Raw genomic sequence first — 288358 nt, forward strand, 5'->3', positions numbered from 1 at the left:
ACCACTCAGGTATCTACAGTAATTTTGCAAGGCTCAGAATTGGGGCATTATTAAAATCTTATATCAATACCCAGACATGAATTTGAAATAAATGTTGATCAAATTTGAGAACGTGGAAATACAATTAATTACAAGGAAGAGACAGACAGATGTGTCAGATTTGGCTTATTCAAACAAACAAACAAAAAACCCTGTTTTAAAACAGCCACAATTAGAACTCTCTATAGAAAGATCACAGTTTCAAATGGAGCATCATGAATTTGGAATCATTACTCTGAAAAAACATTTAAGAACCATAAAGGGAAGAAAATCAAAATTATGTTAGGATGTTTTTTATGGGCCAGAAAGTGTGAACCTTTGCAGAATTTTTAAATGAGAAATAATAGTACAAAATAATGGTTCCCAAACTGACAGAAAATACTACAAAGTATTTTCTACTACTACCAAGAAAGATGATCATGAATTTCATGTCTTCATCTTAACTTCCTATCATTTGCCTAACAGCAAAGAAAAAAAAAATACTGACAAAGGCATTAATTTTTAAGGTGTCTAAACTAGTGTTATCACCAAGTTAGCATACCTGAATGTGGAAATGCTTTATAGGTGACACATACATCCAGGAGACAAAACAACAATCTTTTAAATAAGTAACACAGGACTAGATTGGCTTCAACTGACTCATATATTCTAAGCCATGCAAAACATTTGTCTGCTGTTCAGAGACACTGACTGGAAGACAAAAGGCTGTGTTGAACAGCTGCGTAGAATAAGAGTTCATGTGAAATCGGGTGAGAGTAAAACCTCTCTCAGTAATTAGGATTTGCTTCAGTGTGTAGTTGTTTTAAATTTTTTTCCTAAGCAAAGCTGCTTGTCGCTGATAGAGATCTGTGAAGAGGAAAATGAGACAGATTGAATGGATATCTAAATCAACACCTTTATTCACATCAGCTGCAACATTAACTTTATTGGCTCGGCAAAAGCAGGAGTTGCCTGTGGTTTAAAGCGTGGCCTTCCACCTCACATCTAAAGATCCAGCAGGTCCATGAGGCTAGGTGACACCATGACAGGGGACCACAGTGCTGTGCAAGAGTCCATGGCAGAATCATCAGGATTCTAGCATCAAAATGGCAGTCTGTGCCAAAGGACTCCAAGTCTGTGCCCGAAAGACTTTTCCATTGCAAAAACAGATGGAGTATCTGGGGATATGGAACTCTTGCACACATTAAGCATGTTTTCCTGGATGCTGTCAGCATCTGCGCAGAGAGTACTGCCAGCTTCTCCTCAGAGAACAGATAGGTTACCTCAGAACTAGTTTTGAAGATGCTCCCACTGCAAGACAGCATGGATGGATGGCTATTTCAGTGACAGTGTCATTCTGGCAGTTATTCCGTACAGTGCCTCAATACACCAGACAAGATCATTGGTGCTTAGACATCCATTGACAAGGGATGTCCTCAAGCAGAAGCAGTAAGTTAGATGCCAAGAATGCTTTTCCAGTATCGATGCTTTGGATATCTCAAGAAATCTGATGACTTTGGAGATCTCAATTTTAAGTAAAGTGAGGGACTGTAGCAATCATGATGGGAAAAAGGATAAAAGGCTAAATGAGGGATACACATTTTAATTTCAGCTGGGGTGAATCTCCACAGTTGAGATTTGTCACACAGAAATTTAGTAATGTTCAGTCTAGTCATTTATTTTTCAAAGACCAGTGCCTTTATAATCAAGAGTGAGATGTATGTAGTCACTCCTTGTGATCTATTTGGGCTATCTATTCCAGGACAAGATGATTCTTGTCAAAGACTTTTATATTTCTTGCAGCATGTGAACATTCATGAAACCTAGAATATATTTAAAGCTAAGACCTGCTACCACTCTACTGCCCACTAGCCATACCAGCATACTAATGGATATTCTGTTTACTGAAGGTGTAAATTGCAATTCTGTAGTCACAAGAATACCCATACGACAAATACAGTTTACTCTGAGAATCTAAGTTGTTTAAATGCCTTCTTCTAATCCATTCCAGAAAGATTAATTTCATTTCCAGTGAAAAGAAGGGATTATTTTTTCAGAATCATACATAATCATGGAACAGTCGAAGTTGGAAGGGACCTCTGGAGATTGTCTAGCCCAACCCTCCTGCTCAAGCAGGAGGTCTATAAAGACAGCTAAGCCAGCTAGCTCAGATGTAGGTGCTGGCACAGCAGGTATCTGCACTGGCCCAGTAAACACCATTCTCCGAATACAGCACTGGCACTGCACTTGTGTCCCCTTGGGCTGGTGAGCAGCTGCAATGCAAAAGCTAACACAGAGAGTGAATCCTTGAGCCACAAAACTGACCAGAGAGAGCATATAATTATTGTTTCTTTCCTCCTGGTGTTGGATCATTAGCACTGTAATTCTCCGACCCCTTCCAAGCTTCTGGGTGCATTTCAAGAAAATGATTTTATGCATGCTGTCATTCAGGGTAAGCAGTGGTGTTGTTTAACCAATTTTTTTTCAGCATATCACATGGCTTGAGTTCACTGTCCATGTTCCTGGGGGAAGGAATGGTTGGGACATACGGCATACAGATATTATTGTTCCTTAAAAACACAGAGTCAGCAAAGGTTACAGAAAGAGTGTATAAGGCACTCTTAGTGTACAAGACACTCTTAGTGTATAAGGGACATCCTTTACTGAGGACATCATCCAAATTCTTTAGAAATAAAAAAGGAGAATGGAAAATTAACAACTTCTGCCTTCTCTTTATTTTATTTGAGAAAATTCTTACTCAGTTAGAGGAGTCTAGCTTCAATATTTGCTTCTGGGATCTGTTGAATTTCTACTCAACACAGAGGTGTTTCAGTGTTTTTTTGTGGAGGCATGGGGTCTGGTTCAGCGTCTACATGTCCTAGTATAATTTCTCAATTCAGAACTGTGGAAGTATTTTATATCACTGCTTACATTCCAGGAAATCTTTTCCAAATATGTATCCATCATCATGACAATACTGAAATAAAATGTTGTTAAGTTCCTCAACCCTCCAGTGGAGACAAAGGAATTTCAGTGGGGGGAAAAAAAGAAATGAAACAAGAAAACACAATTAAAAGACAGTCATATTATCTGTCTTTCTGCTTTAACAATTTACCATTGCTCCAGAGAATAGTGCCATACAACTGTTTCAAGCATCTAACAGAGCAATAGTGACTAATACTTGCAGATCTTCTCCTTAGAGAGAGCATGTAATTCTAACAGTAGTTTTTCTTTTTTTTCTGAACTGTTAACAAAAATATATATACTATTGCTTAGCCTGATGTGATATATAACCACGTCCAATACAATTTTACGTATTAATTTCATTCTTGGACACATTAGTGATATAATGCTCTTGAACAGAGATGAAATGATGCCGCCTAGTTCAATGACAGCATCACCTTTCCCTTCAGTTTTAAATGGTCTCCCCAGCTATTTTTAGCTTCTGGTAACATGAAACTGGGATGGTGTAAGGGCTAGTTGGCATGGCCTTCCTACTCAGCAAGTGTTTGAACAGTTGCTGGTGGCTTTTGTCAGACCAGCAACTGGTTCTGCTGGGTGTTTTCCTTCCCATGGCCTTGGAGATATACCTAGCTACTAGGAGATTTCTGTTTCTTTCTCAGCTACCATTTGTTTGTCATTCCCATCTAATAGCTGTCTTTGATGCTGAAATTGGCAACTAGATTTTCTGGAAAGTCATCAGAAGGGTAGCAAAACAAAGTTATCACTTGCTTTTCCAGTTCCAGACCCTTCTGCTAATAGGTGGTAGCCTCCTCTGTCTCTTGGATTATGCAGATAGGCAGTTATTTCTGATATATCTTCTAAATTTGTCACGACAACATACAGTCTGAAAATTTTGGCTCAATGCCTTTACTCCTCTTTGTAACTGAAATTTCCTGCTTTGCTATGACTAAATTTCATAGCTACAGAACATTTATTAAAATGTTAACTAGGAACTGTTTTCCCTCAAAGTCAGCATTGAAATTTAGTACAAATGTTTAGAGAGCAGCAGTACCACTAATGCTTTTACTGTTATTTAAAGCTATGGTATAAATTAAGACACCAAGTTGCTTGAGATTTCTTGGTGGAAGAGGACAGGGATATAAAATACATGCTTTTAGTCATAAGTGTTTGCTGTCAAAGAAAAAAAAAACAAAAACAAAAACAAAAATACAGAGAAAGATGAGACCAGATAAAGAAGCTGGAGCTATCTAACAGATTGAAAAAGTATCTTAGAAATCTACCATATCAGAAAATCTGCTATTCCAGCATCCCAGAAGAATGAGATACATGGGAGCTGATGTTTACAGACTACCTATTAACCAAGCATAATAGTGAACATGCAGGGTTGATTCCAGCTTCCACGTATTTCCACACCAGTTTAAATTCCAGTTCCATATGTAGGTTCCAAATTTAGATTCAAATTCCCAAACTGCCAGAAGATTAAGAATTTCTAGTAAGTTCCAAGTCATATCTACCAACACATTACAGATGTCTCAAATACTTTTTGTTATTTAATTAAAAAGGAAATCTAAGTCTCAGGCTCATTCATATATAGCTTCTATTAACCTTAATAAAGTTTTATGTGGTTTTAAAAATTAATAACAGTCAAATTGGAAATGACTGGTGATTTTTGGTGTCTCTATATTTAGGTATTCACCTTGAGATCCCTCTAGGGGACATGGAAATGCTGAATACCTGCTTCTGATGATAGCCTTGTATGAAAAAATTTACCCTCCTGAGGAGGCCAAGATTCTCCCTCCATTTTCAGCAAACCTTTTCCTGCTGTTGAAACTATGCACTACATTTGAGACACACATATTTTTCAGTAATACTTTATACATCAGTTTCATAGTTTCTTTTGCTGGCTCCACATACCAAGATTTGTTACTTTGGTGTTAGCATCCTCCAAATTATCATGATACTTTACTGAGCCTATTTAAGTAGTCTAGATATATCAGGATACTTTTTCTCCTAGGGGAAATGAATTCAGCATCTTTGATCTATATTGGTTTGAAGTCCAAAATCACTAAATTTGACATCTACTGCTCTTTCACTATTTACAGTGTCTCCATAAGTTTCTTTGCAGAAGGAAAGTAGATAGATAGCTTGACACAAGTCATTCTTGATAAATCTCAATTATCTGCTGCTCATCTCCTTGTTACCTTCCAGCTGCTTGCAAATAATTATATTACCTATTTTTTTCCTTTATATTGAATTTAAGATATTAGTCCATAATTCCATGCTGCTTTAAGAAGAATAGTATGCACAATTTGCTGTTGCACCAAATCAGAAAGATAATCACTAATTATATTCACACTATATAAAACATTTCTTTAAATAGCTGTGAATTAAATTCATCATCCCAAGATAATTTTAAAATGTTCTTTCCCTAACCTGTTCTTTCCCTAATTCAAATTAGATATCTGTGTTTTTCACTGAGTATTGCTAGTGCTCATTGCCTCCTACTATTGGCATTTTAGTGAAGACTAGTACAAACTATGAAAATAGTGACCCTTAAACTATTCTTAGCATCATTTGCTAATAGCTTTCCTTCAGCTGAGAAATGATCGAGAACTTTTCATAAGCACATAATAATATTTTTTAACCTTACTTTCTTTCAAAAATTACTTCAGACTCTTCTTCAGTCTTTGTAATTTTGTCTTTGAAAGCTCACCCTATTCTTTCCTGTGGTTGAAGTCAGCTCATGAGTTAACCACATTGGGCTCTTACTACACTTCTCATCCCAAGTCTCTTCTGGGATAGTTTGCATTGTTATAATGTCGTTTCTCAGAGAAACTGCCAGCTCTCCTCATTGCTTTTTCATTCCAGTTGCATCCCAGGAGATCTTACCTATCACTTCTCTGAGTTTATACAGAGGACATGCACATTAGCATCAGCTTCACAACTGAGAAAAATGCTGCTAGTAATAGATGATGCAGAGGGGCTATATAGCACAAAGTAGTCTGAGAGATGCTTAAGGGAAAAGCCAATGAAAAAAGGGAAAAAAGACAACTCAGCTTAGTACACACTCCAATCCATATATGATATGTGTTCCACTTATATTTGAGAGGCATGTGCCAGAATTAGATTTTATGAGTTTTGACAAAAGTGACCATATGTATCTGGAATATATCTGCATAGCTCTTGTGCTGATACCTTTCACATGACAGAAGCCTACTCACAACTTGTGGCCCATTTCATTTTTTAAAATCTATTTTAGGACTTCTGTTAACAGTTCTAGTTCCATTATTCAAAATCTCTAATGCTCTTGGTCTTTATAGTCTGCCAACAGATCCACAAAGTCATTGAAAATCTTTTTTTTTCCAATTTCAAACTTTATTTTGCTTAGTACCTTTAGCTGTCACCAAATGCTGAGATGCTCAGTTGTCAACAACTGTTACACCATAATTAACAGGCTTTAACAGCTGTTAAATCATAATTTTGCTTAACAAAACAATGGGCTGTATCATGTTCTTGTAAACTTCAAAAAGAGCAGGTTTCAATTCAGTGTATGCAAGGTCACATACAGAGGGTGTCTTCAGGCAGGGGAAGATTAGGTTGACAGATGATCTGGGTATGTATCAGCTGCTTTTGTATTATCTTTTGTTCAATATGTGAAACAATCAATTGCAACAGAACCCAGTGAAGCCAGGTAGATATTTATAAGCTTCTTTTGTCATTGCAGGACTTTCTCATTATTATACATTTCTGACTACTGTATGACCATTGCAGTATCATACCAGCAAAGGGAACTTGCTCTCCTGCTATGTGCCAGACTCTTCATACCCAACCTATCACACATCCAAGGATTGTAGGAAGTGCCTTTGCAATAGCATCATCCTGACCAGACACATTAACTTGTGGCAGCAGTTGGAAACGGACAGATTCCCCTACTGTGTACCCTTAAAATTACATATAAAGAAAGCTTAAAGTTCCACAAGTTGTTCTGGATAGGGAACATGTGAATTATTTATGATTTATGTGTGCACTTTCAAAAAGCATATAACTACCCAAAATGTTTAAAAGCAAAACTCGTTCATTTTATTCAACTCCTCATCTTGAGGCTTTGCAAAGGAAAAATAAAAAGGAAATATCTTTCTACCACAAGGAACCTGCAGAACATGCTTGAAAGTAAATCTTAGCCCTTCCTTAAACTATATATTCTGTTGATTTAGATCAAGAGGTGCCCCACCAGCAGGTTCAGTACAACTTTATGGCACAAAGCAGGTAAAGCAGAGATTGTGCCCAGTGATGTAATGTGCAATGATTAAATGGGATGAAGACAAAGTCATTCCTCCTTCCAGCATCAACCATGGGAACCTTCCTGAGAAACAAGGCATCCTCTCGTTTCATCCTAGGGTCATGTGTGGAAGTAAACTTCTGCTCAAACAAGTGGTTACACAGTGGGAAAGAGTGTTGATGCTTACTGGTGCAATGAATAGTAACAGTGCTCAGATGTCAGGATTTGGACACCAGTCTCACATTCTGCCTTTCCAGATCTCCTCTAACATCATCATCATCTAATCACTGCAGCATTTGTAGCTTCTTAGTTCCTCTTCTGGCTTGCTCTTTTAACCTGCTGTCATCTCTTTTCATCTGAGAAAAAGATTTTTCAGCACTAAAACTTTGTTTTTTCCATCGTGTGCGTGCCCACTGTTCATTCCACTGAGCCATTTTTCCTGGGTTGGACACGACAATCTTCTGCAGCCGGGATCATGAACAATTCATCACTTCTTATGGGCATGCCACATTTGCTAACACTTCCCTCTTCCATAAAGACTAAAGGACCAACCCACCAGACTCTCAAATTAGGTAGGAACAATTACTGAAAGTTGTTATAGGAGGTCACAGGGTGAGCATAGCAGACAGAGAGGCATGTTTACACTCTCTACATGCTTCCTAGCTTGGTTAACATCCAACATGATGCATGAACAAAACATTCAAAAAAAACATCTTCTCTGGAGATCTTCGAAACCCGCTTGGATGCAGTCCTGTGCCACATGCTCTAGGTGACCCTGCGTGTGCAGGGGGGTTGGACTAGATGATCTCTAGAGGCCCCTTCCAACCTTATGATTCCATGATTCTATGATTCATTTATGCTTAGTATAATTGTACAGTTAGTACTATGCTGCTATTCCTATGCTTGATTTTCAGGAAGCTTACTAGTCTAATCGTAATTTATACACCAAATGTTCCAACTTAACAAAAATATTAGCTCTTTATTTTTCCTTCTCCTAACAAATAAAGTCAATTTACACTTTCTGAGTAATAAGGTAACTTCCAACATCAGCATATTTTCAGTTCTTTTACAAATACTTAGCATGAATTTTAGGCCTAAATTCTTCTCCTACCTACCTGCTTTTCTGCAAAGGTAGAAGTCTCAGCACGATATCTGCATTGTGCTCATGCTGCAACATCAAAAATAATTTCTTTGCTTAAAATTCTACTTTAACACTCTTGGACTGGAGGCTCAGAACTGACAAGTGTAATTAAAGCTTTGCTTTAAAATACTTCTCAGAGCTTATTGGTAGTGAGAAGTACTTCTCCTGCAGTCTGAATGTTCTGACAGCTGTGCTCAGTGAAATCAGGTTAGTTTTCTCTAAACAAGAGCAAAATAAAGATTTCTATTTTTGTTGGAGGTGTAACAAGATGGTGAAAATGCTATTGGGCACCAAACCAAACTACTGAGAAAAGCATACACAACACATTAACTTACTGGGTGACTGGTCTTGTATTTCTACTATTCCACTTTCCTCAGTACATATATATACATATATACAAAATACACATTACTGGGAGTGCTGCAGTAATCTGTACCAAGAAAGGCCTTGGTACGTGTTTTTTAGCATACTGCAGTACTCTCAGTAATGTGTATTTTGTATATATGTATATATGAAGTAACTGTTTTGGGAGGAGAAAGAAGATGTGCAAGCTGAATCTACTTAGGCTACCTAAAAATATTAAATCAATGTCAGATGAAAAATATACTAATGAATGGGGATAGAGATAATAAAAGAAGCCATAAAAATAAAGAAAATTTTGCAACAATGTTGTTGCAAATGGAGCACTGGTGGAGCTCCTTGAGGAATAGTCTTGGGACTTATTAAGTGTTTTCATTAATGATCTTTGTCACTAAAAGTTGAAATTTGTCACTGAAGCAAATCTGGGAGGCATTATCAATACCAAAGAAGATTAAGATAAACACAGAGGAAGAGATGGATGACCTTCAGGAGTGTAGACATACAACATGAATGAAATTCAGCAGTAGAAAGGAAACAAGACTAAATCAAAAGATTTCTGCTCTAAAATCAGCCTGAAATACAGAAGGATAGTCAGACTCAGGGCTTGTCAGTTACAGCATGGCTGGTCTTTAATGAGCCTACAAAAAGTCAAAGAAGATGAAATATTGCAGTAAAGATGATAGCTAAAAACTAAGGCATGGTATTTGTAAACACTACAGGGAATACTCCATAGCACTTACTTAGCTAAAGAGAAGAGGGAAGGAAGGATGGAAGGGAGAAAGGAAAGGAAAGGAAAGGAAAGGAAAGGAAAGGAAAGGAAAGGAAAGGAAAGGAAAGGAAAGGAAAGGAAAGGAAAGGAAAGGAAAGGAAAGGAAAGGAAAGGGAAAGGGAAAGGGAAAGGGAAAGGGAAAGGGAAAGGGAAAGGGAAAGGGAAAGGGAAAGGGAAAACGAAAGGGAAAGGGAAAGGGAAAGGGAAGGAAAGGAAAAAAAAAGAAAAGGAGGGCTGCTAGTGTCGGGCAAATAGCCAACCTGTTTGGAGAAAAAAAGGCTCGATATGTTGAGCCACAACTGCTCCCTAGAAACACCAAAAGAAAATAAAAATAATAATAATAAAAAAAAAACCCAAAGATTAGAAAGACTGATGTATTGTACTGGACAGTGGAAAACACAAAGTGATGAACAGTTTGAAATTCATCCCATAAATACCTTTTGGTTGAATCCTTAAGAGGGAGATTATGGAACAAATCTCCTAAGGAACAGGGGAAAGAACATAAAGTATCCATTTTAGAATGTGACATGATAAATTTACAAGTAGGATCATCTATTGTATCTACCTAGTATAACAGGGAAATTACATGCAGTGACCCTGTGCTGCTCTTTCTCCCAATGAATTCTTGCAGCACCTTCTTCCTAAGAAGGCATCTATTGCTGAGGCTTATCTACACACACTTGTCTAAACGGTCCTGAAAAGGAACAGAAGTCCCATCTTAGGCAAAAAGCACAAGTATCATTACTGTGGATGGGACTCTCCGACACTGGACATTCTCTTCATCATGGCCTCATACAATCATTTAAAACCAGTTGTTGTTCAATGGTCATATCCAAGGATGATGTAATATTCTCCTGTGCATGCACATGGATACTCTACATATTAAGGAAACTAATTCACTTACTTAGAATCTCAGTATGATAGAATAATTTAGGTTATAAGGGACATCAGTAGGTCAGTAGTTGAGCCTCTGCTCAGAGCAGGTCTGTTCAGGGCCTTGTCAAATCCTGAGCATCTCCAAGAGCAGAGATTCTGCTACCTCACTGGACTCCTGTTTCTGCCTTTGACCAGGAATATTTTTTCCTAATATCCAAGCAGAATTTTCTTTGATGAAATTCGTACCTATTTCTCTTTGTCTATACTGTACACATCTGAAATTAATTTTTTTACATCTTCTCTATTCCTGGTAACCGAAGGGTCTTAGAGGCATAAGCAAGATTTAAGTATTACCAGTCCTGGAGCATTACCTTTATTATATTAAAAAATAAATAAATCTTGGTAAGCTCCCCTTTAGCTTTCTACAAGTGGTGTAAGCTCAGCAACCATCTAGTCATAACATCCTTCAGTATTATTATACACAGATCAATATAAAAGAAATTTCTGATTTTGGACTTGCCTTAATTCCTCAAAGGGGTCTTTAGGTTTGTTTAGCACTGATCAAGTAGTACAATGTAAGTGTTTATACTTATTCTGCTAGATCAAGCTTTTATGCATAAAACTTGATGTATGAGAAAAAATATTTTTTTTCAAAATGAATCTTGAGTTGGGCTTTTTCATAATTGTTATGAAAAAAATCTAATTAGCTATATTTTTATCCTTGTGATTCTTAATTTTAGGGTCCAAAATCTATGGGACTAGTACGGGAAAGTGAAAGATTTGATTTATTGGAACACCACAATATTTCATTTTATTTGAAGAATAATTCAAACGTTCAACCCAGAACAAAGCCTAAATACTAGCATTCACAGAAAATGAGATTGTCCAATCACTAGAAGGCCACTTAGAACAACTGCTGCAGGCCACTTACATTTTTCAGTCTGTGAATCAGAAAGCATTTATATTCTCCTGATACAATTTTCTCATGACACTGCTGACATTTACAAGTTGTGAACTTCTGTCGGGGAACTTTGAGTTGCTCCATAAATGATACTATGTAATTTTCATAATTCCTTCAACTCACAGTTATTAGCTTGTTCTCAATGTGCATATAAAAATTCCTTTAGGTAGCATTCATTTTCATTTGAAGATCACAGTATAAACTTACTTAAAAAAGAAGATGGTGTAGAGAGGAATGAATTTTCTCTTTTTAAATGCACAGGAAAATGAAAATTGAATCAAAAGTAAATTTGTAATCTGTCTGCTGCAGTAAAAATAAGAAAAGAGTAGAACAAGCAGAAAAAAAAGATGGGAGAGATTAACAGCTCTCATAGGTCAAATTTGGGCCCTCTTTGAATAAGTTAGCCCACTTCCTGCATAACTTCAGTTAATGGAAAGGAAAAAAAAAAAGGTTGATTTGAAAAAAAAAAAATGTAATAAGTGTCAAATCTCTGCAGTCAGGGACACTATGAGGAGCACTGTGAGGAGATTGATAAAACCTAAAAATGTTTTTCGCCATTCCTCAGAGCTCTTCAAGACTTTTCATAGAATCATAGAATCATAGAATGCTTAAGGTTGGAAGGGATCTCTAGAGATCATCTAGTCCCTGCACACCCCTGCACACGCAGGGTCACCTAGAGCACGTGGCACAGGACTGCATCCAAGCGGGTTTTGAAGATCTCCAGAGAAGGAGACTCCACAACCTCTCTGGGCAGCCTGTTCCAGTGCTCTGTCACCCTCACTGTTAAAAAATTTTTCCTTAAGTTCCTGTGGAACTTTTAATGCTTCAGTTTGTGGCCATTTCCTCTAGTTCTGTCAGTGGCCACCACTGAAAAGAGACCATCACCGTCCTCTGCACTCCCTCCCTTGAGGTACTTCTAGACACTGATCAGATCCCCTCTCAGCCTTCTCTTCTCCAGGCTGAACAGGCCCAGCTCCCTCAGCCTCTTCTCATAGGGCAGATGTTCCAGGCCCCTGATCATCCTTGTGGCCCTGCACTGGACTCTCTCCATGTTGATGCTGAGTCGTGATAGTTCATGGGCAATAGTGCAGAACTATGCTCAGGACACCACACCCACTGTTCGCCGTACCAAGAATGGTTCTGATGTTCCAACATGTGAGTCATGTCATTCTGAACACACCTTTGGAGGCAGGTGTATGCCTTTGTCTCTTTGTCATTGTTCAACCACATCAGAAAATTTCCCTTGGCTGTGGCTGGCCAACCGGGTGGAGGGGGGAGATTAGCTTTGGTTAGGCCACCTTTTCTACGCCCCTCTCCATGTGGAGCAAGCCGTGCTCTCCTTGAAAAAGGCTGCTTGGTCACTCAGGATGTTGCCAAACAAGACTGTCATCTCCGGGGTCAATCTCGAGCGACCAATGTCCTGAACCACCTGCATGCAGGGCTGGGTCTGCGGCTTCCAGTGCACCTTCTCACCTGCTGTTTCATCCCTCGCCTGTCACTACAGGGCTTTACAAATGTGGGTGTATCCTTCGAGCCTGCACAGTGGATTTTTTAGGTGAGGCTCAGCATGCGCGGAACTGGCCCCACCCTTTGCTCCTAAGGTTCATCTGCCAGGGCCTAGCAAGCTCGGATGGTGGCAGCAAAGTCCTCAGGATGTAGGTTTAGTTAGAGTATCCTTCTCTGAGATGGATGGCCTTACAGGGCTAAGCGAGCTCCATCCACCCGGATTTGGGGTTAGAGCTCTCCTTCTCCTAGTGTGGTTGCTGGGAGGCTAGCAAGCCCATCCTGCCCGTGGATGCACTTTGTCTGACCCTTCGGTTGAGACCTGTCTGGCATGGGACACCCTACCAGAGGCATATGCCACCGCCAGCATATCTCACAACCTCACAAGGGCACGTAAGCTTCTCTCCCGCAACAAGGGGGTGTCCGCAGAGAAGAACATGCATAATAATTACATAAAATAAATACACATGAAGAATGTTTTGTCAATCCAGCTCTCTTTGTTTTAGAAAACAAGAGATTTTGCCCTCCCGCACACAAACAGAGAAGATATCTTGTGAAGCCAAGAACCTTTCATGAAGCATACCTTGGTTGCAGCTATTTCTCATTTAGAACCTTAAGGAATCTTGCCTGAAGGATCCCAGTGATGCAAAAATATTTCACTCAGACTGAAATGCAGTAGTTTCCTATTTATTTACTTACTTATTTATTTATTCTTCCCCCCACCACTCTTTGGAGAATGCTGAGCTGTTTAAAAAACAAGCACAAAGCAATCCCCACCTCAACTCTGGACCTGAGATTAAAAAAGCCTTTTGTTATGGTGGAAGATGATAATTACTGTTGTCAATCACTGGCTTTGATAAAACAAATAGATGTGATAGAGCTCTTTAATTCATGCTAATAACTAAGCAGTGAAAAGCTTTTCATGTCATAATAATTGGGAACAATAGGACGCCGATGCCCAAAGCAGTAGTTTGCATGCAAAAGCTGAGGGCTTGCCCATGGGGGTTGGACTATGTTTCTTTTAAGGTGCTTGTCCTAGTGCCAAGCTGCCGAGTGTCCATCTCTGTATTCACAAACATGTGCTCAGGTAAAGGCTTGTTCCAAACATCAGTGTTGGGGCAAAGATTAGTCAGGTTGAGCACAACTGGAACAAATTCAGTTTGACCTTGATGGGAAGAGTCAGGGGAGGAGCAGAACTGGAGGCCGTCCACTAGCGTATGTTTTACTTACTTCCTTAGCATTAAACGTGGGAATCATCTGAACACATATACAACTCTGATCTGATTGTTTAAATTGTTTTTATAGTCAATAGAGAAAGGCACACATTTTCACAGAGTGTTTCTTCTCATTCTGAAGTAAATATGTGCAATAAATCCAAAGAATTGTCATCTAAAAGTACCTGTTTCCCTCTGTAAATTATGAGAGTCTCAGTGGACTAACTTGGATGAATCCTCACAGCTGCACTGAAAGGTGCTGAAGCCTTTCTCTACCCTACTACATAATACAAAATACTATGCTAAAAAAAAAAAAAAAAAGGGGGGGAGGAAAAATCCTAAGGGCCTTTGTTCAACCCAAATTACTGAACAATAACCTCCCTTCATGCATCCATGCAGGTACTGTGGGAATAAATTAATTCATGTTTCTGAAGCCCATGGATACCATAACAGAGATGACTGCAGTAGCCAGAATGATGAGAGGATTAATATTCCTGTATTCATAGAAGAATTTGAGGAATTGGCTAAGACAGGAGCGCTCTTGGTGTGGGGAAAATGCACACATATATGGAATTCAGAGCACAATTTTAATTCAGGCATTTTCTAGCTTTCAAGTGCTTGCTTCACAGTCTTGAAAACATTTTCTTTTGTTGTTGGGTTTTGTCTGTAACAAATATACAAAGAGACAGAGGTTAAAATGTAGATCATTTATCTAAAAGCTGTCTTTGTGTTCCTTCCCCTTTGTCTCTGGAGTGAGGTCCCTAAAGCTTATGTAAAGCTAATAAAAGGAAGAGGAAGCTTGGGTCCTTTATCATTCACTGCAGAAAACACAATTGTGTATTTATATGGCACAAAATATGAATTATTTACCTGATGGACCCCAGTGGCCTCCGAAGAACAAAGCTATCTGTCTTGCTAATACATTTTGAATGCATGCATAGGAGAAAACAACAAAAATTGTGCAAATCTTAATCCGCAGCATGTAGATTAACATGAGCAAATCTTTCCTTTTTCTTTAAAATATCCAAAATTATTAGGTTTTCCTATATACAATTTTACACGTCAAGTACTTGTTGACACTTAAGTTTCAAACTTGCTTGAAATCCTTCTTTCCAGGATACTTTTTCCCCACCAATATTATTCAAACAGTTTCAGCACAAATATTTCTACTCAAAAAGTGTGAATTTTTATTCTCCTGCATAATACATGCAGTTCACTACCAGTTTCCACCAATTCTAGTATTATCCAAAACAGAAAAGATATGATTAAATCAATTTAATCTAACTCGTGGTAGTTCAGTGTATTTGTAGTTTTTTGTCGTATGATTACAAGAGATTCAACAGCACCTTTGCTTCAGTGTATGCTTTTCATCTATATAAACACAGACAATTCAGCTTATTAATTAGTTCATGCTTACTGGTAGGATACAGTATATTTTGAAAACACAGGCTCTTAAGACAGCACTTACTAACCTGATGAATTAGAAAGATTAGATTAGAATTGTGTAACTGCCTACTTGAAAGGAAACTTTGACTTTGCATAAAGATACTTTTAATGGTTAAAATGAGAAAACAGTGAAATGGTAAATCCTTCTGCTCGAAAAAGTCTTGAATTATATATTTTTTTTCTTTTATCCATATTGTTTTTACAATACCTCTGCTTGAAGACTAACTCCAATCTGAAATTCATTTACCAATAAATCAACTGGGTTGCCAGGAGATTAAGAGGTAAATAAAGATAACAGGGACAATTATTACTCAGGAGAAACAACAAAATAAAGCATGAAGAAAATCATAGTTAACAACAGGGCTCAGAGGCTGAAATACATACTTTTTAAAAGAGTTTTCAGGTTTAATAAGTTTTTATATTTTCATTTTATAAAATCCTGAGGTTTTGACAAAAGAGAATTGGGCTGTGGAGTATTAGGAAATTAGTAGATTAATGTGATGACTGATTTGGATAATAAAATCAGGTGTCAGAAATGAAGCCAAGATCAGATTTCTGATAAAATGTTTTCGATTTGCAGCAGACTAAAATGGCCATTCACAGAAAGTATAAATGACACCTGAAAATTCAAGTACTCCCAGATAGTATCCCCAAAATTGTTATGCATCCTCTTGAACAAATCTTGTTTTAAATACATTATCTCTTATATACATATTAAAAAAGGCGAGAAAAGAACAAGGAGATAAGGTCCTGATAATTAGTTTCAAAAAATGGTACCTCTTGTAAAATAATGCAGTACATAAATAAAAGATAAAATACATAAGAGCACTAAACACTTTTCTGTACTCGTGCTCTCATTTGTGTTAATCCCTCATTTCCTGCTAATCGGCTGACTCACCATAGGCAAATCATTTTAGTTTTCTTCACATCAGTAAAACAGGACTAGCGCTTAAACTATTTTGTAAAGTGTTCTATAAACTTATGACTAAGTTCAGACCTGATATCTTAGCATTACAGTAACCATAAGATCTTGCCATACAAAAATGATTGCAATTTTAATGGAATTGTAAAAGTATAATTAACCCCTCAAGCTCGCTATTATATAAGTGATCAAAATGTGTGACAAATTATCTTTCTTTTTTGTATTAGTGTCTCACATAATCATTGTGCTTTTTTAAGTATGTTATAGAGCTCAAGGATGCTTTTCTTACTGCTGATATGATAAACACATTGGAGTTTTTTTTTTTAAATTTGCTATTTTTTAAATTTGTTTTTAAGCCAAGAAAATAAATTCTATTTTGAAAGGTCCTAGGACCTTTTGGAGTGGTTGTCAATATGGAGAGCTGTGGAGCACTAAACGGTTGATGGCAACAAAGTGTGATTGAGTAAATGTTAATGATGTTAAATTATATTTATAATTTATATTTAATCAGTACTAATTTGGCTATGTCACTCATACTTTTAGTCATGGGATGTTCTTTGTCAAACTTTAGTCATGAAAAATTAAAGTTAAGCAAAATAGTCTCAGCGCAGGTACAAACATAACTGTTCTACTAAATAGCGTCTATCATTAAGAAAAGAACAGAAGGCAATATATGCATAATAAATACTGGTTATCTCACTTAAAATCTCTTCTCCATTTCTTTCTATAGAAGATCTCTTAAGAGTGGATAGTAGTCTAAGCTCGAGATAACTAAAAAGCAAAGCTCACATCCTCATATCACCAATGCAAGAAACTGTCATAGAATCATAGAATGCTTAGGATTGGAAGGGACCTCTAGGGACCATCTAGTCCAACCCCCCTGCACACGCAGGGTCACCTAAAGCACGTGGCACAGGACTGCATCCAAGCGGGTTTGGAAGATCTCCAGAGAAGGAGACTCCACAACCTCTCTGGGCAGCCTGTTCCAGTGCTCTGTCACTCTCACTGTTAAAATTTTTTTCCTTAAGTTCCTGTGCAACTTTTGGTGTTTCAGTTTGTGGCCATTTCCTCTAGTTCTGTCAGTGGCCACCACTGAAAAGAGACCATCACCGTCCTCTGCACTCCCTCCCTTGAGGTACTTACTTATAGACACTGATTAGATCCCCTCTCAGCCTTCTCTTCTCCAGGCTGAACAGGCCCAGCTCCCTCAGCCTCTCCTAATAGGGCAGATGTTCCAGGCCCCTGATCATCCTTGTAGCCCTGTGCTGGACTCTCTCCAGCAGCTCCACATCCCTCTTATACTGTGGAGCCCAGAACTGGACACAATACTCCAGATGTGGCCTCACCAGGGCAGAGTAGAGGGGCAGGATCACCTCCCTCAACCTGCTGGAGACGCTCTTTTTAATGCACCCCAGGATCCCATTGGCCTTCTTGGCCACGAGGGCACACTGCTGCCTCATGGTCAGCTTGTCATCCACCATGACACCCAGGTCTTTCTCCGCAGAGCTGCTCTCCAGAAGGTCAGTCCACAGCCTGTACTGGTGTCTAGGGTTATTCCTCCCCAGGTGCAGAACCTTGCACTTGGCCTTGTTGAATTGCATGAGGTTTTTCACCGCCCAGTTGTCCAGTCTGTTCAGGTCCCTCTGGATGGCAGCGCAGCCCTCTGGGGTATCGGCTACTCCTCCCAGTTTCGTGTCATCAGCAAACTTGCTGAGGGAGCACTCTGTGCCTTCATCCAGGTCACTGATGAATAAAATGAACAGGACTGGACCAAGGACTGACCCCTGGGGGACCTCGCTATCTACAGGCCTCCAACTAGACTCTGCACCACTGATCACCACTCTCTGAGCCCTGCCATCCAGCCAATTCCTAATCCACCTCACTGTCCACTCTTCTATCCCACACTTCCAGATCTTGCCCAGGAGGATGTTGTGAGGGACGGTGTCAAAAGCCTTGGTGAAGTCAAGATAGACAACATCCACCGCTCTCCCCTCGTCTATCCAGCCGATCATTTCATCATAGAAGGCTATCAGGTTAGTCAGGCAAGATTTCCCCTTGGTGAATCCATGCTGACTACTCTTGAGCACCTTCTTTTCCTCCATGTGCCTGGAGACAACGGCCAGTATGAGCCGTTCCATCACTTTCCCGAGGACGGAGGTGAGGCTCACTGGCCTGTAGTTGCCTGGGTCAATGCCTATTGTCCATTCTAAAAGCAACTTACCAACTCTATGGTAGAAAATTTCCTGCTTCATTCAGGAAGTCCTTAAGCTGCAAGTTTCTGAAGACTAGAAAGTTCTTCAGGGGAAATATCACTATATTATTCTTAAGATTTCTTCAGATATCACTTTTTGACCTCTATTTTCATATGAATTTGAAAATATCAAAATAAATAGTTATTGCTCATATCTCAGTAGATGGTTAGACAGCTGCCCACTTGTTTTAGAGAAAATGCACTAGCATAACCATGTTTTGTATAGCAGGCTTAAAACATCAAGTAATTCAACGGTAGTGAAAACTACCAACCTCAGCCAAATAATTTTTAGTCAGGGTTTTAATATCCCCAATTATAAAGGCACCTCAGCCTCTCTGGGCACTTGGTACAGTGTTTTACTACTCTTATGGTGGAACTTCTGACTGTTGTCTTGTCTTTTCTCTATGCATCTCTAAGAAGTGTTTGCCTCTTCTCTGTATCCACTCAGCAGAAGCAGGCAGCTGAAGACAGGAATCAGATCTCTCCTATCCTTATCCTTTCATGACTAAACAAACCCAGATTCTTCAGCCTCTCATACGTCATGTGCTGCAATATCCTGATGATCTTTGCACTCTTTTGAACTGCGTCTCCTTGGACACAGTACTCCTGGACACCAGTGGCCTCAAAAGTGCAATGGAGCAAAAAAAGCAAATGGAGGGTAATTCCCCTTGACCTGCTGGCTATACTCTTGCTGACACAACACAATACAAGACTCAGTGACACAAGAATCACAGAATCACAGAATGGTTGAGGTTGGAAGGGGCAACACTCGGTGTTGCCAGCAGGGTGAACACATGGGTGAACTGCTATGAGGCAGATCCTTTTCTATAAAACCACTCCTGGGTCAGCACCCAGCCCAGCATAACTTTATTTATGAGTTATTAGAAGAGCAGAATTTTGTGTTTGTGATTTTCTTGCCTGCTCATTTCTCTCATGGGTCAAGTTCATATAAATGGTAACTCTACTCTCCCATATATCAGCTACAGCCCCGCAGTGTTAAGAAGTCTTTAACCCAGTATTGACCCTGAAAACTCTCTGTAACCAGCTTCCATTTGCACTTTGAGCCACCGTCAGTCTTTGACATGGTCAATACAGACAGTTTATAATCTGTGACCATTTTATAATCTACCCATTCATAGACCCCCAATTTGACCATAGGGATGCTATGGAGGACTGCGTTACAAGCCTTGCCCTTTGCTCTTCATAATAGCACTAAGCTCTGAACAAGCTGTTTCAAAGTTCTTAAAGTCCAGAGCCTTTAGTTTGCTACTCACCTTCTTCACTTCCCTCATGATTTGAAACCCCACCAAGGGGTCATGACTCCAGAGCCACTGATCCTAGCAGTCCTAGTTCATATTTGTGAATAGAACCTCCCTGAGTCAGTCAGTCTTGTGATCAGGAGGCCTGTAGCAGATATCCACCATTATGTCTTCTTGGTTGGCCTCCCCTTTGAACACGACACACAAGCTCCATGCATATAAACTGCTCTGTTTTGAAAGTACAAGACCTTTCCTTCTTTAGTTCTTTTTTGTTTTTTGTAAAAAGCTTTCTCCACTTATCATTGCACTCCAGTTGTGCAAACTACTCCACAAAAGCTCTAAATCCATGTAATATCATTGCTATGCAAATGCTTATGGACTTCTAATTCCTCCCTTCTTTCACATGCTACATTCGTGTACTTAAGGTGGCTTTCTCCTCACTTCACTTTTTGGGAGGGAATGTGAGTGATTACTACACTCTGAAATACATTCTACAAACCTTACTACTGAACGTCATCATTTGCAGAGGAAAATAGACTACCTCCCATCTGTCCTTACCACAGGGATGAATATACTTGAACACTCCTACTGTTCAAAAAAATGCATTTCACCACTTGTCCTGTCTTTGCCCTTACCTTATATAATTTCATGAACTATTCATCACTTTACTGCAAAAGTGATGGTATCAGTTTTTGCCGATTCCATCAAATAAACAACTTTCTAGGAGTTAAATCTATTTAATGAGAACAACTGCCAGCCTTCTGTCTCTATCTAGTATTTAAGGATAATCCTTGTGTTTCGGTCCAATCTATTGCCCCCTTTCATCATTGAAGCTAGTTTCTAAATCACATTTCTATCTTCTCTGCATTTACTCAAAAGAATATCCTTTATCCTCAGCAAATAAGAAATAGGATCTTAGCTAACCTTTGCCTTGCAGAACTGTAACTTCATTTCTTTATTCATTTTTAGCTCAATTACACTAATTCTCAGAAAAGGCTAGGCAAATCCTAAATTCTCAGTTAATGTATTTTACTTTAAAATAGGAATTATTAATCATTTAGTGTTCAGTCCCACAAGGCAATGGATGAACATCTGCCGATACCATCGCTGAGCAATTCAGCTGCTGCTGATTATGCTGCTGATTATTATCATGCTCAGAGCCTGATAAACTAAAGCAGATTATTTAGATTCCCAAGTCTGTGAAGAGGGGATTATGTCTGCTTTCTCCTGCATCTACTGCAGCAGAGAGATGGCTGTTAGCATTTAATGAATTGTAAGTAAAAGGAAAGGACCAGCTTCTTAAGGCAAGGGTCATACTGGTTCCAGTCTACTACCAACCATAGCAACACTGACTGTGAGAGATGCTGATCTACAAAGATTGTCCCTAGTAGGGGCTATCTGGCCAAATGAGAAGCATGGTTACCTTTCCCTTGGGAAGCATGTAGGACAAAGTGTCCCCTTAGGTAGCTCAGATAGTTCTTGCAATTACAAAACAAATAACCCATTTTCTCCTTCTCATGAGATTAATCTCAGCTCACCTTCAAAGGAAAAAGAGGGAAAATAGAAGAAAAGAAAAGCCAGTACCAACAGAAAGCTTCTCTCCTTCTCAGGACCATGTGTAATTTTTTTAGGCACTAACATCCTCTGGCTGAAGATAGCAAAATCAACAATGCATGAGTTTCTTCAGTCTCCTTTCTGTGTTCTGTTGCTGGCGCCACAGCCCATCCTCTCTTCATCCTTGACATATTTGCTTTGAAACAGATACAGGATTTGTCCTGCCTGCATAAATGCAGCAAGTTGGGAACACACCAGATTATGGTCAATAGCTTATCGCCCCACTGTCCTTTCCCAAAATGGTATCTTGGGCACAACTCTGAGCTAATGCGGCTATGGCACAAAGCCACATTTTGTCAGTCTGTTGTCATCTGGGTAGATGTGCCCTGAGAGAGCTTCTGACTGCACAAGCCTCTCTTATGGGAGAAAAAGTAACAGGACTGTGCAAGATCTCAAATTTTGATTGTGTGGAAAGAGTCAGAACAGTGAAAGATGCATCCATTTTTTTCCCTAATGTGAACAAAGGTACTCATGCATTTCTCCCCAAAACGAAAAAATGTTGGAAAAAAAATGTTGAATCACTCAAAAGCCTGCATTCAGACACAGCTGATATATGAACTTGTATGCTACAATATAATATTCATACATATATACATACATACACAAATATTTTTATATATATATAAAAATGTTCTGAGCATTTTTTTTTCTTAAGATCAGAATTTCATCTGAATGAACAAGGTCTCCCCCAAAAAGTTGGTTTTGCTCAGAAAGGCAATTTTCTTATGAAATCCTTAGTGCAAATCTACTAAGATCCTTTCAATGGTTGCCACATACATCAGCTATATTCAGCGGACTGTGCCAAACATCCAGAGCTCGATCTCTATTAGTGTGGATTGATTTAGTTCTAGTGGCTTCTGATACATTTCTATTACTCTAGAGAAAGCCTGCTTATGAGCTCTTACACTGGCTTTCATCCTGTGATTAGCGGTGCTCTGCTAACAGGGCATAAAAGTTTGCCCTAGATGTTTGCTATAGGCAATGAAAAGGAAAAGGTATTTCCAGCATGTGATTTTCTTCTGGGCTTAATCATCCTGTAAAAGCCCTACCACTCTCCTTGGGGTGTAGGCAGGTAGGGTGACGCTGTTCTTAAGCTGAAGGCATGAATCTGCTCACAGTGCTTTCCCAGCACTTTTCCCACTGAAATACTCACTGCCAGCCTCAGAAAGACTTTGTTTTACCAGCCGTTGCAACATGAAGTATGTTAGTGAAAAGGAAGAAGGCAAGGCAAAATTATTACAGCTGGGTAACCCTTCCCTAGGACAAAGCTAGCTCTAGTGCACAGTTGCTGACTGAGCAGGAGGAAAGGGGCTAGAATCATAGAATCATTACAGTTGGAAAAGGCCTTCAAGATCATCAAGTCCAATTGTAAACCCATCACTACCATGCCTGCTAAACCATGTCCTTAAGTGCCTCATCTACATGCTGCTTGACCAGTCAGGGACGGTGACTCCACCACCTCCCTGGGCAGCCTTTTCCAATGCTTCAGCACTCTTTCCATGTAGAGCTCCACTGCAAGATTTCTGCAGTATTTGCGCCATAAGGCATTTTACACAGGAGTGCCTTCACAAGTCCCCTTTCATCCAGTGTATATTTGACTGCACTTGACTTTTCTTCCTGCTTAAATTCAATGGTACAATTTTTAATTTATTTATATAACAGTCCCAAGTGGATCACAGATACATGTTCATACAAATGGAAAGATAAGGCACCTTCTCCACAGAGCTTTAGGGCCCTGTTTTGGATAAATAACAATCACAGCCCAATTCACCTTGTATCCAAAGCATTTTTCAAAGCATCCCATCAATTTAAATCCTCTAGGTGTAGAATTAATAAGGATTAGATAAACTTAATAAACTATATAATCTTCAGAAGTGATAACATTGTTTAGCTCTCTGTCTCTTTATAATAATAATCTCTTTATCCATACTAATAAGAACTGTAAAAGTTTCTATTACCACATTTCTCAATCTAAAGCCCTTACAAAGGCAAAACTACGCCTGGAAAGAAGTACTAGAAACCACTGAATTAATCTTCTCACTAAAGAAAATATACACCACATATACCAAAGGTTTCCTAAACAGTATATAAATATTGCATAAGATTTATGCTAGTTCTCTGTAAGGGAATACAGGAAAAAAAATCTCAGAACATCTGAAGACAGTGACATAGGAACTGTGAAGATTAAGAACCTTCAAATGTTTCTAAAGATATAATATCTTTATTAGTTTTTGCTTTCTCTCTGGAGAAGAATTTGACAGTTGTCCCCAATTAGCAAAGTCCAAAATTAATTTGCTTCAATCAAGAGAGCTAAAAACCTTAACGTGTTCATTCAGAACACAACTAAAGACCTCCTCTAAAGAGATTTTTTCAAGAACTGGAAGAGAACGTTAATTGTATCAAAGTCTAAAGAAATACTCTCTGCTGATACTGAAATGTATAATTCCACGAACACTACTCGATTGATTACAATAAATAAAATGCCTGTAGCTACATAATTTTGACTAGAATAGTCCATATTGCCCCATAACATTGGCCTGGGCTATATTTTGAACTTTCTCTCATTTTATCCATTTCACCATAATCTCACATCTCCTATCAAATACTTAATGAACATAAAGAAAGTGCTACTAATTAGGATGATCCAGCACTCAAGCAACTCAGTAAGATTTAACACAGGCAAAGAGCAGTTAAAACCAAAAGAGTGCACCTTCAAATCAAGCCCTTCTAAAGATAACTTCGATGCCTTGATTTTGCAAACATTTAGCTAAGTATGTTAATAAACTATGTAATGCACATGAAAAACTCTGTTGAGGGCAATAAAACCAGTCAGAGGTGAAATGATGGAGCTGTAAGCATTGCCAAGGAGTTGAGCAGCAGATCTCTTCGCAGCAAGGGAGCTCTTTAGGAGCTGAAGACGTTGTTGGAAAGTGGCCAAACAGCAGTACATATGTGTCTTACTAGGCACTGGATGCATATCCATGTACACGCCTGGGCAGTCTTATAGAACCAGCAATTTAGAATCCGTTTCTAGGAGGTTTCCTCATGTTCTGGTTATATCAGCCTTGTTACTTAATTCCCTCACTTCCATCTGCCACATACACATTTAAAAATAATAATGGACATTTTTCTCTGCAGTTGTTTTAAAGGTAATCAGAGGAAACTAAATCAGATGTTGAAAAACTGCAAATTGTTCCAAGGAGAGGGGAAACACCTGTTTGTTTTCCTCTTTTTTAAGGTTGCTTCTTGAAACGAATTTTGGTAACAACAATACTATTGGGTATTCTGCAGGCCTGTTTCTAATACAGGTCAAACAAGCTGTCACTCTTTCTTTCCAAACTAGACCACCACCACAATGCAAACAAGAATAAAATCTTACTTAAACACTGAAACTAATAGAAATGTTCAGTTCAAAAGACAATGCCTTCCTTCTTACATTTGTTCCTTTTTGGACTGCACTGGCCTCTTTTTAGACTGATTGCGTTTTGCTTGGGGAAATTCATAAACTTTTCTGCATGCTGCTGTTATTCACTGCAGAAAATTGTTCCTGTAGCTCAAATATTCATATTTTCTTTCCTGATTTGCACATCTGTGGTTGAAAGCACCACCTTCTGGTGAGTGTGTACTGCAATTTAAGCAGCAAGCAGCTGCGGTTTTTACAGCTATCGACCAAAGCTCCTCATATATCTTTACTTAATGCACACTACAGAAAATGACAGGTTTCTGTTAATGCAAGAGCAATAGCTCAATGTATGCACTTGCAATACAGCAATTAGTATGAAATAGGCTAATCCAAGAGCATAAGGATTTGATGTTTCCATGTCAGCATAATATTAAAATACATATTTTAAATAAGTGAAAGAATAGGAATGAAAGCTCTCAGTGACATATCTTTGAAAATGTTGATCTTCCTACTTTTTGGAAAAGAAAGCCTATCTCACGAAATATAAATGCATTTGCATATCTTTATGGCTGGTACGTATCATTGAAATTAATGAGATTATCTTCAAGTGTAAAGTTAAGCAAACAGGCAAACATCTAATGTGAACAGACCTAGCAACGAACATGTTAAATTTGCAGCTTCTGCATTAGCAGTGGCTGTGGATCCTGCCACATTTCCTACTGCTAGCATACGATCTGAAAATATAGACTAACAATTAAAAAAAACAGACTAGCAATTTAAAACCTGTCATAGTATTGTCCAAAAGAAAATAAGGAGTTATTTAGCAGAAACACATGCTGGAGATTAAGAAAATCATTCTGCACTGCTCTGTGACTCATACAGCTTCTTCCAGTTCGTCTCCCTTTATTGTCTTTTTCTGTGCGTGTTTGATCTCTCTGTAGACCCAATCAAATCCTCTCACTTATGATTCTGCTAAAAGAAGATAGATCACACCTCTTCATTCATTTCCTACAGAAAAAGAAGAAAAATCCTGCCAACTTAGGTTTAACAAATGTATCCTTATGATTTGTGATTCCGGCAGAGGATATTAAACATCCTTACTTAATGATGAGAGACTGATTAGCAGAAAAAAAATGAGTACTTTTTTGCACTCAAAACTTACTACTCATTTAATTATAGCTTTTATCTGCTATCTCTCATATTTATCTCACAAAATTTAAAACTAGGTATATGAAACAGGAACTTAAGGAAAAAATTCTCAGCAGTGAGGGTGACAGAGCACTAGAACAGGCTGCCCAGGGAGGTTGTGGAGTCTCCTTCTCTGGAGATCTCCCAAACCCGCCTGGATGCCACCCTGTGCCCCGTGCTCTGGGTGTCCCTGCTGGAGCAGGGGGGGTTGGACTAGATGATCTCTAGAGGTCCCTTCCAACCTCAGCCATTCTGGGATTCTGGGAACATCTTAGGTGTGCAAGACATTTTGTCATCTGTTGTTAATGACCGGCACTCAAGTCTTGAGAAATGTAAATTCTGCAGTCTGTTTTTCAAACATTTAGCACAATATTGTGGCCCCAGAAATCTACAGCAAAAATTCTCAGTGATTTTAATTAGGACAGATTTCCATCCATGTGTTTCAAATGAAGAAGCTGACTTGGTACACAGAATTATTATGGAAATAATTAGACTTCTTTTTCTTAGGTTGTAAATATGTTATGAGTTTTGTGTAGGATTTTTCTCTCCAACTTGCTTACTTTCTGAAGACGAACATAGAATGATAAAAATCAAAGCAGTAGCCAGAGATCATTAGCAGGGGAAATAAATACAAGAAATATCTCAGTGAACCATCATTCTTTTTAACCATTTCTATCAAATCGGGCAGGCTTTGGCCACTCAGCACCTGATGACTTGTCAATACTTTCTGTTTGCCACCCTATAGTCCCATCTTATGCCAATCTGGTGATATTTGCACCTAATTTATTCTAAGCACTATTATGGACGGAGATGGCTGGATATGAGGGAGAGACCAGAAACTGAGAATGAATCTGACAGACTGTGGATCCAGGGAAGCCCAGGTGAGTATATTAGCTGCAGGAGTGCAAGGGCGGCAATCCTTATTTACAATGGTCCATCTGAAAGCGGGTGCAGTGAGAAAGACACAAATGGAAAACCAGCAGTAGTGCATCATACTTCCCCTAATTTCAATTCTGGGTGTACAGAGGAGCATGACCAGGTAGGTCCATGGTGCAAGAAACCCATTTATGTCCCAGGATCACACGACATTATGATCCTGACATTATGAACAGGCTGTTCCTGTTCAAGTGCATATTTCAAAGCCATCTGCTTTAAATTTGCTCTTCTGCCTTTCATAATGATTGAGTCCAAGCTCAACAGTGTGCTGTGAAGTGTGTGGAAAGGGTAGCCCATCATTTCTTCCACAATCTAATCACCTTTGCTGTCTGAAGTGTTCCTCTTCTAAAATCGTAATGGTCTAGTACAGAAAACACTAAACAAAAGCAGCTTATTCCGTTACCAATATCCATACCAGTGATTTCTAATGAGTGCTAATCTCCCAGAAAAACTAAGTGTTCCTATAAAAGTATGTAATAGAACTGGGCCCTGGAGAGCTGTTGTGCAACACATCTTCACTAAAATGGTGCTTAATTTACAGTAATTTACAACGTGTTATTGGGGTACATCTTTCACAATAGTGTGATTAAAATCTTGGCTTCAGGTTTCTTTTCTGTTTTATTATTATTATTATTATTTCATTTAATGCCTGATTTTGCTTTTATGTCTTTTTTTTTCCTATTGTTTTTCAGATAGATAAATCTGAAACTGTGATGGAATATTTGGTTGTGCCTTCTTCTTCCACGTACATTCTTGGCACAACAGCATGAAATTCTGTGCATATCTCTGCTCCCTTCCAGGCATCAGCAAGACTCACCTTTGTTTCATGATCTTTCTCCAGCAAAGTAACTAAGTCAAATAATTTTTAATTTTTGCAAGAGAAATTTATAGGACCAAGCACAGTTCAGTTTATGCTACAACTGCCTCCTCTTTAGTTATTTATATGGCAATACAGCACAGCAAAGCAAGAACAGGGAAGCCATACTGACAGAAAATGAAGATAACATAAACAATACAGATTACAGTAGTAAAAGAAAAGCCTCATATAAACCGCTATAAGTGGAAACAAGAAGTAAGGAAGCCACATGAAATATCAGATTGCTGGGAGGGAATTAAGCAATGCAGTTGTGGCTAGGAACTAGAAACTAGCAGCAGTATCTAAAATTTGTTGCCTTTTTCTCTCTCTATTACTGTTTTTAATGTTTAGATCATGGTTTCTCTGAAACCAGGTATTTACTTATTTGTTTAAGATGCACTTAACCCAACAAGGCCCTGACTTTGTAAAAGTTCCTAAGCAGAATAACATTAAAATTAGCCGTTAAAATTAAAACTAAAAATTCCAGAAAAAAAACATGTCATAAATTCATTTTCCTCTCTCAGAGAATGGGAGAACAAGATACACAATGTGCATAATCCCAATTATCATTGGCACTTGACTGAAAAGCATTTATACATTTGTAGGAAGCACCAAAGAACAAAAATGTATAGCTTTTTTTTATTTTTAAGCATTTAATCAAGTTCTCTTTGCTTAAAAATAAAGATGTTTTGGCCATTTAAAGTATCAACCATCTGCTTTTTTGTCACACTGAGAGTTTAGGCTAGAAAGAAGCCCAGGCTGATTTCACTTTGCTGGGCAAATGGGCTGATTCTGACAGAAGCTGAAAGCAAAATCATTCCCAAACTTTTAGCTGGCACATGTTCATCTCTGTAATCACCAGCGCTTGCTCAGTCTGCCACTTTCTCACCTGCTAAAGGCTGGGATACAAAGATGAGCTCCCCATACCCCTTTACATTCACAGACACTTAGCCCAAGCAACCAGGATCCAGGCACCAGGAACTTGGTATCTTCTGCCATTGTTGCTCTTATCTAAAATCCAGAAGTACTTTAAGCTACATTCCTCCTTCTCCTTGCCTCACAGTGTGGTGTAGATCATATAAATAAGCATCAGTGCTTATTGACAGGATGTGTTACTATTTAAAAAAATTATCAGAGGACTGTGCCCTACTGCTTATGATCATCACTAACAAACTTAATCAGCTGGTCATACTCGTATCTTGACTGCTCTGTTTGTGCTAACCAGAGCAATGAACCGCATCCACTATCTGAGCAAGCAAATAACACAGCCTGGGACAAAAGCCAGACAAGAAGCCAAAATCCCAGCTGATGATCCCATCATATCTGATGTCATTCTTTTGGATGGACCATCCCAAGATCAGCAGCTGCTCTCTCTGAACATCTCTGAAGCATAACTGACATAGGAATTAAAATTATTAAAAGTTGAATAAAATAGAGTTCTTTACTACCAATATGTTTATTATTAATATGTTAAATTATTAGAACAATCCTTTCAATGTAGTTTTTCCCTAGGTTGGGGCCAAAATCTCTGTCAGGGTAAAAGGATAGATTACTTACAACAAATTTATAACATTTTTTTTTCTCCCTTTAAGTCCACAGCCAGGAGTTGTTCAAGCATGAGAAATGCCTTTGTCAGGGGACTAGCAGTGTCAGCTCCTCTTTGTGTCTCAAAATTTAGGGAAATGGATACTTAACCAAACAGGTATTGAGGGAGAACAGAGGGGACTTTACGGAAAGAAAGGGGAAAAAATAAAAAAGAAAAGAAAGAAAAATACAAAGAGCAGAAGAACGACAAAATAACAGAAGCAACTTTATCTAGTGTTGTAATCATGAGAGAAAAAGGAAAGGAAAGGAAAGGAAAGGAAAGGAAAGGAGAGGAGAGGAGAGGAGAGGAGAGGAGAGGAGAGGAGAGGAGAGGAGAGGAGAGGAGAGGAGAGGAGAGGAGAGGAGAGGAGAGGAGAGGAGAGGAAAGGAAAGGAAAGGAAAGGAAAGGAAAGGAAAGGAAAGGAAAGGAAAGGAAAGGAAAGGAAAGGAAAGGAAAGGAAAGGAAGGAAAATGTCTTTATTCAGGATCTGCAGTTCTGTTTCCTTAGCATCCAGCACTGTAGCAACCACCCTTTGCCAATTATTTACTCCTGCTCAGAGCTAATCAGACATCAGGCAGTCAAAGCTCAGTTTTATGAAAAAAGGACTATAAAACCAGCTTGTGCATTCACCTTTTCTCAATGCAAGTGACAAAGAAATGAAGAAAATGTTAACTTGTACCTGCTTTCTCTTTTTTTTTTTTTTCTTTTTTTCTTGGTTTATCTTAGACTTCTTATTACTGGCATTAAATTTTTGTTCTCCTGAGCATACAGGTTAGAGGAAAGGTGGTGCCCATGGCAGGAGCCTGGGGAGCAGAGGAGCCTGCAGCAGTTCACCTTTCTGCTGTGTTTCCCTGCAAGGATGCCAACTACGAGGGGCTGAAGTGTCTGCTGCCTTAGAAGACACCAGGCCTGTACAAAGGTGTAGCAATATAGCGAGGTAAATACAGTGTTCCTGTAACAAGCTGCAGGCTCCGTGTTAACAACAGGGGTGTCAAGGACTGTCAGACTTTGTCTTGGCCTGCCTGAGGCTTTGTATTAGCTTTTTTAATGTAGCAGCAAAGGTCTAATGGTCACATGGTTATTACCTTTGCTTTAGCTTTCCTTTTGGGTTTGCACAGTTGTGCAGTGTAATGTATATTGTTGTACAAGTTTTGTTGTTGTTGTTGTTTCTAGATAGCAATAACAAGTAATTATTCCGTGTAGAATGAACTATTCCTGACCCTAGAATCAGGCAGCTCAGAAAAGCACAGGCATGAGGTGATGACAGAGGACCTGGAAGTATAAGCAGGGGATGATACCGGAGGTCCCAGGACTGTAAACAATACAACACAGGCTCCAGGCAAAAAACAATTTTAGGTGTAACAAAGATAGCATAGGAAAAATATTTAATATATGTAAGGCACCACAAAAGGCAACTTCAGATGCGATGGACTCACTGATCATCAAAGAAAGAGCAACATGTGTAGCTTGTTAAAAGCAGCTTCAAGAAGATCCTAGAAGGGAAGAGGAAGAAACCATCACCACCAGCACGGCAGCCCTGCCAGCCAAGGACTGGTGATGCTGGTGGCCCAGTGAGTCCTCACCCAGATTGAAGGATCCGGAGGGACAGTGGGAGGGTGAGGATAACATCAGAGAACAGGGTAGATGACCGAAAATTTGTGTATAGATCATTTTAGCTGTATATACTTTGAATTATAGATGTAAGTACTGTAACAGGACTAATTAATTTAGGCTTTTAAGAGTTTAATCAGCCTAATAGTAAATCTTTGAATTTGAATTAAAAATGTGTTTCTTTAGCCTATAACAAGATTTGAGTATTGGTGAGAATTCAAGCAATCTATTCTGAACTTGGCCCCAATAAATTAGTATTGAAGGGAGGAGGTGAGGGGTGCTCCCTGAGCAGGTGGTTTTACTCATGTTCTCACCTTACCTGGACTGATTAAAAGCCACATACGGATGGAGAAGGGAGTACACAAGGAAGAATGTCAGCTGAGGTCACTTCATAGAGCTTTTTATTCGTCAGCAAACAAGACAGAGGTTTGTTCCTTCACAGCAGTTCCAGTCTCCTGATCCATACCCAGGAGGAGGACTTTGTGTTATCTGGGTCTCTACATGTAAATCTCTCTATGGCTTCTAAGAAAAGAATGCACAAGCCTTAAAATCATAGGTATAATGTGTCTTTATGTGTCTGACATCATAATAACAGAAATAGGTGCCTTTTTTGATAGGCTTCCCTGGTCCATTGTGTCCTTCAATTTGCTAGGCCAGGATGCCGTTCCCAATGGCCTAGACTCAAGTTTCCCCCTTTCCTCCTCCGCCGGGATAGCTAAACTGCTCCAGGCCACACAAGCAGGAGGGTAATGTCCAATTTGCCATAACCCCTCAGAGCAGCTTTCCACAGAAACCTGCTTGCTATTTACCAAAGAATTGACATTGCAAAGTCAACAGTAATACAGAATTACTCTGCAAGCTAAAAAATCAGTGGAGAGCTAGTCTTTAAATACTTTGAGTTCAAACAGTAGAAGAAACTTTTCCCAGACATTTTTTAAACTGTGTCTCTCCCACTTGGTTTCCCTTGTCGAAACAGTTTGTCCCTTACAGCTTTTCTCCTACACTTGTTTTCACCCAAAATACTTTATTTTTCCCCAAATTTACAAATGTTTCCTTTAGCAAGGCTGCTCCAAAACATCCCACAACCCACCTGTTTAGAGCATTTCTGAGCAGTTCATATGCATGTGCTCATGCCACAGTGGCAATCTGGCTTCCTTGTAGACCATAATGAGATTGCTAAACTCAGGTTGTCTTTTAAACATTCCCAGACCAGAGAGCTGTTTCTCCATGAGCAGGTTCTATTCATTTGTTTCACTGAAACTTATTTTTAAAATATGATTGGTAATCCTCTGAAATATATCTTTTCTCATCTCAGAAAACTGGAGAGGATTTTTTTTTGTAATCTAAAAGAACTGCAAAAGATATGCAATTCAGCATAAGGAATAAATTCAACACAAGATTTCTCCACGAAGATCTGTTTGCCCCATGCAGTAAATGAGCATTAGCAGATCGTGAATGCTATGTCCCCAAACAGTGCTGGTTCAGCTTTCATACAGATTCTGTTGGGGTTGCTGATCCCTGACACTCCACATTTCCTATTCCAAATAGAGGTACGTAACTGGTTCTACTCCTTGTTTTCAAGTCCTCCTGCCAGATTGACTAGCTCCAGAGAAATTTCAGCTTATATCTAACACAACAATATCATTAGAGAAGCTACTTCCAATTGGCAGAGTATATTTCCCTATCAATACTTTATCAGAAAGTATTTCACATATGTATTCAAACTATTCAGGGTTTAGCACTGAATAGCTGACTAATCTAGCAAGTTGCTGAGTATTTTTCACTCTAAATGCTATCAGTGTGAATTTGATGAGTAAAATTGCATAAGACATAGACAAATGACAGCAAGTGATTTCCTGTGTGCTGAAATCTTTGCCCGCTGCTTTGGCACTATACACAGTATCAAATAAATAATTCTAAATATGCAGTGCTAATAACAGTAAGAATATCCATATTGCTAGAGGAAAAAGTGAAAAGCACTCAATCCCACAAGTGAAAAGCAGCAATCAGCCTGTTCTAAAGAAAGAATTATTATTTTGTCAATCAAGCAAGATCTCATTAATAAAATACAGATTTTGCTCAAAAGATTCCTCATCATTAAAATGTAACTCAGATGAGAGAGATCACACTGAGGAAAGGGCTGATAAAAATAAGTTTTAGAAGATGAAGCTTTGCTGCCAGTCAAATCTTACATCAATTATACATTACATGTGAAAGACCTTGCAAGCTGTAGCTTCCTCCTGAATTACCCAAACCTTATACCCGGGCAGCACGGGGAGAATTCTTTCATTGAAGAACAATGCAGATCACTGTGTCCTTTATTGCCTCCCAGTGAAGATGGTGCCACAGTGCTGCTAAGATAAAAGGGATGTAGAAACAGGTCAAACTCATTGTGTGGAATTCCTTTGTACAAGCTGATGCAGTCTGTCTTATGTATCAATATACCCTCTTTTCCTTTTAGAGAAGAAGCTGCAACAGTGTTCTGCCTCCAAGGATGCACTGCATAATTTAAACAACAGGAATTCCACGCCATTTTCCTGAAAAGAATTGGTTGGTAGTACCTCATGGAGCTCGAGGGGCAGGGGATACAAAAAGCCATGTTTGTCCTTTTTTCTGCTTTTGAGAAAGAAAAAGTCCCTTTTTAGCACTAAAAAAAAAAGACTTAAAAGATTTTCTGTTCTGAATTTAAAATAAAACTATGGAGAAAGTTCTGATTTCACCCGGGCAAACCCATAATAACTACAGGAATGGAAATGAAGTTGCTCCAAATTTACTCTGCAGGCATTGTGTTCTGAATGTGTAATTTCAAGTGTCCCTACATAGAAGTAATACACCATAATCTATCTGGAACAAAGTATTGAAAAATACAGCACATTAAAGTAGATAAATTGCATATGGCATTTCTACTTTATATATAATTAGATAAGGCAGTTTGTTGTCAGAAAGAAAAAAGTGAAGATTTCCAAAAGAGAGAACATCAGTGATTATGTTCACATCAATTAATCTATCAATCAATATTTTATGGACAGACCTGCCTTGCTACTCAGGCTATATTTTGATCTTCCTTCAATTCATCAAAAACACCAATTCTTTTCTGTTTTCCCACTACGTAGCTTCCACTTGTATTTAAAACAAACTGTGCCAACTCAAGTCACCTCTAATAAATTAACCGGAGCAGAGGCCTGAATTGCAGTTTCCCACATCCTCAAGGGAATATGTCACACTGGGGGGACTGCAGAATCAGTCACTTGTCATCCTTCTCACTGGCTAAAGGAATATCTGATTTTAATATTTGTATAAAATGTTGTAGCTCCCAGGCTTTTCTCTCTAAATATGGGACAAAAATGCTCAAGTCTACGGCATGAATTGAGCCTTAAGGAATTTGAACCAAAGCTTCCTTCTTTTTGAATGATCCAAACATAGAGATACTTGGGAAGATCCAATTTAACAAGTTTAGCCTAAATTCTAGCACAGACATATGGGAGGTATGGTAAGCACAGATTTGTGCAGTGCACTAGCTCTCTAAGTTCCTAACATAGTAAGCAAAGTTTCAGGACAATTTTTTTTTGGACCATATGTCAGTATCTAATATCATTTCACACACACTATGGTATCTAACCTGTCCCTCACACGCTACCAGCAAAGTCTGATGGGCCTTCTGTAGATCCTGCTTCAGATCCACCAGTTTCAAGTGGACTCAAGTGCTCTAGGGCATCTCAGCGGGCTCTAGATGACTGTGTCAGCAGCTGAATTGAGTCTCTTGTTACTCAAGTCAAGGAAGCCTGGAGAACCATCTATGCCATCCACCCTCGGTATCTACTGTATCATCATTCAGACAAACCTCTGGGCTCTACTGACTATAAAGCAAATGACTCACTTTCATATTAAACACAAAATATAGATTTTTTTTTCTAGAGCTGAATCTCAGCCAATGGTTGTTCTGAAGCTGATATTTCTTGCTTTTTGGTGAACTACTATTTCAGCTCTCCAGTTTTGCTTATTCCTCAGTCACTACCAACAAACTGTCAACTTGTCATACATTTCTCCTTTGGAAATGGCACCTTCAAGGGAGCTTCCTAGGAATCTCCCAATAGCATGTTGCACAAAGATTCACAGCCTCAAAATACTTACTCCATAGCTCCAGTCAGAAAGAGATAGGAAAGCCTAATGCTGACCCAAAGCCCTAAATCTTCTCTTGTCAATTAATATCAAGATTAATATCAAGATAAACTCAAAGCCCCACATCAAGGACAGTAAGAAAGTCTCAGAAGTAGAGGCATATGATTTATGCCAAAGCAGAGGAACACAGTTCATGTAAAAATACTTCCCATTATAAAACTTACTCAAATATGTTATTCAGAGCCTACTAATATATTCTTATTAACTCCTCCAGGATACAATGGAGGTAGATTCGTTGACCAATAGAGCATGGCTGCAGAGGAAAAAAAAAAAAAAGAGTTTGTTGGCTTGATTGGCTTGTTTCAACAAAGAATTAAGAAGAGGACATTGCAGGCTTGTAATAAAACTCAGAAAGTTCTTGCACTATGATCCTCATGAGCTTTGATTTGCTCATTACTTAAATGTATTCCAGAAGAGAGACTGCCATCCTAAATTGATATTCCAGTAAAGCATTTGTACAGGACGTTTACTACAAATGATAACAAAATCTGTAAACATCAGCTGCTAAGCGACATAATTTAAAATTGTTATTTGCCAAACCCTAAAAAAAAAGGAGGAGGCATAACGGCAGACTTTAGAGTCCATTGACAAGTACACAGTTCTTTCATTGGTTTGTATTTTAATTTTACATATCTAACACTTTTCAAATTTTTATTTAAAAACATAAACTTTTTCTTCCATTTCTTTGTCATGTGTGGTATTCATTCAGAGAGATGGTTAATTCAAAGATTTTTGGAATCTTTGTTCTACCTCCATTGGTGTTAGCTTTACAGAGATTTAATTCAGCATATGACACAGAATTAATATGAATAGAAAGCTACCACACCACAAAGTCACCATAGGATTCCCACTATGTATGGCATATGTTTTACATCTATTGCATAACTTCAGATTCATTGGGAAAAAAGCCATAGCACTGTGGGCAACATGAGAGTGTGCTTGCAGTTCACCAGGATACATTGAGTGTCCACTTCGCTGCTGATCTAATCAATGACTTTGTTTCAGAGTTAAACCAATCAAATTTAGTCCTAAATATTTCTATGAGAAGAAAGATACTTATTTTAGATATTTCTTGCGTTCAGTGCTACAAAGAAAGAATTAAACCATCTGATCACTGAAGTAAATTTTCATTGGCTACTGCACTGACTCCATTCTACTGAAGTCTTGGAATCTTAGGCAGAAACAATAATTTTTGGAGTAATTATAGAGGAATTTTAACCTATTTTGACCTAATTGTAAGTATTCCCTCTAATCTGAGAAGTCATAATAACTTTAATCTAGTTAGATCATAGTTCTTGCAATACCTGAAGTATTCATCTTCTAATACAAGTATAGCATTTGGTTCCACTTTCTGAGGACAGCTTTGGTTATCTTTCATCAGACTCCCAATATTTTCCTACGTGCACTAATAGCAAACAATTTTTACTGTACTTGCCACAACGTCTGAGTCCATTCCACTCCTGTCATTGAACCTGAGAACAGTCTTCAGTGAAAGCAGGTCAGAGAACCCAGCTTGCAGACTACTGTCAGGGGTAAGGAGCAAGAGAAAGGCTTAGCTTTTCTGTCTTGACACCGTGCTGTTTCTATAATAGGTTAAGATTCTGATGGATAGTTGCCTCGCTTATATGTGTCTCTAAATGTCTTTTTGAAAGCACTGGGCACAAACCAAAGCACAGGAAGTTCCACCTGTCCATAAAGAAAAATCTTTCTATTGTGAGGGTGACTGAGCAGCAGAACAGATTGCTCAGAAAGCTGGTGGAGCCTCCATCCTTTGAGATACACAAAAGTCATTTGGACAGGGTCCTGGGCAACCTCGGTAGGTGACCTTGCTTGAGCAGGAGGGATTGGAGTAGGCAATTTCCGGAGGTCCCCTTTAACACCAACCATTTTGCGATTATATGTGTGATATGATGATGGTTCCCTTTCAGAAAAAAAAGTACTTGCTTCTCACAATACTACCGTTTGTGAAAGCTTTTGTACTTTTTCCAGTATTAACTGTGTGTTTATACTTTAGTGTGATCTATGGCTGAAAAAACACTCCTTGTATTTTCATTGACTCTAGTATATTCAGGGAGATGGCTGTTCATCTTGCTCACTGAAACAGGAAACCTCAGCCAATGTTTCACCCAGTACAATCCCAACAGTAAACAATTCATTGACTTTCCTTTTTTTGTCCCTCTTCTTAGCGTTATCATTCCTCTCTAGTCTCTTCATAATCTTTTTTTTTTGTTGTTGTTCTATTTTCTCTTTGTTTTATTTCTCTGTCATACAACACTACTGCTGCTGCTTTTTAAAAAGCAATGGCATTTTTAATGCTTTTCCTTTCTCAGCTAATTTTCTAACATTCTTATTTATCTCAGTGGTGGAAGACTGAAATGCAGACTCATTACCATTCCTTAGAACAAAAGGTCTAAGCCTGATAGCTTCTTCATGCTGTTTACAGTGTATAGAAGACTTTGCCTGATTATGTAGGTGCTTTGTAAAAGATTTTATATTTTTTTTTAAAAAAGCAGAAGGAGCTTCTTAATTCAACCTTACCCATACATGGTCCCTATTTCAAATTTATGTACCAAGTTCAGCATAAAAAACAGCCTGTCAGCGGTACTTTCAGTATTTTCTTCCAGAACTTCTCCAAAATCTGGTTTACAAACAGAGCATCAGTAATTCAAACAGTAGAAGGAAGAACAACATCTGCTTTGCTTTACAGAGCACACACAGAGTTTGCTTTCTGCAACACAGAAGCCACATTGGGTCTTTCCTGCATGGAAAGGAATATGAAAGAGAAAGTTCTGATCCATATCCAACCTTTCTATACACTTCACAGGAGGTGGCGGGCATGGCCATATATAACATCTGCAAAGGTAGAAAAGACAGAAAGGAGCCATAGAAAAGAAAATTGGGAAAATAAATATATGCCTAAATATATGCCGTAAAGCCTGTGGTCATTCAAAGAGGAAGGTAAGTACAGCTCTTATCTTTCTCATGAAACTTCATCTATAATGGATACCTCTAGGCAAGCTTGAGAAAGGGAGACGTCTTCCAATTCAACTGAGGTTCTACTGCCAGGAAGCAATGAGAACATTGGTGATAGAGACAGGGCCAAAATAGAAACTCCAGTCCTCTGTGAAGGTGGCCCTGTCCTTCATGGAGTTCCTGTGACAGCCCATCAGTGTGGAGCAAGCCCCATCTAACTACTGGATGCCAAAGGAACAGGCAAGAACATCAGCTGAGCTTTTTCCTCTGATACTGGATGCTCCAGGTGAGAATCTATGTATTATGGAGGGTATTCCTAATATTGTTTTTGCTCTCAGTTTCTGATATGCATTGTCAAAGGAATACTGTAGTATTAAATGTGTCAGAATTGTGTCAGTTATAGTTAGATACTACTAGAAGTTTTTTCCCATTTGTAGGTAAATTACCCTGTAATACTATTACTATTTCTTTGAATTTATTATTTTTATTTAGATGTGATGTAGGCTCAGCATGTATGAGATGCTCTGCAGATACTTTACTGTCGCAGATCAAAAAGACAATTCTTCCCAAAGATCTTCCAGCCTGATTTCCTCTTGCCAAAGAGTTTATAATGTAAGAACCATAGTGAGAGACAAGCCATAACTGTAAAAAATCCCATCTCAGCCTGACAAAGGGCATAATCTAAATCCAAATATGCCTCTGACTCACAGCCAAACATGTAGTCTGTTCTAAAGGCAAACCAATAAATAAAACATTGCTTCCATTGTACACTCATGGCTCTACTACAGCCACATATTTGCTCAGACTTGTGAGATACAACATTCTGATTTTACAGAGGTTCTACAGGATAGTGTGCAGATAAGCAAACAGCACCAGAAACAATATACACACAAAATGCAGCACCTGACAAACATGCAGTAATGGGAAAAGAAGATGAAGCTGGGAAAGTTAGGCACAATGTCAAACCTTATTATAAATGCTGCACAACATTTACTTTTGGAACCTTCCAAGTCAATCTGGTAGCTGCTCTTGAAGAGCATGTAGAGATCAAATGCTGGTTGCTAACTCTTTTAAAGGGATGATCCAAAGCCTTCTGAAGTCAATGGAAAACTCCCTACTGACTTTAAAGGCTTTGGATCAGATGCTTGAATTTGGTTTCATCTCTGCTAACATCATTCATCAAAAACTTAGTCTGAGATAGTCATCACCATGCTCTAAATTGTAAGTGGAGACAGAAAGACACCTCCAGAGAGTCATGCATTTATTACAGACATGTATTTTTTGGATAGGGACGAAGTGCTCTGGAAACGTCTCTATGAACTATAAAGGGAGCCTAGAAGTCTGGTTAGATGGCTCAAATGATATGACATAAATCTCATCCTCACTTTACAGAGTCATAAAAGACAATGTAAGGCTATAATTCTAGAAATAAGGGCTATACTTTAAATCTGAGCTTAACTTTAACTACACTCAAATATCTTCTTGAAAATCCTGCATTATGACTTGAGAGCAGAAGCAGAGACTGCAAACTTGAAATCATGGCAAGAAAAAGATGAGCTCTAAAACTGACAGACAGGTACAAGACTTTAGGAGATACAACTTTGAAGGAAACCCATCCTCATGTTAAAAAAAAAAAAATGCAAGATGGTAAGACCACTATTCACTACTGTTGGATTAGTTATCAGTCTCTAGCCTACATGTATTTGCATATATTCTTAAACCAACTGTTGTGTACCTCATCACAACAAATTCCTGACATTTGGGAACAGGACTTTTACACAGCATCCTGAATTCCCCTATACCAGCTACATTGGTCATTGTTTGTGTGCAGTGTTTATTGCAGACTCTTGTATGAGGTCCCCTAAAACCGGTTTTATGAAAGCTAACTTTTTTCACAACACATGTAAAAAACACATAGCCGAGGTCAGCTCACATGTAAAGTCCAGAATGAGAATTATTAGTCATGAAACATTTTATTCATTAGTGAAGCTTCAGTTCTATATCTTTTTCTCTCTTTACTGTTCAGTTCATACACATAGCTTGTGATGATATTTAACAAGCTCTTAAGACCTATGCAATCTTCCAAACCCATCTTGCCAATAGCAACAGTAAATAGATGAGAGCATCAATCCTCTACCACACTGCTCTGAATCACTGAATGGTGAAAAAAAATATTCTGATCTCTTGCACATACTTTGCAATGCTGTAAACAAGTCTATCAGATGCAGAACAATAAGGAAATCAGAGGTACAGTAGATATCAGAAAAGCATATCTCAGCATCCATGATAGTATCAATATTAGTCACAGGGATTAATTTGAATATTTTAATATTGCTCATGAAGTTACAATCCTTCATTGCCTTCATGAGAACTATCAAGTAAATAAGATGGATGTATTGTAACAAGACCTAGGAAAAACAAATAAAAAGCAGGCAAGGCTTGACCCACCCATTTGTAAAGTTTATAGCTTTGTATATCACAGATCGCTGAAAGTGTAAATGGTGCCCAGTCAGAACTTACTGACCTGGAAAGAAAGGGTGGGAAATAAACACCCACACTGTTAATAAAACTGGGAGTAGAGACAACCTTTTCTGCCAGTTACTTGAACCATTTTACAGTGGTTCAGTACAACCTTATGGTCCTGCGTCGTATAATTAAATTAATTGTCAGTCAAAATTTTCTGGGTAGTGGAGACCAGGAGTAAAGGCTGCATTTGTGTAGCACCTTTGTGTAGCATTTGTGTAGTGGGAGAGTAAAATCTATCTCATCATGTGAGAGTGACAGTATAGGATGCAGAAAGGTCTTTTTTTTTCCTGCAGAGCAGATAAATGAGGAAGCACACTGTGGATAGCATAGGTGAAGTAAATAGGGAGAGTCTGCATGTTCAGAAGGAAGCTAAGGAGATCAGATGTTCTGTTTATCCTGGAGTGGCTATGATTTTTTTTTTTCAGTATCAGTGCTCATAACACTTTCCACATATTGCTTTTAATATAAAAAAATGAAATAAACATTCTAAGAATGTGTATTCCCAAATATGTATTTCAAAATCACATTGAGAGAGATCAAGGGCCTCAGTAAACCCTAGGTCCCAGGAGTAGCAGACATTTGGGAAGGTAAAAATGTTCAGAAAACCCTGTAAGTGGATCACATCTGGCGCATTAAAAGAAAGTTAAGCGAATAAACAAAAGCAAAACCAATGGTGCTTGTAAATTTGACTGCAATCTGTCCAGAGGTTTAATCTCACGTGCATGAGCAGACATCGTGGGTTTCTCAGTTCTACTGAGGAGTCTCACACCTCTTTCAAAATACTGAGCTCTGTTCACTGTGAAATCTTCGCCTTTCATCAGCAGAGGAAAATTCCTAAAGATGCCCATACTATATCTCTTAGGATGCCTGAAAACTCTTCTTTAATCTTGGATCCTAAATACTCCCAAATATGTCCTTCTCATTATGGCACTTACGCTTTCTGCATAGCCCTCCTTCCCCTCCTCCCATTGCAGTTTCTTTGCTTGCTGGCAAGCATCCTCAACATATGTCAGGCCTTTCTGTCAGTCACACAGGAGGGAAAGTTTGAAGAGAAATCAGTGTGAAAGTACAGTTTCCTCGTTTCCTTCATAAGCAACACATGTGCAGCTGTTTCAGTATAGAAAGGCTAACAACTGTTCTATAGAAGTTGAGCTAAATTTTCAAAAAAAAAAGAAAAAAAAGTTTCCTCTCCAGAAAATGGAATCTCAATAAATAAATTAAAAATAAATAAATATTTGGCTTTTGGTAAAAAAGAAGAAAGCTAAAAATTAATGTGTTTTTCAATCACTTTCAGTAGAAATTGTTAATAATATAAAATTTATATTCCCTTTACATTTAAAGATCTTGATGGAGAAAACTTCCTTCTGCTAGGTGAAATGTGTGCTAAGATAGCCTCTTCTTACAGAAGAAATACAGTTCAGAGAGGTCAAACACGGAGGCTGGAGCAGAGTTGAACCCGTATTTTCTATAGGAAGTTCACTGCCTCAATAACAAGACTATCTTGCTGAAAAGCACTAACTAAAAATCAATCCAACATTAAATCTAACTTTACAAAGCTCACCACAGAATCATAGAATCATTAAGGTTGGAAGGGACCTCTGGAAATCATCTAGTCCCATCTCCCTGCTCACACAGGGTCACCTGTGTTACACAGGATTGCATCCAAGTAGGTTTTGAAGATCTCCAGAGAAGGAGACTCCACAACCTCTCTGGGCAGCCTGTTCCAGGGCTCTGTCACCCTTGCTCTCAAGATTTTTTTCCTTCAGTCCCTGTGGAACCTTTGGTGCTTCAGTTTGTAGCCATTTCCTCTTGTCCTATCACTGGCCACCACTGAAAAGAAGCTGGCCACATCCTCCTCACTGCCTCCCTCAAAGTATTTATACACACTGCTCTGGTCCCCTCTCAGCCTTCTCCAAGCTGAACAGGCCCAGCTCTCTCAGTCTTTCCTCATAGGGCAGATGTTCCAGGCCTTTGTAAAATGTTGCAGTTTGAAATCTGTAGTGGTGGTGGGGCCGGGGGCCGGGGGCGTGGGGGGGGAAGAAGGAGATATCGAATCAATATCAGATTCACAAACAGCCCGTGGACCGTAGGTGTGGTTGTCTTCCTAGGAGTGAATTGAGTTCCCAAATAGTGTGATCAACTATAAGCTCAACTCTGGAAGTATCGGATTAACGAACAGTCTGTCAACCGTAGGTCCAATCGCCCGCTCAAACAAGTAGTCGACTTCACAAACAGCATGATTTATTCAAATGCAACATTTACAAAGCAGGTTTTGGATGTCAGTACAGGAAATTGTCTACTACAGCGTGGGGTTTTTCACTAGCTCTACAAATGTACAATCATCACTCACTCCAGACAATGGGAGAGGGCTCTCAGTCTTGAGTCTCCTCAGGGGTGTCCCAACCTGAGGGGAGGAAAGGAAGATCAGCCCATCGACTGACCCAAGAGTTACGATGGTGTCTTTCCTCCTCACTTCTTAGTCTCCTCGGGCAGTGTCCCGACCTGAGGGGAGGAAAGGGCCATCAGCCTGTCGACTAACCCAAGAGTTATGATGGATTCTTCCCCCCTCTTTTTCCTCCTGAGTTCATCTTTTATATTTTTCTTTACACTCAGGTGGAGCTTTAGTGACTATATTCATACTTAATATTGTTATTGATTGGTGAAAAAGTTTCTCGATTTCATTTAAATGTACAATCGAAAATCCAGAGCGCATGCTCAATGAGGAGTGGTCATACCTCAGAGTCGGGTAACTTTTGGAATGGCGGAATGTTTTGACATTTTAATGAGCTTATAATGAGCAAAGTTCAAGCAAAGTTCATTTTAAAGGAGTTCATCCTTTAGGGCTGAGTAGAGGGCAAGGATCACCTCCCTCAACCTGCTGGAGACGCTCTTCTTAATGTACCAGAGGATCCCATTGGCCTTCTTGGCCACGAGGGCACACTGCTGCCTCACGGTCAACTTGTTGTCCACCATGACGCCCAGGTCCTTCTCTGCAGAGCAGTTCTCCAGAAGGTCAGTCCCCAGCCTGTACTGGTGTCTGGGGTTATTCCTCCCCAGGTGCAGGACCTTGCATTTGCCCTTGTTGAACTTCATGAGGTTTCTCACTGCCTAGTTGTCCAGTCTGTCCAGGTCCCTCTGGATGGCAGCACAGCCCTCTGGGGTATCAGCTACTCCTCCCAGTTTGGTATCATCAGCAAACTTGCTGAGGGAGCACTCTGTGCCTTCATCCAGGTCATTGATGAATAAATTGAACAGGACTGGACATACTTTAGTTCATAATCTGTGAATACATTTTGTGTCCATTAGATCGAAGGGCAGACAGCTAAAAAACTTTCCACATTATGCACCTTGATAAAAGCATTTAATAATTCAGTCTTTTCATGTAATAGAAAGACTGCTAATTATTTTTCAATTAAAATGTCACATTCTTCAGAGTGTTTATGTTATTTGCATAAACCTCACTTATTTCCCTTTAACTTAAACTTCCCACCTATTGCTATTCATGCAGTGTCATGAATTATTTCTAAAACTACCCTTCTGGAGAGGGGAAATTTAATATAATTGCCTTAAATATTTCTTTGCATGACTAAGTACACCTTTGATAATGTAGTTTACAGGGCATGTATTATGCAGCTAAAGTGATATAAAACAGCAAATTTAGGGCATTTGTTAAACATAGATGAGATTCCATGCTATGTCTGAGGCTAAACAAGGAAGCTTTCAGTTTGGTGAACCATATTTAATCTTGAATATGACAGCCCGTCCACTGACTGATACATTCATACCATAGTCTTTCTCATGCTTTAAAGTAGCATAAAGATTTATCTAACAAATAGGGTAATATAGCAACTTACTCAGCTTGTCAACAAGCTACCACAGTAATAGTTCTCTGTTTTAGAGAATACACAGTATATAATACATTCAGCATCAGCAGATGCCACTTTTCTCTCACATAATTTATGCATAGATAAGCTTAATAAATTATCAGTAGCACCAAGTGATACTGATGGCACATTCTCTAACACTGTATTAGAGGTCTGATCCAGCTATGGCAAAAGGAGAGATCTGCATTTCTGACATTCGCCTGAAGAGGAGAGGTCTCTCTTTACAATTATCAGAAAAGTTCACAAGAATTTTCAATTCCCAGTGAATTACAGAGCTGTTTCTATTGCTGATTTCTTGACACACCTAGTCTAACTCACATATTAAAAAAAATGCAAGGGGCAAATTCATCCCTCCTCATTTCTGTGGCACTTGAGTAGCTGGAGTCCTTCATCTCCTTTTCTGGCAGTACTGTCCCCTTCGGTAGACCTTTAGGCAATGCACACCCAGCTTATGATTAGCCAGGTCCAGTAGTCAGTAAAATGACTGAGTTCATGAAACTGTCTCCTCACTGGTTTGGGACAGTTCACTTGTTCTTAGGGGATTGAATTATAGCTCCCTAGAGTCAAAAACCATGGCTGACTATAGTCTGAATTAAGGCTTTACAGCTGCAGGAAGTTTCAGTTCATAAATTTCCTACAGCGGTCACTGTCAGACTCGCAACACTACCTCCCATCCGGGAAGGAAGAGGAAAGAGACGTCTTTGAGCTCAGGGGAAGGGGGGAAAGAATAAAATTCATGTGAGGTTTCAAGAGAGGTCACGGTTGGGGACTTGATCAGGGCAGTAATCAGCTTTTCTGCTCTTCTTGCTGAATCAAGTCAGATCTTCTCTGTGGATCATGAGGAAAAAAAGCTTTAAACTTAATTCCTTTTATTCTAACATACTGCCTTGGATAGGTGTTTTCAGTCACGGAAATCAAGTGCAAAATGCTGTCATTATTAGATGGCATTTTGCCAACTATTTTTCAAAGATATAGGTGACTGCTGGCTTGTAATGTGAATGATCCCCCATAAAACATTTCATTTGAAAATTATTTTTTGTGTGTGTTTGTTAAGACCAAGAACCCTGAAAAGACTGGGTCTCCTACCTGAAGATTAGAAGAGATGATAGATGATGGTATAAGAGAGGTTACTTGGGAAGAGAGTTGGTTTGCTAGACAGCCACAGTGGTGAGTCTCTCATTGGGACATCATGCAAATCAGGTTTTACCTTGAAGACTCAGGCAGCCTAAGATATATTAGCATTGCTAACTTAGGAATCCCACACAGCAACATTTCTTTAATTTCTTTTATACACTTTTATCTTTCCCCCAAGCCTCCCCAGCAAAATCAGGAACTGTTTAAATGAAAAAAAAAAAAAAAAGTATTTTGAATTATTTTTGTCCCTTCAAATGATATCAGCCACAGAAGTGATTATTACACAGTTCGAAACCACAGTTCACTGAAAATTTTCAAAACAGGATGAAAGTGAGAAGAAGAAAAAAAAAAGAAGAACAAGAAAAAAAAAGGACAGCACTCCAAATGACAAACGTAAACCAATAATTAAAGAATTGAGTTGATATCTGAAATCTGAGAGAAAGGAGCAAAGATCAAAAGCTAAACAGGAAAGAAACCTCTCTTTGTGAGGGCATAAGGAAAAGGTAATATAAGGTGAAAGTAGAAGAATAAATACATAATTTTAAAAAAAGACTTATATGTGTAAGGCACTGAGATAGGTGAGGGGATACAAAGGCAGCTCTGGCAGCTCCAACACTGAAAATGAGTAAAAAGAGCTGGAGGAACGGGATCAAATGTGCAAGACATGGCCACCAGACAGGTCCAAAAAGAGACGAGGCCTTTCCCACACCCCAGCACCCACTAACTCATTCAGGCAGGACCTCACACCACCTGCCAGCAGCTGGTGAGGTGCCAGGTGGATCTGGCGAGGCTTCTTCATGGTGGGCAGGCCACCCTTGTGCGCTCGTGTAGGTGGCCCTCCTGGCCGCCCACCACTGTGGCAGCAGGAAAAGGGTCGCATGCAGCAGCCGCCTCAGTGAGCAGGGCTGGTGGGGAGGACTGACAGACTGTGCGTGACAGGGCACCGCATGGTTAGATGCTCCTAATGGCCACACACGAGGTGATGGGCTCACTCGATGCTAATGACCAGCTTGTGAGGAGGATATTTTACCTTGAGGAAGAAAAAAAGTGTCCTTTAAAAGCCAGCTTTCTTTAATGTTTAATAATAAAAGTTTCCTCTAGTGCACCAGGAAGGCTGCTGCCACACTCGCCCTGCAGCTGTGAAGCTGGCACCGTGCTCAGCAGGTTCAAGACAGTCTTTTTCCTTCAGAATAAGAGAAAATGGCTCTGTGAGAAGCTTTTGGAAAGGCAGGAGCCCCAGAGAGGACATGTGAGGGGTTATTGCACAGCGGCAGTTGCTGCTGTCACTGCCTACACTGCTTTGAAGCTGCGGGCTATTTAATCCATGTCACAGTGTTTCTTTTTCTCATAATACGACTGTTTCATGATACGATTGCTGGACAAGATTTTCCTACATCACCTCTCGCCTTGTCTGTGCTCGATCGCTGCTGAAGCTGATGATACATTATAAAGTCCTCTTGCTGGAAAACAGACTGAGGCTTATGGAACAGACAAGCTTTGCAGGTTTGGTATAGGGCTATATCAGAGACTGAGGGAAAAGAAAAAATTATCCACGTCCCACTACATGTACCAGGGACATATAAGTATAAATGTGCTTCTGTGTGTTGGGGACCATATCTTCAACAAGGGGAGAGCTAGCCAAAAACAAAATTCAGGCTGAAAGCTTGGGGAAATTTGGAACATGATTTCTTGAGTATAGACTGTTGTCTGAAATATCCAAGAGTGCAAATTCTGCCATTCCGGCACTGGTGGTGCTGATTTTTCTCATGCATAAATCAGGCTGCAGCCCACCTTGTATACCTACAAATAATTCCTGTAAGTAAACAAGGTGTTTCTACCCTCTGCAGACCGGAGTTTCAGCACAAAGCCCACATAACTTGGGGATACATTTCCCATCAGTATATCGGCAGCAGGCTCTGTGCTACTCTCTGCAGAACAAATACTGTTGATTGACCATAGTATTGCGCCTTCAACCATATCACTTCATCTGCCCCTCATACAATCAACACATATTCAGTAGAAAGACTTGTCTAAAGCAAACATTAGATGGGAACTATGAAATGAAATAGAAAGCGGTTTGAGGAAAGAGGGTCATAATAAAATCCAGAGCAATGCATTTCCTTTTTTTTTTTTTTTTTCCACAGGGGAAGGGATGCCCAGGCCTGCTACATCATGCTCATGGGGAGGAGAAGCCTCCTGCTACATCAGGCACAAACAGTGCAGCTCCCAGGAGAGACGGAAGCTGGAGAAAAGTTTTCTGGAGGGGTTTTCTAAATGCTGTTACTGCTGTTACTGCTGTTACACCTCAGATAAAGATATCTATACAATAGATGTCTAAATTTGGTCAGATGACTCCCATCCTACCTATCTATACCAAACCACAAGCTCTATCTTCGTCATGAAAGAGTTGCCTGTTTTATTTCAGCTTCTGCCTTAAACTCATAATTCAAGACATGTAATATGAAAGGAAAATATTGGAGAAAAATCACAAAGAGGTGATCAAGCAGAGAATTTAAATGTGTGAGAATTTAAACTGTGTGTTTGCAGAGAACAACATGGTCTGGATCCTGCTTAGACCCAGTAAAGAAGCACTGAGGGGCTGCAGACTTGATCTAGAATATCAGCAGTGAGCTCCCTGTTGTGGTAAGTTCATTAGGCAGCAATAACGGCGTACGCAGTAAGATACAATATCTTAAGTTGATCTGCCATAAACTCAGCCTTACTTACATTCATTACAGTTACAGTTGTCCAGTCTATCACCTGCCCACAAAAAAAAAATATGGTACATGCTGATCCTCTTGCAGAATAGACATAAAATAGCTTCTAACATCTAGAGATGTATGTTTCAGTATTTGTTAAAGTTAGACAAACATAAAAAAATTACAAATTTTGGACAATATTTTCTGTGTTGGTCATAGGAAATTGTTATGGAATTTGTTATTTAGTAGATTCAGATCAATAAATGGTTTTCCTGACATTTCATTGGTAATGCGCTGTAACGCACAGTTTTGCAAAATAGAGCACCCTTTCAGTGTACCCAGTCTGTCACATCACTTCATTTTTTTCAAAATATTTTGGCTACTTCTTTGCTAGACATTGTGATATAGCTTGATATCCTCTCTGACTGATTAGAGGGTTTATTTCTTGGCTGTCAGTCTTGTTTAAAATAGAAAAGAAAGAAAAAACCCTCACAATCCACATTGAAAATGATGTCTTTTTGTTGCACATATTCCCAGCCATTATCAGGAACAATACAAAACACTTTGTTGGACTTCAAAAGATGAGACAGCTACTTCAATTTCAGACCTCATGGAGGACTGGCTCATGGAACGTGTCTGGAATTCTTCATAAAGAGTATTCCATGTTGCTCACAAACTGGTATAACTATTTTCTGGTCTGGTTCCTTCCAATAACAAATATTAGCAAGCTCACAACCTTCTAGGCAAGGACAAAGACTTCTATTCCAATTGGTAGAGCAAGTCCTTCTTTTTTTTTTTTTTATCTAATGCATGTGTGAGTATTCCGGACTATAATTTTTACACTTAGAAAATTCAGCTCACATTTAAATAACTAGCAGAGATGGGTCACAATTCTCCTGTTTTTGAGGACATCCAACAGAGTAAGAAAAGCTCATCAATTTTTATATGTACGAGTAAGACATTTGTTGACAGTGCAGTGGCTTTTATCTATCAATATAGTCCCCATGGCAATATATGTCAGTGCATCTTGAGATTTTATGGATTTATCCTTGTAAGGATTTTGACATGACTTAGAGCAGTTTTACCCTTAGTATAGAGACAGCAGAGATGAGGTATTTGTCCAGAGTCATCAAGAAGTTAAATCTAGGGATTTTTTTTGAAACCCATTCTAACACCTTAAACACAATGCACCATTATTCCAATCTTATGTCTTTGGGACATCTTCTAAAGACATTTACAATCAATGGAGGTCACTTTGGCGATTTCAGTGGAGTCTGAAAAGAGTCTTCAGAACAGGAGAGAAGTAGTTTGTGCCAGATCTTTCTTACTGGATTGGAGAAAATCACTAGACCAAAGAATCCAAGCCTACAGGGAAGCATCCGATTTCTTCCCCTTCTGTACATAGTATAGGAAAAAAATATTTCTAATGTTACAGGACATGTAGATGCTACATTCTCCCTTCCAATATTTTCTTTCTTCAGATGAAAATTTAGTCTTCTCCTGGTAGCAATTCATGGGCATCCTAAGTAACATCCAAATGGCCCACAACTGTTTTCTGCATGGCACAGCCATAAGCATGACAGCCCTATCCTCAGGGTAGTGAGGCAAGAACATTACCCCAGGATGTGAAGGCCAGGAACCTGGACTAACCTTCCCGCTGTGAATGCACATGCTTGAAGCAAGGACCACAGACAGGCTGATATGAACACGTGCACTCATTCCTATTTGTGCCCCCTCAATTACACTTTTCCTGTTTTCTGGAGACTGCCTGAAGAGCCTCATTCTAATCAAATTGAGAAAGGAGTGATAAATGAGTTAGATGATAAAAATGATTAATGACTGCAGTGGAAAGAGAAAGGCTGTAAACATCTACACTGTGTTCAATGGTGAAATTAAAATGCAAGCAGCCCAAGAACAATAAAAAACATGCAACAATATGGATTTTGACATGGATTCGCCAACATTTCTGACATTCTGAATCCTGTTTATCTGCTTAGATGCTTAAGACAACTTCTGTCATACCTTTGCTGTGACTAAGACCCATAAGAAGATCTCAAGTGTCCTTATCCTACAGTGCAGACACACAGCAATTAGCACCTCTCCAGAACAGTCCCTGTTGCCCAGCCAGGACAAGAAGAGTATGTTCGTTTCTCCTAGCCTTTTGTATGTAAGTGCAATATAGTCTCACAATATGAAAAAAAATACACAAAATCCACGGCCAAGAAAGATTCCCCTGTTCACAAGCCAGCTCTATCCTTTGAGATCAACTACGTACTTGTTTTGCATTATTTGTAGCTTCTTCTTTAATCCTTTAAAACACAGTCCCAGTATATGACTTTCTAAGACACTTGTAATGTTTTGCTTCACATCCAAAACCAGGATGTCGTAGATCAGTGCTAGGCTTGATGTTTCTCACTGAATTAGTTTCTAGATAGTACTACATTGCTGAAAAGTATTTTTGTGTTTTCTAATCATATCTAAGAATACAAGTCCTTGGGAAATGATGGGAGAACATCAGGGGAAATCTTGCATGATGTTTTTTTCTCTCAGCATAGCTTATAGCACGAGTGTTTCACAACCAGTTTTTTAATAAGATTATTTGTGGTAGATCTGGATCAAAGGTTATGCTTTTGTCATCTTTAGCTTTTATATTGTCCCAGTTTGAATTTATTATTACATTTTGTAAAATAGGTATAACGAGCAGCTTGTGCTGTTATACTATGAGAAAAAAAAATGCTTTTAAATAATAACTGTCAGAATAACACATTTTGTGGTTAAATAGTTTGTCTGATTGGCAAATTTTTAACAATATTGTCTTGAGAAATAGCAAGATATATACAACTTGATCACAAGCAGTTCTCAACTCCAGTCTGCAAGTAACCTCTCTCCTATCGAATGATTAAATGGCAAGGGGCAGCTGTGAACATTGACACCTCTCCTATTCTGCGTAGGTTCTCGCACTTACGACTTGCAGTGTGTGGACTAATGAATATCAAGTACCTGATTTCTCTTTCCCTTCCTAGGAGATGCAGTATCAAAAATGTAATAGTGTTCTGAAAGCAACCAACACTAAGCATTATATTAAATGCTCTACTTGTATTAAGCATAGGTAGTTCCATGTTAAATAAATGTCTTGCACTTCAGCCTTCACTCTGAGGACATGTTGAGACCCAGTTAGGGCTATGCCTTCAATATTTGCTAAACCATCAGAAGCATGTAAATATCCCAGCTGGAAGTACCCATCAAGCCACATCACAGCTAACTCAGAGGATAGAACAGGATGTGAGTAGTCTAGGCTGAATTTCTACCTGGTTAGTCATGCTTACTAGATGATGCAATAGCATATATTATATTGTTTCAGCAGAGCATAGCATTTGACAGAAGCAGTCAGGCAAAATGTCTGCTAAATGCTTTGGACAGCAAGAAGGCAGAATATCGAGATTAGTGTAAAAAAAAAATTGGGAAACTAAAACTGAAAGGTACTCCCCCAAGTTTGTAAGTAAAATTCAGATTAGAGATATCTTCACGGATGACACAAATTAATCCCCAATAAGTTCTGTGGATGTAGTTCCTAGTAAAAAAAAAAAAAAAAAAGTCACTTAAAATTAATTATAAGCATCAAAAATACATTTAAATAATGCATTAGAAATAAGCAACTACATTAAGTTAATAATCTTGAGTTTGAATAAGTCTCTCATTCCACATCCTCAGACAACGGTCTCCAGGGTCTCTTCTGTAAATGGCAATAATTCCCAACAGAAAACAAATGTATTCCAAACTTGTGAGGCTAAAAGAAAAAAAAAAATTCATCACTGTGTTATGCATCAATTAGCATTACTGCTGGCAGGTTTGTGCAGCTTTTCTTAAAATTCTCTTCCTGCAACCTACAAAGTGACTAGAAATACAACATCTCTGCAACAGTTAGAGTCTCTATCACACTGCATACCTGGTAAATAAGATTTAGCTTTTAAGGATTTATTTTAAAGTATTACATAGTATAAGATATGTCTTATTCTAAGGTAATTCCCCATTGGCTAAAGACTACAAATCCAAAAATATATTTCAGAGAAGGTGGTGGAATCAGAGCAGTGGTATAGCATCACTGAATGCCAGAATCACTGCTGGATCCAGCAGCTTGGCTCACTAATATGTATTAGGGAAACATTTTGCAATTATCTCTTCAGTGATACGGTGTTTTACCAAAAAAACAAAAAAACAAACAAAAGCAACAACTACAGCAAAAACCTCAGTTTCCTCATATATATTTCCATTAACAGATTTTTATGTTGGACACTGACAGATCTTCTGTGATAGGGTATTATGGGTTTCAATTAGGCAAGAAATATATGGAGTTGACTGACTTCATTATCTGGCTGTTGGCATGGAGTTTCTTTAAACTAATTCTAATTCTAATCTCGCCTCCTATTGGGAGGTCATGAATATAAATCATTTGCAACCTATGGAAATAATTTATGTTCCCATTAGGAAGGGGACACGAGAATCAAACTCGATGACCCATGAGCATTTATTGTGGTCTAGATCTCAGAGCTTGTTAAAACAAAGGTAGTGAGCCATACATACATTACTAATCAAAAGCACAGGATACTTTTTCAGAAGGTATCAATGTCTACCAACATCATTAATTTCAATATGTACTAGAAGCGTAGCATTCCTTCCCAGACTGATGCAAGGATATGTAAGTTCTATACCTTTCCAGCAGGTTTTTTTCAGATATGCTAAGTAAATCTGGAGATACTCCATTAATTTCCCTAGAATTGTTCCAAATTCATACACTTAAATCTCAGATAGAATCTTGTTCTCACTCTTTTTTCTTTTCCTCTTTTTTTTTTTTTCCCTTGATCATGAACTGGGAGTTAAGAGCATTAAGCCATGCTGGACCTGGAAAGAAGCCATCCTCTCAAAAAAATGTCATTAAACAGAGCATGTTTCAAGGATGAGTTTTTATATAGTTAGGCTATATGGTCATAAAAAGTCATGTTTTGTAGGAAAAAAAAAATCCTTATCATTATTACTTCCCCAAGAATGTAATGCAGTAAAAGGTAAAGAAAACTGTTCAGTGGCCATATATTTCAGAATGCTTCTCTTCTGAATGTAATCATTTTTTTTTCTTATAAAGATATAAAAATAGATAAGGAAAAGCTTTGATAGAAACTATACATTGAACTATATGAAGAATAGTAGTGAATGGAACAAATAATTTTCTTTTGCAGCAAAGCAGGAAAAGGAATAAAACTGAATGCTTTCTTTTTTAATAAAAAGAATAATCAGAACACACTGCAGTCTTGAAAACAACCACATTAAAACAGATTTCTGATTTCTTTGGGGTAACAGATGCTTGGCTAATTCAAGATATCAACAAGGATGAGAAAACAGTAGGATACAAAGTCACCCCATGATGTGTCAAAGCTGGGGAATTTTTAAAAGATGCAATTCACTGAGTCACCAGCTTAATTGTGTGAACTGCTGTTACTTTCAAACTTGATGTTAAAAACTTCATTTCATCACCATGTTCTGTCCCACACTCACATCAATAGAAGCAGCAACTCTTGTCACCCTTCAGTGCTCCCAGTGTCTTCATTATTTCAACATCTGAATGTCTAAAACTTCTAGAATTTTGTTCAGAAAGAAATAAAAATATGTCAAAGCTGAATTTGCTTATTATATAGCTTTGTTCAGTCTTTGTATTTCTTGATCACTGATGACCTGATTTGGAAAAGACTCTTACATATGTATCTTGCTTATAAAAAAGTTCACATTATTATTCTCATAATCAACTCTGTAGTATGTGACAGCTTTATTTTTGAATTAAAGAAATAGAAGCACAGGAAAAAAAAAAAAAAACTATGCAAGATGTCCACATTCACTTTGGGAGTCAGGGGCAGAGGAAGGATTTGCATCTAAACCTATTTCGTGTTTAGTTTCTTCTCTAAATACTTGAGCTCTTTAGCTGATGGCACAGTCAGAATACAAATGCTGAGTATTTTTTAGAACTTCATTATGCCAGTGAGCAATGGGAAGATGGCTAACTACAAGTGTGGGGTAAGACAAGCAATGTGAATTTTCTGTTAACCTTCAGTACTTGCAAGGGTGACATAATGTCCCTTATCACAATACACATTTCAACACTAATGGCTCAGCATGGCATGATGTATTACAGCACATAGCACAAAGACATACACACCTGCTGTCTCAGACTACTGCAGAAAGGAGCTTTTCAAAAACTCATTTTGAAATGCTCATTTCAAAACTGGGTTTCAAGAAGGGGTTTGTGGATGGCCTATTGGTCAGTGCCAATAGAACTGTGTCCTGGATTCTTTTGGATTCTGCGGTTAGTCCCACCGAACTCGGGAGAACGTCATTTGTCAAGTATAACAATTTATTAGAGCTAAGCAGTTCTACAGACACATGTGACAGGCACTGGACGACACTAAACAATTAACAGCAGGCAGTCTACAAAGATAAAACCTATAGTTAAGTACTAAAAGTAGAATAAGCATTTCAGAGTTTTATGGTTAAACCACGGGTGCACAGTACAGTGACTGTTCTTAGACACACCGTACAATGACCCTGCTTGCCGTTTCCTTTTCCTCCGCGGCCACCCTCCACTCTAGTTTTCTCCACACAGTTCTCATCACATTAAAACTCTGCCAAGATGAAGGAAGTCCCCACTTGATTGTCAGGGCCTCAGGCCAGATGACGTCCAAGCCCATACAGAGGTGTGTGGCTTGCTTTCCTATATCTTTCATTCATCCTTTCATTTCTTTTATCCTTCTTTCTTACCTTTTATCTTTATTTCCTATCTTTCTTTTCTTTTATCCTTCCCAGACTTAGTTCACTATCCAGTCAACCAGTGCCAAACTGCAGTTACACAACAGAACAGATGGCATCAGTTGATAACAGTATGGATACCAACAGGATGCCCCACAGGATGCTCCACTGCATGGTCAATATATAACAGTACACATATCAAAGGATGTTCAACAGGTAATGGTACACATGTTCAACATCACCCAGTGCAAAGTTTCACAGTACCTAATACTGTACCTAGTGTGAGTCTGTGGTGTCACCCTTTGCTGAGTAGGTTTGCTCAGCATTCGTGGGTTCATTGGAGGACTACAGCAAACCCACAGATTCTGGCCATGGTGCACCCATGGTTCCTTAACTCTTGAGCAGCACCCTAGAATAAACCCCTCTTCTCTCGGTTGCACCATCCTGAGTCCCTTGCTTGCCTCTGTGGTGCTGATCACATATGCAGAATGTGAATATTGTACAGGAACCTGGACCCATGGACCCATGATGCACAGATAAATGTCAGGACAAATCCCACAAAAGTTACTGGACATCAAAAGAGCCCACAGTGCTGTACAATATCTTAATATATTAATATCTTCAAAATGCCAATGTGTTTAAACAGGCCATTTATTTTAATAAATAGCTACAGAAGTGCAACAATTGCAAAGTGCAAACTTAGTTTGCAAACTGCCAACTAAGCCTTCAGTTCCTTTACCAAACTTTTATGACCAGGAATTGTTGTCTTTTGGACACTTTTATGCTGATTCCTGTAGTCAGAAAACATTTTGTGAGAAGAGCATTAAGGAGAAGGAAGCAACAAAGATTTGGATATCAAAGAACAATCAAGGGCTCCCACTTGAAGTCCAGAGTGGCAAGTAGAATGTGGTTACACAAGGAATGGAGGAAAGCAGAAAAACATCAGAGGCCAGGTGACATCATGGTGCATCTTCTCTAAAGTACCTTGGTGAAAGCGGTGAACTGGGGCCTGCTGCACATTCCCTGTGATGGATCACATCCATTTTCTATGGTTAACTGTTTCCATCACAGGAATAAAAGAAAGGGGAAGCAAAATACCTTGTGAACCCCAGCTTTCAGTTAATCTCTCAGAATATCTCAGCCATTTGCCCAAGCCCAGTTTTGAGGACAGAGTAAGAGCACACACAGCTAGAGGACTTTCACCGTGCACAGTGAAATCAGAGTGTAACAGAGCATACAACGTTACAACGAAATGGGCTAAGGTGTGTGCTTGGCAGGAAACAAGCATGAGGAAAACAATCCTGTCCAGGTTGTTGATGAGACTATCTGAGGAAAGGCTCAGATAGTCTCATCATATTCTGTGTCTCTACACAGAATAACAAATATTCATAGCGGAAGAGAGGAGGAGACAGATGCAGAATTCAGGCTTTGAAATATCAGAGAAGGAAAAGCATTTAAAAAAAAAGAAAAGCAACAGTTTGTTCAAAGAGAAAGGAATGAGCTAATCCTTAATATTATTTAACCTTGAGCAATAAGTATATGGCAGTAGAGGCTTTGTGCGGTCCTGGGTTCTTAGGTTTCTTCAAACCAATTTTCTGTCTCATTATGCTTCACTCTTATGTCATTTAAATATTTCTGTTCCATAGCTTTGGTGAGTCAGATAATCAAATTCTATTATCTCCAAAATCTTGATCCTTACAAATTAATACTTTTTCACTTGTCAATCACAGTACAATCCTCCAGTATGACAAGACTGATGGCATGTAAATGCATGTGATTTACCACCGTTATCACTTTCTGCCATTAATTTCTTCATCTCCAATTTCAAATCCTGGCTTATAACCAGCTTCCTCTAACTAAATTGTGATAAGATGAATATCTTATTTCTAGTTTCTCATTATTTCTTAAAGCTGTTTCCTACCTCTAAACCTTTACTTGATGAATATAGCTGTCAAAAACCTGGGCATGATCCCAAAACTGAAGTTTTCTTAAAGTATTTTTATTAGCTATGTTGCCAGCACCTCTTTACAGTCACAGTTGCTATTGTGAAGGACATTATAAGCTGTTTGAAATACATCATCAATTAAAGAGACATTATGACACAGCATATTAGATAACATGCTATTTGCCAAACATTTGACCTTATAAATTAACCTATAGCTACCATTAGAGACAAATTAGATTTCTCTTTAAGATAATTTTCCTTTCCTTTCTATCTTATATGTGCTTAGACAAAAATTGTTTTGGTGAAGATATACTGCTTTTTAAAATAATAGCAGTGATAACAATAATAATACCACATTATAATTACAACATTTTGTAAGCAAAGCAACATGTTAGGCATAGAATAGGTGCCTTTTTTTGAAGAGGCCTTTATTTCAGAAAGATGGTCTTTCCCTATGCGTTACAATAGCCCAGAGAAATATCTTAATAATGAGATTAAATAATGGTGAGATGGCCCATGGAACTCACTAAAAGTCATGGAATAAGTGGAAATACAAGAAATAAATTAAATACATGGGATGAAAAGAATTACACATATAGATCAAGATTAAAGGCCCATTTGCTAAAATACCTTGTCTGTCACAGAAACAAGAAATAAAGATAGTGGTAAAGAACATAAAAGGAATGAAACCCTCTACAGGAATGAAACCCTCTACTGGTCTGTCTTGGCCCACTTCCCTTTGCCTAATTGAAAAAGGGGAATATATATAGAAAAGGTATGAGGCCTTGTAGTGGAAAAAGGTATGTTTTAGGTCTTGTAAAGAAAGCCCACATTGTGGAAAGTTAAATTAAGAAAAAAAAAAAAAAAACTGCCAAGCAATTCAAGAACTCAATAAAAAGGAAAAAAAAAAAGATGAAATCAATGCAGGAACACCTTGCTGCTATAAAAACTTGCATGGACAAGTAGAGCAGTTTTAAAGTAAAAGGATTAAAGTGTATGCTAGTTCTGATAAATGACTGCATAAACCTAATGTCTTCTCTGTCAATAAGCTTAGAATGTTATTCTGGTAAAACCAGAGCAAGGAGGAGCTGAATAGAAAACACGTTCTTTTGCATACTTTGCCTACTAGTATCCGTCCCAAAATGAAGCTGAGTATAGACAAAAGTCTAGTTGTTGCATTAGGGTTTTTTTTTTCTCTCCTCTGCTACCATACAAGAAAATCCATGAGACTGTGTGTTCTGAAATTGTAATCTGAATGAATGGAATGACGTTAAATTAAAGAGGGCTTTTAGAAATTTAGGATGTAATTTCTCTCTTCCAAATGAAGTAACCAGCTATGAACTTACAACTGCCAGAAATCTAACATGCACACTTTCCTACAGGGATATATTTCACTTACTTATCTTAAATGTCCTTTGTAAGGTGAAATGACCGACTTTCCGAAGGCACCTAAGTCTTTCTATTGATTATATAGACTGTCTAGAGGATGAATATAAAAATTATGACTTATTTTTATGTGGCTAAAAGTAGACAAGATAAATGTCCCCTTTGTAAATGGTGCTGCTTAAGACAAGAGGGACTCAAAAAGAAATCAGGCTGAATTCCAGAACTGTCAGGGAAAAAAAGGGATATGATTGTTCATTGAGCATATTTTACAGGGGAAAAAAAAAAGATATTTGTAATACTTTTTTTTTTTCCGATAAATTCTTCTGATTCTGAAAGAAAATGTCATTTTCATGATAATTGTTAACAGAAAAGTGACCTAATATCATTATGTTAGACAAGGACTCAGCAGGATTTCCAGGGACCTGTAGTTGAAACTGTTCCACTCTTCAACAATCCACTGCTTCCAGTCAGCAGTGGACTTCCACAGAGAATCACAGGATGGATGAGGTCGGAAGGGCTCTCTAGAGATCGTCTAGTCCAACCCCCCTGCTCCAGCAGGGACACCTAGAGAACATGGCACAGGGTATTCCCCATGGTGTGATCTGCTGCATCATGCAGTATTGGCGTAGAGCTGTTCCTTTTCTTTTTGTGTATTTATTGAAATATGACCCTACCCCCAACCCTTTCGCACCCGTTTTCCTACCTGGACCCAAGGGCTCCATACTAGTCTGATAGTTTGTTTTGTTCCAGCACACAGGCAGAAGGGAGAAAAGGTAGAACTGCCCCAAAAGACAAGGATATGGGGGAATCAGAGAAAAGGCTGTTAAAGCATAGGAGTGGGAAAGAGCAAACGGAGAGCGCAAGATAAATTCTATAAACATCACAGAAAGAGAAGGAATATGCAGAGAAGGAGAGGGAGGTGAAAGGGAATGTGCCAGGAAAATCCAGAGAGACAGTGAAGAAAATGATTTTCCTTAGAACAACAAGCTCCGTGTACCTGCATTTGGAAAAGCATTAGAGGTCTGCAAATAGACAAAGGCTGAATGAAATGTGTTGCTTTTTTGGTGCACTATGTATCAAATATGAGGGAGAGTCATAAACAGGTTACATGACTAGAAATAGAAACAGACATTTGGAAGAAAACATGATTACAAGGAAAAATACCCTGTCCAATTTATTTCTAACCATTTGCTAAGGCTCTGCCTGCCCTGTTTTGAAGCTATCAGACATCAGTGCTGATAAGTCCCAAGGATTAGGGGGTTTCTTATGCCTGAAACACAGCAGCAGAGCAACCAAGTCAATGCAATGTTAACATAGTTATAAGAATGTAAACATCCAATAAAGGGATGTTTACACTAGTTTAAGCTTCACTTTTATCTGGTTAGTTGAAGCGGGTAACTTACCCTTTGAAATCAGTCAATATAAATGTCATTTTAAACTGGTTTGCAAGTGTCCAAGGATTTGCACTATGTAACTCAATTGCTTTAGTTACACAAGGCCAACTTGTCTAATAAACAGAGTGAGTTAGAAGTGCATCCAGACGAACATAGCTCTACCTTGCGGGGGAAAATAGTGCCATGTCTCAGTGAGCAGCCACTGATCTATAATTCTGTCGACATTTAGGGAAGAAGTCTGAAAAGGCAATTGAATTCCAGTGGGTCAGGGAATGCTTTCTCATTTTTATTTAATCATCAGGGCCCAAGAGCTTTCCAAACCGTGTTTCTCGGGAGGGAAACCCTCCCTCTCTTCCTCCTTCTATCTGCAATCTCTGAAGTTTGCAGCTGCTCTTGGGACCAGATGTCTCACCTCCATTTGATCTGGAGGTACCTGCAGGTCTCCTGCAACAGCCCCAAGTGGCCTGGGGGACTACTGGGCCTGAGGGGGCATTTCCTTCCTGTTTCTTCAGGTTATTGAAATTTTGCACAAGCAAAAATACTAATTAATATTTTAATTAATATTTTTAGGAAGCATGGTCCCTGGTTAGACTGAAGCAGTCTTGGCAGCATTTACTGTTCACATGTGTAATCACTGAGCTCTTGTTTAAGCTTTATAGCTAAGCAGTGGGAATTTTAACCAAGGAAATTGATAGTTATGCACTCTGTTAATCAGGATTGCTTGATTCTCCAGGAGTGGCTGTCTAGCAGCAAGACATGCTCTACCACTTCTGCCCCTACAGAGGTGAGCCGAGGGCCATGCCTATCCCAGAGGCAGTGTCCGATATGTTTTCCTACATATGCAGAGTCAATGGGAGTGAGGGGTGACATGGACCCTCCTGCACAAAACAGATGTTGCACTGTCAAGACCACAGATGACGCAGGACACCGGAGCTGGTAGGGCAAGAGGGCATAGCAAGCCACAGACATGAAGGGGGCAGGGATAATTATGAGAAATGGCATGTGCCACCAGCCTCAACTCACTCCCTGCATGTGGGGTACCCCGTTGCTGACTGGCCAGCACTTATGAGAGCAGCTGTGGCAGAATACAGACCTAAATGGAAAGGCAGAATAGCCCTGCCAGCATCCTTGGCATCCTGCCCGCATGCCAAAAGCTGTCTGCAGGCCTCATGCTTTCTAGACCGTCAGTGTCTCTGCCACGTTGGGATGGTAGCCACCCAACCAAGAGCAATTGCTCACCCACCTATTTCACTCTCTGCCACTACAGCCACTGCCAGAGCATTGGCACAGAAGGGAGCACATCCCTTTGAGCCCTTTTTGTTGTTGTCCAAAAATGTTCCTGAAACTGTAATGAGATTGTTGGTTATTTTTACAAGGACAGCTGCAATGGTCAACATCAAGTGGGAAGAAAAATGACTGTCATCAGCATGCAGCATCTGTCAGTAAGGCTTTCACACCAGCAAAACATAATCAAGTTTTTAAGGCGGGACCAAAAAAAGCAAGCTCAGCACTTTTGCCATTATTGGAGCTACTAATAGCAATCACTCTCCCGGTGGCAGGGACAGGAGTCTGTCTTTCCCTTTGGATTTTGACCTTTGCAAATCTTTTGGCATAGACAGAGCAATTACTGCTGAAACCCACCACAGGCATGGAGGTGGAGTTATGATCAATCATTGCTGTTTGCAGTCCTGAACCAGCATCCTGTTGTGCTGCATCCTGCCTGACCACAGAGCAAAAGGCTGAGCCAAAAATTCGCTCTTTTCTTCTTTAATACTCAAAGGGAAATCAGCTGTCTGGGAATCGGACCAACATATTAAACCTAAAGAAACATGATTCCCAGTTCAATGGGGCTTTCCAGCATCTAGTCTCTTGTTTATTTACAGCTTATACCACTATGTAGCTTTATAACTGCAGTAGGAGACCAAAAATAGGAGGATGGGCAGGGATTTTTTCAGTAGTTATTTAATGGTCTAGCAGCAACAAATGTAGTGTCCAGACAGCAGTTTCCCTGTACCTGCTTCCATTTACAACATTTTAACTCCTTCTTGAAAATGTACGAGGGAGCGGATAGAGGCACAGACTTTTCATTGTTTCAGTTATGGATCAGGAGTTCTTACACACAAAGTCAAGGATATATTAGTGTAACTTGCAACAAACTGCTGTGCACACATGGAGCAGCAACTGCTGCCAACCAGGTGCCAGAGTTACTACACAAGCCTCCTGCAACGAGCAGCAAACCCAGTTAAACATCTAAAGCCTAGGTGAAAACAGCCCAATAGACTTCTCAAGAGCATTGTCAATCAAGCCAGATGCTGCGAGGAATCAGGTCGCTTGTTAGGCTTTCTGATTGGAAACGTTACTGGAAACTATGGACCGCAAAATCTAGAACACAAAAACAGAACACCAAAATCAAGTTGCTTCTAGCTGTGAACCATTAAGACTCTGCAGGAATGACAGCACACCATGATAATGCAAAACTCAGTTTTAAGGTATAAATGACACTCTTGTCTGAGATGATTGTGCAAGGCTCCAGACATTGCCAAGAAGGTCTCAGCTGTACAGCACAAGTTTTATTATCCTTCACTTGAAATACACTGGTACTCTAGCATCGGCACCTCAACTATTGCAGAAATATGTGCAGCAAAAGTGAATTTAAATTTTATTTTTAATTTCTGGAAAGTAGCTGATTAGTTTTAAGAAGGTGTTCTTGGGAAAGGGTCAAAAATTGCTTACTTATATTTATAAAATAAATCTGGAACTGTACAGGATGTACTGATGTCTCTGATGAAACCTGATAATCAGGAAATCAGGTCACACACACATACACATGGATATTAATCTTTTGATAAGTGGCTCTCAGGGATATCACTATGCTAGTATACTAGAATCCATTACATTCAAAGGGTTATTTAGAAGTGGGAGCTTTATTATTATTTTTATATATAAGCAATTGTATTTTGTATAATTTATAAGTGTGCTTATATATATATATGCATAATAAAGCATACCTGTATATAATCTTATACACATGCAGACATATGTCTGTGTATGTGTAGCCCCATAAATAAATACCTTTAAAGGAGATTATTTTTTGAGAATATTCTACGCAGTTTTCCTCTCCTCTCCTCTCCTCTCCTCTCCTCTCCTCTCCTCTCCTCTCCTCTCCTCTCCTCTCCTCTCCTCTCCTCTCCTCTCCTCTCCTCTCCTCTCCTCTCCTCTCCTCCCCTCCCCTCCCCTCCCCTTTCCCCTTTCCCTTTTCCCCTTTCCTTTCCCCTTTCCTTTCTTTTTCTTCATTTTGCTTTTCTTCTTTTTGAGGGGGTCTGTCTAACTAAATTTCTAGTCACCGAGAAAAATAAAAATTGTACTTCTAAAGATGACATTTCTTGTTGAAGGGATTCTTAATAGACATAGTTCTTATCATAGTAGTGACCTACTATGGTCACATATAGTGCAGAAGTCCAGCATGTAGGGTCAATAGAAATAACAGAAAGTGAAAAGTGGGTCAGTTGAGGAGAGAGATTTACAGAGGTGAGAAAGATTACTTTCTAACACTCATCATCTGAAGTCCGCTGGCTCAAAAATTACAGAAGCAGGGAGAGACAGAGACCCTCCACTGCTGTTTGTGTCCTGAGGGCTGGACGCACATGTACTTAACTGTGTCTGTGCTCATGCACTGACAGTGGTAACTCCCGCACTGCGGGCTGAGGCTGGCAGCATGTGAAGGCTCAAATGCCAGTCCTCTGCAAGAGATGTCTGCGTCTCGGGTTTGAAGCTTGCGCAAAGTAGATTTCTGAAAATTTGGGGAGAAGAAAGGATGGTCATTTATTGGCTGATTTTTGGGAGGTATTCAGGGAAAACAAAACAGATGTCTACAACACCAAAATTTGTATGCAATACTAGGAGCCAAGGAGTTATAAAGAGTAGTGTGGGAGAGGAAAGACACCATCTGACTTTGTGTTCATTAAGAAGGAGCTCTAGCTCTTTCTGACAGCAATTGTGAAGGTGTTCAGCATTAAAACAGAGCCACCATAATAAAATCTTGGGCACTGAGATAGCTATCAAGAGTGCAGGTGATTCAGCTGTGACAGAGGCGCATAGATGTCCAGATCAGGATAAATAAAAAGGCAGAAATAAGAACTGGAAGCGAAATCAGAATGGGTGCTCCTTTTCATGCCTTCTAACAAAGATATTGCCAAGTTCTCCCACTGGTCTAGGGCCAAATACTCTGACCTGAGAGTGTCAATACTCAGCTGTTCTCCATATAAATTCAACTTTAGAATTAAGATTCTAGTCATTGATGATCCCCACCTTGTTCCCCAATTTTCACATTCTCAGTGGAGTCTACAAGTTAATGCATCTGAAACTGTTGAAATAGTCAGTTTTTCCTGCTTCATAATTAAGTGGATATTGAAAAATGCCCTATGGAGGGCAGCTGGCAAAATTTGTAACCCCAGCTGGAAGTTTTTGCAACTACTGAACTGAACGCAATTCTAATACAGGACTCTTCTAAAATATCCAAAGGCAAGAGAAGAACTAATCTGGGAGGGAAGATCTTCTGAACTACCTGTAAGCAGTGACAGCTCAATAATATTTGATTCATCCCCTGAAGCATATTTGTCACAAAGAAGCATCTCTGGTGATAGATAGGATAGATAAGACTTCCAAGAGTACTGGACATGAGGAATGATCATCATAAATAAAGGCAGTCAGAGCTGCAGAAGTGGTAATGTGTACATGCATTATGGCTCTGTCTGTCTCTTTCTAACACTTCAAAAAGAAAAGAAAAAGCAAAAAGTAGAACCTATTGTTCAGTGTGCTGCTGACTTTGGAGCCTCAACTTTTTTTTTTACTTTTTTTTTTAACAGGAGCATTAAAGGTCTTAATGAAACCATTTGTCTGTTTCCCACTCCCTTTTAGAATTCAGATTATGAGATGCTACAGCTGTAAAATGTCTGCAGAAATTAGCACAGCAAAACCAATACTCTCTGATGGCAATTGTGTTAAATGACATAAACATCAGGCTCAAGGAGGCTTGCTTGCTGTGCTTGCTGCCGTATTATCTTCCTCCATTCCACAGAGTTAGCAGTGCAGTTCAGCTCAGAGTAAATTGGAGCAGCCCTTGCAACACCTGTACCTGTCCCATCCAACAGTGACCACAACTGTGCGAGCAGGACTGCTGAAATGGAGCAATGCTTGTTTCCCAGGTGGGCTTCCAGCACACTTCCCTGCTGCAGCATCCCAGAGGGACTGATGCAGTCAGCTCCTTCAGGTCTTCACAAACTCCGCTTAGGTCTCCTGGTAGAAGGGGGATCTTCAGGTGTCTCATTCAGGAATGCAATGGGTTGTGAAAGCTGGCCCAAATGTAATGACACTTGGTAAAATGTAACCAAGGATATGAACGCAGAGCATCCAAAACCAAATGATGGCAACTTGTGTCACATGACCCAGCATGGACACACAAGAAATGACCTGATGATGCTGACAGCAGCAAAATTTAACTCATTCCTTCAGAAGGGGCAGTGCAATGTCTAGGCTTACACTGCTGAAAGCAGCAGTTAGCCAGATTCACCAGAAAGATGTATGATTTTCTCTACGTCTTTTTTAATCCATCTGCACGCAATGATTCAGACAACACAAAGTAAATTAAGTTGGCTAGTATCTATCAGTTATAATCTTTTGCCTCAGTCTGTCTCCAAAAAATGTTTTTTAAAGGACAAACTTCTGTAAATGGGAATTTATCAACAGTAACAGGGGATTAGCAGCATTTCTCCATTCACTCAGTCTGAGTGATGTAGTCAAAGACATTCCACTGCTAATTGAATAAATCCATGAGTTAGTTACCCAAATGTTTCACTCTGTCTGAACCATAGCCCAGTTCCAATACAGACAAATGCTATTTATTATGCAATGACCTGCTCTCTTTTTTCCCTCATATGCCCTTGATCACTCAGTTAAAGCTAATTATTTTTAAACTGATTTTAAAACTTTTTAATCATTTTAATCATTTTTAAAATCATCATGATTCTCTTTTTCTTTTTGTCAGTCAAATATGTGGATTGATTTTCACAAGTAGTTGGTTTTGCTAATTTTTGAATAATGAAAAATGTAATGTGAAGATATTAAGTTTTACTTTGCTGTAATGTAAATGCCCAAACAAGAGGCAGAGAGATAGAGAAATTGTCCCTATGCTCTCTATAAGGACAAATAGTCTATGTCTCTGTAGGTCTCTATATTCTCTATATCAGATTTTCTCATCTTCTGATCTAAAGAACCAATTTGGAACCATAAATCTGGTAGAGCAAGCTGTCTCAATAGGATTACATGGTCACACTGTAATTACGAAGGAACTACATTCACCCCACCTAGTTTAAAAGCCTTTATGGGGACCTTAGGGATCTAGATGACTCTCTATATAGTCAAAAGCAAAGGGCAGACAGCACCACAGCACCACAGGTTTCAACCCTTCTAAAATGTGGGTAAGAAGTTATTACCTGCAAATAAGACTACTTGGAAGACTCTGCAGAGAGAGTAGTTACCAGTTGTTCACTGATCCTGAGTCCTGCAAGAATGTGTTCTGGGTTTTTTTCATCCATCCACTCATTCATGACCTCAATGACAGGACACAGGTTTATTAAGTTTGCAGAGGTCACCAAACTGTGGGTGTCAGGGCATGAAGGACAGATTTCTTGGTAACCTGAAAAATGGACTAGAAAAATATGATGTAATTTAATAGGGCCAAAAAACAGATATTACAGGTAGCAAGAGCAAGAAATAATAATCTGGATTTAATTTAGAAAGGGAAAAACAAGCTGAGTAGTGGTTTTGCTGCTAATCCTTGAAAGGACTGGGAGTTAATGTCAGTCATAAGCTGAGCACATATCCATAATGTCATGCTGTTGTGAAAACAAAAAAAAAGTGAACACTGCATTGGGTCATAGAATCAAAATATAGCCCACAGCCATCTTGCTTAGCCCTGTAGGGTCTAACCTGGGGTGTTTGGTTTGTAGGACTATATTCAAGAAGGACATTTACCACCTGGAAACACTTCAAACAAAAGCAGGAGGCATGGAGTGATATCAAAAATTTCCATGATGTCTAAAAAAAAATCCATGAAGAATGATCAATATATTCAGGGATAGAGAATGTAAAGATGTCAAATATAAAGCAGACAGGGACAGGCTTCATCATGTTTGTGACAGACATGACAAAAAGTAATGGGCTTAAATAACATCGAGAAAGACCCCAGTATTAGGAAAAAGAAATTTTTTTCGTAGTAAAGATAGTAAAGAGCTGTAATATATCACCTGGGGAGGTTGTAGAGGTCTTTAAAAACAAATTATATGAGCATCTGTCAGGAATAACAAAGATAATGTTCATCTTGCCTTTAAGCAAGAGGATGGATTAGATGACACCTAGAAATCTTTTCTAAACTGTGTGTATATTTAAGAGCCTCATATGTGCACCTTCTTTATATATCTAAAACTAAGATAAATAATTCCAGGCTACTGTATATTCACTCTGTTAATAATTCTTCTTGTCATATGCCTGGTCACTGTTCTTCTAATGATTTTATAAGTAAGAAGCTGTTCATCTTAAGATATCAGTCACTCAAGGCCATGAATTTCCTTTCTTTAATGCACAATAATGAATTGCGGAGAGCTGAAATATTTCAGTACTTATCCCTATTCTTGCCAAATGAATTTTAGAATCTGGACTTGAGACAGTAGGAATTACACAGGTAACTGGTAGCTATCAAACACCACAGCTACAGAAGACAAAGGATCCTGTTTATGTTCCACACACTGACCGGCAAAGAGGAAGGATTGTATTGCGCACAAGAAAGAAAGTGTATGGGTAAACCTGTAAGACACTTGAGCTCTTCTGGGAGTATATAGCGCTGCACTGTCCCTGACCATATGGAATATCAGCATAGAATTAAGGTGAAGGAATGAGGAGGGAGTGCAATACTTACAGAAAATATTACTTCAGCAAGACATAACCAGTACATAAAACCAGTACATAAAACCACAGGAAGATTTGCAAAGGCAAATGATTAATGAAAAACTTTGTGTCATATGCTGTCCTTGACCTTTCTTTCCTCACTGCTGGGTATTATTCAGCTGTGCTTAGTCATAATCTTGTTTCCTGGACCTCATTCCTCCAAAACGTGTCAAACAATCAGAGAGAGCTTCTCCAAGTTTACCGAGCTTAAAGCATTCATTCAGATGATTTTTTTTTTCATTTGTTCTAACTTTTGACTATATAATATCTATTTACATCTTTAAAAACCTACTTCTTAGTCATCACCATTAACTTTCTTTTTTGTATTTCTGAATGACTATTGCTAGACAGATGAGAGTTTTGCTATACAAAAGAAATACGTTCTTATTTGTGATGTGAGCACAGTCATGTTTCCACTGCTCAAGAATGCTTTGCCAGTACTGCCACTTATTCCTGATCTTAGTAGACATTCATTGTAAAAAAAATTTCCTCTTATGCCTTCTAAACTGCAGTGATAAAGTCCAGAAAACAGGTGATGCAGCTATGCTGGTTGTTTAGAGATATGGGATTGAGTTTAATTAGGTATTTACCTACCAGTATCCTACTCTTTTACTGCTCTGTTATGGTGCTTCCAGCAGCATCTTCCAAAAGCCAATTTTGTCAAGTGCATAAATCAAACCATCCATTTAGTTCTCCTTAAGAAGGCAGGATAACTCAACACTGCTTGTTTTTCCTCTCTAGGAGGAAAATCTTCCATAGGAATCTGAAATTTAAATTCTTTCTATCAATCCTAAATACAGTGAATATTTTTTTTTCTGTGCAGAGTGAGCATTATATCAAAGTCCTGAATCTTAATACTCCTCTTGAACCACAAGAAGCATTTTCAAATTTTTAAAAGATGTTGAATTAACTACCAATTGCCTATTTCCTCTTCCAATGAGAAGCTCTATCATCCTGAAGCCATATTCAGACCACCTCCCACAGTGTCTAAATTCAGCATTGTTATGAGCAGCCCAGTCGCTATTCTTTAGAGCTGTCAGACTCTGGCTCCACACAGGAACATGCCAAGAGAGGTAGATGTCATATTGCTACCGCCTGTTACAGGTTTCTAATAAAAGTAGTGCTCACCACCTCCTGGTGACTACACAACAAGGCAAGGGCAAAATGCAGAAGATGAATAGGAGGAGTCAGAATCACTCATGGCTTTCCTAAAGACAGAGAGATATCTAGGTCAATGCTAGATCCTAAAGGAGGTCATGACATGCAAAAGGATGTCGTTTTGACTGGTGGAGGTAACAAAATCCCTGAAAGTACTGTGCATCCTTGAACAGTGAACCACAACAGAATTAGCTTTCCCATCTCACACACACAGTGCCACATGCTGGTGGCAGGAGAGCAACACCATTCCTTATCTTGGAGCAAATGTGACATTGCTTAATGCAATACGCCGGAACTGTGTATGCATCAAAAATCTGAGCCAGAAGAGTCAGAAGAGACTTTCCTAAGAATGCTCTTGCTCTCGGATAGGATGGGGGCTGTTTGAATTCTTCATCTAGACATTTCTAGACACATGTTTTCATTGAACAGAATGAACACTGAGAGGGATAAAAGAAATTATTCTAACTTAAAAGTAACAAATTTTAAGTAAAGCTTGCTAAAAGGTAAAGATCTATATGCTTCAAATAAGAGCTCTCTGTCACACAAGATGATTGAAGAGCAAGGTTTCTGAGTAACTAGCAATTTGAGGTGTTTCCATTTTGTGATACCCAACTTGAAGAAGTAGAATCTGTACTTCTTCAAGATGAACAGTGATTTGAGTAGCATAACCGAATGATCCTTCCCCTGGAAATCACTGAAGTATTTTGAACACTGATACCTTTGGCTTTATCTTCTAATTTGGAGAGACTATCAGCCAATCATAATTAAAACAGAGAAAGAAAAATTGCTGATGAAAAATTAAATAATTATAAAAAGTTCTGCCATGAGTCAGAAAAGATTTTGAGAAGAAGAAAAAGGGCAGTGTTTACGGCTAGTCCTGGGAAACGTGTGAGCTTATAGGTAGTTCAGCAGTTTTGTGAATGTTTACGCTCCATAACATCTTCCCATCCACGGTCCCATTAAGACCCTTCTAGTGTCCATCACTTCTGAATCTGTCAGCTATCAGTTGGCGCACTGTAAAAAGACCTTCATTTGTATCCTTGCTTTGGCACTATCCTGTTCCTGTGATGAATATCTACACTGACATTCCTTCTCAGCAAATAGATTTTGTTACAAACGATCCCATTATTGATTTTGTAGTAAGTTGAGTAAATCCTAAACCTCAAATACGGTGTGGTGGTTATGTTTCATAGCTCTCAGTACCTTATTGGCATTCAGGTTGTGCTATCCCCTACTAAAATCATTTTGTTGCAGCATGAAGCACAAATACATTTTACTGTTACACTTGCTGCAGTGCTGCCAATTATTTTAGTGCTGCCATACGAGGAATAAATGAATGCTTAGATGTTTGTTTCAGCAGCTGATTTTTAAGCAAAATTATCCTCTGCATTCTTTGCAAAATGTACTTTGATCGTGACAAATTCTGGATCATGGAAACTGGCCAATTCCTTGCGAGAAAGGCAGGTTCACCAGTTATAGGCTTACACAATATAAGCGCTTCTTTTTATGAATCTTATTATGTTTGCTACATTATAATTAGCAAGGTGTGCAATGGCAGATTGCAAAACAGATCTGATCACTTTTAACTCCTTTCACTGCTGTTCTGCTCATCAGTAATGAATACTAGGACTAGGTCTTTTTAAATCACACACACAAAATCCCTCCCCCACTATATATATATTTAATTTTCTTCCAGTCCCAAAGGACAACTTCATTTGAATGGCAGACCTCTGGTCAGTGCTTGCCAACAGATGAAGTCTCCCATGTTCAAGTGTAATAAGCTCTGTAACACAACACGTCACTGAAAAAATGCTAAACATAAATGGCAGGATGTACCTAAGAAAGTCTAGAGGTCTGGGGGGAAGATTAGAAAGACCTGCTGCACATCCATTGAAACTCAGAGCTGTATCTAATATTTTCTATTGCCTGACTTATAACCTGCTGCAGTTAAGCTTTGCTGAAGACAGTGAAAAGCAGCAGCTGCTTGCAAAGACACACTAATGCACTTACTCATAGACTCACTCAAAAGCAAGAAGTTTTCCTGTGTTGTTGTACCTCCAGAAGGTGGATGGGAGCTGGGCAACCAGAGCAGAAGCTTTGTGCCTCTGCCAGCTCTTTGGAGCCTAAGGTGCTTTCTAGCAAATTACTGCTCACAGAGCAGAGATTAGTAAGGGGGGCTGGAGTGTCTCTCATGGGCTTCCTCAGGCACAGCATCATGTGAAGCTGCTCATAAAGCTGTTCTGTAGGTTACACAACTAACAGATCAGATACCAGGGACAGGGTTCATCTCATCATTCTTAAACATCTACAATGTCTACAGCTGAAATAATTGCCCCGGGCTCACTTTATGGCCAGTGTAGGCCTCCTTGGGAACAATTTGCCTGACCTATTTAAAAAATCTCAGTGTGGTGTCTTAGATGTACCTATTTCCCTCCAACTGCTATGAAGGAAACCTGAGTGCCTGCCACAGATTTATAAATCTACACTGCAGATCTCCACATTTATCAGATGAATCTAATCTCAATTACTTGTGTAACATGCTAACTGATAATGAAAGATGGAGTGTTTTATGTCTCATTAACCATCAGGCAGTGTAGGGAAAAACAACGCGAAAATGTAGTAATGCACCCACAGGTACTAATTCTGGGTATTTCACTGACATCACTTCCTGCTTTTATGCAGAAGAAATGCATGGACTTCCAACATTGCTGCTAAACATCGCTTGTTTTTTGACATAACCATCCAGTTCTGTCAATATTCTGCCAAGGTAGGGTAGCTGAAATGTGCATTCTGCAGTGAAACTCCTGATTTAGAAAAGCCGAAGGGAAAAAATGGAAAGAAGGAAAGAAAAGAAAGAGAAAGGGAGCAAGAAAGGTGGAGAGAAAAAGTTTAGATAGATTGTATAGATTGTGCAGATAGACTGACATATGCTTCAGAAAAGACAGCAGATATACTGCTAAGAAACATTTTTACAAAACTTACTCCAGGCTCTTTAATATTTTTTCTAAGAAAGTTGTTCCTTTTTTTGGTATGAAGCTGGGTTCTGGGTGGGATCGGATTGTTCTTATGTTGCAAGAGAAGTCATGACTAAGTCAGAAACGCTGAGGTGGGGAGATGATAGGATGCTCCAGAGGAACTAAGTTTGTTGCTCCTGCTGGAGTGACAGGATTACAGTTGCTGCTTCTGGGAAGGGTTCTCTCTTTCCCCAAAAAGCATTCCTCATCCCACACATGCTCCATGCATGATAGTGGAAGCCTTGCTTTTGTGGAACGGTCCTCCCAAGGCCACAACAGATTTCGCTCCCTCAGCTGCCTACTTTGCAGTGGGTGTCTGGAGACCATCTGAATAGTTTATTATCTATTAGAGAGTGAAAATTTGAAGACTTAGTTCTGAGAGAAATCCTTAGCCAGAGAAACAGAAAAATCTGGAGGTGGTCCTGGTATAGCAGACCTTCAGCAGGATTCAGACCTTTTGAAGGAAATCCCTTGCCCTTAGGCATTCAGTGACTGGCACAAGCACATCATTTTTGTGTGTGTGAAGGGAGTTGTCTGACTGCTGACAATTCCAAAGGGTCACCCTTGCATCCCAGTTGGATTTTTAAGGGCAGAAAGCATAGCGGAGAGAAAAATGTTCCTTACGAAGTTTTGTCTGAGGCATTTTCCACTGCTTCCTAGGACAGTCTCAGAAAGAATTGCCTTTGCTAAGAGCCTTTGCTTTCATGTTTGTTACAGGTCCCCTGCCTTTTTAAATGTTTTCCCTGTATTATGAATTTTTGTTCATGATTGAAGTTGAATTTCTTTTTAGATAACTAGGAAAAGGGAATAAAAAGTTATTTATAATCTGCAGAAGCTAAGGAAGGTTCTATGAGGGGAAGAAACAGAAAAGCTGTTTGGCACAAAATCATCCTGTGCTTGTCTATGTGCCCATAGAGCCTGATTCTTAGTGTATGCTGCTTAAGCATACTTGCTTCAAAGACCTACTTTGTTTTAGCATAAATTTACCCCTGTCAGGGTAAAAAATCACTAACAAACAGACACATTGTATATACTTTTATAACATACATTTTTCTTAGATGTTACAGTTCCTCCCTAGCATTATTATTAAATGACAATGGAAATTTGAAGAAGAGCTTACAACACAATCATTGAAAAAAAAAAATCTGTTAGATAAATTAGAATTAGTTAGTTATGCACCACAATATTTCTAATTTGACTACTCTGCTTTTCATCTGAAGAATTAAAAAAGTCAGTTAGAATTACGCTGAATCCCCTAAAAGGTAACAGAATCTATTGATAATCACCTTTTCAGAGTACATGCTCCATGACAATATGTTTTTCCCTGGATTACACAAACTGGTCCTTATAAACCGAATTAGAGAAAAACTGACACAGCTCAAAAACAATCATTACAATAGAACTATAAAACAATTCCATTGTTGGCCCAAGGGGAATGGTATTATTTAAACAGGCATTTTCATGATCATTTTTTTTCTTTAAGATAGTCATAGATAACTTCTCACAGAAATTAATATCAAAAGACAAATGGCCATTTGGAAAGATGTTTAGCCCACAGCTTAATATTTTAGGGGCTGCTTTGCTAAGCAGCCAAGATATGAGCTATTTATCAAGGCAATGAAGTTTAGCTTAATAGTGACAGCAGGCATCACCTTGGAATGGATGGCAAATGTATGCATTTCCATCAAAATGACATTTGCTGCTAAAAACCTGAGCCTTTGTGAATACACATCTTGAAAACAAACACAAACTGGTGAATAATTAAGCAACAAACTTTCACAGATGTAACTTTAAAGATCATCTGAAAAAAATGCAATGCTAGGGGCAAATGTAATACTAAGCAGCTAAATGGAGGGAGCAGAAGTCTCCTAAAAGCTTTCTAAAGAGCTAAATTTCTAAGCTACTGTTTTAATACTATGATGCTTTGGTGACAATAACAGCTTAATAGTTTTATCACCTCTCTAACCTCTTCCCAAGTCAGGACACTGTGTCCTTGGCTGTCCTAGCACAGCCATTCAAAGAGTTGTGTGGTCAAACCAATCTATCTCTATGAAAAGATCATTAACAGTTTTTCCAACCAGAAAAAATTGGTGTTTCTCACAGCATTACCCCTCAAACAAGAATGCAATTCTTGGCTTCATCTTGAGAGCAGGAAGTGGAAGGGACAAATATAAATTAGTCTAATACTGCTACCAAAGTCTTAATAGCATATAATCACAGCCTTTTATGGAGTGACTCCTGCAGATTCATTGCAGATAGGATACCTTCATTCTGACCTGCCAAGCTTGCTTACAGAAGAATTTTAGAAAATGCTTTTATCTGACCCAAAGTAGACAAATTCATTCCTGCATCTGAGTTCATCACCCTTTTGAGTCAGCAAAGAGATAGTTATATTCAGAATGAGATTCATATAACCTATTTTTTATGCCTACTTTAGGATTAGGTGAATTAAGCAATATAATGGGCTAGCTATCTTCACTGCCTACAAAAGGATCCTGGTGTAATTAGCTCAGATAAAGACTGGAGATACCTACTCTTGCTCAAAGCAAGAGGATCTGCTGCTAAGGTCCTCTGTACCTGCAGCTGCCCCTGTTGCTGTTTACAGACTGCTAATTGAATTCAGAGAGTCTGATCAGTTATTATGCTTAGTATGTATGTTTATATACAGCGCAGTTGGTAGAAGGGAAAACTTGTTGACATTATACGGAGTATAAGAGAAGACAGTTATGCATGGGTTTTTACTGACAGGTCTCTGTTTAGTGTTCTTAGTTTTCTCCATCAATCAGCCAAGTGTTAAATTTCATTGCTTTTAGATAGTCAAGGTAGGTTAATTTTCAGCTACTACTAATGAGCAGCTATTTGAAGCTATGAAGTGTGTGTCAGTGTGCGTGTGTGTTTGGGTCTGATATCCCACCTAACTGGACAGACATTTGACAGCTTGTGAAGTGGGAGACGAGTTTTTGTAAGCATGCAAAAATCCCACAGCAGCAGCTGGGAAGCAAAGATAACTCAGAAGAATCCTGTAATTCCTCAAGAACAAGAATTTCTCAAAACAATCTGTCTGTAGACTTGTCCATTCCAGGATATTTGCAGGGTGGGTGGATGCAAGATAGAATTTCATTGTCCTATTGACAGCAAAGTTTGACTCTACATTAGCTGGTAGGTTTATGAATATCAGAAAAGAGGTCACGGTTTAAAGATGTAATGTAAATAATAAGGGAAATATAGTCATAACCTAGGGACAAGACCAAGAGTTATGGTCCATTATAAATGTATCTATCTTCTTAATTGTTTTAGGATGGACCAAATTGCCATTTATAGAGCAAGTCTCTCTCCATTAATGAATGAGGTAATTTCCCTGAATATATTAGATTGGATGATTACTTTCACACAGAAAAGTTAGATTCAGATGAATCCCACCATTAAATGAATTCTACCATTAATTTATCACAAGTTAGAAGGAAAACTGTTCAAAGATACAAGATGGATTTTTTTTCTGCTTTAATATGGCACCTCTAGACTACTACAAGGAATACTTTGAAATCAGCAGTTTTCATGCCTTTAACTAATAGGTTATTCCTGAATTTGAAATGCTTTTATGATTGAATTTACAGGGAAAAAAATAGACTCCTACTTACACTAGAAAAGAAGATATCAAATTAATCAAATCATAATTTTCTTCTCCCAAAGATGAAATCAAATTCTTATAACCAACAAGCTCTTATTTGATCACGAATTAATTTCATTAGTGTTTCATTACTGAAACTGAGAAGAAAAGAAACACTGTTCATACCTTCTCTATTAAACCAACCATAAAATTAACTAATGACTCTATAGTTGCCTTTTACTTTAACCTCTGGTTTTGTTTTTAAATGAAAGACAAAATTTGACTTGGCTGTTTTCGTTGTTGAAGAAATGCAAACAAAGATTCCATTTATCTAAAGAACAAAAAGGAATACTTTTTTTCAAGATAACTCAAAACTCAGCTTAACATTGCTTCTTTTGTTGATGACTATTTCTGAGGGAAAAAAAAAGATTGAGCTCTTAAGTTATAAGTACTTTGGAACCAAGTCTTGTGCTTTCTGAAATATAAGTGAAATGTAAATCTGGCTAATACTTTGCTGATTTAGACTATTTAGACTATAATTTTTTCTAGAAAAAAAATCTCTTTTTGATAGCATTTATTCCTAATAACTATCTTTAGCTAAAGTTAGTAAATGCTGTAGACAGGATCAAGCTTCATGCCAGCCTTCAACCTAACTATTGCCTAAGTCTGCAGAGCAGAAAAGCCAGTTGAGTAAAAGCCCTCGTGTGCAATGGCTCCTACACTTGCCTAATCCTTTTAACTACTTTCATAGTACTACTAATCATTATAACTACTTTCCTCAGAGCTAGGTTAAGCAGCATGAAAAGAAGGCAGAATTCATCTCTCACAACTATAGAAATCTAAAGATTAAACAGCTAGTCAAAGTTAATCTTCTGGTCTTCCTGTACAGTGACTGGTTTGAGGCTCAGTCAGTGTTATAGAGGCCTAGGGAAAAAACAAGAACAAAACCTATCATCATGACTATGCAAGAGAAACAGTGAGGAGTTTGGGAATGAGATTCATCTTGTTAATACATAGATGAGCAAACAGAATACCTGTAGTCCATCAAGGAACTAACAAAGGTCTTTAAGATAATATTTTAAGATGTGCAATCTAGGAACAATCCAAGCATTTAAAAATGAAACTATAACATGAGTTAAATACAGTATTTTTCATTTTATTGGAGCTTGAACATATGTGCCTGGAATATGAAAAATAAACTAAGAACTGAATAATGATTGTGTAACAGAAAAATGATAACCACTAGGTTGTATACAAAGGGGAATTTTGGCTTGGATCCTTTGGGCACAGGCTGATGGCTGGCTGAATGCTTCTGTTACCTCATGACATGCACACAGTGTTACGCTTGTTACTTACAAAATGATCCTCATACAGAAATATGTGTGAAAATCCAGCCTTGAAACAAACCTCTGGTTGAGTGACTCATGGTGATGGAAAGGAGGCAAGCTCTGGGCTCTGGAGAAGTCAACATTTCTACTGACTAGAAGATTAATGGCCAGTCCTGAACAAGACTTTTGGAGTGCCAGGGAAGCAAACCCTAGATCAAAGAGAAAGCTAATAAATGGATAGTTGTATCTGGAGGGTGACACTGGCTCCAGAGGGAACCTACTCACAGAAATTAAGCTATATGCTTTATTTTTGCACAGATGAATTCCACTCCACATAAGTCTCTACAATAAATTCATAAAGGAAATTTTCCCTCTCTTCTTGGAGAGCAAGGCAGTTTTCACACAATGCTGGTACATGGTCTGTCTTTGGGGAACAATGGATGCAGATGTAGGGAAGGCTTTCACAACCAAAGCATCTTATATTGGAAGAGGATTATATTCCCATTAACAATCTGTTATCACATTGCAAAATCATATTTCCAAGGGTAGCACAATACTCTGTATATGAAATTTTAACTCAAAATGAATATTTACTGCAACTGAAAAAATTCCTGGAAGTAGGGTAAAAAAAAAAAAAAAAGGAAATACAGAAGCAGCTTTTCCTATATCAGCATGAATGGTGCTGCTTTAATGTTGTTTAGAATTTTGGCTGGAGGCACTGAGAACATCAACTTTTTAATGAAAACTCAAAGAGTCCATAGCAGTGTGAAAATTCTAACATCGCTGTATTCCCATATCACTTTTTAACAGCTTGAAGGGAGAAAAACTTTCATTTTAAATGATTCTCGGTTAATTTACAAAGAAATTAGTAGAAGAAAACTTCTAGAAGGTAATCGAATAGCTTACTTGTGCATGTCGCACAACATCAAGCCTAGAAAAGTAGCCATAAGCTACATTTTCTTGTGCTAAAATTATCCTGATATCAGAGATCCATGCATGGTACAAACTGATGTAACTCCTCTTACTTTGCTTGCAGAAGCTGTGGACAATATTTATATTCCTAAAGGGAATGAGCCACATAAATTAATCACCTGCTCTAAACTGGAGTGATTCTGTTAAACAAGAGACTGATCCCCTGAATTCCCTTTAGATAAATAAAATAGAGTAAGAATTGCACTACTGAGCTGTTTATAAATATTTTGGAAGTAGAGAAAGTTAATAGAAAGAAATAAGGCCTTGCCTATTCGATTTAAAAAAGTGCAATGCAGAAATTCCCAAGCTTGAACATACCAAAAATCTAATGCTGGTAACCAAGGCATTAAGTCCATCCTGTTCAGCAGGGCATCTGGATGTATTATCCTTAATCCAGAAATTGTGTAGCCAGCCTTGCACAAAAGCTTATTATTTCAGATGGCAGGTGGTATGAACGTGATTTCTTGACTGATTTTGGGTGTTCTTATCCCACATTCCTCCCATGCAGGTGTTATTTTAGCCCAGGCATGCCTGGATACACCCTCTCCATGCCCATCAGTTTTGTCACACAATGAAAAGCTTAGAAGGGTGTAGGAGGTGTTCAGTACCCAGGAGCAGAGAGCTGGCACCTTGCAGGAGCAGAGAGTTGGCACCTAGCAGGAGTAGTTCCCTAAATCAATGTCACTGTAAGGCTTAGAGAAAGCGTGCTATCCTTCATCTTTCTGCTGATTTTATTGTTGCTGCAGCTGATCTAGCACTCCTCAGATAAATCTTCTTGATGGTTGAAGCAATGTACCACTTCAGAAAGATTACATTCTTTTCTTACCAACCATTCTCCTCCATCCCTCAGCAAAGTGTAAAATGCAATTTTACCTTGTGTCAAGTAAACATCATCCCAACACACCTGAAATGGTAAAACGATACCCCTAAAGATGGGAAATGGGACTGACGAGAATATGAACATGAAAAACTTCTGCATGAACTTTGCAATTGGATGTAGTGCTGAGGAGACCCAGAGAGAGATGCAACTACTACTCCAGGGGGCAGATATTCCTTAGGAGGAAAGTCTTGCCTGCACAGTCTCAGAGAAGAAGGGGGGATGAAAAATAGAAAGCCATAGAGAGAAATTTGCACATAGAGCAGGCAGCCCAATCGCAAAAGTCTTTTTTTTTTTAATCTGATTTCCCAAGGAAGTGACATTTATACAGTCACTATGTGTGTATATCCCTGTGGTCTTCAGCCATGCAGCCTCATATAACTTGAAAAAAAATGTAAAGATTTTGCAGAAAGGTTGAACTACCAAAGATAGAATGTTCCTTCCAGTTTCATAGAAGTGTGTATCCAGGTGAAGGAGAGAGAAAACATTTTCTTCCCTCACCAGAAAGCATAATAGTGCAACAGAGCTCTTTTTTGAGGATCTGAAGTTCCCCATGGGAGGTCAGCCTTGACACTCAAGGGCAGGCTTAATTCTTTCCATTGTTCCCAGATCGTCTTGTTGAAATAAGGAACCGATTTTGAGCTGGACTCACATGGGCAGAAGTTTATTCCAGGATGAGCTAACTCTGACTGAGCTTTTCTGTGCACAAAATCCATATGTTTTAAAGCCAAGGGAACTGATAAAATTTTGCCTGACTTATACATAAGCCTGTATAACAGGGGGCAACAAACCTGCCTTTCCCTGGAAAAGTGATGGAGAAGCTCATCCTAGAGACCATCTCTAGGCATATCAAGGAAAAGAAGGTGATCAGGAGTATTCAGCATCTATTCACCAAGGGGAAATCGTGTTTGACAAACCTGATAGCCTACTATGATGGGATGACTGGCTGACTGGATGATAGGAGAGCCATGGATGTTCCTTGAATTCAGCAAGTCTTTTGAAAAGATCTCCATAACATACTCATGGGGAAGCTCCGTAAGTGTGGATTGGATGAGTGGACAGTGAGGTGGACTGAAGACTGGCTGGATAGTAGAGCTCAGAGAGCCATGGTAAACGGGGCCAAATCTAGTTGGAAGCCTGTGGCCAGTGGTATCCCTGAGGGGTCAGAACTGGGCCCAGTGCAGTTCAACTTTTTCATCAGTGACTTGGATGAGGGGACAAAGGGCACACTCAGAAAGTTCACAGACGATACCAAACTGGGTGGAATGGCTGACTGTCCAGAGGGCTGTGCTGCCATTCAGAGGGACCTAGACAGGTTGGAGAGTTGGGCAGAGAGAAACCTCATGAGGTTCAACAAGAAGTGCAGGGTTCTGCACCCGGGGAGGAAGATCCCCAGGTGCCAGTACAGATTAGGGGTTGACCTGCTGGAAAGCAGCTCCGAGGAGAGGGATTTGGGAGTCCTGGTTGACAACAGGTTAACCATGAGGCAGCAATGTGCCCTTGTTGCCAAGAAGGCCAATGTGATCCTGGCCTGCATCAGGAGGAGCATTGCCAGCAGGTCGAGGGAGGTGATCCTGACTCAGCTCTGGTGAAGCTGCACCTGCAGTATTGTGTGCTGTTTTGGCTCCCCAGTACCAAAGGGATATGAAGCTTCTAGAGAGGGTCCAGCGGAGAGCCACAAAAATGATTAAGGGACTGGAGCATCTATCTTATGAGGAAAGACTAAGTGACCTAGGCTTGTTTAGCCTGGAGAAGAGAAGTTTGAGAGATCTGGTCAACGTATTCAAGTACCTAAGGGGAGAATGTAGGGTTGATGGGGCCAAACTGTTCCAGTGACAGGACAAGGGGTAATGGGTACAAATTGAAACATAGAAAGTTCCATCTCCATGTGAGGAAGAACTTCTTTCCTGTGAGGGCCACAGAGCCCTGGAACAGGCTGCCCAGAGAGGTTGTGGAGTCTCCTTCTCTGGAGATCTTCCAAACTCCCCTGGACACCACCCTGTGCCCGGTGCTCTAGGTGTCCCTGCTGGAGCAGGGGGGTTGGACTAGATGATCTCTAGAGGTCCCTTCCAACCTCAACCATTCTGTCATTCTGTGATTCTGTGATTCTTATCTTTATCATTTCCTCACCAAAAGCAGATAGCTCAGCACAGAACAGTCTCAGGAAAGCAGGGAATTATGAAATTCTTGCTGTTTGCAGGGAATACTGAAACTGAGAGGACTTTTCATGGTGAATTTACAGTAAAAATTGTGGATCTGGCCATGACAAATTATTCATATGATTAGTTGAATTTACCAAGTATTTTCAGCTTTTATTCTAGGTTCAGCTCATTTCTCTGCCTAAGAAAGAATAAATTCATTTCTAACAAGTAAGAGATTATTTTTAACAAGAAATGTATGGTGAAAAAATAAGGAATGAGTCAACTTTTCCACGATATGGCTATATTTTGTTATAATGCTGCTATATTTTTAGAAATAATCAAACATTCCCTGGACCACAATCTAAACTGTAGGATATTACTTCCAAGGCAAAGATCCACTCTCTCCTTTACACTCTTTGCAACTTGGCTAATGGTCGTGATACCCAGAATAATCCTGAGGTCCTATGAGCAAAGGCAGGAGTATGGTAAAGAAATATACCCTTCAGTGAATGACTTAGGCCTCAACTTTGTGCCTGATTTTCAAGTAATACAAACTAACAGAACCTCCTACTCACTGTCACATGTGATACATGAATAGAAAGTACAGTAAAAAGGACTTTTCTCAAACTCATTCATGTCTTTTATAAATGTATTTCCCTACTTCCATTTCTGTCTACACAAACAGGGACCTCCCCTCATCTCACTTTAATAAGGTTTTGCTAATTTATCCAGAGTCAAAACATGCCACTTTAATCTCTGCATTAAAGGGGCTCAAAAAGTATGTGTCTTCAGAGGCATGCTATTTTTTGTGGCACAGAGCTGTTCTGTTAAAGATAAACCAGCCCTACTTGAACATTATCCTTCAAGCTCACCACATTTTCAGAAAAAAAGAAATAATTAAAAAAAAAAATCGCAACAGTGCTGCTCTCCCTTTTCTTTTTTATTGTAGTGGTTTCTTATTCAATCATCTTCATGAAAGTGCCAAGCATTTCAGCAGTCCAGCCTCTCTCAAGACTTCCAAGAGGACTGGAACAAGCCTCATGGGGAAGGTTAGAAGCAAGCTAGAATGCTGAATTTTGGCAGTCTCATAAAGGAGAGCAAGAAATATGTACCTACTTGGGGGTAATTTGGAGTTAAGAATAATTTGGGGCCTTTGTAAACAATGGCATCCTAAATTGGTTTCCACAAAGCTCTTTCATTTTTCACTAAAAACTTTCTGGCATCTGATCATTTCAGTGCCGAATGCACTACAATTCCCCTTTTCTCCACCTTCCTTGATCTCTTAGCAACTTGTTCACCAAATGTATTTTTTTTTTTACTTCATTGTATATTTCAGAAATTGTTCTTTTTCTCTCTCAAACTCTGTCTTTTTTGATTTTGCTCCCCATGGTGTAAGCATGATCAGAATTTACTATTATGTCTCACAGGTCTACTTAGGTAGAATTAAACCTCTCATTTAAGCAATTATTTAAAATAGAATTATAATTCTCGTCTTCTATGTGCTTGATTAAAAATTCCAAATAGTTTTATTGCAAAGTTAATTTTCTGAATGTAAATTGAACACTGCAGAAACAATACCAGAAACAGATTTGTCATTACATGTCAAGATGGCTCTCCGATCTCCGACCTTCCAAATAAGCATACACCCACCAAGATGTGGATGGGGAGAGAAACCCCAGGTTAATTTTTCAGAGCTATATTCAGATGCATACGTTAACATTGCCCCAATATGTTCAAAAGCATAATGAATAACATATCATCATGAATTGCTAGTCACCCACATCAAATCAAAAAAGAGAAGTAGAAATCATACTGAGATTTCCTTCTGTAGATTACTGATTGAAGTTTCACAGTTAATCTGCCTGTTAGCCAGTGTTTGTCAGCCTTAGACACCCAAGATCTTGATCTATACATTGTCTAAGTGTGTTTTCACAACCTGAAGCACCCAGTGTGGAAAAACTGCATACATTCCCAAAACATAGCTGTAAATATTAGACTGATGTCCACAGGTTTTAGTAAGAGTTAGAGGTCCAAATCTTTTGATAATTTGTGCTTAGACACCTCAGAGAGCCTGCTGTGAACCCAGCCACTAACATAGTTTCTCATAAGTTTTAAAACCTGCTGTTAAGTATTAAAAACTGCTTGGGATGAAAATGTAAACACTGTAGAAAACAAATCAGAGCAGAATGGAGGTGAAGCAGACAAATATATGATAGCTTACAGAGTCGTAGGATAAAATAAATGCTGACATAGATATTAACTGCTGTTGACACTCTATCCCCCACCCTCAGAAAAAAAAAATAAGCAGGCAGGTCACAACAGTAAATAATGTAAATTACCAAAAACTGAATGCACTGAAGGACCAATTTCCGTCTGGGAATAAAACTAAAAATGTTTATTTTTGCACAATCCTTTCTTGTGCAAGAGCATGAGCGGCTGCAGTGGGTTTAACCATTTGAGTTGGCCATTTCAGTTTGCAAAAAGGCATGTTCTGTCATATTTACTTTGTGAGATATACTTTTTTCTCTCTTTAACCTTTTCTCCTTGATTTTGAAGTTGGCAATGAGAACATTTTCAAAGACAGAAAGCATTTAGATATTATTTTCTTGTGCAGTTTACAATTAACAAAGATATTTGGTGATAGAGAAGAGCAGATCAGGATCATTCCTCTTCCTGTGAGTGTTTTGTGATGCCTACTTTTAAATATGCTCAAGCAACAAACTTCAACTGTTTCCCTTGGGACATTATTCCACAGCCCAATGCATCTCACTGTCAGGAAAATTTCACTGAGATTCAGTGTAAAAAATCTTCTTGCAATTTTATCCCATTACTCCTAGTTATAACCCTGTCTGCCGCACTACATAATTCCTCTCCCCTATCTCTTGTCAACACCTCGTGCAACGTTATCCTGTCCTCTCTTATTCATTACTTCACCAAGCTGAACTCATTTAGCCACTTTAATCTTTCCTCATAAGTCAATCCCTCCCGACTCCCTTGATCATTTTTGTTGCTCTTCTCTGAACTATCTTCAATTTATCAGCCCATTTTCAAAGCACTGGTGCTTGGAAGTGAATGAACCAAAGACAACAATCTCCTGCTACACTAGCCACAATGAGGTAAATCGCAATGATTACAACATGCTGAATAGCTGAAATAGGGAAAAAGATGGAACTTGTAGGAACAAACATTTTGTTATTACTGAGCATGTTGAAAAAAATCTACTGATATTTTGTTTCATTGAAACTTTCTTCAATGTATGTACATAAAACCTCTAAGTATACAGAAGTAATATAGAGGTCTGCATTTCCTTAAAATGCTGGCAAAGCTATCTGCTTTCTGCCAGGTATTCAACAAGATCTTCACCACCACCTACCTGACTAATAAGCTAAAAAGACCCTGGAAATACTCTTTATAGACACATTTCAAATTTAGAGCTTTTATTGCTAATTGAAATTCAATTAAATTTGGAAATGCATATGTAAAACAGATTGGTCTTTTTCTTCATGTTTCAAATTGTAAGTAAAATAGTAAATATGCATACAGAAGCTCTTCTTACAGAGATTAAAAAACAGTTTGGTTCTTATCCAGCAAAGACTTCAGAGGAGGCTATTCACATGCTTCCAATTAAATGTATACTCAAAGACTGTTGGATCTTAGTTTCAGAACTGGGCTTACATTAGGTCTGATATATCTGAAAATTACTCATTAACATGAAAGTCCTTTGCTAACACTCTATGAAAAATGCCATATTCATTGTAACAGCTAGTAAGTGACAGCTGCTTAGATTGGCAGCTCCTCACCTTCCAGTTTAACTCTGTGAAGAGAAATACAGAAGAGCTACATGAAAAAGCCTGGAAAGTCTGAGTGCTCTAAGGGAAAACTGTACTTCTCTAATCCTCCAGAGCTGTTTGAGCATATCCATATCATGACAGATGAAGGAAAATCAGTTTAAGCACTTTATTTTACCTGATATTGTAACAATTTCCATTGGACTTTGAGGGAGAAAAGCAATCATGAAAAAAAACAGGTTGAGAGATGTTGGGCTGCTGGTCTCCATACATGTGTCTAGAAAACTGGAGACAGAAACATAACTTTGACTGTACTAATAGTTGTTCCTTTTCTAAAACACCAAAACAAGCACTGAGAGTGGAGGATAGATAAGAAAAAAACATGTTTTCTTGAATCAGAAAGTCGTAAAAAAGTACATGGTGAGGCCAATTTTTGTTGGTGAGACTGAGGCCAAATCTGTACCGATCTGTATTGATCTGTATCCCTTTTGCCCAGTGCTTTTCCAAAACAGAAACAAAAAAAAAAAAAAAAAAAAACAAAGCACAAAACAAAAATTTCTTATTGAGGCTAGAAGTCTTCAAGTCTGATTTCACTGGGTTTGTGCAAGAAACAATCTTCCTCTGCCAGCAGGCTACAGACAAAATGACATAGTAGGTCTCTTTCAGCTCTCATCTCAGATTCATTTATCTTTTGGGCATGTCATAAGCTTTTCATCATCATCTCTGAATTACCCAGTGATCAGCATTAGTTCCAAACAACCTCACATGGTCCCCAGTACATTTCTGTTCAGGCTAAATTTCTGCTTCGCGTCACTAACTGTTTCTGTTGATTGAGGAAGACAGGCACAGCACAAGCGCTTGCCCTCTCAATGCAGATCTCCAGTGAAGCCCTGTGAAGTGTCTCCGTGACTGGCAGACATGAAAGCATTTGTCCCCATCTCATGACAGGTACACTTCTGAGGAAAGGCACTGTTGCATATTCATTCACCAGAGGTCAGTGTGAAAGATATAAACAGAGTGTATTGATATGTATAATGTCTCGGCTTTCTAAAGCATTATTTAATCTATTTTCTTTATGAGTATGTACTGTATTGAATATGGATGCATCTCTATAAAGCATTTCTAGAGCCTTCTCCTCTAAGAGTTCAGGGTAGCAACCTTGTGCATGCAAAAAACAGCAATAACAACCACCACAGTTTATTAGTATATATTTTCTAGCTCGAAAACCATAAAAGAAAAAGCGAGGATACTATGAAGGGGTCTGCAGAGCAGAAAGGGTGGTGTTGGACCAGGACTCCACAGTCAGCACTACGCTTCTGTGGGCTTCTGTGAGAAGATGACAGCAGCCACCAAGTTTTGATTATTGACTAGAGATAGAAACAGTCTGGGGGCACAAGCTTTGTGCAATTCTTCTTAGGCTGAATTATCCTCTACTCAGAACCTCTGAAAACTGAGCAAAACATATCTAAAATCTGGCACACATAGGAACAGATTATAAAAATAGCCAGCTGAAAATCTGGACACTCTTATTTAGCATGCTCTTTTCCCACATGTAAAATAAATGAGTGAACTTTACAAAAGATACCCCATAAAGTCCACTGGCGATGGAAAACAGCTTTTTACAATGAACCATTATTTGCAGAAGATTTGTTTTGTAATTTTCTACTTCAGAAGGGGCTATTTTCAGCACAGCCCTTTGGCTATGTACTTTTCCCCAACAGCCAGCCTATGTTGTCACATAGAACCCGAGGTCAACAATACCCAGGGCAGCAGTAAAATCCATCTGGATCACTTCCCTTCGCAAGACTGATCTCTTGGGGAGCAATGTAAATAAGACATGCCTGTTCTGAGTGAAAGCCTAATAACATCTGAAAAATACTTCCCTATAAGAGGAAGCAGTATTATTCTTCTTAATTTATAGATTTTCTAAAATTTCCTCATTCTGAGGAAAATATTCTGAGAATTCAGAATTGCCAGGTCTTAAAAATATTGCAAATGATTGTTTGGTTTGTGGAAGAGTTAATTCTAAGAACAGAAGAAAGCATGGAGATAAGTCTGTGAGGGCACAAGAAAACAAAGGTGGAATAACAGGATTTACAGGATATGCCCCAGAGTGGGTATAATCCAAGAAAGTATAATATATTACAAATGTACTACAAGTTGACGACAATATGGTAGCACCTGCCTCTTTAATTGCCCAATTTGCCTGGTTGTGGTGGTGTTTATTGAGGAGATGAGGACATATTGCCTCTGGTAGGAACTTTTTTTGTGACTCAAGACACTGCATGGTTTCAGATAAAAGAAGATTTCTGATTCTGAACTGCATTGAAAGAGTCGCCTGTCGCATGTTCCTTCTAAATCTCTTTGTTCTTTTTCTCAGTTGAGACTGAGCAGGAAGAATTTTTTAAAAGAATGCTCGTTTGGATTTATTACGAGCACAAATATCAGCTAAAATTATTTTGTGATGGTGTTTTTTTGTTTGTTTTCAAGTTATCTCTGAAAGATATTTGTACCATTTTCCAACACACTCGGTTCTTGTACAGCAATGAGACCTTCCATCAGCAGTCTGAATGGACTTGGGGGGCTGACATTACGGAGTTGGAGGCCACCCAAATAGTCACTACAGGCAGTAATATTGGAGGTGATGAAACTGCAAAAGCTGAGGAAAAACAAGAAATCAAGAACATAATAGTGATCAAGGGTGTTAAGCCACCTGGTTAGGTCACAGGCATTGGATATACCAGAGTATCCCAGTGCAGCTGAGAAGAAATAATTAGAAATGTCACTACAAACAAATCAGTTGTGAAGAATCCTGTTAAAGTATGTCAAGTGAAAGCTTATAGTAGCCAATACGCAGCAAGCAGCCCCTGAAATTCTAATTTCCTTATAGCAGATATCCTGTCCTGCAGTATACTTCCTATAGGCTTAAGCATAGAATCATAGAATCATAGAATCATAGAATGCTTAGGGTTGGAAGGGACCTCTAGAGATCATCTAGTCCAACCCCCCTGCATACGCAGGGACACCTAAAGCACGTGGCACAGGACTGCATCCAAGCGGGTTTTGAAGATCTCCATAGAAGGAGACTCCACAACCTCTCTGGGCAGCCTGTTCCAGCATGCTGGTGTGCAGAAAATAATAAAATAACATATACATGTGTACAAATATATATAGAGAGAGGTTAATGTAAAAGAGTAATATTTATGGATCTCTATACTTGTATACCACTGTGTTATATTATCACATATGCAGCAGTGAAACTAGTCACATCTACGCTTCCATTTTCTGAATCAAGTTATATATATATATTTTAAATATAAATATATTTAGATGTGAAATATATGAATATTATATATAATACATCAAAATATACGTATGTGTATATATACATATATATGCATATACATATATTGTTTGTCAGCTTATCCTCTTCACCTCTATACACTGGAAAATGTTATGTCTAAAAGTCTATGTTCATAGTTATTGTTTGATCTGATCACGAGAATTACAATGTGTTAACAGAAAAAAAGTCAATACTAATAACAGAAGAGTTAGTAAAGGGTACTACTCCAGCACTGGGAACTGAGTTAGTAGAAACTCCTGGATTTTGCTATTGTACAAATAGACCACTTTTACTGACTTTAATTTAAGCAAAAGAATATTATCGCAGAGAAGATGGATCCAGAGACTGGTATGTGTCTTCTTCCCTATTACATGAGAGTTTATGCTCCTTCCAGATAAAATGATAATCCTTTAGAAATAATGTGCTTAGAACAACACCATTTGAAAGTAGTTTTAATGAAAGTCTATTTTCCTGCACTACAAAATGCAGCCTTACTTTCACGCACAGTAAAAACAACACATAAATGGGATAAGTATAAGCTCCTCAGTACCACTATTATAGAGAATGCTGGCATTGGTTTATTCTTTTTTTATATACTGCAGAAGCAGAGGAACATTTTAACCTGATTATAGCAGCCTATGTTTGAAATTATGCTTATCTTTCACAATGATATATTTATAAGTGCATTATTTGCAATAGTGTAAAGTCTAGAACTGATAGGACCCCAGAACAAAGATGGCTGCTGATGTCTTTGGCATCATATCAAAGATGTCAGAGTTCATTTAAAAGACAACAGAAATCAGACAGATAGAGACAGATAGGAATACACAGAAATTATGAGAATGTATAAGCATGACAGAAAGCGTCTTTTACAAAATTGCAGCAGTACCATAGGAAATTAGATTTGTGTGTGTGTGTGTATGCGGAGGGGTACGAAGGAAACAGAAAAATGTTTTTTAGACATTTACAGAAAGTTCCTCCCCAGCACAAGTAGTAGCAAAATGCCTGTTTGGCTCTGTAATACCTGAGTCAACAATCAATAGGACTGTGACAATAGACACCACCAGCTGGAGGCAAGAATCAAATTGTTACTAGAAAATAAGAAAAAATGAAAAAGTGTTTTCTTATATTCAGATGTAATTTTCTGTGCTTCAGTTTGCGCTCCTTGCCTCTCATCCTGTTCCTGGGCATCAATGAAAACATGCTCTTCCCATCTTCTTTATTCCCCACCAGCTATTTCATACACATACACGCATTGATCAGAATCCCACCGAGCTTTGTCTTCTTTTGACTGAACAATGCCAGCACTCTCGCTGTCTCATCATATTAGAGAAGCTCTGTTCTTTCTGGCCCTTCAATGGACTTCACATCTCTTATCACAGCTCCCTGAGCCCAGTGGTTCAGCCAGTTCTCAGTGCACTTCACTGAATACTTACCTAACTCATACTTTGTCAGCTTGTCTATGAGAATGTTACGGGAAACAGTGCCAAAAGCCTTTCTAAAACAAAGGTAAACAGCATCCACCACTCTCCCCTCACTCATCAAGGCAGTCATCTCATCATAGAAAGCTATCAGGTTGGTTAAGCATGACTTCCCCTTCATAAATCTATGCTGACTACTCCCAATCATCTTCTCATCTTTCATCTGTCAGAAGGAGTATCCAAGATAATTTGCTTCATCACCTTCTCTGGGGCTGATGTAAGGCTGACCCGCCTGTACTTCCTTCAATCCTGAGATGTCAAGACAGAAGACCAGTAGGAAGATCCTGGGGACGTGAATTAAGAGTTCTCTTCTGGCCATTATGAAATTGCCATTAGACATCAGCACAGCGAGTGCCCCACCTTTCGCAATTGGTTAGGGACAGACTGGTCAGGTAAGTAGACCAGTCTCCACAGAGACTGTGTGTAGACTTCTGCTGTCAGATGCCCAAAACCAAAATACATAGAGAGGGATTTCTTCAAAAAAGGAGAAGCAGAATTTGGCAAAACTACAACTGAAGTTAGATAATATTTAGAGTTTTATCGTGAAATTCAATTAATTTAACACTGAAGTACATGTTAAAAAAGAGCTTCCCTGGATGGAAAGCAAAATACTTCACATTTTGCAGGTTGCAGACATTAGTTAAAATGATGTTTCAAAAGTAGTATAAAATAAAAGAGTAAAGTGACAAAGTTCCTTGGAAACAAATGCAAATTAAATTGCTATAGCCTGGACAAATATAGCATATAGTAAAGTTCTTAGCCACTGCAGCCTGCAAAGCACATTTTCTTGTTATCTAAGATTCTGAATCTTGAACTATGATGAGGAGCTGACAGAGCAGAAGTTGACATTTTAAGCCAAACTAACACAATGCAATTTCCCTCTCCTTCGGCCTTTTTCTTTCCTGCTTGTTGGTTTTGTTTATATTCTAAAATGAAATTGTTGCCTTCCTTAAATTGGCACTTTGCTTGAAGTTTTCCTTTCAAAATAAATCTTGGCTGACTGAGAATTATTCTGCAGATTGCTGCACATTTTTGTTAACCCCAGACTTGTTATTTTTGTACTACTTTGGATGTTTCTGATTTTTTTAAGTGTCAAACCACATAAATTTCAAATGTCCCTTTAAACTATTTAGACACTTTTCTCATTATTGATGATGAGCTAAAATCATTTTTGGAGGGAACACTATATGGGTTTATCTATCTCATTTACCCTGGATATGAGTTTGTTACATTCCCAATTTTATAGGCAATAATGCAGCTGTGCTAGGCATTTGCCAATTGTTACTGTTTTTTTTTTTTTTTTTTTTTTTAACTTGCATGCTAAAGGCTGTGAGGATTTAACATTCCAACTACTCAATGAAATGATACCTCTTGTCAAAATAGGTACAACACTATCTAGAGGAGATCAGAATTTCCAAAATATTATATAAAGCATAAACTATCAGATCAGTTCTGTTGCTTCTCTTTGCTACTTGTGCTTATAAGCAGTTCTGGGAATTGCCTTGCTTTTTTTTTCCCTAAAATGAAAATTAACCTTTTTTTTTTTTTTTCTCCTCTGTAATTTTCCTGAAGAGGGGTGGAAAATGCCCTCATAAAATGAAATTTATCAGGAAAATGTGGAAGGAACACAGAGTCCTCCTGCTGACAGCAGGAACTTGAAAGATTACCGCAGCTCAGACCAGTGCCTTAACCTCCAGATTATAAAGATAGCTCTTTCCACATTTCCTGTCTGGGGTGCTCTCAATTTGCATAAACATTTCAGTAATTAACAGGACAGTAGAAGAAAATTAGGCAGTGCAGAAACATTCATCAGAGTCTAAGCTCTGCTGTTATTTTCCTCATTCAGAACTACACTCTAAGGCTTTCATTTCCTTCTAGGGAGAATTTAAATAAGTGTTAAGATGTTGTGAAATATTTGAAGGTTTTAACAGTATCATCAAAAGGTACAAACGCAGAAGTATGGACCACATTCAGGAGCATACTTAAATACTTAAATCAAATTTGGACTTGTGTCAAAGGAATACAGGCCAAAAGAACATAGGCCCATATATAAATGTTTTCTAAATTTTCACGTCAGTTAAATCTTAAAACTAGAATCTCTCTGAGATCCAAATAGAAGAAGCAATATCCTTATATTCCCACATATCATTAATTAGGCAGAAAAAAAAAAAAAAAAAAGGATTTACTAAATAATACAAACTGAGATTTCTGTGACCTGCATAGGTTGCAACAGTAAGGTATAACTGGCGTTTTCCATATTGAAACATTGTTTCCATATTGGACAATTACAATATGGGTGTAGGAATATTTAAATAATGCATCTAAGAGTCAAGAGAGCATTTTCCGTTTATGGTAAATGAAACAGCATCTCCAGATGGTCACTTCAATCCAAGATTTAAAGTGAAACTGCTTCTCTCTCTCCAGTGACTGGAGAGGGAGATGAGACTCCTGAGGCAGATAGATGGAAGTTGTTAGTTTAGGCATTTTTACAAGGTGCCTACCTTCGCATCTTGTGAAGGTACAACATCTTAGAATATTAAAACAAATAATAAATATATTTTACTCAAAGGCCCTTCGTAAAGTGAATTCAAATATGATATTTTAGCTAATAATTGATCCTCTTTCTGAAGACCTAAATGGGAAAATCTTCCAGTGACTTCAACAAATTGTGCCTCTAATGAGCCATATCTAGATAACAGAGCATCCAAAGCCAATTAATACTGACTTATCCCAGCAGAAACAAGAAAAAGAGTACTGTTTCCAAAAAGATTGCATGCTTGGACTCCCTTTGACAAACTTGATTTCGTACAACTTTTCCTAATACCTATAGAAAGTTTATAGTTAAGTCAACAGACTTCACATTGAGTGAAATTGCATATGTTAAAACCCTATAATCCAGACTGAACTAATTGATTATCTTCACCAGGGCAAATCAAGCAGCTGTAAAGCTGTAAAGCCAAAGAAAATATGGGTCAGCATGAGAAACTGGTATTTGCATAATCAATGTTTCCAGTACTAGTAGGTTTCTCTGAATGTTTAGACAACAACAGTAGGTTATCAAGATGTCTTTTATATCCCCACAACGTGGAAATTCTACTACATTGTTTTTTAATTCCTGTCTGAAATAAGACTAAATAAATAAAAGTAAAGATAAAAAAATTACTATCTGATAATTTAGGATTGTAAAAAGGAATTACTTGACAAAAACAGACTAACCTAACATACTGTCATTTTTACTTCTCAGCAAGATTAAAGATGTTTTCCCAATGACACATATGTAAGGAGGGTTGGGTTTTTTTTAGTTTTTTTTTTAATCTCTCAATAAAGTGTCAATGCAGATGTTCTTCTACAGTAGTAATCATTTACATTATTTTATACTCACCAAACATTGGTTCACTAACCATAACTGCATTAATAATAAAAGTCCCTGTTCCAAATATAGTAAAACATCTTCTGTTTTACCTTAGTAGACTAGACTATTTTTCATTCATTTAGAGGTTTTCCCATTTGCAACCACTGAGAGAAATTTTGATAACTTAATTATCATGAATTATTCTAAGTCAGAAATGGAAAAATACCTGGCTTACATCTCTGGTGACCAGACACTAACACTAAAACAAAAAAGACCTCTGTTTTCCTATTGTTTTTGTTTGGGTATTCTTTTCTTTGGATCAGTTTATTTTTTCTGAAAGTAAAGCCTTTCCAAAAGCAAGCACAGGAACATTTCCACAGAAATCTGTGAACAAATATATAGCTTTGATAATTTGTTCTACTCCTAAATCACAAAATGGAAATACTAAGGAAAAAATGGTCCTTGGCTGTGTGAGATCAAGACCAGAGTGTTCCACCAGAATACACCATATACACCATGTAGTATACATAGTTAAGGCCTAAAGCATCTGTGTCTAGAACAAACTAGTTCTTGAGCCTCCCACACTAGTCATAAAGGCGAATAGACACATCTGAGAAGCATTTATCAAGCCTACTTTATACAGCCATGGAAGGATGTGGGAAACTATCCTCTGGAGATGCTTCACTCACCCTATTTATTGGAGAAGGAGCATAGACAACTCTGAAAAAATAAGTTAGGTATGATGTATCCCACTCTAAACTTTCAAACTGCTAAGTTCATATGAGAAGACAGAGTAATATGAGGAAAAATATGCTGAAGGTACTGAGTCAGACAATATAGTACATGGTATATAAGTACGCAGGCTGTAACAGTCCCCAAAGAGTTAGAAATTAGTAAGTATTCCAGCCCAAGTTTAAAGCTGGTTTTTCGTTTAGGAAGCTGCAATAGCTTTCATTGGAGGCTATTTCTTGAATTCGTGCTTCATCATAGTTCGTCATCTTCTTAGGATCTGTACAGATAGCAGCATTTAGGGTAGCAGCTATATTGGTGTGTCTGTTTACTTTTAAAATTTGTAGACTGAAGATTTTGTCATATGTCATACTCCCAAACTAAACACAGGTTCAAAATTCTGTAAGTATAATAATGCATTAACAATGTGCTTGAAACTCTATAAAAATACACACAAGATTCTTCTGCCTCCATTTTCTCTAGGAAGGAATTGCAGGTTTGTTTGCTTTTCAGGATTCACAATTCATTTACTGCATCTGTATCTTTCTTGGATTGCATCTTCATGCAAGCAAGATTTAGATAAACAAAGTTAGTATCAACTGTCATCACAAGGAAATAACACCTGTATGCTTTTGGGACATAATTATCGCATCAGTCATCATTTTAAATGCAGAAAGACTATCAAACACTTGAAATATTGTGTCATTTCTCAATCATGAGATAGTCTTTCAGAGAAAATAAATCTCTTCTCAGCCTTTAAATATTATCTCTCATCAATACCATGAGTTAAGCAGCAGTCCCGAAATACATAAGCTTTCATGGATTTCATTTTTGGAGAGAAAATAATTACAATAAGAAGGAACTGGTCAGTAGAATGGAAAAATATTTATAACTGATGAATTTTTTGTAATCCTCCTTGCCCTTTGACTTAGAGGAGAAAAGTGCAAATAGGTACTTACTGCTATGTGGGCTGATGAGAAAAGGATGTTATCTCAAAGATAGCATGTATAAACCATAAAACAGTTTCCAAGGAAACTATTTTTCAAACAACTCTCCTGCTAGAGATTCATTGTTTTTATTGGCATCAATCTCTCTTACGCTGTCCTCCTTTAACTAAACAATAAAATCCAAATGTTTCCAGATTCTGTATTTTAGATTTGGCTCTCACACTGTCTTTAATGACTGACTGCATATACTATGCACAGAAAAAAAAAATAATAATCCAAAATAATAATAATAATAATGCTTACTTTCTTGCTACGAACAGTTCCACTTCCCTGATTCAAACAACTTGGATCTACAAGTCAGTACCACTTTTCTAAGTACCCTGGCAAAATCCACCTCTACACTGGGTACCAATCCATTTGGAAGTGCAAAAGATTCTAAAGCAGACATGCTCCAGATAGATAGATTTTCTCTCATTTCCAGCCAGTTCAGGAAAAAAAATCTAACAGCAGTAATGGATATATATTTCTGGTTAGGTAATGGCCAATTAGAGCACTAATGACCTGAGGCAAAACAATGGGCTTTTACTTTTTCAAAATCAGGTATAATCTGACTTGCAAAGATCAGCAGTTTGAAAGCTATTTGGAATGATTACATGACTAAATGTACTTCACGGCCATCCATGGAGAAAAAGCTTAAGAACTTAGCTCTTAGATTGAGAGGCACCTGTCATCAGCTAAGCAATTACTGCTACATCAAGGTCTGCATTAAATACCTTCCTGAATGCTGGCAAGACAACCACATTATAGCCATGTGAATAAGCTTGGCTTCCCACCCAGCAGAAGTCAATGACTCAACCTCATATTCTGGAGCACCTAGGTGAAGTAATTTAATTCTGTATTTAAATAAGACCCTTAACCTTGCAAGTAAAGCACTTAAACACATGCTTAACTTCATGGGCTGACTTGTATGTAGCTTTCAACAGTATAACAATTGATTAAAGCCAAACAGATGGTTCTGCGTATTGTTGGATTGAGGCCTCGATGCTTAAAAGGATGCTGGCAAAGTGGTTAATGGTTATCCTTAAGTTATTTTTCTCTTCTCATTTTTGTTTGGCTTCTAATATAGGAAATGTTTTTTTTTCTTTAATCAAGTGTTTCCCTTCACTGTCAGCAGCATTGCTTCATTTTTATTGTCTAAAGTTCACTGCTTCGTAACATTACCAAAAAAAAGTGTATTAGTTTAATAGTAGTATTTTTTATATTATCAAATAAAATTTAGCATTATTAATCAGAACTCATCCTGCCAAAAGAAAAGATTGAAAAAAATACTCACCATCTCTGAATAAGAGGCAAGAGAAAACTTTTAGAAAACTCTTCTACAGCAGAACTTCTAGAAAGTCCCAGAAATTTCTGTATAGCTTCATGCAGCTATTCAGCACAGTCCACAATTCCATTTCCAGAGCACTCTATCTTTTGTCATAAGGATCTATGTAATTTAACTGCCCAGCACAATAGCATCTAGAGAGGGGAAGAAGCATCTACCATTCCAGGGGCTGGTGAGCAAGCTAGAGAAATCACTGTGCAAACTTCTTATATTTTGGACTTCAGCAGAGCAAAATGAAACTCAGGTTCAATGTCATTATGGATAAATAGAGGATATTATAAAATAAATCTGCTTTTTAATCAGTATATTTTAATGAGTTGGAAGTATTTTTAAATTACCCCATAATTTATATGTTATTTGCCTAATGAGGTATTTCCTTATGGCTGGTTAATGACTATTGTCAGGAAGATGTCTAAACTGCAGACTCATCTTATCTTGCAGCATTTCTCTATAGGCTTACCTTAATGAAAACAGACCATGCCTCCTGCATCTACAACTGAAGATACCCAAAACTTTCTAAACATTTTGTGAAGGTCTTATTTCTTTCATGCTCTTGTTAATCAACGTTTAAAAATAAATAAAAATAAATCAGTCAAGGAGATCTTAAACATTATTTTGGCAATTATGGATATTATTTTGGAAAATATTGAATAAAGACTAAATCCATGGTATTTTGACTTGTTTCTGGCAATCCCTACTGAAATCCTTTTGCAAAATTTGGTGTGTTCAGACAAGTCCTGCCTATGATCTGAGAACTTGCTCTTTATGTGAGAGAGCAACTGGAATGCATGGAGCTCAACCTGGGAGTGGATGATGAGCGAGTTGAGAGCTTGTGGGTAAGGGTTAAACGGCAGGCTAATATGGGAGACACTGTGGTGGGTGTCTGCTACAGGCCACCTGACAAGGATGAGGAAGTTGATGAGGCCTTCTATAGTCAGCTGGATGTTGCCTCACAATCACAGGCCCTGGTTCTCATGGCGGCCTTCAGCTACCCCGACATCAACTGGAAGGACAACACAGCCAGGCACAAACAGTCCTGGGGATTCCTGCAGTGCGTTGATGATAACTTTTTGACGCAGGTTGTGGAGGAGCCAACGAGGAGAGGTGGGCTACTGGACGTCGTGCCAAGAAATAGAGAAGGACTTGTAGGAGATGTGAAGATTGGGGGTAGCCTTGGCTGCAGTGACCATGAGTTGGTGGAGTTCAGGATCCAGTGAGGAGGAAGCAGGGCTGTAGGTAGCGTTGCAACCATAGACTTCAGGAGGGCCGACTTTAGCCTCTTCAGAGACCTCCTCGGAAGAATCTCATGGGCTAGAGCTCTAGAACGTAGGCGGACCCAAGAGAGCTGGTTAGTTTTCAAGCAGCCCTTCCTCCACGCCAGGCAACAGTGCATCCCAAGAGAGCTGCTGGAGAGAGTCCAGCGCAGGGCTACAAGGATGATCAGGGGCCTGGAACATCTGCCCTATGAGGAGAGGCTGAGGGAGCTGGGCCTGTTCAGCCTGGAGAAGAGAAGGCTGAGAGGGGATCTAATCAGTGTCTACAAGTACCTCAAGGGAGGCAATGAGGAGGATGGTGCTGGCCTCTTTTCAGTGGTGGCCACCGACAGAGCTAAGGGAAACGGCCGGAAACTGAAGCATTAAAAGTTCCACAGGAACTTAAGGAAAAATTTCTTAACGGTGAGGGTGACAGAGCACTGGAACAGTTTGCCAAGAGAGGTTGTGGAGTCTCCTTCTCTGGAGATCTTCAAAACCCGCTTGGACGCAGTCCTGTGCCATGTGCTCTAGGTGTCCCTGCGTGTGCAGAGGGGTTGGACTAGATGACCTCTAGAGGTCCCTTCCAACCTTAGCATTCTATGATTCCATGAACATTACTAGGACAACTGCACATAGGGAACAAAAGAACCAGTTACAGAAATGTTTTACTTTGTCTGTTCCAGCTCCTTTTTATTCCCCTAATATTACCTTTGCTCTCCTTGGACATCCACTGTCATTGTTTGGCGATTTTTGTTCATTCCTTTTTTTTTTTTTTTTTTTTTTTTTTTTTAATCCAAGTAAGTAGATGTTTCTGCAGGTTCTGCTCTCAGCTCAGCAGGTTGAGCTGCAATAGGGAAGCGGATTCACGATGTGTCTGTCAGTGTTGTTGAGCTTTGCAATGAACTCTTCAATGAACTATAGGACTCTGCCATGCTCTTTACCTGATGACTTATTGTGTTTGAGAAGTGCAAGTCGCAATTAGCCACATGCAAATCTTACCTGGAAATTCCCCCCTCAAGTTTTGGGAAAGCATTCCCTTTGGCAATTCACTTTTTGCTTCTCTGCTAAGAAGGCTTTGAGCATAATACTGGCTAATTCTGTTGATGTGCATTTATCTTGGAGAGCAAAAATATTGCAGAGGAATAAACAGAAAAAATGCATGGGGATAAACTTTTTCCTTTTTAAAGGAAGTATGTATTTATTTTTAATTTGCTTCTGCTGTTCCTTACCTCTTCATAATCACTGAAACAAAAGATTTGTCTGTCTGTACAACCAATATTATTTGACAGAGAAATCCTACCTGCTGTGATCAGCCATGGTTCTGCACATAAGTCTAATGCCGTCCTCAGCTCAATCTTTTGTTTCTACCTTATTTTTTAACAAGTTTTCTAATATTTTATCCTCCATCTAGCTTGGTCATTTTCTCAAAATCCATACCTTGAAGGATCTAGCCTTTGGCAAGGCAGTGGTGGTCTCCACATTATCTCACATCATCTGGAGGAAGGATCACAATTCCTCAGCCACTCTGCAACCTGCCCTCTGCCCTTGTTCAGGAAAAGGGGGACATATGGACAATTAAGGGTTCATAAGCAACAGACAAGGCACAACTATGTCAAAAGCAGGTCAGCTACTTCCAAATAAGTGGTACCTGCATCCATTGCAACTCACCACTGGAATCAGCATAGCCCCTTCTATGTAGCAGAGTTAACCGCTCTGGTCTCAACTTCTGCAACCACACAGTGAAAACCTTTAGTTGTGTAGCAGATGAAGGCAGCTGTATGCCATAACTCTTCCACTTGGGACAACCTGCTCGCTGATCAGGGGTACCAGCTGATATATTCCTGACCATCCTTCCATGCTTCTCTGAATTGCCCCAGAGAAAGAGTACCATTCTCACCCCAGAGAGGTGAATATCATTGTCCCATATCCTCCTCCTGAAAAGTCCTTAAAGAAGATGGCAGTAAGGAGAGAAGCAAGAGCCCAGGTCCCACATAAGAGGGACATCCATCTTAGACTGCTGACAATAAATCAGTTAAATGAAAGCATTGCACATTTTTCTTCCTCCCTTCTTCACGAGGTCCTCTTCTTTTCAGCCCAGAACACTCTTAAAAAATCACAAATCCCTTCTCTTCTAGGAACTGAAATCATCTTTCCTTGCAAATATTGTCACAGCCGTATTTGGGCAGTCAGGCTATTACTACAAGGTGTGTAAACAGATAAATATGGAACTGAGGTACTTTATTTCTGAGGATGCTAGTCCCACTTCCAATAATTATTGATGGCTTCTACCAGTTACACCAAGTCTATGGAAATACATCCAAGTTCAAGTGTTGATAAAATTAAATGTCATGTTTTTCACATTTCTCTGCATTTCAGGGTGGAAAAAAAAAAATCTAGTGAACATTAACCAAAAGCCTAAAACCATAAACACTGAGAATCACAGAAGGATGTGATTCAGCAGTTTAGCAATAGGTGTGTTTTTGCTGTAATACATTGTATTGGGATTCGATGAAAATTACCTATTTTCAGATACAGATATTTTTCAGGTCTTTAGAGTGACTGGATTAAATTTGGAACAGTTATCTCTTTATTTCATGCCTACAATATATCAATTTATGCTTTGTGGAATTTGTTTCAGTTAATTTTATTTTTAACCTTACCAAAGCACAAAAGCACAAAAACTCTGAAGAAATTTCTTCCTGAATCCCATGACAGTACAACTACATAAAAAGGAGGATATTTATTGCAATATGGAGGAGAAAAAAATAAATAAAAGTTGGGGAAGGGAGATTGAATTATGACTTCTCTAAAATGTCTGTAAAACTCTTCTGTGCAGCCCACTACTAAAATACACCCATTTTCAAATAATGGTCATACAACAGACAGTGCAAGGACATAGAAGATAGCTACCATGTATACAGACCTGCAGTAAGAGTCAGAAAGATCTCGCAGAGCAGTTGCACCTTACGACTGACTGATGGGGTGTTTACAAACCACGGAAAGTTTGAGAAGAGCTAAAAAATGAGAGGACTCAAACTTTAGCAGAAATCTCTGAGGTTTTCTGAAGTTTGAAAGTTATCAAGTGACTTAAAAGAGAAGTATGTTCATGGATACCAATGTCTTTCCTATTTCTAGTTACAGCCAAAGCACAAGTGACAGACCATGAAAAAGCTGCTCTTACAGTGCAACCAGCCAGATATGAGACAGCTAGAGCAGAAAACTGGCAAGAAAGTACGTATATCTTCCTCTGCTCCTTCCTCTCTCCCCATTATAGTGACAGCAAAGTAGAGATGGTTTAGTGAGCACACACACTGCTGCATTGCAGCCAAAGAACATAAACAGAAGAAAGAAAGACCTTCTGTCTCCAACGTGGCTGAAAAATAGATAGCTAGGGAAGAATATAAGAACAAGGTAGCTATATACTGATAATTTCCCAGAATACTTTCCTAGCATGGAACAATTTATGGCTCAGGATTTCCTTAGCTTCTATGTGAGCCAGCACACAGGAGGTTGCCTCCTTCTCTGCTGTGCAGAAGACATGGTAGGCACTGTCCCCATCTCCGGACAGCTCCTCCTTCTGCAGTAGCCCATGCTTTGGCTCTACTCTTGACTCAACATTCACTCACATCATTCTCTCCCTAATTACATGGGTAGCCTTCCCTACACACTTCAGAAAGTCCTATGCAGTATTTCTTGCTTAGGACTGACAGTTTTCCATAGTCTGAGAGCTTGATAATGATAAATGCATTTGCCCAGTCTCAGAGCTTTTTTGGAGGAGAGTCACAGAACACACATAAGGTTACAAACTATGTCATATATGCTATAAATGTATATAGACACATGGAGCCGCAGAATTATATGCAGACTGATCCATGAATATGGCAGATGATTTTCAGAACTTTCACACATTGTTATTTTGGGGTTATTTCAGCCCAAAGAGCTATAGTCAAATCAATAATTTTGCAAAGGTCATTCAGAATTGGGGCTGTGATCAATAGTTCCACAAAAAAATCAGCTCGGCACTGAGGGCATTTTAGGCAGCATAGAAAGAAAATCAGTGTTTGAAGCAGCACAGAACAAAATAGAAAGTGTCATGCCAGATTACACCTACATCTTGATACTGTTGCTTCCCATATTTTAAAAGCAATCACACTAACCAAAAAAAAAAAAAAACCCATGATAACATTGTAAAAGTATCAGAGAATGGTAACACAGATAGTCCAAGCTACAAAATTCCTTCTATCCAAAGGAAAGCTTGGGCCCTCCAGCTGGCAAAGAGATGACCTGCAAGGAGATACACCCAAGCTTTCCAAAGTCCAGAATGTCTCAGAAAGGGTGGTTAAGGATTGAACTTTCTCTGTTTCCTCCAGTACAATAGGACAGTAGGAACATAGGACAAAACTAATAGGAGACAGGTAAAAATAAATGAAAAGACACATATTTTTTTGTTCAAGACATTATGATTGATATATGAAACTCCTTGCCAAAGGATGTTATGGATGCAAAAAGCAAGGAGAAAGAGTGATCTGCTGACCACTACCAGATAGATCAAGTTTAGCAAACTCGTGGACTCCTAGAAGATGGAAACAGATGAAGGCTAGGAAGGTCTGGATGAAGGACACTTGTCATTTCCTGTTCTTCCCCACACATGCTCTTGAAGATAGATAGGCTACGAGGAAGATGAATTGCTGCTCCAAAGAAGATGACCATTCACATAATTTTAGCTACATTATGACAACTTTGTACTCTTGCATGAGCTCATGGACAGGCAGCATAAAAGAGAAAAGGAACAAAAGAGGGAGAAAAACCTCTTCTACTTCACAGGATCATACAGTTGGTAGGGGCAGAAGTAAGGTTATGTCAGTGCTTTGCTAGTGGACTTGCTGAAAGGATGTTAGCACATTGGGATGCTGCATGGCGCTGATAGCAGCCTCTTCTCACTGTTGAGAGCCGTGGCTACTCCACTTCCAGCGCTCAGCCCGGGCGCCTTCCACGGCTCCCAGCAAGGAAATGAAGTCAGCATATGCTATGGCCAAAGCTATTGACACTGTTCACACTGACAGAGTGCTAAAAAGAGCCCTACTAATGATATAGTTGTTTGGATGCTCCCAATGGAAAGGAATGTCAATATGCATGGAAGCTGCTGCGAACAACCTTGCTGAAGCAGCAGCTTTCAGAAATTAGGAACGATGTTCAAAGGAAACACAGCAGAAGTGTGCGCCAGTTTGATAGCAATTCCTTTAGGCAAAGGTGTCCTAAAATAAAACAAACAAACAAAAAAAAGACAACAACAAACAGTAGGTGTTGTACCTAGTGATAAATGTGTTCATAAAGTCAGAGAAGAAAAACAAAACACCATTAACAATTGGAGGGAGGAAATGGTGGCTGCTGCACACTTTTACAGCTACATCACAGAATACAGGAACATTATAGCGAGCAGCACAGAAAAGGGGGCTGTAGGTTTCATCATACTCTTTTCTCCTCCCCACTGCATGTAATTGCAACTTGTGAGTGACTTACTGCCATAATCCGAACCAAGGCTATGGATCTTTCCTCAGTAGAATCCTTCAGAAAAAAAATAAAAGAAAGTCTAATAACCAGAAAAAAATCCCACTAGGATGTCAAAAAATATGTGGCTATACATATCCTTTGTGGCACTGTTCTGCGGCTGACATAAAGAGTATCTTGAATAAAACTCTTCACTGACCCCGTAGAAAACACTGGCATTATTTAGAAGGCCTGTTTTGTGTCTCAGCATCTTAAAAGAAAAATGTGTGAAGCAGAATGAAATCCTGGTCTGCCACATAGAGAGAGGCGAGACTCTCTCAGTGAACCTAAGCAGATTAATCAGGAGCAGATCAAAATGAGAAAAAAATACCAGAGTAGTGTCCTAGGCATGCTTTTTGAGTCAGCAAATGTAGTATTATTTGTACCAGAGCATTATTATTTTTAATGGGAAAGAAATACCCTCTGAAAAACTATTGTCTTAATCTGTATACTTGCATGATACGAAATGATTTCTAGCTATATAAATATGCATAATACTTATTGTCCTAACTACTTACCTATACACTGCCTCAATTATTACTCAATACTTGAAAAAATTCAAAAGGTTGTCCTGTACAGACATATACCACGAGTATCACTTGAAAATACCACTTGAACAAACAAACAAACACTGATTTATTTCATGCTTCTGTGTAATGCATAAAGACAGCTTAAAGAAGGCTTTTTTTTCTTTAATCTTGAATAATCAGATCAGACATTGGCTGCTGCTTTCATGCCTTCAATGGCTAATTAATTACCCTATTTTTATTTTTTTTGTATTCCATTTTTTGCATCCCTCAAAGGTTAAGTACAGATTATTTTTAGCCACAATTAAAATATAGGATTGGTGAAGATTTAGCAAAGAAAGCTTTTCTCTCAACTGTTCTATTTAAGCAGATATTAATCAACTGCATACCTTTTATGCCTGACTTTAAATTTTTCTAAGAGCCATTAAAAAGTAACTGTGAAATTCCACTATATTTTTAATATGGAAAATTAAAATAAGAAGAATCTGAAGTATGAATTTTTAGCTGTCTACATTAATCATAAAGAAATGGATAAAAAGTGTTATTCTTTTATATCTGCTTTTTGTGAACATAAAAGAATACTGGTTTTCTCCAGTTTTGAACTCTGCTAGGGACTGTGACATAATTGCAGATCTTTCCAAGGAGACACAGAGAAAAGTAAAACTCTGAGATGAATTTGATGATGTCTTGATTCCAGTCCAGGAGCTGACACCTTCCTTTCAGCATTCACTTTTTGTTTTATTTCAGGCTCTCCCATTCTTTGATATCCTCCATCCCCAGCACTGCAGTCTTAAGGCTGGCTAGGTCTGCACCTCATTGATTTGCTTTCCTATGGCCACCTGTGCTTTTCAAAAAGCCTCCTCAAAACTACTGACTTTAGTATAAACCATCTCTGAAACAGACGCAACTTCACTGCAGAGGCAAAGTAACCAAAAAAACCCAACTTCTCTTTATCTAAGACCATTGAACAATGAATGTACGCCCCAGTATATATTACTTGTGCGTATGCTGCATGAGTCAGTAAGAGATCGCTATATTTATTGCTCGTCATAAAACATTTAGGAAACTGCTAAACTCTATTCTGATGTTTTCTGCTGTCAGAAGAGCATTTCTCGTTGTTCTGCTTCACCTGGAAACTCTGATTATTTGAAGATTTATTTTGAAAGGTTGAAATAGTCTTAAGGTTGATCAATTTTTTTAAAGTTATTCAACTATTTATTTTAAAAGTTAGAAGGGTACCAGGAATAATTGAAAGTTACAAAGTGAATTCCTTCAATGTGAAATAGAAGGGAAACAACTTGAAACAGAAAGGAAAAGTATTAAACAAAATATGCATCTTTATTTACATTTTCTAGTCTTCTCCAATGCCTAATCCATCATAGTCTAATTTGCCTGGTCCTTTCACCTCCTATATAATCTAAAATGAGCGCCACGAAATACCAAAATATTAGTTTACTGTTGCTGAAAATGGCTGAGTTAAGGTGAAACTAGATTTTTCCTCTTAGTGCTACAGAAAACTAACTTGACAGTACATCTTGAAAAGAATAGGTATTGGCTGCAATTTGCGCATTTATACATACTTATATCATGCGTATGTGCTAGCGTATTTGCTGATAATTTGAGAAAGTTCTGTTTTCCTTGAAAACTACTGCAATTTGGGTGTGGATAAAAAGACTAGGCTCCAGAGCAAGGATATATCATTAAAACAGATGAAAAATACTTTTTAATCTGCCCGTTTAAAAATTCTCAGTTTGACCATATTTTTTTTTATCAGAAGTACACTATAGAACAAATGAAAGTTTTTTGCTGATATACCTAAAGTGAAATATCACCGGGACTCTCTTCATACTCAAGAAAGGTGGAAGAAGCAGAGAATGGAAATGTAAGCTGAATTCAGACTCAAAATATAGGTTATCCTAACTCTCCTTGTTTAAAATGTGATTGTTTTTAATCCTACCTATATCAGTTAAATAACAGTTCACCTCTTTGCATTCTCTACCTCCCATCCTCAGAGACACTACACAAAGATTGCTATGTTTGGTGGTAAGAGGACACTCGTCTCAATTATTTGTCTTTTATTCAAGAAAGAAAGACTTAAGGCTCAACAAACACAGGATAAGATTTCGAGGGACATTGCAGGATGTCTTCAACTAGAGAGTAGACAAACCAGACTAAGTAAGTCAGACAGACCTCTTCCAGGAAGACTTTAGATTAGCCCTGCAGGACAGGGATGGACTCCCAGACTTGAAACTGAAGCTTCAGTTCCTGATGAGAAGTCACCACGTACCATATACCACCCACATGTGTCAGTAGGTGATTGTGCTTAGTAGTCCTGCTTTAACTCCAGTAAATTGATAGATAAGGTTGCAGAGTTTACACACACATGAACGATGTTGAAACCTGGAACAGATTTTCAATGGTGACATCTCCCATGGCATCCCATACCAAGGCTTAGTATACAGAGATTCATCTATACATTCATGTAAACTAATTCCTTAACCAAGCACTCCATGCTCATCTGTGGTTTCCTGGTCAACCTCAAAGGGAAAATGTTATTAGCTATATAGATGGATGGATCTAGGTTTAGATGTATTCATCTAACTTACTGTTTTCCAATTATCATTGGAAATGGGGTATTCTCACCTTCCATCTCATAGGCTGAACCCCGTCATGAACCGCCAATAGTCATGGGGAACTGACTAGAAACAGTTCTGTGCTATCAGAACTTGCCCATGCTGGAAAGTTTTACTAATTCAGCTACCTCATATCTGAACAAAGCATGTTTATTAGACCAATAAACTGTATTTGCAGCAGACAACCCGAGACTGTTATGCATATATATGGGGGAATGGGAGAGGAGGAACAGGAAGAGTTTTCTGTATGGTTTCCATCCCCAGCCCGTCCCACAGGTGTTTCTATACTGTGATAAGTGACATTTGAAATAAGCCAGTTCCCCTCTGAGCTTGTATGAGACCCTAATTGTGACCTCTTACCATGGCTTCACCTTCCTTAAGTGATCCTATGCTAGGGAGAATGCTGTGATTTTGATGCATCAAGGGTTAGTATAAAGCTCTCTCCCAGGCAAACAAAGTTCAAAGACAAGGTTAGACACACATGAGGTTAACAAGGTGAGAGCAGTTCCTAGTTCCAGTGGAGTATCAGACTGTGATAAAGAAAGCATCACATAGGTTGTCCTTTTCTATTCTTCCCAAATGACCAGGGACTTGCTTAAAGATCAGTCAACTGCAAAGTTCAAGTCTCAGTAAGACTTGAACTCAACTCTGCCGCTGCATCCCAAAAACATGGAAAGCAAAGTTAACCCCAAGTCCTAAAAAAAAAAAAAAGAATATATTTTTGTTCCACCAGGTTATGATTCTCTGACAGATGACTTTTTCAGTCCTATTTCCATCCTAATGTCAAGGCAATCTCATATTCTAATGATACAGAACTTGAACTGTTAATGCTTCCATCCTCTCTGATCTCACCACATTAATGATACATCCTCCTCTTGTTTTTTGTCTCCGGATGCAAGGGTGTCTCTCCATCCACATTTAAAAATAAAGAATTTCCTCCTACTGCAGAATTCCCTATGAAAAACCCATCCTAAATTCCAAGCTTAGAATCTCTAAGCATTTTTGTCTACAACTTTTTTTCTTCATTTGCAGAACCATATAATTCTATCTCAAAGCTATTTCAGAGACCCTTTTCCAAACCTTCCTTGGTCTTGAGGGAACTCTCTCACTAGTAGGCAGGGAAAAAAGGAGGTTGTATTTAATATTCCCTGACAACAAGAACAGTATTTCTAGAAGCAGGCAGCAAGAGATCCCAGGACCTCTCTGAAGACTACATCATCCAAAGTTCCCTTTTGCTTGGCAAAGCAGTTTAAGGCTATGTCATTTCCAAATTTTTAAAAAATCTGGGGCAATTAGAACAATTTAAGTGCCTTTATAAGAAATTGTCATAGTCCCTATGGAAAATGCCTTTGTCAGACTGTTGGGAGAAATTGTTACCTATCACTCTCATTTCTGTCACTGTCTGCAAAGAAGTGAATTAGAGAGAATGATCTGTCTCCCAATGTTATTTCCAAGTTTGATGCACAGAACTTGAGTCAGGATTCTGAGGGAATGTTTTGCTACTTAATGAATTTAAGTGAATTCCAGTGAATTTAATATCACTTTACATTCTGAGATTCAGTGGGCATAAGGTACATCACCTTCCATGTGATTAACTGACAAACCTCTTACCTGAATGGCATAAATCCACCATAATCTCTGCTGCCTATTAGACAATTTTATTCCAGAATCTCATTTTTTATGTCTGAACCATGAATGTAATCAGTCCAGTCCAGCTGCTGGATTCAAGTGAAAAACAACTGTCAAAGCTACTAGCCGTTTTTCTTCCCATTTGATGAATTAGCAGTGATGCCAGTTCATAAAGACTTCTATCTTGTTCTACTGCTAAGTACTTGTCAAATGTATAGCATATCTAAAAACACAACAGAGAGGCTTTGTAGTTGTTAGGTTTTTGTTGTTTCTTTCCTTCTAACATGCTGATCCTGTCCGATCTTTGCTACAGATGCCATACTTGACTAAACCTTTGTCAGCCTGGCTTCTTTGAGCTATCTCATGGGAATGATTTTTATTCATACTGGAGCTGAGATAATTAATCAGCCGTGAGGATTTAAGGGTTATGATACTTTCCTGTTCTCTTAACCTTAGTGTTCTGGATGCTCTAAGATGTGATGGACATAGTAACCATAACTATTTCCTCAAGGTTAGACAAGACAACAATGGAAACATTTATATTCTTCAAATTAACCAGAGTTCTTCCATCTATCTACTGTTTCTCCACAGAGCCTGGGCCTATGGTATTATTTGACATGCTGAATTAGGACAAACATGTAAGAAAGAAGAACTGAATAAAATTAACAGGAAGATTTAGAAAAAGAGGCAATGACTTCAAGATAGATTTTTTTTTTTAAGTCAGATTATCAGAACTGCAGTATCAAATATCCAGACTATCTTTCAAAGGAAAGTCGATGGATCTCTAACTGCTTGGTGATGGCTGTTTGCTATGGAGAGCACTCAAATGTGTCACTTTTTGTTATGACAAAGCCCGTTTAACTCCTCAGTATATGCAGGTCACAGGAGACAGTGAAATACACATCAGCAAGGAAGCAGTTCAGACAGAGCATAAGCCTGAGAGTAGAGGAGATGGGAGCCACAAATGCCTCTCTAGCAGTACAATTCCTGCAGCAATAACCATCTCAGCGCAGCTGGTGACCCAGATTCTCATGGGGAAAAAGCTTCCTTTCCTTTCGTTTCTTCATGGAAGAATGGATTGAACATGGAAGATTATTTACTCTGCACAAACACCAGGGTCATGTTTTAGCATTAATAGATTATGAGAGATTGGTGTCTAGGTGTTTTTCTCCATCCCAATGACAGTTAGGGATGGGATAAAATAATGAATTAAGGAACTAGTAAAGTCCTACATTGCCACACATTCCAACTCTGAAACCAACATATAGCAAAGGAACTTAGAATAGGGAAGGTAGGTGAAAGGTAGTTTAAATACTCTTAAATAAGTCATCAAAACTTTCCATCATATTTTTTTCTTGGAATTTTTACCTCCACCTTACATAAACTCATTAGTTTGAACATGCTGTTTACTGAGATGCTTGCTCAAGACAGTCCGATTTTCCCCATGCTTTCACAGTTCTGGGAAACTTACAGTGCCTTTGCGAATTACTGCATTATATAAGATATATTGTACATGTTATGATTTGCTTAGTACACTCTGAGCATACTTAATATGAGTAATAAAAGTATGCACTGTCTTCTCTGTGTAACCTATCAAATAATTCTGAATAAATAAATCATATAAAAGCCAGTACAATTTTTCAAACTGTCATTAAATGGTTTATATTTAAAACAAATGCTGAGAAAAAAATATTAAAAACTTAGCTCTAGAAATTGAAGAGGCACCATGAAAATGAAAATTACATTTCTCCCTGAAAATCTGGTGCCTCTTATAGTTACAAGCAATACCTAAAATTACTATAGTGAAAGAAAAATGTCCTCTGTTTCCTGCAGTTTGTTATATTGCGCATTTGACAATATTTTGTGAGTAGTTGTTTATTAAGTCAATCTCTCGTCTACTGAGAAGACTCATATCAATATTAAGAAGGGAGCAAAACAAACAAACAGGAGCTTATATTTTTATAAAGGAACTTTGCTGTTCATTTCTAAGACATTAGCTACCTTTAATACACTGAAATCAATACATTTATATTGATTATACCCTCAAATCTAGTTTTTAATAAATAGAATTTATTAAAATCTTTTAACATTAAAATCGATATTTTCAATACACTAACATGCCATTAATGTTTCCTTGCTGTTTGGCAAGCTTAGGAGTGCAGGCAAAATATAACCAGGAGAGCATGCAGATGGACCATGCCTGCATAGTGGTTTTATGTCTTTTTAGTCATCACCTTGGTTCTGTTCAAGGCCCATTTCTGGAGGAGCCCTGCCTGTCTATTGCACTGCAATCAGCCTCGTTACAGTAATACGGGAAGTGGCATTCAGTTTAAGGTTAAGACACCAAAATTTACACATTCAAACATCAGTGCACAAGTGTACTAGGTGTTTAAGCTCTTTCTGTAGTCAGCAGAGATCCAGTCAGTACATTCTGCCAAGATTGAGGAGCATCTCAGCTCATGCTGGCGTAGGCACTTAGGGTCTAGCTTCCACAGATTGCCTTGTAAATATCCTGTTGTAACAGGAAAATAGATTGGAATGGATTCAGGTGCTTCAGCATAAAAGACATTTTATGCCTCCTGTTATTTGAGAGATTTTATGGTGTGTCTTCTTGTCTCTCCAGTTGATCCATGGGGGAAAGGGTCCCATAGACATGGGGTCATATCCACCAGACATATCCACCATGTCAGTTAATGCAGAATATTTCAGGACAAGTATGATTATCTGGGAGAAGTCTGTAAACTGAGGTGTCTTCTTCTGGAGATGAATCTCATGAGAAGTTTTAAATAAAGCTGACTAAAAAGCATTTCACAGAGCAAGATTCAAACTTGCTCAAAGTAGAAAAATCTCATGAAGGAGTCTGTGACAGTCACCATACCACAACACCACCAGGATACCACACTGTCTTCCAGGAATAATTTCTTCCTCATTTACTTATTTTTCTTCCTCCTTTTTAACTGTCCTATATCTTTTGTCAAAGTTTTGCACCTTCTGTGCACCTTCTGCACTTTCTGTGCAAAACACCTTCTGTGTTTTAAGGTGGCAATTATTCCTGCAGCTAGGTTACAGTATATGAGGAATGTTTTGTCATTCCTAGAAGCTTATCTTAATGGTGTTCCTCGTAAAGTTCAGCAGTTTCCATATTACAGCAGACCCTCACTGTTCCACAAGTGATTTGAAACAAACAAACAAACAAACAAAACACTCAATAGTGAGAAAATAAACCTTATCGAGAGAATACTATTTCAATGTGACACTGTATCTGCAGAAACATATATTCTAGCCTGCTATTGAAATTCTATAACCTGAATAGGAGAGGTACAAATGACTTAGAAGGAAAAACAAATCTTCTGAATTGCACTTCATTTTCCACTTCAAAATTATAATGTTTGACTGTGATCCATAGCAAATATATCATTATCCCAAACTGTAATAAATTTTCAACTCTCATGTCAAAGCACTTACGAAATAGAAGAACAAGTAAAAGCCCTGTTTCAGGGACACTTCAGATTATTCAGGATATGTTGGATCTCAATATAATGCAATAGCATATATCTATACAAAGATATGACCATGGCCATGGCCACCAGGCACAAAAAATCCAGTGTAATGTGTTTTGTACATTCCAAATGTGTGTAAGGACTTGGACTTCCTGGCTGAACACCGTCTGACAGGTCTGAAGTCAAGTCTGATCACCAAACTACCTTCACTTCCCATAGCTACAAGCAACTTCCTGTGAACCAATTCTGTATTCATGCAAGATGAATCTTACTAAGCCCTGGTTTTATGGGTTTTATATTTCTGACTAGAATATTAAATTTCCTGAGTAGAATTTCAGCACTTTCTGCCAGTATTTTATTTGACAGATCTCTGATACAAAACAACATTGCTCGAAGGCCTGGTCTGAGAATAATATCTCTGCAGGCTGATTGCACATATCTCTTGCTTACTCCAAGGCACATAATTCTGTGTGGGTGAGTGGTCTCGCATGGAGAGAGGCCTCCACCTTCTTTGCCAGGAAATTTGCATTAATGACCTCTATAAAGAGATCCATGAACCAAAAGATGTATAGGAGGTCAACTACCTACTATGCAGATGGCCTGTGACCTTGAAGAGAAAGCCGTGGTCACCCCCATCCACTAATTTTCACAATATGGATCTGAAACCTCCAGTTTTGTTATGAAAAGAAACTTTAGGAAACTTTTAACTTTGACTGATACCAGTGTGCTTACAGTTCGCTTTTTTATTATTTGTGCATTTTTGTATAGAAAGACTTATCTTTCATAACCACATATTATTCACAATTATTTTATATACAGATACTTTGCAAGATTAAATAATTGAGCAACTCAGAAAAAAATTTGTAACTAATAAGTATCACTTTTCTACTGTGAGGTTTCATACCCCCAGGCAAGTAACCTCGGTTGCTTAGAGAAATGACGACGATTCAGAGTTTGGCTTTTTACCTTAGGTATATAGAGTATCAGTTTAGCCCAAGGAATATAATTTTTGACATTATTAGTAAAAAAAACACAGGTTCTGCATTAACCTAGAAGAAGAGGTCTTGTGCGAGCTTGCCTTAGTCTGGGCTGATTTTAGCTGTGATTTTTAGTAGTTGGTTGAATATTGCCTTAATTTGTTTCAATTTAGTTTATAGCACTAACAAGTAATTATTCTGTGTATCTTGAACTGTGACTAGAATAAAACATGGTGTGACGGAGTGCAAGAGCAGGGTGATATCAGAGGTCCCAGAATGTAAATGTCAATCAATCACAAGCTTCAATCAGTACTCACTGCAGGATCACAGCCTTGTGTACAGGGTAAAGCCAGTATTATAGAAAGCAGAGAATAGAAAACCAGAATAACTGGAGTACCCATGAGCTCTAGGAAGGGCAGGGGCTGCCCAGATTTTTCCAGCAGCAAAAGATCAGAAAGACAGGGTACAGAAGAGATGGGGTTTGGTCATGGCTTCTCTTTGCAACACCTACTGCACTAAACCAAAAGAGCTCTGATAAAAGGTCTTCTGGAACATGATCCCTGCCACCACCCCTCTGCGAAGCTGCTCTGCCTACGGAGCGGGCTGTAATCAGAATGCTTCCATCACTGTTCTGCAAGCACTTTCCTCTTTCTTTTTCAACATTTTCTCCCAGAGTAAACTTTCAGCTGCTGACATATAAACCAAAAGAGGGGAGATTAGTCGCATCTTTATAAGGAACAATTTACTGTGACCTGTTTGGCTGAAACTTCAGTGCACAATAGTTTGTTGTCTGTCGCTGTGCAAATGATATGGTAAATTACCCATCCCGACGGTGAGAGATTTCTGAGCACTTACTACTTTACCTGGGTAGGAACAGGGATTTTTTGTTCCCAATATCATTTTCAGCCCTTTCTAGAGAGTGTGCAAAATGAACACCTGACCTTGCACCTGCAACGAATTCTGCTGAACTCAGCTTGGTGCCGGCTGTGCTGTGATAGGGACAAATGGCTCTGCTGTGTAAGGACGTAAGGGCCTAGCACATGGCCAAAAAATTAAGCTTTTTCCAGTCAGGGGGGCACTACCTTCACAGACTTATCTTGTGGCCATCTACCTCCATCTTTGCCACACAAAAGCTTCTTTCTTTCTTCTCACATTTATTGGATGCTCCTCCAGCAACTTTGACAACATAACATTTGAACGCAAGAAAAAATAGCCTTGAGGACTCCAGCAGTGTGTTTCATGCCAGCTCTGCATTACTCCAGAGGTTTAAATAAATAAACAAGATCTACATGGGCCTGAGTCTGGGAAACATTTGTCTTAAGCTTATATGCTTGATACAAGGGAAAGAGGTGAAGGATTACAGTAGAGTACAGTTAGAGAGGGAGATCTGTTGCTATCATGCTCATTAATAAAAAGTCAAATAACTGCTGTAAAATACAGCAGACTTCAATTATTTTTTAAGGGTCTATTGCAGGGACGGTTGCACTTTTTTTTTTTTTTCTACAACACAGGTATTTTAAACAGCACCAAAGGAAAGAGCTCCATCTATAACTATGCACTTGACTGGTCTATTGACTTGAAAGAAGCATATATGTTTCACTTTGCCAAATTACCCAGACTCATCCTATCATTGCCTTCAGCAGCCAGCTCTATTGCTCCCCCAGTCAGCATAAAGTTTCCAGCCTTTCTTTTTTTTTCCCCTGGAACTATATTATTTCTAGAAGGTGTGTTCTGTATTTCGCTGCAATCTCACCTCTCCTCATCACAACAGAGATTAATTTTGTAATGAAATACCAAATGTTTACTTTCCCTCTTAATGTAGCACTCACTCTACAGTGTGCTTTAAACTTTCTTGTATAATGTTATTTTAAGACCTCATGAAAAGCCTCTGCATGCAAAAACAACATGATTAAATCTTCACATTGTGGATGCTGTAAGCTTTTAAAGTGCCTACTAAAGTCTAAGGACAGACTAGAATGGTGGAGAAAGGAACTGCATAAGAAATGCTTATTGGAGTTACTCTAGGTATCCGTCTTACAGGCTCTGGTTGGTTTATCAGTTGGTTTATCATATGACATAATTGCAACACTAGATATAACTGGAAGCAAACTCAGTATGGCTGCTTGCTAGATACCAATCTATGTTTTAAATTGTACTAACAAACATCATGATACATATATTATTCTTTTCCCACATTTTCAATACTAGATCATATTGGGAAGTGGAAAGGAGAAAAATAGCAGCAGAAAAGCATTCAGAGGAATAAGCAAAGACAACACATCAGTAAAGTATAGAAATCTAAATCTGGAAAAACTGTCCAATCATTTACATCTTTTGAGTAGATATAGGACCATGTTTGTTCTTCAGCAGATATCTTCAGTATCTCGGTGATATTCTCTCAGGAGATAATGGTGGTCTCTGTCAGGTACCCAGATTTCCCCATTTCCTAAACAACATACAACATACCTCTTTAACAGCCAGTTTATTGGAATATCACAGTAAGTAACATTTTCAGTTAGTCAGCTAAACTGATGTCACAAATAGTTCTACTTAGCAATCTCCCAGGACCAACAGATACCCCATTTCTGTAATGTGCCATGCTCCATAATGAAAGAACAAGCTTGTGTCACAGGATTTCAAGATCCAACACTAACCTTTTGCAAAAGCTTAAACAAAATAGCTGCCTGTATTAAGTTAACAGCAGCCTTCTATTAACCTAACTATTCAAATCTGGATACATGTACATTCCTGGATACATCTAGACCCAATGGAACCTATCTAGATGTCCACAGCTACAGAACTACATCCTAATGGAAGTTAATTACACATCAGATTTGATGTGCAATTATTCTCATCCACAAGATTCTTTTCAGGAACACTGGATCTAGACTCATTTCCATGGCTAAGCAACCAAGCAGCAGCTCAGACTTAACTGAGATGTACATTCCTCTGCTCATAGTGATAATCCATGCCAATCATGATTAGCTCTTGCACAGGATCAGATTCAACTCACCATTAAGATAAGCCCTCAACATACCAAACCAAAAACAGCATAACATCGAGTCAGCAAAAGGTATTGTCATCAATGACAACAAACAAGTTCCTCATCACTGATCCTGTCTCCTTCCCTCCTGTTTTTGACTTTTTATGCTGCCAGACACTACTCTTGGACTGACCCATGACAGCACACTGTCCATCTTCAAAGACTCCAACATGACAATCCAAACTACATAAGTACAAGTGGCAAACACTGTCAATGCATCAGCTGCTATTTGGCTTGGCAAGACTTACTGAACGATAAAGGTACTTGTATGACAAATATCCATTGAGTTCAGTGGGACTTGAGGGGTCTGAATAATTGCATGGACTTACACCTTAGTGTTTTACCCTGCTGAGTTTTATATGTCTCATTAGGCTTTCTTTTGGTTCCTGCTCTGCCTATCTACTCTTCATCTTCGTTCCCTCATAATGCCAATATTTGTTGTCAGTCCTTCAGATTTATGCTTGTTCAAAACTTGCAGTCAGCCATAGCCTCCACCTGCTAGCTGAAATATCTGACTCCTTCAGTATTTTGTTAAAAAGCCTTTCAGTTCTCTAATCATTTTGGGTTTTCATCTAAGAACATGCCACAGTTTGTCAGGATCTATCTGGCAGTTATGCACTCAGAACCGAACACAATGTGCTAGCTGAGGTTGCACCACAGTGATAGAAAGAAGAAATATAACAATTCTGCTCTCAGACATGCCACCTCTAAACAAGAAACACTGTATCACTCTGGCCTTTTCCTTGGCTTATTATATTGCAAAATTACCTGCAGATTCTTTTAAGCATGATCTCTTTCTCAGGCTTTATCCTGACTAAGCTAATGCACTTCCAATAATTCTTCTTGCAGTTTTCTCTTGCACATTTTCAAATTATAATTAGTAACCTGTTTTCTGATCCTAAAGTTATATATAAAGACATGTAAAGTTGTTGCATACTGTCACAGCCCTATTGGTTTAAAAGTGGCGCTATTCAAACTGGCTGACAATGTATTCTAAAATATATCAGTATACATTATTGATGCTAATCAAAATGAAGATAGCTAAGGGGATAAATCATTTTTTCATGTGTTTTATTAAAAAAAAAAAAAACTTCAGTCCGTTAGCAGAAATTTCTTATACTAGCAAAGTATTTAGAGTGAGCGTTCTTCTTAGTCATCTTAACTTGCTCAGTTATAAGAACATTCTTCTTCCATACCTAGAGATTCACTAAAGTCCATGTTAATAGGAGAGCTACTAGAAGAAAATCAGACCAATGAAAAATACATTAGTTGTTATCTGCTAAGCCAGTTTGTCAAACTGGCCACCATGTAGTGAAAAAAGTTCAAGGCCCAGTGCAGATAAGCAGATCAGGAAAAAGACAAGAAACCGGTTTTACATCAGCTTATCTGGCCCATGTAATTGCATCCTAAATGTCTATTAAGTCAGGCTATATAAGATATCAACTGATAGCATTTTATGGAGCCTCTTTCCCTCAACTGAGCTTCCATAATTTGATTATGTGCCCAAACCTTGAAGACTAGTAGCAAGCAGGAACAGCTTTTTCTGAGTCTTTTTGTATCAATAAAGACACTGTTAGGCTCATCAGAAGTCCTGCCCCTTTGAGGGATGCTACTGGGAAAAAGGCAAGGGTAGAAAAACACTGTGGCCATGTCTTTCTCCAAGACACAAGTGTGAAATTCAGAGTTCGAAGAGTCAAGTAGGAATCTACTCTGTGTGTTCCAAGTGCTCATTGTTTATCAGTGCACGTCCAAGTGCAAACCACTAGGTATCAGTGATTACATCTAATCTTTGATACTAATATAATCATATTCCCAGATAAACAAAACATGTAGAAAATTAATTATGTTATCTGTTAGCCTATCCTCAGCTCAAATGTTCTCCCAAGTGAATGGATTTCTACTACTGTGTACCACTCATTGATTCACTTTTTTTTCTTTAGGAGCAAATATTACACAAATCAAAAGTAAATAATCACAGAGGTTTAATCCCCTGTCCTTTTCTGATTCAAAATTCTCAACCTAATAAGCTTCGGAAAACTCTCTGATTTTCAGCTAGGTTGCTCTGAATTATCATAGCCCTGTTCTGGAATGATATCAGGGATTCCCTTCAGCAATATTAACCACTGATAAAATGAATCCTGCAAACACTTCCTCCCTATAGTACTTCTAGAACACAGGAAACTGGATCTCTTGCTTATTTTGGTCAAAATAAAGTTCACAAAGGGCATCTACAATTGATTGCATAAAACTTTCCTCCAGGCAGCCTTGAGCAATCCTAGTTTTTCCTCATGCATGATATTTTGCTGATGAATAAGAGACTTCCAAAGTCTCTTCTTCCAAAGCGCTTGTAATAATGCAGATATTGGAATTAAAAAAAATCATTTAGGTGAAAGAGCAGCATTGAAGGATATGCTCAAGGTGCTGAATACCACCTGCAGAATAGCTGCAAACCTTTTCTTCCCTGAAAACTGTTTGGTTTCTTAAACACCTCATAGGCTACTGCAATATCCTTATCCTTCACTGTAAAAGTTGTGGGTTGCAGAACACTTCAACAGAGAGGTCACCATTTAATGAAAAGACAGCATGGCCTACAAAAGATCCCATTAGGTTTAGACTCCTGATTAATCATTTTCCATTTTTCCTTGAACTAGTGCAAAAGCCACTTTGCTTATCTGTAGCCCAGTTTCTTTGCAATAAAAAGGAAGCAATGGGCTAAAATCTATTCAAAAAATTCATTTTCAGTACTGCAGTTCACACTGCACTGTTTTACACTGATTTGAAAACACTATGGGATTTTAAGATGCTGTAAATGCAGACTTCAAGTTATGTCAGTCTTGATGAGAATAACACACTGGCCAAGATTCTCTTCCTACAGCGTATTAAGTGTCCCCAGTGGCAGCAGTGAAAGGAGACGAGCTGTACAATCAATGAAGTCAAATTGCTATATAGGTACAGTTTCTTAAAGTAGGCACAGGGAAAGTCAGTCCCCTTCATCCTTTCTCTGTTTAATGTCCATGATAAAACTACACATCTTCAAGAAGCCCTTTCACATTCAGCCTAATAGGAAGGCAATTTTAGCCCACTCAAAAGTAAAATGAAAACTAAAATCATAATTCATTAGCATTCTGTGTGGTCCAAAGCACAGAATTCATGCTTCTTACAGCATGCCGTAGAGCAGCTTAAGAAAAATACAGGAAATAAGATCGATATCTAGGTAATTTTATTGGGTATTTTTAAGAACCCTGGACCCTCAATGATAATTCATGTAGGAACATGGCTAACTAACTTTTACTGTTATAATTCATGGTAGTGACTCTCAGAAGTACCTTAATCCTATAGATAGACTAGCTGAGTTCAGTGAGATGTTAATCAGTCTGTGTAAAAGTACTACAATCTGAGCAGTGCTCTAATGTCACTGGGGTACACTTCAGTGTACGTTATTTTATTAGCTTCAGAAACCATATCCATTTTTAAATCAATTTCATTTCCCCAATGAGGTGCATATTGAAGTTCAGAAAAAAATAATGTACAAATAGCATTAAAAGAATATTAGTTCAAGAAACTAAATTCTGGACAATTTTTAACTTAAAAAAAGAATCTATAAACTTAAATTTCTAAAGCAGTCAGAGTAAAGATTAATGAAATATTAAAAGTACTCAAAACATCTTCCATTTTGAAGCTATGACCATTTGATTCTAAGAAAAATATCCCTCAATCAATACAACCTTCATGAATATATTAAACAGCTGTTCCAATCCAATTTAATAAGCTTCCAAAATATTTTGCTCAAGATACTGAAGTCATTTCAGCAATAGCTCCACAGGAGTTTATCACAGTCAGTCTCCATCCAAAGTGTAGAAGATGGGTTTAAAATGTCTACAGGAGTCATGTTCCTATAAATGCAAGCTACTGGAAACATAAAATAACTTTGATTCTCATTTTCAAAGATAAATTATGATTCCCAGGCTGCATACAGCCCATTCAAGAGCTTTCTTCTGAGTCATCAGGTTAGTGACTCTATTACACAGCTGCATGCATCTTTCATGGCAGGGGGAGGAAAAGGAGATAGCCATCATTGTGTCCCACTTGTGCTCTGCTCCTGATAGTACCTCCTTGAGTAGTTCTCCAGGCTGTACAGTTGGAACCTTTTAGCTTTCAGGCATATGACAACTCTTGTATGCGTCTTGTGGCTCAAGATTGTGCTTCTCACACCTGCTGTTTGTAGAAGAATTAAGTAGCCATTTTATTGTAATTGTATATAGGTAACTTTTTGGAATTATACATGCCCCATAAAACTATCTCAGGCCATCTGAGCAAAATCTGAGGTTACTAGGACAGCCAGAGTTGACTTTCTCATATCCTGCCATGCCAACTATGACACTGGGCAGTGTCAGTATGCGCTACAATCAATATATTTACTTAAGTCTAATCTAAGACAGTCTATTACAGTTTTCCTCTGTTCCTCTGCACAGACATTTTTTATTTCCTCCATCTACATCCTGTTTGGCATCAGGAATACATACATGAAAGACTGGAAGTCTGAAAGAGCTCTTAGACACCCAGGCATCTTCACCAGGCTCAATGGAGAGCTGAAACAAGCGATGAACTTTGTCACTTTTTGAAATTGCACTATATTTATCATAAAGTGTTCAATGCATCCTGACAATTATCTAAGTATGGTTTATTTGACCTTTCCTCTCTGCTTAGCAATATTATAATGAATGCTACTGCCAGTTTCCCTCTATCTATTTTTCCTTATGATGTGTGCTATTTTGCTTTAAGGGTAGAAATAGCACAGTAAACTAATAATGTGGCTGTTTATGCCACAAGGGATTAATGTCTGCTTACACTGAAGTACCAGGCTCTTCCAGTCCAAACTGTCTAACCACCAAAGACTTAATGAATGCTCTAACATTGGATGAGAATGTAGTTCTAATAAATCTGCAAACTCTTCACTGTATAAATCAGTGGCAGTACTTTCTTCAAAGCACAATAATATATAATTTTTAGACAGAATAATTGTTTAAGAGCTTTTACTAGAACACAAACCCCAATTACCTTATATGTTATCTAATCTTTTGCCTGTCAGTTTTAAAATGTAGCTTTATATTTGTCTTTTATTGTTATTAGTCTTTTATGAATTGGGTGACAAATAACCTCTCAAGCAATCTTATTGAGCACAGATTTATGTAATTCGTTTTTTGATACATATTAAATGTTTTCTTGTATGTTGTATAGTGTTTTCTTTATAAATAGATTATATATATTTTTTTAAAGGGACAGCTATCACACTACTTTTAGTGAATGCTCCATTATATATAGAAAAAGAAAAGACCAAGGTTTGTGTTTATTAGGCTCTGCACTCTGTATATTTCTTTGCTGGATTTTTAAAATAGCATTTAAACCCTTGGGAGGATATATTCAGGTAATCTGATTAACTTTAGTATCTGTATTTTTACTGACACCTGAAGCACCAAATGCACCTGGCAGCTGGAGACATATTGAGGAGAGCACACTGAGAATATCTGTGCTCCTAAGGTGGAGAGGCACCATGTGACTGCTTGTGCTGGCAAGGAAGGGCAGGTGAGGCGAGGAGTGAAGGCCCCACAGCTCCAGTGCTCCTGTCCCAGCTTATTTCCCTTTGAGATGCTGAGATACACCTGAGGAGTCACCTCAGCATATAAGTTTTTCTTGCTGGCCTGCTCTTGCTCACAAGCTGAGACGGAACTCCAAATTTTTGCTCTGTCCCACTGTGAAAATCGGTCAGAGCTTAAGCCTTAAGAGAATGCCTTCTCGTGCAGAGTACTGTAAACCTAGCACAGACTCACACTAAATGAGCTATCTCAGGCACCAGCAGCAGCCTCTTTCACCACAGAGTGCCTCACAGAATAATTTAACCTCTGCTTTGGCCTGCTGCTAGCCTTTGCATCTCTAATTTAAAGCAAGTCAGTTTGCATGTTTCTACTCTGCAAGATAATTTCTTCTGTAACTCTGAGACAAAAATCCTTTAAGCAATAGATCTACCAAGGATCAAGAACTTTCTCAGCCTGTGTATGGCTATGCATGCACTAATCCTTCTCTCATTGGAGAAATGTTATGTGTCATCTGTAGAGTAGAAAAAATTATTTTTAATGACTCATTTTGACAGTTTCAAAATCCAGTGTTTTATATTGCCATTGAAAAGGAAAAAAAAAATTATTACAAGCATCCATCATTATCATCTGTTTACTGAGAACAATCATGACTGTAACCTCTTCTTAATATAGCCAGAATAGCTCTTCTCCATATCAGTTTCTTACATATATTTATTTACTTATTTATTTATGTATTTATTTATTTTTCATATTCCTGTGCCAAGTAAGAGATCACCATATCATCATTTTGCAATCCCAGTTACAGTTTCCCCAGGCAATAACCCTGGTGGGAGAAGAGTGACACCCAGAACTAGAAAGGTCATCAGTTCTGGTCTCTGCAATCACAGGCAGGGATGTAAATCCCCTACATGATGGATTCCCCTTCCTAACTCAAATAAGATGTTCTGGTTTTTTGGAAAGCCAAAGCGTTCAGGTGACACTAAGTCACCATGCTGCAGCACTACATGTATTTGAGATGCATGAACCGCAGGAAAATCTCACATAAATAAATAAATAAAACTTATTTTATAGAAGAACAAAGAAGACTGAAGATAGTAATTTGTTATTCTCACACGAGTTAGATGCCATATCCAATGACAGCCATTGGTTATGCAACACAAATTTGAATTCAGGATGGTCCTATTATCTCTTCCTGTATAAAGATCTATAGAAATCAATATAAATTCAAATAGTTTGGAAGATGCAGGTGTTCTTCAATCCCAGCTCTTAGGTGTACTGCATACTCTGTCAGTGGTGTTTTTCAGAAATGATGTGGAATTCAGTGACTCACCAGGTTTGGGACATTCAGATCCTCTGCAAAGCTCATGTCATTTACCATGACAAGGTATGTCATGAACCTTATATAAGGATATCAGGAGCCCTGATATCCTTACAGCCCTGGCTACACCCGCTACACAAAATACAAACAAACAAATAAACAATAACAACAACAACAAAACTCAAAAGATGTTAATACCAAAAAAAGTTGAAATGAATTCCTATTAATATTTTGTAACTCTTTTTTTCCTACCTCAGATGACTCCTGGGGAACTCTAACTTCTTCCTGCACAATTCTGTTGAAAATACATGGATGAAATGTATATATACATATACATATGCATATATATATAATTCTGAGAGCACTCTGGTATCTCCGATAGTTGCCCTCACATTTACATGTCCCTTTTCAACAGATAAACGTCCAAGCCTAACTTCATGGTGCCTTCCAATCTTTTTTACCATAGTGAAGAGGTGAGTCTAAAGGAAAGATTTTATCCCATCCTGTCCTCTTAGTCTCAGTCTCATATGATAGAATATCTGGAAGACCAGATGGAGAGGACCACTGCCCATCCCCACGGCACTCAAAGCCTTCCTCTCCTCCCAAGAGAATGTACTGAACTACCATTGAGCAGTTTCAAAGATGCTATGATAAGTTGCATTAAAATAGCCAACCTCGATGCTGTTGCTGTTCAAGATGTAACTATGAAGTTCCTGGTTAGGAGAGGTTAATGTACTACCACAGGTTCAGGAAAGTAACTAATAACAATATATTCCACTCCATATCCCTCCTTCAGCAAGTACTGGCCATTGGAGTACATTTCCTAACCATTTCTCACCTCCATGTCTCAGAGCAGGGAGTTTCTGATCCATCTAGGAGCTGTCGAGATGGTCAGAAGTAACTACTGAATCCTTTCCAAAATGCCCATAATGCTTTAGACAATTTCTCTTTAGTGGATGCTTACTTGGCAGGTTTGTCTAAGCCTCTTCCATTAACACTTGTCACTATTTGGAGAATCTCTGCTACACCATCACAAAATTTTCACTTAGATGCTAAAAACACACATACAGGTTCCTTTCCTCAGGAAAATGCCTCTGAGACCAAACCTGTCTGCTTCCAACTGCCCTCTCACAGGTGCTTATATCTTTGCTTAGGTGTGATGCTCAGCATTGTTCATAATACTCTAGGCACAGCCTAACTACTTCATATACAATAATGCTGTATTCTCTGATGTATATTGTATTTCTGGCACTTCACAGTGGGTTGAAGGCCATGGGGAATATCTCCATAATAACACCCCAGATTTATTTTGAACTTCTGGTAATATGCTGCAGTGTCATTCTATTTGTTACCTTGTTGGGCTTTTTGTTATTCTACACTGTCTCTTAGAAAAAAGCATTTAAATGATTTAGGTCCTCTGTGTCAAGCTTCATTGTTCTTCATTATTTGTTGCATTTCCTGCATTAGTATCATATCCACACCTGAAAATTCAACTCTCAGTAGCATTAGGTAAGCCATTAAAAATAACAGAAAGCTTAGGTGGGTACATTGATTCTAGTGATCCTTTGTGCTTTCTATTTACAGTAAATCAGTCCCATCCTTTCCTTACAGAGGACTTTTATTTTGTTGAGCAAATATTCTTTCTTCTTCTGAGGCTTAGACATTACAGGAATCTCTTCTGTTCTTGCCCCTGGCTATATTATTTTCTCTATAGCAGTGTTTTTTTTCTTTGCAGGAAGATAGAGACAATGGCTTAAGCACTATTCATCAAAATATGTATTTGGAACATGTAAGAACAACTGACTGATATAGAAACAGAGATGTTTTTAACCCATCTTTCTAAATGCAGTTTTAAAAGATATGCTATAATGACTGAATATTTTGCATGCTATTATTAGTTATTTTAAATAATTTATGCCCCAAAATTACTGAAGAGTATTAACCAGAGCTGAAAAAGTAGATGCAAAAAGCAGACTTCAAACTTTTTTTTTTTCTATTGCTAGCAAATGAGTGAAACAGCGATGTGTTTGGAGGCAAGGAGATGTTCATCTAGCTGCAACCATAAAAGATCAACTTGTTAGCGAGGGAAAAGATTTTTTTTAATATTGCTCAGTAGAAACAGGAGTCAATGAATTGATCACCAAGATTCCCACTTCTCAAAAAAAGCAGTTTTGAAGATCCAGATACTGAGTCTTCCCATGGTAGACCCATAAAAAAGGCACTTGCTAACCTCTGGCTTTCTGTAAGATATTCCCCCTTGTCTGTATGCATCCAGGGTGTGCAGACTGTGACTCAGCATCCCAGAGACAAAGCAAAGAGGACTCCATTTGTGAGTGCAGTTGCCCATCTTCCCTGTGGGTGAGCCACCAGGAGCAAGCATGTTCAAGACAGCCTACTCATCATTCACTTCTGATGCCAAAGGCATTTGCCTTAATCTTCAAGTCCAATTATACTAAAAAATAGTATTTTCACCACATATCTGGTGATTATTTGCATCATATTTGCAGCATTTTCAGTCCCTGGAAAAAGATGTGCAGGTCACTTCCCATGAGGAGAGCTGCAGTGGAGCTGAAGGGAGGCCTGCACTGGCCACGCTCACACTGATGGGGTTCAGTTCCACAGGGTCTAAACAGAGTGGGCAGAGCTGGGAGCTGCTAATGGGGGTTTTGCCAACCCCAGACACAGAGAGTGAATGTACCAGGACCAGAGTCCTTTAGTGTAGTCCAGGCAGGAGCAAAAGGAGACAGGGCAGGAGACAGGTCTATAGACAAGGATACAGTCCTGGGGAGGGGGGTAGGACCATCACAGCCTGTTGATGCTCTCAGGACCCAGACACGAGTTTCACAAGTCTTTCATCTCTTTTTTGGTGATGTTCCTTCACTTGTGGAAACCATTAGCATTGGCTGAGTGACCTAAGCAAAGTGGAGTTTTGCTGACGAGTAGATCTGGACTGTGTGACCTCCCATTGCACACAGGGAAGCCAAGAGACAGGTCCTCCACAGCATGAGGCTTTCTACAGGTCATCTCCTCAGAGGCTTATGCATTTTCTGATCAGAAATAATAGAGACAAATCGAAATTAAATTACCAGGAGATATTTTCAGCACAGCAAGGGCTTTAATCCAGACTTCCTGAGGCCCACGCCTAAGCCCTAACCATGAGCTAAATTTTCTTCTGCTCTTAGAGTAATTTGAGCTTACTCCCCATATACATGTAGCTACCATTTCATTTCCTAAATGAAAGCATAAAAAAGAGTCCACAAGACTCCTTTATTATAATGTCTTTTCAATGAATGCATCATAGCAGGATCCAAAAAGTTCAACTTTGTTTAATTCTTGATTTAAGTCAGGGGAATATTTCATACATGTTCAGATATTTGCAGCTGCAATTAAAAAAGGTCTTAATTTTGAACCAAACTGTTTTGACACTAATAGAGTGAAAGACTTCATAATTTATTATTTAAGCATGAGCTTACTTCAGTGTAAGAAAAGCTTCAGTTCTGAGTCAGTCTCAGATTGGTGGTGGTAGTGGGATTTTAGTACATATCAGAGCATGGACAAAATAAAATGGAAGTTAAAGTGAGAGTCAAACAATGAGAAAAAAAAATGAAAAAAAGAATCCATCATATGTAGTCCAAAACAAGCAGCACATAAAAAAAAAGCTGCTGGGCGGAACTAAAATGAGATCTCTTTTTGGTTATTTGAGAGGAAAAATGTTCAAATTGTTTTACGGTTCGGTGTTTCCAAAGACAAACAATGTAAAACTTATCAAAAGATAATGCTTATCTTTTATTTTAAAAAATGCAACATCCACTTAATCTCATCATATCTAGCACAAGCTTCCCCCCAGTGGGAGAACAGCTGTCTTGGACAGGTTACCTTGGAGATTTCTAGGAGATTTCCATCAGTGCCTGTGGGAGAACAGGTCCCCGTGACTTTGGACAAAGGCACAGGCTGCAGAGTATTACTTCTAACCCCGTAGCACTGGTATTTATCATAGGGAAAATATTTGGGATTTATTCTTTCCCTGCTCAAAAATAGCCAGGCATCTGTCTGCGCTCTCTCTCCTGAATTCATATCCAAACAGAGACCAAGCCTGAGAGCATAGTTTCAGCTTCAGTAATCAAAGATGTAAAGTGTGGATGAAATCAGAATCAGGATTTCCTCTAACAAGGCCATAGTAGTGATTTCTATTTTATTTCAACCACTGCAAACCACTATGAATATCTAGGGCTTAGTTTCATCCAGTTCAAATCCTATTACAAAGTCCCAGTGCTTAACTCGCCTCTTAGCTGGCTCTATGTGTACGACAGTTTAGCAAGAAAGTGCAAAGTAAAGGAGTGCAAATGATATTTCATCCTGGTGATCTAGACCAGTTTATTATAAGGGCCTTGATATGACTATAGTCCCACTAGCCCTGTTAATGTAAGCTTTGTTTGGGAAATGTTGCTAAAAATGTAGTCCATCTAGCACTTCACAAGGCTAAGTTCTGTTCCATTTTTCTTTTTATGGAACTAATAGTTCATTCTATTATTTTAAAAGGACTTATTCAGGAAAATGAATGTCATTAACAGTGAAAGGTAGATAGGTAGTACTATTAGTGATAAGTCAAATGCTATATACAATGCTTGGAGAAAAGCCAACTTAGAGAGTTGACATTTATAAACACTGGGGAAAAAGTTTAGCACAGGAATAAAATATGTGAAAAAATATATCCTGCCAAACTGACACGAAAAGTAACTTATCACAAAACGTTCACTAACAGAAATATAGAAGGCAAAGTGCTGTTTTCTTCTTTATCATTTTTAATAGCCTCCCTCCTTACATATTTATTGACATATGTATGGAGAGAGCTAGATTTTTAGGAGATTATTTTGAAAGATGTCGATATCTCTTGCTTAGGCTACAGGAGTTGTCCCACTTTGCACCAGATGGATGAAAAAAACAAGATACTAATCCAGTAGTAACTGAATCCACTAGAAGGTCTCTGCTGGAGTTAATACAGAACATAATCTGCTTGAGTTTTGGAAGCAGACAGCAAACTACTTCTGAAAGACAGGTCTCACAACTCATATCTCTGCTGACCAGTGCAAGGAACTCTGGAGCTGTGGAGCTCCTGCAAGGCAAGGAGAGATTATATCCTGTGTTTCTGAGGAAAACTGGATGGGCAGCTGACTTTCAGTTCTGCAAAAACAGAGACACAAGGTATTTTTTTTTCTTTTCCTTCTCTAATCTCACCAAAAGACAATACTTTTGAAGCCTTGAGAAGTGTCTTTTCTTAAATGATGGAGCAAGTGGACTTCAGCAGACCAGCAAAGCCAAAAGAACCAAATGTCTTTGACTAAAAACTCTACAATTGTCACCAATTTCGCTGTTTCTAGCCCCTAATTCTTGCTGAGGAAATTGCCCAGGCTCACATTACACTGGCAGCTCCGAAGCCTTGGCTGAATCTGCTGTCTCAGTAATAGAGGCTATCCTGGACTGTGCTTCTGCCTGTTTTCTACAGACTAACGCACCTGGAAGTCTAACTCTGGCTTTGCCTACATTTGAAACACCATACATCAGAGCAGACATTTCAGTAGGATGTTTTCCAAAAGGCTTTACTGCCTTCATAGCTTCACAATGCTCCTGAAGTCTTGGGTAAATATTTGACACACTGCTTACACCTTTCTGCCCATTCTGCATAAGATCCAGACGAAGTTGGGCCTTATTACTTTTCCATAATTCATATTCAACTGCTGCCACTGTGATTTTGCCTCAACAGATGCTGTATGAAGATTTCAACCCCTGGCTTTGTATGCAAATCATTTTATGTAGCAGGGCAAGAATAGCCAGATGACTTCATCTCTATGTCTTTCTACTTGATACTACAACTCCGAAATCAGGTGTAGTCTTTGGCATATAAGGAGGAATATAGTGAAGAAAAATAAAAAGAGATTATTACTATGGCATACAGAATTAATGAGACCCTTTCTAGAAACCTTTGTCGACACTTATATTTTGTAAAAGGAGGCAGAAAAATTGGAAAGATTTTAGGAAAAAAAAAACTAAGAAGGGAATCTCCATTTCTAAAACCACATTTGAGTTCAAGAAAGTAAAGACTTTCAATTTATTAAATTTCTAAAAGCACAGATAACACCATCTCTTGATCATGGCCTGTAAGTAGTGCACAGGAAAATATTTCAAAGAACAGGGGAATCCTGCTAATAGCTAAAGGTATATAGAAATCAGCTATCTGAAAGCTGAACCTAGACAAATTGGAGGAGAGAAATAAAATGTCGGTCTTTAAATAACAATAACTGTCTAGAGAAACAATTTAACTACTGACACAATGGATTTTCCATCATCTGAATTTAGTATATTACAACTGGATGAAAATAGTGTTACTGAATGTATCCAGCTATGATTGCTTGACGAAGGACGTTAGCTGACAGACCATATTGACGTCTTTTTTAACACTCGATTGATACATCTGATTCTGAATCTGAGAGGCTGGTTCTTGAGTAGTGGCAATTATCCTACCATTAATTAATGTACCATCAATAAGCCACTGATGGCTCAAGATGTTCAGCTTGAGTAGTTAGTTGTATCACTAATAAATAAATCACCTTCTCTGATAATGCATATAATAATGTAAACTCTTTCATTTTCTCAAGCAGAGAAGGTTTTCCTTTTTTTCTTTTTTTCTTCCTTTCTCCTCTTGTCATTACATTGTGCCTAAGAAATAGAGATAAAGCTAATCCTTCAGTTTGTAATGTTCAAACATACCATTGACAAAGTCCAAATAATAATAAGACAAATTCAAAATCTTGCCCTGCATAAATTATATATTCAAATTAACAAAGACTTTGGACAACACTTAGCAACGCATCATATTCAAATGGCTGCGAGCTGTTAAACACAGGCATGATGAAAGGAAGGATAGTCAAAGAGGAAAGAAACCTGCCAAAGTGGACTGCATTGTTAGGTCAATACAGCAAATTCAAAAGCCCTACAGCCAAATGACTTTTAATCACTGCTTTCAGAAGATAACAGCAGCTTGGTAATATGCCCATATTTTCATCTTGGAAGGCTTTGGATATCAAGACATGTCCCTGATAAATGGGGAAAGATTAAAAGTTGTGTCCATGTCCAAAAAAGGTCTAAACGATGAACCAAGCAATTACAGATTGATGAGATGAACTTCACATCCTAACAAAATTATGAAGCAGGTGCCCTGGGAGCATTTTTCTTGGTACATAAAGGAGAAAAGGGTGAATGGCGAGAGGCAGCATGGATTTATCACTGGCAAATTGTGCCTGGCCGTCATGGTTGCTCTCTAAGCTAGAACTGGGTTTGTGGAATAGGGGATATTTCACTTGCTCAACTTCAGCAAAGCTTTCAACATCATCTTCCATGATATTCTTACAGAGAAGCTGGAATGTTATGGTGTGAATGTGAGGATCAGCAAGATGGAAAAAGAATACCTGATCATGCTCAGAGGGTAGTGGTTAATAGTTCGTTCTTTGGCTAGTAGGCAGTAACAAGTGAAGTATGAAAAGCATCAGTCCTGGGACCTATCCTGTTCACCATCTTCGTCAGTGACCTGAAGGAGATGACAGAATGTACTCTCATCAAGTTTGCAGGTAACACTAGGGCTGGGAGAATACTTGAGAGCAGGGCTGCCTTCCAGAAGGATCTGGAAGAGTGGCTGGAAGAACAAGCCAACAGGAACCTGCTCAAATTCAACAGGAGAGAATGCAAAATCCTGCGAAGGAAGAGCCCCATGCAAAACGCTGACTGAGGACTTCCTGTCTGTATCCCAGCTCTACGGAAAAGTCCCAGTTGTCCTATTGGACAGCAGATTGAGCACTAACCTGCAGCACGCCCTGATAGCAAAGAGGTCAGTGGCACCTGGTCTGTATAATAGGACTACAGACACAAGACTGATCAAGGTGATTTACCCTTTTTGTTTTTCACTTGTTAGACCATATCTAACTACTACATTCAAATTCGGACCTTCCAGCCGAGAGGAATTGGATGACTGGAGTGAGTTCAGAGAAGAGCCATCAAGATGTTTGGGGCTGAAGCATTTCCCTGTGAGGAGAGGTAGAAGGTGCTGGACTTGTTCATCCTGGTGCAGGGATGACTTTGGGGGCATTTAACAGCAGCCTGATGGGCCTGCAGGTCAATCAGTAAGGATACCCAGACTTGGACCACGGCAGGATAATGAATTACAATGGGTACAAGTTGAAACATGTTCACATTGGATATTGGAGAACCTTTTTCTATTGAGGACAGTCAAATCATGGTATAGGTTGCCCATAGGTGTTGTACAGTCTCTGTGCTTGGATATTTTCAAGATTCAGAGGGATAAAAATGGTCAGACCTTATTTCTTATTGTGCTTTGAGGTGACTCTTTGGTGTCCCTTCCAACCTGAATTATCTTATGTTTCTGTGATTCTAAGCGTAGGTCCATACCTGATATGTTAGAAATATGACTAAAGGATGTATCCCCATAGTCTAAAACAGGAGATCAAGCAAAGTAAATTTGGCAATAAAATGATAATTGGCAATAAAATGATATTAGTGTTAAATAGTCTTGTTGGAAGGCATTAGTCATAATTAATCAGAGAGGAAATGCTTGTAGCAAGTATGAGGAGCATAGAGAGAATTGTGTTATTAGTAAAATCTTGGAAAATGTTTTCTGCTGGAACATCCTGTATGGCTGGCACAGTGAAAGGCTAGTTTTGTCTGAATCATAGGAAATGAATAAAGCAATGTGAGATCCACCATTATATTAAACACATTTGCTAGCTGATCCTTTCCCAGTTATCAAAGTCATTGCAAAAACACCAGGATATCTGTAAACATTTCCCTTCCTTCTCTCCACCACCAACGGTATTTACAAAGTGCCATCTTTTCCCAGTACTGTATTTTCAAGCTCAACAAGAGCCTACTGGCTCAGAAGCATGTCCACAGAGGTGTTGCCAGATAGACATCTATGACTAAAGAAGATTTATTCTAAAATGGAGATGTCTGCATCTGAGCTTCTTGTCTTGGCTCTTTACAGGTCTGATTTTCAATGTCATTTAGGATGGGATTAACTGCACCCTAAATGTGGCTTCATGATAGCTAAGCCATTCAGCTGTGAATACCTATCTTTTAGATGATTATACATGGTCAGATAAATCTCACTCAGAGTGTTTCTTTAGCCTGCTGGAATGCTTTGTAAAGAGTGCATGGTCGGATGGAGATGGGAGGATATGAAATGGCAATAAGCCTCTAAACAGAGGCCAAAGCCAAGAGTGTTTTGCTTGTCTCACACGTGATGTTCAGTCTCGAAGTTACTTCCTCCAGTGCTGATTTGGGATGGCTCCTTGGAAGCTTGGAAACAACTTCAAATTCCCCCCAAAAGATTGTGCAGACCCTGTCCCCAGTGTGTTTCCTATCTACATGCTGAATTTCCTTATTTTAAGAAACACAGGAAAATATAATATTAAACTACCTCTTTCCCAACAGGTGAAACCTTAAAACAGAAAGATCCTGAACAGCTTGAAAGAATTGCTCACAGTAGTAGTGCCCAAATGACTTGACTGGAGGCCAGGCAGTGAGGTACAAAGACCACAGAAGGGCTCTAGGTGATACAGTTTGAACTGGGAAGCAGGGCTGTAAACCTTGTACAAGGCAAACACAGCAACAAGGTTTGTGGGTACAAATCAGTAACCCCAGATGCCACAAAGCTGTGCCATTAGAGCTCACAGGTCCAGGCAAAGCCAGTCCACAACCTGTACCAAAGCTCCCTTACATAGCACAAACAAGACTTTTGCTTTCCCACTCCTTCCTGTGGAAACAAATGAGGGGGTCTTCCATAGCATCTCATATTGTGCATTTGTGTGGAGACAGTGGATTTTCAGGGTTAAAGGACACTTCTATACAGTTTGTACACCATATGAAAGGAACTGATTATTGTTTGCAGAAAAAGAAGAACATAAAGAAGCATCTCCAGCCCCTGAAACTGACCCTTACAATAGCGTTTAAATTCACAACTTAATGCCAAATGGCACACACTTCAGAAGCATCCCACTCTACCGGTAAGTTGCTCTGCCACACAATCCAAACCATCCATAAGCCCCTTGCAATACATCCAAGTTCTCTTCTTTAAGATATGCAGATCCAGATGTGGCAGCAGAGCACTATGATACTTTTCCATCCACAAACCTCATTTTTCTTCCCAAGGAAATGAGCACTGAGGGGAGACATGGCATTTACCCAAGTCTCATCTTAGCATGGAGGCTGAGTATGGCTGGAGGTGAATATGTGCAGCTGCACTTGGGAGCTGGCAAGTGTTCCAAGGTCTCACAGGGCAGGCACAAGCAGGGCAAATTTGAGCAGTCAGCATTGCATGTTTTTCACGCAAAGAGAAAAGGCAAAAGCCAAATTTTATTCATTCTAGCAAGGATAAGGACAAATGCTGAAGTTTTGATAATTTTGAAGCAAGACTACAAGACTACAAAAACAAAATTAAAAAATATCTAGTACAAGAAACACTTGACTCACTAGCTCTTTAAGTTTCTTTTCAAGCTATCCCTCAGTAATGTGAATGTAGGAATGATTCTCACCTCTGATAGTTCTCCTGTTATCAGTTTGCTAGAATCAAGCAATATCATGTAACTCAGCAGGTGGCCATGGGCTCAATCCACAAAGCCTAATCCACTTCTCTAAGGAAGGGTATTGAATATCCCTATTCTAACAGTCTCAGGGAAGCTTGGTATAGCAGGGGGCTTTGGTATGAAGCAAATCCTTTCAACTTTTCCTCACTTTACCAATTAGCTTTAGAAGAACTCACTGTAAGACCCATGTGTACAGCTGAGAGAGAGCAGAGAGATCCACATGGGAGTGCTTTTCAAATGGGCTATGGAAAAGGCAACCTCCTTTTCAGGATAGCCCTTTGATTTAAATAAAGCAGACATTAAAGCACTGACTGGCTTGCCTACGGGCTCAGCTGTTGGCTGGCTCTGGTGTTAGTGTAGAACCTAATATTTCTGCAAGCATGTAAGCTTTTAACTAATTCACTGGTTCAGCCTACAGTATGCAGCACTGTATTTAGGAAGCAAGTATATTAAAAATATTCTTCACGTGCATGCCTTCAGAATATCATTTTGTCCTTGATCTACAGAGAGTAACTACCCAAATAATAGAAAACAAACTGACTGCGCCCCACGGGCAGCTTCAGACCTTTCTGTCACTTGCAACACTGTTGTTTGATAGAGGAAATCTCCAGAAAATGCGGAATTTTAATTGATTGCGTCTTACAGAGAAGGCTTTCTTTGTACAATATATTGCACAACAAAACCATAAACCTTGCTTTTATGAAGTCGGCAGATGTATCCTATTAGGATGATTTCTTTATTCAGTTCTTACATTAATCTAGAACATAGGTAATGCTGAGAATATATAATATATTGAAAGTCAACAAGAAGGAATTGTGCAAATGAGTTCTACTTTGGGTTTTGAGAAAATGTGCTTTAGAAACTGTTTAAAAATCAGGAAGAAGGATGTAATTAAGGAACAAACAAAATGAGTGTCACTGAATTTAATCTTACCGATATCAAGCTAGATGAAAGGGCATTATGCATTATTGTTGTTCAGAGCTGTAAAGTGAGGCTTTTTATAAGCTAAAGGGAAGACTGTTGAAAAAAAATCCTATGTAGAAGGCAGATTTCTTTTTTTTTAAAAAAAGTATGGAATAAGAATCCAGTTGAAAGAATAATTAAAGTAGAAAATCAAAATACTGAATGCTGAATTTCAAATATTTTTCTTCCTACAGTAAAGTGATCTTTTAAATACATTCTTTGCAGAGTTATTCAGAAGAAACTGACCCTTTAAAAATGCTGAGGAATTGGAGGCAAAATGAAGAAGTGATATATTTGTTCTAAATTGCTGCTTTGGTTTTACCTTAGTATATATGAAGGTAAAAGAGAGGGAGAGAAAGGGAGAGTCAGTCAGAACATCCTGGGGAGGGAAAGGAGCAAAAAAGATCACTCCAGCAAGCATCAGGCCAGCCTCCTTGGGTGAGGCTGCATAGAGTGCATACTACATATTATTTTAATGCAAAGTCCCGAAGCACTTTTGTAGAAGAGTTTATTAACCTTTCACAGTCCCATAGGCAAAGTGATATATCAGCAACTCAAAATAAAATAAACAAGCTCCAAGTTTGCGCTGTTTTTCATCTTCTATCTTCAGGCTATAGAGAAAAGGAACTTTACAATCACACAGATAAATTAAATAAGAATGAAAACACATCGTAGCAACAACCTCTGGTCAACATTTTTTCTGTTTGCGTTGGGGTGGCAACCATACATTCTTCCCCTTAGTTCATGGCCTCAGTGCCTCAGTTTGGCTATCCCTGCAGCTCTGCAAGAGTCAGGATTTATGCCACTGAGACTCCCACTCTTTTCTACTGACTGCTGTGGAAACTTAAAATAACTAGTACTAAAGAACCCTTCTTTCCTGTTGCAAGTATGAACTGTTATTAGGAAAAAAAAATCCAAAATTTAAATTGAATTTCTTCCATAAAGTCTATAAATGTTCACTAACAGACATTCAAATTACACTAGTCCCACTTATTTTTACCCTAATCCCATACCTTCCTCATTGCTATGTTATTTTCTCTATTATCACCATTAAAATCAAAAACAATATCCCCATTCATGGAAAAGACTGACCACCCTTACCATAGAAGTCTCACCTTTGGGAGGAACCTCATAAACTTTTGTTCTTTGGGGGACTGTGATCGGCCTAGAAGAAGTAAAGAACAGAATAGAGCTTAGAAAAGTCTTCCCACCTCACTAACTACCTCCCCAAACATGTGTATTACCCACTTTTCTGGGTGTATTTGTAGTGCAAACATGCAACCAGGTTCAGAATACCACCAGACAGTGAGAATGGTCATCTTATTTCTAGATAGGTGCAAATTATTCCGAGTTTCTTTCATCCTGAATTGATCACTGCAATGGATCAGTCCAAGGCATCTTCAGGGCAGTGACATTGACTCAAAGATTTTCTGGGGATGATCTAGTTTAATTAGCTGCCTGGCAAAAGAGAATAATTTCATCATTATAAACTGATGGGCAAGTCGCATGAGAAATCCTGTCAAACCAAACTCTATATTGATCCAAACAAATCTGATACTAAATTATCGCATTGATGAAATGGTAGTGCTGCGAATCCAAGCACAGATGGTGAAGATTTCTATAGATAAGCTATATTTTTCTGATTCAGGATATTAATTTTCCCCCAACTCTGCAATGTCTGGCTATATAAGGAAACTAATATCTGCTGAAAAGTTTCCTAGATGACTGCCAGATTGCATACATGTATTAGGGTTGTAGGATCTAAATCTGTATTATCTGTTGATGAAGATGTTTTCAGCATGGGAAAAAGTTGATGCAATATTTAAACAACAAAGCAGAAATAGATTGTCATTAAAAAGGCAGCTTTTACCAAGACGACTATGGAGTGGCTTCTGAAAGATGTTCTTATTTTCTGTGTGGATACCTGCAGCATTTTTGATATCTCTACATCAGGACAATGAAGGATTACAGGAAATGTCTACACAGATGTGTGCTGAATCTATGTTATACACTGTTCTGAAAGTCATAAAACAGGAGTCTCTGGGGAGTGTAGGTATATACGCGTTAATGTATGCTTGTAGTAATGTAGCTTGTTCAGGCAAAACATGAAACTTTAACTACTCAGACTTTTTTTTTTTTTAGTTGTTTGGTTTTAATAATGTCTATTCCTTCTCATTGAAGATTTCAGAAAAAAAAATCCAAAAGGCTTTTTATAAAGGAATTTATATTCACTGTAGTTAAGAAGGTATAGTCTCCTTATTTTTATGTACATATGTACATATGCTACATGCTTATTCATAAAGAGAAATATAGTAACTTGAAAATTGTTCTGAACTTTGTATTACTAGAAAAGATGTTTGCCTTACCAGAGTTTAGAGGAGATCGGGACTAGATTTACTCTCTTATCCAGACAGAAGCATAGGTTTTGGCTTCTTTATTATTTGGGAGTTTTTTGGGTTGTTTTCTTGAGAGGGAGGAAGGGGATGTTGAGATCTTTCCAACACAGCTTTTTTGTTGTTCTTGCAAAGAAGAAATTAAGGCAAAATAAGGCAAAAATAAAGTTGATAACAATATGTAAAAATTATATATGATAAAATATGAAAAAAATTTAATAAGTAACAAACTCCTGAAATAACCTGAAGGGATGCTGTCACCTACATTTGTCTTAAAACTGGTCCTACAACGCTACCTTTGCTGACCTTTATGTAAATTCATAATATTCAGAAGTGATTAATAGAATTAGTTTGGAGTTTATTTTATCTCATTTTAACTATGTCAAAGTGCAAAGGGTCACCACAGGGGTTTCTAGGCTTGCTATACTCAATAGAGACTTTCTGCAGATAGATCTCAGCATCTTCAACAGCTTCCTTACAAAAGGCTGTATCACCTTGCAGGGATGCCTACCTGTCTGTAAAAGCAGAAGCAAGGAACTATAGCAGGTTGAACTATAGAGAGGTGCCTCAATGCTAATGAATGGATCAGTTCATTCTTCTAATCCAAAAAAAACTCCATTTTTCTTGTTGGCTCTGGGTACACTGAAGGGGGAATTCTTCTTTCTCAGCTGTTGAAGATATCAAACAGGATACCCTTTATTACCAGTGTGTTGTGGCATTCAGAGCAGACACAGTATTAAGCTGGGTAAGTGGATCGTTTAAACCAAGAAGAAGCACACACTTCACCCACAAAGAAAACATGCCTGTGATCCTGTGTCTGTTGCCTCTCTGACCAGCAATACTGGCCAAAAGGCACAAGACCTGCATCCTGCATGCGGGCTTCTGTCTGTGATGAGCCAAAGCCCTGCATGCTGGGGCACGCTCAGCCCGAGGACATTGCTGTGCAGTCACTCTGTGCCAGCTCAGCTGCACTGCAGCCTCGTGGATGCTCCGTGATTGTCCGCCCTGCGCAGCAGCTGCGTTTACAGCTGCACCTGCGTCCCCACATTACTCCAGCTTCCCAAGACATCACTGCAAATGTGGGGGGAAAAAAAGTCATTATGGGCTGAAGCTTCTATTGATCTTTTCAGTTTATTGTTAGCCCAATACACTTTCCTCTCCCTTTTGAAAAAAAAAATACAGGAAATGAATTAAAAAAAAGGAAAAAAAAGAAAAAAGTTGTCCCGTTTCACTTTTAACAAAAATATATATATATATATACTTGGAGGTGAAACTTATTCCAGTTTCATAAAATCTGATGAAAAATGTAAAATATTTACATATCTCGATTACTGTTAAGTGCAAAGAATGTCCTGAAGATTCTCAGCAGTAAAAGTCTCAGAAAACTATCTTGTAAGGCAAGGGCAGATCCTGACTCCTATGTCAGCAGTAACATACTGTTACCAAGGCAGCCGTAGGCAAGTTGCTGTACCTTCTGCACCAAAACTGCCCAGACTCTTGGGGAGCCCTTCACAGATAACGATCGGTTCTCCATTACGCGAAGATGAATAAAATATGCTTTTATAAATAAAATAAAAACAACAAGGCTGAAAGAATCAGGGTAAAATTTGTCAGATATGTCCCAGGTTCTTCTGCATTATCACATATGTTGTCTGTCAACCCAGAAGTGGAGGCAGACGGATGGTACAGCTCTAAACAAAGCAGCAAACAGAAGCCCTGTCAAATCCATACTGCAGCTCCAGGGCCAGGAATTCAATGAGGCTTTTACATAAATTGTTTTCTCTGGGGTCAGTGCATGACATGTTTCTCTGTTTGTGAGGACTTGGGATAAGACTCTTACGCTCTATTGTCTTGGCCTCTTCCGAAGAATCTCATTACTAACCTGAAGAGCTCGCCTAATGGAGTTTAAAGTGACAGAGTCTTTTATAGTGCAATAAAACCTTTTAAGATGTACTTCAGGGGCTTCGTATTCTCTCAGCAACACAGTAAATATAATGAACATAAAAATTATCCTTGCAGATGTTGTGGTGTCAGTAACAATAACAAAATCTCAGCACGGCACGGGACTAAAATAGCATCTGGGATTTTGATTCACTCAATTTAATCATACAGTGTTTGAACATTTATGGTTTTACAGTTTTTGTTTACTGATTTACAGTATTTTAATAAGATTACTGCAAAAACATATATGCTGAATTGGTACTTATATGGGACATATACTAATGCCCATCACTTCACTCATTGCTCTCTGCAGCAGGCTAATTTGTAGCCCGATGGAGCTCACAGGAAGATTTAGCATTAAACAGTCTGCTGCCTAGTATGAGGGAAAGGAGATGACTAATAACCATTTCCCAAGCCCATCAAAAGATCATGAAGACTTCTAAGACTTTTCAATAAGGGAAAATGAAAATTACAGAATGAAGACATTTATAATTCTACTGATTTAAAACCAAGGAGAGAAATATTAACAAAGCAACACGCTGATCTATTGGTCACCACTCAGGCAATTTCTGAAGCATTTTGATCATAAAGGTCATTTGTTGGTTAATAGTTTTGACTTTGTGGGCAAGAAGAAACAGGAAAGCAACTCTTCCCATGTGGACATTGGCCATCTAAAAGTTAGGTATCTAAGTTAAGCAGCTGTCCATGTTTAGAAAATGATTCATTCATCATGGAGTGACTTTCATGTCAGATAGTAATTCATATAATTGCGTTGTAGGCTACCCAAATATTATGTGAAGGTATTCCTGCCTCTCTTTCACTCGCTCTCTCCCCTTACTGCCTCCACTGACTCTAGCAGAAGTTTGCTCCTTTGTCTTAAGCTGGTTTTCATTTTTGGAAGGCTAAAGTTGAGGGAAATGAATCTCACATTTAAGTAGGAAAAAGACCAGAAGCTGAGCAGATGTGAATATTAACCTACCTTTTCAACCCTTCTGTAAATATAGTGCTTTCATGCAGTGAGCAAGATACCCTGAGAAAGCCATGCAGATATCCATTTTCTTCAGATGAACAGATTTTGCCTTGAGAGCCATCATGCTGCCACCTCTCCTGAGAGCCACTTCCAGTTATCAGGGTTTCCTATGAGGATCGCCTGTAGGCATTCACCAGGTAGGACACCACTGCCAATTCTATGATCGCCACCAGTATCATTGCTGGTTTTGGCCTCTGTCAGAAAAAAACTTCTCTGAATGATTTTATTCAGCATAGGGGGAAAAAAGTCCAGTGGAAAAATTAACTTGTTTCCACACAAATCAGCATCACTCTTGGAGTGAATTCTTCACTGGCATTCTCAGGGGTTTCCCATTATATATTTTCAGATTTGCCAGCCCACACACCACTTTTCTCCCCAGTGTCTCCCATCACACACAGGGCATGCAATCATTAGGAAGAATCCCAGCTGCTGTAAATCAGTGCAACTCCATGGCAAATGCATTGATTCCTGATACTTTGACAAATGGTCAAATTTAACACTCTGCGCAATGAAGACAGGGAAAGCACTGGACAAAAGAAAGGTTTCAGCACTAATTGCTGAGTGTCATTTTAATTAGAGTGAAGGATCATTCCGTATATTACTGGAAATATCCACTTTCTCCTTTCCTGTGCTCTTGGTTGGAGAGGTTCTGACTCAAAGTTTTTTAGTTATATTTTGCCATCCTTTAGATCTTTAAGCTGAAACAGAACTTATTATCATAGCAGGCTGAAATCCCATTGCCACTGTTTGACCAGGTACTCCATCAGCTGTGCACAAGGCACATGTCATCACCTCTCTCCTCTTGCAGCAGTTAATGTTCCCTTTATACTCCAACATGCCAGGCAAGATATCTGGCCTCTGGGTTTGATGTATGTGGTCAGAGATATCTGATGAATCAAATTTCCTCTCTTTACAGTGAATACATATTTCGAGTAGTTTTTTTTTTTTCCTTGTGCTGTTTGAGACTAAGGTCAATAACAGTAGTAAAGTTTTTCTTTTTTAATTATGATATTTAATCCCTCATGGATTATATCCATATTCTTTAATTAGTTTCCACTTTCTAAGAAAGGTATGTTAGCAATATCAGCTGACCACATCTGGCACCTCTTAATCAAGAAAATTATCATTAATATCCTAACTGCCATAATAGCTGAACGTAACATTATAAGCCCTCGTTCGGGGGTTTAATACAATTAGCTAGTAAATCTTTAGTTGATTCAGTGGCATCAGACATTGCACTTTAAAAACAGGGATTCACTCTCAAAACTTTCTGTGTATCTTCCATTTCATTTCTTTCCATCAAGTAAAAAATGACAGTTCATTTGTATATTACTCTGTGTAGGTAACAACAAAAAATAAGCACATCATTGGTGAAAGCAGAAAGCAGGGATGTCAAGAAAGACAAAAAATCAGGGATCATTTAGATTTTTTTATCATTTTTCTTTTTAATAATGTCAATCCTTGTATCGTAAAAAGGAAAACAAAAAACAAATGTCAGCTATTACCATGAACTAAGCATAATCTACTTTAAACATAAGTTTCGCTGTTGTTTCTCAGTCAGAACATCCCATGAACAATAAATTTTGGTATCTACCAACATTAGCAATAAAGACGACCTCAGGCAGAGCATTTATTTCAGTCAAGCATTATGTATTCCTACGCTGTCATACATGAGATGTCAGAAACGGCAGCTGGGACACTAATGACAGCTACATACTGATATACCTCAGTAAGCTGCTGGAGAAAATAATTTAAATATATTTCAAAATAATTGAAATCATTATTATGCTGAGTGGGCCTTGCATTTTGCTATAACATTTCTATATTGAAAACTCTTACAGTTCAGCAAAAGAAATGGGTTGCTGGATGCAAACAGCTGGGTCCTTTTTATTAAAATAGTATTCCTGAGGGGTTTGATCCCTGAAAGAGAATGACTTTTCATGATTAAAAAAAATGCTGCTTTTTCTTTGTCTTGTCATTTCATAAACAAATATTTAGCCTTTTGCTAAATTTCCAAATACATACGTGATTTGCTATCTTAGTGCTGGGACCCAAATTCTTTGCTGTTTCATACCCTGTCAAATCAATGCATGTAACCTATTTTATTTCAAAGCTTCGTCTCTCCCAGCCTTGCAAACTCAGCTCTATGCTATTGTAAGAAAAATATATTGCATCCTGAACAGTCTCTTATTTACTCTAAAGTGTCTATCCCATGATCTCCAAGGCTAGAGAACATGTCCCAAGTCACAAATGTGATTTGTCCATGGGGTAGAATTCTGATCTGGAAAGCCCCTTTGAAAGCATTACCATGGGAATTTTCTTCTCTCTCATGTTTCTTTTTAGCTGATAGCCTCAGTTTTCAAGGTAAAAAGCTTGGAGGAACCAGAGCAGAGTTTTGGGAGGGTTAATCTAGCAATCTACAAAAAATGGAATATGAGAGTTAAACCACATGCTTTCTGCATTTCCCCATAGTAGCAACAGAACAGGTGAGTGAGCCATGATCTTCAGCCAATTTCGTGCAAAACTCTTGTGTCCAGTGTCTCCATGAAGAGATGTTTTGTGTCTGTGAAACACGGGCCTTCACAGTGTTGCACAGGGAAAACGGGGAGGGTTTGCTGAGGAACTCATGCAGCCCTGCATAACTCAGCAAAGGGCAATCTGTAGGATATTGGGCAACATCAATGCAAAGAGAAGAAATACCAACAGGACAGTTATCTCAGGAAGAAGTACCACATCTAGCTTTTCAAGCCTCTTGGAAAGTTAAAGAAGTGTCATTTGACACCAAAAATGACCTTCTGATAAGGTAGAAGAGTTCATACTCATTTCACTTTGATTGAGGAAAATAATCATCCCTTTTTGATACTATATTTCTTTGAAAATCCATTAACATCTCAAAGGACACGAGGCAGAAGTTCAGTATAATACCTAGAGCTGGTCAGGATTTCCTCATAAGATGGGAAGAAAGTGCTGATTCTTCAAAACCAGCATTTAGCACAAGAATCAGCTCTGATTGAATTTCACTGGCAGAGGTTTCTTAGCTCCAGGAGAATACTCTTTCCTTCTGTTAGAGCTGCTGTAGCCTGTATATATAATTAAATATTCATTAGGTGAGAGACAGGAATACAGTGATAGACAGAAAGGGAGAGAGACTGTCTCCATGGCTCGGTGGCTAGAGCACTCATCTAGGAGGCTGAAGGCCTTAATCACAGAGGCAGCCCCAACTCTGCCAGAGAGTAAAAGCAGAAGCTGCATGTAAAGCAAACGTATGTGATATATACAGCAAACTGCATTTCAGAAGAGTGTGTTTCCTCCTTTAGCATGTCATTCCACTATGCTATCACCAACATCCAGTCCAAAGCCACCCATCTCTTTTAACTGCGTGTGGCACTTTGGGGGCAGTTAGTTTAAAAGTAGAATAAAATGATAACTATGTAGGACTTCTGTAAAGATAAAATATACCATGTACTTATGTTTTTGCCAAAACAGAAGTGATTGGTTCTCCTGTTTAATCATGATGAGGGTAGATTTTGCAGTCGTAAAATACTGATATGGAAACAGAGGTGGCCATTGTGAAAGGTTTCATTTACTCTATAAAAAACTTCTGCATATTTCCAGGGACTTTTTGACAAGTTTATAAATAGCTGCCATTTAAAAATACCAGGTAAAAAAACACTATTGCTATTTTTATACACTTTTATAATGCTTCTGGGGAGCGTAATTGGCCCATCAGGATAATTATGACTCTCATTTTTCCTTTCTCCCAGCTGGCTGCAGTCAGAGCTGTATTGTTTTCCTTCTTTCTCCCCAGCAACCACACAGTCAAATGCCAGCGCTGGACCCAGCAGGAAGCAGAAATAGTTTTGAAAGACATCACTCCTGCTATCTGGAGGATGAAGGCAGAGAGAGGGACCAGCCACGTCCTGTTAAGTGACAGCAACAGAAGGAAAGGCAGGGCCCCTTCCACTCCTTCTGGAAACTGAGGTCTGTCCAGCCACATACCCATAGAGGATGGGAATTGGATGGAAATGGGACTGCTAGTATAGGAGAGTCACTCACATGGCAAAGGGCTTGGATTTGAGCTCTGGTGCCAACATCTCTCAGGATCAGACGACCCCAAACTGCCTTCTCCAGGTTACCCAAGTGGTACCTTCAGCTTGTCACCCAAACGGTTAACTTCGTTTATTTGAAGAACTGCTCCATTCTAATTAGTTCAACCTTTTTTATATTTATAAAACTCATCCGTTAACACATATGCACCCACTCTTATGCAAAGACATGTATATACACACACATGTATATATTCACACATATTTAAATACATACAGAATTAAAATACATTCACACAGACATAAGTCCATACTATCAGCTGAAAGAGGGAGCGAGAAAAGAGAGAAAAGAAAGAAAAAAGGAAAGAGAGAATGAGAAAGCAGAAAGAGAAAAGGAGATAAACAGAGAAAAAGAAATAGAGGGGGAGAGAGAGAAAAAAAAAAAACAGAAAAAGAGGGAGAAGGAAAATAGGATTTCATTTCTACAGAGCTTGAATAGATAGGCTTTAATATGTCTGGCTGTTTGTAGTATACCAACTCTATATAGCCATAGCATGATTATAAATCAAAAATACCTGTTTTTTTCAGGACAAAGGAATGACATGGGTAGAAATCTTAGCATATGAAACATTGTAAATTATTGTGCTCTACTGATCTCAAAAAAAAGGGTTGAAGCACAAAGTAAAAACAGCATTTTATATATTATATAAATAAAAGTGATGTCTTGAATGGTAGTGTCTGTAAAGGTTTCATATAGTTTGTATAGGACATACCTTCCAGTCTGGGTATCTCAAGGGAATTGAATCATATTCCATTTCCATGAAATAGTACATGAAATTGCTGGTAAGATCATTATTATATCAGTTATGAATCTTTTCTTTGGAGTATTCACAAAGCTACCAACACTGAGCAACGTGGGTTTCTTCTTCTGGCAATGAAGATACCAAAATTGACATGATCATAGATTAAAAATAAAAATAAGTTTATATAAAAAAGGAAACCATTCTAAAGCAACTAGAGTTCATATGCACATAACATAAAGAAGATTTAAAATAGACAACTGCATTACAGACCATTTTCCTTTTAGAAAATCATGAATAGAAGTGAAAATATCGTGGAAAATTCTGGGGTTTCACACACTGAAACTATAAAGAAACAGAAATCCTGCCCTATTTTAAATACTTTTTGACCCTGCAGCAGAGAGGTATCAATAGCTTGTATCTCCTATAGTAGAAAAGATATGTTGCAAACGAAAATTATAGCTTTAACTGTTATTTTTCCTTATAATGAAATACAACCATTTCTAGGGTGTAAGGTGGAGGATACAAAACCTGTCTTACAATTCTATATGTTATCTAAGGAGAAGAAGTGAAGAAGAATCCCTTGAGAGCTGCTTAAGAATTTTCTGAAGTCTTTACCCTTCCAGTCTAAGATGTGTGGATTTTTTCTGGACTGAAAATCTTCTTGCATGTTTGTTCCAATAAAACCCATCCAAGATCTTGACAGTACTGGAGAACAGTTGAATTTTGACTTAAGGGACTAGCAGAAAGCTAGATGGAATCCAGAGGAGAGAAAATGCTACTGCGATTTCATAGAATCTCATCAAAAAGAGGCTTTTATTTTTCCTCTAGACAGGATTTGGTTTGAGTAAGAAGAATGTTGTGCCATCTCTCCTACTCTCAGATAATAATAGCACAGTATTAAAATGTTAAATATTTTTTAGGAAAAAAAGAGATAAAGAATGGGTTGTTTGTTCTTATCGTGAAAAATCATTGGAAGAAAAAAGGTGTGAGATATCACTTACTACCTTGGCCTAGATGGCTACCTTTCAAGTGATTCAGTGTAGGATAGGTGAAATGAACCCAGAGTTACTTGTCCAAGGTCAGGAAGGAAACTTGCATAAGAATGGGACACTGATCCAGGATTGTGGATGTAGTGATCTAAAGCTCTGTCTTAACTGTTTCATAAAAGCTCCATATTTTCTGTGGAGCTCAGGATGAATTGGTTTATTCCTGAAATTTTACTTTTCTTATATAGCTTTCTGGCTTTCTGAGAGCACCAGAGTAACAGTAATTTAACTCTAGGGGCAATACTGGATATTTTACTACTGCATAATAAGTTGATGCTAAATAATCTCTGTGCCAGCTATCAACTTGTTGCCAAATTTCAGGTATAGGAAGAAAAACAGCTCTTGGTATTCTGATTCTGGACCACATTCATGAGTATTGAAATTCCAATATTTCTATGGTCTTTGTGATTTCCGGCAAGCCAGTCAATCCCTCTGTATTTCAGCCATTCATCTGCTAAATGGAAATCATGAAATTTGTCTGATCTGTTGAAAGTTTACTTATCTAAGGATGTAGACCATCTTTTCTCCAGAGATGGCCTAAATTTCACATGTGCCCTTCAGGCCTGTGGTTTTTTTTGGCTGGTGGCAAGAAGTTCGTGGGAAACATTAGACTCAGGCCAGAAGTAAGGTGGTCTGCAGTGAGCTATATGCTTGTATACTATCTGACACAATGGACTTACATGTATATCTTGCACTGCTTCTCATCTATTTCATTTCATACAAAAAATATCATTTCACTACGGCATTGCATGTGCATTTTAGTACAGATAAATAAGACAGTTGCCTAGAAAAGCAACCATTTTCTCCTCACTGAAAAGTGTTCTTTTTAAAAATAAAAAAATGTTCTGCATCAAATGTCCCTTCCCAAAAGTAAGAACATCCCAGTTGTATTTTCTTGAGCTGCCCTCTGTTCCCTCAGTCTTATTTCTATAACAATGATCCAAATTTTCTGCCAGAGTAATTAGAATAACCTTGTTAGTGGTCAGCATTTTCTGTTCAATCATTCTGCAAGTTGCAAAATGCACAATTTGTCAAAATTCAGAAAACTTCATATTCAGGTGGCAAAGGAAGCCAAGTCTAAATATTCCATGTACATTTAAATATGCACTCAAGCAGTGACATGGAAATCAGTAAAGCAGCTACTAATGATCTGGTTCCATTAACAAATGCTCATTTGGATGGTAAGTGACCTGAGACAGAGAGAAAATGCAATTTTGGCTGCCAATATAATAAAAATGGCTGCTATTACTGCTCTATAGAGGTTATAATCAATTATACTTTTTATTGGTTCAATTCAGATAGACTGCAACCAATTAAACCTCTGTTTTGAATAAAGAAAGGAATAAAGTGGGTTTTACTAAGCCACCTCAGGTACAATTGCTTTAGCTTATGCTATTAGTATCACCTTGGTTACTAGCTTGATTGAAGTTCAGCCTGACATAATGTATTTAGCTTTTGTATTATTTGCCTAAAAGTATTCCAAAATGCTTTTTCCAAGACAGGAAGTGTCTCTCTTCTGGACATCAAATTAAACCTAATTTATATAACAGAGCAATCACTCTAGCCAATGACTATAGCATAACCTGATTCTGCCATTCTGCTTCATACTGAGTAGCAATTTATTCCTTCAACAGTAATCTGCTGTTAAATACAGATGCTTACAAATATGTGTTATGACATTTATTATGATATAAACTGTATTTTTCCAGCATCTTCTATTAACCAAAAAAGTTTATGCCTATTGAGTTACATGCTGCACAAATTAAAAGAAAATTATCCTTTTCCCAAGGCTTTGATCTTTGAGTCTTAAAGTGACCACACTGAAGCTTAATTTCTTTAACGTAACAGTACTAAATTTCCTTTTCAAATATCCATCTTAGATGGGACAGATCATGCCCACTGACTAATCCCCTTAAAATGAGATGAATGACTGCATCTTGAAGATAGAAAATTTTAGACCCCAAATTTCACTAAGCAATATCTAAAAATAACATTTAATTCACAACCCTGATCTTATTGAAATCTCACTGATAGATTTAAACAGAATTTGATTTTCAGCAAAGACTGAATTCTTTGTTTCTACCTGCCTGTGGGACTGGGTTGCTCCCTCTCCCTTCATCTTCTAGTCACTTACAGAGATGCAGCTATTATATTTCTAAGTATCTTTTTTGGCATCAAGTCTTTTTTATAAATGGAACCCAAAGGAATCAAGGGAATTATAATTAGAAAATAATGTGGGTAGCTGAGTGCGATGATGATGGGATAGACAGCTGAAGAGAAGGTGGTTGAAGCAGAGCATGTGTTGGCAGGATCTGAGTGTACTTGTAGACAAACCAGAGGACCCTTCCTGTCCATGAACTCCTCACTAGAATTTTTGACAAATTAAGTAGGCTAGAAGCATAGGCTAGTGAGGTGAAAGCTTTAGGAGGAAGCTGGACTAAGACCAGGTCCCCTCAAGGGCCAGTCCTTGTCAGAGAAACCACCTTAAGAAGAATGCTAATGCTGATGCAGCACTTCTTTTTTTTCTCTTCACTCATACTAAATCGTAGCATAATTTACCAGATCACATTGAAAGAAGTCAAAGGAAAAAGACCCCAAAGTCAGTACATGTCAAGTTTAATAATGACTTGGGAGACTTGGGAAGACTGGGAAGAAAAAGCAAAACAGTCTTGTCTGCAAAGGAAGCACAGGCTGGACCATCACCTGCAGTCATGTAACAAAAATCAGAAGGTCTTTAGGCTTCAGTCTTCCTTAAAACAAATGGATACTCAGCCCAGTATCAAATAATCTTTATTGTGATTTTAGCCAAAAAGTATTGCATTGGAAACAAGTGTTCACTCTGGCTAGGGAGAGATTTTCTTTCATCCCCAATGACAAGTTGTTAGAGTGACAAAACTGGACAATTTGTGCAGCTACTAACAGAGAGGAAGTGTCAAGGGGTTATAAGAAAAATGCTCCACAGAATTTTAGCATCACTCCGTTTCTTATCAGATAAGTATAAAAGCATGCAGTTGTAAAGACTCTAATGTGTGCCTCAACATAACAGATTCAAGGATTAACAAGAGGAGACGATAGTTCTGCATCACCAGTGCCCATTCATTAGCCTCAGCAGGCTTTGGATCCAACCTTTGTGAAAAGCCATTGTTTGTCCTTACTGTCATCAACTAGCGTGCACACTTGTCTGTTTTCACTTCTCTTTTTTAGTAGTAAAGGCACCTTCGTATTAAATACTTTATTCAGGACTGATTTTTGGAAGGATCCCAAACATGAGCACTTTAGCAGATTAGCATCTGAGAGACTTGCTAGAGTCCCAGGATGAAGAATGCCAAAAAGCTGTGCATTCAGTGTTACCCTCACCAGAGTACATTTTCAGCTTCAGTGTTATTCCCCAATGCATGACATCTTCCCATTACTTTTATGTATTGAGTCAGTCACTTGAGAATAAGATGCCCATTTAAATATTTTCCAATACTGCAATTTTTTCTAGCTAAATGAACACAACCTAAAGGAGTCAAGCTACATTTTCATCCTGAGCTCAGTTTGATTTTCAGTGCTCACTGATAATAAAATACCTAAAAGTGATTTGTTGGAACATACCAGGCATATTTAAACAGCCACCAAAACAATTGCATTTTGCAAAAATTAAGGTCAAAAGAACTCAACAAACTGATGTGACACAGACATCAGACATCAACTTTGTATAGATATTATCTTTATTGGTTATCAGTTATGTCTAGTAAACACAAGTGTGTTCACACACAAGCATGTACACAAGTAGGCAATTCTCAATGAAACCAGTTCAGGCAAGCAAGCAAGTGCTGTGCTTGAAAGTTTTGTCACTTTCTCTGGATTTCAAATCACACTGCACACTGTGCTGTGCTTCCTATTCTTAGCCTACTCAAGTAATTTATTCTTTTTCCTTGAGGAAAAAGTATTCTGCCAGAATCTCTCATTGGAGAGTAAGAAAAAATGTAAAATTGGGGGTGAGGGGAAGGGTATTATTTTTTACTTTGTTGTTTTATCTCTTTACCTTGAAAGCACAGAAAGTTTTCTTGTCACAGGCCCTAGGCTAATCAGGGTGTGAGTGATATTGAGGCTAATCAGGTTGTGAAAGGCATTGGGCATCTCCTGCATCACTGTATATCAGCAGGCTTGGAAGCAGGGTTTGCTATAAAATGGCAAGTGCCTTAGTCTTTTCTGCAGCAAGATTATACAACTATGATTTCCTCTGTTTATTTTAAGCGTAAGCCATTGCTTATAAAGGTATGCTTTAAAACTGTGCACTTTCACCCTGTGTACTTATTTAAAAGGACAAATACCTCAAGGCTTGACAGCAATTTTCCTCCAAACTCTTTGATGACAAGAATAAAGGATATTTTCTAAATAAAACATTGCTCAGAGACCCTGGCAACGGGGATTATTACTTCCAAAATTCTTTTGAGTCCCTCAGGCCTTGAGCTTCTGTTTTTGAAGTCAGCATGGTTATCTGGCCGTGGTATAAATGGATTCAGGATCTGGCCTTCAGTCTCTCTGGATCTTTTGTCTCCTAGTTATGAAAATAACTGTAAAAATATTGTTGAAAAAAATTTTTCCTGCAGCCTCCTACAATCTGTGATAGCCCTTTTCCATAGATGGGGACAGTAAGTACGTCAACATCAGGCAACTCCACAAGCACGACAGAGACCCTTAAGCTAGTATATGTTGCTTCATGTGCATCTGCACAGTACAGTAAACGTTACATAGAAATACTAGCCGATAAGCCCAAACCAGTGTAGTCTCTCTACTGAAACTCACTCTCCATCTACCTACTTCCCAGAAAAACTTCCAGTCTGGGTGCAGCCATTCTCATTTAGATTTCCTGCTTTCAAGGGGCACTGGAGGGTGCTGGCTCAGGGATCTCAGTGTTGCCAACAGATATCTGTACAGCTCCAGTCCAGTGGGTTTCTAATCTCTCTGAGCTCTCTTAATGATGGCTCAATCTAAATAGCAATTTGGCAATTTCTATTTTGAAGCATTAGACATTTAGTGATGCTGTATGAGGCTCAAACACAGACGGAAAACCAAGACTGTGCCATAGAGGGACAGGATGCCTCTATGGATGGAGGGATGGCTTATCCCTTTGGTACATTCATGGAAATTATACATCTTTGTGGGTATGTCAGACCCAATCTGAATATAAAACAGAAAGCGCTAGCATAGCAGCTGGGGCTACTGACAGCCAAGTTAAAGCAGGACAAGGTCACCACTGAGGGTGTTGAAAATCAGACGTAGTGACCATGGAGAGGGAAGTCACAAATAGGGCAGAAAAGGGAAGGCAGGAAGAAAATCACCCATGACTGAGGAGCGACAGAGGTGGGAAAGGGGCATCCTTACTGTGCTGGTGATTTTCTAACTCTTCCTGTAACAAAAAATCTACTGGAAGACTAAGTGGGTTGCACAAAAGCAGTGGCCATCACTGACCAGCAATGAAATGCCTGAGAGAAGCACGATCATGGAATTAGTCCACACCCAGTGTCAGAATTCCTCCAGCTTTTCAGCTGAAACTGTTTTGTTCTTCCTCTGGAGATGGAAAAAAAAGCTGAACATCATAGCAGGCAGAACGTGAGTTGACCTGACAGTCCTTCAGGATACTTTGTGTGCTTCCATGTAGCTCTCACAAGGGTCAAAGATGGCAATGAGTATTATATGGGACAAGAGTATGTTATACAGACTCTGGAGAAGTGGGATTTGGACTAGAGCTCTCATTCCAGCAGACTGACTTGACCCAATCCTCCAAGTTACTATTTACAGAGTTCCAGAAAAATTCTGCTGGTGCTCAAGTATTCAAGGAATTAAAGATCAGAGAAAAATTGGAAGCAATCTTCAGAGACCACCCACTCAACCCTTGTCCAAAGCAGGGCCAACTTCAGCGTTGTAGGAAAATGTCCAGCTGGGTTTCAGACACACCTAGGACGAAGCTTCCAAGGCCTCTCCAGGCCCCTGCTGCAGCATTTGACCTCCCTCTTTAGGAAATATGTTTTCTTTATACCCAAGCAAGTTTCCTTTGTTGCAGATTGTGCTTGTTGCCTCTCATCTCATCGCTGCATATCTCTAAGGAGAACCTCCAGACCCTCCAATTAAACTCTAGAAGCCCTCTCCAGGCTGGACAAGCCCAGCTACCCCAGCCTCTTCTCATAGAGAAGTGCTCCAGTACCATTCATCTCACTGGCCCTCTCCTGAACTCCCTCCAGTTTATCCATTTCTTTCTTGTACAGAAAAGGTCTCAAAACTGCACGGGGATGTGATATTACAAGAACCAAGAAAAGGGGAATAATTGTTTGCCTTGACCTAGTATGTATGTTCTTACTAGTGATAGAACTTGCCAGTTTGACAAGAAAGGATATGACTGAGATTTATTAAATCATGAAGACAGTGGGTAAGGTGAACACAGAACTGTTGTTTATCAAAACCTGTGGTAGGAGTAGGGGGCACTTGCTGGAACTAGTTTAAAAACACCAGTTTAAACGGATAAAAGAAAGTGCTTCTACACACAGCAGGTAGTGAGCTTCTAAAACTTACTGCCTCGGGAGGCTGAGGAGACAGACAGGATCAACAAGTTCAAAAAAGGATAAGACAAATTCGTGGACATAAGATACTACTGCACTAGGCAGGAATGCACACACTACCGCATTGTGGATGCTGGGAAGGATGAAGGGATCAAGGAGAGCGATCAGTTTGCATCTGTTGTGGACTGGCCTCTCCTTTGGTCGCTGTTGGAGGCAGATGGACCATTGGTCTGACTTACTTAGTCACATTTTGACAGCTGGGTCCTACGAGAGGTCACTGAGCCAGCTCTTATTGAAGAGACACTGAGACAATAACTGGCATCCCTTACATGAGTAATTGACTTTGTCTTGTTAAGAATGAACAGATATTAAGATAAACCATATCCAAAACTGTTGCCCTATAAAGATTAAATAGAAATCACCCAGGCTCAGATTCACAAAAGATTTTAGTGCTACAGATTTCCGTGGATTTCGAGGATCTTATTGACTACTGGCAGGATATGTGCCTACTGGTAGTGATGTTAAATCAAGTATACCCAATCTTCTGTTTCCACAAAAACAAACAAGAATTGTTAACACAAGAATTGATATCTGAGTGAAACAGCTCATGGTGTTAAGCCAGGAGAGGTACCTCTGAATGTGTAGGTTGGATGAATTTAACACTGGAAGATTTTATTAACACATTTCACTTTTAGTTATGTCTTCCTCTTTTTTTTTTTTTTCTCTTGAAAAGAATTCCAATATCTTTTTAATCAAAATCATTGAAATGTAGGGCATGCCATTGAATTGTATGTATGAATTGTATGTTTTCATTCATTTTTCTTAAGAAAAAGAAAAAAAAAGAAAATTTCTCAAAAAGTTCTAAGAAAAAAAAATGAAAAATGTGTTTTGTGTTCCTGAGGCCAAAAAAATAATATTTTTAAAAAATTATTTGTTATTGTTAAAGTAATTGCTTATTAATTGATTAGATAAATAATCAAGTGTGTTTACCCTCTTTTATAAAGCTAGTGTATGTTTGAGTCTATATATATAAGGAGGTAGAATTGAAATAATGAAAAACTCTGTACTGGAGAGAAGAATCTAATGGTTTCTTTTTAATAATAATCATCCCAACAGAAAGAAACATGGCAAATAGGTATAAATACGGAATTGTTTTCAGTAAGTCGAATCTGAAAATGCTCTGGGGAAATTTTACACTAATAGCCATGCACTTCCATAATGTATCACCTAGCCGAGGAGCTTTCTTTTACAAATTAAAAATGTTGAAATATGCCAAGGAGAAGAAAAGGAAATCTTCAATATGGCAATGATTTGGAGAATGTAAGCTGAAGTTTCCCTTTGAGAAAGATACTACGTAAATAAATGTAAATGCTCTGATTCTTCTTCACCATGAGACAGTGAATGCATTTCAGCCTAGCTGTAAAATATCTGACTGAAAGCAAAATTTTATTTATATAGGTCCAGTATAATCCAGAAATTTGCCAACAACAATACAGAAGGAATTTCCTGATTTAACAACTTCTACTAATGATACTATGCTTTCAGGTATGGCCCAAAGCAAGCTCAAAAGTAACAAGAGCAAGATCATACTTTAAACGTTAGGTTTGGTTAGTTTATTCTTTGCACATAGCTAAGACATTTTTCCTTCAAATGAAAAGAAAAAGAAGAAAGTAAAGGAAAAGAAGAAAAAAGAAAAAGAAAGAGAAAAAGAAAAAGAAAAAGGGAAAGAAAAAGAAAAAGAAAAAGAAGAAAAAGAAAAAGAGAAAAAAGAAAAATAAGCAAATCAAAGAGACCAGCATGTACGCATCTCCTTCCTGGCGCAGGATGACAGTTAAGGTGATCACTATAGTAATGTGATCGAGTATTAAGAAATTACTGCTTGTGCTGCAGGAGGCAACCATTGTTCTACGTTTCAGTTCATTTTCACTCTGACGGTAAAAGGCCTAACTTAAAATACCTATTTAGATTCTCATTTGTGCTGACCACTGCAGAAATGATTTAAACTTACTCATTTTATTTAACAGCCAAAGCAAGCTAGGAGCATTGAATGCTTGCCATGAATCAGCCAGCAGCTTGAGAAATACTGTCTCAACTGCTTGCACTTTTGCAAACAGAAGTAAAAAGGTAGAATTGAAATTAAGGTGGAATTACAATACACAAAGATGAGAAATTAAAACTTAACATAAAGTTTCCAATATTACATAGCAGAGTGGATGGCCTGTAAAAACTTCTATGCTGTTGTGTGATGCCCTTACCATCTTATATCTATTGACTAGATATAAGATGATGGCTCTGTCTTTGGAGACAGAGCCATCAGTTTGAGAAATTTTCCAAGTTATAACTGTGCCAGCCTGCAAAAAACTGACCTTTAGAGGATCCGCATGAGAATAAAGGACAGCTTATCATTGAGTATGCATTTTTGTTAGGCCAAATCAGGAATTGTCGATCTCAGAAAAAAGATCTCCTTCTAAGAGAATCTCTGAGGAGCTGCAATTAATCATGCTCTTGAGTAGTTCATAAGCTGACAGCAGAAAATACTTTGGGGAAAATTAATCCCTGAGGCAACTCTACAATAGCATAAAATTTGACCCATTGCAGTATATCTCTACCTGCCAGATTAGGATATGTATGTATGGGGACTGTGAGGGAGGAAAGAGTAATTGAGTGTATAGAGTCTTTTGTTCTTATGTAAAAAATGAATTGTTGTGTACATAGACCAAATATTCACAACACATGGGTTGTTTTAACAGAAAATTTGTAATATCAAAACAATATTAGCATGTCTTTTATTCTGTAATTTCAATGTCATTTTTCTTAGCATAATATGCCAAATCATAATAGCTACATGAAGAAAATTAATACCATATATTCCCAGTTTGCATACAGGGGAAGTTGAAACAAATAACATTACATAACATGCTCTATATTCTGTACATACGAAATTCAGAGGTTCAGACTCCCACTTTGGAAACTCAAGTTTTCCATCCTGCAGGAAGGGGATAAAAAAAGTGACAGCGGTTATCAGTAGTGATTTTCACTACTGACCTCCATTCACTGTGTGACCTCCTGAAAAAAAAAATGACTTTGACTTACTGAAGATGTAAGGACATCATTCAGCTCATGCAATTTTGCTAATTTGGAAAAAAAAATCCTTTCAAACTGATTTTAACTAATGGCAGAGCCACATAAGTCAAAGAATGACTACGAAAGTGGCATGTGAAGTGATCGGGGGCATTCAAGTATTATATTGTGAATAGCTCCAATGCAATTTTTATTTCAGAGCACAGGAATGATGAACGGGAAGGGAGAGAAGGAGACAAGGAAGACCATATCCTTGGCTATGCCTCCAGCACTGATTTCTTCTGACACTCACTTCAGTGAACAATTATTTTGTCAGGTACTTGCCATTTTCAGGTTGAAAAGGGGAAACTGATATTTGGCACTTTTAATTTTATATTTTGTCCTAAAATCAGGAAGGGAGAATAAAATGAGGAGGGGATTATGCAGCAGAGGAAGGGCAGAACAAGATAACTGCCGCGTTGTTCCAGTAGCTACACGGAGGGCATGTACAGCACATCAGCCTTCTTTTGATGGGAGGAAGAATTCTTTGTACGTTATTCTTGTAATAAGCAGTAATGCATAATAATCAGATGATGGGAGTCTTCTCTCTATACTGCACCATTACAGGGATGAGTGGTTAAACAGATTCTGACCGAGATAGTCCCTAGTAAATCAGGGCTCTTTTTTTCCCTTTGCCCTCTGGAAAGGCTTCACAATGTGTTTTACCCTCACCATATCATTTTGAAGTTTCTTATCTTTCATACTTATTACCTGAGTGATTTTGAAAACCAAGAGATTGCTAAATACTTCTATGTCAGAAACAGTTTCAAGGACCTTCAAATTCACCAATGGAAGATGGAAAGGAATGAGGAGGATTTTGTTTGATTTCATGCTTCAGTTTCAACAATGACCTATATACTAATAGGAAAACTGATGCCATTACTAAAGGAGGAAATGTTCTGGAAAACTTTATGTCAGTTACAAACCAGTCATACAAAGTGTGGCTTGCTCTCGCTTCCAGGCTTGAGGAGACTCACATTTTCCGGATCAGGCCTTAGGGGAGACAAGTATTTTAATACTCTCTTTCCAGCAGCTGAGATGTTAGGTCACAGGGCAAAACATAAGGAGAGCAAAAGAGGTGGATTGCTTCACAAAAGCTGATGACCCCAAAGGAAAGCAGAGAAATCCCTCAGATTCCTGGAAATGCACGATAATGTCTGAAATAGATGCTTTGAAACATGTGGCATGGTGGCTGTCTGTCAGGAGGTATCCCTGAGTTTGGGCAACCAATGGGTTGTGCTGGTTTCGTGTAATAAGGAAGGCTTGCCATTTAGGAATATGTTTTCTAGCAATTAATTCCCTGGTTCTATTCCAGCACTGCTTCTTTACTTCTCCATGGGACATCACTTGCTAACCTGCAAATGCATGAGTTCCTTATTTTAGATGCAGCCTGCAAGATCCAGTTGCTGATGTGCAGTCATGTAGAGCCATTTAAAGTGTCCTAAAACCCAAGACATGTAGAGCAAGACTGGCAGGTAGGACAGAAGAGTTGCAGGAGATGTTTTGAAGAGGTGGGAGAGGCAGGTAACACACAAGCATTGAAGGAGATGTTTTGCAGAGGTAGGAGAGGCAGGATGTCCCAGGGCATCTCCTCCTTTGTGTAAGCAGCTGAATTCCACCTTCAGCTTCCTCGTGAACAAGGTTTATCTTTATCATTTTTGTTTGCACTGCAGTTATAGCAAGTAATATATTACAAGGTCAATAAAAATCACGATGTCAAACCCTATTCCTTCCCTATAAGCCATTAGAGTAAGAAGGGATACACGTGCATTCTCATAAGCAGGAATGGGAGCCAGCTATGACCCAGAAAGCACAAGGGGAGAGTTATCCCCTTCTATAAGCAGGAGGCTTCTTCCTCATTTACGTCTGCAATCCTACAGATTGCTGAAAGGAAGTGAGATGAAGGCAATTCTATATGTCCACACTATATAATGAAGTGCAAAATCACCCGAGCAAACTTGAAATGAGAAAACTTAAACTGAGAGAAAGCTACATAGCTAGATGCATCAACAGGAAGAAAAAAAAAAAAAGGATAAACTGGGTAAACTGGTCCTTACAAAGTACCAAGGTTCCAAGGTAAAAGTTTCCTGTACCTGAACCAAGTAAAGGTGTCTTTACATGCAGAATACAGTAAAGATATACCCTTAAATGACAGTTCTCTCCTGCCTTGCTACTAGGACAATGCAGCAATACACTACCTTTAATATGTGGCAGCACAAGAACACAAAGGACAGTCCAGAGAAAACCAGGAAAACATCAAACTTGTCAGACATTCAGTATAACTTAATTGAGAAAAAGTATAAAAGAAAAATACTGAGCTGGTTATTACCTGTGACCTGACCCTGTTCAAGCACAGCTGAATGAATATCGTTCAGCATCAGGTCCACTTTGAATGAGGAAGTTGGAGACTGATCGTTTCTACTTCTAATGATATATTCACTTAAATACAAAGGTTTCATCAGCAGAATCACATCTCAGAATGTGATGAGTCAGCTGAAAATTGCAATTTAACCTCTACTGCTTGTTCAGATGTATTTCAAATGCAGTCTGATGATTCTTAAAAGAAGAAAAAGACAGTGATGAGCTGATTATTAGATTTCTTGTGATGTCTGTGCATTCAAAAGGAGTAGACTTTCTCAAAAATTTAGGGTGTGATTCATCTAACCAAATGTAAAAGTCAGTAATGCGCATAGATGCCACGTAGTCATCTGGATGCCCTTTGTAGTCAGAAAAGAAAAATAAGTTCTTTTAAGTAACTGTCATCTCACTTGAAACAGATATTTAAGGCAGATGACCAAACAACACCGATTTCTTTCCACTGATTACACAAGCAGTCTGGAATGGCTCCATGGTAGATGTCTAAAATTAGGCAGGACTAATTTTGCCCTTTCTCAGCAAATACCTAAAAGAAGTGAATGGTAACTGAGCTCTAGCCACATGAGAATCTCCAGCCCCCGTGGTCTGAAATGTTGTCTCCTGCCCAGATGCCCCCATAGCCAGTCTCTGTCAGCATCAAACCACTGACATGAACAGCATCCTGCAACAACTGCTTGCAAGGGATGACACTAAATGGGGCTATCCTACAGGACCCTAGCACACTATCCACAGCTACATCATTTACTAACCAACAGCTTGTTTCAATGCCAAAATGAATAAGTGACCTATAGATCCTTGAGACGTAAGAATATGTTGTGGGCTGTATTTTTGTGCTAAGGAGCTGTTGTTTCGCCAGAAAGCTTTTCACAACCAACCATAGCCTATCACTCCCTACCGAATGGAGCAAGTGACCCAAGTGAGGAAAAGGCTGTGACCTTAATATATAACTGCACATAAAACAAGACAGGAGCTTGTTTAAAGTCCCCTGAGTTCAGAAGCACATTCACGTCAGTGGGGATTGCAATATAATTTATAAACACTGTGCAGAATAGTGGGGTCTACTAATGGTTGCAATTGATACTAGAGACTGCAAAAACCTTGCCTCTCAGGCACACAGTTCTCTGACAAGCATAAATAGGACTTATTCTTTTGATTTAACTTTATCAAAATATAAGGAAATGCCTCCATTTTCCTCTCATTCCCCTGTCCTCTCGCGATCTTCCTATCACCTTGAGCTCATCACCCTATAGCCATTCAGTTTTATCTAAGGCAGCACAGTTTCTACATAGAATTAGGGTGATCACTGAATGCATGAAAATGACCTGCTAAGCATTATATTTTTTCAGAACATTATTCCTTTTTTTTTTTTGAGGAGAGAGAGAAGGGAAATAATAGTGTCTCTTTCGTGTCCTCCTCATAGTCTTCAGATAAGCAAATCTAGTGTTTTTGTAACTTCTGTTTTGTATATAAAAAAACATTCTAGCAGATGGCCTTCAATTCCTTGATTAAAATAAATGAGGATGGACATGCTCCTTGAAAATATACGGAATAATTGAAAAAGAGTTGTTTGGAATCAAGCTTAACATCTGAAATTCCCTCATATTGCCATGCAAAAGTCAGCTGATTATTCTGAGTAATGCATGCTGTCTGATTTCTAACAAGGGCATTGTTCAGCCTTAAAAAAGTTCACTATATCAACAAAATTTAATTGGAGCCTTTCAGTATACCGGCATTTTCTAGTGGAAGATAGTTAAAATGAGTACAGAGGCTGCTATTCACAAGGATTAAAGTGTATATTTTTCACCTTGAGCAGAGAAATTCCAAGAAATCACTCATTTTACAATGACATGCTGTGATTCTGCTTCCTTCTCTTATCTCCAGCAATCATTAGCTGAAGAGAACAAAAAGTCTGATATACTTTATCATATGTCACTTTGGGATTGCTTAATGTAACTAACCAGGACACTGGGCTTTACTCTAACAAGGGTAGTTTAAAAAAGAACAAAAGAAACAAAAAGAAATTTGAAAAAAGAAATCTGTGGCCACTTTGTCCAAACTTAATTTCATTGGACTGGATCAATCAAACGGTCTAGCAATGTCAATGACATCTGCATTAAAATGTTTCCTAATGAACAGATGTGCTTTTTTACAACAAAAAGATAATAGTTGTATATTAAAGAATCCCTCCCTCCCTAGGGATTAATTCATTAGGGAGATGCCTAAAATACACTGACATTAAAAACACCAAAAGGCAACAAAACGGGGCATGTTTCAAAAGTTGCATATGAAAGCATTTATTAAAATGCTGAACTTTACTTTCTCTCATTAGGTTCGCTGAGTAGGTGAGAAAGGAATAACTTTTGTCAAGCGCTGATTGCTGTGTGAGCCTCCACATCATACATATCTATCATACAGCACCTTTAAGCAAACATGAGCACTCGGCCTCATGTTTCAGAGCTTGTCTCCTTCCTCCCATGACCTGCTGATATTATTGTCTCCTCCACCATAGTGATTTAGCGAAACCACTGCCTCCTGCCAGAACTGTTGCAAGCACAGACTTCGTGAAAGTTAAGAAAGTTAAAGCTTCTTGAAGGACCAGACTCATATGCCATCATATACAACAGAAATCCCCTGGACTTTGAGACTGCCAATGTGTTCAAAAGAATATTTTTTACCAGAAACCCTCTGAGGGGAAGTATGAATCAGGACCTAAATCTCCTTATCGTGATTATTTCTCAGATAGGCTTATTTCAGAAAAGGATACTTGGCATTAATTAGTCCAAGGCAGAGGTGGTAGTGTCCTTTTACTTGAATAGGATGAGCTGCGGGTCAGGGGACTATTGATTTTTTTGATTAATATACTGCACCGGTAAATGACAATTGTGTAAGGGCCACACTCTGCTGTGCGTTCATGGGCAGAATTCCCCACTGAAATCAGCATCTCAAAGAAAAAAGAGAATCAATGGTCCTAGGCATTAGTGAAGGTCAGAGTACAAGATATATGGGGCAAAGCATTGGCTGGTGTAAATCATTGCCACTCTCTTAACTCAGTAGATCTATAGCACTTGAAACAGGGGGTTGACCCTAAGAGTAATCATCTGATTTGTCTTCATATCTATCTTTTCATCATACGATTTTGGTTGGTTTTGTTTTTACAGTCATATTCTATTAAAAACAGATTTGAGTTAGCATTCTGTTCATGTTGAATATTCACAAATACTTTGATAACAAATGTTTGATGTTTTTTTCTATGCCCTCAAACTAATCTTTTTATGCCACATTGGTATATATTCCCTACCTTTCACCACTCAAAGAACAGCTCTGATCTAGAAACATGCTGAGAATGTAAAAGAAGGTGCTGAGTATTTTAATTCCTTATTGAAATGCTGAGAATATTCAGCATCTTGTAAACATTAATTTCCCACCTTTACTCCTCTGTAATTCTTTTTATATACGTATGTATTTATTTCTTTTTTTTAAAAAAAAGTCTTCTGCATTTTCCTAATTATCTGAATTCTGCTCTTCAGAATGCAGACTGTCCTTTAAACTGTAATAAAGATTCATCTTTGCGATAGATCAGGGGAAAAAAAAAAGTATTCTTAAATATTTCTCCGAGGAAGGAAATGCTCCTAAATAAATATACTTCAGAATTTTTTTTAAGAATTATGTACACTTAAATATACCTTGGACTAGAACTTAAGTATCAGTATCAGAAACACAGAAGTTTTGCCTGATTTTTCATCCCAGATCTACAGAGAACACAGCCATAATTTGTAGCAATTTTATTGGTAATTGAAATGACTTCTGATAATTAGAGATTCACTTTTGAAGCAATTTTTTTTTTAAGGTAGTTCCACTACTGCCTTCTACATTAAGAATTGAAGAAGTCTCACTTAGATTTTTCTCAGAAACAAATTTATATTTGTGGATTGCAATTTTAAAAGTGATGTAAAATATTTGATCACTTATCCTCCACTAAAAGTCAGTCTATGGTCACAAGAAATGATTATAGATGCCTTCAGAAATCCTACCAAAAACTTGCCTGCTTCGTTATCCATTAGTCCTGTATAAGGTATGGGGTAGAGAATGAAATACAAATAGATGTGGATGGATGAGAGTCTAATTTAATAACTGCTCAATATAACTGCCCACTGTCTAATGCATTGCTGCATAATGTGCTATTGATTTGGGGAAAAAAAAAGATTATATAATAGCTGGGAGCAAATGCCTGACTTCTCCTCAGAAGTTTTATTGTTTCTGACAATGAGTAAATATATTTTATACATGAAGAGTTAGTGAGGATTTTCTAACTGTCTTAATTCTGTCAGCTCCAAGGCCAAGACCCCTTATAACTTCATGGACACTGCACATAAAAAATCTGCATATACTGCAATCAGCTAATGAAGGCTTCTACAAAGTGCAACTAACTCCAGTAGATAAGAAAGACTGACAGAGGATCCTTTCACAAACTTTCTTTCCCATAAAGAAGCATAGAGGGCATCACACTTATCTTGGAGTCAGTGTTAAATGCCGTGGTTAAAAAAGATATTATAATTTTATGGCTAGGCTAGGTAGGAGGTATTTCTGGGATAGGTATTCCTCTAAGGAAGGTATGCCCTATTTCAGGACATTTAGCCAGAGGTTATGAACAAAATCTTTTATCAGTTCAGCCCTCTGAAGCTGTCTGAAGCAAAAGTTTCACTTATGTCAACATGGCGTGTCTCAGATCTAGAGAGTGTTTAGGGCTGCCAAAACACTTGACCTTCAGATGCGAGTGCTCGAGATTCCTCACCATCTCTGCTGACAATCTTCCTGAGTACCTTCATAAGCCATGGCTAAATCGTAGAATTGCTTCCAACTTTTGAGGCAATTCTGAAATAAGCTGTCTGACAAAGGAGTCATTAATTCATTTTTTTTTTCCTAGCAAAGATTCCCTTGGGATAGTCCTACCAGATGAAGACCTTATTCTTTCATTCCCTTGCTATTAAAGTACTTCTCCCTCTTAGTTCGTCTTCCTCTTGTTCACCTATACATTGTGAGTTTAGCTGCTTGAATCTGAAAGATACTTAGTTAATAATTTTATCTGCCACAGCATTGGACTGGACAGATTTTGAACCATATATCACTGTATTAGCATATTTCTATCACTGATTCCAACATATTTTAACTGGATTGAGATGGGTAGGAAGAGGGAAAAAAACTGAGATTTATTCTCTATCCCCATGATGTTCCAGACACCCATATGTATAAATATAATAATACCTTGAAAAAAAAAATGTTAAGATTTATGTTAAAATTATATCAACAATAATTAGGGAAGTGCGCCCACTGCTGGGACAATGAAAAGACGCTTCAACTCTTAGGCAATTTTTTTTTGTTTTTTTTTTTTTCTGGTTTTTTTTGTGTCACAATTTAGCTTTTCTCCCTCTCTCTGTCTCTCTTTAAATATATATATATATATAACACATATATATGTATATATTAAGAACTGAAATAGGATGAGTCCCTAATTTTGCAAAGCTCAATATTTTTATAAAATATATCCACTTGAGGTTCACTTAAATTTGAAAGCCTGTTGAAATTCATGAGGGTAAAGCAACCTGAAAGGCACTAGTAATTATTCTGGAAAGCTCGCAGGGAACAAATGAAGTTGTTAAAGAAAAAGGAATAAGAATGACTCTTTAAAAACAGAGAAAATAAGAAAATATGATACTCGCAGATGGTCACTTTAATGTCAAATCCTAGAAAAAAAAGAAATATATACAATGTGCAACATCTGCTCTGTCTGACATAGAGCAGCAAGCCTAGAGAATAGGGACAAAGAGCGGATATTCTGTCCTGACTTCAGTAAGGTTTTTGCTACTCTTTCACACTGATACTCTCTTAAATCACCTAGAGAAACTTGGACAGATAAAAATGCTAGAGAAATAAAAAACTGCTTGGATATGATAGTCAGATGTTGTTCGCCATCAAAATGGAAAGAGTGGAATAACTGGAGGTTTGTGACCAATATTATTAAATATTTTCACTATGAAAATACCTATGTGGGGAGGATCTCACAGACCAGATTAGGAAGAATGGCGACCTTGAGGTTTTGGAAGTACGGTCTATGTCAAATAAGAGGCAATTCAATGCAAATATACAACTAAGAATAAATATCTTCACAAATATGGAATAATGCTCAAACTAGGTAGCAGTAGTACAAAAAGAAACCCCCCCGATGAAGAGAAGCTTTCTGTGCTACCTTGTTAAATATATATATATATATATATATATATATATGTATATATACATACATACATATCCAAGGTTTAGGAATGAGAAATATCTTCTGAAACACATGAAGGAAACACATGAAGTAGTGGAAGTAATCTTTCCATTCTGTTTATCTGTCACTTCTCAACTAAATTAGTATACCCAGTTTGGGCACTACTCTCCAAGAAAGCAAGCAATGAGAACGGCAGGAAGGTGAGAAAACAGGCCCTATGGGGAAAAACTAAAAGCATAGAGGTTAATTTAGCTGAAGAACAGGAGACTGGAAGGACACACAATATAGCAGTCAGCACCTGCTTAGCAACAAAGATGAAAGAAATAGACTATGAATAGGTTATGAAGTAGTAGGCTTAAAGTCATCAAGAACGATTTAAGCTAATTATTGGAAAAACTTTGCAAGTGGAACAGATTGCTGGGGGTGGAAAGATGGAAGATGTTTATGAAATCCCCACCACAGAAGGTTTTTAAGAGCAGGATAGACAAGTACCTGTCAAGTTTAGCTATAGCTTGCCATAGTTTGAGACATGGGAATGAATTCGAGGAGTATTTTAGCCCTGATTTCTATTATTAACTTTTGCTCTTTCCTTACTAATAAAACTAAACATCAGTTGTACTTTATTTTTACTGTCATAAAATTTGTAACAACTATTTGCAGAAGGAGTTAGAATCATTTCACTGAGGTTTACTTAGAATTGCTAGAATTGCCCCATTGTTTAGCACTTTTCAGTAAAGACACAGTAATCCTTGTTTCTTTTCTGTCATTCTGTCATTGTTACACGCTTAAGTTGATCCACCTCAGTGTGAATATGACATGAATTACCTCAGCAACAACTTAATGTTGCTCTGCACGTAGAAAGATCTAGGCAAATATCAGCTTTCATTTAGTGCCTGGAGCCTGCTGTCCAGTAATCTCCTGCTTTTCTGGCAGGCAAGACACCACCAATGAGGTAGGTCTTCTTGGTAGGCACGACCTTGCAAGAGGCAGTTTTCAGACTAAAAGGTTGTCCCCATGGCAGTTACCTTAAGCTGTCTTACTCAGAAAAGTAACATAATGCATGTGTTTTTTCTGCAGGAAAGGCTTTACCTTATGTCCTGACACGCAAACATTGTTGTCTTTCAGAATCAAATCATACATTACCAGGACTTGCATAAATTCCATTTAATACTGACTGCAGTTCAGGTTTGCTACTTTTTGTGCTGTTTTTTTTTTTAGAAAAAAAAAAAAAGCCTATTTGTTGCTGCCAAACTCTCTTTAATATAACACCGATTATTTCAGAAATTGTGTGGTTTAGTTCCATGTATCAAATAATTCACTTGTTTTTATTGTCTGAGACACATGCAGTTTCAACCTGTCTTCATGCCAACAGCATTTTCATGACACCATCCAGCACCTCTTCAAAATCATGTCCACTTCTCACTAAGTTATAAGGCTTATGAATCATTATTAATCTGAGCATAGAAAACATTTAAAAGGATGATGTTCTGCAGCTGATGCACGCTCTGACAGTTTTGACTGCATAATGGCTTTAGTAAACTAAGAGCTATTTCTAATTTTAAATGAATGAAAATCAATATATATTTCTCTGGATTTAATGTGTATAATGGTTATATTCTCATAAGCATTTCGTCAATGATCGGTTTAGGTCAGCCTGAATGTATTCCTAATAGGAAAACTGGTTTGATTTCATCCATCACACTGTCCCAGGCAGAACTGCCCTTATCAGCATGAGGTAGGCCAGTGAAACTTGTGTTTATTTGTTTTCCTTGCGTATGATACACAGTAGTTCACCATTCCACCAATCCTTAACAATACCACAGGTGTCCTTTTGTCCTGCACTCTGTCCAGTGATGAACAGCAGCATCACCCATTGTGATTCTCAACAGCATTACAGCTGTCACATCCAGAAGCCTGGATGTGTAGGACTACAAAGTTATTTCCAGAGTATGTGCGCACGTATGCCATCCACAGGTCCAACTCTGGACCACAGTTAAGGTGTTCATGTGATGATGTTAGCAGACTTGCATACTCTCTTGCAGAGAGACTTGCAAGAGACTTGCATTGCCTCTTTAGATGGGAATACTGTAATTAGAATACCACATTGATTCACATAAACATTTCTCCATTGAAACCTGAGGCCAAATGCTATGTAATAACTTCTGACCTTCCAATCACAATTACCAGTTAAGTAGATTCATGAGAGATGTGATATAATTTTAAGAAGTAAGAAGCTGCTGCCAGCAGGACTGGTACAACATGCTGAAAGAGCACAGTCTAGTGCTGAATGTGCTCTTCAAGGACAGGCAATGAAAGGGAGCTTGGAGTGGGGTTCATCTCTTAGGATTACACTCACTGCTCTCTGTGACATCAGTCTTCGCTGTTGAAATTGCTCTGGAGTTGTCTGTTGTGGGCCTTAATGCATTCCAGTTACCTCTCCTAGTTACAGCTTTGGTGCAATAGTGTTATAACAGTCAGGGTATATGAAAATGAGGGTTGCAGGGACACTTGGTACAGACAGAAAAAGCACAAACAATCAATCAAACAAACAAAAATATAGATTTGAGTCTCAGATTTGCGCATCACCTCAAAGATATTTCCTGCATTTTCCTGTCTCTCATCCAGAGGTATTTTATATATTCTGCTTAACCTAGGTAGCTCTTGGGCTCCTGACACAACCTTTTTTTTTGAAAAGTCTCTTATTCCTATAGCATATTTATATTTCCTTTTCATCATCACTTGAACTTCTTCGCTCTGAGTGCCTCAGAGATTGATAGAAATGTGACAAGCACCTTTTCTTAGATGCGGCAAAACAGACACAAACACTAATCACATATCTCATTAATTTTTAGCTATGTATTTTCCTGTCTATCATACCCACATTTGCTTGATTTAACTTTGGAGAAATGGCTTTCACTCCTGTGTGGTGACACAAAATGCACTCTGTTCTGCCAGATCACTTGAAATAACAACTAAAACACTAATAATTAATCCTCACTCCTTGAAATTACCCTGTATATGCCTATTTTTAAAAATCACTTATTAAATCTGGTGATACAGTCGTAAAGATCCACACCTTGCAACTAGATCAGGTTAATTGCACTGCTGTCGTCATTGTCCTAAGATTAATTTTCTTTTTTGTCATATTGGGAAATAGTTTTCAAAAGCCCAGAAGACAGAACTAGAACCACTTTTTTTTTTCTGGATTATCTTTCACATTTGGCTAAAAGGGAAAGAGAAATTGAAGAAAGTAGATTCACTATTTCTTTAACGGCAAAATAAAACGTATTGCAGTGTGGTTATTTTCCAGAAGGGAAACTTTGTGAAAATAATTTCAGGGTCACACAGTATTTTATGGACCTAGAGGGAATGCTGATAAGAAAAAATTTTGTCATTCTTAACAGATAAAAGACTATGAAAAACAGATTATGCATTCACTAGTTATCTTTAATTGAGAATCTGCCTTAGTGAAGAGCAGACGCAGAACTCAACGGTATGAAGATGTGCTGATCCTCTAGGCAATACAGTTAAATCTTTCTGAAAACAAAAGTACCGTGGGTAAATGGGAAACTCATTGACAACAACAAATCAGTTGCACTGTATGCTGAATTTGTATGCCCTTGATGGTAACTAAGATTTTCTTGATGAGTTAGAGCGACTTGCCTGTCAGACCTTTCTTTCTGCTGCCAATTTGGGCATAAGCTGAGAACTGCAGCCATCATCTTTGCTTGTGTTTTGTTCTTTGACGCCTTCCCTTGCTTATCTTTACATTTCATTTTGTAGGTGTGAAGACAAGCCTGAGAGGTGAAGGTTAGGCCAAGATTTTTGTATACTTTATTATGTTATGAAGATTAATTTGTTTATTTAGATATATATATAGTAGCACTTCCAAGCTTTAGGATATATAAAATCATTGCAAGTCAGGATATAAGTATACATGAAAAAGTAGAAAATAGATACCATCTAGAGCTATACATTCTCCACTAATCATTCTGGGAAAATCATAAATCCTCCCAATGTTATTAGACTCAGACAAGTCCCTATATTGACAATAAAACAAGAAGAGAGAGAGAGAGAACCTTTCCTTCATGACTGCTATTATAGCGCTTAACTTCTTTTAATCAGATGCCAACCTGGTTGATGTTTCAGAAGTACTAAGAAAGAGCTTCAGGATTAAACTACATCTACGCAGATTTCTTTATCCCTCAGCACTGGATCCTTTCAAAGAAATTCTGCCAGCAGATTAGGACTTCTACAGCTTTAAAAATAACAAAAGGCAGCTCAGAAGAAAACATTTAAGTGTGTGACTGAAATACACTTTTTTTTTTCTCTCTCTACTTCTTACTCCTCTGCACAGAGTAACAAAGGTGGCATTTGAGAAGACTATCGTCTTCTGGAATAGTGGTATCAATGGCGGAAAAGAGGTATTTAGCAGCAATGTTTTACAGGTTGGATATGGCTCTCTAGCCACTGACACAGTAGATAAAGTAGAAGTGGTGGTGGTGCTTCTTGTCTTTGTGTGAATCACAAAATGCTAGGTGTTCTTCAAGAATATGAACCAGGTCAACCCATATAAGTGGGACAAGCAGAGGAATACTGCATTTTTTTTTTAATTTTAACAGAAGAATAACCTTAAACATTTAATGAGATCTACCAGCAAAAACCACTCACCTTCATCAGTAAATATGCATTGTAAGAATCTAAATGTTTAACATTAAGGTGTTACACCAGAGTTCAGGAATCTAAATCAGTTCATGGACACCATCTTACGATACAGAGTCTATTTTTAGAAATAAGTTCTTCAGTGCCTATGTCAAATGGAAAATGTATTTGAGTCTTCAGAATGATGCAGGCCTTAGAGAACAGAAGGCCAAAGTAATTTTACAATAGCTGGACTCTGCATAACTTTCTTCTCCCTGCAACAACCTACATAGCTTCCCCAGCACAGAGCGACACTGAGAGGATACTGAGTTTGTAACATGATCAGTAAGGAAAGCTATGAAAATATCTTAGATTGCTAAAATGTCATCTATTAAAAATAAAATGAAATAAAATAAAAGCAAATGCTCTATATGTTATAATTCATGACAATTAACCTAGACACAGGATGTATTTGCAATTGTAAGGTAGTATAACATTCCTTCAAAGAACTGTCAAAAACAATCATAAGCTAATGAGATTTTACATGAACCACCTGCTGGTTGCTTTCAATTAGATAAAACACCTTTGACAGAAATGAGGAAACCCTTTTCATTATCTGCAAATGAGTTGCACAACAAAAAGCAGTAACAGGAAAAGAAATAAGAAACAAATAGAACAGTGTGAACTGTTCTCAGCTCTACTCTCCATTCCTATAATTCCTCAAAAAAAAAAAAAAAAAAAAAAAAGCATTCAAAAGCATTATTGGTGTCCAAAGACACCAGGGAAAGGACATAAAGGAAAGCTTCATGAAAGAAAAGCTACCCAATCTTTTCATTCACTGGTAACCCTAGAAAAATATTCATAGAATCATAGACTCATAGAATGCTTAAGGTTGGAAGAGACCTCTAGAGGTCATCTAGTCCAACCCCCCTGCACACACAGGGTCACCTAGAGCACGTGGCACAGGACTGCGTCCAAGCGGGTTTTGAAGATCTCCAGAGAAGGAGACTCCACAACCTCTCTGGGCAGCCTGTTCCAGTGCTCTGTCACCCTCACTGTCAAGAAATTTTCCTTAAGTTCATGTGGAACTTTTGGTGGTTCAGTTTGTGGCCATTACCTCTAGTTCTGTCGGTGGCCACCAGTGAAAAGAGGCCAGCACCATCCTCCTCACTCCCTCCCTTGAGGTACTTATAGCAATGATTAGATCCCCTCTCAGCCTTCTCTTCTCCAGGCTGAACAGGCCCAGCTCCCTCAGCCTCTCCTCAGAGGGCAGATGTTCCAGGACCCTGATCATCCCTGTAGCCCTGCGCTGGACTCTCTCCATTACATATTACATATATCATGCTGGATCAGATCAAGTGTTTTGTTTAATTCAAGAGGAAAAATTTTTTTAATTTCCAGTGGTCAATTATTTCAGAAGAAAATGTAGAAGGAACATGAATATATATTTCAATGTTTTTGGAGTTTGGAATCTCTTAGGAAGAATGGGATGATTGGGAAGGAATTGTACTTAGCATACAACTGAAGCAAATCATAACGTGTCATATCCAAGACAGATGCTTTAGGCTGGGAGAGGATGAGGAAGGGGGGTTAATTTCCTTCTCCTTTTATGTTTATTTTACAGACCTTTCATACTTTCAAATTCCGAAGAAAAATCAGACAGCATAGGACTAAGGTCTTGCTTACTCTCATTACCTTGCCAACTACAACATATCAGTATGTAATGGAGATAGAATTTGTGACATTAAAATGCTGCTTATATGAATGCAAGACTTCTTTCTGTTCATCAGGAAATCTTCAAATTATATTTTTTGCTCACATTATACATAATTTGTAATATCAGAGCACTAGACTTTCTAAAGCAGGTGTGGGGGTTAAATAGCAACCTGGAGTACCATGGAAGATGTATCCCACAAACTGATTTGGAAGCCTGTACAGGGAGGTATGCATTTTCAGGGAGCTGGATATTGCTGTACTTACTTTGAGTCTATTAATAATGTCATAGTTGAGTAGTGTGACTCTATAAAATCTTCTTCCAAGTTCTTCTTGTCATTTAAATTATGACCTTTCTCTTTTTCCCCAACACATATTTTCTTTCTTGAAAAGTATCTAAAACAATTTCTTTAGTCTCAGCCTCTATGAATAAATGAGGTTTTGCAAAAAAAAAAAAAAAAAACACAAAAAAGCAAACAAACAAAAAAACAGTGGGTATCCAGCTCTATGAATGAGCTAAATTCCTTTCAGGGGAAGAAACAAAACGAACAAAAACCATCTCCACCAGCTAACATTTGGGATGGGAGAGGGACAAGCAAGGTGGAAAGGAAAAGAAAAAAAAATACTGCTTCCTCAAATGCTACATCAGGGAAAGACCTTCATTTCAGGAACAAGAAAAAAAAAGAAGAAAAAAAAAAGAGAGAAAACGAGAAAACCAGCCTTTGCTTTATAGGTATTTGTGATAAATTGCTTTAGTTGAAGCAAAGTTTGAAGGGTCTCTGATTCCACTGAAAGCTAAAGAGCCTTGCAGCGGGAAGAAACCTTACCACCAGAGATGTGCAAAAGTGCTTACAAAGGCTTTGTACTTCAGTCAACCAAAAAAGGTCAGATCCATTGGTGATTGATAGAGGATGAATGTACTGTCACACTTCTTGAAGTTTCAGTGGCTGTGTACCATGAAGATATTATTCAAAAAGATGCATTTGGAACCTGAGTCGCAGACAGAATATAATTTGAGAATCTCCTGTAGCATTAACAAAAAAAAAGTTCACACTTCAGAGGGTTCGTCATCCAGAACCATGGCTTTTATACAAACTGCTGTGGCAACCAATCCTTCTCTGCAGAAGGTGACAGGGATGAGAGAGAGATAAGGTATCATTCAAAGGCTGAAAGCTGCATGTATTTCCAAGTTAATTCAAGCAAGCCAAGCAGACAACAGATATGTTTGTATAAAAGCAAGTTCAAAACCAGAGGATGATTAAACTTACTTTTTAATAATGCATCATGTGCAAATTACTTTAAAAATTAAGGAAATTAGGTTGTGGCTGACTTTGATTTCTTTATTTTTAAAAGAGAGAAACAGGATTAATCTTAAATATTGGGCAGTAGAAGAATCTGTTTATCATCATCTGTGCTTAGTTAGTCAGTAAAGGTCAGACTACATCCCAAAGGCTCAAGCCTACTGAGGGTCATGGTAGTCCAAATTTAATCCACAGAGAGAATGTGGTGCATTAAAACTCAGTTCCCCATTGCTTTGTAGGATAATAATTTTCTCCAGTCTCAGCACAATAGCAAAAAACGGTCCTCTCCCTTAATGTTCCCTAGCTCCCCAGACTGGCAGGAAGGCTGGGATACTACTCTAGTTCTGATCCCTACTTATTGCTGAGTCTCCCCTAGGGTAAAACCAAATAATATATATGCATACATGCATGTATGCATATACATATGTACCTGTACATATGCAGATGTGTGGGTGTTTGTATATATATATATTTATGTATATATCCATATATATATATGGATATATATTTTAAAAAATTCTTTCCTGTAGCACCAAATGTCTTTGCCTGGGCATAGACAGTTATGCTAAAACAAACTGCTGCATTCACTTTAAACCCAAGTCATTCGGAATATAGGCTTTCTTCTCAGGGGGAAGGAAACTTGTACAACTTCTCCCCCTTGTCCTTTTTGTCCATTCATGCCCAAAATAAAATTAAGGAGGTCAAATCAAATCTTATTCCCATTTCCACTTCCGCAGAGATACTTAATCCAAGCTACAGCATAGCCCTAAAAAAAAAAAGAATGCTATTTTATTTGTGACAAGGCAGGCCAACATGCCTAGCTGTTAAATCACATATTCTCTATCACACATAGAGAGTTATTTCTCTATGAAGTTTTCCTAATGAATCGTATTATTGGCATGTTGCCTTCCTACACTGCTTCCTAGGACATGACCAGGTAACGTGTCTAACTCCACTACAGCAGACAGGTTGAGAATCATTAGCAAGACAAAAGGGCAGATGACAGACATTAATATGAGGAAAGAAAAAAATATCTCATGCCAGACTCCAAAAGAGTTATTACTGAGTTGTTTCGAAATGAAAAAAAAAAAAAAAAAAAAAGAGGAACAGCTTGCAGAAGGGAAGACAACTGATAGCTCCATATTCACCACAACTAAGGCGGTGACAAATAGTAACAAAGGACTGGAACACCATTTTGCAACTTTACACCGAGACAATTGTTTTGCAGTTTTGCCTCTCGAATGACCTGATCATGACATGTGTTTGACTTTGTGTCCCCAGGATCTGAATAAAAGTCTCTCATTGCACAGCCAGGGTCCCCTCTCTGGAGAGAGAGCTTTGGAGACGAGTTATACAGAAGAGATTCCTTTGACCTGACAGGATGCAAAGAGCTTGGAAAACTGGACCAGGCCTGGACACAGATAGAATCATGGAATCACAAAATCACAGAATGGTTAAGGTTGGAAGGGACCTCTAGAGATCATCTAGTCCAACCCCCTTGCTCCAGCAGGGACACCTAGAGCAAGGGGGAAAAGGGTGGCATCCAGGTGGGTTTGGAAGATCTCCAGAGAAGGAGATTCCACAACCTCTCTGGGCAGCCTGTTCCAGGGCTCTGTCACCCTCACAGCAAAGAAGTTCTTCCTCACATGCAGGTGGAACTTCCTGTGGTTTAACTTGTACCCATTACCCATTGATCAGATCTCCTCTCAGTCTTCTCTTCTCCATACTAAACAGGCCCAGCTCACTTAGTCTTTCCTCACAAGATAGATGCTTCAGTCCCTTAATCATCTTTGTTGCTCAACAAAGATGACCCCTCTCTAGAAGCTTCACATCCCTATTGCGCTGTGGAGCCCAGAACAACTCCAGGTGCAGTCTCACCAGAACTGAATAAAGGGGCAGGATCACCTCTCTCGACCTGCTGGAAATGCTCCTCCTGGTGCAGGTCAGGATCCCATTGGCCTTCTTGGCCACTAGGGCACATTGCTGACTCATGGTTAACCTATTGTCAACCAGGACTTCCAAATCCCACTCCAGCCCATAAACCCCTAATCTGTCCTGGTGCCTGGGGCTATTCCTCTCCAGGTGCAGGACCCTGCACTTGTCCTTGTTGAATCACATGAGGTTTCTCTCTGTCCAACTCTCCAATCTGTCTAGGACCCTCTGAATGACAGGTATTCCCAAGTCTTTTTTTTTTTTTTTTTTGTCACCTATGAATGCACCTGCAAAATAAAGAGACAAAAGAGTGAATACAACTGTAAACAGTAATATCATAATGTATCTCTGAAATACTCTATGGATTGCAGCACAAAGTGAGAGTGCTGTCATTGCTCCTGTATGATCCAAAACTGTGCTTGATGAGTGACCAGAACTGGAGATGCTGTTCTTCAGACATGACAGTGCAGAAAAATCTGAATGCATTGATGAGAAGCTGTAGGAAAAGAAATCCTTTCCTTGTCCTTCCAACGAGTGCACTTACTACTTTGTGCAGCCTTGTTGAGCGTGTGCCAGATTCTGACTTACTGATCCACAGAGTATTTCTCTTACTACTCTCAAGCAACCCATCTCTGCACACCATGGTGCGATCCCTTCTTCACCAAAAGTCATCACTGTTGATAAGGATTTGCATGCTTGTTTTTGCCATTACTTGTATTTTATTTCTATGTATCATCAGGTCGTTAGCTCTTTCTTTTACCGTAGTTCTTGATTCTTTCCTTTGTTGTATTATTCCTTCGTGTTTGTTTCATTCGTGTTGTGCTTTCCTCTGCCATTTTGTACCCTCAGAGCTGTTAGAAGTTGTGTGTTAATTCTTAAATCTAAGTCTGAGCAGTGGATATGTAGGATAAGTTGAAAGATTCCAAACATATCCAAATGAATTTTCTTCTTTTGCTCAGATTCGTTCATTAACACAGCATGGTTGCAAAGATGCTGTCTTGAGATCTCCTTTGTATTATATAAAAAAACGGTTATAAATAGACAACACGAGCAATCTTTTCTATGCAGATTGGAAGTGACCGCAGCTGTTATCCAAGCTCATCTATTTAGAACACATTTTTCCAACAGTTAAGTAAAAATAGGATTAAGTAAAAATAAGTAAAGTAAGCAAAGTAAAAATAAAGTTAAAAGAAAAAAAAAGTAAATTAAATTTAAAAATTACCATTAAGTAAAAATAGTAAAGAATCAGTGACAAATAAAGAAGTGAGGAAACTCACAGTTAAAGGGACCCACTAGACAGGTGTACATTTTTCTTATTTTCCTCAATTACAGCAGTGGCAAATAGTAACACTAAAATATAATTTTTCATTTGGATCTCAGATACTGACTTTTTTCACAACCAGCTATATTACTATATTAGTTAGTAGAATAAATTATGATCTTGAATATTTAAGTTCAAGTATATGAAAGAGCAAAAGGCTGATAACATTTTGATGGTATTAGTGGAAACCATTTAATCTCTATTCAGTCCCAGAATCCCAGAATCCCAGAATGGTTGAGGTTGGAAGGGATCTCTAGAGATCATCCAGTCCAATCCCCTGCTCCAGCAGGGACAGCCAGAGCACGGGGCACAGGGTGGCATCCAGGTGGATTTGGAAGATCTCCAGAGAAGGAGACTCCACAACCTCTCTGGGCAGCCTGTTCCAGTCAAACACAAGTACATCAAATTTGGAAGCTTTAACTCTGATTGCAAGTGTCAGTACGTACTACACCCATGTTGTCAAAATCACTTCATGTGTCACCGAAATGCAGACACCACCAAAGAAAAGCAAATGCTTAACAAAACAATATATCAGCTATAGACAAGTGTGAGAGTCCAGGGAGCCAAAAGCAAAAGGTGAAACTGTGACCTTGAAGCTAGAACTCTCCTTAAATAGATTCACAGCAAAGTACCTCATTTCCCCCTCTCTGCTACATGAACTGAAGCAGACAGTTGCTTTGTTCTATACTTCCCAGTTCTCCGGTTTGAATATCAAAGTAACAACTCACATGCCCATGGTCAATGTCGGTATCATTGGTTCAGTCGTGCTCCAGGAAAGAGATGTGGATTCAACACCAGTGGAGAAATATGCCACAAAAAGTCACTCTGTTCACAGGGACAGATCTGTCCAGGGGACAGAACAGAAAAGGAGTTTCTCTCTTTTCCTGTAAGATTGCGGCTGAAATGAGACTTTTGCAAGCACTGAATCATCTTGAAGCAAGGAGCCACCCTTTGCTCCATAGTCTGACCCAGGAGATCCTGCATTATCCATGATACAGCGGGTCTCCAGCGGCTGGTCACCCATCATCCTCTCTAGTAATATTACCAATAATAATATCCATAAGAGCAATCAACCAGCATTCAGCAGTACTGGTCTCATCTCCATTACATCTAAATTAAGATTATCTCATTCTTTTTCATAAAGCATTGTCTCTCTTCCAGCTTCTTTTATACCTGCCACAAATGAGATTTCAAAGACTTACATACGTAACAAAAATGCACAGAAGAAAAATAAACTGATATGAAAAGATTTTAATTCTTTCAGAACCTTTCTGAAGTATGTTATTTGTGCAAGAGAGAAAGAATACAACAGTCAAAGGCAATCACTTTGCCAATCAGCTGTTTTATTTACAGGCTACTGGATGTACAATCATTCCATCTGCATAAAGATTGCTTTAATTTTAAATTAACATATAGGACCATAAAAAGTAGAAGATTGACAGCACTGGAAAGTGAAGGCTTCTAATTTCTGCAAAATGTATACTGCTTTTATCAAAGAAAAGAGGAATATGAGGTTCTTCGTGCCTGTAGTGTGTCTCAGCTTTGGAATCAGAGGACCTACCCTTAAGAATGAAGAGTGTGCTTTAAGCTCTGAGCTTGTTTTCTTAGAGTACTACAAAATAATTAAAATTCAAGGTGACTTAAAAAATCAAAGTTTTGCAAATCTCGCTATGAATTTTTAAGCAAATACTTTCTGAAGCCAGCAGTTACTAAGATAGTCGAATTGCTCTAAGAAAAGCAAACTAACTTAGCAGTGAAACAGAGCAAGAACTGAGAAGGAAAAAATAGGATCACCTTTGTGAGGAGTTAATTAACTGAAAAATTCTTGATGTCCTCATCTTTGCCTGAAAGGAGTCATTTTCTGTAAAAGAACAAAATGCATCAACAGCAGGGTTGGGAGATGGACAGAATGGAGCAGACTTTAAAAGGCAAAGCTGATTGACGATACATGTCAAATGTCAGAATGGACTTGATGGGAGTTTCCATTTTAATCAAAGCAAGTTTTTAACCAAAACACAGAAAAGTCAAATAATCTGGACATTCAACTTCTTGGCAAAGCTTTCAAGCACCATCAGTCCCACAGGACTTGCACACCATTTCATTTTGAGGGGGCACCCTGACTAAAGTCAGCCAGGTGGCGTGGGAAATGAATAGAATAGACAGTGACATAGTCTGCCTTTGATGCACTCATTAACACATTGTGGTGTCTCTTCGGAGTCCCAATCTGAAAGGAATCCATAAGGTGAAATTTTACTGAGCTTGACAAAAACCTGTGATTCTAAATCATACTCATGCATTTTAAGGCTAGAAAATAAATTTTTGATGCATATTTTCCTTCACCAGGTTTCTTAATCTTACTTGAATACTGTTAATTGAATTAGGATAAGCCTTTAGATTTAAAATGGGGTTAGAGAAGCCTAACCTTAAAAAGCAGATACGAGCCTTGAGATCCAGTGGTAAATAAATAAAAATTAATACAGAAATCAGCAGGTAGATGAAAGCTCAGGTAGTTTACAGCTACCTACTTAAATCTATCTCTAAAGGCTCTTTGAAAAAGAAGCAACAAAGAGACAACTGCCTTTCCTGTCTTCCAGAATGCAAAGGTGAACTTTATAACTTTGAAAATCTGTCATATTGAAACAGACCTAGATTTCCCAAGGCCATCGGCTGAGCAGGGAGGGATGCAGTTTGTAGCAATTTCCCCTACTCTCAGGAAGGTTTTGACTAGCCATCCACTCTGCAATGGGTAAATTATGGCAGATGCAGTGAAAAATAATTCATGTGTACATCACTGTTTGTTGGCTGCAGAGAAGGAGGTGTTTATGCTGTTGTTTTTTTTTTGTGAGTTGTATTTCAAGATATATCAAGCAAGAAGATATTGTAATCCAGTGCTGATAAGATTTATAAACGTTAGTATCCTTATATCAAAGCCTAGGCAGATTTTCAGAAACAGGATCATAAAGTTACAGTGTAAATTCACAGTTAGGCAAGGTATATAATGCCCAATTTTCCAAAATTCTGAACACTCAGTTCCCTCCAATAATGTTTGCGAACATTAAAGTAGGAGAGTCATCCCTTTTTTTAATCTTCCTCAGATGTTAGACACTTTTTATTTGTTTTTCCCTAAGCAGCTCTCCTATATTCTCTTTGCTGCATCAAAGCTAAATTGATTTTGATTAAAGTTATACTTGATCCAAATCACTGATCTAAAAATCCTCATTCATTTAGCACACATACACAGGAGTTATAAACCAAGACTGATAAGCCATCAGGATAGCACAATATTATTTTTAAAGAGGAATAAGTATTATTATTGCCTTCTCACAGCAGGGATACCAAGGCTTTCCATGGTTAAATGATTGCCCAAGATCTTGGAGGAAGCCAGTGACAGTGATAGAATGAAAACAATGTATTTTGTGACACTGGAACGCACTGTCCTTCCAGATTCCTCATGCAGTCCCCATTTTTTAAGAGGAGATGGTGATCTAAATCTTACCCTAGTAAAAACAAAAAAAAAAATAAAAACAATCCAAGGACCTTCTTTCCTTACTGTGGGATAAATCAGAACAGAAAGGTGCTGAGGTCTGCAGTGTTCAGAACTCAAGCACTGCTTTGGTACCTGAGCCCCCTTTCTCAGGGCTAGTGCCTCATCCAGCTGAGTTCACCCCTCCACAGCAGTCACAAAGGAATACTCTGCTTTCATTCAATATAACATGTCCTTTGTGTATGATTTATTAGTGGGAAACTGCAGCGTACAGCAAAAAATAGAAGCACAGCTTCTACTAAGCGCACCCCTGCAGTAGCAGTAGAAAAGATACAGCTTTTTTAGTTATAAGTAGATCTGTTTTTGACTTAAGACTCAAACACAAGAACATCAGATCTTATTGCAGTGCACTGGGTAACAGTGCCTCAGTCTTTGCTTCCCAGCACACTTATATACTAAGCATTTGCAAGATTTCATCAAAATTAAAGCAATACTACAGTGGAAGGAGGATATGAACACTTGACTGCTAGAAAGAACAAGTCAGACCTTTTAATTGGGGTGTCAGCTTCTGCCTAAATGCTATTCATTTTCACAGATACTCATATAGCTAAAATACATGGCATAATATGTTAGCAAATAACTTCAGCAGAACAAATTGTTCCAATTTCAAAAAATAAAAAGCATCGCATCCAAAAAATTTTAATGTAAGGAATTATAAGATCAACCATGGGAAAAGAACTGCAGTGAAACTAGATAATAAATTTGCTGTGATATATGAACTTATAAGGGAGGATATTTTTACCATTTGCCGAAAAGCTATTGAGAAATTGTACAGAAACAGTGAAAGAATTTATGTAAGTATTTGCAAAAAAATACAGCAGAAAGTGAGAGCAACAGAGATGTGATTGTTTTACTTATGTGGAAGGGTTAGAAAAACTAGTCTAGCTGATCAGGCCCTTCAAGCAAGTTATGTTTCCTGAAGTTGTAAAGGGAGCTGATCCCTCCTTACCAGCCAGTCTGGAGGTCAGGGACTATGAGCAACCAGTTCTTCCCTGTCCATGATAAAACCTTGTGGATTTGTGGATACAAATGCTATGTTGTTGAGCTGCCGTGTCATCCCAGGATGCATGGGATTCACCACCCAAACACAGAACTTCTTTGTCAATACTTGCCCGGAGGTGGTAAAGGACATTGTGAGCTTGAGACAACACCACCAGGTCTCACCAGTCTGGTAGGGCGATGATGTTCTCAAATTGTTTCATGCTGGGGAAATCATGCTTGACTAACCTGATAGCCTTCTATGATGGAATGACCAGTTGGATAGATGAGGGGAGAGCGGCGGATATCATCTATCTCAGCTTCACCAAGGCTTTTGACACCGTCCCTCACAACATCCTCCTGGGCAAGCTCCAGAAGTGTGCATTAGAGGAGTGGACAGTGGTGTGGATTAGAGCTCAGAGGGTGGTGATCAGCGGTACAGAGTCCAATTGGAGGCCTGTAGTTAGCGGTGTCCCCCAGGGGTCAGCCCTCGGCCCAGTCCTGTTCAATTTATTCATCAGTGACCTGGATGAAGGCACAGAGTGCTCTCTCAGCAAGTTTGCTGATGATACAAAACTGGGAGAAGTAGCTGATACCCCAGAGGGCTGCACTGCCATCCAGAGGGACCTGGACAACTGGGCAGTGAAAAACCTCATGAAATTCAACAAGGCCAAGTGCAAGGTTCTGCACCTGGGGAGGAATAACCCCAGACACCAGTACAGGCTGGGGAATGACCTTCTGGAGAGCAGCTCTGCAGAGAGGGACCTGGGCGTCATGGTGGACGACAAGTTGACCATGAGGCAGCACTGCACCCTCGTGGCCAAGAAGGCCAATGGCATCCTGGGATGTGTTAAGAAGAGCGTCTCCAGCAGGTCGAGGGAGGTGATCCCGCCCCTCTACTCAGCCCTGGTGAGGCCTCATCTGGAGTATTGTGTCCAGTTCTGGGCTCCACAGTACAGTAATTTTTAATGTAATTTGTATAAAACATGTTTCAGAATTCCTCTATGACTTTATGCACTTTATGTGCACCATTCTTTCAATGGAAATTCTTAAACTCCAAGAAAACTAGACTTTCCTCTACAGCATATTTACTAGTGCTTTGTCTAGTATTGTTTTCTTCAAATCCAGAATGACCCCATCCATTTGAAGAAGATATTCTTCAATTTCAGACACACCAGAGAGTTCATGCTTTTGAATTTATATCTGTGGTTTCTAGAAGTTCCAATCATCACATGAGATTTGGAAGGTTTTAGGAAATTCTAGTTACAATAGACAGGAGAATTGAAGTCATTTAGTCTCTGATGAGAAATGAGGAAGTTTAAATCACAGGTTTTAAAAATACCACATGGGGAAATCTCCAGATTTGACATCTCAATAAAAGAGAACAAGGCATTGCAATATAAAACTAAGCACTTGAAAGAAGGTCAGCACTGCTAAATTTCAATTAAACTTGTGCTTCAGAAAGGTTGAGGTGAAGGACCTCAAGGCCTTCCATATCAGCTTTTGATGCTGAACTGAAAGTCCATAGTGAAGTTTGATCTTAAAAAAGAAATAACTGGTCATTGTCTTGTAACACATGAGTGATATCAAAGATTAAAAAATAATAAAGCATCTGATTCACTATTGATTTTTCACCTTTTTGGCCATATTCTGAGCTGGTGCAAATCAGCTTAGCCCATTGTTGTCAGTGGAGTTATATCATCTTGCTGAAGCTAATTGATGAGCCATGACTTGCATTGGTGAAAAGTGAGTAGAAGATGTTAATAGAAATTAAAACAAATGGAAGTTCATCTTTCCACCAAAATCAGAGGGGACATTTCCTTCTTTCTGTCTTGAGGATAAAATGGACCTTTTCATCTCTGATCTTTCCATCAGTGTGACATGCGTTCTCTTTTCAGTTATATCCTATTTAATAACACAACAGTCATTAGAATAGATTGTTTTTCCACAGTTATTTTCTTGAGAAAGAGATTTGACCACAGAAGGATATGAGGGCTGCACTTGTTTTGCTTGGCAGTGCTTAGCACAGCAAATGCTGTAGCAGAATCTAATCCATGACCAAGTTCCCGCATTTCCTTTTACTATCACTGCTTTCCACATCCCTCTGTCTAATTATGGTTCATGCAAATTGATAGAAAATCTGGCTTCATCCTTCATGATATAATACCAGGAAACTGTACTTATAATTCCAGATAGTATTTTGCAGTTAATTCCCTGCAAAAAAATACAGTGAAAACAAGGCACATACAAATAGTTAATTTCAAAATTTGCTTACAGTTCTTTCCTATCTGACCTTCAGATTGTGCCAGTTGGATTTCTTACACATTCACACACATACACATATACACACCACAAATATATAAATTGACCTCTTGCCTCATATAATTTATATGCATTTTACTGCATATTTTAGCAGATGCTAAGATACTGAAAAATCAGAAGATGAAATGAATATTTATTTTTCAACCAAAACAATCCTAGAACTCGATAACAAATTGAGATATTGTAGGCGCAGATAAATACATATTATGACATCTTACGAAAATGTGCAAAGAGAAACAAATTAAAGAATTTCAACTGGAGGATATTTCTGTACTCGATTTTTCTACAAAAGGGAAGATTACAGAGCACTGTTATATTAAGGTCATAGGTTTATGAGAAGGAGATTATTCTATTTATACTCTTTTTTTTTCTACCGAAAATTGTTTGAGTGAAAAATTTTACAGTCATCAAAAATTTTTCTTTAGATAGTATTGTTTTTCTTCATGAAATTGAAAATTCTACAGTAAAAAAAAATTGCATATAAAAACTATGTTTTGGGTTTTTTTTTTAAGGGAAAAGTTGAGTCTGGTGTTTCAATGAAAACAACAATAACAAAAAGCCTATATGCTGGCAGAAGTTCTCCACCATCACAGTTTTCCACAGGGAAAGTTAGGTCTAGGAAGAGACCTCTCTGAGACTGGCATTTCCAAATCTGGTCCACCAAAAAGAATCATGAGCATTCATTGTAATCAGAGACTATTAACCATGTCATGCTATATTATGACCTACAATGTAATGCTTTATAACAGGATATAGGAGAAGCTAGACTTGATAGACATTTTTAATCTGTTAATGACAAAAAAGGTGCACATCTGAATTATTCATCTGCAATGTCTGCGTGTATTTAAGTTAAAAGTAGTTAGACACCATATAAGTTTTAAACTTGCTACAAGTAAGCTTTTTGCCTTGGTCTGTAACTAATATCAGAGAAATGAAGTAATAAAACTCCACTAAAAGTGAGAAACCTTTGAATTTCATGATTGTTTGCAATGCTTACAATGCAGTAAGTATACCAGATTCAGAGCCAGTGATTTACCAGACTTCATTAAAGAAAGTTAAGAAAAAATAAAAAAGCAACAAAGCAGTGTTTCACTGTTGCTTGTTTATCCTGCTAACTTGCATGTAATTACTTTATGTATAGATGCGCCAATGAAAATATATTGCTTTCAATGAAGTTGTACAGGTTGCTATTTACTGTATTAATTCGTGCTGATATATACAGAAAATATAATGGATTTAAGGAGAGACAAATGTCTCCTTAATAAAACCAACTGATTGCAGTTTGAGTCAATATATTGTTATATTGATGAGTTCATTAAGAATGGAACATTCTATTTAAAAACCAATAAACGAATCTTCACCCTGGGATTAAAAATCAGCTTGGCTAGAGCAGCTCAGAAGTAGAATCAATACTGCCTCGGGTTGTGTATATCTTCCACAGTAGTCAGTCCCCTCCTTCCTCTCCTGAGTGTCTGAACAGTGAAGTTGTCTGCACCAGTTCTACTAATCAGATCCAAGTGATCAGATTCCATAGCTTCTCTAAGATTCATCTCAACCTAAAAACAAAATCACCTGACATAAACTAATCATCTCTATGAACGCTAATGGAGGACAGACATCTCCAGAAGGTACCTCATTCCTTTTACATTGGACATGGCTCAGGAGCATCTATCTAATCACTTTAGGTCCTCCACCTTTCTTCTTTGATTGCAGATTACTAGGCATTTAGTAGGGTGGCTAATGTTAGGTGCTATTAGTCTCCTAAAATGGAGCATAAACTTTTCTGTTTGCTAGAATAGCATTATTTTGGAGAGGTATTCTGGGAACATCAGTTGAAACGTGAAATGTTCAAACTGGATATATGGAAAACTTTGTCATTTGTGAAGACAATCATACAGAAGAATGGGCTGCCCAAAGATGTTAGGCACTTGGAGATTTTTAGAATCTGACATGATAAAATATGGTTTGATATCATAGCTAACTCTACTGATGGCTGGACTAGGGAACTTCTCCTAACAGGAAGACAGGAACTATCCCACAACTCCAGGACATTCATTCAATATTATTTTGGGGCTGAATTGCCTCCTCTGATTGCGATTTGTGGGGTTCAGGGCAATCATGAATGTCATTCAACCCAGCTGGAGTTTTGCCTTTAATTTCTGTGTCGAACTATACAGGATTTTAAATCAACCCTCAGCATGTGATTTTTGAGTACCTACTGAAGAGGGACATGATTTCATTTGGATTTTGGACTAATTAACAAAATAGTAATGAATCACAAATACTAGCCTTTGCTTAGCTTCCAGCTCGTATTATCTTTAACCGAGCATCCTATTCTTCAGAAAACTACTCATGTTCTTTGATGAGGAACGAACATACATGCAAGAAAATATAGACCTATGAAAACAAATTATAGTTTCCGTCAACATACATCAATTTTTAGAAAAATCTTTGCTTTGTTCATTTTACCCTGTGTGCAAGATTCTACTTGACTGTCAACAGCTAGGATAGAGAAGATCACAGAACAGGATAGAAGGCAATCACAATCCTTACACTGAGTTAATGGACCTGGTGCCCTAGGAACCGTAAAGTGATAAGGCCCCTAAGTGATAAGGCATTTCAGACTGAATAACTGAAAAGGAAAGATTGGCACGTATAGCTGGTGTAGGTGTACAAGAATGATGCTGTAGTCCCTCAAGTGGTTTCTGTATGGGTATAACCCTGCTATCAACTTCAGCAGAGATTGCTCCAGGGTAGACTACCCTGCCTGTTCGCAGCTCAGCACTGCATTTCTTTGGAAAATGGGACTCGTGAGCTAGCAGCAGGGAGCCACTGCAGCGCTTTGGATCACAGTCAACAAATCTGCCTGCGTGAAAAAGCAGAAGAACTTGAAAGAAGACACTAGGATCTAAGAGGTAAAATCTGTTTAGCAAGATTAAAAAACGATTAGGCATTTATGTGAATAAGAATATGCCTTATAATTACACTAACTAGACTAAAAATTATAGGGCCAACAGGCTTTATTTCAGACATAAAATGATCACCAGCTGGGGACAGACAGAAATTTCATCTCATGGTATAATATTACACAATCAGGTGCATTATGTGGGTATTTTACCTTCCTGTGAAACATCTGGCATGAGCTACTGTCAGAGACAGGATGCCAGACTAGATGGACCATTTATCTGTTCTGGTGCACTAATTCTTATGTTACTTTAGCTTACAGTCGTAACTGACTGCTAGAAAATATCTGTGAAATTGGAGGGAAGAGAGGAGAGATGTTATTTCTAATTGAAGAACTTGCTATCTCTCACCACCTGTTGTTTGTACATAAGATGATAGGGTTCCAATCACAAGATTAGTGCCCAATTTAGACTGGAAAATTATCAGCAAATCTGTCTAATTCTCTTATTTTAAACCCTTTCATAATCTTCGGAAATATTTTACAGTGCCAAGAACAATTTCAAAAATAAACCATGGGACTCACACACACCCAAGAAAAAACTTCAAAAGGCTGCATCTGTCATTTGCTTATGCAAAATTTCCCTTGCAGATTCTTTGCTGAATAACTTTGGTTATGCAATTGCTGTAAAATTCACAGGGGTCTGATTGGATGGGTTTCTTATTTTTGTTTTATGTGACAGAAACATTTACAATTGATGTGCTGAATAAAAGTAGAGAGGTAAAAATCTGGGTCCTTCACTAATCTTCCCCAACATCATACTTTGTTTTATGCTAATTGCTGTCTTCCTTCTTTTTTTCCTTTTTATTTTCTTACTTTTCTCTTTGTTGATTTCCTACACTATTGGCAAGGAGCTGCCCAGAAAAGATGGCTTCCTACTCAGAAAGTAGAAAATAACCCAAATACCTGCTAAATGAAAGTTAAAGAAATTCCATAGCTATTACCTCCTGTCCCACTAAAAAAAAAAAAATAGCTTAAAACCAATCGTTCCATCAAAAAAATCTCACAAGAAATTTCAAATGCCTTAATGAATACTTGCTCTGCTAGCATTTGACATCAACTTGTAAGGCATATCATTGATAAGGAGTAGAGCCCATACCCTCATTCAAACAACCCCTCTCTGTTTGCAAAAATAACAAGGTGCTTCCAGATTCTTAACTGGGTTCAGGTTGAGCCGAGAGATTACACACCTATGAAACTATTGTTACTCTCTACCTAACTTCCTGGATGCTATGGCAGATAAACAGTTCTACAACTAAGATTCCTGTGTTCAGCTTTAGCCATTTAGTAGTTAGGCTAAAAAGTCATTTGTGTTTCTTTATCAGTGGAAAGAAGCACTTTCAGAGGGGAAATCATCCCACCTTTGTTGAACTATCTGGAACAATGGGGTGCCTCTAAAATGCATGTGCTTCTCCACTCTGTAGTTACTGTAATGGAGCTTAGACATCTATTATAGACTGAACATTTTGTGCTCAATTCAGCTGAACATATAGAACTCTACGGAAAATATAAGAACCAACCTACAGGTCAAACCAATGCTTTATCCAGTCTGGTATTTTGTCTTCAACAGCAGCAAGAGCACAGATGGTTCAGGAAGAAGTTGTGATGACCCTATGTGTTTGAGACTTCCACAATAGGCTTATAAATCTGGCCAAACTTATGGGAGAATTTATGGGATGCCCTTCTGGACAGGCAACTAGAGGTTGGTGAGGATAGTTGCGACATCCAAAAATGACACTGAATCCTTGCATTGGGAGACTCGGTTAAAACCCTAATTTTTAGATAGAAAGTATTAAATATTATTATTCCCTCCCCAATTAACACTTCAATATCGGCATTTTTTTTTGCTATATTTATGTTTGGCTGGAATATGCAGTTATATGCTTACACTTTTTCTCCCTTTTTTAGGAAGAATAACATGAGTGCTTGTTGTTGGAATCATTTCTCTCACGTCAAAAGTTTGCCTCTTAACTTTGCCAGTAAAATCAGCACTTTCTCCAGCTCTCTTTAAAGAGTGAAATGAACTTCTCTAATGCCAACAGATTCTTATTTTCCTTTATGTTATCCATCACATCTTAACCCGGGAACAAAGATAGTAAGTTATTTTGCAAAGCTCTCCCACCCATTTTTTTCCATACTTTATGATTTGGTATTTTTTAAAAGTGGATCGTGCAGAGAAACTTAGTCTTGGTAAAAAGAGGCAGGCTTTTGTTAAATGTTTGACCATGACTACTCAGAAACGTTTTTGGGGGAGATTAGATTAGCCTCATCTCGAATTTACCTTGCTTTTCTTCCTTGAAGTAAAGCAAGATGAAAGAAGTCCAGAAGGCTGCAGTACATAAAGGAAACTGCTGATTACTAAACAAACTCTAAGCCCAAAGTCAATTGCTTTTAGACTGTGAATCATAGGTATCTCTAATCAGGAAAATATTCAGTACGTGCTTAAATTTCATATTGAAATCAGTTATTAAGTGACAATTTTATGGGTAAATGTCATATTACTTGCTTTCCTGAGTTGAGTCTTAGAAAGTGAGCTAAAAAGCAGAAATGATTTTAGCCTTGCAGCCTAATATATGTAGTTTCCATTTCATACCTCAAAAAAGGAAAATTATGCTTACAGGCAGCCACTTCTGAGTCCTCATTACTTTAGACTAGTTCAGAAGCAAAAGTCCAGAACAAACTTTAGAAAGCTTCCATGGATAGCTCCCACCTCACACACCAGAATTCTTTATTGACTAGAGAATCTACATAGACTTCCACAGTCCAAAATTCACATGTAAGATACATAATCTACATGTAGGACTTTGGGAAGAGGCTTCAAGACTGTAGTTTTAGCAGCATCTTCCTCAATTCATATATTTATAGATCTTCTCATCATTGTAGGGATGCCTTGGAGGGTCTCCATTACACCTTTCCATATGATGATACAACAGTTAGGGACATCTCAACACAGTAAGGACTGTTTCTATGCTGTGAATAATAGAAATGCAAGTCTGCTTTGCTTTGAAAATAATAAAAAAAAAAAAAAAGAATGCTGAATCAAACTAGTTTCTACGGTAGGAAATATTTAAGTTATTGATATATTACACAGAATCACAGAATGATTGAGGATGGAAGGGACCTCTAGAGATCATTTAATCCAACCATTCTTTAAATAGAGATATCATATATGTGACAAGAATGACAATGACAAGAATAATAACAGTTTTTCTCTGTTCTTTTGACATAGACACAATACTGAATTTACAAATTATGTTTATATTTTGTTATGTCTAATAGCATGTTGAATACTTACTGGGCATTATATTGCAGTAGAGACAACAGCATGTTTTGGCAGACTCTACCTTCTGAATGAATTTTGTCAAGATAAAACTCTTGTAGGCATAACAATGTCAGTTTTCAATATTTTATTTCTTTTTTTTCCCCTTTTAGTGATACCTTCAACATTAGGTTTGCCATTTTTTTCTCAAAATCAAAAAAAAAAAGGAAATTCATCTCATGTTTATTTTTGTTTTTATATGCAACACATTCCTTGAGCAGAATAAATTTGGGTATTTGGGCATTCTTTTCAGATATTTGCCAGTTTAAGAGACAATCATGAAAAAAAAAATATAAAGACTTTGGAGACAGAACTACTGAACCAAGAAACCAGTCCGTCACAGGTAGGATTCTAAGCTTCTTCTCTCTAAAATAATTCACACAACATTCTCTTGGTATGCTGTCCACATCCCCCTATTATGCATTTGGCAAGTGCGGAGAGCAAAGATGCAAAAAGATTTGGTCCTTATTTTTTATCAAATGAATAATTATGTTATAAAGTCATATGGCCAAGTGAAAACTTACCATTTGATTTCATGAGAACATTTTAGTCTAACAATTTTTTGTTGAATACATTTACATAAGCAGTGCATTCCTTAAATATATTATTTCATGACTATTATTATTTTGTCACCATTTTCTGACAGAAAAATTCTATCAGCTTTAATTATAGGTAATTATTGTTCACACTAATTGCAATACTAAATTGCTTGTTATAATAACCTGACCTGGTATGTTAATAACACCTTCAAACAGCCAATTTATGAGAGCAAATATTTTTTTTCTTGATTTAAAATCCACTCCAAAATGTTGCATTTGTATTTTTAAACCTAAGGAAAAAAATGTCTCTTATCCAAAAAATCATTTAAAAAAAATTCTTAAGAATTGAGGGCAAATTATTTCATTACTACATTTTCAATTCTTTACAATTTGCTGAGCAGAATAAATAATCTGCAAGAATATTCCACAAGAAAAGCTTACCAAATCAATCCTTGAGGGAAAATGAATAAACCAGTCAGTGGAAGTTCTTCCATTTTGGAGAGGGATGAGAAATATTCAGGTCTCATGATGAAAAATCATTTCTGAAGATGCTCAGAAAAGAACTGAGGATACTTTTTTACATTAAAAAATCATATGCTTTCATTTAGCTTATCAACAAGTTCTGGACAGGATGTTGCTTTCTGGGTACTGTTGGAAGAATGTGCAAGAGATTGTTATAACACCTAATATCGCTTAATATTTAGAAGAGGAAAAATAGTATTACCAAACCATGCAAGGTTGTGAATGATGTTAATGTCCCTGTATTACTCATATAGTATAGATGTTGGAATCCTTTTTCTTGACATTTGTTTCCTGTCCTTTTTCTACTGCATTTGCAGAGCTCACTTTTTACCACAACATTGGCCAGGATAACGGAAGACCATCAGCTAACTTAAAAAAAAAAAAAAAAAAAAAAAAAAAGGAAAGAAAACAACAACAAAAAAAACAGCACAGTGTTCTTTAAAAGCTTTATATTCGTATTTATTTATCCTTTATCCATCAAAATCAAGTTTGTACCTCTGACCATTCAGCATGAAAATCTTATGATTTTAGTTTTAGAGTTGCTAGTATTATACATTTTGCATTTGAAAGCTCTTTCCATTTAGCATCAGGAAGTCAGCAGGCCTACCCAAGTGCTTAACTTCAGATTTGGTCTTTTCCCTAGCACTTAAAAAGCACCCTGCTTTCCACTAGAATAGTAGAATATCTTGGAATTGCATCTCCCGCAAATTAGGTCGCCTCAGGAGCAATCATTCTTGCATTTGATGAATTTCAGTAGGACCTAGACATTTTGCTGATTTTGCTACTCTTTTCCCCACTGCTTACTTGAAGTTCCTCCGTGCTGAGAGCCCAGCATCCGCCTTCCTAATCGTCCAGTTACTCCCGCTTCAGATGTTGGAGTCAAGGGTCACCGAAGAAGTTTGTTGCCCTCACAATGTACAATTCACATCATGATACACTTCGCCAGGAAGACCTGGCTCTTTAGCTATAGTAGGACAGGAAATAGCTGGAGCTCTCATCTAATTTAAAAGCAACTAATGAACAGCTATCAAATGGCAGTGACTTTCTGTCATTGCCAATTTTGATTCAAACAAATGAACTAAGAGAGAACAGGTCTATTTGCCACTGCCAGTCATTTAAGGCTAAGAAATCACTTTTTTAAGGTTGTCTGGAATAGCAGTTCTCATTCCAATCTCTGATAAATGTAACTGAGCAGCAATTGCAATGGTGCCCACGGCACATTAGCACAGAGCCACCATGGCAGTGGATGGGAATTGACACATGTTGCTACTGTCTGCGGAGGTGGACAGCTAGCAAGCAGACAACACAAATGCACAAACATTTGGCAGCTTCTGTGCTTCTAGTGGTGTAACTTGAAGAGTTTTTTTATATGTCCTTTACAGTCCTCTTAGAGTCCCTTCTTTGCACCCCCTCAGAGGAAACTGATATGCCAGAAGAATTCATGTCAGCTCAGTCAGTAGCACGTTCATTACAAAAGCAGAGGAGAAAACAGTCCTCTGCCCAGTATCGCCACTGAAATGCACGTGCTCTCTGCTGTGTTTGACTTACAAGAATATTAACTAATAAATATACCAGGTTTTCCAACCTGAAAAGTCAAAGAGCAGCTGCAGCACAGGTGAGTATTATATGTTCGTGCATTAGAAAAGCTTCCAATTCTTTTGGACCTCTGACAAAGCAATTAATGTGTTTCATTACTTCATTCCCATTAGGGACTGATAAGAGCAAACACTGTATTCTTTCTTGAGACACAATGTGGAACCCTCCATACAATTTAAATTACATTTAGGAAGCACTTTATAAGTAGAAAAAAAAATTAAGTGTTTCTGCCTCAAAAACCAAGCAGGCAAATATGGCAATTTCTTACTCAACAGTTCTACTTACTGAATATAGCTGGAGTCATCTGCTTACTCCAGTAACTAAATTTTTTTTATTGCTTTTTGTTCCTGTTATCCTGCTGCTCCAATGCAGTTAAGAGAGATGGCTCTGAATCCTGCTTCATTTTGTGCAACATAAACAGAATTTATGTTGCAATTACAAAGTCAGATTCTGCCTGCAGTTATACCTTGTAACTCCCATGAAGAAAACAAGTTGAGTGCAGCCAAAGACAGAGTGTGGCCTCTGCAATCCTTGCTGCCAATTGCAAACAGGAACAAACGAGAACCCAGTTTGACTTTCAGATGCAAGGTTGAGTTTATCTTGGTAGCCTTGCTAGAATGTAGTGGTGGATGCTTTACAATAAGCAACAATGGCAGGTGCATAGGCGGGGATGCACATCACATAGGGCTTTGTAGAGTAGGAATTTACTACAGAAAAGAAAGGTTCAAATTCTCTAAAGAGAGCTTTTCAAGATGTGCATGAATGTTTCCAACTGATAAATGAGAGCCTCACAGCTACATCTCTTCTCCATTCTGAAAATATAACCTATACTTTCCTACTAGGAATGGCAGCTATTTTGGTTTATCTCTGACTGTGGAAAGATACAATTTAGGGTTTGTCAGCACAGGAAAATTGTCCAGAATATTTTTCAAAAAATAAACTGCCCTAAAATATTTCTGCAAATTTGAAGCTATTATTTATTCTCTAGAATCAAGAGTATGAACTAGATCTAGCTACTTTAGCAAGTCACTCTCAAAATAATTACCACAGTCCTAAAAGACATTTTTATTTGTAATTAGAGATTTCTATTTGTCCTGTATGACTTAAAAGTTTACCTTGGATATGTCAATTTATAGACTGGTAATGCTCGTTCCCCAGTTAATTAACACAGAGAAGAATTCTTCTATCAGCCCTCTCTTGGTATGAGACAGTTTCTGGAGATACTTGTTTTTTCCTTTCACTGCAAAGAAGACTTCTGTAGTAAGTGCCTCAGAGCATTAAGTCAGGTGAGATGAAACTGGACTAGAGCATTCTATAGCTTCCAGCTTTAGCTTCCAGCTGCCTATTTCATAGTTCCTGAAAGACAAAGCCTTAGGCTTAAGATGTGCTTTCACACTCGTTCTAACCTGTTTGATGTGCATATCATGACCCTAGCAAGCTGTGCTGCTCTCTTTCCCTTCTTCATGCCCAGATGCATGTTCCTTTCTACAAGCTACTAGTCAGGACACCATGCACTTGACGGCTTAAGGGGAACTGATCTGGCTGCACAATGACCCTACAGACAAATAATAAACTCATTTCATTTGGATCAGATCCCTACACATACTCATCACCTATTTGAGCCAGAGCTGGAGGCGGTACAAAGAAGGAAGGATGGAAGATTGTGTTACCATATGTAGACTGCAAGACTACCTTCCTGGGTGCCATCCAGACTTGAATCAGCTCTAGGAAATAGATAAACTGCCTGCAAAAGCTCTAGAGAGAGCCAGGCCAAAAAGTCAAGATATTAAATATGCTCAGTTTGTCCTTCCTTACATATAAAGCCTTTAACTTAAATAATCCTTTTGGCTGACACAAAGAGTTTTGGGAGCATGTCTTGTGCAGAAGGATGAACAAGAACTTTTAAAACATTTGATGGCTCCTACTTAGAAAGCACATGCCTGGTGTGCATCTGAGGAAAAGGAAAATAAAACAGAAATAGACTCAAAAGTGCTAAAAATGAAGAACAAATTGTATTTTCTCTCATGCATGCATGAGGACTTTTCACAGCTGACTGCTGGACTGTTGCCTTGGTTTCAGTACCTAACAGGATTAAATAACCCAAATGCCACCTACCCCCACACCCTGCTCCACAGGGTGATTTAACTTCAGGCTCCACGAGTCATTACAAATGGATTGCAATGACTGTGTTCAGCCAGAAAATGAGCCAGGGAAAGATAAATACAAAAGGATGAACTTTCCGAACTTCCTTATTGAAGTATGTGTCACCAAAAGGACTCCCAATGCCTTGCTCCATGATGCCTGGACAAGCATGTGTGTGTGCAACTCACCCAGAAAGAAGAGTTGGATCAATTCCTGCTTACACTGTCCAGGCACATCCTACAAAATATCTACTCCAGAAAGCGACACTTCTGCAAACTAGCTGAAATGGTGGCAGTCAGACTGAGTGACCAATTCACATCTGCTCTGCATCTGTGTACACACAGAGCAACGCTGAAAATTTTTTTTGAGAAAATTTTTTGCTTGAAAATTTTTAATTAAGAAAAAATCAATTTTCTTAGTCAAGTTTTTTTGTTTGTTTATTTGGTTGTCATCTCATCTTGTGACCTTCTGAAGTGATTCAGTACTGCATTTCTTCTGAAATGTTCTAGTGCTGGTGAGACTTCTCATAGCCCAGGGTGAAGCCCTTGGACAGGTTCTCATAAACTTTGACATAGCTGGGTGATTTTTGAGGAATACAGAAATCTCTATGAAGGAGCTGATCCGAATGAGTTGATCCAAATGTGTTCCACTAAATTCTTCAAATAGTATCAACAGTCTGAGCATGAATCCCTCTTTTCAAAGGTCTCCAGGTCTTTCTCCATTGCTAGTTTCAAGACTCTGCCTCTGTGGAAGAATTGCTTGAAAAGGAGGAACTTAGAGAAAAACTGGGGCCTAACAGAAGTTTTGGCATTACAGAGGCCTGCTTGGGGTGATAACACAGTTGCCACTTCCAGGACGGTTGGTAGGCACGGACTCAGCTCCTCCACAGTTCCCTGGGCAGCACAATCTGCCCTCCTCGCAGCTGCAAAGGGGAGTAATGGAGGGTGGAGCGGAGTGAAGACACCGCGGCCAAACTCTGTTGTACTCCCTGTGCTGGGCCGCTGATAAGCCGCACAGTGGCTCTCTAATGGGAGATATACGATAACATGTCCCGTGCTGAGCCAGCAAAGGTCCTTTTGAACTTTGCTTGAACTTTGCTCATTACAATGTCAAAAACACACCTCCATCCCAAAAGTTACCTGCCTCTGAGGTACGACCACCTCTCACTGAGCATGCCCTCTAGATTTTCGATTGTCTGTGCCTTTAAGTGAAAACAAGAAACTTTTCACCAATCAATAACAATCTTAAGTATGACTATAATCACTCAAGCTCCACCTAAATATAAGGAAAAATAATAAAAGGTGAACTAAGGAGAAAGGAAATGATAGGGAAGATTCCATCATAATTTCTGGGAACGGTCGACCAGCTGAATCCCCTTTCCTCTCCTTGGGTCAGGATGCTTCCTGAGGAGGCTCAAGACTGAGAGCCCGCTCCCATGTTCTGGAGTGAGTGATGATCGCACATTTGTACATCAGAGCTAGCGAAAAACCCCATGCTGTAGCAGAGAATTTCCTGTACTAACATCTGAAACCTGCTTTGAAGATGTTGCATTTGAATAAATCATGCTATTTGTGAACACGACTGTTTGGAAGGCCATCGGGCCTACAGTCGCCAGACTGTTCGTGAATCCGATACTGCCAGAGTCGGGCATATAGCTAACAGAGTGTTTGATATCTCCTTCCCTCCCCCGCAACGGCTTTCAAACTGCAACAGTCTTTGTGGCTTTAAGCACTAACTTCTTCCTCTCTTTTTCTCTTCCTGTCTTCTTCCATCTTTCTCCAACACCTTTTCTTTTTTTCTTCCCCCTCTTTCTCAGCTGACATGTTTCAATGGCTCTTTTTTACATTCAGCCTCCTGTTTCCCCTGTTTCTGCCTCAATAACTCAGTGCCTCTGTGACCCTACAGAGCACACCATAAAATGCCTCGAACCTCTCCTCCTTAGCACTTTGCAATCTAAATCTCCTCTGGTCAAGGCCCCAGTTTCCCCAGTCTTACACTTCTTGCAGGTTCCTACTTCTCTGTTTTCCTCTTTCTCTCACTTACTTCTGCAGCATTACAACTGATAAGAATTTCATACCATAATATTGTCCACCAGGGACCATCACAGGAGCAAGGGGGACATCAGGGTGCTCAAAGATTCAAGACAACCAGAGCTTGACATTGTTCTTCATTTCCCCTCTCCCAGCCATGCTCAATGTCACCTGTTAGTCCTCTGCATTTTAATAGTTCTGTCCAATCCTTAGATTTTATACTATGAGATCCTCAGTGTACCAGCATGCGATTTGGTGCCATTAAAAAAAAAGGGGGGGGGGAAGAAAAAGAGAGGAAAAGTATGATTTTTGCTTTTTGGGGAAAGCTTTGTCTGTATAACAGATCTGGTGTCACAGCTGCAACACAAGCTGTGCTGACAGTTTCATAATCGCGAATGAACACGCGGGTCTGCCAAGGAAAAGGAGCCGTGTAATTGGTGGGGCCCTGTGGTTTGGCTGTTCGGCAGTGTCAAGGCACTCTGGAGGCACCTATTGTATTTGTTATCGCTCCCCGCAGACAGCGCAGCGACATCATTTCAATTTGACAGAACATGACAGGGAACATGAAATCAATGCCAGATGTGACCAGACATTACAGAACTTCTTACTCTGTTTTATGGGGGTGGGGGAAATAAAAGGACTTTTTTTTTCTTTGCCCTCAGTTTTGTCCTTTTGAAGTGACACAACCTTGTCAGTAACTGAAACTGAAATTGCTTAGGTCAGTCTCTGAACATGCAAAGGGAGGATACACAAATTTTTGTACCTTCTGATCTCAAATCACTTACATTGTTCTTCTGCTTTTGTTAGTTGTGAGGCCATTGCTGCTGTACTCAAACATCAAAAATCCCTCATAACGCTACTGAGGAAGGAAAAAAAACTGTGACAAAGAAAATATGAAGATCTGATTCAAAATACTCAGCCATTTGCAGAGGTAGAAAGACCAAGTAGCAAAAACTTAGCTTGCAGATGCTAGCCTGGACGTTGATTTTCAGAAAACTTCACGCTTGTTCTATAGAAATCCAACTTCTTTAAGGAGCCTCCCTTAGGTAGCTGAAGACTGAGGCAATTGAAATCGCCAGGTTCTAATTAATATCCCCTCTGTGATCCCCTTTTCCTCTACATAAAACAAATACGTGTTTCCCAAAGATAAAATTTACATCCATTAATTTTTCTTTGGGGAAGGTAATTTGGCCCAATATTTCTAAGCACATCTTACACTGGTTTGCAAATACTTTTTATCTTGTTGAACAAAAGCAAGCTATTTCTGAAATAGCTCTTTGCACAACTACTTTAATTGCATTTTGCTTTCTTTGATCATTTTGTTGCTATGCTATGGATTTCTGCATTAAAACAGAGACACGATTCCCAACAACATACATGTTTAAAAGCACGTAAATCTCTTCCATTTGGTAATGAGGTCCTCCCTTTCTGACTCCATTTAATGAAATCTCAAGGGCAAATTGCCACAATCTTTATCCAGGCAAAACTCCCATGAATCCATATATGTTGTCATGAAATTATGTCACAACGATCTGTTACGAAAAAGCCATATCAGATTATTGTTTCCTAACATCCTTAGGTGGAACAGAAAAGAGAAAGGCATGGCTTATTTGAAAAAAAAAAAAAAAAAAAGCTTCTATTGTAAACCAAAGCCATTCATAATAATTAGCTATATCTCAGAAACTTTCATGATTTCCAAAAGTAAATTGATTAATTTTAATTAACGCCTTTGTTATTTTGTACCTTTGTCTTTGTACCTTGATATTATTCAGAATCCAGAAGAGACATTTTCGTGTATTTATTTTCTTCCAAGGGACTGTCTCTCTTCTCCTCCCTCCCATGCCCAACAACTCCTATTATTTACTTGTCAACTTGATCAAAGTATGGCCTCCAATGATTTCACATCCTAAGCCCTTTCCTATGAAAGTCTAATAAAAGAGTCGAACCTTTTTTTTTTGATAGAGTGCTACGAAATACAGAGACATGGGGAAAGATCATCCTTCTCTGACTTTCTCTCCTCAACTGTCGTAAGAAAGTATTGCTTACCCAGCCTTGTTTTGTGTCCTCTAAAAAAAGAATCCCAAAAGAAAATAACACCAAAAATGGATTTTCATTTCCTGCATGCTATGGTATTGTCCAGCACAGTTTTCCATAGATCCTCTAAGACTAATTCAACTTTTATATATGGTTTACCCATTGCTTAATGTCAAGTAGGTAATCAGTAAAATGTCATAGACCATCATAGTGTATGGCATTGCAAATACATATCAGGCTGGCTGTACATCTTCAAATTCAAACTGAATTCAGTATTCAAACACTGACCAAAAAAACAAAACAAAAAAAAAGAATTTGCCATATAGCGAAGAAATAGCTAATTCACTTTAAATTGCAAGTTAAATGTGTTCATTTCAAAAAGGATGATAGACCAGACAGTATCAGCTCTCCATATGATTATCTCATGTAGTATTAAAACTAAAATGTCTGGCAGAAACCTTTAGTCTGCTTAGTATTACAGCCAAAATACTTAAAAATGCTTTTAAAGCATATGTTTAAGATACAAAAAGACAGCTAAAGTATTGCCTTCTAGCAAGGAAAACAGCTCTAAAAGTTGGATTTCTGAAGTTCAATCATTTTCATTTATCTCTGACAAAGACTGTAAAAGGCACAAGAGCATCATTATATCAGAGGAAAGAAAGAGATATAGTACAAAACTGTTATAGCTACATCAGCTGTATCAGGGGACTTTTAATGACTTGAAAATCACACTAACAATGACTTGAAATCATAACAGTAATGGAAACAAGGACATGACAAAGAGCAGCATAGACCTTCCTGTCCTCTATTTTCACCAAATAAAAAAAGATTATGAACAGACACTAAACTAAGCTTATTTAAATGAGGCAACAGTAATACAAGCCAAAGGAAGAGCAGGTTAGTGAACATTAAGCTAAATTAGCTGTGTCTGAGTCAGCAGGAACTGATGCGATTCACCCTAGACTACTTATGAATATGGCCAATGTTGTCTCTAAGTTATTCATAATTATCTCCAAAATGCATGAAAAGTAGAGGTGGTGGCAGAGGACTGTAAATTAGTTACCAGGGTATCTATTTGCATAAACAAGAGGGGATTATTAAACCAGCAATTCATAAGCACTCGGCACATCTGAAACAGATAATATGGAACTGCTAAAAAGAAATTAGGCACAACCAAATTAACATCATTCAGTGGGCCAGCGGGGCAGAGGCAGTGATACCTCTGGATATTAGTAAAGCTTTGGACATTGATACTATACCATCTGATAAGCAAATTTAGGATCACTTAGTGGTCTAAATAAAATAAGCAAAGATCTGCTTGGAAAAAGTATATTCACTGACTCACTAGTTCTCTACCAAATTGGAGAACACTGGGTGAATCCCCAGGCAATTGAGTCTATTCTGTAGTTGATACTTTCACTAATGATCTAGAAGTGTATGACAGTACTACAGAAGAATAGTCCTAAGTTGGAAGAGTTGGAAGGTCTTCCCGAGAGAGGAAGACGAGACTAATCTTGAAAAATATCTTGATAAATAAACGTGCCCCAAAATCAACAGGCCTGAAATATAAAGTTATTTCAAGAGAAAAAAAAATGTAAATGTGCAAGTAAATATTGAAGCATAACTGACAATGCAGAAAAAAAAAAACTGCATAAAAGAATCAGCACATTTCATCTAAATTATTTGAGTCAACAATATAATTCTGTTGCAACAGAGAGTAAAACTCCTTCTCTACAGTATTAGCAGATTAGGATTTTATCCATTTTCCTCAAATATAGGAAACAATATTGGTTCTGGGTGAGGAACAAGATGAAGTGATGTATTCAGTTAGGGTACCTACTCTTTAAGAAATAGCCTTCAAAGACTTAAGAGCCCATTACAGAGAAAATGTCAGTCAATAATAGATCCAACTGCAGTAAATGGAATAATCAAATTAATTTCTATTATTTAGCACGTTTAGGTTTCAGAGGACCTTTAGGGAAACATTAGCTGACTAGATGTTAGACAATTGGGCAAAATAGGCATGTCTTGAAACTGCTTGGCCTGGCTCTAGTGTGGGGAACTTCAGTAAATCCCTTATAACCATGTATTGCAATATTTTCATGAGCCTCTTATTTAAAAATCAGAGTAACAGGTAAGGCTTTCATCTCAGATAACCTTCTCCCCCTTTCACTGAGTTATACAGGAAGTTTGCATGGCAACCTTTCCGTTAGGTGCCTTAGGTGCCTTATCCTTAAGTAATGCACATGAGAGCATTTACAACTCTGTCTCCCACCTTTCACTTGTACCTTTTGCCTAAGTTGCTGTGGCAGTGTTTTTCCAAGGCCTCTGCACCAGTCATTCTTCCCTATACTCATTGTCTTGCATCTTCAAAACACAACACTGTCATTATATCATATATTATATCATACATTCTCACAGGAAGAAATGCATAAGAATTGCATCTTTTTCCTTCTTTTCTTTCACCCTTATTTTGTAGGGTTTATATTAGAGGAGTAACACAGAAGTGTGAACAGGCATACAAAAGCATATAATGCTAGGGAAAATTAGAGTGACGATTCATTATGTCATCTTCATCATCACCACCTGTTGCAATATGTTGATGTATGCAGTCAGTCACAGAAACTTTACTCATATAAGCCTGTTTTATCATCCTTTGGCCAAATTTTAAATTACATAAAAACAGAAAATTCTTAGGCATAAACACATAGTGCCATATGAGATGCTGAAGATGTTAATCATAGCAGTCAGGTCCCTTTTCTTGCAGACAGAACAAAACAAACCATAATCTTTTAGGCATAATCTAAAAAATGAGAAACTTCTACTTTTAATGATGATCCTTACCCCTAACTGCTTCAGTAAATACAGGCATGGCAAATGTCTTATCACCAGGCCTTCTGAGACTCAAGAAACTTGTTTCAGTGCCGGTTACTTCAGATATGGCTTGTAGCAGCAGTCTACTTTCTGCAGCATTGCAGGGTATGTCACACACCTGGCTGTATCGTCCTGTTTTAAAATACAAGAAGAAGGACAAAAAAAAAAAACAAGAGAGAAAATGTATTCTGAGGCTAGGAAAGAAGATGCAGATGAGGAAGCCAAGGTTGCAATTTCCAGCACTGGTCTGTGTGGCGTGGACACTGGTGGTGGCTCTCCTTCATAGGCCAGTGACAGCAACACTGTGACCTGATACCAACCTGTGACCTGATGGCTAACAGTCACAAAGGTAAATAAGGTTACCTTCAGAGCACATCACAGTGTTGTAAGTGTTGTACAGTGAGCTCAAAAACGGGACAATGGACAAAACAGACCATTCTTTCATTGTACTGTTCAGTTGGACTTCTGGCACAACAATATTTGTTCATGCTTTCCAGTCCTATGCTCTTGTTGAGCAGACATCTCAGCATCATCTCTCAGTTGAAGAACCAGGCCTTTGTTTCTACACTAAATTGATCTTCATGTATTTTTTTTTAATCTACTTTTATAAGAAACTGCAGAATGAACAGAGTTAGATTTCCACTGTTTTAGATGATTTTAGATATAAGGCCTTTTCACAACAGGAGATATATCCACAATAAGTGTAATTTACAGAAAATGACTATTATTTCAAGAGGTATAATTATTCTGGTTGTCTAAAAGACTGATGCTGGTAACAGCAGCTGCAAGTAATATTATAGCAAGAACGTTTTCTAGCGATTGCCTGCACTTAAGTAATTTATATCTGAAATTATTTGGAAGTCCTATATTTATATGTAGCTACTATAAAGTTTGCAGTAGCAAAGTTTACATTCATAGAGTAGTAGTCTAAGCTGCAGATGACTAATAAAAAAATGTCAATTTCTTACTGAAAATGATTTTCTGAGTGTGATAAAAGTTCTCTAATAAATTTGAACTAGATACAATGAATGATCAGTAAATCACATATTGCAAACTACTGCACAAAGATTACAATATACTAAAAATATTTGGAATGTATTTTTGTCTAGTTAACAGATTAACTTTACAGTACTATAAAATGTTACAAATATTGCTTTGAAACACTGATATATTAAGCAAATCTTTTGTACTAGCACAGTTCGTTACTCTTAGATCAATATATGTAAAATAAATAATCTAGTAAACAATATGTGTCTTGTTTCTCTTGATCTAATTTAGGACAGGCTTTTAAATTATTCATTCAAAGGATATTAAATAAAATATCTTTTGCTTTCTACATATGAAAGAAATGACAATAAAAACAGGCATGCCATGTTAAATGTAAGAATTAAAAATTGACTGGGAATTGTGTCACACAAAACAACTTCTTTACCGCAATTTTCAGTAAGAATAATGATATTAGGCTGAAAGAAAAAGGAGGTAACTGAAGGCAAACATGCATTATCTCTTAGAATTGGGAAGGAAATTTCAGTGTCTAAAGTTTGAGAATGAGATAATCTTCCAGCCCACAATTTGGAAAGAATTGGTTTCTGCAGCAAAAGTTGTTTAATATATTTGTCAGCAGGATCAAAGAGGACTTTGAGGGCCCACCCTCACTTAGTTGACAATGCCTTGCTGTTGCAAAAAAGTCTCTCAGTCTCAGTGGTATTCAGAAATTACCTTATGAAAGACCAGGTGTAGTTATTCAGCTGGGCACAGTTGCATTGTGCCCCATTGTGAGCTCCACGCTACAGAAGATACAGGCAATCTGAAGACTGTCCCAAGATTTGGCAAACATATATGTTAGGAGTGGTTTAGAAAATGTGACCTTCCTATAAGGAAAGGTTGAAGGAATCAGCCTTTATTTTACTACTAAGCAGGGAGTGTAACATAGCTGAAATACGGTGTCAGCCTTCTACTATGTAAAAAAAAAAAAAAAAGAACTTATGAAAAAGGCAGTGATAAACTATTCTCTATGTCCATGTAGGCTGGACAAAACATAAGCCTCAGAATTTACAGTGGGGTGTTTCAAGTTAAATAATAGGAAAAGCTTTCTGCTTGTAAGGTTAGTTCATCATCTGAACAGCCAGTTCTGACTCCTGGCTACCTGAACATATTACACAACCATTTATCAGGCTTGGTCTAGGTGTATTTAATCCTGTCTCAGCAGGGATGATTTAGAAGACTTTTTGAACTCTCTTCTAATATTTATACAACTTTTATGATGTAAGCTGGAGTAACACAAAGACCTATAAACATAGTCTCTCTTCTTCATTCTTTTTTTTTTCCTATTGTATGGCATTTCAAATAGCAAGAACAGATTATAGATGCTTGCCAAAACTGCTGAACCCGTCAGTAGTGCCCAGGGAGGGGGCTCAGGAGTTCCTTTTATGTCTCCAGGGTAAGACCATGCCATGTGAACTTTAACAGTTTGATTGATAGTCTGAAGTTTACCATAGAAAGAATGTGGCTGTGATTTACAGAAACTCAGTAAGTACAGTTTTCATTTATTTAAAGGAAATCCAGATCTCCTGTGAATTTTTCAGATGCTCAGACATGCTGACCAAACTTTATTCTGAGGAATCAACTGTAAGTTTTTTGACAGTAATATGACAGGTTGCCTTTTTTAATGTCATTTTTGTGTTCTGCTAAAAGATTTGGCCATGTACTGGCAGAATTTCCTGGATATTAGGACACGAAGTGATGCAACTTTTATGTCTTTGGGACATTGTTATTGTCAGTAATTTTCAAGTATTTCTGTATGACATCCACTTCATATCGTGTAGTTGCTTGCAGAGTATTTGACAGTACTTGGAGTCAGGAACTACAGAAGGCTTTAGTGCCCCATTTGTCTCCTTCAAAGCACCATTAGCTTTGTATTGGAGCTGTTATACCAGATAAGCAATACTCTGCTGTCAGAGAATCAATGTTTGTGTTGACAGCCTAAGGGTGTACTCACCGCTCTCCTTGGCAAGGCTGGCTACTTCCCAAATTATATTTTTATAGACTTCTTTCACTTGCTGTTCTCCAGTTGCCATTTATAGCTAAGAGTTCTTCACATGGTAGCTTCTGTAATTGCCATTCACTGACCTAATGCCAAAGATATTCATTGTGTGCTGTTTCACTTGAGCATCAGTTCTTGGTCACACAAGTGAGATCCACCTACAAGCAGTTTTCGAGTATTTTACTTCTCCTGTTACTTACTTGAATTTCTGAAGAGGATGAGTCAGATCTGCAAATTCAGAGCCATCCACCTGAATTTAATTTATGAGTAGTAGAAGATACAGTACCATAGGAGTAAAGATTGAAAGGTATATATAAAAGCAGCTTCCCCTGGGTATGCTCCTGGGAGGCTGAACTGGTTGCCAGGATAAGTCTAGAGCTGGATATACTGTTCAGCACCAATGTGGTCACAGTAATAGAAAAGGGAATGATTTATGATGTTTGACATATATCTGCCAGGTAGCTTCATTGGTGGAAAGAATAACCTGATGTGTTTTAAACCTGGTTTTAGTGACTGCAAAGAAGAGTCATACTTGTGCCAAGGATTAAGTAGAGATAACCTGCTTAAAACTGGAATAAAAGTTGATGAGTTTGATTTCCATTCCAGAAAGTCTTAACATTCCTTGTCTCCCTCTCTGTAGGTATTTTACCGGGGGGGGTGAACTGCTATAAAGATGTCAGCTATAGCTTTCTTTTTCATGCTGAATTCTTGAAAAGCTCTGAAGAAAAAATGCCATCTAGTACAGCACCCTTTCATGGCTTCAGGCCTTTGCTTATCTCTTTTGCTAAAAGGAGTCCTGGAAATATGGAAAACATCTGACAGCTTGACTTGTTTTGATGGAGCTGTTTGTAGACTTTGCTTCAAGAGTGTTTATTCACTTATTTATTTATTTACCCGTGCATTTGTGTTCCTGACAAGCTGCATGGCAATCATATTTGAATTTACTTGAAGCAGACTGATGGAATCTTCGTTCACAGCACCCATAATCTAAAAAGAAAGCAGCAGCTTGACTTTTTAATGTTAGTATTTTTCATGGTTTCATATTGTTTTAGCCTGGCTAGGCTTGCAGATCTTAGGAATAAGATTGCTGTGCCCTGGTTTCTACACCATTTCTAGAGTCTTTAGAATTTTGCTTACACAGGAGGGAGTTCACTGCTCTTTCAAAGCATTCCTTTAAAGCCTTAGGAATTGCCAAATTCTGCTGATCTTTTCAAAACACTAAAAACCCCACTTTAATTAACCAGAACCTAGGGTTTATATGGTGCTCTCCTAAGCATCAAAATTTATTCACTACGGATTCCAGCAAGGCTTAAAAAATGTGTAAAGACAGGAGTAAAATGAAAGATACCACTTCTCAGCACGTGTCTTAAGCCAATTTTATCAGGCAAAAACAATCCAAAGATCAGACCATCAAGCATTTAGCATATCCATCAGCAGAACAAAAAAAAAGTTTTTGTTTGTTCTCTGGAATCACAGACCAGTCACTGGTCTTTAAAAAAGGTGTGTTTAAGAACAGTTAAGAAAGGAGAGAGTTGAGGGAGTGGAGACAGGGAGCAAGTGTAACAGGTACCTAGAGGCTCATGACTATGATGCAATAATAACATGGGCTTCAATACATTTTCTTGGCAAAAAATAATGAAGGACGGAGTAGTAGATGAAGAATAGGATATAACACATCTGAGTTTTGTTAAAGGTACACTGTTCTAGACATTTAAATATCAGCAAGTCACACAAATCCCATCTAACTGAAGCACAGTAATGCATTTCCTGTGATGATACATGGAAAAGGATACATTGAACTAGGAATTAGTAGAAAGCACTGCAAGGACGGATAGAATACAGGGAGAAAAACAGATAACTACATGTCATGTTGAAGTGAGTTGCTGATACAGTTGCTCAAGCCTCAGTCTTGCAAGAAATATTATTCATTTTTTTTCTTATTCAGACTAGATTATTACTAAAATACTTATATAAAGTAATAAACAAGATTTTCATTAATGAATTTGATAAAGACATGCTCATAAAACTCTTTGATGAATTTGAGAATTGCTGTCAATACAGAACTGCTTTACTCATAAAGTAGCACTATGTGACCTTGTGAACTGTAGTAATAGTAATAAGATGAAATCTAATAATACCAAGAGCAAGGTCATTCTCTTAGGGACTATTCACTTGAACTTCTGCTGTATAATGGGTGCTCATCAGTTGGAAATGGCAGAGCAAGACCTTGACACATCTGTTCATCACAGGATGTCTACACACCAATGATCTGATGACCCTGGAAAATACAAATGTGTTAGCAGTATAAATCAGGTGAAGTATTTCCAATAGCCAGTAGCATTTTATATAACTCCTAAGAGTATCTAAATGATAGCATTTCCTCTCCATAGCAGTGGCATTTCCCCAGGCATGGGTAAGTGATGGGGTAATGATGTCTCATTTGGGAGAGTATGCAAAATGTTCAAGATCAGTTCAAATAGGCCCAGGTTTTTACAGTGATTACCAGGGAACACAGAGACCACCTAACTAGACACGCTTGATTTTTTAACTAAGCATAATATGGTCTGAGTTGGGAAATGACTACTCCTCATGAAAATATTGGGGTATTACTACTAGGAAAGAACTATTTAAGTGAAAGGACAAAGTTAGCACCAAACCAAATAGGATTAATTGGCCTTGGAAGATTTATGCCAGAATAAAAATGAGATTCTAGAACATCTAGAAATACTGGGAAGAAACAGCCTACCTTAATCAGTTTATAAAAGAGATAATGAAACATTTATTTGAAATAGCAGGGGACTGTGCCTAGCAGCTCTCTTTCAATCCTGTGCTCCTATGTACTTCTCATTTGTAATGAAAGGCAAGAAATCTTTCTCTAACAAATAAGGATCAAAAAAGCTAACAAGAAAAGCCTGCTTTCCTTTCAAAACTAATAGATAAAACATTGCTATTATCCAGTGACAGTTCATTTGGTCTAATAGAGTTAATTATCCCATTACTATTGGTTATCATTAACATTAATTATTGATACCAAAGCAGCATCAGGAGGTCTCAGCTGAGCTAAAGGCTCCACTGTTCTGGGGGCCTGTGAGAATAAAAATAGCAGAAGAGAGTCTGTTATTGAAGGAACTGCAGCCTAGTTTCCCAGCGAGAGCCTCAGGCCTACCAGGGAGCGCGCATCTGATAGCTACGCGCAATAAGGAGCCCATTTAACTTAATGGCGCTGCTCACAGTATGCCAAGTTAGGCAAGTGTTACGTTCTGACAAACTGGAGAATGAGTAGAGGAGATGACAGAAAAATAAATGGGAGTTAACCCTGCTGTATTAATCTTAAGAATGCAACATATGGACCCAAGGATGGGCACTGTGTGTCAGACCTAACTGTTCTGCCTTTAAAAGTGGTCAGAGGCAGCCAAAGAAATTAAGAATGGAAACAATCAGCAATAATTCTCTTGCTCTTACTTCTCCTTGCTTCAGGTAACCCACGATGAGAGAATTTACTCTTAGACCACATCAACAGATCTGAGTTTAATAGCTTTTAATGAACCTTTCTTGCATGAATTTTGCCCTATAACTTCTGGAACTCATGTTTTCAGCCTTCTTAACACCCAGCGGCAACAATTTCTACGGTTTAACTGAGTGTTTCCTTTTGTTTAGTTTTAAAATTGCTGTCTTTTATTCAAACCTTCAGACTCCTGTATTACAAAAAATCACGATTAACCACCTTCACGTCCCTTAGTCTTTACAGAATATGGGCACACGTGCTGAAAGGCAACTTTTTCAGAGTCTTGAGAAAGTCTTGGTAGAGTGAAGGACAAAATGCAGATGTGCTTCCAGCAAAATGTCTCCGCAATGAGACTGTCCTTCTACATGCTGTGTGCAGGTCTAGAGACAGCTACAGATCCTCAAGGATGTCTTTGACAGCATGAAATGGGCAAGCTCATAGTTCTGCTAGATCAAGTGTGCAATAAGTTTAAGACCATAGTCTGGCTAAAAATCCAAGTAAAAATTTTAAGTCACTTACTTAAGACAGAAAAGACATTTATGAAATTCATAGTCTGAGATGAGTAGAAAAAAAAAATTAACTCAGAACCACGCGATGGCTAGAGCTACCTTGTTAAGTACTGCAGCAAATTCATTTCTTGATAACACCTGGATAACATTAAACCTGTACTCAACAAGGCACTGATTTAAATACTTCATTTCACTCTCCTCAGAACAGCACTTAATCTTGTACGTAGTTGCAGGGATATGCTGAATACGGGTGGATGGGGAAAACTAGGCCTTAAAAAAAATGTATTGAAAGTGCCCAAAAGCTGAGTTTGTCCCAGACTTACCAAACTGTTCTGTGTTTTAAGTGCTCTGTCAGTTAAAGATATTGAACCTAATGAAACTTTAGTATCAACAACTGATGCAAGTATGTGGGACTGGCTGTATTTGTTGTTATGATGTAGGACTCTGAAAGCAGATAAAACTTAATGAATGCCGATAAAAGACTTCAGATATGCTCTGATGCAACATTAAAGCACAGTTGAGCCAACAAAGTGTAAATTACCAGCTCATAAACGAAAGGAAACCAGCAGATTTTTCCATTGTTTTTTATACCCAGATACACACATGCAAATACACAGGCTTATTCACACTGCAGGTTACACTACAGACAAGTGTAACTAGGAAAACATCTCTGAACTGCCCAACAGTTGTGCTAATATATAATGTGGAGTAGAAGTAATCTTCAAGATTGCCAAAATGCTGAGAAAGTTCAATAAGAGAGAGGAAAAAAACAGCCAAAAGAAACAGAAAATAACAGGAAATAGTGCAAAACACTGAGCAATTAAGTATTATTTTGATGACTTCCCAGTATTTTTTTCAACAGTTTTAGATTTGTTTTGATTTGCTCTCAAAAAAAAAAAAAAACCCTTAAAAAAGCATTTGTTCCTTGCAACATGCTTTACGTTTTTACAGATAATGAACTCGAGAGTCCTCAAAGATAAACAACCATGGCATACTGCTAATATTATTCAGGAATCTCTTCCAATAGTTTTCTTTTCAACCAAGATAAGTCTCAGATGTGACTGTCTTGCAGAAGCAAGGGGATGAGCAACTAGAAATTCACAGAACCACAGAATGGTTAAGGGTGGAAGGGATCTAGGGATCATCTAGTCCAACCCCCTTACTCAAGCAGGGATACCTAGAGCACGTGGCACAGGGTGGCATCCGGGTGGGTTTGGAAGATCCCTAGAGAAGGAGACTCCACAACCTCTCTGGGCTCCCTCTTCCAAGGTTCTGTCACCCTCACAAGAAAGAAGTTCTTCCTCATATGGAGATGGAACTTCCTGTGTTTTAATTTATATCCATTACCCCTTGCCCTATCACTGGCCACCACCAAGAAGAGTTTGGATCCCTCCTCTTTACATTCTCTCCTCAGATATTTGTACATATTGATAAAATCCCCTCTGAATCTTCTCTTCTCCAGACAATTGTATGCACTGCTTTTATTGTTAAGAAAAAAAAAAGTTTTAGAAGCAATTGTTGAATTTATATCCATTGGACTCACTGCAAATGTTTATAAATATACTCCTGTAAAAATAAAATCTCTTCACTGATTAGCTGTATTCAAGTGTATTTCACACATTTCTTAAGACAGGTTTGGGAGAGAGGAAAGGCAAAACCATTATAGATGGGATAAACTTGCAGGAGCAGCTGCTGATTGCAGTCACATCCAGTCAAACAATGTTGCTCCTTATAAATATCTTAATGAGTCTCAGGACAGTTGTCTTAGCTTGCAAGATTAGCGATACCCAGAAAGAGTGAGCTCTGTGCTCAGCAGGGAAATTGGTTCAAACCTCCATCCAGTTTAATGGGATGCTTAAAAAGCAGTTCCTGGAATGCTCTATATTTCCTGGTGTCATCCTAAAACTGAGTTGGCTCATGAGATAAGCAGGAGCTTGCAGGGAAGGATGCTGTCTGTGGCGGAGAATCTGAAAAACTAATTCTGAGAGCCAAATTGCATTTTAGATTGCTTTGCTATTTCATAAAGGCATTCAGCACAGGTAAAATTGCTTTCTAAAAACAATACCACTGAAATTTAAGAAAAAAAATCATTTTTGAAAGAAGGAAGCTCAGATAAATAACATGTGCATATTTATTATGCATGCTGTTTATTAATTTTGTGCTGGGGGCCTAACTAATTCAGAGACAAGTAATTTTGAAAACCAGTGAAATACTATAGCCCTTCCCTGAACAGTCTAGACAGTTTAGAAACACAAGCACTATAAGAAGTCTTCCTAGCCTCCCAATCCATTTAACAGATAAGATTTTTTTATTGTCAGAGATTATCAAAAAAAGTCTCAGAGACAACATTTTGGACACACCTTCTTCACCTGAGATCAGACCAATCAACAAGATCAGTCTTCCTCACATACAGGTTATTCTGTTGCTTTCTTATAAAGAACCGTGTGAAATTTCAAATATGAAATTTTAAATATGCAAGCATCACTAATTCCATGCTTTTGAAATCCTACTTACAAAATCTTTGTTTTTGAAAGATTCACAATGTCCATGTTAAAATATCAAAGCAGATGATACATATTGTTGGCTAGTTGGCTGTGGCTATAGCAAACTTGCTATTACTAAAGATCATGCACTTACGAAAATAGAGTTCTGATGAAATCATGATGACTGTGTTATAAAAGGATAGTGTATAAAAGGATGGTGTTATAGGCTGTTCTATTTCTTCAAAGTACAGGAAATGCAAAATTATTTTCTTAAAAAAAAAGGTTCCTTAATGGAAGAATTCCTGCTGGTCAATATGGGAAACTTATTACTAACTAACAGGCAGATAATCTTATTTTTTCATTGCTAATAAATTACAAGCACATTCCAGATATGCTAAAGTTATTACCCTAATACATATTTATGTATGCAATGTCCACACAAGTGAGTTGGTAAATTGTATTTTAAAAACTATATTAAATATTATTGTAAATCCTCAATAGATGGTGCTATTATCTAAGTTAATATCTTAGCTGATTATGCAAAGGAGCTAGAGACAACTGTGCTTGGGATTTATCTGTATGGAGAGATAGCCATCTTTATGATGTCCTTTTGGCTCATCGGACATAGAATCATAGAATAGAATCATAGAATGCTTAGGGTTGGAAGGGACCTCTAGAGATCATCTAGTCCAACCCCCCTGCACACGCAGGGTCACCTAAAGCACGTGGCACAGGACTGCATCCAAGCGGGTTTTGAAGATCTCCAGAGAAGGAGACTCCACAACCTCTCTGGGCAGCCTGTTCCAGTGCTCTGTCACCCTCACTGTTAAAAAATTTTTCCTTAAGTTCTTATGGAATTTTTGGTGCTTCAGTTTCCGGCCGTTTCCTCTAGTCCTATCAGTGGCCACCACTGAAAAGAGACCAGCACCGTCCTCTGCACTCCCTCCCTTGAGGTACTTATAGACACTGATTAGATCCCCTCTCAGCCTTCTCTTCTCCAGGCTGAACAGGCCCAGCTCCCTCAGCCTCTCCTCACAGGGCAGATGTTCCAGGCCCCTGATCATCCTTGTGGCCCTGCGCTGGACTCTCTCCAGCAGCTCCACATCCCTCTTGTACTGTGGGGCCCAGAACTGGACACAATACTTCAAATGTGGCCTCACCAGGGCTGAGTAGAGGGGCAGGATCACCTCCCTCGACCTGCTGGAGACGCTCTTCTTAATGCACCCCAGGATCCCATTGGCCTTCTTGGCCACAAGAGCACACTGCTGCCTCATGGTCAACTTGTCATCCACCATGACATCCAGGTCTTTCTCCGCAGAGCTGCTCTCCGGAAGGTTGGTCCCCAGCCTCTACTGGTGTCTGGGGTTATTCCTCCCCAGGTGCAGAACCTTGCACTTGGCCTTGTTGAATTGCATGAGGTTTTTCACCGCTCAATTGTCCAGTCTGTCCAGATCCCTCTGGATGGCAGCACAGCCCTCTGGGCATGCAGGAAGAATTCCATTTGCTTTCCATGCTAGGGTAGTGAATACAAACACAACCATGCGTTCTGGTTATACAACTCCAGGTAACAGCAGGCAGGCTTCAGGGATTTTTACCAAAAATAGAGCTATTTGAAACAGAATCATGCTGAAAAAAAATGGCACACCTCTCATCATTTTTCTTCTATTGTATGAAACAGTTGATATGCAGTGCTAATTGAAAGTGTGAAAGTCTGTTTCACTCTGCAGTGGAGTATCCCAGGATGCTCTTACACTGCTCAGCTTTGTCAGCATGAGATGCATGGGACAGAAGCAGCCTGATTGACTTGACTTCTCATACAGCAGCTGTGCACTTCCTACATCTACAGATTAGATGCTATGATCATCCCCTGCAAGGCAATTTTCTATTCATGCTTTAATTTCTGCTTTTGATTACAGTATCCTATCTTTGCAGGGATATTCTTCCAAACACCTTCAGGAATGCCACCTGCATTTCTGAGGAACTCCATTGCAGAGAGCCTACAGCCGCAATTCATCAGCTTCTGATTATGGATCCAAGCAACAGCAGCTGCCAGGAAAAGCTGGAGTGGTTTGAGAGGTCAAGCTCATCCTTAGCACCTAGTTCCATCATGGCAATAAGATGTGGAAGTGCTGATGCACCTCCCCAAGCAGAGGGCAGACGTTTCTTCCCATCTCAGAAATTCCTTCTCCAAAATCAGTCCATCAAGTCTGAGGATATAACTTACATATATAGTCTATGATACAAAGAAAGATACAGAGGACTGTTAGGCACCAAAATGTCACCCACACCCTATCTATCTCCCAATTATTTCTTTATAAAATATCTATATGTATGAGGAATCTGAATAGGTTTATTTTAGGATTTACATCTCCAAAATGCAAACATCTCCAAATGTTGTCTGGGTTCCAGGACTTGGAAGAATTAGCAAGACTGTAAGAAACAGCAGTAACATTCAGGAAGAGAAGCACCAATCAATAAGTTACCATTAGTTTTTCCATTAAAATATAGTAAATATTTGCTAATTTGCTAATGCTTAAAATGTTCTCTTTAATGACAACTCCAAAGTGTAAATTAAACTAAAGCATTAGCTAATTCAGCAATTTATATCCTATTTCAATCACGCTTACTACTATTTGATTGCCTTCCTTATTTTATGTGAAATACTATATACATATTGATTTGTGAACATTAATATAAAATGAAGAACACACTAAAAATAGTTAAAAGAAACCACAGAGGAATAATTAGACTATTAGGGCTTTCTAACTGACTTTTATCTCCATCGAGTATTTAAGAAAAAAAAAGCTTAAAATATTTTATCAGTGAGTTACTGACTTTTAGGAAATAGTAATAACTAAGTGACAGTAATTGTTAATCAATATGATAAGAAAATACAAATGAGGCAACAACTGCTGGTAGAATAATAAGGCAAGATAGAATAATAATTCTCCCTCAAGTTAGGCTCACATTCTGACATCCTGACTCACCCTGAATGATAATATATTCAGAGAATAATCATATAAAATTAAATGCCATATCTGTACCAGGCTGAAAATGTAGATCACATGAAGTAGCTCATGTAATGCCTGTCATACCCCATAGATAGCCTTCAGAAGAAAATCCACAGAGTCTTGACTAATCCCTGTGTCAACAGGCACCCTGAGTGCCCAGTGCTCCAGGGAACATCTTCTGGGTTTGCAGAATCAAACTGTCCACACCACTGAAACCCAGAGATGCACTTTTTGGTGGTAGAAGAAACACCACTTCCTTGTATTAAAAAGCAGCCCTTGATGAAAAGATACTATGATTCTATTAGTTCCTATCCTCTCATTAACAAATCAAACCAATACCCTCTTGGACATCCAAAAACAATCTGATAATTTTGTCACACTGACAACCACTTTGGCACAATCAAAGCAAAGTCCATCTCATGGGCTCTTTTTCCCTGTGCTTCCAATGAGAGTAAGTAACAAGCTGTTTTTTCCCTTGTGCCACACTTGTGTTGAAACCTCCTAGGCCACCCGCAGCCCCAGTGATGAAGAGAACACCTGGTGCTCCCTGGAACTGAATGAAGCCCTGGAGAAGGGCTATGGCATTTGTAAAATCTGTGAGGTTTGGCATTTTGAATGGAAGTTTACCAGCCTTTTCTTGGGTTATATAAAAATACACCTCCACTAGAAGCAGGAATCTTCAGGCTTCTCACCCTACTGCACAGATGATTCCATAAAAAATATACTGAAGATCACAAGAAGAAAATCCCTGCTGAACTGTTTTTAAATTCCCTAGTGAAAAAATTTGGACAGAGATCCAACTTACCCAACACCACCATCATAAGATAAACAGAAGTCGTATGGTTATCTCCTTACTCCAGCTCCAGATGTGTCTTTTTGAGATTTTCTTGATGAGGATCTGGCCACTGTCTCATGGAAGCATGCCAAAGGACATGCGACCTTGCTGTGAAACACTTGACCTTTTTTATAGATTGTGTCACCATTGCAAATGCTCACCTAAGGCCTTGGAATCTCTCAGATGCCCTATGAGATTACTGCCCTTATCATGACACAGACTCTGTGATGTTCACGAGTTTTCTGGGGGACTGGAACCTCCCATTCAGTGACTATTTAGGCAAGCTGACAAATGAGTTGCCACCAGATGAGCACATTATTGAGTTTGTGTCATCAGGCCCCAAATCCTATGCCTACTTTCAGCCTGCAAGAAAGTGTTTTTAAAGGTTAAAGGCATCACTCTGAATGCAACAAAAAAAGGAAAGATCAATTCTGAGGCACTGAGGGATCTCATCTCAGAATATGGTGTAAATCCAGATAATGACAACCCTAAAAAGATCATGATATACCAGAAGAAGTGGGTGTTGGAAAACAGGCCCCTTTGGAAAAAAACAGAAAGTGGTCTACGGCAACAGGGTACAGACTAAAAATGTTATAACCTTTGATCATGGGCATTTGGAGGAAGTATCCCTTCTCCACTATTTTGGCAGAGTCTAACAAGTGTAGGAAAAGTTATTTTATAAAAAGTCTTTTGGAAAATGAGAACTGCTTGCTTTCTGTTATCCTGAGAACATCATGTTGTGTTAAAGCTGTCAGCAACTGTTGTATGAGAAACTGCTCTGCAAATATCAAATCTATGGAAGACTTGCCTGAAAGTCTTAATAATGAAGCAAATTGAGTTGTGATTGATGATTTGATGAACTCTGCAATGAAAGCAACAAAGCTGAGAATGTTTTTACAGTGTGCATCACAGGAATCTTAACATCCTGCATATTTTTCAGAACAATTTTTGACAGAACTGCACCATCGTCCTCAACACAAAGTATACGATGTCATTTAAGAACCCTTGGGATAAGCTCCAGGTTGTGTCCCTAGCCAGGCCCGGTTGTTTTCAGGAGTATTTGAAGACACTACAGAGGCACTACAAAGGGTACCTGATTCTCAGTTTTGACTGCTTCTACCTACACCTGAAGCTTTTATACTAAGATCCAGGCTTTTCCCAGTAGAACTCACAGGAGCTGTTGATCTGGTCCGCCCCTTGCAGAGGAAAGCAGTACTCTGCACTGCTTCTAATGACCTGGTAAAGGCCATTTCTGAAATTTCCCCAAATATCTAGAAGGGGACATTCCATTAACATCCAACCAGGTATGCATGCTAAAAAATTGAGCCATAGATTTATTAAAAACTTGTTTGTAAAAATTGCGTCCAAGAAAAATACTGCTGGTGAAGCAAGCCCCCAAAACATGTACTAGACCCTAAGATGTAGAAAAAATATAAGCATTTTCATCCACTTTAATTCAGCTATCTATGCCCTTCTCGAAGTCTCAGCTACTATGAAAATATCATCCATTACTGTCTTATTTTAGCCTTTTTTAAGTCTGTTTTGTTTTAGACATTCTGACATGATCTCCTTTTTTGAGGAGAGGCTCAAAACACAACCCCATATATTGTTTTCTAAACTTTTGCAGGGTTTGGAGTGTTTGCGTGCACAGGCCTAGCTCTGATAGTTCTCCAGAAACTACAGCTGTAGCTCTTCATAAACTCTGACAACACACCAATGTTGTGAAAAGCGCTGTGTGCTGTAAAATACCCCATCTCAGTTTTGAACATCCTGTTAAAACACTCTATGGTGGAAGCAGTTACTTCTTTATTAGAAACAAAATGGTGAACATTATATTGCTTTAACAGCTTGTGTAAAGGCTAGTTTAAAATTTTTTTCCCTCTAGTCTGTCTACAATTTCTGAGGCACGTGCTCCCTGCTAAAAAAAAAAATGCTTTAAAAGACCCAGCTATTTAAGAACGCATTTTACCTCTAAATTAATGGCCCAAGCATGCTTGGATAATATGCCTATTATCATTAAGATGCACTCAACCCCATTGTTGTGTTTGGAGAACTTTTGCATATCCATCAAGTCAGACTTCATCCACACAACCACCTGGCTTCTTTTAAAGTGCTGTCTTTTCACCTTGTATAAGCTGTAAGTGTTCTGGGTTGCAAGTCAGGATGTCACATGACTTCTCTCCAGTTCAACTCTTAGCAGCTTCAGGAATTGATTTTATATCCCTAAAGCTTCCAATCTCCCCAGTGAGCAGGCAAAATATTTTAATAGATGCAGTGCCATAGACCTGCTGTTACTATGCATACATATGAAATTAAACACTAGATAATCAATTTAACACGTGTACTGAGGAGCTTTATTATTAGGATATGAGCAGAATCAGTTGCTGTCCAGGGTTATCCAACCTTTTCCTTTTTTCTTCCTCAAACAATGTAGTCTCTTCCATGCCCGTTCTCCTTTCTTTAGCTGTTGCAGGCCTGGGCAGGAGTGCAAACAGACCCCAGCACCATCCATAGCACCAATGCAACCCCCATGCTTGTTTTTCTGGGGAAATAGCCAAAATCACCAAGTCTTCTACTGACCCATATGCCATCCATTCTTGGGTATGTGCAGATCGGATCATATTTGCAGACCTAAGCACTTTGTAACTCATGATTACTTGATATAAATCACACCCAGTAATTTGCAAGTAACTTAAAGCCTGGCAAACAGCAGGTCAATTTTGCTGGAAGATTTTTGCATGTGGATCATGTTTGTATGATCAGCAACAATGTCATTATGGCTGAGTGTCCATTATAACAGAAGCACTGCTTCTATCAGTCTTCATGACTTTTCTAAGTGGAAATCACTATCAGTGGCAAAAAAAAAAAAAAAAAAAAAAAAAAAAAAGACAGACACAGGCTGGATGATACAGGGATGCAGGAAAAATGTTTATTTTGCTCAAGACCAAGAAAGCATGCATAAGACAATAAAAAAAGAACCCAACGGCTTATACAAGACCATCAGTTGCTTAGAATGATCTGTCTTCAGGCAAATAAGTAAAGGAATAAAATACAAACAGGAAAGATAAGGGTAATTTATAGAAAAAAACCTTTCGTGATATATGAGCTACAAAACTGTATATGCAATGCCTGTTAGGATTTTTAATTTGGAAATTAAGCAAAGTGATTTCTGATCCTCTAGTCATTATTTTTTTAACAATCAGAAATGCATTTTAGAAGTAACCAAATGTGTTCATTTTGAGCCATATGAGATACTTTTATGAAGCCAAACATAAGCAATGCATTAAGGAGTGTGCAATTTTCTATACTTGGGCTGATATGCTTCATTAGAACTGAAAGAGGGCTAGGCAGCAGGAAACTTTCTCATGCCGACTGCAGCATTTTAAATTACTGCAGTATGCATACAAAGAATAGAGAGAGAGATTTCTATGAGGACAGGAGTTGGGGTCTCTCTGACTTACTTTCTGTAAGAGTGTTCTTCCCCAATCAACATAGGGCAACAAAAACTGTTCAAGAGAAACTGCAGTAGAAATCTGAGTGCCTCACCCACACCTCCCTCTTGGTTAAGTTATCTTCTGTTCAGTATTGATACTAAACCGAAGTTTTCTGAAAGTGCAATTGATTTTTTAATATTCTATGAAATATCCTTTCTATAGGACTTTAAAATATTATTAGGATGAACTCTTTTTCACCTCTGACCTTTCACAGACATTGCGCCTTGCATTGATTTTTCAGCTCTTTGATACTGGCTGAGCTACAATAGTTCCAGCAAATAGGAGAGAAGGGGGAGCCAGTGCCATTGCATTAAAGAACTGAAAAGAAATCATCTAAGTTTGATTACCAACAATTCAACTTTCCCATCTCCTTCTCAAGATTAGCACATGAGGCCATCAGGCTCAGCAGCACCAAGCAAATGTTCTTATGTTCACCCCAGATTCAGCAGTGTCAACATTGTTTCCAATTCCCTTTATCAATCACTCCTAGCACTAAAAACATTCATTAAAAAAAAATACCTGAGCTGAGCCCTTAGGCAATATTAAATATTCTCTTTCTCAACTAAATGATTTTCTGTCAGCCGGCTTGTCAGGCTCCTGAGGGAGCAGCAGGGGATCATTGGAAAAGAATCGTGTTTCACCAGTGATAAATTAAATCCACTTGAATCAATAGCATTTAGATTTTTAAAAGGATATACTCCGAGACAATATAAAAACAAATCCTGCCTTGATAAGCTTAGTTTTCACATCAGGGTCTTACTTTTACTAGTCTCCAAGAACATACAGCTGGGCATTTTTATCTCCAGTTTAGACGATTGATGGACAGCCATGCCAGACCCAATTATACCTGGCTTTTTGTTGTTCTTGTTGCTGTTGGGTTGGGTTTTGTTCTTTTTTTTTTTTTTAATCAGAAAAGAGATGCGGGATTTGATTTAGCCATCCACAAATAAGAGTCTAATGTCACCTGAGTTATCCAAAAATATCTTGGATGTCCATGTACTCTACCTAGAGTTGGCAGATGACCAGTATGTCTGTGCCCTGATGGGTAACTCATGTAAACCTGAAGTGGCACCACATCCTTATATGCTGATCACACACACAATCAAGCTGCATGTACCATTTTGAAACTGGATCTAAAATAGATCCAGGGGAGAAGATCAACATTACTAGCTCAGACTTAGTCATCAAAATAATAAGCACCTAAAGAATCAAGCAAAATTCTTACTACTGGAAGAAATCCCTACTTAGAGCTAATTTAGCAGTACTTGGATTCAAGAATTGCAGAACAAGTCATTCAGAAACCTTTCAACGTAGAATGTCACCATATTTTGGGGTTCCATATTTCTTGATTCAAGTTGGCATTTCTCTTTTTCTTGTGCCTCATCAGGTATGGTGTTAAGGATAAGTATTAAGGGAAAATTTGCAGCTTTTGCTGTGAATGGGAAGGCATAAAATCATGGATGGTGTTAAGGATAAGTATTAAGGGAAAACTTGCAGTTCTTGATGTGAATAGGAAGGCATAAAATCATGGAGAACAGAATGTAGCAAGAAGAAAGCAGAAATATTTCTCACTTAGGCAATGCCTCCTGGGTCCAAAGAAAGTAAATGGAGAGAAACTGGCTCTTTGATAGAACAGTATAGAGCAGGATTTTTATCGAGATCACAGGAACCACCTCTATGGAAGCCTTTATCTCACTATCAACTATAAGAACAGACTCACAGATAAGGTTAGGCAGTGCAATTCCAAATAGTACCAACACCAAAAGCTCAAAATCAGAAGCTAACCCACCCAGCCCACACCATCCCTGGTTTCAGAGCATCTAGAATATTGTGATTCATCATCACCTACTCCTTCATAGAAAATTCTAGAGAAAAGTAATGCCATGCTGCAAGCCTCATGCAGTGAGACCAAGGCATTCTGAACACCTTGACCTTGAGAGACATCTTGTGGATTACCTTCAAGAAAAAGGTCCAAATTCTTATTCTGACAGCATGGAGTCCAGCATTGTACTCCAGTCCTTGTATTCTTGTATAAGAATACAAGAGGTGGAGGAAGGACCAAATCAGCCGGAATATAGAGACATTTCCTGAGCTTGCAGGCATGGGGTTAGGAAAACCAAAAAAGATTCTGGATTTGAATCTGGGGATATGAGGGGCAAAAAGAAGGGCTTCTACATCTATATAAGCAGCAAAAGGAGAGATGGGGAAAATGCGGGCCTGCTGCTGAATGGGGACATAGTGACAAAAAATAATAATAATAATACTTAGTGCCTTAGTTGACTCAGTCTTTACAAGACCTACCCACCTTAAGCATTCTGGGATTCTGTGAGAACTGCAGAATAGAAAAGGAGAATATAGTCAGAGAAACAGCTTAAGAAAGCCTACATCCAGCTTCTTCCCACATCAAAAAAAAAAAAAAAAAAGGATGTTGGGTGTCATTCTTGGTGAATAATTGTGTGGGTGGGAGCAGCAGTGGGCATGTTTTATATGGACTCTTGATTCCAGTAGCCATGGATTTTAAAAAAGCCTCCAAATATCATAAATTCAGCAGAAACAGTGACCTGTTGCTTTCCTTGTTTGATTTCACCATGCCTTAAAGATGAGGAATTTTGGAAGAGAGTTTAAATAAATTAGAGTTGTGATATGTTCATTTTAGACCTCCACAGGATCTGAAAGGTGACCAAGTCACACGTAACATCTGCCCCATGTTCTACTGGTACGTGTTGAGAATCCAGGTGGACACAGTCTGGTAAGATCAGCATGAAGGCTTTACAAGCAGTAATTTTTGTCTTTATGTTTCCAGACCCCTCGTTTACCCAGTCATGTTAACAGAGGCATGAATTAATCACGTATTTTGAAACTCTTAATAGGCTCAGTTCAGGCTGTTTCCAGGAGCAGATTATTTTCACAATATAATTTCTAAAAGGATAAAGGTTGGCAGTACTTTCTCCTTTGGAGGGGAATTTTGCCCCGAGGTAAATTTAGATTTATACCCATTAAGTGTATCATTGCATGCTGGATATAGAACTTGAGTAACACAGTATCAACCGGCTTTTCCTTGCAACAGGCATCCTTGTATTCATCATCCTTGAACAAGAAAATATTTCTCAAAGTAATCACAGCTGGTACAGCTTACTGGCTGCTCATAACTTCCTACCTACTCTTTTAAAAATATTTTTGTTTGAAAGACAACATAGTAAAGATATCAGCTGATAGGAGCAGAGTTCAAATTGAATTTTAAAGATGCATTTTGAATTTTCTGATTCTTATCAATCTTACTAGATTCATAGAACAATTTTGCTAGGAAAGGGCCGAAGGTCATTTAGTCCAGTTTCCTGCACAGAGCAGAGCCAGCTTTAAAAGTGGATCAGACTAGCCAAGGTCAGTCCTCCAGAATATCTTAATATATCAGGAGCAAGCTTTTCAGGCAGAACATGTCCTTCGATATCTACAGATAAACAGTCAAGAATGGATTTCTGTCAACATTAGGCCCCTTTATGGAAGAATCTATTTGACCAGTTTTAGATGTATATTTGTGATGAGTTGGGTTGTTTTCAGAAATGTGTATTTATTTGCATAGACTCAAAAGGCAGCCTACCACAGGTGCAACTGTCTCCAATTAATTACCACCCAAGGAAACAAATGGAGTCCTACAGTTATATCATCATCTGTTCCATCATCTGTGTACAAAGGAGAGATCTAGATGGCAAACTGACACCTTCAGCAATTTTCTATAAAATATTCACAGTAGCTCTGTTTTCCTGAGAATTTGTATTAACATGCCCAGCCTCTGAGGATCTTTTGAAAATCATCTTTTCTTACGAACTTCTGACATGCCTAAATATAGTTACTTGTGCAAGTACACTGACATGAAATATCAGCATTTAATATTGCACTATTTTTATCAAACAGAAAAATGGCCGTAAAATTCTCCTAGTTTCTCATACTTTCCATTGAGTGCTGTACAACTGTGGATTCCAGGTAGACAAATCATTATCCACAGACACAAGAACATCAGCCGAGTTAAAAAAGAGCAGGATATTCGTACAATAGATTTGTCTGTTTATAACAGCATATATAATTGCTAGAATATCCAGTGGCAAAAACAACTTACTTTAATGACATAATATGAAATCCTTGGAGTTGAATTCACTGAGTATCCTACAGGACTGAACTCTTTGCAAATTAGTTTGCCAGATAGGCTACAATTAAATAATGTGCATGTTACTTCAGTTCTCAGGAGCAGGAAGAACATTTTATTAAAGATTTTATAGATCACACTGGCTGAAAAGAAGGAGTAGGATAAGTCTCAGGAAGATTGACTTTATGTACTAAGGAAAAGACGAAAGCACTTCAGAACTGTGGGTAAAATGATGCACATTTTACCATCATGTGTACTAGAGTATTTCTAGAAATTTTTCCCCACTCCTCAAAAAAAAAAAAAATCCACACAAAATTTTGGTTTTTTTTAAATGGGAGAAATAACCCAACATGGAGGTTTTTATGGTAATGGAGCGAAGATGAATATGTGAAGGAGGAGGAGAAAGTACTCTTTATCTCAGTCCCTAAAAAATCAAGGAAGTCTTTCAGTTGCCACTGTAGTAATTTTATAGCTAACCCAAACTGGAATCTTTGGCATTTCAACACATCAGCAGAACCTGCTGAAATTTGGCATCACTGAGAACAGGGTCCTGAGGGTGCTGTTGAGTATCTCAGTTACATGCCAGCAAAAGCATTTTATTTAGTACCTTTCCCTTCTATATACTACTGCAAATATTGTTGGTTTTCCAGGTGGCAATTGTGGAAATTACAATAATCAGGATGTCTTAACATGATATATTGGAATAAATGTGTGCAAACATAGTTAGTTAGTGTCACAAGGACAGTCTGTTTGATTTATCCCGAGTATTTAATGAAATAACTTATTTCTCTCCACAAATGCCATCATCATAGTATACATATATACATATATATATAGAGAGAGAGAGAGAGACACACCAAGCATGAGCTCCTTTAAAGGGTGATGAACAAAATCAGATTTAATGATAAAGAACAGGATATTCATTACTGTTCAAAATAGCTAGTCCTGTATCAGTGCTAGATAATACCTACAGAGTCTCTTCAGGAACCTTTTGAATCATAGTTGATGCAGCAAAATTTCAAATCCTTCTGTTCTCCATGGGCTAGAAATAGGATGAATGTAATATATTCATTTTTCCCTGCAATATGCTTTAAAAAAAATCCAAACAAGACTTCTTTTGCCACAGAAAATAAAACACCAGGTCATTTTTATTGTTTCCTGCTTCAAAAATAGCAGGTGGCTGATAGAAAACTACAATGAGTTCCGTTTCTGCTCATCCATCTGCGGCTCACAGTCTATTGTATAGAACTTATTTATTGGCATTGTATGTCAATGTCAAATATGTTTGCAGGCTTTTTAAGCTTTTATTATACTATGCTTCTATAGGATTAAAAAACAATCTTTGTTTTAACAATGTCTGTATGATAAGTTGATGTGCCAGTAGTAACATTGAGCAGCTCCATTGTATGTCCCTAGGCTGTAACAGATGTTTTTGTCTTCTGGTTTCTTTTAGTGTTTATCACCAAAAAATGAATATTACAAATACTGAAATGTCACTCTTTGTGTCCGCATTGAAACAATAAGGGTTGCAGCATCGCTGCTTCAGACCTTCACCTGGCTAGATAACATAGATGGGTATATTCTTTTAAGGTAATGTTTCTATTGTATACCCACACAATAATTAGTGCACAGTTGTAAGAACTTCTTCTAGGTATGCACAAAATATTCAGAAAGTAAGTGGGTTGAAGCTTTCTGAGAAAGACAGATTCAGCTGTGCCCCTCCATTTCATTTAAAGGTGGAGTCAGTAAAGCTCCTGTTTCCACTCAAACCCATAGCAAAAAGAAGGTTTCTGAGGAATTTGTATGTTTTGTTTAGCATTGTCTGGGACAAAGAAAAGAGAAAACTAAAGTTCCATTCCACTTAGTTTCCCTCTGCCATGTCTCTCTGCTTAGATTCAATTCATTTTCTCTAGGTCAGCTGTACCTTAATAAGTCACAGCATAAGTCCCTCAAGTCAATGAAACACACATTTCTATGCCTCTGAATAAATAATAAACATATGAGAATGATTATCTGCCTTGGATTTAAAAATACGAATATGTATTTTAGCATCTAAGAGATGTCTGCAAAACAGTAGCTGCTATTATTCAAGATATTGATTTTAATGAGAGCTGAAAGTCTCAGCATCTCTGTCCTAAAATCAGGACACTTATTTAGGTCATATGGATATTAGCCAACATTTTCAAAAATGGCTCTCTAAATTTAGAAAAGTAAGTTCATATTTAAACATGAGCCTCAGCATTTCATTTTTTTCCGAGGTGTTAACCACTTGCAAGTGCTAGTGACTTTACTTCGCTAGATCTGTAGGCCAAAATGGTCATTGTGATCTGATTTTTGGATATCCAACTTTCTGTGCAACTTAAGAAGCAGATGTCCAATGAAGGAAAACTCAGTCATTCCTGACTGGGAATATCTAAGTTGTACCACACTGGACACCCAAAATCTCCTTTTTTTTTTTTTTTAAGTGGTGGATCTTTGGAATAAAGGTTAGATGTTTTAAAATATTTTGCCATCACAATGGTGCTGATTTTCCCTAGTTTATATGCATGATGATTTTCCACAGCGATGAAGATGTTTTGGAACCTTAGATAATTGCCCGGCATCAGTGAAGCACTCGCAGAGTGAGGAAAGATGGGGGGAGCCCCAGGCAGTCCTGACACATCACAGCCCAATACCCCAACCCAAGGAGGGAGCAGGGCCAGGGATGGTGACGGGCAATAGCCCCAGCCCCAGGACGGCTGGGCCAGCCAGAGTCCCCATCCCCTTAGGAAGAGGTGCAGGAGCCGCTGCTGCACTCTGGCCCTGACCCCTCAGAGTTAGAGCCTGGAGACAGAGTTGGTCATCCCAGGTTTTGCACAGTTCATTTTGCACAGGGCAGAAATAAGCTCCTCTGTGGGACAATATTTCTGATCTATTTTTCATGCCTGTCTTAGGATGAGGAATCATATTCTGAAGATATTGATTTCTCTACCCATACTAACAGAAGATTTTCATATAAGGGTCCCAGAAATCTAACTTTTACATACTTCAATCATGGGACATTAATCTCTTTCCTAATGAACATATTTGTTCTTAGTGGAAGAAGGGGGGATAGCAGATCTTTTATATTTTTTCTCAGAATTTTCTTTTATCACCCATATGTGATTGCAGCAACACCTTCTCTTAAAAATTTTAAGACAAATACTGAAGTTATTTTTCTGTCAAAGCTGACTTACATTATCTTTAGTAGCATTAAGAATAAAGAAGGTGTGCTTTACCTCCACTTTTGGATCACTGAACATGTTTTACTTTTAATAGAAACACAACTGACAAAATATGTGAAAATATAGTAAATTTTTGTGTTATGTGAATGTAGACAGCAATAATAGGTTATAATTCAGTTATCAAAACCAGTATGAGCAGAAAAAGTTGTAATATAGCGTATATTTGTAATATATTCATCTTTTACAAAGTTGGAATTTGAAAAAAGGAGAAAAAAATGTCTATTTCATTTTGATCATATAAACCTTTTCTGCAGTGAACTCTTGGATTTTGAAAGGTTCATTCTCAAATGGTTATGCACATCCACTGCCTCAGCCCTAGAAAAATGCTAATTCAGATGAGTGAGGCTTTTAAAAACAGTATTAGGATGCCTGGTAAAAAAAAAAATCTCCTTTGGAATGGAAGAGCAGCTATTCTGGCTGAAAGACAGTGAACACAGAGTTCGAGAAAGAAGAGGGTAAGTAAAGCAACACTTCCATAATCTATGATGTAAACACTTTTCCTTTCAGTAGCAGTGAACAGGCCTGAAAACTGAATGAACTACTGATGCAAGGTGCCAAACTTGTTCCCAGGAAACTAACTCTAGGGTTATGCTAAAGGTGAACTCGACCTGTGGGACTTTTCTAGTGCCTGAGATTACAATAATCAGCATTTCTATTATCAGGTTATTGTGTCAGCATTAGAAGCGCTATGGGTAATGCATCCACAAAGCTGAAACGCACAATAGGGAAGGAACCTTCACAATTAATGAGGAACTAATTTAATGAAAGCAGTGAAAAGAAACAGTGATGGATGTTTAAAGGGCAGAGGGAAGAAGAGACTGCAAAGGGTCATTGCAGCCTTCTGCTCTTCATATTTATCTGCTTGATGACCTATTCGGTACATTCATTATCACAGATTATCTGCGGAACTGCCTGGGTTCATATTTAGCAGTAATTAAATCATAATGCAATTTGAGTCTGCATTTCTTGTCTTGTTTTATGATGCTGAGTCTACCTATACAGGGTTCAGGTGGCATTTAGAGCCCTACAAAATCTTGGTAGTTATATCTGCTGGCCCTATCTGAAGATGCGTATGTTTCAAAGAGAAGAACCTCATGTCAATATATTAAGTCAGATTTCCAAATTAATCAAAGATAAACTGATCAAAGCCTAACCTTAAAAATATTGAGTATCCATGAACATACTGTAAATAAATTAATATTTTTTTATCTCTGATGATGAGAAAGCTTTTGTTTTCTAGAGTATTTAAGAAGTTTGAACATAAGAGAACATAATGGGATCCCATACAATAACTATTCTAACCCTAGCCCTGAACAAGCATGGCAATTGTAGTAGCTGAACAGAAGAACAAGCACGTCTGCAGATCTAGCTAATCCCATGAAATGCCCAGCTATATTGCTGCATATACTTATCAAATGAACTGCCTAGGTCCATGTTGCTGCCACTGACAAGGGGAGCACCTGGGACATATGAGGCTAAAATAACAAGACAGGAGGCTAAATGCAGGATGGAAGGCAAATGCAGAAACCCAAGACCTTTCTGTAGCTTCCTCTGAAATGCTGCCAGTGCCACACATGAGGACAAAGAGGCAGACAAACATCCACAGTTGTAATGAATGAGCTAGATAATGGTAGAGCAAGGCAAGATTTAGACACGTTAGCAGCTAAGGAAATCTGTACAGGAAGAATGGGATGGACCTTCATCATAATAGAGCCAGGCTGTTGGCACTGAAAATTAAATATATCCAAGAGAAGTGTTTTCACTAAGAGCTGAGGAAAAAAAAATGACAGTGTAAGAGTGCCCATTTCAGTGTGCCTCTCACAAAAACAGTAGTATAATCACAGCGCAAACACGAGAAATAAGGACAGCGCAAACACGAGAAATAAGGAAGGTGAATTAGGCCACTTATAACGCCATTTGATTAATGCATGCAAATTTTAGGTGACAGTGAGGGCAGAGCTTACAAGCATGTCTATGCCAATATCAGAAGACTAAAAAAAAAAAAAAGATAAAAAAAGCTGATGGGGATGCATAAACAGAAGGATGCAGTGTTACCAGACTACCAACTTTATAGGAATGATATAGTAAAGTGTACTTGTGAAGGATCTAGGTGGAACAGCAATAAAAAAGGACCAGCATTGTTAATATTATTGCTAATATTATTAATAAAAAAAAGTTCCATGGAATCTTAACAGGAAAAATCTCAGACCTTAATGGTAACATATGCTTCTTTTATTATATTACCAGTGCCCTGAACAGGATGATGACAGATTAACTGAATGTAAATTTAGGAGAGACAGGAGATTTCAGCTACTCACCTATGAATTGCATCCATACCTTACTATAATGTAGAGGCAACACTTTCGGATGCAATAAAAAACTGTCCACAAAACAACTGGCCTTAAAAAAAGCACAGGAAAAGATATAATTCTTCTGGACTTGATCTTGAGTACAGCTCAGGACTTAGCCAAAGGGCTAGTAGTGGAGCAGTCACTCTGTAGTAATAGTACAAGTAGGTTTAACAAGGTAGCTTGAGAGAGAAGAACAAAAGTATCCAGCACAGGTTTGCTCAGCTTCAAGAGAGGGAACTATGTGAAAATGAAGGAAACCAGATGGGGAGGAAAGGTTATGTGAAAGGAGCAAAGAACAGGCCAAAAGCAGAAAGATTATGGGAAAACTGGAACTTATTTAAAAAGTAGTGCATTAGAAACCAAGGTAAAATATGTGTCATAATTCAAGAAGAAAAATAATACTAAGCAAATAACCTGTATGGCTCAATAGGACAGTGAAGATGACTATCAAATTAGTTGTTGCTTAAGAAATAGGAAGTTGGGTCTGATCAGGAGAACAGAAAGCCCATAAAACATGGTAGTTTACATGCAAAGAGTGAATACCGAGAACTAAAAAAAAAAGAATGTGAATAGCACTTTTTAAATATTCTCAAATTAATGCTAAAAACACTTTCAAATACATCAAAAGTAGGAATCAGACTAAGGAACTTTTGGGGCTAACTGATGGCAAAGAGGTGAAGGAGGCGCTGAGGATAATAAGGGCACAGCAGGGAAGTTCCATGATTTCTCTGCATTGGACTTTATGGCTGAGGAGGATGGGGAGCTTTCAAGACCTGACACATCCCAAGCAGTAGATGGATCAGAAGAGGAAGATGTATTTGAAGTAAATACACGGGAAGGATTAGACCAAGCAGATAGACTAGACATTAATAAGTCTCCAAAAGCAGATGGTGTTTTGCCATCAGTTTCGAAGGAGTTCAGAAAACTCTGTGAAACTGCAGAACTGAAGGAGGGCAATGTGCTATTGCAAACATCTGTCAATGCCTCCCAGCTCAACAACAGCTCTGGGGACAAATGAGAACTGCAGAGAAGCAACTCACTTCCACACCTCACAAGGTGGTAGTCTCTACTGTTCATGAGCACATGAATAAACACCATTTAGAGGGGAAGAGCATGAGTCTGAAACAAGGAACACCTACTTTGCAAGCCTGCAGATGTAATAGCATCTCCTGCCATCACTGACAGAGCCAGAGACATATATGTACGTGTTCACGTTGATGGTGGCTGAAGAATCTCCAGTATCAACTATTTTATCTATAGGGCCCATATGCTTAACTTGTATCATACATGCTCCTCACTCCATGATAAGCACACCTGACATCACACACACAATTCGTAGATTCCTTCTTTGCCCTTGCTTTTACATCACAACTATAAGGACAATACATACAAAGCATATCTGTTTAAAACTTATCCCATGGTGAGATAAAACCTTAGTTCTGTCTGCATTTACATGGACATAATCTCTGTGGATGTGCCCATTAATTTGTTTTTGCTGATGAAGGGTATCTGCAGAGTATCCTACCCATGAGCACGGTTTGCAGCTGCGTGGCTTACAGCATGTAGCTGAATGCATGCTGTTACTGCCCGTATTGTCAAGCTCAGGTTAGTTTTGTACAGGGTCCTTCAAAACTTCCTTCTGCCCAAATGTGCTTGTAGGAATAAGAGAAATAAGAGAAAAACTGACTCTATAGGTATCCAGAAAACTCTCCCTTCCCGAAACCAACCATGCTAGATCCAGCATCCCAAGAGGCATTTTTTTCTGTGTTTTACCTTGAACTTCACAGGAACTCATTAAACTCTGAAAAAAATCCATTATGCCACCAATTCTCTTGGCTCCAAATGGGAAACAAACTTTGACCGGCAATGTCCTAACACATCATTCCTTAGTGAGTGTTATGAATGTTATGTACGACTATGAATGTGCAAAAAATACTTAATACCACTATGATATATTAAGGAAGTAGTAATAATATATTACATAAAATAGTTGGATAGTGCATATATAGTGCTGACAAATTTATTTAATCAAATTAAAATACAGCAGTAGAGTTATTTCCCCCATATTTGGGGTTGACATGTTCACTGCTGGAACTTTAATTTAAATTTTTATGATTAGATGATGATAACAATTGTGAACTCAGTAATAAAAGTATATTGTCCTAAAAGCCCATACAAACACAATTTCTGAAATTTTCTGAGCAACAAAATGTGTTTACAATGGAATATTTTATTAGTGCTTCATTTAAACAAGATATCTTCCCACAGGGCAAAGATTTCCTAGCACTGGACTCTGAAGAGTGCTGGTGATGCTGCTCTCTCCTTTCTAATTGGATTCACAAGCCAGAAAGAAACGAATCTTGGTTATTATCTGTCACTTAGTTATGGAAGCCCCACAAGTCCCAGCCTAAAGAAACTGTAGCTGTAGATCCACTCTTGATCTCATCCAGATGACTAATTACCAGTCAGTTCCTATTGGAAAGGAAAAAAAAATTATTTGCTAGGAATGCACCGTATATTTAAGTAAATATTGATTTTCTAATCTCCAAGATAAAGTACCTCAGAATGGCAATTTTGAAACTGCAGTAGTGCATATAGCACTGCATGCTCCATTAACCTGTACTTCGTCACCTACAGCAAGGCATGTTGTCAGTCTTGGCAGCTGTAGCCCAGCTCCCAAATATTTGACTGTTTCTTTTTAGCTGATTGAACTCAAAACTCTAAACACCTCATCATATCATGTCTACCCACCTCCAGTCATCTTTTGACATTGCTGCATCCATTCACCTCTTTCATATTGCTTTTTCTAAAATTAAATAGTAAATTTGTCTGGCAGGAACAATCTCTGGCTCTCAGCTTTAACCAGCCTAACTGTGTCAGTATAAGATGCATGCATGGCTTTTTATTATGTGTATGGGTTTATTTCCAGGTACGTTCACAACCTGTTAGGCAAGTTGTGCTGACAGCTTGCTTCAAATATTGAGAAAATCCTTTGAAGGTTAGCAAAAATGTTATGGCTTGAATATCCATGTAGAAATCAGAGAATATCAGATGAAATATTTCCCCAAATGGGATTTTACAGCAACAACTTCCTGTGTCTGCATTTAAGTATGAAACAAAGGCATCTTCATGAATAGAAAAAGGAACAGAAAATAAATTTAGAAATCAAGATAATAAATGAATGCATATGAACAGCAATTCCTCTATCCACAGTGTATATATACATATGCATATGTAATCTTGTGATTGTGAATAGTTCCATGTGGACATGTTCCTACTAATATCTCCATTCCCCTTTTCCCTGTGTGTGCACACACGAGGCTCATGGTCCTTCCCACCTCCAAGGCGCTCTATCAGCAGATTTATCCTCAGCCCCAGAAAGAAACAGCACATATCTTGCCACTAGGATGTCACCTTTATCATAGACTCTTATGAAGCTGCTGTCACCTTTCATCCTTGCACTTTCTCTTGTATAGTCCTGTCTTAATGTATCCTCAAACAACTGAGCACCTCAAGGTGGGGGAAAGACTTGTGGGAAATTTAGCAAGTTGACAACAGGAACTCCCTTTGATCCTGCCACCTTTCTTCTCTCAGGCACCATAAAATACATGTTTTTGACTGTTTTTTGACCATTCTTTCTCATCCTCATTAGGAGGCAAAATTTCACTGCCCCATTCCTCAAACCTGAATGAATTTGAACAAAATATTATCACTGTGTCATTATCACTTGAGCAAGTGAGAGTTGTTCATTTGGCCTCAGCCTCAGTTCCCCTGTGGATGGTGGAACAGATCTTTTCCCTTTCCCCACATTCTGCAAGATTTTGCTTCCATCTTGCACTTAAAAAGTTATTTCACATTTCACCAAATGCATGATTAAGACATTGCTGGTGCTAAAGAGGACTTCTCACCATGTGAGTTCATCACTAACCTTTGGCTCACCAAAACCCCATGTATGAAGCTGGCACACTGTGATACTCAGGGTACAAAGAGCTCTGCGTCTCTGTGCTCCACCCTATAAAGGTCACCTGCACCTAGAGTCTCTTCAGAAACTGTGGAATAAGACATCTCCACTCTGCTCTTCTTCAGGGAGATGGAATGGGAAACAGGGAAACCTACTTCTGCAAGGCTGTTTACCATCCCACCTCCCTGAACACAAGTTTTGCTGGAAGCAGAAGAGTGAAAGTAAAGCCAACACAGGTACGTAAAAACCTGCTAGGTTTGGAGCAGAAATGTATGTAATTTAAAGTAACATCAGTAGAAAAAAAAAAAAAAAAGAAAGGTCTGCCAGACATTAGAACAGAGTAATAACATCTGACTCATTAAAAAATAAAAAAGCTTAAAGCTGATTTAGCTGATTTTTAGTGACACCACTTTTGTTTATCAAAAAGGGAAGCCCAGAAACATGTGGACTCATGCTCCATTTGAAATTGATTCTATCTGCTTTCAGTTTACCAAAGTTACTTATCCAAAAAAAGCATACTTTTAAAATTAGTCAGAAAAAGAAACAAGCTAAAAAAGGTCCCATGCCAAATCCTTCCCTCTTAAAGCTATTCAGAACTATTTGTCTTTTTTCCCTTCAGTCTGGCAGCACACTGCATGAAATGGCATACCAGAATAACTTGTACAAGGCAAAAAGGATGGGCTCTGACAAAGAGTGCTTTAGCAGTCATGAATTTCTGATGTACAGGATGGCAATAGACTCAGTATAATTCTGTATGAATTATTTGTCCATCTAATACAAACGGTATTTTTTTTTTCCTTTTTTGTTTTATAGGTGTATCCCATCTGAGCCTGAGACCTGAGCCTGCACTTTACATCTCAGTAGCAGTTTTACTTCAGAATTAAAATCTCAGTAAGGTAAAGAAGGTAGTCCAAGTTCATACATTCATAGATAATTCTGATAACCAATTCTGACCTCTGAATGAAAGCAAATTCATTTCACCAGAGTAATTAATAAAAACAGTTGATAATCAAGGATAATGTTACCATTCACTGGTACTAATAAGGACATGTAAGCATGATATTACTATGATTTCATATAGCTATATATCAAGTAGGTGTTAGTGGTACTAAAACACACAGAAGGCGTGTTCTAGTAATATCATGGATTTTTAGTAGTAATGCCACTAACAGTAATTGTAAAAGTCTTGGTGATCAGGGTCATCCTAAGATGGATGGTATACAGCAACAGAGGGAAGTCAAGTGCATGTCTGAAAGAGCTTTGAGTTTCATTAGAAGAGGAGAGAAAGGCAGAGAAACACGAGTACAAGCTAGTTAACAACAGAACAAGAACCGATTCAGACCCTAGCAAGTATACTTTGCAGCAGGGCAGAAGCAGTAGCCAACACCTGATGGCGTGGTGGATGCTCCACAGCTCCTGAAAACTACCAACCATCTGCTGCTCCTCGTGTGCAAGACCAGCTCTCTTTCCACGCTAGGTACAGGCATGAACACACTGCTGGCTTTCAGCAAAACGTAGTAAAGCAGAATGGATTCCACAGGGTTTCAAAGAAAACAGAGCATCACAGCTCCAGCAGTGAGCAATGTTCTCTGGGCTGTCAGCTGGATGGAAAAGATGCTCTTGATTGCACAGAAAGGGAAAGGGTTGTAACTTTTATAACTCTAATGATTTTTAGATTAAAAATTAAATGACACAGGAACCAGAAAATATTAAAAATCCATGTGGAGACTATCTATTTAGGGAGTAGGTAGACATACTAACTCCATGGAGTTTCAGTGATAAAGTTTACATCCTCTTGCACCATTGATCTCCCTGTCATGATGTTATTAAAGAGTCATAATACGGTAATCATGTTATAGCAGGTAGGAGGCAAAGTGACATCTCATGTGTATAAGGAGATTCTGAATATATTTGATCATATAGTAGGATGATAATCTATTATATTCCCTGTTCCCCAGACTTGGTCTTATTATTAACTCTGTGGAGTGATGTACAGAGATGCTAGCTCAGGTATGAGCGAGCAAAAGCTAGTCTGGTAATCTTCACCATGTGTCTGGGATAGATAGACCTAAATAAATGTGTAGAGAAAAAAAAAGTCACAATGTTTAGTGCAGACATCTAGCTTACGTACTCAGATATGTACATGAAACAAAACATTATTTCTGCTTTAGCTCCACAGCATGTGGCTTGGGGAGATATCTTTGTTCTTTGAAAGATGTCTCCTGTCTCTTTCATCTTTAATCTCAAGACATCCCTACAAAAAAATGTTAACAAGGACTGGGAAATTGCCCAGAGAGTGCATCTCAAGAAGAATTGTATGAGAATACACCCACCAACTACATGCTTGATACCATCAGGTCTAGTCTGAATTAACTCCATAAGGAGTTTCAGATATCTACTAGAGGCTGCTCAATCCAAACTGCTATATTTTGGCTCCAGAAGTCCTATTGCCTTCAGCTCCTTATCTCTATCCTGAGAATCATGTTTTTAGTGGTCCCCATCATGGCTCCTTCTGCTTGGATAAGCACTACCCATGCTCAGTTTAAGAACTCCTCCATCTCACAGAAGATCTCCAGGCATGAAGGCGACAGGAGAGCATCATGTTTTCTCTTCCTAGTTTGTAATGAAAGGAGATTCGATATTTATCTTGAGCTTAAGTTAAGACCTTGTTATTAGGGGTTGGTTACTTCTAAACCGTGAAGTGTAAAAGGGATGAAAGCACTTGTGCTAGGGGCTCAATCACAGGGAAATGAGGGTTTCTACATGTTCAGACAGTATGAACTAGTGTACAGCTCATGTATTACTCAGCATAGGACAGTTCTTACTACAAAGAACAAAATAACTACTGTGCTTTAGTCTTTTTAGTCTTATCCTTTAGCTACTGCAATCACCATCACCATCTTAATAAGCCAAAAACCTCTAGTAATCATATTGTGTGAAATTAATATATGTTCTCATGTTAAACTCTTTTATACAGATTAGTCTGAAAGGTGCTAGCCTCTTGCCAGGGTTTTCTAATTAGGGATCTTTACTGCTGGAAACTGAGTGATAAATTATGCTTAATGTGTAATTAAGTACTTCTTCTAACAATGATAGATGACAACACTTAAGAGACGGAAACAAAAAACATTGTTTTGGTCCCAGATAGTTCAGATGTAGGAGCTTGCTTTGTCATCACAGCACATTTCTGAGGATAGACCAAAGTGAACTATAGACAGACTGTGTGGGGTGATTCTGTCAGCAGCTTTGCCCTAGATTTACAGTGATTAAAGCACAGTAATCACCTAAATAAACAGCAGTGATTTTTCCATCCAGTTCCCAGATTCCATAAACATCATAGTACTGCTATGGGCTCATGGTGAAACAAGCCATTTTCACTACAGTTCCTTAACACCCTTGTATTGAAGATATTACCAAGACGTGTTGCTTTTTCTATTTGTTCCTAAATCTGTGCATCCATTCCTTCCTTATCTCTTCATCTGTATGCTGTGTGTACATTCACAAGGCTGAACTGGCATGTCAACTGTTCATGCCACCCAGGGTAAGGTAATTTTTCATTTCTTCCTGGCAGAGAGCTATAAACACATTGAAGTGTGGGCAATATCATAGACAGAATCAGAGAATTGTTAAGGTTGGAAGGGACCTTTAGAGATCATGTAGTCCAACCCCTCTGCACAGTCAGGGACACCTAGAGCATGTAAAGACACGTGAAGCATATGAAGACAGAACTCACTGTGTACAATGACAGTATAGTATTACTATTAGTAATGTTTTTAATTAGTGAGTTCTGTCATACAATACAATGTAATTTGCATACATGAATATAACATAATGTACATTAAATCATAAAAATATACACGCAGAAAGTGTGGGAAGAATGCAAAAAAGCTAACTCCCAAAATCCACACAACAGGCTGCTCAGCAGTGACAGTGGCCTGCCCTATTTTTCAATCTCATTCTGTTTTTATAAATTATCCTTAAATTCAGCTAATGTCCCCAAATGAGCATGCAGTAGTTTCTAAGGTTAAAAAGAAAAAAAAAAAACAGACTAATATTTGGTGTCTTTCTGGAATAGATACTGTTAGAGAACTTTTTCATTTTCAGCACACCAGGCTTTTCTCAGATTAGAGAAATAATCTAAACAATTTTATTTGGTACTGATGGACTGAACTTTATTTCACTGAAACAGAGAGTTAAGTGCCAATATCTAAAAAGAGATGCTTAGCACCATTCATTCCTTTCTAGGAACTGTCAGCTGAACTCTGTTTATGTTAGTATATCTGCGGTATATAGTATATACTAGTATATCAAGCATAAAAAAAAAGAGAGAAAAAAAAACAAAAGAAGTTTAAAAGTTTTTGCAAGACCATGAAAATCATGTTAGAACTGTGGGGAAAAAGAGTAGTTATTTGCCAGCTCTAAGTTAAGCAATGGTTGGCAGGGAACACATGTATTGTTGTATTAACACATGATGCCAAAGTGTGATTTCTATCAATTTAGTTTTTTGGGTTTTTTTTTTTTAATTACTATGTTCAGTAGTTTGCTTCAAGTAAGCATTAACTTAACCCTTCAGGATTAAATAAATAAAATAAAAAACAAAAATCTAATAAATAATAAATCAGTTCTTGCTATTGAAAGGTCAATGAGAATTTTGCCATAATTTCACATGGGAGGAGAGCTCAATCACCTCCACAGCTCCTCTTGATATGAGCTCTCCTTTTACTCCCCTCACTAGACCTCTTTTAATCCAAGCTCCAGCCTAAAAGTTTTTGCTGCCATGCTGGCCATGGGGCCTCTTGATCTGCTGCTCTACAATATCTGCTGATATTTATTTTCCCCTGTTGTCCACCTGATTCCCATGACTTATGGCCGATCTCATGTTTTTCCATTCCCTTCTGTACTCTGAACCGCCGGCATAACACTCTGCGGAGGCAGGCAGCAAATTCATATGACGTGTTGGGATGACTCAGCTAATACATTTCCCTCCGTTAGCTGGAATAGTTGGACATTAAAAGGGGCCCAAACAAACATGCTGAAGATGCAGATCTGCAAGTTATATTAAATGTGGGATGTAATGGAGCGTGGTGGCTTAGAAGCTCATAAATAACCACTACACCACCCTCACCACCACATTTTGGTTCCACAACCCAGAAACCTATTAAAGATAAGTAATTATCACCACCCCTCCCCAGGAAGCATTCTCTGTAAAAAGGCCCTCAGACAGATTAATGCTTCCTTTTTCTGCAATAAAGTCTTGATTTTCAATTTTTGGTACAATTAAGAAGCACTGTAAAACATTTTTATTATCTTTTTTTTTCAGACCTAGAGACAATTACTGCGCTGTTTATATATGCAGCAACTTATCCAAGTATTAGTCATTTTCCTTGTTATTAGCTTCTGCTTTAAATTGCGTGATAAAGAATTATGGACACATTTGTGATCCCACAGTGTTTGTTTTCATTTTTTACGGCATGGCAACACAAATGAAAAGAGACAGCTAATGGCCTGAGCAGGGGTATGTGTGGTCTCCACGGGATAGCTGCAGTGACAGGTACGAACATGAGTTAAAGAGGCAGGGTGAAGGAACATTGATTTTCAAAAGAAAATACTTTAAAAGTTATCTATAGGATAACTTCCTATAATTATCTGGTGCCATGCTCATTCTACATGTGTTAATTGGAACGAGTTTTCATTCGCACAAGCAGCCGCTCAGAATACCCACTCCCACCGCACCCAGGTCGTGTTGCACGAAGAAGAGCAGAGGCTCTTCTGTGTCTGTCCTTCACAGGGCTGCAACTTTGTGTACCAAAACCTAGAGGAGCATGCTCGGCAGAGACCATCACCCGAGCCTCGATTTGCTATGGACAGATTGATGAGCCCGGCAGCCAGGTCTGTGTTTATTCTAGTGAGCAAAATGGGCCGGGGACCATTCGGCAGACTTGAGGCCAACTGGCACAGCTCCACGTTCATCCCTCTGGCTTAACTCCCTTATCTTCAAAAACAGAGTGGCCACATTTGAATCATTTTCTGGGAACTGTCAACAGCTCGTGCCACCTCCCAGACCTTGTCTGAGCGTTTCCTTGGCTGGACTATGCCAGGACTGCACTATGAGCTTAACAGTACAGCTCCTCACATCCTACCACACATGCCCGTGACCTAGCACTGTTTAGTTTCCTGGTATAGGCATAACCATGGAAACTACTCTGAAAGTGTGTGCAGAAGAGGCTTTGGGATGAAGAAAAAAAATCACCCGCATGACGCACTGTGAATGCAATGTGAAGTGCCCTTACAAAGCCTTGTGAGAATCTGATGGTCTGTAGTTGTAAAGTGCTGTTTAACTGTGGGGGCGGGGAGCGGGGAAGAAGAGTTATTTATATGCTATTCTACCATCAGCACAGAATCTAAGACTATTTTTATAAACCCCTCTCCTTTTAGATACTGGCTGGGGTTATAATTGTTTAATGGTGACTAAGAAATTAAGATGCCTCTCAAATAATAGTTAAATTGTGTCCTCCTGCAGTGAGGATTGCATGGCCTTTGAGTTAAGAGGTCAGTATAACTCAATGCCCACACTGCTGCATGCTTTCTGCCATATTTCCACTCAGCTGGTGTAAGTTTTTCACAGAATCACAGAATGGTTAAGGTTGGAAGGGACCACTAGAGATCATCTAGTCCAACCCCCTGCTCAAGCAGGGACACCTAGAGCATGTGGCACAGGGTCGCATCCAGGCAGATTTTTTGTTGTTGTTTTTCCTGAAACACCATGCTTATATCCTCCTTACAGTCACTATGTCCTTACAGACGTATGTGCTGTGGTATCCCTTCCCCCTTTGGCAGCATGGTCAGAGGGATTATAGTGACTGAATTTGTGTACAGCACAAGCCACAGGACTTCCCTGCCTCAAATCCCACAGTCACAGCTGAATTGGAGCAAATCCTTGCAAAACCAGCAGTCTTTACTCAAGATTCCTGCTGATGAGGAACAGCAACACACTTAAGTGGATTGCTGCATTGATCAAGCCTTGATGCATTGTGCTTGATAATTAACCACAGATGGTTTCAATACTTTCTGCATCTACTCATTAGCGTGATACATTGTATCTGGGCCTGCAATCTTTCTCAACAATGCTTAGGAAACTGCAAATCTAACTAGATCAATTAGAGTACATGTATTATTTGCTGATTTCTGTTGGTCTTTCTCTTTAATCAGTATCTTTGTCAGCATTCTTAGTATTTAGCTTCCCACAGAAGATCTATGTAATTGGACACACAATTTTCCTTGTCAATTTTAAGGATACATATCAATTGATATGTTCATTCACATATAGTTAACTAGGCACAAATACACACCAGCTTCTAATCTTCTTATAGTATGAAAAGCCTACTATTTTTAAGTTTCCTCTTGTATATATAATTGCTTGCTAATAACCCATCAATCTTGTTTCACAGGGAGACTTCGGTTTGGGAGTGTTTTTTTAACTATTTTACCATCATTCCATTCATTTACATTCATTACCGTCATTTGGATCTTCCTTGAACCTTCTTCCAGGTACAAATATATTATTTGAATGGTAACACCAGAACTACGTTAATTCTAACAGCAATTAGACCAGAACAAAATTTGCAGCCAACATCACAATACCACAGAGTAATTCAAGAGGGCTGGAAGGTAATCTCCTGCTAAAAGCAGCACGGAGATCCTACTGTCTCCCTGCATTGTCCTCATAGTGAAGAATTCCTTTTCTTTCTGTCAAATCAATTCTCCCCTGTTTTTGCCTCTTTTGCTCCCTCCATGCACTGCTGTGAGGTGCCCAGCTGCACTTAGCTAGCATCTCCTCCATAATCCCCCCGTAGGCACCACCAGGTTCTCCCAAGGCCTTGTAAGTGTAAAAGCTGCCGAAGCTTCTGCTCCAGTCTGGACAAGGCCAACTTCACCAGCCTCTTCTTACAGGAAAGTGTTCCCGCCCCAACCATCTTGGTGGCGGTTCACTGAATTCCCTCCAGTTTATCCATGTCCTCTCTACTGGTAGGTCCAAAACTGGATGCAATAGTTAGATACAGTCTAACAAATGTCCAAGGGAGTAATATTCCCTTCCCTGGATCTTCTGGACATGCTCCCTGTTCAAAAGTAGATGGCTCCTTGACTGCCTGGGCACAACACACCCCATTCTGTTTGTCATCCAACAGGACCCCCAGGGCCATTTCAGAAGAGCTACTCCCCAGGCAGGCCGTCTCCAGTGAGCACTGCTGGAGGCAGTTCTTCCTTCCCAGGGGAACTTTGAATTTCTCCTTGATGAGCTTCACAAGACTCTTGTCAATCTATGCTTCTAGCCTAAGTCCCTCTGACTCTGCCTTTAGCCATTGGCTACTTTTCCCAGTTTGCCATAAAAGCTGGCAAATTTTAGTCTGTCTCCTCTTCCAGATCGCTGATAAACATATTAAGTAGGCTAAATTCCAGTATAGACACCTAAGGAAGTCCACTTGTTACTTCAGGTTGAGGGCAACCCATTAACCACTATCCCTCTGAGCCTGATGATCCAAGCAGTTATTTTCACCCATCTAGTTGTCCCTTCACTCAGATCACAGTGTCCCAGCTTGGATACAAGCAAGCTGTCAGATGCCACGTGAAAGCCTTGCTAAGTGGAAGGTAGATTTCATCCCCTCTCCTTTGCCAGTAGTTTTGGGGTTTTATCCTTTGAAGAATCAAAACATTCATTTCAGCCACAGCATGTTCAGTATCTTTATCTATGAAGACCCTATATACTTTTCAGAGTTCTCCCTCTGAGACTAGATTCCTCCCAGCCTGTAGAAACATCATTATTTGATCCTTATTATAATCTTAATAGACAAATTCCCTCTCTGTTCAGCCTTGTTTAAAAGATGCATTGTTGACTGAAACTTAACTTACCAAATGGTCAAAACTGCTCAGCTTCATTTCTGGCGTGTAATGTAGGATTTGTTACAGAGCTGCCAATGAGATAAAGAAATGGACATGCTCTTTTATTTTATTGTTGTTATCGTTTGCTCTGGATAAAGCAGCCGATATGAGTATCACTAGGAGCTATATTTTAATGAGGTTTGGCTTAGTTTATCTAGCGGCACATCAGTAGCACAGCTGAACCTGGAGACAACCTTCAAAAACCAGGCTGGAGTCTTTCTACTAAACATGAAATTAATTATTTGAGTTAAGTCTCTCTGCTGTCAGTAACACCTATTCAAATCTTTTTTATCTTTACTCTGCCTAAAAGTTATGACCTACGTGAGCCTTATTCTCTGCTATTTGTGTGCACCATTCTTTATTCAAACACAGTCAAAAGAACCTCATCTGGTTTGATCTCCCCAGCATGAGACCAGAAAAGCAGACACTTTCCTTGACTGCAAAAGCAGCAGAAAGCATATATTCTGTCTCATAGAAATGCTCAGAGACAGGAAGATTCTTCTCTTGATTTTTTGCTATGTTTCCATGTTAACTTCTTTTTGACTTTTTTTTTAATTACTGTTGACACTGAATAGTGTATAGTAGTAACCCTTTTTCATCCCAAGCAAAAGTCCCAGTGAAACGCATGAGCTAGTTAGACAGAATTTGTCACCCTGCAGACCTGGATCTTGGGTCAAGAAGTATCACCTAATAATCCCCAACATCAAATCTGGTGAGAAAGTCAAGGATCATGCCCTATGGAAACATGTAATTTATGAAGCAGAACCTGTACCTGTTCACCTGAATCACAGTTACAACACGCACACACACACAATATGTTTCATTTTCCATGAATGTTTTTACCTTTATGAGTCTTTATTTCAATTATTTCAGGCTCTCATTCTAGTCTAGTTCTTGCTCAAGAACATTTGTAGCTGAAAGAAAATGGACACTTTTTCCTTTCACACTGTTGGAGCAGACAAACTCCTCCTCCTTTTTCACGCAAAAATAAAATAAAACATAAGCAGAAAAAAAAATGAGGACAGAATAGTTTCCAGCACAAAGACAAGCCTGAATTTTCTCCATTTTCATACAAAATAACTGAGGGAACAGTCTTACTAATTTAATCCCCATTTGTTTTGCTGCAATATAGCCACTGTAAAGGTTAGAAGTCTATCTGCTTGTCTTCCATCAGAGACTCGATGCTTCCAGCTGCAGATGTGGCAGCCTCACCACAAAATGAGCAACAGTTTAAACAGTCTCAATCCCAGTGTAAATGTAAGAACTTTCTCTCTTGAAAAAAAAAAAAAGAAAAAAAGAAAGGAAAGATAGAGATGTACAAGACAGAGATAACTTGGTAATAGCCCTGATTAGATTAGGGAATCCTGATCTCAGTACCTCCCAGAATCACTTTTCCTCAGCTCTTAACACCAGAGAAATTTTTAAGAACACAGAACAAAGTCTAAGCCTTTGACCTGAACGGTGACCCCCAGTGCTGCTTGCCAGTAGGATTTATTTCAAGCTGAATTTTGCAGCACTGAGGAGTTTCCTACCCACATGCCCCTCATGGGAAGGAGTGAAGCCCTATTCTGTTGAAGTCTGATCATTATCTTGAGTCATGTCAGTGGATGGTGATGTCACGCACAAACTGTAACGTGTAATGGCCAGCCTCTTCGCGCGACCAAATTATTTAAGTTCAGTTTGCTGCTGTGCTTTTGAAGCCACTGTGGCTGGATGAAGGAAGAGATCATGCTGTGTTAGGCAGTGAGTCAGTTCCGATCTCCCAGAACTGCTGCTCTGATTTCAGTGCAACTCCACCAATACAAAGCCTCTTTCTTGGCCACCTGGAATGTCATGAAGATGCTGCTGACATTTCGCATCTGAGCTGCCTACCTCAAGTGCTGATCTCCTTTAAGATAATGTAAGTCAGGAATATCTGTTGAAATTAGGAGAGCTATGCTACTATGAAATTTAGGTCAGTGGGACCCTGGAATACATTGTCAATGCTCTCTTCAGACATAATCACATCTATACATGCCCTCAGATCCCACTGCATTCACCCCCTGCAAGCAGACAGGAATTTGCTGGTGCCTCCCGTCTCACTCCCACCTCAGTCAAGCAAGCAACACCAATATAAGGGCCCTTTTCACCATATTCAGGACTTTCTGCTGTGCTTTCTGTATACAAACCATGAAAGAAGGCAGCAGAACAGGAACTAGATAAAGTGTGTGGAGCGAACTAGAAGGTAGCCTTGTCTGATAGCCTGGCATCCCTGTGATTTCCTGATGCTCCAAGCTCTCCCGCTGGGTAACACCAGGGAGAACAGACCTCTGCAGTACCAGATGCAAAGTAACCTTCATAGCTCCAGTACTCAGTAAGATCAAAGTGCCTTCACTAATCTGAGAGAAAGCTCCAAAAAAAGCAGTGTGTTACAAAACACTGCAGAGATGTAGAACAGTGAATAAGCCAGAGTCAGACACTGCTTAGGAAATATTAAGGAAAGGAATGTCACCTGGACTTCAGAGTCCTCACTTTCTCTTTCTCTCTCTGTGTGTGTGTTCATTTCTGTACTCCAAACATTAGTTTCACCTGTGAATTTTTGTTTTCCCCTAAGCTTCATTTATTTCTATTTTTTTTCAGAGTAGCCACTAGGGCTTCTTCTGAGCCTCTAGAAGAGAAAACAACTACTAAGATATTTCAGTCTCCCCAGGATAGTTTTTAAGATCAGTCCAGTCCTTCGCATCTATCTCTACAACCTTTATTCCTCACTCACCTGGAAAATATCATCCTGCACAGCTGCATCTCTAGCGGTTTGGCCATGTTTTTAAGGCCAACCCCAGAGGACTGTCTCTTGTACACTAACTTTCCCATGACCCCCTACCTGCCTGTTTCTACTAAAGACAGAATATATTTTAAAATAAAAGCCCTACACTTCTCCTTTCTTTATGGAAATCACTCCACTCCTCTAGATCTGAGACTGACCCAAAAATCTCCTTTACGAGATTAGCAGAGGCTTTATCTTCATTGGTTTTAATGGCCAATGAGTGTTTTATATACCTGCCATACAGTTTATTTTCTAAGCTCTTATATTCTGCAATGGATAAGACTGTGGTCACTTTATATAGTTGCTGAAATGGCTTGCTGTCTTGGAAAAAGTCAGGGATCAAATGGATTTGAACAGTTTGATGTCGTTTCTTGAGGACAATTGCTGAGGCTGGGCAGGAAAATCTGGGCAGAGATTGTGCAGGTGCAGCAAGCACCACTTTTCTAATATAAAAATCCTCCCATTAGATACTGAAAACCAAGCAAGGACCAACAGTGTTAAATGCAACTCAGCACTTGTTCTGCTCTCAAAGAAGGCCTGATTTAGAAGAATTGTAGTACCTTCCTGATAAATCTTCTTTAGTTCTGAAGATGCACTATGTCTGCAAAACGAGGAGAAAGCAGGAGAAACAAGCTAAAAAAACCGCTATGATATTGTGGTCAGGACCACGCAACAGACATTCAATCTGTAAATGGTAATGGGGAAGAGATGCAAGGGAACATAGATAGATGCTATGGGCTGTAGGGGATAATAGAAAAAAAAAACAGATAGAGTGGGGGGAACTCATAAAACTGAATTAAACCCCACCTTGCTGCACTGGTGAGATGGAGCTGGTTAACCTGCAGTCTATTCCTGCTGTTACAAAAACTAGCACAACAGATAGGCTAAATGTCAGGAGGAAAGTTTGGGCAGGAATATTACATTTCTTCGCTTTCCTCCCTGAAATATTGCTGCAAATGGTGTTCTATAATATCTACACAGAAAAAAAAAATTCCATATCAGCTATAGTAGTGATATTCTCTCTTGAAAACAGTCCACCCCTACAAAGACCTAAACAGTTAACAGCATGGGAAACAATGAATGATTCTGGTTATGTATTTGACACACACAAAAATTATAAAGCCATAGGGAAAGAGAGCTAACCTGAAAAAGAAAATGAAATGTGTTCAGAGGTCTAAAATATGTTCCTGAGCTCCAAAATGAAGAAAACTTGAGACTAGTGTAGAAAAGAAATAATAGGCATTTTTAGATATGATACTTCCAGGAAGCCGAGAAGTTACCTGGAGTTCACCTTTGCTGCTGAACTCTTCCTATAGAAAGATGCAGAAGTCTGCTGCCCAGTGGAGAAACCCTATGGATGTCAGAGCAAGAAAAGCACTCTCTGAAGTCAGAAAGCAGATACTTATCAAAACCTTCCGCCTCAACAGTGCAAAGCAGTGAGCTGTCCCTGGGGCTTTCCAGATACCCACTCCTCTCATCTCAGATTTCCTAAAGGATTATTTTGTTTTCTCCCCAAAATACCAAAGTTGAAGATGATCCCTGATCGGTCCTGACATTTCAGACACACAGATCCCAATACTGAGTCGTCAGCCAAGACTTTCTTCATATCTTCATATCAGCATTGGAACGGACTGTCCAAGAAAGTGGAGAGTCACTGGTGGTGTTCAAAAAACATGTAGTTGAGGCAATTAGGGACATAGTTTAACAGGTATAGTGTTGAGAGTCTTGTGGTTGGACTTGATGATCTCAAAGATATTTTCCAGCCATAACGATTCTATTTTCTAAGTTTTTTTCTATGATTCTTTTGACTCTTAGTTCACTACTCCATTGTTTCTTTTCCTTCCATCTTCTTTCACTCACAGTACTCTTTTGAAGAGACAGTCTAACATTTCCCTTTAGTGGGGGAGAGCGAGGGGAAGGGTTTATGACTTTTTTTGGTGTTTCCTCTGTGTGCCATTCACAGCTGTCTCAATTGCCTCTATATCCTCTTTATCTCCTCAGGGCTCTCTGGGACAGTAGGGAGAGATGCTGCTGGCTGAGGAGGAACTAAAGGCCTGTGGAATTAACTTCATTTCTGTTGGGACTCCCCTTTGGCTGCCATTTGCTCCCTCTCTTAGGAAAATCCTCCTGTACAGTCTGCACCAAGCAGACACTCCTGTTCTGCTAGGAAATATTTTATCTCCCAACAGGTCGAGCACATGGCTGGGCCAGGTCCCTGAAGCCCAGGCAAATGTGCAATGGCTCAGCCACCATTTTGCTTTGTGTGACTGGAAGATGTATCTGGCCAAGGATTATAGGTCTGGACTTGAAGAAAAGGCTCTGCTGCTCTGCTGCTGTTGTGACCTGTGATGCAGCTTTCCACGGAACAAACCAGTGTAATAGAACCAGATGATCCAGCCCAGAAACATGCTAGTTGATAAAATAATAAAATAATAATAATAATAAAAAAACTCTCCAGGCTAGTTATTCAGATGCCTCACCAAGGTATTGAAAGATATTTGGAGGCATCCACTTCACCTAAAGACATCTGCTTAACTAATCCCAGACAGAAGTCGAGCACACCCAGAAGGCCCCAGGAGGAGGAGCTGATTTCGGTGGCTCTGAGCTTCTTGCCGGGAGAGCCTATTTTGTGCCATCAGTTATACTGAGGAACAAACAGACAAAAAGATGGATGGATTAGCCAATTTACCTGTTGTCAAATAAACAATTTAACAATATGATTATTCATGCCATGTGTAAATTATGGATTATCAGCCATTTTAGAATGGGATGGACTGTCCTTTGGAGATGACAGCATTTCTTTGTAAGCTTCAGACTGGATAAATCACTCAGACAAAATGCTTCTTTTTCAGACAGCTACAGAGATCTTTAGTATATTCTGTGACATGAAAATATGAAGCAGAACAGAAAAGTTCCAATAAGGATACTGGGAATTAGAAGAAATAGGCCTTGGGCCCACAACAGTGTTTAAGTCTTTATGTCCCACTGAAATCCCAGGCAAGTTCCTTTTTTTGGATGAGAACCTGCTTATCTTTCCCCACTTACTTCAGAGGAAGTTTGTGTCAGAAGACGAATACGAGCCCATGTTTTCCAGAGACTGCAGTACTACCCCAGGTTTCCACAACTTACTCTGCTCAAAACAAGGAGTAAATTCAAATCAAAATGGTCATTCAGCTTCTTGCCACATCTGTGCTCCGTGAGGTAAAAATGAAACATTTAGCAGCAGACAAGGTATTAAGACTTTGTTGAGATTTATGCTGAAGCAGAACTATCTGCACCTTAAACATCACTTTCAATTTTTTTTCCTGTAAGTTTTAGCAACCATAAACATTTGTAACAACAAAATCTCTCTTTTATTCATCATCTATAACCTAGACATGGTTTAAAATGAGTTAAAAACCCAATTAAACTTGGGTTTAATCACAGATTTCACACAGATTATTACATGCTACACCGGGTTTCAGAAATATTTGATTTAAACTAGTCAAGGCTAAAAAGAATCCTAATACCTAACTATTCAATTTTATTACCTACATTTTTCCTTATATTATTCAGGATAGAATTTAATAAAAAATGAATAAAACCAAAATATTTTAGCTAGGATGATACAAACGTTTTGTATTACTGAAACATAGACTATAATTAAAGACAAATAATTTTGTATTTTTTATAAAAGTTCGTTTTTAAGGCAGTTATAAGTCTACAGGCCTTCATTCAGAATGGCTGTTGGGGATAATATTGAAGTAAATACCTGAATAACTGAGCACAACTAGCACTGAACTATGAATATTATTCAGTCCAATTTCCTTTGATTTTGACATAACCGATTTTGAAAGTCACAAAGTACATCACAAAACTGTGTCACTTGATTGTATCTAATATAAATCTAGATAAAAGGTTATATCATTTTTAATATATCAACTTCCTTAGAATGCTTTTGGATTGCTGACACACCAGCTAGATTGCTGCGATCAATAACAGCAAAAAAGTAATGCTGAGATATTAGAATCTCTATAATTCTCCTACTCAATTTTTCACATAATATTTAGTATCCAAGTTTTATGTTTAAACCTGTCAATCTGAAAATGTAATTCATATGATAATGAAATGTCAAATAAGTCTTGAGCTAGAATCCGGATATCTGAAGTATTTTATTTTATTAGGAAGTCACTTCTTAAAGATATAAGGAGCTATCAGAGACTCAACTTATCTTCTGTCAACATTCTAATAAGAAGTATATTTGTTTTACTAGAATTTAACTTCCTCCTAGTAAATCACACTTCCAGGGCACTAAAGTCTAATTACTGATTTACTTATACGGTATATTATCCTGTAATGGCGATGAAGCCTATTAGAACAGACAGTTCACTGCAAGTTCAGATGGTAGAGAACAATAACTCTGGCATGTCTGAAAGCAGGGAAAAGTATTGGTTTGCTGATGTTAAGCTTTCTGATTTGATGATCTGAGAGAAACAGACCAATTTGCACCAAAATTTCTGTGACTAGTAGACCTCTGTTTTTTAACAAGGAACCTCTTTGTAATGTAGACCTACAGTATAACTCATACATTGATATGGGCAGAAATGGGTAAGTCAAATCAAACTGAGACATCACCACCCCACTGGATACAGAAAACACTGGATGGAATTTGATTTTAACCTGGGCAATTTAATTTGGTAAGAATTATAATGGACGATGGAGCAAAAAAAGGATGGGATGGTTCTGTTCAAAATAAAATGAAGTACAGCATGTTATCCAGACCCCTTCATTTCCAGCAGACATTGTACAAAACAAACCAAAACAGCAGCTATTGGAATTTAGCAATATGAAAAATATTGGAACATAAATGTAAGGTTTTAATTCAGGACATGTTCACCACTGTACCACGGAATGTTGATACACCTACAGCAATGGAAAGAAACAGTAGCACAAGCATCAAATGCTTAAACAGTCCTATAAAGAAGTAAAAGGATTATTGTGAAATTGAAATAAAAGAAGGGAATAAGCCTTATAATGACCTTCCAGGGATATGTGAATGAGGTATTTTTCACCTTAACAGAGACCATTTTCATGAAAAATGGAGAAAGAGGAGTTGGTCTTAACCAAGGCTGTGAGTGTATATTAAATAAAAAATCTGATGTCAGAAGATAAGGAGGTAGAGAAAGTCCTTACACAAGGTAACCAGTAACATTCCAGTAAGCTATAGGGATCACAGCGAACAAAGCACTTATTTAACAGGGGCAGGAGAGTGACACTGATGGAAACTCAGGTGCTTCCAGGGTAGGGGATGGTTGCCAGCCAATGCCTAGCAAAAGCTTCCTTTAAATAAGTGCTTTTTATGCTTAAATGCTTTACTCAAAGGTTTTCTGAAAAGCATGGGATCTTGAGTTTTGAGATATCTGATATTTCATCTCCCTCTGCTCTATACCTTGATTCCTTCCTACTTATCTATCTGCTACCAGGATGTGACTGTTCAGGGACCTGAACATCACATCCAGGGAACTTTAAACAGACACTCACAGACTCTGGGATTCTCTTCACCTACTAATAGTGAGAATGATAAAATATCTTCTGATGCATTTGCAGCTCAAAGAGGTAGAAAAAGGAAGTCTCATAAAGGAGTATGCTTACATGCTCTAAGCTGGTTTAGATTTCCACCTTAGCCCTGGAAGGTATAGGAATTATTGAAGCGGCTTTGTATTGCTAAGTCGATATCTGAGGCTGCACGCAGGGTAGAAACTGATTGGTCCTATATGGATTCACATTCAGTATTTTCAAGGCAATTAAGCGGAACTCTAGTAACATTAAATCCAGTAGCTATCCTGGATTTTATCCAATATACACTTCTTCAAATTCTTGCAGGTTAACATCAGTTTCTTATAATCATTGAGTCCTTTTAACCCCAAAGTCCCAAAACATTTCAGGGAAATAAATCGATGAGTAATTATGATGTCTGAGCTCCGGAGCTCTGTTGCAATGTCATGTTCTGGAGCCACAAGCACCGACAAGTTTATAACTTGTGACACTATACACTTTGGTTGTTTTTTATAACAATATCTGATTGCTCACATTTTGTTCATTAGCTGCATTCTGCCAACATTTCTTTTAAAGCAGATCCCCAAAATGAACACAGTGAACTGCTATTCTATGTGTCAGAACTTCATGGTTTGTTGGGCAAATGAGTTTACACTTAAAATTCTGCTTGGCACTTGAGAAAACAGATATCTAACTGTAAAAAATAAACACCTCCCTGTTCCCTGCAGCACACTGAATTATGCATCACAGAATGCCTTTTCTGAAGATAAAATATCTTCAGTACGATCACTTAGATTATGATTGAAATGCTGACCATATAAAATATATCATCATTTTTTAGCCTCAAAGGACCAATGTGAACATTCAAAAATGAACTGGCTACTTTTCTGCTTGATGGTTCATTCATTCATTGACCGTTTTTGCTAATAATAAACAGCCAAAGAATATTCTTGACTTTTGCCTTTTGCATCGGAATAGAGTTTGCATTGCCACTAGTGAAAATCATCTAGTGCTAGTGAAATCAGTCTTTTACCTGGAAGGTAGTTTGACTGGATAACCATTAAAACACAAGAAACAGAAAAATCTGAATAGCTCAATACTTCTGGAGAAATTAGGATTCTTTTATTTACGGAAGGTGCCTTATTTGCCCCTAGAAAATAAAATGAATTATTGATCCTTTATTCACTTTTCAGGTAATTAGATATGATTACTCAGACACTTACTAATATGACTTACTTTCTTCTGGATTCACTGTATGAAGTGACTGAGAACCACTTTCTTTCAGCCCATCTTTAAACCCCCAAGATGATTAAGGGACAGGAGCATCTCCCATATTAAGAGAGGCTGAGAGAGATGGAACTGTTCAGTGTGGAGAAGAGAAGGCTCAGGCGGACCTTATCGGTGCATAGAAATGCACAATGGAAGGGTGCAAAGAAGACGGAGCCAGACTCTTCTCAGCAGTGTCCTGTGGCAGGACAGGGTGCAATGAGCACAAAGTGACACACCAGAAATTCCGCTTGAACACAAGAAAGCACTTCTTCATGGCAAGGGTGACTGAGCACTGGAACAGGAGAAGTTCTGGAGATCCTTGGAGATACTCAAAACAATTAGACACAGTCCTGGAGGACTTATTGCAGCCTTGTTTGGGCAGAATGGTTGGATCAGATGATCTCCAAAGATCTGTCCAACCCCAACTATTCTGTGATTCTGTAAACTTAGTGGAACATATGCATATCACTGGCAGGTGCTGTAAGATTTCCAGGTCTTCCTGGTTCTGCAAAATTACTACTATTATGCAAATAGCTTATACTGTCCATGTCCTTTCAGCCTTTCATCTCTTCCACCCTGCTACCCTTCAGCGTTAATACCACAGAAGTGGTCAGTGGGGAGAAAGGAAGAAAAAAAGAGTAAGTGTTGATTGTTGCACCTTGTTCCAACTGTGTATGGGTCAAAGGGAATAAACATGAGGACCATAGCACCATTTTTTCACAAATAGTACAAACATTACTGATATGGCACCATCTGATCTGTAACTTTCCATCTGCCAGCTGCAAGAAGGAAAAAGGGAGAGTAATTAACAGTATTAATTGGGGCTTGAAGCAGTGCATGATTCATGATACGTGAAGAAAAGCTAAGATACATCAAAAGATAATATGTTTATTTAAAACAAAATAGAGCATGATTTCTTTAGTCTTGTATATTTAATGCCGTAGATTTTTTTCCCTGACTGCACTAAACTTTCCACAAAATCTCCTGTACTCGCTTTGAATAGTCTAATTCCTAGCTCAGTCTATCTCAGTCTAATTCAAGCTTCTGATCACTGATTATTTGCACTGAGTTAACATTAGAGTATCAGTATCACTATTTACTGAGTGATTTTCATTCTAATATTTAATAATGTAATTATTTCAAACATTCATTCTACACTTTTATGTAACAACAACAAAAAAGGCCCACCCTAAACTAAACCTAAAGCCTTTCTTTAGATTTCTTGGTAAAACCTACACAGCATAACAAAGAATTGTATCCTTAATATGAAATTGGTTTTGACCATTAGTAAAACCACTCTACAGTTTCTACAGGAGAAAGATGTCTTTATTGCTTGACTGAAGTATTTCTTTAGAGAATTTTAGTTTCTGCAGCTGAGCTCACCCCTGCGGATAGGTGAAGGACAATGCTGTAAAGTGTTTTAAAGTACTTCTTAGAGATGCAGATTGGTGTGCAGTGTGATTTCACATCTCCATGAGAGATCGAAATGTAAGCAAAAATCATGATGTAAAATACAAAGGAATGAAACACTTATTCATAAATCCATTTGAGAAAATCATTCTTTTGCCTGCACAAAGGTGGCAGAAGCAATATAACAGTGTGCAATCTTTGTTCCTGCCACCCAACAGGTTCTATTGGCTTCTCACAGTGACAGGCATTGAGGACACAAAAGCATCTGCAAGAGCCTTGTCCACCTGCATAAACCTTCTGCATAAACCTCCATGATGAGGAAAATAAAGATTGAGCACAACTGTCTCAGCTAGCAGCTTGTCTCCTAGCTAGCAGAAGTCCTCATGCACATCAGGGAATCAAAGGAAAGCATCCACACACGGAGATGGACCCAGTACTCACAACCCCACAACCAGAGCTGTTCGCTTAAGCAGAGCAAGGTCCAGCTGAGCGCTTGCCTGCTCAGCAAAGCCCATGGAGGGAACACAGGAGCATCTCCCTGGTCTCAGTGGGCCCAAGCTCCCAACCTCGTGGAATGGGGACTCAGCATCTCCATGGCTGGAAAGTGCCCCATCCCTATGAGGGGGAGCGCAGGGAGCAGGATGAGCACACGGTGGGGCGGCCCCATGGCTTAAACCTCAGCGCTGAGAACAGGTGGAAGGAAACCAGTCACTGAAAAGTTACTTACTTCACTAGAAAGCTGTTCTAACTAAAGATTGTAACCCTGGCTAGCTCCTAAGCCAAAAAAGTAAAAAAGATAGCCCAAGTTCGCTAGAAGTTTTTATAATAGCTATTTTAGCAGTAGCAAACATTTACAGGCTTCTGGCTCCTGGGTTGAAGGTCCCCAGTATTTTGATTCAGTCTCTTCTCTAGAAATAAGCAAGGCTTCACATAAAAAGCATTCGTTTTTAAAAGATATCCCAATCTGGAGCTCAAAAATGCTTAAAAAAAATCTATGTATTCATAGTTTTTTTCTTTTTTCTTGGATTTTCATCATGTAACAGCTTGCACATGTCAAGACAAATTAAGACATTTTTGTATGTGATTTTCCTGGCAAAAAAATAAAAAAAAAAACAGTGTTTCCTCGTTTTGAAGTAGGCCAAAAAGAGTATTTATGAAGTTAAAGAACCTCGGAGAAAGACCTTTAAAAAAGATTATCCTGTTTGAAAAGGCTGATGTGCTATCTAGCTCTGCTGGAAATGTTTGGTAACCTCAGGCTGCCTTTTGAAACCATCCAAAGAGGGACTTTAGAGGGCTTGGTTCCATTTAGAGAATCTGCACACAATAAAATAAGAACTCTGACACCTGATGTCCCCTGTCATAACATGAAGCAGGTTGAAATCAGATGGCACAGTAAGTAAAATTAAATGTTTTAGGGAAAAAAAAGCAAGGAAAGAGGAAAAGGCCACAGAAATAGAACTTTTTATATACAGATGATAAGCCGGAGGCCAAGAGATACATAGAACAGGCACATACCTGCACCATCTTCAGAAACAGCCAGAGCTGTTTGCAGAATGTCATCATGAGGCTTAGTTCTGCAAAATGCAAGAGACAGGCTGGATACACTTACTGCTTAATCCAGGTTCCCCTCTTAGGATGGGCTGGATATTTGTGTGTCTTTTTTCTTTGCTTGGAGAAAGGAACACACTGAAGAAATGTGCTTTCACTCCTACTAAAATGTACATATGAGGAACACTTTTGGAGGTTCAATGAAGACCAATGCTCAAATCTCTTCCTACTGGGACTTCCTGAAAACTGAGCTTCATTTCTAAACTCTCCAGGCTCATTTTGTCTGCTGCCTGCTAGGCTCCAATCCAAGTGTGCATTAACCCCTTCTTTAAGCACAATTAAAGAGCTCAAGGGTTAAATCAGGAGCATGTGCGCAATAAGAAGCTTTTCTAACTTTATGCTCATCATCTTTAGCTCTTCAACAGAAATAAAAGTCCCTCCTCATCCAGAAATATGAAGATGAATACTACTTCTAAACAGTATGGCTGACAATACTGAATTAAAAATCGTGGTCAAGTAACTACTTAGAACAAACTTCTCTTCTGAATTCCTTTGGCATGAGTTCAGAAGAGTTTTACTCCTTGTCGCATGGAGTGACTAAGGCTGAAGACACAGTTTCTGTCTAACAACATGAGCTAGGCCATGCAGACAAGATAAGCTTATTCTATGCAAAATCATGGGGAGGTTATCTGCCATAGAAATGTAGACAGCAGGTTCTCCAGTTCTGAAAGTCCCACATAATATACCTTTCTACAGTATCTCCCACGGTGAAATCTCTATTCCTATACATAAATACACACACAGAACAATTCTGTGTTAACACAATAACTGAAAGCAAAAAAAAAAAAAAAAAAAAAAAAGCCTTTATCTTTGAGCACAGAATAATACCTTTGAGCTCCCATTTAGGAAATTTAGTATCAGTAGCATGTTGCATTTTGAATTACTTTTTTATTTTGTTTTCACTGTGGCTGGTTTTGTTCTCCTTTAAACAGATTCTAGAAGCACAAGTGGATGAACATCTAACAAACTTTGAACAGAGAGGAAGCCCTGTGTTCTCTGCAGCAGACAGGGACCTTAATGGTAGTTTGAGATAGAAGGGATTTCTTACGCCATTATCAAGATCTTGTTTAGCAGCAGCTTTCATAGCACTGTCAGATTAGAGTCCCCCTCATTACCTGTCAGCCACTATCTGTTCAGCGGGAGAGAGGGGAAAGGGAATAGCAATCCTCATATATAGTGGATGGCCTCTAGGAGAGAAATGTCACTTAATGACATTTGTACAGCAGATATTACCCAGCAAAATAAAGGGCAAGAGGGGATTTTTTTTTCTCCAAAACTCCGAAGAAATGTTTGTTGCCATTCTCTCTCAAATTGGCTTTGCAAGTAACTTGGAGGTTTTATGTGAGAAATTACTCACAGATCACTGGAGGGATAACAGACCCCCTTTTACAGTCCTGAGCACACTGGAACATCTCCCTTTGCTCTTTATGACTGGCGGCATCTTCCTTTCATCCTCAGGCGATGAACAAATTAAAAGACAATCCTGGTCTCAGTGTTTTCCTTCTGATTACTGTTCCCAGGCTCACTCTCAGCTGTGTCAGACTATTATTGTGCCTCAGCTACTGTTCTTTAGATGGAGGAAGGCAGAAAACTGTCTGAATATTTCTTTTTAAGGAGACATTTTCCTTTTCCTTAAGAAAGTTATTTTGAGGCCTTACTGGCAAACCTTTGAATCCAGCGATTTTTCTGTATCCAGGAAAAAGTACGGTTTACCCAGTCAGGCATGATCAGAAGTGTTTTGGTAGGGGAGATGAGATCTTGTGTCATGTTCCGTGTTTTATTTTCACCATAGAATTCTTTTATTCTTGTACTTCAAAAATACCTAAAAACATCAAATTAAAATATAATGATATCAAGAAAAAAATCTGGAGCAAATTTAATAGGCACAACATTTTTAAAACACTACATAGAGACTGTTTATCCTTTATTATTTCAAAGACTTTAGCTTTAGGGTATCTAAGAAGGCTGGGATACATCTTCTCCCCTCCACTCAATGCATAGATAGTCCAATTATTCATGAATTACTATTTAAGGCTATAGCCTCCAACATGACTTTCACAATCTTTTTCTCTGATTTGTCTCATCCATGCAATAGAGGCAGAGCAGACACCTCCAGAGGATATAAGCACCAGTCAGTGTCTCAGAGGAAGCTATGGCCTTCTTAAATTAGAGCCTAAGAAGGCTCCAGCAAAAGAGGGAATAAAGACAGAAAAATGATCATCTTTGGTGGCAAACTGTCTGCTGCATCTTACTTCACAGTTCCTGTCAGTAAAGTAACAGGTAATAGGCCTCATATAGTCTGAAAAAGCCTTGATATTTTGTATGTGGAGTCTGCCTCTCGTGTGACTGGGAGCTTTTTTCTTTGTCTGCATTCAAAGCCTTGGAAGATGCACTGCAAGAACAGATGTTGTTATATTTCTTGGCAAGCCAGGCCTTAAATATAAGCTCTTTTAGTCAACAGTCACAAGATGATAGGGAATATATTTTTCTCCTTTTTTTTTTCTTAACTTAGACAGCATTTGTTCTTCCTTTCACTCAGCAGAATTGTCTGAAGCATTTTGTTCAGTCCTTGTTTTGATCTCCACATGTAATCTGCCCAAGAAAGACACATTCTCAAGTCACAGCAGAAATCAGCTGTGTCCTTGCAAGAACAGCAAGGACATGAACAACATTGTAGGCATGTCATATAGTCAGCATCATGCACATACATACACCCCTGGCTTCCTCATAAAACACATATGTGTATGTGAGTCTAGACTATGCCACAGAAGCCAAACAACAGTTACCTAGTGAATTAGGAGGTAAAAGCCTGTCATAGCAATTTGAAAGTCTGGAGAAAAATTAAGAACAATTTAAATAGCTAGCAAACATACTAACTGTAGGGAGGGAAGTATGGCAGGATTTTTAGTCTTAAATTGGGAGAGAAAAGGGTGACAGAGCCCTGGAACAGGCTGCCCAGAGAAGTTGTGGAGCCTCCTTCTCTGGTGATCTTCCAAACCCCTCTGGATGCCACCCTGTGCCACGTGCTCTAGGTGTCCCTGTTTGAGTAGGGGGATTGGACTAGATGATCTCTAGAGGTCCCTTCCAACCTCAACCATTCTGTTATTCTGTGATAATAATCTAACGGAGCTCAAATTGATTAAATAAATAAATAAAACAGAAAGCAAAACAGGAACAGGTATCCTGAGATGTTCACCTTGTAACTCACTACTTAATGAGTTACTCGCACTTTACTCTGCAATGTGCTCAAAGGACAGAGAAACAATGGGAATCCCAGCAAACAATCAAGAGCCCAGGCTGCAAATGCCAAAGCCAAGTTTGGGCAAGCTCAGGGATATTTCTAAAGCTGTTGATTATCACATCAACTCTTGCAGCTGGACTGAAGCTCATTGTGAAGAAGGTTATAAACACGGGGATCAAAGAAAACCATGCAGTCAATTCATCCACAGAGGACCAAGTGTAACCACCATGACCCAGTGGTCCCTGACAGCAGAGGCGATACAGGATTTTGCCAAGGACTGGTATCCCGCAGTGGATGCATGTGAGCATTATGCCCCCTTGCCATGCGAATAAAAGAAAAAAAAAACAGCCTTGGAGATAATCCAATACATGAAGAGCCATCATCATGGTTTTCATTTAGTTCTGTGTATCTGTTTCTAAACCTAATTACCCTGTTACTATTGCAATACATCTCTAAGCCTGAACTTAGGCTCTATATTTCTTTATTTGTTGAAAGCAATCATCCATTAACTAGAAAACCACAAAGCATTCTCCCACCAGTCTTTAAAACCAGAGCCTTATGCCTTTTCCTAAAATGTATATATGAGGCACATGTACCCAAGAGGGTATCCGTAAGAAAGAGATATTTAGCAGTGACAAGTTTTGGTCTGTGATGGGCAACAGGAAACTGGGAGTTTTCCATAACCTGAAAGGCCTCCTGTGAGTTTGCAGCTGCTGTCTGAATCATCACTTTCCTTTAGCTGGAAGGAATAGGTGATCTATTAATGTACAAGCTTTGATGGTGGCCCCCTGTAATGTACGCAGGCAGGAAGAGGCATTCACTTGCTAGGACAGTATTGATATACCATGACATGGAAAATAATGTTATAGGCAATAAATAGATTCTTAATTGCCATAAGTGCAGAGCGAAGCTGCATAAGGGAAAATTTCTTGAACTCCCTTCGATCAAGATACTGAGTTCATTATAGAAACAGCAAAATTAAGTCTTGATGCCTTGAGAAAATAGAAATTTGGCACCTTTGACCACTCACCCTTTTCCTGATGAACATGGACAACCTCAGGAATAAAAACCACATAAAACTTAGGAGCAATTCTGAGCATAACACTGTTTTTTTTTTGCCAGAGCAAGTTTAGCTCCTTTAAAATTTTAACTACCCTTTTTTACTGTATCAGTAGATAAATAACAAAGTCATCGGGGTCTCAAGAAAAGGCAGCATCTTGAAAAAGAAGACTTATTCTTAGTAAGAGTCAGCAATTGGAACTATCAAGTTTATCCAAATTTAAAAATACAATTGTAAAGCTGTGTCACTTTAGCCTCTAAGAAGGTAAAGGGGTTACTGCAGAAAAATTAACAAGTAACAGCATCCGAGAAAAAGGCGCATTGTAAATTAAATGGCATATCATAAATCTAAGCAGATAATTTATGAAAGCTTTGCTGAAAATCAGTTTTTCATTCCCTTCATTCCAATGTCACCATTACCTTGCAAATATAGAACAGTTATGGCTAATTTTATCAACAAAAAAAATTAAATGTGGCCTCAGAACATTACTAAGAAAATATGATAAATAGAATTAGAATAAGAGAAAAAAAATAAACTGGAGGGCAAAGACTATGCAAACTTGTGACAAAAAACATCCAAAGCTCAAAAATTGCACTGAGGCTGTAGCCTCAGCTCAGAATCTCTGTGCTGTGGCAACTGAATGTCCTGCTTTTGAATGAACTCAAAAGAGAGGTTTCTCTCATTTTACCCTGAATTTTGGTTCTAACAAAAAGAAAATAGGAAACCAACAGTGAGAGCAAAAATTTCACTAAGACCCAGGCTCCATGGCACCAGAGCGATGTATTCCTTCATGTGAGAACCCAAACTCTGCTCCACCACACTGGCCTCTGCATGTCCAGAGCCTCTTTTAGCTCTAAACTTCCATATAGATTTACTCATGCTGAAAGAGCTGTAACTCTCTGGCTATTAAATTCATCTAAACAAACATCTAATGAGCAATTTTTTTTTCACACAACTTGCTACAACTCCTGTGACCATCTGAAAACTGATTTACAATATCACAGATTGGGCAACATAATCGTGGTAGCTAAAGATAATAAATAATTATTGTTGCCATCTGGATTCTTTGAGAAGCGTCCTTCTGAAGTTTGTGCTTCAGTTTCTACTGAAATAGAGCAAAAGTAAACAACAACAATAAGTTAAATTTACATTAACAGTAGAATAGATGCTAATTTAGAATCTACAAGAGGGAAGCATTGACATTAATTTAAATGTGATTTGCACAGAAATATTCATGAAATTTTGTAGCTATTTTTTAGCTTGTCAAGTATATTGATGCAGTAGAATAGTTTCCTGATTATTAGTCTTTCCTTTAGATGCAATGGTACCAATCGCATCATCCCAGAGACAAGGGTTTGTTCTGATACCTTTATTCTACCTCTGAGAATTTGGTTTCCCTCCAAAGAGCAAACTGCAGCAGGCAGCTAGCCCTGGGCATGCATGCCCCTGCACTGTGCCAATGATGAGGGCAAGGGCTTTTCTGAAGGAAAAGCCTGGGGAGAATGTGATTTGTATACCCATAACAACAGCTTTTAAAAAGGGCATGGGAGAGAGATAAAATGTGTGTGGCACCCACAAGACACCCTCTTGTTCCACTGAGACAGCAACCCATTTTCTGTCCCTGAATGTTGCTTTTATGATCCTTGGTGCAATGGCAATTTGCCAGAGGAGAGCTGATCAAAGACCATAACTTTAGAAAGTGTTTGAATGAAACAGGCTAATTTGCTGTTATGGCTGTTTATTCTGTGGGGGTTCACTGAAACAGTGAGTCATCATTAGCCTTCCAATTTATTTCAGTTACTTGATCAAATGCAGCATAAATAATCCAATTAGTATGTTCTGATTCAATCAGGCCTACATAATGTTCTTCCAAATTAAAAAAAAAAAAGAAGAAGAAGAAAAAAAAAGAGAATTCTACACAGAAAGAGAACACTTGGAGTGAAAGGCTGTTTGGCTCTGATTTTGAAGGAATGACATTTGGATTGTTGTGAGCTTTTGCAAGTAGGGCACTCAAAGTTTGACTTCTGTTAAACCCACGTAATGCCCTGATAATCCCCCAATTGAGAACAGGTCTCCTTTTGGGTCCCCTCACAAAGTGTTCTGCCTTATAGACCATGTTAATTTTGCAATCAATACCCTTCGTGCAGGATTCTGCCTCTGGAAGAAGCAGAGAGTGAGCAATGTAATAGTTTGATCATGTTGGGCATAATCAGCTTCTCTTGTAAAAAGAAACAAGTTCTCACTCCAACCTTTATGTCATTTCCACACTGTTCATAGCAGAGCACAGCTGAAAGTTACGCCAAGGCACCAGTTCTTCAGTCTGAAGTAGAGATCAAGGAAGCGCAGGTTGAAAAGTCCTGCCTGGCCTGAATTGAATGGAATTTTGCACATTATATATGTGTTGGTCAAAGGACCCTATCATTAGAGGAAAATTATGGCATTGTCTGTCCCAGAAGAAGAAGGGGATGAGATGTCACAGAAAAGAAGCTTCTTTCTCCAACCTGAGGAACCCAAGAAGCCCTTTTCAAGGTGAAGTAGGAGTACACCCTCCACTCTGAGCTCCTCACCCTTCAAAACACCCTAAAAAGATTTTCGATGCTCTTAATTTTCACATGTGCCTGTTTGCTCTGGCCTCCTCAAGAGCCTTCAGGGCACCCATCTGCTCCCCATGCTTCCCCGACCTACTGGGCAGAGTTTAGCCAGGTAGTCCGAGGGACAAAAGTGCCTGTCACATTCGGCAGTCAGGAGACTTTGGGGTTTGCATTTTCACACCCTTTTGATGCAGGTTTTCCCAGTTGCCTGGCACAGCAATTAACTGATTACATGGCAATTATAAATCAAACTCTCTACCCTTGCCAGCAAAACCTTGGCTACTTTGTTCACTAATAACACGAGCCAGTAAAACCCAATGGGCTAGTGTCCAATGCTCACTTTCTAGATTATTATTTAATTTTCAGTTTGTTTTTTTTTCAGAGAATTCTGACTACTTCACATTGCTCACCTGGAGTCAGGGTTTCATTCAGTTTAAGGCAATGAAAATATTCTCACTCATATCAAAGGGGGGTAGTTTTTAAGTCATGCAGCATGTCTACTTCTGAGGAATATTGTTTACATATTTTGACCAAAGAAATCTGTGCTGTCGCTCAAGAAATAGAGAGTGGGAAGTTTACAGAGTTGTTGGAGAGGGTTTCCTCTTAATGTCCTTGATGCTGACGGTAGACCTACCAGAGCAATGCAGTACAACGTGGAGCTGCCTGAAATAACTGCCTATCAGAGAGAATAAATTTGCAGCTACAGAGAGCTCTGCTTCATCTAATCAGCACCACTGAGAAGCGGGGCTTATTGCCCCAGGCAGAGAGCCACAAAAACATGACTAACCTGCTTCCAGTAATTGAGCAAACTCATTAGTGCCAACTTGGGCATCATTGCACAGAAGTGAACTTGTGAATGAGGACCTTAAGAAGGAGAGACATCTGATGCAGACTGCAGTTCCTCCTGATTAGAAGTAGTTTGAAAACAGGGAGGCAGGAGAGGAACTCAGACCCACTGCAAACACAGTCCATCATGAGCCTTAACACCAGTTTTAGGACTTGCTGGATACTTTTGAAAATTGTTTATGTAGATCCCAACACATTATCTTCATGCTTTCACATGAAGTTTTAAAGATCATCTGTGGTTTCTTCTATCACTGGAGGAAAAAATAACCTTCCTGTAATAGCCCACTTTGCCTTGATTAACATTATATAACATCCATAATCTATGTAAAAACAGAAGCAGAGAAATAGCATACACGTTTTCATTCTAGTCACTTTAATAGTTATGGTTCCATTTCATCTAAAGAATACATAGCTAGTAATAACTTTACCAAAATGAAATGAAATACTACCGTTATTAATTCCATTTAATGATCTAACAGCATCCAAATAGGTTTGCTTATTAGTTCAAAACAGTTTTAATTATAATTTTAATCTCAGATAAATCTCTCCACAATGAGAAACTACTATAATGAGCTGATAAGAAAATGGCATATTTTCTAAATAAATATTCTTAATGACAATAATATGTGTGCCACAACAGCAAACTACTCAGTATTCTTGTTCTTCTGTTCCTCCAAAATACTTGTGGTATGTTTGCATATTTCCCCATAAATACCACCCTATATAAATTTTATTATATTTTAAAGGGAATCTGGGAGAAATTAGGTTCTTTTGACACATTACACCATTCTTTAAAGATTGTTGAGATGTTCTGAGATTCCAGCATGTTGTTATTCCAGAGTAGCTTATTTGAACATCAATCAGAGATGAATAAGAGGGCAAAAAAAAGAAATCAATCATAGATGAAGATTAATCTTTGAAGAAAAACAATGCTGTCAACAAGATTAACAGGTTTCTGTCATACTTGCATTTGTATGATGAGTTGACTTTGAAATCTGGATGAAGATAGCAAACCATGATTCCACGAAAAGATGTTTCATTTATCCTCATGCTCATCTAAGAGAAAAAAAAAAGAAGTTGCATGTAGAAATATAAAGTGACCCTTCTAGGTTATCAGTCCATAAAGGCAGTAACTTAGCCACATGGAAGAGTGGAGAAGGTTAATGTTGCAGACAAATATCAATAGCACTACATCAAAATAACTTAATCAAAAGGTCTTTACTTCTGTCAGCACTAACAAAAAGATACAGAAAGCAAAACACAAGCTATGACAGCAATACTCAAAGAACTGGAATATTTCAGAGTCACAAAAAGTTTGAAAACTTTGAATTCACAAATTAAATTAGATCATTTCCAAGGAAGAACAACTCAAATTCTTCAATTGCATTACACCAAAAAAAGTCTAGATGGTGAAAGTGTAAAAAAAAAAATATTATTTTGATTTTCAATGAACTCGATTTCCAACAAAGTACCAACAACAATCAACTTTTTATCTCAGTTTGAACTGATCAGCTGCTTCCACAGCTGATAACATAGATAACATGTCAGAATACCATCAGGAGATCAGGTCTTTAAAAGACAGCTATTGACTGTAAAATCAGCAAGCCCAAGAAATGAGACTCTTCTCTAGAACTTTGCTTGAAAGTGTTTATTCATTGTTCAGAGAGACAAAAAGCAAGAGGCTCATTCTTCAGGCTGTGTGCCTAGGTTGCATTTATGTATTTATGACTTACTCAAATGGCTGACAGTGTTGTACCTATGATTTAAAAATATAAATGAGCTGTTAGGTGACCATATAGAAGGAAGTAGTATCTCTTACTAATACCAGCTGGAAACAAAACTTCCAGTTACACAGTCTCATCTTCAGGATGAGCTGTTTCCATCTTCTGGACCTGTACTTAACTTTGAAGATTGCACCTTACTTTTCATACTGAGGACCCATGTTTTACAGTTCTAATCAGTTGGTTTCCCTGCAGATCTTGATTTATTTAGCTCTGAAATCTAAGAAACCTTGCCCTTTTTCCCAAAATAGGATTCTGAGCATAATGTATGTATAATGTAATTCTGTATTCCATTACTTCAAAAGTGGATGTATTTGAAACTGATGAGAATTAATGTGTTCCTGCTCTTTTGGACACACCTACCATCTTCCTCAGTAGATGGCATCACCACAAGCACTTCAGGCTCAAATCAATTCAGTGTTTCCTTTGTGGATACCAGATCAATAACAGCAAATGTGGATGTGTGAATCCAAAGATTTTTGTCCAGCTGCAGGCTATGCAGATCACAGAGCTTAAAACAAGGTGCAAGAATATTTTGGGTTGTGGGGAGCAAAACACAAGATCCCAAAGATACTAAAGACATACAAAGGTTCCAATAGCCAGCATACAAGACAATGGAAGATAAATCAACCAGGGACTATTAAAAATATTCGTCACTCACATTTCTGAACTGCAGGTGGTTAAATTCCGTATGAGGAAGAACTTCTTTCCTGTAAGGGTGACAGAGCCCTGGAACAGGCTGCCCAGAGAAGCTGTGGAGTCTCCTTCTCTGGAGATCTTCCAAACCCGCCTGGATGCCACCCTGTGCCCCGTGCTCTGGGTGTCCCTGCTGGAGCAGGGGGGTTGGACTAGATGATCTCTAGAGGTCACTTCCAAACCAAATCATCCTGTGATTCTGTGAATTGCTGCAAGCTTCTTAACCTCTTCCCATGTGATCTGCTGCCAGTCACTGTCAAATAGAGGACGAACAGCTAGATTCATCTCTGAATGAATATAACAATGTTTATGTCTTAAATATAGAAAGAAAATTAAACAAATGCAGAATACGACTGCTTCTTGGAAAGCTTCAAATCCTCTCATCTTTGCAGCCTTTCTGTGAGAGATGGACAGATCCATCCACCTCAGTAGTCCTCTCTGGCCCTCTGCTTCCATGTAACCATGCTGCCTCCTTTTACAGAGGTTTTCATGCAATTTGTATGAATTTACTGACGGCAATAATATATTAAAATAAATAAATAAATGAAACTAGAAAAAAATTACAAAAAAGGGTTAAAAAAGATAAAGCTTCTGTGAAATTGCTCATCATCTTCGTGGTAGCTCAGACTTTGTGTTGATGTGCAGCAGGATAATATCGCTGGGTAGATATTGAATTGCTCATGAGAAAGGTACAAAGTCTGTCAGTTGTCACTGTGATTCTTGTCAGTTATTTTGTGTCTGTGTTCTCTCCACACAACGACTGATGTCACTCACTTGTCTGCCTCTTTCACAACAGTTTCTATATCATCTTCCAGACAAAGAGTTTTCTAAACAATCTTCTGTACATTCCCCACATGGTTTTCTGCAGTTTTGGGGCAAATCTTTCTGATGCAAGCAGAATTTTGTTCCTAATGACTCAGTTTATCATGACACAGGTATTCTTATACAGTCTTCTAAGACACAATAAGTTCAAAGAAGAGAAAAGCTACATAGATATGTTTCAATTTGCATTAAGAGTGTATTTTTGTTGTTTATATTTCAATATTTTATCTGCTTTTTTTTTTTCCTTCTATCTCCATAGGTCATAAGCAATTCAACAGAAACTGAACTTTCTCTATCTACCTGAACAGGACCTACCATAGTGGGCCATCACCTCCGACTGCAGCTTCTACATCTTTGTAGCACACTTTTCCCACTGAAGAATTGATTATGTAACAAATGTATCATTTTTTCAGGGTCTCTATTAACCATGAAGTCAATATATTTTCACTATGTATTATCTGCCTAATTTCTTGGTGAAAAATAAAATATTTTAGTCCATTTTTTTTCCTGTGGAAATGAAACCAGGCATTTATACGGTTGTATGTTTGTCTGCACATCTTTCTTAACATCTGTTGAATTCACTGTTTGATTTTAAGGCTATTTCAAACCAGTCTGAAAGACAATTATGTTTCTTCAAATTTTATGAAGATAAATAGATGGCCAGAAGAAGAGAAAGGATCCAGTTAGTGCCACAATCTAAGAATAGGCTGGGAGCTTACTAAGCATTAGAGAACATACCTGCAATAGATTCCAGAAGGAAAAAAAAAAAAAAAAAACAGTTAAAGTTCTTCCTTTCTTACTTCTCCCTTCTCTTGATGAATCAAAAGATAAATATTCCATAGGAAAGAGATTCCACATAAAAATATTATTCTGTTTTCAGTTAGTGTTGCAGAGTCCATCATGTAGCACCCAATAACAGGAGAAAGTGATGGGTCATGTTTTGGTTCACACTTCCCTGAATATATATGAGGTTAAGCCTTGGGGATGGTCTATGAAGGAGAGTTAACCTAGATAGTTGTTTACCGCACTTATCTACATTATTAACTTATCTGATGTTTACAGAACTGGATCTCAGTCACAATTGTTGGGCCCAAAACTGTATCTACCCTGTAAATCTGAGCAGCAAATTGTTGGTGATTACAACTCTACAAGAAGTCTGATGCTGTCTAGAGCCTAAACTGCGTGTACTGACAAATCACCTTTCGTCTTGAATGAAAGACAGGTTCTACGAAACAACTGCCCTTTAGCAAACTCACACTAAGAATTCCCAGTTTGATTTATTTGGTGTTAAAGTTTTAATTTTGCGGAACGGAAAATGGAAGATCTTACAAGCCATTGCTCATATGAATAGCCCTGATTTTTCTTGCCTCTTATTTGAAAGACCTGTAGACAATTAGTAATCTGTGTCAGAACAAGGATTTCTATATGGCCAGATTGTGCATTATTAATTTATGCAAAGTAGCATTTAATCACGTAACTAGTCATGCTGATTTCAGCAGGACTTCTCGCAGGAGTAAATGCTGCTCTGCTGGTGAGGTTCTAAATTCCTATCCCAGGACTATCAGGTTTCTGGATGAAGCCATTAGTCTTCATTTTTTTCCTTGCTTTAGGCAGAAAACTGAACTGAGAATGTAAGCTATCTAAATTAAATCTGATCTGAAGCTTTGCTTTTCTAGTTAGCTCATTCATTCTGATATGCAAGGTATACCCTAATCACTCCTTAACATAGGCTTTCATACAATGGTTTCTAAATATAACAATTAGTGCAGAAGAGGGAAAAAATCAGATCAGACAAAAGAAAAATAAACTTCAAGTATTACAGTTATGTTTTTAAAGAAACATATCTTCACAGGGAGGCAACACTCTTAGAATAGAATTCAATTTATAATGTATCAATGACATTTTCATATCTATTTATTTAAATGCCTACTAGCATTTAAAAATTAGTTGAGGTTGTTTTGCTGTTACAAAGGTTAAATGAAGAAATTATGAGTTGCACAGATGTTTATGGTTTGGGTTGATAGCTCTGGGACATCCCATTCTGGAGGCATTGTGTTCCAGTTCATTTTAGCAGTAATTAGAAGTACCCCCGTAACGAGTTGCTTGCTGATGAAAACAGCTTCATTAGTTTGGGTGATTTTATTGGTTTCCTTTAGGGTGAAGAACTAGTGTTAATAGTTGTAATTTAATAGGAAAATTACTGAAGCAAGAAAGATTCCACTGAATCTTAAATGAGGCATTAGACAGACGTTCCTTTTCCAAACAATGAAATATAAGGGAAGACCAGCTACCTTAGGAATTATCAAATGAAAGTATTTACCCCAGAATACATGAGCTATAAGTGTTTTAAATATAATTTAAATAAAATTATTGAGGATCTTAGAGTGAAAATATACATTAGCTTAACAAATTCTGAATACATGTATCCACATACCTGGGCATTTAAATGTGCCCAAACATACAGAGCAGCCCTGAAGTGGAAACTTGCCAGTAAAGCTAACCACTAGGATGGCTAGACTCTCCTTCAGAGAGTGGGAAGACTTTTTCCCCCTGACAATCTCTATTTCACAGTGCACAGCATCTCCTTCAAGGTGCCATCACTTCTCACCAGACACAATTTCCCTCGTTATGTTGCATCTCATGCCTTTAGGGAGAGTGTGGATGTACGGCAGATTCTCTGGGCTGTCTCAGCTGAGCTTTTTAAAGTCACATCTCTACCAGGGATTTCCCTCCTCTGGAACAGAAGGTGTGATCAGCTCTTGGCCTGGGGAACACCTTATTACCTTGTGTAGACATGCACTATAAATAACAGCTAAGCCTAAACTCTGGTCTCCAACTTTTACTCATAATCAGTATTTTCTCCAATGTCTGACCTCATAGACTCCTCTTTTCACCTTCCCTTCATTTCTCCAAGTCTTCCCTCTTCTATAGCTCCTTGGGGATCTTTTTGACGGGATGATGATCTCATCTTATTGAGCAGATGGCAGAAGGATACTATGTGAATGTGCCGTCATGCCCCCACGGCCCTGAAGCAGGGAGCCTGTCCTGCAATGAGTTATCATCTCAGACATCTGGCCAGAGAAAAACATCTTCCTTTATAAGGTAACTGAGGGAACCAAAAACACACCCTCCCTCAGAAGAAACTATCCTGTAGATTATAGCCAAGATCAGGGTGCAAGTGTGGTAGGCAGTTGGCTAACATCTTAGAATGATGAAAGGAACAAAACCTTGGCTTAAGCAGGAGAGAAAAAAGACTTGGGTTTCATAGCAGCAGCTATATCTGTCTTCCCATAAACATTCACTAGCAAAGCAGCCCTCCTTCCTAAAGGGAAGCTGTATTTCCTTTACTAGGAAATGGCAGCCCTATAATTTCCCCATCTTGTTGTCCTCAAAAGGACTCTTCATGCCTCCCAGACAACTTCTAATGCATGGGCTCTACAGCATGGTCCCAATGCACTCTGATAGATCTGAGCGCTTCTGAGGCTTTCAGTGAACCCAGGGACATATGCAGGAGCCAAGGAGGGATCACACGGCTGTTCACAGCACATTCGCTGCAGAGAAAAACAACTACTCATCTTTCTGACCTTAAGAAATTACTGAAGAACTCGTGGCTCCCAAGTGAGGACTAGAAACATCAACAGAAGAAAGGACCTATTAAAATCTCCATCCAGACTGAAGAGACTTGGAGAAGGTTTAAAGAGCACTTACTTCTGTATCTGCACATAGCCATATGAAGAAGCAAAGCAAAACGATGTGAATAGAGGAGTAAGGAAGCAGCTTTTTTTCTGGCAGTGGTTGATCACGAAGTGCTCATTGCTTTCAAAAGCTTTCTATTAACAGCAGATGTGGCTAGCTAAAATGGGATTAGGGAAAGGCACTCCATATCAAATGAAATATATAGACAATGTATTTTAAAAGAATAATATATAAAATAAAGGTGGAAATACAGAAAAAAAGAATTCAGGTGGAAAACACAGTGCGGCAATTTTAGGAGGCTGAGAGACTGTCAGATAAGAGCTTGTGAATACGAATGCAGATAGAGTTTTCCTGTTTAGCAATTTCAGAGTATGTGTCTATGCCAGTGTTTTTGCCTGTATCAGAAGTGTACTCTTGAAGCAGCCTAATCACTTCCAGGCTTCGGTCTGCATCACAGAGCAGTCTCAGCAGGCACCAACTGATGAAGCCAAGCAAGGAGCTGTGTCCTTGGGGCCCATTTTCTGCGCCCAAGACACCAGTGTGCATTTGGTTCTCAGAGCAGTCCAATGTAAATGTGTACAGTAAGGACATCAAGACCTCTGCAACCACTCTACAGAGGCACCCCTATTGCTCCATACTGTTACTGATGTAAACTTAGTCAAAGATACTGAATAGCTAAAAGTAAACCGAGAAAGGAGGTCCCCAAAATTAGTGGCCAAATCAAAGAATTCATGAGACACGCTGTGAAATTCCCAGAGCTGGCAGGAGCCTTCAAAGTCTACCACAGGATAGTTTTCTGGTAAGCCATGAATTGAACATAGGTGAATAATAGATAGTTATAAAAGTACAGCTAAGTAATTCTCCAAAGCTAGCTCCTGTCAGGAGGGTGAATGCTAAGACTTCCATAACTCTGAATGACTGAGTGAAATTGTGAGAGAAAAAAACAACATCTTTCTATAATCTCATTATGATCCATTTTAAGGCAGTGCTTTACCCTGATCCTTCATAAAATAAACCAGACTCGTCTGGTCCATGACCTGGGCCATCTCTGCTGGTAGCCTGCAACCTCTTTGAAAGGAAGGTACAAAACAATTCAGGATTCAGAAAACATCCTTACAGTGGTCCTATAATCATCCTCTTTTGGCTTCTTCATACATATGTGCCAAAATGCACTACCTGAGGGAATGAAGTGAATAAGAGAAAAGAATCATGATTAATATGAATAAAAACTATTGTGAAGTTCAGCGAAATCAGTCAATTGCAGATGCTGAATGTTTGGCAAATTCCTTGCCTTTGAATGTCAGATGAGTTCTGTAGGTGATTGTGTACTTATCATACTTCACAAAATAAATCCAGACACATTTTGTAAATCCTGACACAACTTACTTATGTCGTGAAAGAGGGAATGAGCAAGGTAGGGTGACACTTAAGGCAAATCAATGCATACATATTCAGGAGTACTGAGATATCCTGGCACATCCTGAGGACGTCAGGAGTGGAGCACAGACCAGGAGATATGGCACTCCATCCGAAGGTCTCTTCTAGCTGTGCCCAACTCTACCAACAAAAACGGAGCAGATGATTTGGTGAACTGTTTCAGTGAATTGAGTTTAACATTAATGATCTATGTGGAGGTCCTCCTTTAGCCTTTGTAAGATAGCTGTTGATGTAAAACGAAATATATGCTTAGCAAAAGCGATGTTCCAGCCACTTTCTTTCTAAGTGGAAGTTTATCTTTCAAAATGTTAATCTTTCCACTTTTCAATAAAATACTTGGAAATTTACATTTTCATTTGATATGGATTTTGCCATTCAGAATTTGGTTCACTTGTAATGGCATCACATAGGAAACTAACTTGCTTAGCACGAACCAATGTAGTAGCCATGACATAAACTTTAATATATAAACTATCTTTTTTACAGGAGCAAACGTAAATGCAAAAATAATTCAGTTCAGTATATTGCACTTAGCTTTTTTTTTTTTTTTTTTTTTTGTCCTGTGGTAATATTTTAATATTTGCCATAAGATTATGACCACAAACCTCAGATGAAATAGTAAAGGAAAATATCCTGGCAAAATAATTATCAAAACTGGATCTGTAATGTTTTACCCATACAGCAGCAATACGCACCATTGTCTGACAGAAAAAGGCTGGAAAAAGATATCTTGCTAATGTTTCTAATTTTGACAAAAATATGATACGTATGGTTTCAGATCAAAGAACAGATACTAACATCAGAAAACTTAATGGCTGTCCATGAAATGCAAAAGCACAAGTGAAATTCCTGAACCAAACACCACAGGGACCCCAAACCGGAATCTGTTCATTCATGACTCAGTTCTCAAACCATCAGGATAACAAGTACCTTGAGCAGATCTTCTCTAACGTGTTTGGTTTTCTAGGGATAATGGCACAGCATCTTCACTCCACTCTGCAACAGGAGATCGGCTCTCAAATCCTTATTATTTCTAAAGAACTGCAAATGCTGTCAAATAGTCCTCTTTTGCCCAAGTAAATCCTAGAAAAAGCTTGCATTAGAGAGAGCTCTGCAGCCTCACAGATTCCACTGAAGAAGTTTAAGAGAAATATCACTGGTGGTGCAGAACTTTTTTATACTGTCATAAAGCCAAGAGAAGTCAATTAGGACTAGTACTTCATTAATGATCTTCACAAATCACATTTATGGCAACTCTCATATCTATTGCTCTGTTAGAATATGCCATTTGGATGACTAGATTTGACACCCTTATATGATGCCATTGAAGATACTGCTGGGGTAATTAATTTTTACTTGTGCTCTGGTGAAACCAAGCAAAGCTTTCTAAGACATTTGGCCAATTACACACTCTTTAGGGCAATGAAGCCTTTGCAGAAAGCTTGGTTTTATATTACCACTATGATCAAAGCTTTAATGAAATTGCTCCATGACAGAAGTCACTAGACTATTAAGAAAAAGCTACAAAATAAATTAATGCATAGCTGTGAATTTGCAAAAATACACATCTTCTAAATTTTTGATTTTTTATTAGTGTGCTCCACCAGACAGCCTCCCCTGTCTACAGTTCTAATAAACCATACAAAACACCTTTTCCATGATAAAGGCCATCCATGGGATCTTTATAATGGGAGATTTGCATTTCCTCTGCTTTATTACAGTATTGCCAGAGGAAAACCGTTACTCTGTCCTCAAGCGGCAGACTTGGAAAGACTTGAGTTCTTTTATGGATACATGGACATAAAAAAAATACTGAGGAACCTGGGGAATTGCAGGCTGTTTTGTACCTTGGTTACAGCACATCCCCACCACTGTATGTCAAAGTATTGTAAAAAAAAGAAGGCAATGAAATTTAAACACAGCAATGAAAACTGCAGTTTAGAAAGGGACCAAACTTTGAAGAGCCCTCCTGACTGCACAGCTCTGCTGCCACTTTCTACACACAATCCTGCTCAAACATGAGATTCCCACACAGGAGCACAGCCCTGGTGCACCCAGCAAGTTGCTGACTTTGCAGTTTCTCTGTTGCAAACTCATCCTCAAAGTGTTTCTGAGTCACACGAGTTTTTCTCAAATGCAAGTTTATAAAATAAGGCACCTGCACACATAAGCACACATTGCACTGAGTTAATCTGCAGCTTTGCCGAGCATCCTTAGACTCCACTGAGCCTAGTGAGCAATCTCCTATGTCTCCCAAGTTAGAGGCTGCACTGCACAAGTTACTGAGTGTTACAGTATTTTGCAACTCCCAGATAAACCAAAGCAACTTTCCAGCTGGTGAGCTACTTTGAACCATGTACCACCAGGATCAGTCCTCACACAGTGCAAACCAGTAGTTGTGAAAGCCAAAGGACAATTTCATAGGTCTGCAACAGTGAAGATAGTGTTTGGGAATAGAGGCAGCCTGGGAGGACAAAATTGTCAGTGAGAAATTCTTTATTAGAAAGTATGGCTCTGCCATTTTTTAACCTTCCTTGTCCTAAACTCACTTTTGATAATGGTTGTGAGATCCTCAAAGACAAAACATATGATCATCTTTCTTCAACACTGAAGAAACAAGATTTCAGCCCAAAATTTTGACCCAGATTATGTCTCAAATTAATATGGGGCTGCACAGGTATCTGTGGAGGCAATCACACAAGGGATGACTCAGAAAAAGAGCCCATGTCTATACAAAGAGCCCAAAAGTGCAATTATCCCTTATCTTACTTTCATGAGATGCAGTAACAGCACACAATGTGCCAACATTGCACAGGCAAGCTTTTGATTTGGGTCTTCACTTGGATCTTCTTGGATCAAGAGGATCTTTTTGGATCTTCATGGAGGAATTAATCACATTACTGGCTGTGGCCATTACATACAACTGCAAAAATGAATCACAACTCTTGGTCAATGCAGAATCTCTAATACAGAGTTGAAAATTCAGCTTTTGGCTTTCATGTGGGAACTAAAATATCCATATTCTCTTCTAGATTTCTGTGTTTCTTCCTACTATTTTGCCTTTACCAATCAGGCTAGAGAAGGTACATCTGAAAAATCTAAAATATAAATTCATTTATTGATTTATGTTACTTTTACTATAACTTAATTAGTGAATGAATCACACACAAATTTGAACACGTTGCTTAATTCTATTATACTATTCATTTTCAGGCCAGTAAGCAATGAGGCAACAGGGATGATGCGAGAAGGTGCAGAACTGGTCAGCAGTAGGAACTGCTGAGGACCTAGCAACAGCATCTCACCAAAATCTCAAGGTTTGTTTCTTGGTATTTATTCAATTTATAAATAGGATCCTGAGGAAGAACTGGGATTTAAAAAAAAAAAAAAAAAGTCTGATTTCTGTTCAGCTCAGAAACATGGTAGTCCCAGGATCAGAAAACAAATTTTGGCGTCTACAGAGGCCCTCTTGATGTCTGTCTTAATAGTGAGGAGCTTTAGCTAAATGAGCTCCCCTTTCCCAAGATGCATGCACTGGAGGAGCGTGACTCACTGTGACAGGCAGGCTCACACTTTGACTTGCAAGGAAGCTACTGCAGTACCTGGGCTTCCTGGAATACTCAGAAAGCCCACTGGCCAGATACAGAAAACAGTAATGTTTAATGCAGCAAAAGATTATTAGTGGTCTTCAGAGTGCAGTTAATAGGAAATGTGGATTGTTGCAGGCAGGAGATGCGCCTCAGAAAGAGGGCCTCAGAGGTTCAGTGCACGATGATCCCTCTGCTCCCGTTTTCAGTGAATCTCCACCACCGAGGTCATTGCCTCCACTTGCTGACTCCACTACTAGAAGGGTAAGAAATTACTTCTCTATCTGCAACTGAATACTCTCCTAATGTTAATGAACCACTTAGGAAAGAAAAGCATTTGCTTAGACAAATATAATCATCTGTCAAAGCCATGGCAATAATAAAACCTCTATTGCCAGAACTCACTTGCACTGAGTGATGGGTGGGCAGATTCGACAGCCATGAACTCTTAACTAAATGCATTTTTCCTAAAAATTCCCCTGGTACATTAACTTTTACAGATAGCAAATAGCTGGCCCATCTCTAAGGAAACCAGCATTAATCTTACAAACCTACAGGACAGAAGGAAAATAGGCAACTATTATGGACTCAGACATATGCCATGGCCCTGCTTTTCCTGATCTTTGCAATTCATGTAGACCTTTACACAAAACTGAAGGTAAAATACTCCCAAGAACAGACAGCCACCTATTTTGCATGGGTGTAAATGCTCTTTTAGACAAAACCCTGGAGTCTGGCAGGCAAACAGGCGAAGACATTAACTCCAAGAGGTATGAAGAGGGCTGTTGAGATGAACTTCCTGAGGCAATTTAAATGTCAGGATCCTTAGTAGGACATATTTTAAAAAAATACTCAGACACTGTACTTACTTACAGTTCTTTGGATAAAACTGGGGCTGATGCATGTCTAACCATCCCAGGAGAGGTGCACAGACCTAGGGGACAGAGTCCACATGACCACTTTAATTTCTTTTGGCCACTAAGACATCAACATGCTAGATTACACATGTCAACACTCCTGTGTCATGTGGGGAAACAAGATGATGCATCAGATCACTTGATGTTGAGTCAGCCCTTCTGCCTAGGCATCTGGTAAGGGTGACCAGTGATGAATATGATGTAGCCTCCTTCCTTGTGATGGTGCAGGACTGGCCAGGAGGTGGAAGGAGGAGTCACCTCCAATTCCTGGGTTCCCAGAGCAGAGAACACAGGCTGAGCCATGGCTGCTGGTATAAGAGGAAGGAACTTGGCCAGGCATTTTCAGTGTTTTTGTTCTGATGCAAAGGCACCAAGGAATATCATAATTATTCTCCTAACCTCAATCCCCACTCCGTACAAGTCGGTGGGGAACCATCAATAGGCAAGGAAGCATTGGTGACAAAAATACATTAAAAAAAAAAAGGGCCTAGGAATTTAAATAAAAAGATCCAAAGATTTCAACTTTACTTGGAAATTCATATTTTACCACAGTTTCAAGAAAATTCTTGGGGATAAAAAACAGTATTTTTTGAAGGCAGCCCTACAGAATTAATGAAAACCTTCAACTTCCAGGACCCTGGAGTCCCCTAGGGCCAATCATCCCAATTAACATTTTCTTGATTGCTTGTCATTATGCCTTCAGAGTGTGAAAGTGTTACAGAGAAATCACAGTTCATCCGTGCACCTAATCCAGCAGAACATTTTTATTGTCACATCTGAGTGAGGGAGCTATAAAACCAAGAGAGAGAAACTGTGCGGAATCTTTTCAGATTTTTAAGCAAGTACTCCCCAAAGATTCAGGATGAATTCCCTTCTCCCAGCTGTAATTTAAGTAGCCCAAAACCTATGGCTTTTGCAGGAATTTTCTATATGCTTTATTCTCTCGTAACTTACATTTGAGGCTTGGTGGTGCATAAGGCGTTTGTTCGAATTTAAGGCTCAAGGCACATCTGGAAAGCTATTCTAATAATCCCAGGATGAACTGAAAACTAAACAAAATTATTAATGAAGATAATAAGTATGAAGATGAGGCATAACCCCCTGCCTTTATTTCCTCTGTCTGCAAAGTACACCGGCAGACCTATTGACCCTTTTCCCAAGAGGTGTCTTAAACATTTGCTACTGAGGGTACGATTTTCAGATGGATTCAAAGGAATTTGGAACATGAAGTTCCCATGAAAAATCAGTGGAACCTGCTCTCTTAAAATACACAGGCCTTTCTGAAACTCCTGTTATGTGAAGAGTAGCCCAGCTACTGTGACACTATGGCACGCTCTCTCAGCTGAGGCAGATCAAGTGTAAAAAACCAGGAAAGGAGGCATCTGAGGAATAGAGCTGCAGCATATGAATGGAGATGCTGAACTGGAGAACAAGAAAGATGGGTCAGATCTGGCCATCGAGATGGCTTTACTATGCTGTGGAAAAGGCCTGAAAAGACAGTGTGGATGCAGAATGACCCTTCCCAGGAAGGGGGACAGAGAACTTACTCCTATATATCAAACACTCTGCTGTTCCCCCAGCAAAACATAAGGATGCCAACATCCATACCCATGGCCCATAGAGCATATCCATGGTACTCCACATTTGTCCACTCTCCACACACATAACAACTAACACAAATTTTATGGAAATATTTCTGACTAGCTTCTTCTGGCATTTGCCTTAATTTATTGGCATCTGGACTGAGTCATGAAATCATTGGATAATACAGGTTGGAAGGGAGGTCCTGAGGTCATTGGCCATTGAATCAAGCTCCTACGCCAACAAGGTCAACTAGATCAGGTTATTAGAGATCCCATAATTGAACACAGTGTTCCATGTGTATGCTCCCAAGTCCTGAACAGAGGGAAAGGATGAGTTTCCTTCATGTGCTGGTTGCACTCTCACTAGTGCAGCTCAGGATACAGTTTTGCATCCTTTTTGCCTGCAAGGACACACTGCTGTTCTACTTCTCCACCAAAACTTCACAATCCTTCTAGAAAAGTTGTTTTCCATCCAGATCACAACCAATCATCTTTAGTGTTTCATAGGGTGGTCATATTCGGGCACAAGCTCAGGACCCTGCACTCCTCATTACCCTATCAGAAGTTCTACAAAATAGCACTGCCTCATACACATCATTATCCACTGAAACAATAGGGGATGGTTGGAAAGAGTGCTCCAAGTGTGAGGATGAACAGGAGATACGTGCTGGAGGGTACTGTAGCAACTGATCACCCTAGCTCCAGTTGCAGGTCTCTCCTGCCCTTCTCAACCAAAATTGCCCTTCTCTCTTTCCAAAATTGATAGTTGGACAGCCAAGAAAACTGACCTTCCAAACATTTCTGGGGCACTGACAGCACAGCATAGAAACAACTTTGTACACCAGAGGGACTAATCCTGAAGCACAGTGACTTGGCCATGTGAAGACATTACTGCTTGTAAAGGCCCAGCCTTCCTTGCAGGGCTCACTGTATGCTTACTTCCCTTCTCAGTCACGTCTGTAGTGCACAGTGTCTTTTCATAACACTTCTAAAAATAAATAACTTTACTTCAGCTCTTCAGCTGTACTTACAAAGCAAAACAAAGAACCTGACTTCAAGCATCCTGACTTTTTTTTTTTTTTCTTATGTGGTTACCTCATCAGAGCAATAGAGTACAAGAATGTCTATATTTCCTTTTCATTTTTTGGTATTAATAGTGATAAAATAGAAACAGCCAAGATCTCTAGATATACTCCCCTAAGAAATGACTACGCCCACCCAAAGCTGTGAACCTATCAATACATTACATGAGCGCAGGGACAAAGCCAGCTGTCCATAATGCCATTGCCCAGGCTCTCTCTAGCACTGTGTCTAATGAGTCACTAGTCACATCCAGAAAGATGAGGAATTTCCTGTGCAGCACAAAGCAAAGACAAGATTCATCTTTGGTTCTTTTTTATTCAGCTCCTAGACAAACCCTGGCAGGAGAAGGGTGACAAAACAGATTGCTATTCTTTGTTTATTTTCAACTAGTCCATCTAGCTGTACCAAGATCTTGACTGGAGCAGAACCCTAAAGAGTCCTAAACAGTATCTATCAGTCCTAAACTATTTCTCTGAGTTGCTGCTTCCATTTGTATTCAATAATTGCAAAGCTGGATCCCCCCAAACCCTGGAGACATATGATTCTCTCACTTGAACACTATGCACACACTTCTCCCACAATTAAACAGCAGAGAGCCACAATGGCATTCATTTACACTTCCGAATTTGTCCCAGTAATGTATATTTAGGAAGTGTTCAACTGCAAAATGGCTGGTAACATATGCCTGGAGCTGTCAAACTAAAAACAGGTCATATCCCTTCAGGGATCCAGTTTGGATCTCAAAACCCTACCAGACTCTGCAGTAGGCTCATTAGGCACACAGTTCATTCACAGATAGGTTAAGGAGCCTTCTCCCATAACTGCAAGGCTATGGAGGGTACTCTAGAGGTACATTTGAACTAATAATCTAATAAACAAAATGGGCTGTTCTGTCTCTTCTGAGGCCAGCAGACAAGACACATGCAACTCAATTCTCTACCTTCCAATACAAAGTGGCTGCTGAGAGTGGATCCTGATCCATGCTAAATACCAAACCATTCACAAGCTTTTATCATGCTAACAGAGAAGGTCAAAATCATGCTGGGGACTATGTGAAAACTTTAACAGCAGGCACAATTAAGTTTATGTTCAGGCCTGTGGCAAGGTTAATTTTATTTCACTAGTGTAAACAAAGCCTCCGAGCTCTGTGCCTACGACATATCATCTCAAATCTAGCATCTACCTTTACATATGCAGAATCCTGCAGCTAGGAGACAACAGCCCTACACAACACTGCAGGCTGGGTGCAGACAGCCTGAAATGTAGCTTTTAAGGAAAGGACCTGGAGGACCTGGTAGGCAACAAGCTGAACACAAGCCAGCAATGCTTGGCAGCCAGCAGCCAGTAAGGCTGAAAGCATCCTGAGCAGTATTAGGCAGATCACTGCCACCTAGTCAAAGCAAGGACTCCTTCCCTTCTATTTAATTTTGCTGTGGACAAACCTGGAGTATTTTGTTCAGATTTGTAGAAGAAAGACATTCATAAACTGGAGCAAGCCCAGTGGAGGGCCACCAGTATGATCATGAGGCTGGAGAACTTTCCTATGTGGGAACTGGATTTGCTGAGTCTGGAGGAGAGAGGGTTCAGTAGGGATCTTATTGCTGCCTAAAACCAACTGGAGGGTGCAGAGAGAACCGAGTCAGACTCACAGACTTACAGCAAAAGAACTACGGATAAGAGATCTATGTTGTAACAAGAGAAATTCCAATCAGATCTTAGGAGGGAAAAAGAGAGAGAGAAAGAGAATCTCAGGAAAATTACGATTAGATTTTAGGAAAATGAGATCTCAGAAAAAAATCATTTCCACCATGACAGTGGTGAATTATGGGAACAGGCTGCCTAGAGAAGTTGTGGAACCTCTATATTTGGAGATATTAAAGCCTGAATGCACAAGATCCTGAGCACTCTAGTCAAACAAGACTAGCTGTGAGCAGCAGATGTGCTAGATGACCTCAGAAGTTGCCTTCCAGCAGATATCATTCAATTATTTTATGATTATGTGATTCTAAGAGCAAAACATCCCAAAACGATCATAAAGGAAACTACTTTTAATCTAAATATAGCTTCTTTAAATATATATAAAGTTGGATCGTCTTTGGTTCAGAATTGACCAACCTGGCAACATATCAGATTTTTGACTTCTTTGGGACTCCTTACTCCATTTCATCTACAATGAAATTATCCAAATCATGTACTCTTTTCCTTTCACTATGTCTGGAAAAAAGAAAACAAAAAACAATTTTAGAGTTGGTTTACAAACAGTAGATGGCAAAATTAAATGCTCAGCTAAGGCCGCAGAAGTTTTTTATATATCTTGGCTCTACTACCCTGCTTCCCACAGGCAGTAAGCAATTACTCCAAGAAAAATAAAAGATATTCAGCAATAGTGCATGACACTTCCTAGTCACTTCTACTGGAAACCGCAGCACTGCAATAAAGTACCCATTAGTAGGCAGCAAGTGACCTGGACAAATCATCAGTGTTTCACTACTTCAAAGGTAACCTGAAGGAAGTCACCTTGGTGACGCAGAACTCTGCAGTCAGCTCTTCTGATTCACCCATTCCAGGAACACCCTCAAACTCCTGAACTGCTCTATGTGTCTCTTTCCCCATGCTGTAAATACCCTTACTTTAAGATTTTTAAATGTTCTTCTGAATGTGATGGCTAATAACCATCAGCTATTATGAGAGGGTTTACTCATTATATATATATATATATATATATATATATATATATATATACATATATATTTCATTACACAATATACATGATAATACTGTACCAAAATGAGAAATCTTAAGGTATCATCAACATCTGCTTTCAAACAAACTCATACAGACTTAGATTACCTCTGACAGACTAGATCTTCCTTAAAAACTGACAGTACTTGGGATTTCACAGACTCCAGACCAAATCTGTTCCAGCACTTAACTAACTTTATAGTTAGAAAGTTTATCCTAATATCTAATCTATATCTCCCTTGCTGCAAATTAGACTGATTACTTTTCATTCTTCCATCTGTGAACATGGCGAACAATTGATCATACACCTCATTAAACTTTCATCACACTTGATATCTCTAATCCTGTTCTCCACTTTCTGTTGTCTTTTCTAGATAAGACTTCTTCCAGTTTTTCCTCATAGGTCACATTACTCTCCATTGAGATCTTTTCCTGCTAGTCTGTATATTTCTTAAAATGTGGCATTCAAAATAATACTCCAGCACAAATTTTTCAAATGTAAAGTAAAAAAAAAAAAAATAGTTCACTACATAGGACATAGCAGTCAATGCATTCAGAAGAGACATATGTACGCTTTATGATAGCACCATATGGTTCATCCATCTTCCGTCTGTGATATAGACAAAACACCACCTCCAAATCCTTTTGCACAGTACTGCACAGTCACCACTTTCCCCTCTTTTGTATTGGATTTTTCTTCTCTAAAATACAGCCTTTTGATTAGTCTTTATTAAATTCCACATTGTTGATTTTAAAACATTTCTCTGATTCCATCTAAATTATTTTCAATTTTAAGTCTATCCTCAGAAATGCTTGAAGTCCCTGACAGACTGTTGTGCTAATAATTTTTATACTTTATTTCTTATGTCCCTTGTTGCTGTACAGTAATTCATGCCATTCTCTAATTTTATTCTTACATCTTTACTGTTCCCTGAATTTATCCTCAGAAATACTTTTCTTGAATTTTTCTATCATTCTTTTGTGAATTTTGATCATTAGAAATCTCTAATGCAATCAGAATTTTATTGCACATCCTATTTGCTCCGTGGCTACAAAATTGATTACTGTGCTTCTCCTCCTTGTTTTCCCCTTAAAATTGTGAATCTTATTTTTCAAGAATATCTTCTGACTTTGAGCCCACCACTTTCATTAGAAACATCTAAAAACCATCTATCTGCTATGTAAATAATGCTTTAAACAAAACAAATACCAAAAAAAAAAAAACATTCCCAGCAAATTTTCAAACCCATAATTGCGTGGTCTGTGTTCTGCCAGACTGCTTTTCCTAGAAGACTATTATTGACTGGCTCTCACCGTTACCATTACCAGTCTTATTCTCCGAGTGCTTCTAACCTCGTTTAACATCCTTCACATGTTTCCTCACCTGATGCAATGACTTCCAGTAAAGCTTTACCACGAGTCACCCTGTATTTTCATTATTACTTTCTTCATCCAGATATTCTGAAATATCCTATCACCACTTTCTAGATCTAAGTCTATACATACCTAGTACTACAAAGCCTCTTTTTTTCTCTTGCTTGTATAACTATTAAAAGAAGAATAGTTTATACACGTTGCATCTCCTGCCTATACATACTAACGTAGGCAGCCTTACAAAGGTGTGCCATTCCACCTCACTTAGCAGACCAGCTATAAGAAGTCACTAGCAGACACTGTAACAGTTGCTAAAAAACCATTTCCAAGACACACTTCCTTGCACTGCTGACCTCTCTCCCAGGAGCAGAGCTGTCCTTTCTCAGCTGGTGGGCTTCTTCCCCACCCTCTTCCTCTTCCCTTTTCCTTTCCACTCCAGCCATGACACAGGAGTATCTGTTCCCAGCCCATACTCCTCACACCATGAGGAAATAATTATTATTCTGGCTGCAAACCTCTCTATGTGTCATGCAGTTCAGCAGCATCCCTCTTATGTGTACTATGTTTGATTTGCAGTTTAAAGTGGAACATGCTTTTTACAGCAGCACATACAAACAAGCATTATGGTTTCAATTAAATACATAATACTTTATATTTTTTCTCTACAGCTATACACTTACAAACAAAATGAGTAGGATTCTTCTTCTGCTGTTGTGCTAACTATGTATTAATCACTGATAACATAGGAGGGGGCGGGCTAGCTCATGATTAATTTATGTCAATGCTGCTGAAAGTTCACTTTGCTCTAGTGGGTTCTCTGGTGAAGCAAGTCACTCTTCAGCGTGAGCAAGGGAACTACAGGCTCTTCTGGAGCAACATTAATCAACTTGCATAGAGCTTTTATCCAAGGAATATCAAATCGGTTACCTGACATTAATTAACGCTCACAGCATTCCTAGGCAATACATTACTATTGTTATCCCAAACAAAACAAACGTTGTGCCTTTGCCATCAAGCTGCCTGGAGTAATTAACATAACCCCCATGCCAAGCACGCGACTGTGCTCCTTCAAAGACTCATGGCTTTTTAGAAGATCAAGATAGATATGCAATTGTGGATTTCTTTTTGATTAAGAATGTTAATTAAAAGCAGATACTGATGACCTAACCCTGCCCCTCCCTGTGCTGTTGGAGGCCCCAGAGGCAGCAGAGCCAGGATGGTTCTGTTTCGCACTTGGACAATATTGGGAATGCCAAGCCCCAGCAGGGCAAATTCCAGGGCAGGCAGGTTGGCTATATAAGCGGGTCCTCCATGGAGACACTAAGTCGTGACAAGGACCACTTCTCCATCCATCAGAGCATCAGCACTGAAACATCCTCACCCTAGCAGCTGGCCCTGCTGCTAGTGGAGCAATGTGCGACTTTGGGAAGTATCAAAGCTCCCACCTGGCCCCAAGGGTCCAGGTCCCCAGGCAGGACCACAGCAAAATATGCGGTCACTGGAAACCCAAGTGGCCAAGTGCACCCACTTAGACACCTCAAAAGGGAAGTCCTAGATAAAGAGCTACCAGTATTCCTGTTTACCTAGGAGCTTAAATTATGAGCCCCCAAGGAAGCTTGTCTGTACTACCAAAGGTATGTAATAGCTGCTGACAGTCTCATATGATGTATAATTTTGTTTTGACATCTAAAGGATTATTTTCAATTATTTCTTCCTGGACAATTATGCTTATTCTAGCCCCATAATGCATTGTGTCAGTCATCTCTGGACATAAAACACTTTAACAGTGTACAGTAAGCTTTTTTCTTCTGCTCACAAAATATCGCTGGACCTATAATTACATTTCATAAAACCTTGGTACCATAATTTAGCAGTCTCTTTCATAATGTCTCTATTTGTACAAAATAATAAAAAAGTATATATGCATTATCTCTACAGCTTTAATTTATTTCTTGTCTATACAAAGTCTCAAAAGTTTTGGCAAAAAATTGATGCATTTTACAAGGCAAGAACTAAGCTAGTGTATATAGTGTAGTGATTACAAAATAGTATAGTGATTACAAAATATAGTGTAGTGATTACAAAACTGGCAGCAGGATAGGATTAATTTTGGTTTGAAATTTGTTAATTTCACCACATAACTTTGCTAATGGTGGATCAATAATCTCCACACCATTTATTATCTCAGTTACTTCCAGCTCCAAACTGTTTCACATCATTTTAGAGGAGGGTAACCCACTGCCTAGGAACTGTCTTGGAAGGTTTTGTTTGGTTTTTTGCTTTGTTCTTTTTTTTCCCTCATGCTATTGCAGATTGTACAAATTTCAGAAAATCACAGATGCCTCCAGGGTTTGGACAAAAATATAATTTTTTTGAAGGCAGCTACAGAAAATATTACAGCAGGCTCAGGTACTTTGGTAGGCTTTCTATGTAGTATCCAGGTTAGCAAAACTGAAGGAAAAGCCATATAAACAAGGAAGTGGATTTTTATTTTAAAAGAAACTGATTTCCCTCATTCACTCTCATTCTCTGTGGTTTCTCACAAATCTGGGTATGAAAGAACAAGTGAATGTCCAACTACTTGGCCAAGAGTACTTCTGGTATCACAGAGGGTATGGAAGAACAACTGAAAAGTTCTCATCCTGTCTTCTGGATTTATGCTGATGATGATGGTGATGATGATTTCAGAGCTTTGCCACCTTGACAATCTCTTTTGCCAAAGGCAGCTTTTTTGCTTCTGTGTGGTTCCATATCTGTGAAGTGGCCTTGAGGTAGTCATCACTGAGGGCTAACCAGTTGGAGAACAGCTCTGCAGAGAAGGGCCTGAGGGTCCTGGTGGGCAACAAGTTGAACATGAGCCAGTAATGTGCCCTCATGGCAAAGAAGGCCAATGATCTTCCAGACTACATTAGGCAGAACATTGCCAGATGGTTCAGGGAGGTGATCCTTCACCTCAACTCAGCCCTGGTGAGGGTGTATCTGGAGTACTCATCTGCTTCGGAGCTCCCCTGTCAAGAAAGACATGGACCTATGGGGTTGAGTCCATTGAAGGGCCACAAAGATGATGATGGCATTGGAGCAGCTCTCATGAGGAGACACTGAGGGAGCTGTGGCTGTTCAGCCTGGAGAAGATGGGGCTCGGGGGAATCTTTTTTAATACTTACAAATATCTGATGGTATGGTATCAAGAGGACATGGATCCACTCTTCTCATTGGTGCCCAGCGGCAGAACTGAAACACAAGAAATTATTTAAAAAAAAAATCCTCACTTTCTTAGCATGCTGGTGCCAAGAGTAGAATTAGCTTCCTAACTTCGTACAATCATTTTTGAACATTTCAAGTGAAGTTCATATTTAAGAAAAATGCTTCCCAGTGTTTTAACCGAGTGTTACTAAGTAGCTCAGTCCCCCGTACTCCAGAACTCTCAATTAGTCTCATGCACACTGGCAATACGACATGAGATCATTAACCTGTAAATCATTGGTTCAAATCTCAGACAGGTCATTAGTGACTAGAAGGCATTAGTATCTAATGACTGGTTTCATTCCAGTGGACAAATAGTCACCAACACAGATGGCATTAGTAAGGTATTTCAGTAGAGACCTACAAAATGCACCAGTTCCAGATTTTGCTTCTGCTAATCTGATATCCTAGCCTGTCTCCCTATTAAGCACTGAAATTAATATTTTCTGCTCTCTTTCCAAGTGCAACTCAAAAAAAAAATCATATTTTTAAGGATTGGAATCAAGTTTTCTACAGAATTATATCTTGTGACTGAATCACTATCATCTAAGAAAACACAATAGCTAATGGACATTTTTCCCATAGCTGGAGCACTTAATATCATCTCTCTTTCTCCTGTATGGATTTCTCTGCATTATCAATATGTGAAAATAACAGTTGTCTCTGCTAATGTACAGAATCACTCTCCCGTGCATTTAGAGTAAACCTCAGACATTCATGGTGATGGAATCCAAAGACTAGCAGGATTCTTGTATGTCATAGAGATTGCAATACTCTTGCAATCAAAGGCAACTATTAAGAGAGTTTTTATGCAGTGTATTCCAAGAAAATCCTTGTCATAAGCATTGTCAGACACATAACACTTCCAAAGACATCTAGCAGATTTAAGTTGGAAAGCCATATAGATCACTGCAGAAAAAAAGAAAAAAAAAACAAACCAATAAACAAAAATACACACACTCTGTTTCTCATACTTTAAGTAGTTGCTATTGGGAACAGAACACTGGATTAGAAGGATCTTTGATCAAGCACAATACAGCTTTTCTTACGAAAGACAGGAAGTACAAAGGCCAAAAAGTCACACACACAAAAAAAGGTAGTACGTCAGAAATGGAAATCAGGAAAAGTTAAGGATATCAAGCATGCTCAAAGAGCTGATAAGGAAATTTTAAATGAAAACATGCAGTAGATCCAAGAAGCAAAGTCTTTTTATGCTGCCATCTGACCACACAGATATTAGCATTGTGCAGCCATTCCCATGTATTTACCATAACTTATTATATGAGTCAGAAGTCACATACTGACCTTTGCAGTCCATTAATTTTATTTTTTTCCTCCTGTTCAATTAGTGCAAGACTTTGAGCCATTGTGGGTAACCCCAAGAGAATTGTAATTAAGAATTAATATAAAGCCAATGTGTGGTGCAAAGCACTGAAGTACTTCTGTCGCCACGTGTTTATGCTAATGAAACCATGATGAAGATTTTATTGCTGAGTAAAACACTTTTGAATGTACAGTCGCTGACCTGCAAACTGTTCACATGGTGAATGTATTAGGATATTTGCCTAAAGATCTCTCTCACAACTGAGAAATAAACCAGGCCAGTTTTGAATAGGATTTAACAGAATAATCACCACCTACAAGTTTGGAAAATTGCTATCCATATGCCTCCTGCTGCAAACTGGGCTTAGGTATTCAGTATATAAAATCCAATTAGGAAATAGGGTTTAGAGCTTGTGTTTTTAAGTTAATACCTGTCAAAAGCAGAGAACTAGGTTCCCAGTTCTTTCATATCATTAACGTATATCCAAGTAGACGCATGAAGGAAATACTACTCCAAGACTAATTGTGTAATCAACCAGATGAACATTTGCAGTTCTTCCACTTTTCATTTAGCTACTCTGTCACATCTTTAAACTTCAGGATGGTAAAGAACAACATCACACAGCAATGACACACATAGAATCATAGAATCATAGTCTGTCCAGGTCCCTCTGGATGGCAGCACAGCCCTCTGGGGTATCAGCTACTCCTCCCAGTTTGGTATCATCAGCAAACTTGCTGAGGGAGCACTCTGTGCCTTCATCCAGGTCATTGATGAATAAATTGAACAGGACTGGACAAAGGACTGACCCCTGGGGGACACCGCTAGCTACAGGCCTCCAACTAGACTCGGCACTGCTGATCACCACCCTCTGAGCTCTGCCATCCAGCCAGTTCCTAATCCACCTCACTGTGCAGTCATCTATCCCACACTTCTGTACCTTGCCCAGGAGGATGTTGTGAGGGACGGTGTCAAAAGTCTTGGTGAAGTCGAGATAGATGACATCCACCACTCTCCCCTCATCTATCCAGCTGGTCATTCCATCATAGAAGGCTATCAGGTTAGTCAAGCAAGATTTCCCCTTGGTGAATCCATGCTGACTACTCTTGAGCACCTTCTTGTCCTCCATGTGCTTGGAGACAATGGCCAGTATGAGCCGTTCCATCACTTTTCTGGGGACAGAGGTGAGGCTGACTGGCCTGTAGTTGCCTGGGTCCTCCTTCTTGCCTTTTTTGAAGACTGGCGTGACATTGGCCTTCTTCCAGTCCTCCAGCACCTCCCCTGTTGTCCAGGATCTTTCAAAGATGATGGAGAGTGGCTTAGCTATGACATCTGCCAGCTCACGCAGCACTCTGGGGTGCATCCCATCAGGGCCCATGGATTTGTGGGTATCGAGGTTCCTTAGGTGCTCTCTGACTCAAATTTCCTCTACCCAGGGCGAGTCTTCCTCTCTCCAGGCTTCTTCTCTTGTCCCTAGGGTCTGGGACTCTAAAGGGCTGCCCTTGGTAAACACCGAAGCAAAGAAGGCATTCAGCAACTCTGCTTTTTCTGTGTTATTCATAACCAGAGTGCCCATCCCGCTCACCAGCAGACCCACGTTTTCCCTGATCTTCCTTTTGCTGTAAATATATTTGAAGATGTTTTTCTTGTGATTTTTAACATCCCTTGCCAGATTGCGTTCCAGACCTGCCTTAGCTTTCCTTGTTGCATCTCTGCATTCCCTGACTAAGTTCCTGTATTTCTCCCAGGGGGCCTGTCTTTTTTTTCCACATTCTGTACACCGCCTTCTTGTGCTTGAGCATTGCCACAAGCTCCTTGCTCATCCACGCAGGTCTCCTGCCCCCTCTGCCTGACTTCTTACACACAGGGATGCACTGTTGTTGGGTGTGGAGGAAGGGCTGCTTGAAAACTAACCAGCTCTCTTGGGCTCCCCTTCCTTCTAGAGCTCTAGGCCATGGGATTCTTAGAAGCAGAAATGAATATTTCAGTACGCCCCATCAGAATGAATATTTCAGTATGCCTCAATCCTGAAGGTCTAGGGTAATGAAGCACACATGGTAATGAAGGTGCATAGCCAATAGAAAACAAAACAAAAATGCAAAAACTAGACTGCTATGGCTCACATTGTAAAAAAGCAGCTATTGTGAAGAAAGCTACCATAGAGTCTCCAAGACGTAGCCCCCTTCCTCTCCTTTGCCTGCAGATAGGTATTGCCCCATAGGCCAAAGAACTTGTTCTGCTTGCAGGACCTCAGCTGCACTTGCATGCTCCAGGCCTGTGTGGAGGGCAAGGATAGGCCCAGGGTGGGCCAAGTATCCACCATAAAATGTCCCATGAAGCCACCCACCAGGAAAGGGCAGCAGGAAGCCAGGACTCCCTCTTGGAGTCTCCCCCTTCGCCTCTCTCCTCAAGTTCCTGGGATGGGCCCACCTTTCAGGTTGCTCAGAACCTCACAGAATCAGGCCTCGAAAGACATGGAAGGTATGAGCAGGTGCTGCCTGCATTTTACCTCACTTGCATAAAAATAGGCCACTTCAGTTTCCACAGCAAGCAGTTAAGCATAACCTACATTCTTGGAAGGAGAAGGTAAAGGAAAGAACTACTGTCTGGAAATTTGTTCTCTGACATAATTTCCTAAACTGACAGATTACGTTAATAAGGCATAAGAGGACCTATATTAAAAATCCTTCATTTAAACTTTACCTTTTTGATCTACAGAAAACTGACAAATCCAGAAAATTCAAAATTATATATGATACTTATTTCAAAAAAAAAAAAAAAAAGAAAGAAATAGAAACATAAGACTCAAAATGAGGAGAGCATAGCACTTTCCTGTTGAAATTCTTAGCTTGTATTGGTTTAAATAAGATAATTAACACTATGCTCTGGAGGCACACAAGGTGATGCTTCTTGATTTTCCTGGACTTGTTTCCTTACGGCTTGATAGTGACACTTAGATGGAGCTCTCGATAGAGGGTAACATTTAGTTATGCCACGTTAGGAAGGAGCCTCAAGGGGAATTCACAGGTTCCTGTTTTTCCCCTGCTCAGAGAGGTAAAGCATGTCAGTGTGCACTTAGAAAAAGGCTGTGGCTTATTCCTTACTTCAGATTGAAGCAGCTCCACTATGTGAAGCAAAAAGGGGAAGGGAAGGCAACCTAGTCGTGCCCACTCGCTCCTCACTTTGGCCACTTGTGAAAGAGAAATGGCAACACCCACCAAATTCTGTGATCTTCAGATTTAATATAAAGCTTTGATTCTTTCCTTAAAGCAAGATGTGTAACCTTTACAGTAGGTATTTCTAATGAACAAAGTAAGGTTCACCTCTCCCAAGCCTTTATCCAAGCATAGATCATCATAGCAATGAAACTACTTCCCCTGAAGGTAGCAAGAGCATTCAGAGATAATAATTTGCAGAATAGGATCAGAAGGGAGACCAGAGTAGTGGGCTATCTGATGTCAAAATGAGCATGCATACCTTGAAAACATTGGCCTTGAGAGGAGAGACTGTAGAGGCCAAAGGAAAAGAAGTCCTTTCCATGTGCCATGGAACTCAGCCCAGGATCTCAATATGGTAACATAACCCATGCATGCCAAAACAGTATAATCATCTGACATTCCTTGCTTTTTCCTAAGAGGATAAATGGCCCATTTGAACTCCTAGCAAACTATACTGGGAGAAAAGGAGAATGAGATTTTGGAGGTGAGCTATAAAGTTATAAAATTTATGACCTAGAAGCCACAGTTCTTCAGTCAAGAGTCCAAAACAGTTCTGTTGCTTTGACATTACAAGTCCCAACTGTATGGAAAATGCTCACAGCCAGTAAGAATATAATGGGTTGCCATGCCAGCTCTTGCTAGGTAATGAAGCCTCTCCAGTGAAGTGTTCACAGCCAATAAAAGTAATAGCTGAATTTCACTTATTTCCCCTATGCATCAGCAGACTTCTACACTTTTATATCTCTGGAATGTATGCATTATTAGATCTGTGTATGTACCCATCACTGTGGTGTTCAAGTGCTGTTCATCTTGAACCAATGCATACTATCCAAAATACTCAATATCCAGCTTTAATTTTGCAGTTTCAGGCCATTTCTAATTGTTCCATATGCTTGGAAATGAGGTGATGAAGCTTTCTTGGATTTGTTCCCAATCCTTCCCATATTTGGGCAGTTGTCTAATTATTTTAATTATGATTCAAATATTTCTCTCATGGTGCCCAGAGACCTTCTGTGCTTATAAAGTTAAAAAACATTGTATATGTCTTTTCCCTCTCCTTCAATTATGAAAGTATGAACAAACTGGCAGCCACTGAAAGTTTATTTACAGATTTCCCAACAGGAATGTCCTCCCAGTGACACCGCATGGAGAATCTTTTCATTTTGCCTCCAAGCATGTTACTTGCACTGCAGATCAGTAACCCTTGGAGACCTGACTTAAATCATTCCAAACTGATCCTCCCTGATAACAGTGAGCTATACAGATTATACAGCAGAGATCTGCCATGGGGATGGGGACAGCCCGCAGACCAAAAGCAGGTTGTTTGCCTGAAGTGTTTATAATCTTCAGTGTATAATCCGCTGGCCTTGTTCACCCAGCCGACAATTGCTGCACATCCATATTGTCTGCACTGGCATCCTCCAGATTGTGCTTCTCTTACTGCTCTTGAAACAGCTGTTTCCTCCGTAGATTGTCACAACCATTAGTCCCTGCAGACACAGGCAGAAGCTTTCTAAATTTCTTCAGGAGTCTATCTTTGACTAGCCTTTCCCAAGGGGGTGTTGCAAAATGCAGCCCTTCTTCTGTTTGGTGATACAAAAATATCTAACAACCTAGGAGAAAGTGTGGGTTTCTATCTGTTTAGTACCCTTTAGCATAGTTCTTCACAACGTGGCACATGTATCTTGGCAAGGCACCACAGCAGGGTGAAGTCCCACATCTGCAGAAAAGGTACATTCAAGGCAACAGCTGGGAAAGCTTCCCCCAAACGGCTGCTTTTTAATCCTGCCCTAGAGAGATT

Source organism: Tinamus guttatus, unplaced genomic scaffold (assembly GCF_059628265.1).
Source record: "Tinamus guttatus ecotype Peru unplaced genomic scaffold, ASM5962826v1 Tinamus_guttatus_pri_ptg000150l, whole genome shotgun sequence".
Classification (NCBI taxonomy): domain Eukaryota; kingdom Metazoa; phylum Chordata; class Aves; order Tinamiformes; family Tinamidae; genus Tinamus; species Tinamus guttatus.